The 243,793-nt window shown below is 38.5% G+C and overlaps 60 protein-coding genes and 1 non-coding gene across 61 annotated transcripts; 30 read left to right on the top strand and 31 right to left on the bottom strand.

Moving 5' to 3' along the window:
• Positions 1–7,008: 7,008 nt before the first annotated feature.
• On the top strand, positions 7,009–7,883 carry CLUP02_02965 (LysM domain-containing protein; the record flags this gene model as incomplete). The annotated part of the gene is made up of 2 exons (XM_049281993.1): positions 7,009–7,520; positions 7,592–7,883. Coding segments are annotated over 2 exons (804 nt in total), but the record flags the coding sequence as incomplete, so codon positions are not given.
• A 693-nt stretch (positions 7,884–8,576) lies between these two features.
• Positions 8,577–9,641, bottom strand: CLUP02_02964 (alcohol dehydrogenase GroES-like domain-containing protein; the record flags this gene model as incomplete). The annotated part of the gene is made up of 1 exon (XM_049281992.1): positions 8,577–9,641. One exon carries the CDS (start codon positions 9,639–9,641, stop codon positions 8,577–8,579), a length of 1,065 nt encoding a protein of 354 aa, XP_049139135.1.
• A 211-nt stretch (positions 9,642–9,852) lies between these two features.
• Positions 9,853–12,281, bottom strand: CLUP02_02963 (2OG-Fe(II)oxygenase; the record flags this gene model as incomplete). The annotated part of the gene is made up of 11 exons (XM_049281991.1): positions 9,853–9,895; positions 9,953–9,975; positions 10,051–10,119; positions 10,180–10,222; positions 10,319–10,398; positions 10,458–10,473; positions 10,623–10,905; positions 10,965–11,022; positions 11,703–11,762; positions 11,817–11,946; positions 12,016–12,281. The coding sequence occupies 11 exons, from the start codon at positions 12,279–12,281 to the stop codon at positions 9,853–9,855; spliced, it is 1,071 nt and encodes a 356-aa protein (XP_049139134.1).
• A 334-nt stretch (positions 12,282–12,615) lies between these two features.
• Positions 12,616–14,062, top strand: CLUP02_02962 (NCS1 nucleoside transporter; the record flags this gene model as incomplete). Its single annotated transcript, XM_049281990.1, has 9 exons — positions 12,616–12,626; positions 12,707–12,843; positions 12,904–13,034; positions 13,133–13,287; positions 13,329–13,497; positions 13,548–13,628; positions 13,701–13,768; positions 13,831–13,867; positions 13,943–14,062. The coding sequence occupies 9 exons, from the start codon at positions 12,616–12,618 to the stop codon at positions 14,060–14,062; spliced, it is 909 nt and encodes a 302-aa protein (XP_049139133.1).
• A 10,090-nt stretch (positions 14,063–24,152) lies between these two features.
• On the top strand, positions 24,153–25,948 carry CLUP02_02961 (uncharacterized protein; the record flags this gene model as incomplete). The annotated part of the gene is made up of 4 exons (XM_049281989.1): positions 24,153–24,419; positions 24,509–24,897; positions 24,975–25,042; positions 25,110–25,948. The coding sequence occupies 4 exons, from the start codon at positions 24,153–24,155 to the stop codon at positions 25,946–25,948; spliced, it is 1,563 nt and encodes a 520-aa protein (XP_049139132.1).
• Positions 25,949–26,796: 848 nt separating this feature from the next.
• CLUP02_02960 (uncharacterized protein) lies at positions 26,797–28,245 on the bottom strand (the record flags this gene model as incomplete). The annotated part of the gene is made up of 1 exon (XM_049281988.1): positions 26,797–28,245. The coding sequence occupies one exon, from the start codon at positions 28,243–28,245 to the stop codon at positions 26,797–26,799; it is 1,449 nt and encodes a 482-aa protein (XP_049139131.1).
• A 1,121-nt stretch (positions 28,246–29,366) lies between these two features.
• Positions 29,367–29,978, top strand: CLUP02_02959 (uncharacterized protein; the record flags this gene model as incomplete). The annotated part of the gene is made up of 1 exon (XM_049281987.1): positions 29,367–29,978. The coding sequence occupies one exon, from the start codon at positions 29,367–29,369 to the stop codon at positions 29,976–29,978; it is 612 nt and encodes a 203-aa protein (XP_049139130.1).
• Positions 29,979–30,767: 789 nt separating this feature from the next.
• On the bottom strand, positions 30,768–32,287 carry CLUP02_02958 (oxidoreductase NAD-binding domain-containing protein; the record flags this gene model as incomplete). Its single annotated transcript, XM_049281986.1, has 2 exons — positions 30,768–32,113; positions 32,188–32,287. The coding sequence occupies 2 exons, from the start codon at positions 32,285–32,287 to the stop codon at positions 30,768–30,770; spliced, it is 1,446 nt and encodes a 481-aa protein (XP_049139129.1).
• Positions 32,288–34,671: 2,384 nt separating this feature from the next.
• CLUP02_02957 (cytochrome P450) lies at positions 34,672–36,386 on the top strand (the record flags this gene model as incomplete). The annotated part of the gene is made up of 2 exons (XM_049281985.1): positions 34,672–34,756; positions 34,969–36,386. The coding sequence occupies 2 exons, from the start codon at positions 34,672–34,674 to the stop codon at positions 36,384–36,386; spliced, it is 1,503 nt and encodes a 500-aa protein (XP_049139128.1).
• A 186-nt stretch (positions 36,387–36,572) lies between these two features.
• CLUP02_02956 (uncharacterized protein) lies at positions 36,573–39,222 on the bottom strand (the record flags this gene model as incomplete). The annotated part of the gene is made up of 7 exons (XM_049281984.1): positions 36,573–36,603; positions 36,644–37,095; positions 37,180–37,464; positions 37,515–37,813; positions 37,894–37,977; positions 38,039–38,072; positions 38,200–39,222. The coding sequence occupies 7 exons, from the start codon at positions 39,220–39,222 to the stop codon at positions 36,573–36,575; spliced, it is 2,208 nt and encodes a 735-aa protein (XP_049139127.1).
• A 726-nt stretch (positions 39,223–39,948) lies between these two features.
• On the bottom strand, positions 39,949–41,521 carry CLUP02_02955 (uncharacterized protein; the record flags this gene model as incomplete). The annotated part of the gene is made up of 6 exons (XM_049281983.1): positions 39,949–40,415; positions 40,494–40,548; positions 40,608–41,080; positions 41,130–41,193; positions 41,253–41,272; positions 41,335–41,521. 6 exons carry the CDS (start codon positions 41,519–41,521, stop codon positions 39,949–39,951), a joined length of 1,266 nt encoding a protein of 421 aa, XP_049139126.1.
• A 2,101-nt stretch (positions 41,522–43,622) lies between these two features.
• On the top strand, positions 43,623–44,531 carry CLUP02_02954 (O-methyltransferase; the record flags this gene model as incomplete). The annotated part of the gene is made up of 1 exon (XM_049281982.1): positions 43,623–44,531. One exon carries the CDS (start codon positions 43,623–43,625, stop codon positions 44,529–44,531), a length of 909 nt encoding a protein of 302 aa, XP_049139125.1.
• A 444-nt stretch (positions 44,532–44,975) lies between these two features.
• CLUP02_02953 (UbiA prenyltransferase) lies at positions 44,976–46,147 on the bottom strand (the record flags this gene model as incomplete). The annotated part of the gene is made up of 2 exons (XM_049281981.1): positions 44,976–45,555; positions 45,621–46,147. The coding sequence occupies 2 exons, from the start codon at positions 46,145–46,147 to the stop codon at positions 44,976–44,978; spliced, it is 1,107 nt and encodes a 368-aa protein (XP_049139124.1).
• A 425-nt stretch (positions 46,148–46,572) lies between these two features.
• On the top strand, positions 46,573–49,475 carry CLUP02_02952 (uncharacterized protein; the record flags this gene model as incomplete). The annotated part of the gene is made up of 14 exons (XM_049281980.1): positions 46,573–46,579; positions 46,614–46,720; positions 46,776–46,907; positions 47,011–47,091; positions 47,231–47,293; positions 47,358–47,381; positions 47,495–47,709; positions 47,769–47,842; positions 47,896–47,929; positions 48,542–48,652; positions 48,755–48,884; positions 48,979–49,166; positions 49,230–49,285; positions 49,348–49,475. 14 exons carry the CDS (start codon positions 46,573–46,575, stop codon positions 49,473–49,475), a joined length of 1,350 nt encoding a protein of 449 aa, XP_049139123.1.
• Positions 49,476–49,970: 495 nt separating this feature from the next.
• Positions 49,971–52,745, bottom strand: CLUP02_02951 (ABC transporter; the record flags this gene model as incomplete). Its single annotated transcript, XM_049281979.1, has 4 exons — positions 49,971–50,819; positions 50,876–52,318; positions 52,380–52,469; positions 52,536–52,745. The coding sequence occupies 4 exons, from the start codon at positions 52,743–52,745 to the stop codon at positions 49,971–49,973; spliced, it is 2,592 nt and encodes an 863-aa protein (XP_049139122.1).
• Positions 52,746–54,630: 1,885 nt separating this feature from the next.
• On the top strand, positions 54,631–55,670 carry CLUP02_02950 (uncharacterized protein; the record flags this gene model as incomplete). Its single annotated transcript, XM_049281978.1, has 2 exons — positions 54,631–55,198; positions 55,267–55,670. 2 exons carry the CDS (start codon positions 54,631–54,633, stop codon positions 55,668–55,670), a joined length of 972 nt encoding a protein of 323 aa, XP_049139121.1.
• A 720-nt stretch (positions 55,671–56,390) lies between these two features.
• CLUP02_02949 (uncharacterized protein) lies at positions 56,391–58,690 on the bottom strand (the record flags this gene model as incomplete). The annotated part of the gene is made up of 2 exons (XM_049281977.1): positions 56,391–58,187; positions 58,256–58,690. The coding sequence occupies 2 exons, from the start codon at positions 58,688–58,690 to the stop codon at positions 56,391–56,393; spliced, it is 2,232 nt and encodes a 743-aa protein (XP_049139120.1).
• Positions 58,691–59,852: 1,162 nt separating this feature from the next.
• On the top strand, positions 59,853–60,118 carry CLUP02_02948 (uncharacterized protein; the record flags this gene model as incomplete). The annotated part of the gene is made up of 2 exons (XM_049281976.1): positions 59,853–59,923; positions 60,001–60,118. 2 exons carry the CDS (start codon positions 59,853–59,855, stop codon positions 60,116–60,118), a joined length of 189 nt encoding a protein of 62 aa, XP_049139119.1.
• A 53-nt stretch (positions 60,119–60,171) lies between these two features.
• CLUP02_02947 (uncharacterized protein) lies at positions 60,172–61,796 on the top strand (the record flags this gene model as incomplete). Its single annotated transcript, XM_049281975.1, has 4 exons — positions 60,172–60,258; positions 60,315–61,245; positions 61,343–61,392; positions 61,473–61,796. 4 exons carry the CDS (start codon positions 60,172–60,174, stop codon positions 61,794–61,796), a joined length of 1,392 nt encoding a protein of 463 aa, XP_049139118.1.
• A 527-nt stretch (positions 61,797–62,323) lies between these two features.
• On the bottom strand, positions 62,324–64,166 carry CLUP02_02946 (alpha amylase; the record flags this gene model as incomplete). The annotated part of the gene is made up of 3 exons (XM_049281974.1): positions 62,324–62,875; positions 62,927–63,525; positions 63,587–64,166. 3 exons carry the CDS (start codon positions 64,164–64,166, stop codon positions 62,324–62,326), a joined length of 1,731 nt encoding a protein of 576 aa, XP_049139117.1.
• Positions 64,167–64,647: 481 nt separating this feature from the next.
• On the bottom strand, positions 64,648–64,962 carry CLUP02_02945 (uncharacterized protein; the record flags this gene model as incomplete). The annotated part of the gene is made up of 1 exon (XM_049281973.1): positions 64,648–64,962. One exon carries the CDS (start codon positions 64,960–64,962, stop codon positions 64,648–64,650), a length of 315 nt encoding a protein of 104 aa, XP_049139116.1.
• Positions 64,963–65,563: 601 nt separating this feature from the next.
• CLUP02_02944 (uncharacterized protein) lies at positions 65,564–67,400 on the bottom strand (the record flags this gene model as incomplete). The annotated part of the gene is made up of 6 exons (XM_049281972.1): positions 65,564–66,316; positions 66,378–66,422; positions 66,486–66,823; positions 66,911–66,974; positions 67,030–67,134; positions 67,182–67,400. The coding sequence occupies 6 exons, from the start codon at positions 67,398–67,400 to the stop codon at positions 65,564–65,566; spliced, it is 1,524 nt and encodes a 507-aa protein (XP_049139115.1).
• A 287-nt stretch (positions 67,401–67,687) lies between these two features.
• CLUP02_02943 (uncharacterized protein) lies at positions 67,688–69,944 on the bottom strand (the record flags this gene model as incomplete). Its single annotated transcript, XM_049281971.1, has 12 exons — positions 67,688–67,781; positions 67,841–67,889; positions 67,965–68,026; positions 68,098–68,207; positions 68,278–68,324; positions 68,387–68,533; positions 68,673–68,791; positions 68,897–69,073; positions 69,131–69,424; positions 69,610–69,712; positions 69,808–69,837; positions 69,875–69,944. 12 exons carry the CDS (start codon positions 69,942–69,944, stop codon positions 67,688–67,690), a joined length of 1,302 nt encoding a protein of 433 aa, XP_049139114.1.
• Positions 69,945–70,271: 327 nt separating this feature from the next.
• CLUP02_02942 (amino acid adenylation domain-containing protein) lies at positions 70,272–73,556 on the bottom strand (the record flags this gene model as incomplete). Its single annotated transcript, XM_049281970.1, has 3 exons — positions 70,272–72,189; positions 72,275–72,761; positions 72,830–73,556. 3 exons carry the CDS (start codon positions 73,554–73,556, stop codon positions 70,272–70,274), a joined length of 3,132 nt encoding a protein of 1,043 aa, XP_049139113.1.
• Positions 73,557–74,556: 1,000 nt separating this feature from the next.
• On the top strand, positions 74,557–75,009 carry CLUP02_02941 (uncharacterized protein; the record flags this gene model as incomplete). The annotated part of the gene is made up of 1 exon (XM_049281969.1): positions 74,557–75,009. One exon carries the CDS (start codon positions 74,557–74,559, stop codon positions 75,007–75,009), a length of 453 nt encoding a protein of 150 aa, XP_049139112.1.
• Positions 75,010–75,105: 96 nt separating this feature from the next.
• On the top strand, positions 75,106–76,704 carry CLUP02_02940 (enoyl-CoA hydratase/isomerase; the record flags this gene model as incomplete). The annotated part of the gene is made up of 6 exons (XM_049281968.1): positions 75,106–75,304; positions 75,714–75,844; positions 75,956–75,985; positions 76,063–76,179; positions 76,277–76,454; positions 76,571–76,704. The coding sequence occupies 6 exons, from the start codon at positions 75,106–75,108 to the stop codon at positions 76,702–76,704; spliced, it is 789 nt and encodes a 262-aa protein (XP_049139111.1).
• An 865-nt stretch (positions 76,705–77,569) lies between these two features.
• CLUP02_02939 (uncharacterized protein) lies at positions 77,570–79,896 on the bottom strand (the record flags this gene model as incomplete). Its single annotated transcript, XM_049281967.1, has 2 exons — positions 77,570–79,371; positions 79,467–79,896. 2 exons carry the CDS (start codon positions 79,894–79,896, stop codon positions 77,570–77,572), a joined length of 2,232 nt encoding a protein of 743 aa, XP_049139110.1.
• Positions 79,897–80,476: 580 nt separating this feature from the next.
• On the top strand, positions 80,477–80,659 carry CLUP02_02938 (uncharacterized protein; the record flags this gene model as incomplete). The annotated part of the gene is made up of 2 exons (XM_049281966.1): positions 80,477–80,534; positions 80,604–80,659. The coding sequence occupies 2 exons, from the start codon at positions 80,477–80,479 to the stop codon at positions 80,657–80,659; spliced, it is 114 nt and encodes a 37-aa protein (XP_049139109.1).
• A 3,887-nt stretch (positions 80,660–84,546) lies between these two features.
• CLUP02_02937 (uncharacterized protein) lies at positions 84,547–84,780 on the bottom strand (the record flags this gene model as incomplete). The annotated part of the gene is made up of 1 exon (XM_049281965.1): positions 84,547–84,780. A coding segment is annotated over one exon (234 nt), but the record flags the coding sequence as incomplete, so codon positions are not given.
• Positions 84,781–89,512: 4,732 nt separating this feature from the next.
• On the top strand, positions 89,513–92,842 carry CLUP02_02936 (uncharacterized protein; the record flags this gene model as incomplete). Its single annotated transcript, XM_049281964.1, has 3 exons — positions 89,513–91,395; positions 91,523–92,702; positions 92,792–92,842. The coding sequence occupies 3 exons, from the start codon at positions 89,513–89,515 to the stop codon at positions 92,840–92,842; spliced, it is 3,114 nt and encodes a 1,037-aa protein (XP_049139107.1).
• A 4,033-nt stretch (positions 92,843–96,875) lies between these two features.
• On the bottom strand, positions 96,876–97,076 carry CLUP02_02935 (uncharacterized protein; the record flags this gene model as incomplete). Its single annotated transcript, XM_049281963.1, has 1 exon — positions 96,876–97,076. A coding segment is annotated over one exon (201 nt), but the record flags the coding sequence as incomplete, so codon positions are not given.
• Positions 97,077–100,624: 3,548 nt separating this feature from the next.
• On the top strand, positions 100,625–103,414 carry CLUP02_02934 (uncharacterized protein; the record flags this gene model as incomplete). The annotated part of the gene is made up of 1 exon (XM_049281962.1): positions 100,625–103,414. One exon carries the CDS (start codon positions 100,625–100,627, stop codon positions 103,412–103,414), a length of 2,790 nt encoding a protein of 929 aa, XP_049139105.1.
• Positions 103,415–112,263: 8,849 nt separating this feature from the next.
• Positions 112,264–114,138, bottom strand: CLUP02_02933 (low-affinity glucose transporter HXT1; the record flags this gene model as incomplete). Its single annotated transcript, XM_049281961.1, has 5 exons — positions 112,264–112,636; positions 112,714–112,820; positions 112,873–113,007; positions 113,078–113,119; positions 113,170–114,138. The coding sequence occupies 5 exons, from the start codon at positions 114,136–114,138 to the stop codon at positions 112,264–112,266; spliced, it is 1,626 nt and encodes a 541-aa protein (XP_049139104.1).
• Positions 114,139–118,437: 4,299 nt separating this feature from the next.
• On the top strand, positions 118,438–119,776 carry CLUP02_02932 (uncharacterized protein; the record flags this gene model as incomplete). Its single annotated transcript, XM_049281960.1, has 3 exons — positions 118,438–118,662; positions 118,721–119,307; positions 119,374–119,776. 3 exons carry the CDS (start codon positions 118,438–118,440, stop codon positions 119,774–119,776), a joined length of 1,215 nt encoding a protein of 404 aa, XP_049139103.1.
• Positions 119,777–120,558: 782 nt separating this feature from the next.
• Positions 120,559–120,664, top strand: CLUP02_tRNA066. The gene has a single exon. It is a non-coding gene; the product is annotated as a tRNA-Phe (tRNA).
• A 650-nt stretch (positions 120,665–121,314) lies between these two features.
• Positions 121,315–121,779, bottom strand: CLUP02_02931 (uncharacterized protein; the record flags this gene model as incomplete). The annotated part of the gene is made up of 1 exon (XM_049281959.1): positions 121,315–121,779. One exon carries the CDS (start codon positions 121,777–121,779, stop codon positions 121,315–121,317), a length of 465 nt encoding a protein of 154 aa, XP_049139102.1.
• A 243-nt stretch (positions 121,780–122,022) lies between these two features.
• CLUP02_02930 (uncharacterized protein) lies at positions 122,023–123,610 on the top strand (the record flags this gene model as incomplete). The annotated part of the gene is made up of 4 exons (XM_049281958.1): positions 122,023–122,326; positions 122,380–122,430; positions 122,487–123,465; positions 123,517–123,610. 4 exons carry the CDS (start codon positions 122,023–122,025, stop codon positions 123,608–123,610), a joined length of 1,428 nt encoding a protein of 475 aa, XP_049139101.1.
• A 547-nt stretch (positions 123,611–124,157) lies between these two features.
• Positions 124,158–125,586, top strand: CLUP02_02929 (aspartate aminotransferase; the record flags this gene model as incomplete). The annotated part of the gene is made up of 4 exons (XM_049281957.1): positions 124,158–124,334; positions 124,407–124,891; positions 124,955–125,457; positions 125,516–125,586. 4 exons carry the CDS (start codon positions 124,158–124,160, stop codon positions 125,584–125,586), a joined length of 1,236 nt encoding a protein of 411 aa, XP_049139100.1.
• Positions 125,587–126,060: 474 nt separating this feature from the next.
• CLUP02_02928 (uncharacterized protein) lies at positions 126,061–126,330 on the bottom strand (the record flags this gene model as incomplete). The annotated part of the gene is made up of 2 exons (XM_049281956.1): positions 126,061–126,192; positions 126,262–126,330. The coding sequence occupies 2 exons, from the start codon at positions 126,328–126,330 to the stop codon at positions 126,061–126,063; spliced, it is 201 nt and encodes a 66-aa protein (XP_049139099.1).
• Positions 126,331–127,797: 1,467 nt separating this feature from the next.
• Positions 127,798–130,790, bottom strand: CLUP02_02927 (uncharacterized protein; the record flags this gene model as incomplete). The annotated part of the gene is made up of 2 exons (XM_049281955.1): positions 127,798–130,492; positions 130,543–130,790. The coding sequence occupies 2 exons, from the start codon at positions 130,788–130,790 to the stop codon at positions 127,798–127,800; spliced, it is 2,943 nt and encodes a 980-aa protein (XP_049139098.1).
• Positions 130,791–132,029: 1,239 nt separating this feature from the next.
• CLUP02_02926 (uncharacterized protein) lies at positions 132,030–133,627 on the top strand (the record flags this gene model as incomplete). The annotated part of the gene is made up of 5 exons (XM_049281954.1): positions 132,030–132,221; positions 132,260–132,301; positions 132,405–133,214; positions 133,317–133,391; positions 133,457–133,627. 5 exons carry the CDS (start codon positions 132,030–132,032, stop codon positions 133,625–133,627), a joined length of 1,290 nt encoding a protein of 429 aa, XP_049139097.1.
• Positions 133,628–133,696: 69 nt separating this feature from the next.
• On the bottom strand, positions 133,697–135,558 carry CLUP02_02925 (uncharacterized protein; the record flags this gene model as incomplete). Its single annotated transcript, XM_049281953.1, has 3 exons — positions 133,697–133,903; positions 133,956–134,977; positions 135,039–135,558. 3 exons carry the CDS (start codon positions 135,556–135,558, stop codon positions 133,697–133,699), a joined length of 1,749 nt encoding a protein of 582 aa, XP_049139096.1.
• A 7,274-nt stretch (positions 135,559–142,832) lies between these two features.
• On the top strand, positions 142,833–142,991 carry CLUP02_02924 (uncharacterized protein; the record flags this gene model as incomplete). Its single annotated transcript, XM_049281952.1, has 1 exon — positions 142,833–142,991. A coding segment is annotated over one exon (159 nt), but the record flags the coding sequence as incomplete, so codon positions are not given.
• Positions 142,992–146,279: 3,288 nt separating this feature from the next.
• CLUP02_02923 (major facilitator superfamily transporter) lies at positions 146,280–146,543 on the bottom strand (the record flags this gene model as incomplete). Its single annotated transcript, XM_049281951.1, has 1 exon — positions 146,280–146,543. One exon carries the CDS (start codon positions 146,541–146,543, stop codon positions 146,280–146,282), a length of 264 nt encoding a protein of 87 aa, XP_049139094.1.
• Positions 146,544–146,651: 108 nt separating this feature from the next.
• Positions 146,652–147,798, bottom strand: CLUP02_02922 (major facilitator superfamily transporter; the record flags this gene model as incomplete). The annotated part of the gene is made up of 3 exons (XM_049281950.1): positions 146,652–146,983; positions 147,036–147,505; positions 147,587–147,798. 3 exons carry the CDS (start codon positions 147,796–147,798, stop codon positions 146,652–146,654), a joined length of 1,014 nt encoding a protein of 337 aa, XP_049139093.1.
• Positions 147,799–148,535: 737 nt separating this feature from the next.
• On the bottom strand, positions 148,536–150,621 carry CLUP02_02921 (uncharacterized protein; the record flags this gene model as incomplete). The annotated part of the gene is made up of 5 exons (XM_049281949.1): positions 148,536–148,636; positions 148,945–148,981; positions 149,393–149,463; positions 149,898–150,256; positions 150,473–150,621. 5 exons carry the CDS (start codon positions 150,619–150,621, stop codon positions 148,536–148,538), a joined length of 717 nt encoding a protein of 238 aa, XP_049139092.1.
• Positions 150,622–151,215: 594 nt separating this feature from the next.
• CLUP02_02920 (HpcH/HpaI aldolase) lies at positions 151,216–152,037 on the bottom strand (the record flags this gene model as incomplete). Its single annotated transcript, XM_049281948.1, has 1 exon — positions 151,216–152,037. One exon carries the CDS (start codon positions 152,035–152,037, stop codon positions 151,216–151,218), a length of 822 nt encoding a protein of 273 aa, XP_049139091.1.
• Positions 152,038–152,603: 566 nt separating this feature from the next.
• On the top strand, positions 152,604–153,575 carry CLUP02_02919 (uncharacterized protein; the record flags this gene model as incomplete). The annotated part of the gene is made up of 1 exon (XM_049281947.1): positions 152,604–153,575. The coding sequence occupies one exon, from the start codon at positions 152,604–152,606 to the stop codon at positions 153,573–153,575; it is 972 nt and encodes a 323-aa protein (XP_049139090.1).
• A 6,887-nt stretch (positions 153,576–160,462) lies between these two features.
• Positions 160,463–160,627, bottom strand: CLUP02_02918 (uncharacterized protein; the record flags this gene model as incomplete). Its single annotated transcript, XM_049281946.1, has 1 exon — positions 160,463–160,627. A coding segment is annotated over one exon (165 nt), but the record flags the coding sequence as incomplete, so codon positions are not given.
• Positions 160,628–168,536: 7,909 nt separating this feature from the next.
• On the bottom strand, positions 168,537–170,545 carry CLUP02_02917 (uncharacterized protein; the record flags this gene model as incomplete). Its single annotated transcript, XM_049281945.1, has 7 exons — positions 168,537–169,468; positions 169,525–169,566; positions 169,612–169,826; positions 169,882–170,034; positions 170,091–170,258; positions 170,325–170,419; positions 170,477–170,545. The coding sequence occupies 7 exons, from the start codon at positions 170,543–170,545 to the stop codon at positions 168,537–168,539; spliced, it is 1,674 nt and encodes a 557-aa protein (XP_049139088.1).
• Positions 170,546–178,853: 8,308 nt separating this feature from the next.
• Positions 178,854–179,512, bottom strand: CLUP02_02916 (gluconolactonase; the record flags this gene model as incomplete). The annotated part of the gene is made up of 2 exons (XM_049281944.1): positions 178,854–179,141; positions 179,207–179,512. The coding sequence occupies 2 exons, from the start codon at positions 179,510–179,512 to the stop codon at positions 178,854–178,856; spliced, it is 594 nt and encodes a 197-aa protein (XP_049139087.1).
• A 462-nt stretch (positions 179,513–179,974) lies between these two features.
• Positions 179,975–181,786, top strand: CLUP02_02915 (uncharacterized protein; the record flags this gene model as incomplete). The annotated part of the gene is made up of 4 exons (XM_049281943.1): positions 179,975–180,098; positions 180,163–180,488; positions 180,546–181,009; positions 181,066–181,786. The coding sequence occupies 4 exons, from the start codon at positions 179,975–179,977 to the stop codon at positions 181,784–181,786; spliced, it is 1,635 nt and encodes a 544-aa protein (XP_049139086.1).
• An 8,580-nt stretch (positions 181,787–190,366) lies between these two features.
• Positions 190,367–193,765, top strand: CLUP02_02914 (cytochrome P450; the record flags this gene model as incomplete). The annotated part of the gene is made up of 8 exons (XM_049281942.1): positions 190,367–190,432; positions 190,505–191,026; positions 191,098–191,534; positions 191,718–191,794; positions 192,341–192,431; positions 192,628–192,771; positions 192,861–193,497; positions 193,550–193,765. 8 exons carry the CDS (start codon positions 190,367–190,369, stop codon positions 193,763–193,765), a joined length of 2,190 nt encoding a protein of 729 aa, XP_049139085.1.
• A 329-nt stretch (positions 193,766–194,094) lies between these two features.
• CLUP02_02913 (uncharacterized protein) lies at positions 194,095–197,912 on the top strand (the record flags this gene model as incomplete). The annotated part of the gene is made up of 9 exons (XM_049281941.1): positions 194,095–194,361; positions 194,445–195,561; positions 195,617–195,678; positions 196,118–196,393; positions 196,462–197,213; positions 197,313–197,523; positions 197,571–197,615; positions 197,689–197,772; positions 197,832–197,912. The coding sequence occupies 9 exons, from the start codon at positions 194,095–194,097 to the stop codon at positions 197,910–197,912; spliced, it is 2,895 nt and encodes a 964-aa protein (XP_049139084.1).
• A 5,291-nt stretch (positions 197,913–203,203) lies between these two features.
• On the top strand, positions 203,204–203,464 carry CLUP02_02912 (FluG domain-containing protein; the record flags this gene model as incomplete). Its single annotated transcript, XM_049281940.1, has 2 exons — positions 203,204–203,283; positions 203,332–203,464. Coding segments are annotated over 2 exons (213 nt in total), but the record flags the coding sequence as incomplete, so codon positions are not given.
• A 3,256-nt stretch (positions 203,465–206,720) lies between these two features.
• Positions 206,721–206,900, bottom strand: CLUP02_02911 (uncharacterized protein; the record flags this gene model as incomplete). The annotated part of the gene is made up of 1 exon (XM_049281939.1): positions 206,721–206,900. A coding segment is annotated over one exon (180 nt), but the record flags the coding sequence as incomplete, so codon positions are not given.
• An 8,141-nt stretch (positions 206,901–215,041) lies between these two features.
• Positions 215,042–215,332, top strand: CLUP02_02910 (FluG domain-containing protein; the record flags this gene model as incomplete). Its single annotated transcript, XM_049281938.1, has 2 exons — positions 215,042–215,187; positions 215,251–215,332. Coding segments are annotated over 2 exons (228 nt in total), but the record flags the coding sequence as incomplete, so codon positions are not given.
• Positions 215,333–219,511: 4,179 nt separating this feature from the next.
• Positions 219,512–219,673, top strand: CLUP02_02909 (uncharacterized protein; the record flags this gene model as incomplete). Its single annotated transcript, XM_049281937.1, has 1 exon — positions 219,512–219,673. A coding segment is annotated over one exon (162 nt), but the record flags the coding sequence as incomplete, so codon positions are not given.
• A 4,481-nt stretch (positions 219,674–224,154) lies between these two features.
• CLUP02_02908 (uncharacterized protein) lies at positions 224,155–224,310 on the top strand (the record flags this gene model as incomplete). The annotated part of the gene is made up of 1 exon (XM_049281936.1): positions 224,155–224,310. A coding segment is annotated over one exon (156 nt), but the record flags the coding sequence as incomplete, so codon positions are not given.
• Positions 224,311–227,165: 2,855 nt separating this feature from the next.
• On the bottom strand, positions 227,166–227,345 carry CLUP02_02907 (uncharacterized protein; the record flags this gene model as incomplete). The annotated part of the gene is made up of 1 exon (XM_049281935.1): positions 227,166–227,345. A coding segment is annotated over one exon (180 nt), but the record flags the coding sequence as incomplete, so codon positions are not given.
• Positions 227,346–238,181: 10,836 nt separating this feature from the next.
• CLUP02_02906 (uncharacterized protein) lies at positions 238,182–238,406 on the top strand (the record flags this gene model as incomplete). Its single annotated transcript, XM_049281934.1, has 1 exon — positions 238,182–238,406. A coding segment is annotated over one exon (225 nt), but the record flags the coding sequence as incomplete, so codon positions are not given.
• Between the last annotated feature and the right edge of the window lie 5,387 nt (positions 238,407–243,793).

Genomic DNA, 243,793 nt, shown 5'->3' with positions numbered 1-243,793 from the left:
TAATACGTAGTAAATAGTTAGTAACGTATTACCTATTCTTTAGTAAACTCTTTTTAAAATACGCTTATAAAGAGCTTATTTCTATTCGTAATAATACCTTTAGGTATACCGAACTTATATTTAACCTCTTAGTATAAGATACTTATTATTTATATTACGTTAAATATTTTAATAATAAGTAAGAACTTTGCGAACTTTATTATATAATAAATAATAACTACGATATTATTATACTTTATACCGTTATTATAAGCGCTTAGTAATAGTCCCGTAATAAAGTTTATAGATATTTCTTAGAATAAGTATAAGGGTAGTAATAATAACTATAACTACCCGTACGACTTATATCTTAAGGTTATAACTCCTAAATAATACTTATAGTTCTTAACGTATTTTTAGATATCTTATTAAATATTTTTTTAATAGAACTTTTTTTAAATTAGCTCGAGAGTTTTCGTAGCTCTTATATAACTTATTTTATAATCGTCGTAGTATTAATAAAGGATCTTTATTTAAAAAGACTCTATTTAAAGAATAATAAGTCTTTTTTTAAAAAATAATATACCCTATTCGTTAAGTAAATATACTCTTAGCTCGCTAGTTATAGTACGAACTCTTATTAATTATAATATATAAAACTCGTTTTTAGCTTATAATTTTTTAACGAGCTCTTTAATCTTTAATAAAAAATAAGAAGCGAATACCGTTTTATCTTTTATAAGCTCTTTTATAATAAGGCGTAGGATATATTATTTTAATATAGTAACCCTAGCTCTATTTAACTCCTTTTTATCCTTATTAAACCGTTAACGAGCGTTTATTAATAACTCTCTTACTTTCTTACCTTAAGTTATTATAATAATAACTATTACTATTTTATTAATATACCCTATAATACGTTACTAATATAAAAGAGAGGATTCCCTATCCTTAGAGCTAGTTAATATCTAGCTAGGATTATAAAGGGAGGCCTTAACTACTTAAACGTATACCTTAATAATATTATTTTATCTTTTTAAGCTAATTATCCTTTACTAAACGTTGGGTAGTAGTTTACTAATAAAACGTAGTTTTTAAGTTAGCGTAGGGAGGACGTCCTTATAAAGCACTTCTCTTTTTATATAGTCTAGCTTTTTAAATAGACTATTTACCGGGTTCGTTTTCCTTAGTTAGTGTTCTAAGTTAAAGTTAAATATTAATAGTTTATATACCTACTTTACGAGCCTTTCCTAAAGGTCCCGCGCTAGTATATTAATTACTTTTTTAAGTACTTAGTAGTCCGTTAGGACTATAAACTTTTATAAAAAGCCCTAGAAGTAATAAGCCTAGTACTCTAGCCCTTTTATTATAATAAGTAGTTCTTATTAGCCCGTAGCCTATTATTACTCTATATCCGTAAGCTTTTATAACTAATAAATAACGGGTTATTATTCTTTATTAGCTTATTATAATAAGATTATTATAATAGTTTTAATTAAAGCGTTAGTTTCTACTTATATAATACGTTATAAGTTCTAGTACGTAAGTACGGTTACCGAGATAAAAGCGACCTTTAGCTAATTAAATACTTTATCTACTTCCTTAGTCTACTAAAAGTCCCTTATCTACCCCTTTTCTATTTTTAATAATACTATTATTAATATAACAATACCTAAATATTTAGTAATAAACTTCTAATAGAAGTTATAGAACCCTAGGAATACTTAGATATCCCTAATAGACTCTAGCGCCTTTTAGTTAGCAATTGTTCGTACTTATAATAAGTTAATCTTAATTCCTTTTAGTATAATAATATAACTTAAGAACTCGACCCTCTTTTAATAAAACGAGCACTTTAATAATTTAGTAAAAAGCCTATATAAACGTAGACGTTAGAGGACCTTTTTAATATCCTCCGTATACTACTCTTTTATTATTAAGTAAATTATTAGATCGTTTATATATACTATATAATAAGTATTTAGTAAGTTAGCGAGCGCTCGGTAAATATACGCTTAGAACGTTGCGGGTACGTTCGTTAGCTTAAAAAGTATAATAATATATTTAAAGTAATTATATTAGCTCCAGAACGCTATTTTTTATTAATCTTCTTTTTTAATTTAGATATAGTAATAAGTATCCTTAATATTTATTTTTAAAATCTATTTCGCTTTGCGAAGCCTATTTAGGAGCTTATTAATAAGTAGTAATAAGTATCGATTTTTTATAGTTATTTTATTTAGCCCGTAGTAGTTTATATAGAGGCGTAGCGTACCGTCCTTTTTTAATATAAAGAGGATCGGTACCCTAGCTTTATTAACTAAAAGTATAATACGACCGTTTACTAAGTTCTTAATAATATACGTACGAAGCTTATCGAGTTATTTTTTATTTAACGGATAGATAGGACTATATAGTAATTTAATACCTAGAACTAAGTTAATAAAGTATTCTACCCCGCTATATAACTACGGTCCCTTTACTAACTACTTATTAAACGTCTCTATTTTTAATTAAAGTTTTAATAATAAACCCCCTTATAGTTTAGTCTTTATTACCCCCGCAATACTTTTTATAATAATAATATATAATATATATACTCTTTTATAATTCTTAATAATATTACGAGTTATTATTTTTAGTTCGGTAACCGAGATAGGCTCGTATGACTATATATTCGTTACTATATTAATACGAATACCCTCTTAACTTATTAATAATTATAATAATAAGAGGTTTACTATTCTTTTATCCTTATTAATTACGGTAAATAATTACCGAATCTTCTTTAGCTATTTATAATAGTTAATAAGGAAGAGCGTTAATTAGTAAGCTTTTCCCTAGCCTATAGCTTTATTCTAAAGGTCCCTTAACGAGGGAGCTATAATAATAGCCGGGGTTAACCCTAAGTAAGTTACGAGCCTAGTATTAATAATATCTATTTTAAAATATATATTTATATTAACTTCTATTAGCTTTTTAATAATACTTCGTAGAACTATTACCCTACCCTTTATAATTATCCCTATTAGTACTTTCTTAATACTTAGTATAAGCGTATTAAGTATATTACCTATACTTATTCGTTTTTTAATAAGTTAACCTCTATAACTCTTAGTTTAGTAATAACCCGTTAGATAGTTATTAATATTAGCTTTAATTAGGGGTACGTTAGCTTATCGTTACCCTTACTTCCCGACTTATTTTTTTAGTACTTACTAAATATATAACCTATTTTATTATACGTAAAGTACTTAATATTACTATTACGACGCTTTTATAATAGCTCGGCGCGAGCACTTTTATTATACAGCTTTTATAATATTACTCTTAGCGAGTCCCTAGAGCTTAGCCCCTTAAAGCTCTCTTTACTCTTTTTTTTATAAAAGGGGGATATTTAACGCGGTTATTTTAATAACGGATATAGCCTCTTTTTACCGTCTTTTTACGACTAGTCGCTGCCTTTTTATTAATTTAATAATTATAATTTATTAGCTTTATAAGCTATATTACGTACTCTCTTAATTAAGACTTTATAATAAATTAGATCGTCCTATAACTAAAATAATAGTTTAAAAAAGAACTAATATACCTCTATTTTTAAATTCTCTATATCTTTTATACTTAGGTTATAATAAATCGCTAACTACTTAGCGAGGAACTAAGTAAGGGTCTAGCCCTTTTTTAGCTTTTTTATCCTTAGCTCTTTATAATATTCCCGTTCTTAATCCTCGGGGTCTATATACTATTAATAAATAAACGCTAAAAAGTTACCCTAAGAAAGGGGATCTTAGAGGCTCTTCTCGTAATTATACTATTACGTTTATAATAATAAGGATATTTTAAATAGGGCCTATTTAATATATTATTTTATAGTGCTTTTTATACGAAGCTTATTACTTACTTTTATAATAATAATCTAGTCTACTACTTAGGTACTCGTAAACTCTTTTCCGATCGGTTTATAGTTATAAAAAGGAGGCTTTTTATATTTTCGTTAACCTAAATACGTCGCTAGCTACTTAGTAAGCTATTAAACGAGCTCCTTATATTAACGCCGTTTTTAATTTCGATTTTTAATTATTATTTTTATTATTTTATAAAAATAGGTTATTATTAGGCTTATAGGGTTTATTAAACTAGCTATTTTAGTACTATCTGCGCCTTTATATACGCCTTAACTTTATATATTTAATAATCGGTTATTAATAAATACCCCGTTTATAATAAATAAGGTCTTTAGGGTATTAATAAGGTAACTAGCCTATAAGGGTAATTTACCCCGATTATTTTCTTTATTTAGCTCTTTTATAAATATTAGTATTTAAGTAGGACTCGCCCTATAATAAGCTCGTTTTTTTAAATAGAATAGGGTTAAATAATTAACTCTAAATAGCTATAACTTATTAATACTAACGGCTCTTTATTAATAACTAGGCGTCGTTTTATTAACGTTCCGTTCGTTTTTATAATTTATTATTATTTATATTAGTTATTTTATAAAAATAAAAGCTTTAGAATTATAAAAGATTAGGCTATAAATACTTAATTAGCGAGGTTATAATATAAATATAAGTATATTATAAAACTAAAACTTATAAAGTCCTTCGTAAGGGCTTTGCTTTTTATAAAGTTTTTTTATAATAAGATCTATATACCGGTTGCTAAGTTATCGGCGTCCTATTGCCGGCCGTATCCCGAATCCATTATACTTATAAACTATAAAATATTAATAGAGGTTATAGAGCTTAGTAAAGTAGTTTTAACGGCTTATAAATAACTTAAAGTATTTTTAGGTTTTTTAGTATATTATATTAAAGCTTAGCGGGTTAGAAATATTACTAAGTTAGTTAAAATAAAAAGTTAACGCCCTTTTTTTAAATATATTTAAAAAAGTATTAAAATAGTATTATTTACTAATTCCCGCCCGTTAATATAATATTTTAAAAATCTAAAGCTTTTTATTAAAAATATCGTACTTCTCGTTATTATACTTATTTTTATTATTATAGAGCTTAGTAAGGTTAATTAATTAGTAAGTATTAAGTATAATATTATTTTTAGTTTTTATATCGAAGTATAATATTTAACGGGATAGATTTTGTTATTAAGTAATAATAATTTTATTTTTTAGTTCTTTTTTTTTTCTTTTTTAAAAAGGTAGTAAATTAGTTAGTTAATAGCGAGGCTAAGGTTAGAATTTTAATTATTAAAATTAAGTAAGTTAGGGTTATACGGATTCCCTTACTATCTCTTTAGCTTATTAAATAAAATTATTAGTATTTATTAACTATAGGAGTATTAAGTAAAAGAAGTAAAGATCGTAATATAATATATTAAAGTATTTAATACGGTTATAATAAACTATAATCTCTTTAAAAGTTTAAGTAAGGAAGTATTAAATATTAAGGGTACTAGCGATCTTCTTTACTATTTAATTACGATTTTTAATTATTAAATTAATATTATTATTTATAAAAAAGTCTCTTAGCTTCTTAAGAATTATACTTTTTATTCTTAAAAAGTCCCCTACTTCTTAGCTTTAAAAATCGGTTTTAAAATCCTTTTATAGCTCCTTACTTATTAAGCCGTTTTAGTAATAATATCTTATTATATAAAGGACGAAAGTATTAAGCTTTTTATTATTTATAAGGGTAGGTATAATATTAAATAAGCCTTATTAAGTTAAGTTAACGTAGTCCTATTAATAAATTAAAATTAAGTATAGTTTTATAATTTAAAAGTAAAAGTAAACTAGAGGTAATATTAATTAATTATTAGACCTTTTTTATTCATTACTAAGGCTAGCGGTTATTATAATATATTTACGAAGTAAGTTATATAATAAAAGATTATTATAAGAGGTAATTATTATATTATAATTATAATATAATATTAGTTAGGTTAAAAGGAGTAGTAAGTCGGTTATAGCGATCGTTTTAATAGTAATAAGCGGGCTATTATTATTAATTAAAAAATTCTATTTTTTTAACGAGGTTTATAAATAGAAAGTTACTAAAGTTAATAAAAAGTCATAAAAAAAGAAAAAAGGCCTTTTATAGCCGTATTTTTAATAATAAATAGAGGATTCCGTTAGTTACTAATTGATAATTTCTTTTAGTACTTTTCGTACTTTATTTTTATTAATCTAGTCTTAGAGCTTTTATTAAGTTAAAAAAAAGTAGATTTATTAATAATATAAAATAAATCCTTACTACTATTATTATTAAGATCTTTTCTTTTCCTTAGTATCTCAGAATACTTCGCTATTAATAAAAGATTTATTATTAACGTACTTATAATTTCGAAAGTTTTATTATTATTAAGTACTAATATATTAGTAATTATTAAATTAATTTCTTAGTAATTAATCTCCTCTTACTTATTATTAGTTTAAAGTAGTACTTAGCTATAATATATTTAAAATAAATTCTTTTATAAGCGGCTTAATTAAAAAGAAGTTAATAATAATAATAAGGCTAGTAAAAATAATATTAATAATAGAGGCGAGGTTAATAATAATAGTAAAGTAGTTAATTTTTTTATAATAGTAGTTTTAATAAAAAAGATTATATATAATAAAGCGCGCTCTTAACGGCCCGTAACTAGTTAATTAATCGTTAGTTAATAATAATAAAAGAGAGTTGAAGTAATATAAACTAGGCCGCTTATTATTAATTAAATAGATAGAACTAAGTTAATAAGTTAAAATAGCTAGCGAGGTAGGTCGAGGCTATTTTTTTTATAATTATATCCTTATTAACTTATAATAAAAATATATATATAATTTAATTACTAATTAGTATTAATATATATATAAGTAAGTTAGACCTTTTAGTTATAACTAGGTTAATAGGTTAGTATAGGTCTATTATATATATATAAAAGGGGAAGATCGTAGGCAGAGCCCGCGGTCCCTTAGTGGGTATAGGTAGGTAGAAGGGTCCGTCTGCACGGGCCCAGACTGCCTACCTACTACCCCTACCTTAACTACCTAATAGGGCCCCTTTTCTGCCTCGTAATCTAACAGAAATTGAAGTCAACTCTCCTATCGGCCACACCGAATCGCGGGCTGTTGAGTTTCAGTCCGTGACCTCGAGCTGTGGCGCCACAGGGTACACCTACACTAGTCCGTTGCCATATGCCATCAGCTCAACAGTGGCCCCTCCGGACTTGTCCGCATCCCCGACCATAGGGGCTCAGAGTTGGTCAGCCCAACGCATGTCAGCAGATTGCGCCACCACGTACCACGTCCAAGACGGCGATACCTGCGACAGCATTTCTATTGCTCAGAGCGTCTCGAGTAGGGATCTGGTAGAGGCGAATGAACATCTTGACAATTGGTGCGGTGGTCTCGGCGCAGGACAAGAAATGTGTCTGCCTGCGCAGTGTAAACTGCACCTACTGACGACCGAGGATTCGTGCGAATCCTTGTTAAGGCAATATGGAGTCTCGCCCAAGGACCTTTCGGAGTGGAACCCAAAACTCTACATCCAATGTGACGGGTTCAGTCAGATCAATACAGGTTATATTTGCGTCGGGTAAGTCACAGACTCTAGTTCTAGAGCATGTCAACGATGCGCACCTCGCTCATGACTTTCGTGGTTCCTAGGCCTCCAATCATCCCTAAAAAGTCACCGGAAACCTCACCAGCACCTGGGAAAAGCAATTCCACCATTAACATCAGTGCTTCCTCACCGGCGGCGACGAGCACTACGGTCCATCAGACAGCAGTGCTACCATTGAAGGAATCTTCAACAACTCAGGCTTCAATGGATGAAAATGTGTCCAGTGGAGGGCCAATTGGGGAGACCACCGGGGTGTTCTTCAGCATCGAATCATCAATTCCCTCTCGTTCAGAGACAAGCAAAGCCCAAGATCCTACCTCATCTGTACAGGTTTAGAGGTTGATTCAGTTAATGAAGGTCGGGGTCTTGAACGCCAAAGGTCTACACAGGTGACGCAGGTGGGTATTCCGCTGCTCGTGGCCGTAACATGAGCCTGAAAGGATCAATGATGCTTCATGTACTAGACACCTGTAACTTTGTGGACATGGCAGCGTTTCCTATGGTAGAGAAGAACAGCAGGTGCTTGAATACTGTCCCTAGGTATCACCTGAGACTAGAAGAGAGAACTTCGCGAGTATCCTCGTCAAAGTCTGTAGAGGCTAGTCGATTTCGAAGCACAATTGGGTGAGCGTACGGAATGGGCCATGCCCGAACGGTCATGTTCTCCTCTTGTTACAGTTTTCTTTTGAGAATCGACGACCATTGGAAATGTGTATGCAGTAGACTAGCATCTGGAACATCATGTCTCATTCCCACAACACTATTTTGTTGACAAAAGAATTGCGTGCATACTAGAGGTAACCCAAATAGCACTGAGCCCTGACCACCGACGAGACGGCTCACGTACCTACCTTAATTGTGAGCCTTGATTTGCGAACTCCCTCATCTCCAAACTTGCGACAAGAGCGTTTCGATTCTCGGTGGATCAGCAGGCCCATCTGGAACTTTTTATATCATCACCTCATCATTCATCTGCTATTCAAAGAAGCTGCTGCCATTATAGACGTATTAATCCATGTCTTAACCCTTTTAGAAAACCATGCACAAGCGGCCCTTGAGCTGTTTAGACAAATAGTGTTCCGCCATCTCATTGGCCTCGTCAACACCGAACGTCTTCTCAACGTGCGTCTTGCAACCATTCTTTGCGTGCAATTCCACCATTTCCCTGCTCCGTTCAGGAGTGCAAATCAACGCACCACGAACAGTCTGCTCCTTGAAATTCAGCGCAAAGGGATCGACCTCAAAAGGCCCATCGGCGGGGAGACCGACATCGACCAGTACACCACCCTTGCGCAAGAATTGCTGTCCGAACCTGACAAGCGGCCGTGCCTCGGTCGTGATGACGATGCGGTCGACACCGGGATTGGTATCATAGAATGAAGTCTGGAGCTCTTCAACAACCTTCTTCTGAGACTCTTCTGTATCGATGAGGTACGTGCGATCGGGCTTGAGGTGTGAGGGCACATCGTTGGCTAGGGCGAGTCCTTCTTGTCTGTTGTCGATGACGATGACCTTGTATCCCAGCGCCTTGGCGTATTGTACACCGAGGTGTCCCAAGCCGCCGATGCCGATGATGGCAAGCCATTGGTCCTTATGGCCCTGCGCGGCACATAGCGCGCCATAGACTGTCGCACCGGCGCAGAACAAGGGTGCGGCCTCGGCCCAAGGGATAGACTCGGGAATCTTGGCGACGACACGGGCGTCGGCTTTCATGTATTGTGCGAACCCGCCGTCCAGGGTAAGCCCCAGCATGCCGACGAGGTTATCGCAGACCTGTTTTCCTTGGTTGCACGAGTTGCACTTGCCGCAGCAGCCATAGGTGTTGATAGAACCGACGCGGTCACCGACTTGAAGACCCTGCTTGCCTGCTTCGGAACCGAGCCTGATGATGGTGCCGGCGGGTTCGTGGGAGCCGACAAGGCCTGGCTTTGCGCCGGCCGAGGCGTAGACACCCTGCTGGACCTGGAGATCTGTGTGGCAGTAGCCTGCGGCGGCAATCTTGACGAGGACGTCATTTGGGCCGAGGTCGGTCGGGACGTTTACATCCTTTACCTCATAGCCTTTGTTGAAGTCTTTGATTGTCGCGGCGCGCATTTGTTGGGGGATCTGGTCTGCCATGTTGGAAGGAGGTTGAACATCAATTACTAGCGATGTCGCAATGTTGTTGTTACTCAGGATTGGGTATGTTTGGCTCAATGCAATTGGAAGGTACCAAAAATGGGATTTAATAGGGTGACCAGAAAATGAGTTTACAATAACCTCTTTGTCTTTGATGTCTTTCGATACTTATAGGCTGGCGAGACCGTCAACCGGTGACCGATTTTGTCTGTGAAACGTCATAATAGACGCTCATCAGATGTGATGCGGAACGCAATATCAGCGTCACAGGATCCAATGATAGTTACGTCGAGTGGAACAGTTTGACGGACTTTGCAGCCTCATAGTGTCATAAAAGTGGCCCATTCAGAAACGCTGGTCCGGGAGCATCTGAACGTTATCGGACCCCATTCAGCATGTAAGCTTTCAGAAAAATTGTAGTATCGTCGATGCCTGCCACTTCTCTGCCATGTAACTGACATGTCAACGATGGTGAACATTATGCAATACCAGAATTCGATTTTCTCACACTTACAGCATCGGTTAGAACTTCAAGTCTATTGGTTGCTAGTGGTAAACTGGTAAATGTCGGTGAGTTTGGAAAAGTTCACAAATGTGTGTAGTCGATGCCCCGTCGCCATATGCAAACCCAAATTACGACGTCGGCCGATTACCGCTGTCTCAAGTACGGTGATGTAACCTTGAGATCATCACAACAGTTTCGCCCGGTGAGAGTGCATCGGAGCTTTACACCCTTGGTGACATCGGTGTAAGGCAAGCTAGATCTGTGGGCTCAACTCCACCGAGACCCACCGTGCCGAGCGGGATCCTGAGATGCATCCGCCATCGAGATCGCGCTGGATACAGACCTGGGTTTCCTTCAATATTATACACGTTTTGATAAGAATGCCAAGGGCGCAATTAATTGCGAGTCTAGTTGTAGGGCTCTACGTTCCTTTCTCAATACCCTATCATGACCAGGTGCATCTCGTCTTAATGTTGGGCTGACCTGCTGCGCCAAGGGTTGGGTGGTAGACCTTTTTGGTGTCCGCAGTAACGGGATCCACCACCTGGCACTGGTTGTCCTCGTCGTAGTAGCTCCCCTTCAACTCCGTCTCACAGATTCTCTGCCTCCAGTTGCGCAGGCTGTCATTGTACGCGGCAGGTGGTGCTGGTGAACAGCTGGCGTGGAAGGCGGTGATATATTCAGCCAAGACTGTGCTAGACAGGGCGAACAAGATGGTTGCTGTCTTGAGATGCACTGTGGAATGTTAGGAATGCAAGTCCGGTTCTTGAGTATTGGGAGAATGTTTGACTAACTGATGAAGTAGTGATTGTTATGAGGAGCGATTGAGTTGATGTTGTTTGCTTCAATCGCCTTGAACGAGATGTGACTCTAACGTCTAACATGCACTGAAAGACCGGATTGGTGTGGGCTTAAGTATACCGGACCCAGCACGAAATCGCGGCATTGAATACTATTACTGTTCGAAGTTCAATTAAATTGAAGGAAACTCTAAGAAACAGCTAGGAGTTGAAAGTCGAATGTCGCATTCGCTTTTCCCCCTTTTGAAGTGCTAAGCTTTGTACCAAGTGGGCTGCAAGAGCAAGCCTCGCCCGCTCGTTCCGATCACACAGACCACAACGACATCACCGAAGTATTGAAAATATAGTTTCGTCGTTGGAAAAGTTCTTCAGATCTAAAAAGAGAATCATTTGCTTTCTGGGCTTTTGCGCTTATTATTTGATTAATTGATTGTGTGTTAGCAAGTCGAAGCTGGTCACGTCTGATGTCTCGTTCCCAGGATTCTGATGCTGTCCCAGCCCGACGGAAGTTATGACTCCGTCTCCTTCGGCTATACGCCAGATTCAGGACTAATGAACCTTATTTAATGTCAAGCAATATTTACTAGATTTAACGGCGAACTGTAAACTCCAAGAGAAGCAGTGGGTGACCCACTATGCCTGAACAAGGGCTTATGTTATCAGTAATCCAGCTTGTTCACTAATAGCTGCCATCCTACATCGACACTGTTATGGATCGTTTAGCTAGTCCACAAGGAATCCCGTGTTCTGAACCTGCCCGTCGTGGTCTAAAGAGCCTTTGAATATTTCTTCCTGAGACTGCACACGTTGCCGAAGCACACTTAGGGAGACGAATCTTCTACAAACGGATCCTGAGAATATATAAGTCTCATCTGATTTGTTTGAGGTCGAAACTCCGCTACTTCTCTGCCTCTTCAAGCGCCAGGCATAATATTCTCCCCCAGTAATGATGGAGTACTTCACAGGATTGCTCTCACTCGCGCATGTTGGCACAGACTCCAATACCTACGCTCTATCAAATCCGAAAAAGAACGGAGCAAAATACCTCTCATTCCCACTCTTATTGATGACCTTGTGGATCGTTGACACGTAGAAGTCATCTGTCCATCTCATGAAGCAGTCGGCAATGTTGACAACGAATGCGCCGGGGATGGGATCCGTCTTGGCCCAGTTGCCGGATTTGCTGAGAACTTCCAAACCGCCAGAAGATTCTTGAGTAACAATGGTAAAGCATTCGACATCAGTTTGTGCGCCGATACTGCTCTGCTTGTCTGTCGAGTGCTTTTGCTCAGGGAAATGGAGAATGCGCATTCACGCCCCTGGCCGCTTGGCATATTTTTCGAAGTCATATTTAGGCAGGTGAGCGCAAGTGCGAAGATTCGAGTTATCCGACGTAAGAGCCTCAGGAACTTTGTGTGATAGGCATACAGATTGTCCCGGAAACCAGGTAGGTCGGTAGGCAGATGCTGAAGGACTCCTCTGTCTTCTCAACTGCTTTAGGGTCTTTCTGCGCGTCGTAGGCCTAGTTGAAGGCTTCGCTCACTTCTGGAAAACGGTCAGTAGAGGTAAGAAAAGCACTGATCTTCCAGAATTTAGATCGCAACCTATCCTAAATTTTAGTCATCTTCAGATCTAAGTTGCAACAATGACGTCTCTGTCACGGAGCCGCCGTCTAACTCGGCGCGTAAAAGTAAATCAAGATACAGACACTGACGTGGGCATCCATGTCAACAAAGATACCCGTCCGTTGCCTCCTTCCCGTCGAACTTGCAGTCCTCGGGAGTTTTTGGGGTTATGGGTGGTCGCCGGATCTTTCGATATTGGCGCTTAGGCGACGGGCTCTTCCTCGATCTCCTGAAGACTGAACGTCTGGGTAAGCGATTTAGCCCATTCCGCGAGATAACTAGAGGCAACGATCCGTAAGCTGATGAAGCTAAGCAATCGACGATTGCAATCGTCGTCGCTCACACCTTTGTCGGGTTTGTGTGCATAGCTGGAGGCCACCCTGGCGCAAAGTGGCATATCGGGTTTCCGCTTTGGATGAAGCAGGATGGGGTATATGGGGTTAGCTGTTTCCCATGGTAAGTCTAGACCTTAAATCTTACCTTACCTTTCCCAGTGCAAGCAAGATTTGGGGCTGTGTGGACTAATCTCGCGACCAGGCCATCCGCGTCTTTTGTATTGACAGCCACCAACACGTGGTATGGAAGCCAACGCTTGAGGGTCATATTAACCTGCATCTGGCCATCGCACCTCAATTACATTCCGAGCTTGCGGACGGGACGATGAAAGTCTATGACCTCATCTCCTTCATCCTGTACTTCCTGCTCTGCTTGCCATTGGTGTGGTCCAGCACAGAAAACCATCGCAAGCCGTTCTTCTTCGCCTCGATCACGGTGGCGACAGCCGTTTTGTGCTATTGATCTGGTGGACGGCTCGTGCTGGCGGTGGAGGTGCCATTCTTGCAGATGTGAGCAAGGTCTCTGGTATCAAGCCTGCGCAATGGGGAGACTTGGGCTGGGCTGTCGTAGCCGTGGTGCTAAAATTGGAAGTATCGGTACGCATATGTGGTCCCAGTCCGACTACACCCGCTATGCACGGAAACCAGGGGACCAGGTCCTCGCTCAGCTAATCATGGAACCCTTGGAAACCATCATTGTGGCCTGTATAGGTATTATTTGCACGTCGTGCGCGGCAACGCTCTACCCCAACGAAGGGATGCTGCTATAGCAGCCCTACGCCTTCCTAGAGGCTGTGCGCAAGAACGAGGCTAATTTCGGCGCCCGGGCTGGGGCCGTGTTCACCAGTATCGCTTTCATGCTATCGTAGTTTGGCATGGTCGTTGCCTACAAATGTGTAGTCGCGGGTATCGATCTAGCCGCGTTGCAACCGCGATAGTTTACGATCTGTCGCGGGGGATTTCTGACCATCGTCTTCGTCTTCATCATGCAGCCCTTGTCACTGCTTAACAGTGCGGGAACTTCCTAATCGTGGCCGGCAGCTTCAATGTCTTCCTCGGTCCGATCAAGGGAATCATGTTTGCCGATGACTTCCTCATCCGCAAGCGGACCATGAAGCTTACCGGCCTGTAAAGTGACTCATCCGCCAGCATTTACTGGTAGACCAGAGGTTGAAATCTGCGGGCGGCCGTTTTTTGGGTGCTTGGAGCCTGGATATTCATTCATGGGTTAGCGCAAAGAGCCACGGCACCTAGCGAGGTTTGGGTGAGTGTGAGAGACTCTACCAGTCGTTCTGGTTTGTGGGATGTCTCGTATCTGGCTCGACGTATCTCGCATTCGATCGTATCGGGCCAATACCTGAGAAACCAGCTGCCACACTACACAGCCACAGGCTGTGTGCCACAACTAGTAGCGACCAGCTATAACTATATATAGGGGCTTCTGCCCATATTAGGGGCTTCTGCCTATATTACTTAGAAGAATTAACTACTACTTAATATATTATATTAACCCTACTTTTACCCCTAGTAATTTAGTAATATGACTTATAATACGACTTAGTACTAAGAATTTCTTTTTTATTAGCTTATTATAACTAAGATTTAATTTATTAAATAATCCTTACTCTACCCCTATAAAAAATACGACTAATAATAACTAAGCTAAAAGCTAGATAATTGCTATGTTTTTATATTAATAATACGAATTACCCCTATATAGCGAGAGTTATAAACGCTAATTAATATTACGTAACGCGGGTATTATAATAAACTAACTAAATTATTAATACTCGTACTAATAAAGTCGAGCTAGACTACCTTATTAAATTTTTAAAATTAGTACGAGGAGTTAATATAATAATTTAATAAATTTATACTATAAAATTTAATTACTAACCGACGTTATTTAATAATACTCGTTTAATAACTCCTACTTAACCATAATTGTTACTTATTATACCTTTAGTATTAGTAATAATACGTACTACTAACCTAGGTAACTACTTCGATTTAAAAAGTCTTATTACTAACCTAAATAATTACTACTTACGCCCTTTTTTATTTAATAACTACGACGAGTTAGTAGAGCTTTTTAAAATAGCGGACGGTAATATAAACGGTAATAACTAACTTATAAATAATAATAACCTAATTAGTAGTCTCTTTACTAATATAATTACCTAAATTATTATAATAGTAGCCTTAATTATAAATAATATAAATAATAATAACGACGGTAGCTAATAATTAACTCTTAGATATAATAATAATTAGTTTATATTCCTAAAGCTAAAGGAGATTAAATACTTCGATTTAATTAGTTATAATAATTCGAAGTATAGTATTACCTCTAGTATTAAGTTTACTACTTATATTAATATTTATATTTTTTATAATAGGTTCTAATATTTCGTAATAACTAGAGGTAACGTAGCTATTAAGGAGGTATAGTCGTTTTACTTACTAAGTATAACGTTAATATAATATATTATTAAGCTTATATAACTAGAATAACCAGCTCTATTTAATTATAAAATATAAGTTATTATTAAGACTTTATAAAAGTAGTTTAAGTAAAATTCTTTTAAAGCCCTTAATGCGTTATATATATAAAAACTTATAATTAAGGACCTTATTAACGGATATATAATTAAACTATTTATATAAATAATAATTCGTAACGTATAAAATATAAAAATCGACGATATTTAAACATAACTTAAAGTTATTTTTAAAGCTCTTAATAGTAAGATCTAGGTATAAATAAAAAAGTTAATAGTAATAATAACCCTAGTTTAGTTCTTAAACAGCTTTAATAATAAAAAGAGTATTTTAATTTATATAACTAAGGATAGATATCCTATATAAAATAATTACTAAGTACAATAAGTAATAATAAGCTCTTTATATAATAACGACCTAGTCCCTAAACTAAGATTAGCTTTATAAAAAAAAGGATACTAAAATACTCTCTATTTATTATAGAGACTAGAGTTTAATAATTACTAACTAAACTATAATTATTAATAATTTAATAAGTAGTTTAATTATAATTAGTATAACGACTTTAATTATTTAAATAACTATAAGCTACTTATTTAATATAATAACTTATATAGAGGTAGTAATTTTTAAAAAAGTAATTAGTTAAATAATTAACTTATAACGTAAGCTAATAGCTAAATAACTAATACTACGTAATAAATATAGTAAAGTACTTAGTCTTAACTATACTAACCCCCCTAAATAAGAAGTTCTATAGTACTATTATAATTTAGCGGGTATACTTATAACCTTAATAATAACTTTAATAAACTATACTAATAGCGCAATAACTATTATTTAAACCGTTTTAACTATAACTAACTACGTTATATATATATATAAGCTTATATATTAAAAAAATAGGACGAAAAGTTATTAAAATAAAACGAGGATTAGAATTTAAAATAGGCGTACTACGGTAACGATTAATTAGAAAAACTAGATATAAATAATAATTTTAATAATATAAACTACAGACCTCTAGACTACGATCCGGTACCCGTAATTAGGGACGTAGTATTTTTTATTACTAGCTCTTTAAGTATATATAATTATAAAAAATATAACGAGTAATTCGCTTTAGGTAATAGACTATTTTAATATTTTTATAATATATACGACGTAAGTTTTTAATATAAACTATAAATACTAATAACTAACGCCTTTTTTAAAATTCCCTAGTTATTAAATAACGAGGATTAAAAAAAAGCGTACTTAATAATATTATATTAGTAATAAAGGATAATACGATAACTATTTTACTAATGGCAAATACTCTAATTATTAATAAAGCTAGACTACTTATTATTATTTTTACTATAGATTTTAAGCTAGACATTAGGATAGGATTTAGAATAAGAATATTTATTATTATATAACTACGATTTATAACTTCCCTTAATAATAATACCGAGGAAGAGGTTTATACTAATATAAGCTATAGTCGATTAATTACCGACCGATAATAAATTATAGCTATTTTTTTATTTTTAAAAATTAAATAACGCGCCGTTCCTTTAACTATTAGAGGTATTAAAATAGATATATACTAAATATAAAACTATATAATCTTTTTATTTTATATTAAGGGTACTACTATAAATAATAATATACTATCCTTAATATACTTTATATAAGAAGTATTATTAGTTAATAGCTTATAAATAAATATATTAATTAGTATTAATATTATAAAACTAAAAAAATTCAAAATCGACTTCGCTACCTCTATTATTACTATTTAATTATATAATATTAACGTCCCGGCGTTTTATAATATTAAATATAGACTACTTATTAAGGCTACGATCCGATCGGCTACGATAATAATTATATTACTATATATATCTTCTTTACTCTTAGTTTTATATTCCGTAATAACTAACGAAGACTTATTATTTAAGCTAATACTGTATAATAAATTTATATCTTACGTATTATTAATTAACGAGAATATATATTATATTATAACTATTAATAATACTAATAAACTTATTATAATCCTTATAAAAGCTAAGGTCGGCTCTTTTAATTTAATTATTAAAAATGCCTATTATTAGTAAATTAACGACGACTAGGCGAGTATAATAGCTAATTTTAGTAATATAAATAATAAGCTAAACGAGGCTATAATTTTTAAGCTAATAAAAGTTTAGCTAACGGACTAAATAAAGAAATATATAACTAGAATTATAATATATAATAGAGCTAATAAAATAAACTATTTTATACCCCTATTAGACTATTTCTAAGACGTTTTTAAAAATACTAGCTTTATTAATATTCCTAAAGACTAATAGATACGAATTACCTTTAAACTAGGCTAAGAAAAAGAGGTCCTTAAGACGAGGAAAATTTACTATTTAGGAGTTAATAAAAAAGAAGTTATCTAGAAATAACTAAATATACTTATTAACTAAGGACGACTATATTATACTATAAACTTAGTACCGTTTTTATTTTTAATTTTTATAATATAATATAAAGTTAATAAAAAATAAAAAAGCCGTATAGTTATTAATATCCGTAAACTAAATAAAATCGTACTCCTAAATAGCTACTTAATACGATTATAAAACAATATTTTTAATATTATTAAAAATAAGTACTATATTACGGTTATAAACGTAAGTTCGTTTTATTATTAATAATAAGTATACTCCGAATCTCGCGACGTTTTTATAATTATTATACTTAATAAATAATATATTTTTAATTACGTTATAATAAGTTATAAAAACTTAAACGCCTATATTTAATAATAAATAGACGCCCTTTTTATAAACGTCTTAGCCTAATTATATTATAATAATATTATTATTAAATTTAATACGTTAAAAAAGTATATTACTAACCTCGACGCCGTCTTTCGTTTATTATAATAAAAAATATTAATATTAACTTATTAAAAACCTTTATAGGATTTCCGGGTACTACCGTTTTTAAATAATACGTCGATACCTTCGGCTTATTTATTATAATAAAAAAGTTAAATACTCTTAAATAACTTAAATATTTAACGACTTTCTATAACCTCGAGATATTTATTAGCCTTATAAAGTACCTCCGTAATAACGTCCCGGGATATATATTTATTATAAAACTACTAAAATAATTAAAAACGGATTTATTATAATAAAGGACTAAAAATAATAAACGAATTATTAATAAAAATCCTAAGTATAAATAATAAATAAAATTGGTCCCAATTATAATTATTAATAAAGAACGGTACGCGTTTAAAAAAGTACGTAGCGACTTATTAAATAATATTAAGCTATATTACTACGACTTAATACGACCGCTATTTATTAATTTTAATATAATAGCGACGGGTATTAGTATTATAGCTTATTATATTAAGCCGGAAGTACTATAAATAATTATAAATAACGAAAAAAAGCTAACTAAACTACTACTAAAGGGTAATATTTAACTAGTATTATACTTATTACGAACCTTATCTAAGCTTAAAAAAAGATATTAACTAACGGAAATAGAAATACTAAGTTTTATCTAGGTCCTAAAGAAATATAATTACTAAATCTCCGTATTAAAACTTATTATAATAATTATTATTAATTATTCCGCTATCGTAGGCTTATAATAATAATCGAATATTACTAATACTATAGTAAATAATATTAATAATAAAAAACTAATTAGGGCAATAGAGTACGCTAGCTAATTTAATATTTAGGTTATATATAAGCTAAGTAAGGAATATATTATATTAAACGCGCTATTTAAATTACTAACTAACCTAGGATATAACGAGCTAAATTTAATAAATAGCGGCTTAGACGTTTTACTAAATAACGTACTAAACGATTAGGTAATATAGATATAGGTATAATTAGTTTTCCTAACTAATAATACTTATATTATATAAATTAGTTTATTACCGATATATATAACTAACGACTAGTAACTAGAAAACGATATTATACTACTAATAATATAGGATAGTACTAATATAATTCTTTTTAAAATAGTACTAAGTTTTAAAAAAAAATCTAATAAAGTTACGATATAAACCTAGTTTTTAAATTTATTATTAAAATAATCCGTAATAATATAATACTACTTAAAAAGAACCGCGCCGAATTATTTTTTTATATATAAGGGACTATTATAAAAAGTAATATATAGTATATATAACTAATTATATATCCCTTAAATATACTACGCTAATATTTTTAAAATAGCTTATAAAAAAAACTATATAAGCTATAATAAGATAGTTATAATATTATTTAGATATTATATACTACGATTTATATAAAATCTAAAGCGCTATATCTAGGGTTACTTAACGTGCTTAATAATAAAACTTAAAATATATTAACTATATAGTAATATATAACCTATTATACCGTTATTATATCCTTATTATATAATTACTATTAATTTTATTTTAAGATTACTAACTTCGGGAGAAGGATATAACTATATTTTATTAATAACTAATAAGATATTTAAATAGATTAGTCTAATATTTAAATATAAAACGATAATAATAAAAAAATAGGTAACGTTATTAATAAACTTCTTATAGCGCTATAATTAGGGATTATTAAAAGTAATTCTAAGTAATAGAGACCCTAAATTCCTTTTTATAATATAAAAATATATATAGGATAAGTATAATAATAAACTATTATACTTAGTAACTTACTATCCCTAGACTAATAGCTAAAATAAATAGATAAACTTTATAATTAAGTCGGCGCTATAAATATACTTTATATTACTAAAATCCCTAAACCGATAGCCTAATAGTATTCCCTAATTATAATTCGAGATTAATAATAATAAATTAGCAATAATAACTAAGTTACCTAACGAAATTATTTTAGGATTTACTTTTAATAATATTATTAATATAGTTATAAATATAATAAATAAATTACTAATTAGATTAAAAATATAACTTAAGGTATATAATACTATTATTATCGTAGCCATCCGGATAAAATTATACTATAATTAAAAGCGCCTTACTAAATTTTTTAAAATTAAATAACGTATTATATTAAGATTATACCGCGGTTATAATATATTATAATTAATTATATTAAGAAAGAAATACTTATAATAATATACTAGGCCTTTTACGATCCTCGAACGGGTTAAATAACTCGTATATAAGCTCGACTTATTTTAATACGTAAAAATATATAACGTAATCTTAGTTAACTACTTAGAACTAGTATTACTACTTAATATCTATAGACGAGTATTACTAATATTAATAGTAATTTTACTTACTAATTTATTAAAAAAGATTATCAATATTTAATAAAATAAGAATAGATTATAATTCTTATTATAATTAAAGGGATTAAGTAAATAATATAAATAGTAACTAGAACTTTTTTATAAAATTATTATAACGAGGTATTTATTACTATAAAAAGAAAAATATTTAATTTAGTTAAATAATAATTCCTTTTTATAATAAAAAATAGTATTAACTATTTTTAATTTTAAGTACTTATTTAAAGCTAAAAATCGAACTTACTATTTGATCTTAACTCTATATTACTTATAATTAGCTATTTAAACCTTATTTTTACTTATTTTAGTTATACTTTTTTTTTCTTTTTTATATATTTATATTAAAATAGCGTAACTAAATAAAACTAATAATAGCTTTATTAACTTAGCTAGTTAAGTATACGATAAAAAAAGTACTAACTAAACGTTTATTAATAATTTTAATAATTTAATAATCCTTAATATTAATTATATAAACGTTTTTAAGTTATTATAATACTTATTAACTATTAAAAATAAGAACGACGGATTATTTAAAATAAAAAATAAGGATAACGACTTAGTAAGTAAAGAGGACCCCGGACTTAAAACTAAATATAGGGGATTCGCTAGTTCATTTAATATATATAACTTATTTATTATAAACTTACTTTTTAAAAAATTTAAAAAATTTAATACTTAACTATTTATAATACTAAATAATACTACTTAAAGAATCTAAAATTAAATAAACGGGAAGTTACTATCCTAATTAAAGAAGATAATAGCTTAAACCCCGATTATAATTAATAATAACTTATTATTTATAAAATTAAAAATTAAGAGTAAAAAAGCTAATAATATAAAGTTATTATTAAATAATAATAACGATTTTTTAAAAATTAAAAAAGGGATTAATAACGAGGAGTTTAATAAAAAAAATTTAATAATAGCGTTTTACTTAACGAGAAATTATTAATAAAAAAAAACGTAAAACTAAAAGAATAAAGAATATAGGTAATAAGAAGCTAAAAATAATAACTTTATAAAAAAATCCTCCTTAGGACGATTTATTAAAAAAAATACCCGTACCCCTAAAGCCGATTCTTAATAATCCCTTAGTATAACTAATTAGAATTAATTTAAATATATTTATTTTAAATAAGATAATACTTAAGTAGTACTATTTAATTTTTAAGTTAGTATAACGAGGTTAGTTATATAAAAAGAATTATAATAACTTATATTATACTATAGTATTTTTTAATAATAACTTAAATAATATTATTTTCTTAGAGTTTAATAAAATTTAAGTTATAATAACTCTTTATTAAATACTTATAAATAATTAAAAAAAAGGCGACTTATTATTATATTTTATATATAAAACTTTACGTAAAATTATTAAAAAAAAAAGTAACGGCTAAGGAAATTATAATAATAATATATTTATATAGCTTTAGTTTATTAAAAAGTTAGCGCAACTATTTTAACTAAATTAAGCTATTAAAATACCTTACTATTTATAATTCTATAAAGCCTAAATATAATAATATATTAAATACGCTTCTTACTACTTATAAATAATAAAAGCTAGTACCTTAAACTACTAATACGACTCCCGGGCCTTAATACTTATTTTTAAAATAATTAAAATAATTACTAATTAAAAAAGAAAAGCCTAGGAATATAATTTTATAATATAATACGACCTTAGTTTAGGATAATAATAAAGAATTTTATAAGTTTATATAAAAGATTATTATTAAAATAATAATAGATAATAAAATAAGGATAATTCTTTTTTAATAAAAAATGTAAAAAAGAGGATAATAAAAAGAAGTAGATTATATAATAAAAATAATTAATATAACGATTCTTAATAACAAGTAAAAAATAATTTATAAGAAAGTACTCTGCGATCTCGATACTAAACTATAAGGATAACTTAGTAACTTATTATTAAAGTATTATATTATTAAGTATAATAATTATAACTATTATAAAACATTTTAGGTAATATATTTATAATAATTATAATAGTATTATATTATAATAACGTTATATTTAAAGGAAATAATTAGGGAATATAAGTAATAAGGACGTTATAAAATTTTAATTAGGGGGTAGGCTATTATACTATATAGCTATAGGTTATATACTATAATTAGTAATAACTAGCTATAACTATACATAGGGGCTTCTGCCCACATTAGGGGCTTCTACCTACATTACCTAGAAGAATCAACCACTACTTAACACATCACATTAACCCTACCTTTGCCCCCAGCACTAGCAGTGGATGACCTTGATTACTTTGGCACCTTTGGAGACGCGCCAGTACTGCGCGGCGTGGCTGAGCTAGACGTAAGCTCGATATCAGAGGCTGTGGGAGAAAAGTCGCGCGCGGGGCAAAAGGTCCAGATCGTCTAACGCCAGTGCAAGTTCGTATTTATTGCCTGTTCCGTCGACTTTTCAAGTAGACTAGCTCCCAAATATCTCTTCATACTTCAAGCCACCGTCCCAAGATGGAAAGCTGACAAGTAAATGTCTCAAACCATGAGTTCTTCGCCCCTTCAATCATATCATTTATGATGTCTTTTATGTGATATGAGCCGTGGCACCCCTCCACATTCCGTCTGATCGTCGTGCATGGCTGCAGCGTACCTGAAATTTCTGCATTTGCTCCGTGCTGATCCGTTTGCAATTGCATTAGAGGCTCGACAAAAACTAGACTATTTACGACATCAGCCCAAAACAATCGAGTGAGAAGCCTATTGGGTCGAGGTAGAGGAGCATACAAGGGACGACTAGAACGGGTAGGGCGAGTGACTTTGGATGAATCGTCGCATTTCCCACAATGCCACATCGCATTTTAGACTTAGAGGAGCACGCGCCAATGCCTCTTTCTTCCCAGCTGTCAGTAATTAGCTCAAGCTTTGGGCGAGCTTATCCCACGTTTCATGGGGAGTACCCATTTGGATTCCATTGGGGACACCCTTTGTCCAGATGTGGATAACTGATCTTCAGAAGGCGAGATGGTATCCACGTCCATCAGACTTTCCGACGTCAACACCCGGCCCGTGGCCTCTGGGCGTGGTGCCGATCCAAAAGCTTGAGCCAGGTGCCGGTTCAAAGTCTATTCTTTCTATCTGGACTTTTGTCTCTACGTTCTTTTGAGCTCAAGCGGACCCCCCATCCCCGCATCCAGGAGAGAGGATGGTTCCGATCCTTGCGTAACCCGACCTTCTTTCATTAGGGTGCCGTCCCTACGGATCGCATGCCATCGAATACGGCCGACTCTGGCTCCCTAGATCTTCTTGCCTTGTTCTCTTTCTGTTTGTCCTTTCTTGCCCCTGCCGCAACTTCCCTGATGCAGCAGTGGCAATCATCAGGTACGATCAACCTCATGTCGCGCCATGGTAGACGTCGACATTGACCCGCACCGACCTCGTCGCGTTATCGCGGTCGCCATTTTTTGCCTCTGCCTCACCTGGGTCGCAGTGCCGCTGCGCATCTACTCGAGGCTCTTCCTGACACGGGTCTTCACTCTCGATGACAAGCTCATATGCCTGGTCCAGATTACATTCACCGCGTACCTTCTTACGGATATCGCAGCAGTCTTCCATGGGTCTGGACATGATGCTGTAGAGTTTTCGCCAGAGGACAGAAGGATAGCTCTTCAGGTATGTGTAGATGAGTCCTCAACGGTGAACCAACAAGCTTGAACTCTTTCCACCTTGTGCGCACTAGAGAGCTGATACTCTATCTGCAGCTTTTCTTCGCCGGCGAACTCCTCTATCTGATTACTACTCTACTACTGAAAGTCTGCGTTGGTCTACTGTTGCTCAGCATTGCCATTGTACCTTTACACATTTGGACACTTCGAATACTCCTCTGTTCGACATTCGTGTTCGGGTCACTGTACTTCATCCTGGTCATCTTCCAGTGCAGACCGCTTCACGTATTCTGGGACGTGGGCCCTCGGACACCAGGCAGCTGCTTCTCAGATAGCGTCGTGCTTGGCTGCACATACACCCTCGCGATTCTGAACTGTCTCGCGGACTGGACCTTTGGCGTTCTGCCGTTGTTGATTGTCTGGTCCCTGCAGATGCGCCTGAAGACGAAGCTACTAGTCATTCTGCTGCTAGGCTTCGCATCCATGTATGTCGCCCTGCCTATTCGTTTACCAGCATACGCAAAAGCTTCTAGACTCACTAATCACCTCTCGTCTTCTTTAGAGCGAGCATTGCGACAATAGTGCGCGCAGTAGCTGTTCCAGCACTGCTCAACCAGGAAAACTTTCTTCGTATGTCTCAAAAAAGCTCCCCTATAGCCAGGCTTGGTCATTTACTTACTTTCCAAAGGCGACACAGCATATCTCGCCATCTGGAGCAACATCGAGCCCGGAATTGGCATAGCTGCAGCTTGTGCACCGGCTCTATCCCCGCTGGTTCGACACATTCTCGGGAAAAGGCAACGGCGGGGATACGAAAGGGGCATCTGGCGAACAAGGGACCTTCCAACAATCACAAACGATTCGATGGCGCTATCGGACAGAACAGAGAGGAGGCAAAACGGGTTTCGAAGCGGGGGCACATCTAAAAACGACGTACTACGCCTGCGGTTCGACGACTTTTCATACGAATCCCGGATCTCCTCCGACCCACAAGCGAATCAGATGCGGCCGGTGCCGCCGCCAAGGAGTCGGGCGTCGTGGGCCTTTCCGTTACGGCGCGGGTCAGGGGCCAGCGGCGGCGGGTTCGATTGTCTCACTGCTGATACTACGCTCACCACATCGACGATATCGTCAGACGGGGCAGCGGCCGAGCCGCCGTCCTCGGGGATCATGAAGACGATGGAGTTTCAGCTGTCGTATGAGGCGAGAACGTGGACGACGTCGAGGCGGGGGAGGATGATTCCGCGGGATGAGAGCATGACGCTGCGGCCTTCGACGATTGCGGAGATGAGGAGGGTGACAAGTGGAGAGGTGCCGCTTCTTCATGACGGGATGTCTCCGACTTCAAGAGATTATGATGTTGAAGCTGGGTTTACGCGGAGATCGTATAATAATCGGCACTCATCTCCGCCTGGGTCACCGTGGGAGTGGATGGGGAACCGACAGGCCAGGCCTCTTTCTATGAATGGGGGCAAGTTCGGAGCTGAGCCCACTCATACGACAACGGCGGAAAAGCGGCTATCGACAAAATCATAGTAAGAGAAGCACGGACTTCAGTTCAGCGAATACATAATTTTCAGTACATACTTATCTTCGTATTGATACCTTGTCTGGAAACTTGTGTATGGTCGCCCATATGCTATCACACGTCCAAATAACATACGCAGTGTGGCTGAGGTCTACCAGTACCAGGAAGTAAGTTGAGTATGAACAGTACTAGAGGTAAACTCCATTTTTACTCAACACTCTAGGAGTTCATCACGTCTGAATTTCCAGGTTACCTTAGTTTTCGTTAGTATTGACGTAAGCAAGATACCCGTTTGATCGGCCCAAAGCTTACTACTGCTCAATGGCATGATGATATGTGGAATGAACTAAGAAATCAATAAGAGACGTAAAGTATTCCGGTAAAGCTTTGAAGAATTGCACATTGTCGTCTCTATGGTTCCAAGGGCAGTGCAGTCATCAACTCCCGAACACACTTAGATCAAACAATCAGCTACATTACGATTCATACTGTTGTAAAAGAGTGTAAATTGAGTTGGTCTGCTTCTTATGTAAATCATGAACGCCTTCTCCCAGTCTATCCTGTTCTAATTCTCCCAGTCCACCAGATCCAGTCAGTCATCCTTAAAAGACGAAGCCATAAACCAAGATAGCAATGCCTACCAAAATCCGCCATTAGCCTAAGCTCTTATTCCGAAGGTCAGAACGCTAGTACTCAAAACAGCAGACCAGGTGTGGGAGCTTCGACTTACTCACTCAGGTCCACACTGCTTCGAAAGAGTACGCATGCTGCGCACCCACAGTGCTTGTATCCAACTTTTCCGATAGCAATATTGATACTGTCTCATACAGAGAAAGGCAAGTACTGAAACAAGTGTCTAGGACAGCGATCGACGAAAGTCATTCACCCATTCTTCAAGATCGGATCTGGTGAAGGGGGTAACGCGAATGTTACGTCCCACATGCTCTCTGAAGAACTCCTCGCCTTCTTCAGCGCTGAAAACAAATTGAGTCGCAGGTGCAGAATTCGGGTTCATGTCGTCGACCTTGAGAACGAAGTCGGAAGTGATCCCCGCGGGGGATTGCATGGTTTCATACAAGGCGTTCGGGCGGGAAGATATAGTGCCAATTACAATGGTCGCCAGCTTGTACTTGCGGAGATGTCTCGGATGGATCTGACCGCGCCGACAAGTCCAAATGAGCTCCTTCCATTCCGGGCTGGGCCAGAAGGTGCGTAGAAGCTCTGGAGAATCCATCTGCTCGATGGCGGAATTCGGAATCGCTATGGAGACAATGCAAACCGCCAGATTATGGCCACGCCGTTTTGCGAATGCGGCGTATCGCTCGGCCACCTTGTAGTCGGGCGTGAAGTAGTAGAGCTCGCCATGGCCACTGAAGTCTGTCGGCGCCCAGCTTCGGAGAGGGCTGATGCGGTCGATCTGGCCATTGACATTCAAGAGATTGGCAACTCGGTGTTGTTCAACTCCCTTGAATAATATCGTGAAACCAGGGGCATTCCGAGCTGCGATGGCAGACGCGGACCGGGAGCTTCCAGCTGCTACACCGCGGGTTCCATCCCTCTGAACACTGGAAGAGGATCGATTGAGACGGCCCCCCCGACTGGAGGCAGAACTTCCTCCACCAAGGGAGCCTTGTCCTGTCTGAGAAGACTCAGCGCGGGTGTGAGCGTTGCGAGTCTGAATGCCGAAGCTGGCGGGACCTGTGAGAGAGACCAGGTTGATTAAGCCAGAATCTCTCAATCTGGAGGCTCTTTGCATATCGCGGAGAGCTTCAAATCGCATTCTGATTGTATCTTTGGCCCAGTCGAGGCATGACATCGTGAGGCGAGTGTACTTGAACATCGGATCCATAATCGCGAGCTGTGTCTCGTGATTCAGACCGTAGCCACTCAAAAGAGTGAGCCAGTTCGGGTCATTTTCAGTCCACGTGTCCGGTAACCCAGAGAAACGACCGATGATGAAGTCAAAGAAAGTCACCTGAGGATTACCTCGCGGAGGGTCAATCTCACGGCTGGGACCTGTGGAGGGCCAATTTGTCCACTTCTCCCAGATGTTCGTGGCTCTCCGATCAGTGAAACCAACGTGGATCAAAGTAGCATACGAGATTAGAAACTCGGGGAATTCAGTAAAGGCATTCAAAGAAGTGAGGGGTGTATCGAGCGAGATGTGCTGATATTCATTGTCAGCCTGGGCATTGAGACGCCGGTTATGGATCAGCCGAGTGCCCCTCCCAGTACGAGGACCCAGGAGACCCTTGTTCTCGAGATCAGAGGCATCAGAGGGAGTCAAGATAGATAAAGCGCTCATTTCAGCGTGACAAGATTCTAAGTACTCGTTGAACAGAGAAACCTCTCACTGGAGTCTACAATCAAAGAACAGCAATACCAGAGAATCAGCTTTTCTCAATCCCCTACATGTTTGAAAGCGATTGATCGTGATGAAGAGTGTAGCATGTGTAGGTATTGTACGAGGTAAACCAATACCTATATATGTGGGTAGACCTCGCACTCTGTTCAGCTTCAAGGCTGCGAAGAAGGAGCTGCGAGATACAAACATAAAGTAGCTTGTTTGTAATCGTATGGGCATTGGTTTACACAATGCAGAGACAGCTTCAATGAGATTGTCGTCTTCAGGTATCCTAGGTAGATACATTTGAGACGGTAGGGTGTTTTTACAATCACACTGAAGACAAACAGCGCCGCCGGGTGCTAATAAACTGACAACATAACCAAAAAACTCATCACTGTGCATATATCCCCATTGTATTGGCAATGTAGCATAGCCAAAGCTTCGATGCGAGATTTCCGGCAGGTAATGTTGAGGCCAGAGCGACAAGGTACCACAAATATTATCGACCTTCCCCTTGAAAGATAACGTAGCGTTGCCAAACTACCTGATCTAAAAACATATTTATCCAAAACGATTTGCGGAAGGTAGAAAGAAGTATCAGATGGCCAGCGCTGATTACCTTCAATCGTGCTCAAATATCTCGAAGTACCTACTTACTTTGCCTCGAAACAACTGAGTGTAACTGACGCAAACCTCTCATTTGGGGCCAAAGAGCGCGCGTTTGATCAGGTACCTACATGTAGCTTCTCCAGCGAACAAGGTGTTTTAGTAAGGTATACTTCAAATCTATCTCCGAAACATTTGGAAAACGCAAAGGTCCATTTCCTCATTTCTGTACCACGTGATGCTTATGGTCAAGAATTGAGTCACCCGGATAGCTGATTGTTACACATGGCTATAAATTAGCTGCATTCTCCCTTCTCTGTAGCAAACAGAAGAGGAGAAACCGTCTTACTTTCATATTCGCTTTCCTTGCCTCTATCAACAACTCATTTGTCGCCAGTCTCGCAATTCGCCAACATTCAAAGAGACATCACCGACGTATACATACAAGAAACCAAACAGCACATAAAGTCATCATGCCGAAAACAAATAATCGTTCGGAGAACAGCAAGTTGGACAATCCCCTGTTCTTCTACATGCCGGACGCCGAATGGGGGGAGTTTTGTCAATGGTACAAAGCCGATTTCACCGTCTCCAAGGCAGACATCTCCGACCTTATCGGCCACACCGTAGACGACATGGACCCTGATGGAAGTATCACCTTCAACTGTGCTGAGCAATTCATAATGTACTGCAAAGCCGCAAGATTCCACGACGCCTCCACTCAAACGGGGATTCTAGCGACCAGCAACCCAAAGGAACAAAAGATACTGGGCAGAAACGTCACTGGGTTCACGAACGAGAGCTGGGATCAGATCAAGAGTCCCGTTGCTGATATGGGCAACAAGGCGAAATTCGGACAGAATACGCACCTGTGCCGGAAGCTATTATCCACAGGCGATCGTTTGCTCTGCGAGGCTGCGTCAAAGGATCGCGTTTGGGGCATTGGATATACCGCTAAACATGCCTTGTCTCACCGTCAACACTGGGGTGAGAATCGGCTGGGTAAAGCTCTCATGGCGACGAGAGAATACCTAAGGAGCCAGGAGGCCCGGAGCAAGAAGCCTTGGGAGCAATATGAGGCATAATGGGACAACCCTCAATGGCAGTCATCTGTAGCCAGCAGCACAGCGCATGAATAACGACCTTCGCATCCATCTGGATACTTCATAGATACCACCATCTCGCGAGGATGATATACCCTCAAGTGCTCCAGATAAGGTTCGGTTTCACAAGAGTAGATGGCTCCTCTCCGCAGAACAGCATAACTCCGAAGCAGATGAGGCGCCATCAGCGTAGGCCTTGCGCAGTGCTTCTACGATTCGACAGTCGTAAACACCCACAATTAGAACCACAGAGCTGGGCAACAGGCAAAGTCTCACTTCATCGCTGGCGAAGCTGGTACGCTTTCTCGGCTCTCTCACTGCATCAGACGAGGATCATCACGAGGGTTTGGGTATAAGAAGGGACACTAGAGGGAGAACACTTCATGCTGGCATCGTGCATGTGAGTTGTCAGCATGAGATCCAGTTCGCAGTGCGGGTGGGGAAGGTTCGGTAAGACTGTGAGAGTCTGACAGACCGATCAATCAGGGAATTCAGGAAAAAGGAGTCGCGAAGCTTCAGAGTTTGTTGTGGTTGTTCATTTCTATCTCTAAAGATGACAAAGGAGATGTTGTAGTCTATTACAGGCAGGTATCAACAATGGTACAGATGGGATGTCATCAATCCAGACACCAACCCCGATGCACCCATTCCTCGACTCCGTTACGATGCAACCCATGGATATTGACACAAAAAAAAAAGGTTTCCGAAACAATGATAATCACAACGTCCCATGGTATCTCTCTATGCCATTCCCCCAACAAGCGAAGCAGCTTAGAAGCAGAAAACGGCATCAGACATCTTGGAAGTGGCACCAGGCTTCTCGAAGCCCAGGTTCGTCAACGACTTCTTGGCCGCGTTGACCATACCAGGCGGGCCGCAGAGCATGACGCGGGAATCCGGACCGGGAGAGGGGAACCGCTCGGCCATCATCTCCTGCGTGACGTATCCGGTGCCGTAGGCCCAGTTCTCGGGCGGCGAGTCGAGGAGGTAGTGCAGCTTGAAGTTCTTGGGGTACTTTCTCGCAAAGGCCTCGAGCTCGTCCCGCAGCAGGATGTCGGCCTCGGAGCGGTTGGCGTAGATGAGGCTGACCTCGGTGGTGTCGCGGTCGTCCTCGCAGATGGCGCGGATGAGCTGGTACATGGGGGTGATGCCCGTGCCGCCGGCGAGCATGCCAATCTTCTTTGCCAAGTTGGGGCGGTAGCGCATGGCGCCCTTGGGCCCGCGGAACTGCACCTCGTCGCCGACCTCGAGGTTGGCGAGGTACTTACCGGTGAGGGCACCGTCGGGGTAGCAGGGTATGACGAGCTCGAGCTTGCCGAGGTCGGCGTTGTTGGAGGTGGGCGTGTAGGAGCGGGAGACGGACTTGCCGTCGATCTCGGCCTTGATGGCGACGTGCTGGCCGATGGGCAGGCCGAGGACCGTGGACGGGGTGGGGAGCTCGAAGACGAAGCGGTAGACGTTGGGGGTGAGGAGGGTCTTTTCGACGAGCGGGAGCGGGTGGTAGGAGACGGGGTCGAGCCAGCCGCGCTGGTTGAGGGGGTTGGCCTTTGCGACCTTGGGGATCTTCTTGTGCGGGCGGTAGTGCATGGGCGTGAGCTCGTAGTGGAGGAGCTTGGAGGCTTCCTTTGCTGCGATGGAGCCCGCGACGGCGAAGAAGGCCGAGGCGACGGCGAAGCCCTCCATGAAGCCGAAGCCGGTGCGCTTGGAGCGGGCGGCGCCGCTGCCGAAGGAGAGCCATGCGGGGAACTGGATGTTGAGTCTCTGGATGGCGGCGATGGCGTCTTGGCCGGCGGGTGTGGAGGAGGCGTGGCGGGCGGCGACTGCGCCGAGACCGATGAAGAGAGCGGCGGCGGCAGCCTGGGATGCGACGCGAGCTGCTGAGCCGGAGCCGGAGGTCTTCTTCTCGGGGATGGCCTTGGGCTGGAGGCGGACAGCCTTGGGAGCGGAGCGCTTGTTCACACCCTTGAGCTTGCCGACCTTGAAGTCGGCCATGATTTCGTAGGCGTCTTCGGAGTGGCCTGCGTTGTCGAAGGCTTCCGAGGCATCGACGCCGGCGGCCTCGACGAGGACATCTGCGCCGCCGGGGTGGTCGTGAAGGTACTTTGAGACATCGTAGACTGTTGTTTGGCGGGTTAGTTTGGTGGTCTTTGGACGAGTTCGGGAAGTGCAGTTTGGTGGGTATTTGACTTACCTTCACCGTGGATAACCATCCAGCAGTCGTTTGCTTCTCTGTGCGCGGCAACCTCCTTGGCCGTGAACTCGGGGCCTACTGTTGACTCTGTAGCCGCCATTGTGAATGTGTGTATGTGGATTATCTCTGAGAGATGGTCGAAGATGGGAAAGGGGGCGGGGTGAGCAGTAGTAGTGTTACACTGTTGCAGAGTCGTGTCGCGCTGATGATATAAAAGAGAATTTCACTATCTTATCTAAGAAATGGGAAGGATCGATGTCGATCGTGATGTGTGGACAAGGTTACAATGAAAAAGACCCCTTTTACTTCAGAGGACCGGGCTTCGGAACGGGGGCAAGTGCAGCGTTCCTATTTATCGAAAGATGGCGAGGCCATGGCGACATTTGCCAGCGGAAAAGATGCCTAGGTATATCCACAATTTACAAGAGGAAATCCAGAATCGTCGTCACTCGTCAGAAGATACACATCACTTTGCATTGGATGAGAATGAGACCGAAAAAACCAAAAAGGAAACAAGGGTAATGTCCGAAGGGCAAAGATGCCGAGGCACAGAGATAAAGTGTGGGCATCATCGGGGGACCCTGCGCGCGTTCTTCTGCGCGATAAAGTCGATGGTGCCCAGGGTACGAAGTTATGGAGCTTTCTGTTCGGGAGCTCCAAAACGTTCCCAAAGCTTGGGACCATTAGAAGCTAGGATTGGGATCCATTTGGAATGAGCAGAAGAGATGAATCTGGAAAGATTCGGCCGGCGGTCGGTGGGTGGGGCGCGCGACTGACAAAGCGAAGACACGGGATTGGATACCGGGACCCGGACCCACTTACGGCGATGTATCTCGGCGGTCCCGACACGATGAGCGGGTTGATGACTTGATTGACGTTTATGCCTTGATTTCCAGAGAAATGCATGAGTCGGTTCCCTTCTTTACCATTATCTCTGCAGCTACTCAGCGCCTCCATATGATGCATTCTTACGTGCTATAGGGGCAGAATTCTTGAAGTGTTGGTTTGCGAGAACGAGGGAGGCAGAAAAAAAGTGCGATCGTCATCGCAAATCAGCCAAGCCTAAAAGTAAATAGAGATGAACTAGGACAAGAAAGTGTAAAGCCAATGACATCCCAAACACGGATATGGATACTACATTGCAGACTACCAGAAGGCCGAGAGATGAGCCGCGGCTCTGTATTCCTACTAGATGTACTAGCACTAAGGTAGCAACTGCGAGATTCGTTCCTGCACTGGAAATCCGTACCCTCAAGGTTGTTATCGAAGAAATCAGTGGCATAGCAAGATGGTGCGGTACGGTAACTAACGGTTCGGTCTCAGGGGCCGAGTGGCAGAACTGACGAAAATAACACGAGACCCACTACCGGACGGTATCCGGAAGATGACGGCCGATGATTGGGTGCATCATGCCATTTACGACCAAAGCTCGTGGGTGCGTGGTCCAATGGAAACAGGCTGTGATTACGTAGGTGGCACAAAACGAGCCGAGGCCACGGACTTCGGGACTTGAACGACGACAAAACGGCGACGGAACCACTTAAACCCTCGGTACGTATCTGAAGTCAGCCACGATGCACCCCCACTCTGCCACCCCTGCTCTGCAAAATTCTGCAGCTTTCCTCTTCTCCCTTTCGTCTCCCCCTCTGTCAATGTGGCCTCCCTTTCGACTCCCGACCTTCGAGAAACACCAATTTGGAGCTTATCAAATCATCCAATGCACCAAAGATCAAAGCCAAGCATCCACCCCTGGCCCTTTCGCCTCGGCACCTGGACGCCTCTAGCGCAGATCACCCTTGTTTAGCCCTATCGCGGCGCATCAAACGTGCTCCAAATCTCCGATTTTTCTCTTGCATCCATCCTCCTTCCGCGATGGTTCAGATTTCCGCTGTCATCATGCCAGAACCGCGGCTCTTCTCCGTCCGCGCCCACATTTTTTTTTGACTCTGCACTTGCAGTCTGGAACCTACGAGTCTGTTGCTTGTTTTCGCCGTTATCCACTCTTCCACGCCGGCCACGGAGCCGACACTCGAATGGATTCGTCTCACCCTCACGGCCCGCTTGTTTCTTCGGACTTGAGCGCCGCCCATGAAGTCATGGCCCTTGGGTCAAGGGGACCTTGAGATGAACCTCGGCAGGCCACTTTTTTTTTTCCTTCGCTCGTCACTCATCGGCCAGCCGTTCGGTCTGTGTGTCTGTTGTGCGTTTCCACCAAAAGAATTGACATTGCCTGGGATCGGATTGGATAAGCTGCGCCATATTGTGATGTTCCATGGGTACGTACTGTTTTGATTGCGATCCCTTTTTTCTCTTATATATCGTCAACGGGTTGCATCCCCCTCCATCTAGCATAGCAGCTTTTGGATTGGAAGTCTTGTCTTATCTACTTTACTACCACTACTTCATACATCTTGAATACAATTATTTGGACATCTTCAGATTCGTGCGCTCCTCCCACTCCATCCACACATCACATCCTACACCATGTCATCACAACGCTTCCACCTGTTGGGTGAAGACCCTTCAGTCACAACAGAGTTCGAGATTCCCGCCTCAACAGACGAGGAGGGTCTTCAGCATCTCGCCGCCTCTCACTTTGCCGTCGTTGATCACAAGGGTAAGCCCAACACCATGCTATACCACAGCTCCTTCACAGTAAACTAACACAACCACAAGGCGTTGGCTTCGTCTCCGGAGATGAGGCTCTGACAACAGTCGCCGATGTCCTCGCCGCCGAGGGCCCCGTCGCCATCACCATTGACGGCCACCCCGTCCGCGAAGTCCCCGGCCCTTCTGGTCTACCCTTCATCGGCAACTACTTCGAGGTCTACCCTGACCATCTCGGTAACCACCAGCGCCTTTTCGAGAAGTACGGCCCCATCTTCAAGACCACGAACATGGGCTCCGTCATCTACCACACCAACGACCCGGCCATCGCCAACATCTTCTTCTCTGAGAGCGACTTCTTCACAAAGAACATCATCCCCGGTCACCCGCTGTACCCTATCAAGAACAAGGAGTCCGGAGTTTTCCTTGGCGACACGGATACCCCCGAGTGGAAGGAGGTTCACAAGTTCCTTCCGCCCGCTTTCGGTCCCAAGGCTGTCCGCCACTACGCCCCGACCATGCAGGCCACCATCGAGGACTCCTTCAAGGTCTTTGACGAGCTCGACGAGAAGGAGGAGGCCTGGAACGTCTACCCCTACATGCTCAAGCTCGGCTCTCAGGCCGTTGGCAAGCTCGTCCTCGGCATGGATTTCAAGCATTTCACCGCCGTCGACGCCCCGCCCCACGAGATGGTCATCCGCATCGCCCAGTCCCTTGAGCTCAACAAGAAGATTACCTCCATGGGCAGCTGGTACGCCTCCCTGCCCTTCGGCGACCCCCAGCGCCTCCGCGACGCACGCGGCCGTATCGTCGAGATGATGAACGAGTCCATCAACAACGCCTCCAAGGGTGTCGAGAACCTCGAGCTGCAAGAGGCCGCCCTCCAGGCCGATAACATGGTTGACTACGTCCTCCGCGCCAGTGACAGCAAGGGCAACAAGCTCCCCAAGGAGCGCATCATGGAGCCCCTTGTCGTCGCCACCGGCGCCGGCTTCACTACCACCTCCTCCCTCCTCTCCTGGCTCCTCTACGGCATCGTCGCCTACCCTGGCATGCAGGAGCGCCTCCTCCAGGAGCTCATCGACAACGGCTTCGACGAAAACACCCAAATCACCGCCGACCTCACCCAGAAGCTGACCTTCCTCGACAAGTACATCAAGGAGACCCAGCGCCGCCACAACCCCTCCTACCAGCCCGCCCGCACCTCAAAGGTGGACATGATCCTCCCCGGCGGCTACAAGCTGCCCAAGGACTCCATCTGCATCCCCGCCATCCACCACATCCACAACAACCACCTGGTCTGGGATAACCCGGCCCGTTTCGACCCGGACCGCTGGGACTCGGACAAGGTCAAGAACCGGCCCAACGCCTCGTACATCCCCTTCGCCACCGGCCCGCGTATGTGCATCGGCTTCAACTTTGCCCTGCAGGAGGTCAAGGTCTTCCTCCCCAAGCTCATCTACCGCTACAAGTTCAGCCTGGCACAGGAGGGCCCCGTGGAGTACGATCCCATGTTCCAGCTCATCCGCCCGAACAACTTATACGTCCGCGCCGAGAGGCGTGTCAAGTGGCCTCCTAGGTCTGAGGCTTAGAATGGTTCACGAGTTGTGTAAAAAGTGTTGGGAATCGGTTTCGGTATATAGAGTTCGTTTTTTGTACCATCATTGTCAGTGTATACCCTGGAGCATTGCATGGCGCAGAATATTTGAGGATTTTCGGGTAGATCTCATGATATAGACATAGAGCTGGATACTTATGAATCTAGACTAATCACATGTTCATTTTTGAACTTCGCCGGTGTGAGTTGATCTGACCCAATGTTGCCGTGCTGAATCAACCTCTCTTTTACTCAAACTGACGCGCCCCAAATTGCCCATTCAAATCAACCTGCAGCAACCTCTTCTCCTCAATCTCCCCCTTCCGCTCCACCAACTCCTCGACGTCCCAATTTGTAGCGACAAACCTCCCATTCAGGAACCGCGCGTTCTCCGAACAAAGCCAGACGGCCGTTCCGCCGACGAGCGCGGGGGTGTCGTGCGCAAAGGGACGGAACCGGTCCATGGTCATGTCGGTGTGGACCATACCCGGGTGCACCGAGACGGTGGTGACGTTGTCCGGGTGCTCGGCGGCGACGTGGGCGTTGAGCTGCTGCGTCGCGAGCTTGGCGATGATGTAGGAGCTCATGGTGGGCACGACCCAGTGGGTTATCGTGGTGATGTTGATGATGTGGGCGTGGCTGGTTGAGGGGAGGGATTTGAGGAAGTGGAAGGTTGGGTAGAAGGTTCCGCTGATGTTGGTGGTCTAGTGTTATTTCGAAGTTGTTAGCGGGGAAGTTATGTTCGTATTATCGAGGACGGGGAGGGAACTTGTGGAGTTTCTACTTACCAGGTCTTCCATCCAGAGTTTCGGGTCGCTGTTTGTGATGAGCTCGAGAGATTTCTGCACGGCGGCGTTGTTGACCAGGACGTCTGCGTGGCCGTACGTCGCGTTGACTTTCTCGAAGAGGGCCTTGACGCCGGCTTCGTCTGTCATGTCGACGGGGTAGACGAGTGTTTCGACATTGGCATTAAGCTCCTTGACCTCTGCCGCGACGGCGGTAAGCTTCTTCTCGTCCCGGGCCACGAGAACGATAGCCTTTGCTCCGGCTCTAGCAAACGCTGGCACAATTCCCTGGAAGATAGTGAGTCGAAGCTTCATTGAAAAAGGAAGAGACAACTTACTCTACCACCGATACCACGGCTCGCGCCGGTGATTACAACAACCTTGCCGGCGAGGGAGAGCTCGGAGTTCTCTGGTTTGATGGCTGGGTATTCATCTCTGTAGACCTTCTTTGTGAATTGAAGGGCTTTGACGTAGAAGTCTGGTGGCATAGAGTCGGACGCCATTTTGACGCGTTTGGACTTGTAGATGAAGTTGTTGCTGAATGAGCCGGTTAAGTATAGATCTATCACTAGAGGAAAATGTAGTCCTCCGGTGGCAGACACAGAGCTTTTATCGGCAGAAAACAATCTTGCCCTGGCTAACTGCATGTACGTTGAACCCAAGCTATCCCATCGGTTCATCAAAGCTCATGCGGGGATCATCTTAGCCGATTCTCACGGTCGCCCACATGTAAGCACTTGGCAGGTTGAAAGCCCGCGCGACGTGAGATTTGGGTTAAGTCCATCGCATTTCCGCCAATAGCTAGTGCTAACGTAGTCTCTACTTTATCCAGGGCATTGGCGTCCGCTTACGACATGCATACCTCTCTGACCGTGACGACCGAAAGATGCATAGCGCTGACCACAAGAAGGAAGCCAGACAAAGGGTCTCAGACTTCAAATCTCACTCGGATAACCCCTGCCAACCCATGGCAACCCCATCATCACAGGACAAAAAGCGCTAAGCATCATCCTCAACTCCAACCATCTTGCACGACTCCCTCCACAACCGCGCAGCTTTCTCCTCATCGTAAGCCCACGAGGCATACCCAGGATCCGTTGTCGCAGGCGTGAATCCACCGACACCAGATCCGCCCTCGGCGCAGTCGTTGAGGTATTTCCCGCCCTTGCCTTCCCACTCTTTACTCACGGCGGCGTAGACGGTGGTAGCGGCCCCTTGCTCCGGGTTCTTGAGCGTGCTCATGAGCTTGTTGAACGTCTCCTCTCCCATACTGGCCTTGATCGCGTCCACGTCGACGTTTTGCGACGCTGCCATGCTGGTCAGGATGGCGCCCGGGTGCAGCGAGGTGGAGTGTAAGTTCCGCGAGGCCCCGTAGCGCCGCTCAATCTCGTTGGAGAAGTAAATGTTGGCCGTCTTGGATTGGCCGTACGCCGTGTACGGCTCATACGATTCCTTCTCGTCAAAGTTGACATCCTCGAAGCGGATATCGCTGGCGCGGTGGGCCATGGACGACACGACGACGACGCGGGACGCAAAATCCGGCGTCGCGGATGCGAGAAGGGCGGGCTTCAGCAGTTGGAAGAGGAGGAAGTGGCCCAGGTGGTTCGTGGCGAACTGCGATTCGAAGCCGTCTTTAGTTATAGTCTTTGTCTGTGCCATGATGCCTGCGTTGTTGACGAGGATGTTGAGCTTGCCGTTGCTCTTGGACAAGAAGTCCTCCGCGCCTTTGCGGACCGAGGAGAAGTCGTCGAGGGACATTTCCACGAAGTCTAGAGACCCGGACGTCTCGCCCTTGATGGAGGCGGTGACATCTGCGACTGCCTTTTCACCCTTTTCGCGGCTGCGGACGCCGAGGTAGATGGTGGCGCCGGTTTGATAGAGCGCGCGCGCGGTTTCGAGGCCGATGCCTTGGTTTGCGCCGGTGATGAGAATGGTCTTACCGGTAAGTTTACCGATGAGGCCTTCGTCTTGGATGATTTGGAGGGCTGTTGGGCGAGCGTCGCCTGGTCCCTTGGGGGTCTGGAAGGCTTCGGCGTACTTAGACATTGTGGAAGTTTTGTAGAAGGTTTCGTCTTTTAGTTATGAATGGGAGATCAAGGGTGAGGAACGAGGGGTTGGTCTACTTTCAGAGCTAGAAGACATTCGCGAGGTTGAAGTCGGATATTTATGTAACCCGTCATGAATATCATTAGACCGATGTTTCCAAAAGGTTCTCCTCCTCGTCCGCCGTCGTTATCGTAACTTTCGCATTCTCATACCGAACCCGACGAAGCTGGCGACTTACACGCGAGGTCTGTCGAGTGTCGACTGTACCCCCTGGAAAACTCAATTCAACTCCGCCAACCACAACATGCAGCTATGGGGACAGTGTTACGAATCCAAACGGCGCGTCGCCGGCGCCTGTGCTTTCTAGAGTTGGCGCTAGCACTCGCCGGCCTCGCGGCACAAGTTTTAACATCACAGGAAGCCGTCGATGTTCGAATGCGAAGATTAAACCGGCGGAGTTTCGGGAGCGGAGTGGGACTCGGGAGCTAGAGGAATCCGGGATTCGGTTTCCACACACGTCTCAAAGTGCTCGAACTCCCGCACTTATGTAACCGCAAAGTCACATGTAGATAAGTTGGCAAAAGTAGCTTGAGTCTTTAGAAATCAATGAGGCAGTTTGGTCATTCGTACATGTATAAAGAGTCGATATTAACATTTTGTCACATAAAGATGTCCGACAGCGCGGCATTGGCGCTTTGCCTCCTGCAACCATGCATAAGTAATTCATTACTTCATGTTCGAATCAGTAGAAGCTCTACGGATCTTCTGTTGTACTTCCGCCCCCTTGGGAGTATCCCAGCCTTCTGAAGCCCCGTGTATGATAGCCTCTTCACTGTCGTTTCTCGATACATTCTCCATACTCGTCTCGTCTCCCCTCCCTCTCCCGCCTGATGTGACGGTAGCTTTATATTCGGTATGTCGGCTAGGCAGACTCTGTAGAGGATACGATGATCGCGTTCCATTTCCCTGTCCTTCCTTGCCATTGCTCCCCAGAGGATACTTTGTTTTGCATGAAGAGAAGCCCAACAGTGCGGGAAAGAACGTCTTGAAGAACGTCTTGAGTGCAGAGGAGCAGCCGCAGAAGATGGCGACGTAGAGCTCCACGGCGTACCAGATAAGCGAGCTGGCGAATTGTCGGTATATCTCGGGTTCGTTTGCCAGTTGTCGGACGTAGTAGAAGCGCACGCAGCCAGCTGTAAACACCGGTCAGTTGCTTGATCTTTTGCAGGATTCAATCCGTTGGATGACTGTAATGTTGACGTTCAACTCACCTGCAACGCAAACCACTCCCAGCGCAAATACTGCCGATATCGCCCACTTTTGTCGCTATTATTCCATGTTAGCAAACGCGAGGAACTTTCGAGGTACGTCCAAAGTGAAGGTACCTGCGGTAGTTGCAAGCCCCAAATCATGGGAATCGGACAGATCCAAAGACAAATGTCTGTAACAATGACAATCACACCGGCGGCGTCCCAGAATGCCTGCTGCACCGCAGCCGGCATGCAGTATTTCGCATAGATTTCGTGACTCCCCTTAGATGTCCAGAATACCTCGGCAGGGTTACATTCGATGGCGGACATGACGAAGTGACATATTCCCAAGCCGATCACTGCCGCCATGAGTCCATACACCGTCCATCGCATCTTTGGTCGGTTATCGAGGCGCAGATAAAATAACAAAAGACCGACTTTGACGAGCACGTTGCCGACGGCGAAGAACAATCGGGAGATATAGAGCGACTTTGCACAGGGGAGCACGGTTAGTGAGTCCTCGTTGATGTTTGGAATCTTGCGGGGAGACTCAGAAAACAAACATACCAGCAACATTGGCTCCCACTCATTCGACGGTATTTCGGCTCCTGTCTCTGGTTAGCAAATGAAACCTGGGCCTTGTATTGTCTAGCTCACTGATTCTCCCTAGGCCGTGTCTCACGGATATCATGACACAAACAGACTGCAGGATTGTGGCGATCTATATCGCACCCGTCAAATAAAGTTCGATGCATTGGAAAGAGTAAGTATGATACCCACGGTTCCGGCAATCATCATAACTATAGAATCGTTTTGGTCAGCAAGAACGCCACGACTAAGAAGCTGTTCCAATGGGACGTACAGTCGTCAGCTCCAATTGACTTCGTAATGGAGAACCTCGTGTATAACCTGACGCCCATGACGAAGACTATGACGATGATCAATGACCCATTGACCCCGAACGCCCTCTGTTGGGCCGTGTTGAAGTCCGATATCGATGGGCTGTCATCCTCTTGGCGGCTAGACAAGACACGAAAGAGGTCTTCCATGGCTGATCGTGTCGAAATAGTCGACGAACTCGGGTCCGAGTCGAGGACAGGCCATTTCGCTGGGTAAAAGGACCCGAGTGGCGGGGTGAGTCTGGGATAAAAGCATCCTCTGCTCCCATCCATTACACTCCCGTCGTCCTTGCCGGTGCAGACCGGTTCCCTGATTGGACTCAGTTGGTGGCTTGCGCTCGGACAACAGCCAGGGTAATGAATGGTGAGTGCTGCAATGTCTTCCAGGAACAGAACTTGATCGTTGTCACGTTATGCTATTCATTGCGAGTGTGTGTGGGAATTGACAAGGCCCAGAGTGAAAGGGGAGTCTGTTACGAGTCATATAGGCTGCTTATCGTGGGACGTGATCACAAGTGCTAGATGTGGATCAGAATTATCTGCTTCGCGCGGAGCACGGCAGCTAGACAGCAAAACATTATTGAGTTACCTGTCTCCCTCAACCGTCCTGATCTTTCAAATTTTGCCGTAGCTTGCTGTTACAAGCTTTGAGCCAGATGGATTTCCTCTTGGCCAATGGCTTTCCTTTCTCTTTTTCTACTGAGTTTCGAACTGGTGAGCATACGGAGTTTTATGACATTTGGTCTCTCAGCGACAATTTTTACACCCCCATCTTCTTCAAACGCCAAGTCTGCCTTGTGGTTGGATATGTCAGATTAAAACCTGATCAGGCGGGGTTCGGATCCTCTCGATGCAACGCTGTACGGTAAAATCACTTTCGATGTCCGCGCGGAAGACTGCCGTCCATATCTGGTGTCACATTCCGTCCTCAGAGTTCCTGAATGCAGAAAATCTCCCGCTGTCATGACTCTGCCTGACATCCAATTCAATTTGCGCTGATGTAACACGCCATGCGGGATGCCGGAAAGACGCTGAATCGCTCGGAGAACCAGTGGTTTTGAACGTGATGACGCCATGGGAGTAATTGAGTACTCTGTGGATCAGTCACGGTACCCGTAGGATCCCCATGCCTTGAGCGGCGCAGCAGTGCAGTGAAAGATTCAACTGATAACTCCGGGTTAGCGGGACTCTGGTTCATGGATCGCGCTCAGACCAGAAGTTCGACCTGTCAACTTTGGTGGATATTCATTCTGCGGGGAGGGCTAGACGGTTAGCAGGGAGCACCGATGCCGCTGACTACACGGAAAATGAGCTTTTGCGGACAGCATATACCGAGCGAGCATCCCTCTTTTCGTTCTTCAAAGAATATCTCTCTTCTGGATTCTTACGCACACATGTTGATCCGCGCGGCTACCATCCTCAGCTACCCTAAGTTACCTGCTAAGCCAACTCGACAAGGCACATACGCTAAAGGAACCATGGCAGCTTCATCAGATGAATATTCGGATTCTCGGTGACTCCTGAGTCCGACTACCAGCTGGCTATACGAATTGAGTGAAACTTCGTTGTGTTACTCCGGCCTTCTACATGCATACTTCAATCTCTGGGCACTACCAGGCCTCTGTTCCTGATCTTTCAAAAGGCACCACCCGTCGACACTGGTTAACTCAATTGGAAGCATAGTACGTGCTGCTGAAACAAAAATTATACAGACTTTATTTGGATTTTTCTACACCTCTGAAATCTACTGACGGCCATCTAATGCAGTCTTTCGGCCGAACATTCCATCCTCGCGAATATCCGAACTGCACCGTGACTTCCGTTAATATGTCTCCGACTTATTCGAGCCCTGCAAGATCTTCGATACAGTATACTTTAGGTAATACGATGGCGAACCCAAGGATTGTCATTCCTTTCGTACTTATCGTCACACGTTCAACCCGATGACGCATCTCATGGGCGTAGACGGCCAACAGTGCCTGCAGTGGACAGGGAAGAAAATATCAGATGAAGCGAGTCGCGCAAAGTTTCACAGCCGACACAACGCCTTCCCGAATGCGCGATGCACGGCTTAACCAGCAAGTTCCTAGCAGCTGCCTAGCTTGGCTATCAGCATGTACCGAGGCACAAAAAAAAGACTATCGATGGCAAAGAGACTTTCTCAAAACTAAGGCAGCTTGCGGGCTGCTTTCCCTTGCATCACCAACGCTCATTCACCTACCCGAGAGAAAACTGGATAGCAACAAATACGATGCCTTCATCAGATTCATCCGGTGGACTCGGAAAGGGCAAAGTGACCCTCAGCGGTGCCCAAGAGACTCTCCTACTGACGCTCTTTGCCCGCGCCAAAGATGCTGAGTCTTCGCGTCCGATTCTGAATGATCAATATGCCCTCGATATCGTCTCTCAGATCAAGGACCAGGGTTACGACTTCAAGCGCACAACGGCCGGCGGCCCCACCACAGTCATGTTTGCAAGCTCAGTCTCGATGCGCGCTCGCATGCTCGACATTTGCACCGAAAGGTTTCTGAGGAGGAATTTAGGCCCGGCTACCGTCTTACACCTGGCATGCGGCATGGACTCGCGTAGTCTTCGCGTCAAATGGCAGGGCGAGGGTCGCTTGTGGATCGACGCCGATAGGCATGATGTAATTGAGCTTCGACGGCAGGTTATGAAGGATCCGGATACTGGCAAGGGCGAATACCGATTGATTGATCCGAACATTCACGACGATGCGTGGCTCAGCAACTGCAAGATCCCCACAGATCGACCGGTGCTGATTCTTTTCGAGGGTTTGACGCCGTACCTCACCCCTGACGAGATGTACGGCCTCTTGCGACGGATCGTGAACTACTTTCGGCAGCGCGGAGTCCACGGCGAGATCCGATTCGATGCTATTGGATCGCTCACTTATTACACTGCCAGCTTCTTTCTCAATTCCACGTTCAAGCTGATGGGGACGCGCTTCAACTACTATCTCGACGAGCCGAGGACGTTGGAGCAGAAGGTCCCCGGACTGAAGTTCAAAGAACGCATCTTTGGCACGCCGGATCTTCTGATCTTTGGGTTTCTAGGCTGGTTTGTGGGATTTCTGGGATGGATCGCTGATTTGTTCGGGCTCACTGGTCGCATTGGAGGAGGCTATGGATACGAGTTCTGAGGGCTTTGATGAGGAACATCACATATACTCAAACGTGAGCTTCAGATATCAACAAATTCATGCGGGATTTCTTTTGGAGATTCGGCCAACTCTATGGATAGTTGAGTCACACTACGTGACATCCGAGATGACATAGCTCACGCAGATCATATGTAATGTGAAATTGTTGCAGCCAATGAATGGCATTTGGCGCCGTGATAAGGACATTCAATGACATGAGTTCTTCTTTGTTTCTTCACAAACTCATCAAGATTGGTGGGTATCACTCGGTCTCTGAGTGCACATCATCAAAACTTCCAGACAAATTCAACATGTAAAAACAGAAATCGCGTGAAATTCGATGCTTAATTGACAAGACTTCCTCCTCTGTGTGACCTCTAGGCTCCAGGCTTCCTCACTAGCGAAGCCTTGAACGTTCTCGCCCAGCCTTTCTCTACCGTGGTATCATTTCAAAAATCTCACAGACCGCTGCTCGCTCAAAAGGACTTGAACTGCACAAGCAGCAATAGTCCACACTCCAAGAACAAAGTTACTCTTATGTATACCCCCTCCACTCGATGGTTTATCCGAGTCGAAGTGCGCCAGCTGTGCTGCGAAGGACGCGGTCCATATACCCATCCAACTGAACCAAAGCCATAGAGACCCGAACCTTAAAAGGTACAGAGGCATACACATGACGATTGGGCTGACCAGGACAAGAAGGAACCTATGGAAGTGACGCCCTCCAACAGTGTAGAATGAGTTGACGTCGATTTTCTGGTCATCGACAATGTCTTGGTAGCTGTAGGCCGTGTTGAGGTAGATGATCCAGAAGAACACCATGAAACAAAGCGGCAAACAATAACCGATGCTGTCGCCAATCGACTCGTACCGACCGTGGATCGCGGATCGACCCAAAACGGCGGGCCATGCAATCGTGAACCCCAAGATGTATTGTGGGTATATGCGAAGCTTCAAAGCCATAGGCCGTTTGCCATAAGGGTATAGAGCCGAAGCCAAGATGACTGGGAACATGTGTTGGAATCTGATGACGAACGTTAGAATATCTGTCATGTAACCATCTGGGAGGAGGAAAACGGGTGGCCATACACATCCTTTCCATTGAGCATATTGTGGACAATGGACAAAGACACGAGCAGCTGCAGCACCATCCACAGCATCGCATCCGTGGTGGTCACGATGCCCGCGGCCAGAGGACGGTCTTTAGTTCGAGTGACCTTGGCATCGATATCACGGTCCACCCAGTCATTCCAAACCATACCGGCGCCACAAAATAGGTAAGCTGCGATGAAGCATAGTGCGGCCTGTCTGAAGACGAAAGCAGGCTGAATATTGCTATTGGGATCGACGAGCTCAGAAGCACCAGCCAACAAAACCGACCAGACTGTACCACTGTGAGCGTTGCGGACCAAGACTCTGGTAAAATCAAAAGACGTACCTCCAGCAAAAGTAGTGAAAAGAGGGTTGTACTTGTTGAACCGTGACAGGGTTACCAAGTGCCAGAACAAGGTGACCTTTTCCGGCTTAGGCTTGCCCGTGTATATCTCTTTGCATTGCTTCGTAGATTGCTCAAGCTTGTATAAGGCAATAGCATGTGAGATGCTTTGGTACAACATGTCGACTCGGGGATTAATGACGGCGACGATTCTGGTTTGGCAAAAAGAAAGGCGTTTAATTGAAGGAGCCCACGTTCGAAGGAAGCGGACCGAACGCGCATGTGTGGTTTTAAACCTCCCGGTCTTCAATTCTCCTCCCTCCCCAGCTTTTCTGTCAGCTGTGGACGCGCAGCGTCCGCCTTGATATTTCACCCGCCAAAAGGACCACAAGCTCCGCGCATGCGTCGGTTTCAGATGTGACGTAGTTTGTGCTGTTGAGTTCGTTGTTGCAGGGAAGTTGCTGTGAGGCTTTTGCCGAGGTGAGGAGGTTCACACGTCTCGGCGTGTATGGCATTGATCAAGGCATCTTAGCACTGTCTGTGTGGCTGTAGGAGAGCCCAGTTTGCATAATTTAAGTAACGACACTTTCAGCCCAAAGCTTCTAAATGGGAAGTTCTCAAGAAGACCAACGCAACATTTCTTGCAGAAGAGACTCGGCTTGGAAGCTACTATGAGTTTTTGAGGAAATTTCAAATCAGAATAAGTGTATTCTTTCAACTTCCAAATCCCAACGCCGAAGTCGCCTTGAAGCAGGTGAGCAAGACTTACACAGTACGGCTAAAAGCATTCTGGTTCATCTGAATTCTAGAACAGCCTAGGTCTCCGCAAGACCGTGCGCGAGCTGGAAAGCTGCTTGACTAGCCCAGCCCATCTAACGTTTCTTTCTCGATCTCCTTCAGCTGATCTGTGGGTCATCCAACGGCAGAGGATGATGAAGCTGGTGAGTCGAGGGATGTTCGTTGCATGAAAAGAACAAGTGGATGTGTTCCTTGATCGACCATCGAACCGGCAATGGAAGGCCCTAATCACTGTCATACACGTAGTCCGACGAGCTAGCAGCATCCTGGTCCGTGCCTACAAGTTCACAGCACCTTTGGTCAAAGGCGCCTCATTTTCAGCCGATCGTCGATGACTAGTCGTTCTTCTAGCCCCCCTTAAAACCAACGGTCATCGAGTTGATATGAATGTATGATTCACATGATATCTACCGGAGCTTTGCTGACGTGTTTTATCGTGGGTGGCTCTGATCGTTTCTACATCTAGAAAATGCGAGCTTTGAGATCCACTCCGAACCTGAAATGGGGGTTGCCAGTTGGGAAGATGCTTGTTTGTGAGACTGTTGGGCAGTGCCTCCCGCTGGCTTCGTCATTCACTAACGCGTAAGAGGTAGGATGTCAACAATGAGGTTACCAGGGTATGCCTCCTCTGGCATTTACCATACACATCTTCTCCTCATTGAAAATGGGGATAGGCTTTGCTGAGCTCTTGGCGCGAGCTAATCTTTAGCATAATTCACGTAACATTCAGCAAAGTTCACAACAATTTGAACGAGAGACATTGCTCACAAAGTCGTTTGTCATGCCGCTATTTGTTGCGGAGTCTGCTTATGTGTTGACAGACTTTGCAGCAACAGGGCTTGTGGACGCCGTCGAAAGAGTGTTCGAGCAATCTTGCGGTGTTAAGGCACTGTTGAACTTGTCCTTTTTGCCTGACTACAGCAGTATATTGACGATGATTCCAATGTATTCGAGTCTAGAGCCATCAAGGCTGGAAAAGATTGAAACTGACAGCTGCTAAACAGTGCCATTGTATATTCTATCCACCGCCAGCTCGCATCTCGCTCTTGTTACGACTCACCAAATAGTTCAGACGATAGTCAGATAAGAGGCAAAGTGGCATGTTAGATCTTGGAAAATGACAGTTTGAAGAGACCTACAAGTTCCAACAAGCGTTTATTGATGAGTTCTCTGCCCGTCCCAATTGAACTTCTATTCCAAGAAATAGATATAGGAATTATATCTTGGTCTAGTGTTACACATATCATAACTCTCCTACGGGGGGCTGGCTCGCCATGCGCCTTTTTCCAGTCAAAAAAGCGACCGGAGAACTGTTAAATGGGACACAAGGTCATGTTTCTACTTTTTCATACAGAATTACGCGGATTCGAGTAACTGAGTTTGCATTGGTTCACTTACTCTCTCGGTTCCTGGACCGGTTGCTGCTGGACTTTAACCCATGACAGATGCAACATAAAGCACTCAATGTGACATCAGCTAGCTACTATTTTGAGCCGCACCTAGATTTTACACCGTAGTAGTAAAATGAACTAACTATACACAGTCAGTCTTCTAGCTGTTGTATAAAAGGAGCTTTACCATCTGCCATCTAATTTAGCTGCTGTACTCGCACCAGATTCGGGGCCCCTATCCGGAATTTCTGGTGCCTAAGCGTTGGCAAAGATGCACACAGCAGATTAAAATGAACATGTATGCTAACCTTGGAGAGAATGATTGAAATATTGGCAGAGATCTGGTGAATAACCATCAAATGGTTTACTCACTTTGAAGATAGTAGTCATCCGACAACTCATCTTACCCACTTGAAACCCACAACATCATTCGATGGTATACAACATCACAAGGATCTCAAGTTTTCAGCACCTTCAGGTAGTGAAATGGAAGTCTTGTAAGCATAGCCTTAGACTCGGTACTCTCGGCATCGAATTCTCCGTTGGCCTGGTCCTGACTGTCTTAACGAAGCTAGAGCTGGTCATGACCAATGTGACAGTCGTCATGGACTCGGTACTGCAGTGCAGGACGAGCAGGGAAGATCTCGGAGGCATTCGAAGGAAATGGGTCGTTTCTTACTTCCTTATCCTTACTGGCACGTATTTGTTCTTTCCCGGCGTCTTGGCTTGGTGAGCTGATGCGGTTGATTATGGGGTTCAGACTACCTAGATATGCGGTTGCTCAGGTGGATACCAAGGTAAATGCTAACTGAAAATTCTCTAGAGGCATTGCTTGAAATTGACTCGTGGGTTTGACGGTATAGATGGTTATCGGCTACAAGGACACATTCTCGAAGATTGTATGTATATGCCGGCCCATTCCAACGTTGTGAGTGCTACACATGGAAAGATTCTACGATGTTGTTGTTATCAATCCAACAACGTACTCACGAGCTGGTTTTCAAACCAGCAGTGACTGCCTTGGGTACCAACATTCCTATCTTCTTACACTGGGGAACATCGTGGGCATTGCAGCCGTGGCGGGCGGGGTTCTACGATTCTTGTGGGAAGTGATGACAACGACTTGGAGAGTGAGTGATAAGGAGTAAAAAGAATCATCGGCATAACGAAGAGCTGCTGACCATTCTTGCAGCAGGCGCGAGTCCTGATCAGATAACGGAAGACAGCAAGGAACCCGTTGTTGCGGGGGATATTACCAGTGATGGACTAACACAAAGACGGGGGACGCTGCTATGGTTGAGCTACAAATCATGGGACTAGACAGACTATCCTAGGCACCCACCATAACCACGGCGGACTTATGTTTGTTGAAAGCGCTCCGTATATGACCAAGTCTGCTTGACACGTTCTTAGTCCGACCTAATCGGTTTAAAGTTTCGTGTTCAACTTTTAAATGGCTGCCTATATAAAGTGGACTTCAAATCATGAATCGAGTCGCCCGAGTGCAATTAGGGCCGGCACCACCGTTCCCTTTTTGGACAATCGCGAAGGAGCCAATCAACAACCGTCGAGTGGACATTGCCGTGTAAGTGCTCCCCGCGGTAACCCACACTGCTGGGTCTTTGATGAATGACGCCAAGATCCACGAGCGACTTTAGGGTCAAAGATAACAGTCAACATAGATTAGGCTCCAAATTGGGCCCGTGTTGTTACATCTACCTATCTATACACCTAGTCACACATCTCACTGATCAGCCTCTCGGTAACTTCGGTCACCATTGAACAAACGAAATCCATGTTCGGCTTTCCTTACTGCTAGGATGCAGTTTCCGAAGACTCTCCTTCCTTCTCCACCTTTTCAATATTCTTCTTCTCAATGGTGGTCTGTTTCTCCCACATGGCATGGTATCGGCCTCCGAGCGCCAACAGCTCGGCGTGCGTGCCACGCTCAACGACATTTCCCTTGTGGAGCACCACGATCTGATCGGATGTGGTGATGGTGGAGAGCCGGTGGGCGATGGTGATCGTCGTACGACCCGCAGTGACACGCTCCAGGGCGTCTTGGATCTGCCTCTCGGTGTGCGAGTCCAGAGATGCCGTGGCTTCGTCAAGCAACAAGATGCGGGCGTCCTTCAGAATCGCTCTCGCGATGGCAATTCTCTGTCGCTCGCCTCCGGAGAGTTTCAGTCCGCGTTCTCCGACCTTGGTGTCGTATCCATCGGGAAATGCGAGAATGCGATCGTGGATATTGGCAGCCTTGCATGCCTCGTATACGTCGGCTTGAGAGGCATTCCGGTCGGCGTAGAGCAGGTTGTACATAATGGTCGCATTGAAAAGTACAGTGTCCTGAGGCACAACGCCAATGTTCTTCCGTAGGCTGTCGAGCTTCAGGTCCTTCAAGTCGTGGCCGTCGACAGTGATTGATCCTTCATTGATATCGTAGAAGCGGAAAAGAAGCTTCAGGCAGGTTGACTTGCCGCTGCCAGACTCTCCAACAATGGCGGTCTTGGTGCCCGGGGCAACAGTGAAGCTGACACCGTTGATCGCGGGTTCGCCCTTTTTGCTCTGGTAAGAGAATTTGACGTTATTGAATGCGACCTCTCCCTTGACGGCGGGCAGGGTGACGGCGTCGGGCTTCTCCACAATGCCAGACGTTTCTTTGAACTAGAGAACAAGGTTAGCGTTCCAGAGGTGGTGTACTGAAATGAACAAGGACCCACCAGCTCCAGCATTCGCTCTGCCTCAATAAGATTGTTTTGCAGCATGGTGTAGTAAGTTCCGAAGAAGTTCAGTGGACCCTGCAGTTGTACAAAGTAGTTGATCAAGCTGACGAAATCGCCAACACTCTGCTCGCCCCGTGAAATCTTGTAGGCAGAGACTGCGACAAGCAAAGCAGTGCCAAGAGAGAAAATAGAACTCTGTGTAAGGTTGAGAAAGTTGAGGGACCACTGCACCAGCCGTTCCGCGCGTTGGTACACCACTACATGTTCCTTGAATCTCTCAGTTTCGGGCACAACTGCGCAATTGTGCTGCACAGTCTCGTATGCCATGATGGCGTCAGTCTTGGTAGCTTCCATCTCACGATTCTTGGTGGCCATGTCTCTTCTTTGCTTGCCGCGATATTTGGCCACATAGATGGTCAGGAAGATGTACGACCACATGATGAAGAACACAATAATGGTGTAGAAGGCGTCATACTTGGCAAAGAAGACAACACCAGCGACAAAGATATCGAACACCATGGGGAACACTTGGAAGCAGAAGTTTTCCAGGAAGGTGTTCATCGCAGAACCGCGGCTCAGGGCACTGGTCACCTCTCCAATCTTTTTGTTCAGATGGAACTCCAGAGAAAGCCCCAACACGTGTTCGAAAGCAGCGCAGGAGAGTCTGCGGAAGAGTGACTGAGAGACCGGGATCCAGAGGACAGACCTTGCGGCACCGAGAATGCCCTGGTTGCCTTGGAGAGCACGGTAGACGACATAGAGAACAATTTGTTTGTAAGGAATGGTGCCATAGCCGAGGGAGTCGACAAGAGTTCCGAGCTGAATGGGCGCCAAAACGTTGATAGTCCGCTGACCGATCAGGAGTATGATGCAAACGACCACAATTCCTTGATATACCGGAGAGTCTTTAGGCCTGGCGCGCGATAAGTTAGCAAAGTCCGCGAAGCGGTTGAAAGCAGGGTCACTATACCATAGATACGGGAAAAGAACCCTGAACCCAGCAAAGTAGTCAAGCCATCCCGTACCCGAGACCTGGGTTCTGGCAGGAGGCTTGTGAGCAGCAGGTCCGTGGGGGTGGGCGCCGCCGTAGTTATGAGACGCTCCGTTTCCGTTTCCATTTCCATTCCCAAGAAGGGACTGTCTCTCTTCGGGGTCCGACTTGGGTTGCAGGGGCTTCAGCTTGTAGTCTCTCAGAATGAGACAGACCATCATCGCTACCAGCACAACGATTCGAACAGCGGCCACGATATCCAGAATATCGAGAAGACCATGGTGGACGCGGAATGAGTTCTTCTCAGAAGAAAAGACGGCAGCGATGAAGGCCTCAAAGAGCGCACCTACAATCCACGCATAGAAATGCGCCGATGTTGGCGTCCATGGGCCTTCAGGGTCAGGAAGTAGGCCAGCTAGATAGTACAATAAGACGGCAACGTAGGATGCCTATGCAAGTATCAACACCAGAGTTCTTCGATGGGGTGTACTACCTGGAGACCCCACTCACCAGATAAGCACTGAACGGGAAAACGACTTCGCCAGTCCCATCGTATTGGCCAGCAATAGCGCCGTGAACGGCAAGGATGATGGTGGCAAGCTAGGAAAAAAAAAGTGTGAGCTTTGAGGACAACTCAAGATCTGTAGACGTGTTTCCCAGACTCACGAGTAAGAGAGAGAGTATGAGCTGAAAGCCCCAGATTATCCGCGCGTACAGTCGCGAAGCTTTCTTCTGCTCATCGTCTGTCGCGGTCTGACGCGTGACGCCATGACGGTCCCGGTAGAATTGAAAGGACTGCGCCGCCAGTAAAGTGACAAAGAGGCCGCAGGGATAGAGATAGAAGGCGACCTCCAGTCCCAGCAGAGTCTCCGCCATGACTTTAGCCGTTTTTATTCAATTTGAGGGTGTGTTGAACGAGGTCAAGCTCATGATGGCAGTTGGGATGATGTCAACTCCCGACGGTGCCGCAGATTCTCCGACGGACCTCCCTGGCGCAATTGGGATGCACGGACTACAAACGGCGGGAGTTCCTCGGGCACTGAGAATGGTGTGAGAGCACGTGACACCATATCTCGAATCAGGTAAGCTGAGCACGTGAGATGGAAGGGATGGAAATCTGACCTTACCTAATCATCTTGCGGCACAGTCAGCGTCTAGCTTCCACGGGCCTCAGCTTTGGCCGAATTCTCCAGCGCCCGGCGAATTTCTCGTTAGGTTCACAAAAGGTCCGTTCATTCTCGCGCCATTCATCCATGAGTCTATGAATCAGCACCAGAATCAGCGCCGCCCATCCGATGTTCATCTACTCAACGTTGCCGTTCTTCGGGTTACGAGATCATAAGGTGTGCCCCAAGCGAGCCGATTTCCCGTCAGGCTAACGCAGCACTTTCTGCCTGACCTATCCAACTTGGTCCAAGACTCGAGGGTTCCAGAGCCGATGTCTTTGACGAAGCGATCCAAGGCCAACAACACAAAACAGCGCAATCCCCACGCCGTCTCGTGTCCATAATTTGAGATTACCGTCCGGGGGCTGTGCCCGCCCGTGTTCCCCACGCTGGATGATCGCCCTGATCGCCCTGACAGCAGTTACCATGAACTCTAGAATCCTTGGCATCGCGTCTTTCAGCAAGATGTCGGGACAGCCCGCACAAGGCGACAAACCAGGCGCATTTCAATGTCTTGGCATTGAGCTAGCCGCAAGGGACCGCACCATGATAGCTTTCTTCGAACACAATTCAAATCCCCATGTGTCTATTTCAAGCCCCTGACGATCTGTCAGTGGGAAGGACACTTACTCGGTGATTTAGTTTCCCTCTAACGCAGAATTCGCTCGCCTAAAAGCCTAGGTGCCGGGTGCCGAAGACTGAATTCATCCCAGATCGACCATGGCTGCAGCGGCATGCCCGTGGTGCCGTATTCCCTTGGAGAGAAACACCCCGCATGCTCATGCCTTTGTTCCATATTTGTAACGCGAACCAAACCAAAGCGTTCCACGCCCGATCGGGTTGGACGGCAACTTTACGGGGCTTCTGATTGGGCTGTCGACGTCTCCAGGGATACATGGTTCACATAATTCTGTCGCGTAGTCAGACGTGGTGCAAGGAGCTAGGGCTGGGGCGACACATGTCGGTCCTCTAGACTTTGGCAAAGTGTCTGAAGACTGCCGGCGCCCGAAGCTCCAGGGCCCGAGAGGGTCGCTTTTTCTCCTTCGAAGTACAGGTCCCGCGGCCACGACTAACACTCATCTGGTCGGGCGAACACGACATGGACACCACGGCCTCGACATGGAGCCATCAAAACGGTGAGCACAGCCGTTCGCCCTAAACAAAGGAGGCGCTCATTTCGTTCCCTCTTTAGTGTGCTGGCGCAGCTCTTGCTACGGTCAAATTCAGGCTCCAGAGTCGTATTTCTTTTTCTTGGAATCGTTCTCCGGTTTCGATCTTCCTTGTTCACTTGATGTTTACTGTTCATTGTTTCTGTTATTTTAATACTGCCACCTTCTCCAACCTTGACGGTGTCATACCTGGATAGATTGAAGCCATCGTCACTCTATCAAGGTCGACAAAAAGCCACCCTCGACGCCATTTTGAGGGCCGCCGCAAGCCACTCGACACTTTGTTTTCTCTTCTTCATCTGAGCATGCAACTTTGCCATATACCCCGGTCCTTGACGTCAGAAACTTCCCTTGACTTGTCTCTCCTTCCATCTCTTTGCTTGTCGCCTTCAATATAGGTGTTCTCGTACATACAAGCTAAACATCATGGCCGATCTCACGACTAGCCTGGCTACCAGGTCACTCCCGAAAATCGAGACGATCCAGAATGGACCACTGTCAGGTCTCCAGGCATATGGGTCGCTCCTCCTCGTCTCAAGCGTCATCGTCGTTGTACTCATCGCCAACATCCTCGAACGATGGCTACTGGAAAGAGTATACGGCGAGATCTATGCAGTCTTACAGCGCCCTGAGAACGAAAAGAGACGGCGCTCCTTCACGTACTACCATATCGGTGCCATCATCATGCTCACACTCTTCTGCATCGGAGTCTACCCTGTGTTCCGTTTCCTCATCGGCTCTGCCGACTTGACAACGGACGTGTCGCCAGGACCAGGAAGGCGTATCAGAGTAGGCGATCTGTTGTTTACGGTGGCGCAAACGTATAGCGCCTACTACGTCTTCGAGCTCTGTTATCGCACACAATTCGCGAGTCCTCTTAGTATCGCTCATCATATTGGACTCTTGGCCATCACGCAGACCGCCCTCTCCCTGTTTGGAAACATCGAGCACCACCCGGAAGCAACAATCGAGTTCTACATGTGCATGGTGTGGGGTATGTTAACAGCACTCTGTCCGAATCTAGATAAAGCGCAACATTGAATGTCTGACTATTTGACCTAGGCGCTTTCGACGTCGTAGTAGAACTGCCCATCTACCTTTCTATGATCATCTGGCGAATCAAACGCCGTGATCATCGACTACTCTCCTACCTCACCTCCGCCTGCTTCGTATGGGTTATTGTTGGTGCGGTCTCGGAGACCGCAGTCACGATATACCTCTTGCACAAGTCTTGGGATCGATGGGGTCATGTGTGGAGGGTGGTCACTCCCGTCATCTTCACGCTATGGATCACGACCCAGCTCTACGGCGCAACGAGACTCTTTGCAATGGCTCGGTCGGAGAGGTGGAAAGCCAGCAAGCGATCACCGGAAGAAGAGTCTGTGGAGCCCATTGCCGAACTACCAGGAACAGTGGAAGACGGGGAAATTCCCGGACAAGAAGAATCCAAGAACAAAGCAGTATAAGGGCTCCAGAGAAGCTTGAGTGCTGCGAGACCACCCACTCCCATTCGACTAGATCACATCCCCCACACGGGAACTGAACTATGCCACGATCATCGATCCTTTGGGCCGACGGGATGGTACCTCGAAGATAATTCTCATCGATAGTTTTGGGGATTGACCAAGTACTGGACCTGGCAACAACTTCTGTGATCGAAGAGGAACAACGCGCGACTGACTAAAGCTTGCGGCCACTTTCTCCATTTATCGGGACTCTGGTCACCGACAGCAACATCAATGACTGCCAAATCCTCCATCTACGCGCTTACGTGGCAGTTCGCGCAAGCTTAAAGCCGCCGTTTTACATTCAGCGGCCAATCTTTTTGTGTTACGTGGTAGTCCGGAAGGATAAGGGCTCAGTGGGGTTTTTGATCCGAGACACCTCGTTTCTGCGTGTACTGATACTCGGGGGACAGCCAGTCAAGCATAACCTCGAAACGTGTTAAAAAGACCATGTAGCTTTGTAGGACCCCAAGTCAGGTCCTCATATTTAATCAATAATAAAGAACAATACCGTTAAACCCATCAACCTTTCTGCCGAACGATCGTGCATGTAGAAATCTGTGTTGCCTCGTTTCCCCTCCATGGATGATTCATTGATCAAGGGTCCCGACGATGTGAGGTTGACTTGGCTTGATTCCTTGCATCTAAGACATGGATTGTGGTTCAAACCTCCTGACAGATTCAGTCACGATTCTGTTGTTTTCCTAATCGATCCGTACTCTCTTGATGACCAACTCCCATCCGTGATTGTCCCTCCTTCAGACCTTGTATCAAGCCAAAGCGAAGCCGATCAGATTTCATCTTCCGTGATAGATCAATCCCATCCAGCCCTCTATAGTCTCTTGGAACATCAAAAAATATCGAATCTCGTAACACGGTAGAAGCGTACCCAAGGATCTCTGGCCCGTATGTGCAGTGCTTGAGGACAACGCTCGCGATACCAGCTGCAAGAAGCACGATGCTCGCGACCAAGAAAAGCGTAATCCATAATGAGGAGATCTCAAAGTTGATAACAGGGGTACTTGTTTCTGCATCGACGGAGATCTTGGCCCCAGACGTTGGTTTATCCGCGTCCCACTCTGCAATCTCGAACGAAAGCTGGCTTATCAAGAGGTAGGTATTGAGGAGCTGGCTAAGTCGAACTCCCATATCTTTGGCTGTGACGCTTTCTATGATGCAGTAATCGTCGGACCTCAGCTGTCTAAGCCCTGGATCAGCGAGGTGGTAAAGCGAGAACTCGGACTTGTAAGCCGTAGAGCCTCCGATGGAGAGCGGAAGCTCGCGAGAGACAAAGTCAAAGACGGCGGGGAACGATAGCTGAGATATATCCCTAGGAGCATTTTTCTTCTGAGATTTCCGCTGGGCTACCACGGTGCAGTTGTGTCTGTCGGTGCGAGCCGTGCGAGAACAGTTGACGCGGGACTCGGCGTACTCCTGAGATACCCTACAGAGGCTCTTTGCTGAACATCCTGGGTGTTTTTCCTGAGGGGGGAATATGCTTTGAAATAGAAGAGTCGTCGGCCCGGCGTCGACATGTTGCTCATCTTTGAATAAGAGGGGCCGGTGCATTTCCTCGACACGACCATGCAAAGGACCAACGACTGGTTTTGTAGGATAATCAGCAGGTTTCATGGACCATATCCGATCTACAAATCTGTCGAGCGCCAGAATCCAGGTTGAATCTAGCCCGGAGACGTTTCTTGTGTAGTCGTATCCGTGCCATGTACCATTTGGTAACTTAGCGTTTCTTGTGTACCTGGTGTCTACAGCCAGAGAAGCGGCTGATAGGTCGTCGTGAAATACCTCTTCTTTCAGCAGGTCGTCGGCTCCTAGATCCATCTTGAGGGTTTCAACATCCGAGCAGTCTAAGCTAATGTAGCTAGACTCTAGCGAAAATACGGTGTGTCCAACTTCGATGCTGTTGAGAGGGATCCCGGCCAAAGACGAATACTCATTCACACCGAGATCTTGATCCAAGAAGTCCAACCAGTCATCTGTGTCTAAGCGCTTCAGGAAAGGTATTTTGACGTTGCCCCAGACATCCATAGCATCCGCTTTGAGTCCTTCAGGCATTGAAATCAGGGTGTTATACAACGTCGACATGGGTCGGAAGCTCGCCATGGAGGTTGAGTATGAAAATCCCACCCAGGTCGCCCACTGTATGGCCTGACTCTCAGCGTTGGTGTCGAAGTAGGTTATCGTCGTGTTTCTGTTGTCCGGGGCGATTTGTGAGGACATCATTCTCAAAATAGATTGAGTGCCCAAAGGTGAGAGTGCCCATATCAATACCAAAGCAGCACCCACGATATTGAATGATCGAAGTTGGATCAGATTGAGTAGGGTGGCGCCGACCGTTCGGCTGCCTAGGAACTGCTCGAGAGAACCGAGGGTCGTGCCGGTTTCTAGCTTCCAGCGAGCCGCTTCATATGTAAGACGACCTGCAACTGACGCAAACAGGATCGGAAACGCAGTTGCGAGCTAGATTCGGTCGTTATTATCATCATTTGAATTCTTAGCATGTGCAGGCAAAAGGGCTGGGTACTTACGATCGTGATTGCGTTTCGCCAAGCCCCGCGGGAGCTTTCGGTACTCTCGGAACCGTCAAGGCGCCACACAATGACGATGAAGACAATGAGACCCAAGGGAAGAACCACAGCGGCGCAATCTGTTACGATAGTGAAAAACCCCAACCTGTTGTTGGGCAAGTCAACCACTGGTACGGCGCCATCGGTGTCGTCTTCCGCAATACGGTTGTACTTCGTCGTGCCATCGGTCGAAACGCGTGAACCTGTTATCGTAGATGCCAGGTCCTCTGTTGCAGCATCTTCCGGCTCGGGTAGACATTGTTGGGCTTCAGGCTCTAGGGGGTAGTACCTGTTGGATGCCAGCGATGTACGTCGACTTGAACTTAGAGAGACTGGTTGCCCGTCTGACCTGTGAGCCAATGGGGGTGAAGGGCTGAGATGGGACTCTTCTTGCATCTTGTTACAAGAGGGAAATTTTGGTGTAATAACTCTCTGAGAACATTTATGTTCTGTTACCTCACCCAATGAGCCAAAGGAAAGATGATCTGAGGAGGAAAGAAGTCCAGGATCATTGATAGGGACCATTGCTCATTAAGAGATTGAAGAAAGAGTTGTGTAACGATAAACAGGCGACCAGTAATATGCTGATGTTCTGTTCTGAGAAGGCTACAGCCACAAACTCATATTGGGTTGTGTCGCACTGAATGTCAGCTTACGCCCAGAGCGATCAGCGTGGTGACCTTTCGATTGTCAGAGAAGCACATGGTCTATTTACGGCTCTTCAATACACGATCTCTTATCGGCTTCGAGCTTCTGAAATACCATATCGCTGTTGCTGCCAATGGGTAAGTGAAGTATTGTATAAGGGTCAAACTTGATCTTAGGTGACGTTTGCGTCGTGGTAAGCCTAGAAGCAGTACACCGCCTCGTTACATCCCACACGTTGGTTATTACTTGAACCCATCGTAACGGAAACTCAAGTCGTTTTTAAGACTATCCTGTCTTGTCTAGCTACTCGCATCAAGGTTGCTGCTTTGAGGCCGGTAAACATCCACGTATGAGGTGTCCTTCAGCGGGCAGAGGAGTAGGATGTGCAGGAAATACTTGACATCCTAATTCGTGAAATGCATAAGAAAGACCTGGGTTTCCTGACTGAGTAGTCACAACCTTGACATGGACAATAGTACTCATGCGACCGACAGAGGGGAGCTGAAAGTTGACCAAGGCCTGACGTGCATGCGCCGCACCAGCCCCTTCAGCTAGGAGAAATCAAGGTATGCCAACTTGACGCAAGTGAGGCGGGCTTTCTCCCCCTTCCACGTCATCTGTCTGAGTTGCCTTGACTGCCTGAGATAACTAGGCAGAAAAGCCCCCAAGTGCATAGCCACAGGGCGATGAGACCGAGGTAGCCCATCTGATAAGCATTTATCGCGATCTTTCTATGCAGCTGCACTGCAAGTTTTCGATCGATCCATCCACACTTACTGCCAGTGTACTCGACTTCGAGCCTTCCAACCCAGATTGATAAGCGCGTGAATCCTATTCGTTGCAGACATCAATTGTGGAAGCTTTTCCTACCCACCCACTTGTCCTTTTGCTCACATCTAGCCTCTGCATTATGGTTGTTTCCACAGGTGTCCGAGATTTGAGGCTTGAGTCACTATGGCTTGCTGATACCTACCCCTGGTCGTAAACGATAGCCGCCTGATTCCAAGCAAATGGGTCGCAAATGGGGCCATTGACCTTAAAGCACACTCCTTTCCCAGTTCTTGGTCCTCATGCCTGGTTGACGCTTATGGTTTCATCATATTTCATCATATCTCATCATTTACTTCAGCCTTCTTCATCAGAACGTCGCCTGGAATTTTTCCACGCTGCGGCTAATGGTCAACAACCCAGTCTCACTTACTTGCTAGCATAAGGAAGCATCCAGCTAGATGGAGACCGATTACCTGGTTAAGGGAGGATACTGCAATGGGACGCTGGAGGAGGATGTGCCTGACCCTGACGTTACGGGCTGGGGAGTAAGGTTCTATCTGAAGATTGCGCGGGATCTTTGACTGACTCTAACGTTGTATAGATCGTATCTTCGTTTTGCTTTTCCATCGTAATGAATATGATCGCCATTATGGTAGCATATGCGGCAAATGCGCTACCTGAGGAACGTTACAAGTCAATAGACAGCATCGCCTACCGTCGCGTGTCGCAGGCAGAGAGGCAGCGACGTATCAAAGCCTTCGAGTCGTTCATGCTATCTTTGAGCGATCAGCAACTTGTCACTGGCATGGCTCTCATGCTGGCAACGATACTGATATTCTCGGGGATTCATGACCTGGATGATAGCTTCTCGGTGTACTCGTTTCAAATCGCGACCCGACTCGGTTACTTCTCGTGCATCACGCACCTTTGTTCCCTCTCAGTACTATGGGAATACTTTGACCGACATAATTGGCTGCGAATATTTCGAACCATTCTTATGGTGGCTTTTCTAGTCATGATGATTGGTTGCATGATCATATCAGACTCTGTGACGTTTCGCTTCAATCGCCACGTTTCGGTCAAGTGTGCGAGAGAGCATTTCAAGTTGATTGATCGAGAAAGACCGAACTACGTCTTCTTCTCTGACGAATTCATTATTATCTTCAACTTATCCGTATTGACTTACATTCTTATATCTGTATATGTTCAAAGGTTTCTACAACTGTACTGCATGCCGGCACGCGACGAACAAGACTTTTGGCAATGTCGCTCCTTACGAGCTCTGTTTGGATCTGATACCGAGGATCGGTTCAAGAGCCTTGACAAGAACAAAACATTAGCGGACATCAGATCTAGTTTTCTCTGGGAGATCGTGTGGCTATTCTTCTACTTCACATTTGGGACCGCGAATCTCCTCAGATTCTTCGATGATGCCACTTTGAATATTGGAGCTATAAAACCAAATTTCGGGCAGCTCGTACCTTTATTTCTTCTGGCGCTTCCTTTGATCACAGCCACTGAAGCTTATACAAGTAGGTGACTATATCGGTTTGTCAGACGATCCAGGCAATAGCAGTCAAATACTTGTTCACGGGACTGAACCTTTTGGCTGATTATCATAATGCGTAGCGGCCACAGAGTATGAACCAGTCTCATCCGATGTTCCTGCTGGAGATGATGTAAGTTCGCACCATGAACACACTGTGAGAAGGAGTATCGGTGTTCTAGGGCATATTGACTGACTTCGCTGACCTATCAGCTGACACCAGAGCTGGGATACGAGGATCCGAACCAACCTGCACGAGAAATATGGGATTACTGGCCCTTGTTCTTGTTAATGATATATGCAACCGGGCTTGTACTTTGGGCTCTTATCTTTGCAGATGTTATACCCCATAGCTTCTTTCTCTCCATTGCAGCATGGGTCGTTGCATTTCTGGTAGAGGTTGCAAGCTTTCGGAGCTGGTTCAGGGTTGCATTTTGCGCTCTATGGACAACTTTGGGAAATCGATGGTTGAACACGAGAGCCTTCTTCAATCGGCTGAAGGAAAGCTTTCGATTCTTTCCATTTCCCCGTAGATAGAGGAACCATAAAACCATTGTTGTCCTGGATCACAAGGTTCCACAACATACGTTCTGTAGACTGAAAGAGAACGTCGATATCTCTTCCCGCACCAAGTCAAAGCTTCGAGGTTCTTGTTTTGTCCACTTGATACGATTATTTTGTTTATGAACTCGTGGGCATTGCTGCATTGAGTGCTCCACAGAGAAGTCAAACATGAACAAGCTCGCAACGAGAAGCTCCTCCCTAGAATATGCGGAGGCTCAAACCCACCATTTAGGGCTCAATTTACTAAGCGTATCATGAATCATTGCCCGCAGTATAAGATCATCACTGAGTTAGGGAATCACTTTCAAATGCCCATTGGTAAAACCCATGGAAGATTGAGTTCGACGTGGGTGAGATGTATGACACCAATGAGGGTATTACCTAGGCTATGTCTTCGCTGATAAATGCTACCGAAATGTGTACAAATGTCTATGCTACAGTTTCATTCTTCGTCTCTATTATGACCTTAACTCTTGCACCAAGATCACTCTGTGTTTACCTTATTCAACAAGGCTGTGAAAGCCAGAATCGAACCTGACTGGAAACTTTTTCCTTCCCTTGGCATCCGAGCTGACGAAACAAGCCATCTTGTTATTCGGACAGTAGAAAGAGCCTACGCCGTTTTCATCAATCGTAACCGCAGCCGATTCCATTCCAAGGACATCGGTCCAGACCTCCCCGGCGTGGTTGGCACCAACTGACATTGACAATCGAGTGTCAGTATGTTCAGCCTGTGTCCAGCTCATGACGACGGCCATGCCGGCGGGTCTGTCTTCCGTTCCGCGCCTGACCCATCCAATACAGTCGGGCCGCTCGAAGTAATCTTGTTGCTCCCCGTAAGCATAAAGCTTCCTGGCCAGGAGAAGATTGGGAAGATCTTGGATTGGCGCTTCGGGATGGGTGAGCTCGATGCCGTACAGATCACCAAAGAAGACACATGGGTGACCATCGCGTCTGAGAAGGATCATGGAGTAGGCAAAGGGCATGAACTCCTTGCAGATTGGGGTGTCCATCTGTTGACCTTTCTGAGTGTCGTGATTACGAATGAAAGTCTGCAAATCGTTAGCAAGTCGTTCAACTTTTCAGAAAATGGACAAACTTACGACAGCGTTATTAGGTCGTTGTTCAACTAGCGTGTCCTTGAACACCTGCCTCAAGTCCGTGTCTCGGTGCCATGACAATCTTTCGATGTGGTACATCAGAGGCACGTCGTAGAGGCTGAAGAATGCTGGCATGTGCTCTAACCAATTGTTCAAGACGCGCACATCACCATGCCAGAACTCTCCAATAAACATGAGATCATTGTGGATGGCTGGCTTCCTCAAGTGCTCGGCCCATTTGCTGATGAAGTTCCATGAGATGTGCTGTACGGCGTCCACGCGGAAGCCTTTGAGACCGAGCTCATCCACAATCCACTTGCCCCACTGATGCTGCTCTTTGACGACCTCAGGGTTGGTGTAATCGAGGTTTTCGAGCATCAAGTAGTCGGCATTTCCTTGGAGGTCACCGACGTCTTGATGCCAGTTCTTCCCATCTTCTACAAACCTGTAGATGGCACGTTTCTTGTTCTGTTGGTTCCAGTCCGTACCGTTGAAATGCGACTTGTTGTATCTGAACTTGCTGTACTTGCCCCCTCTAGCTTTGTAGTCGAATTTGGTCCATGACTCAATTTCGTAGACGTCTGTGGTGTCCCTTCGTCTATCTGAAATACGGGTAAGCAAATAAGAACCAGGAGTGCTATGAGCCGATGGGTGAAAGCTTACCACGCGGATCAACTTCGACCACCTTTACCATCTCAGTGCCGTCAGCGTAGGCGCGGTGGTTGTGAATAGCGTCCCAGACCAGCCCAATGCCGTGGTGCTCCGCATCCGCCGCTAGAGACGCAAGGTCTCCCTTCGTCCCCCATTTGGTGGGGACTGAGCCCTTTTGGTCAAACTCTCCTAGATCCCAGGCGTCGTAAATGTCGTAGCCGTTACTCTCGGGATCCTTGGCTTTGCTTCCGGGCGGCAGCCATAGGCTGTTCACACCAACGGACCTCAGTGCCGGCAGCGCGCGCCGGAGCCGTCGCCAGTGCTTGTGATCGGCGGGCAAATTCCACTCAAAGGCCTGCAACTGCACCGGGTTTTGAGATCTCTCCGGGCGAGGCAATTGGTGATGGGATTTGCTTCGCGGAAGGGACTCTGTCGGTCTAACCTCCACACGGGAAGAAAGCTGGTGAAATGACTTGCTCCTCGGCAAGGCCTCTTTGGCTCGAACTTCAATAGCTCGGGGTTCTGTAGTTCTGATGCGAACCTCAATTGGCTGGCCAGTGCTCGGCCGTGAAGCCGTGGTTGGGTTTCTCATTTTGATCTTAGGTAATACAGTGAATAAAGCTGAGGGAAAAGTCAAGAAATGGATGATGTGTCGTCATGTATACGGCTTGGTGGTCGGACATGTCTCTTTATCTATGCGCACACGCAATCCTAAAGAAGCGCGAAGTCAAGGTCGCGACTGCGTATCCGGACTTGTCTCCTGGCGCCTTGTACTCCGTACGGTGGCTTGCGCTTCAAGGTTGAATGTCCCCAGAAAGATCAAATCTCAATGTCCGAACCGTCTCAACCCAACACTCTAACCCGGGGTTGAAAGCTCGACCAATGATTGCCAATGATGGTTCCAAAGGGTCCAGAGAGGCATGGACATTGTCAGCTCACGTGTCTCACACATCAGCCGTTCCAGAATTACAATGCGTGGTGATGTTTGGTGAGTCGTCTGGGGGCTGTACGCTTCGCGTTCGCATTCACGAGTCGCATCCGTTCTCGAATGCGAGATTTGATACGAGCGGGTCCTACTTAACCCTTCCCCCAAAACAAAAAAACTTGGCCCCCTTCCAAGAACCCAGCCACGGAACGAGTCGGGCCAACATAGTGAGCAATGCGGCCATTGACAGCGTACTGAGTACGCAGACGGAGACCAGCACGGTCACCGCCATGGCATTTTTGGCGCATTGAGGTGCCAAGTAGCGGCACCGCTTGACACCAGGAACAGTAGGCAGCCAGGACGGGCTGAACGGGTTGTCGGGACTCACGAGTGTCGCAGACGGGGCCAAGACGATCATCAAATTACCGATAGCGAGATTGGCCCGAGCATAAACTGACAACATAGAGACCCCTAAAATCTCTTAACGCGAAAGCGACCTTAAATTTGCATTGTCGTTAATACTTGAGCACAGCCGGGAGGCCTACGTGCACGGTAGAGTGTCAAGTCTAATGAGCAGAATAACCTTGCTAATTTCAAATAATGCAAAGAGTTAATACAAAATAACCCGGAGATGGGTCGGCAGCTATCCGGGCCGCGCTGATCGATGTGGTGTGGGCTGTCGCTGCCAACTACGCATCCGCGAGTGTTTGGTAAAATTCCACGTGTCGTGCGCATAGAGTTCTGGGGTTATCCTTTTGCATTGCAGCAATAAGTCGCAAATATTGTTTGCATCCGGCTCAGGATACACCATCAAGGCGGTAACCTACTGATCTAGGTACTGAGTATACAAGCGTATCTACCCGGACGGACTAATACTGCAAATAATCAGACGTATCTTACACAAGTACGACATAAGGTAGTTATTTCAGGTAGGTCTGATGGTATTGAATATGACTGTGACGCTATGCTGCATGTTTTTAACTTCAGACCAAATCTAACGGTTGCATGTTGACCCAGACCATCTAGATCGTCTCTTCAAGCCCTGCGACCGGCGAAATAACACCTCAGTGTGATCTCATCTCGTCAGGCTCCCGAACAATGCGAGAGCCTGCTCGGGTCTCCAGCACAGGAACCTCGATGTTCCAGCCTGCAGAAGCCAGTCTCCTCGCGTACAGCTCGTACTTTTCGTTGGCGATTTGCAAGCTTTCTTTCACGTGGCCCAACATTGCTTGTTGATCGAATTCAGCTCGCACCAAGTTCGCCTCTTCCTGCCCGCTCAGTTTTCTGGCCAGCAACAGACCATGGAACCAAGCTTTCAGCTGTGACCTCGGCGTCACGCCTTCTTTCAGAACAACAATAACCTTGATTCTGGAGGCCGCGTCGTTGGCCGCGGTCGACACCTGGCACCAGAGAACGTACTCCTCGCGGTCGAATACGTCCATGAGTGTATATAAGTCGACGCTTGAAAGCTGGAAAGACATCTCGTGGGTCTTCCCATAGGCCAAAGCTTCAAGCAAGGTCTTGAGGGGCACTCCGTACTTGCAGTGGCCAAACACTGGCCCGGAGTTCCAGCGAAAGACTTCTCCCCTTCGCTTCTCGAAGATGAGTTCTCTTTGGGAAACTTTCAGTGGTGTCAGGACTTCGTCTTTCGAAAATAATGCCGACAGAGCAATATTGGTACGTTGCCGATTTAGCTGACGTGAGTGTACTGCTCGAACGCCCCTCCAATTGAGAAAGAGGTGAACGCCAAGGAGGACAAAGAGAACGATCCATGATAATGTTTCGTCGGTTAGAAAATATAATAAAAACGTTCCCGTCTATGCATCTGTTAGTAAAAATCGAAGCTTTAGGATTAGATGCATCTTGTTGTTGACTTACAAGCATTCCTATCAGAGAAATGGCTGTCTCCTGGCTGGCATCTTTCTGTGTACTGTTAGCAACTCTGATCCTGCATACGTCTCCACTGTGCTAAGTCCTGGTACTTACAGCATTAAGCTCGCCGAGATTATTCCACTTGGCAAAGTGACCACTGAGACTGCTTTTTGATGCGTTCCCAACGACGCCAGATGCGGAGTATAGGATGCTGGAGAGGCAGAGAACCAGGAACCTGGCTTCTTGCGGAAAATAGGGAGACGCGCAGTCGAGAATCATCGCTGTGTCCGTCAATAGATCACAGGCCATGCGGTATGCCTTACATTCTGCTTCAATCGAAGTCGCAAACAGGTGTGCAAATGTGATGGTTGCGAGCCTTCCCATGGACTCTCTAGTGACTTGGATGAGCATAGCCCCAGTCGGTGATGCTAATGAGTCTCCGACACCCAGCCCTGTGGGTGTAGTCAGCACACAGTAACAGAGAGCGAACTGGTAAGGGGAGGGTAAGATTAGCCGGGACAACGCAGCGGAGTTCTTACCTTGCCAAACAGCACGCGAGGAAATCATGCCGGCAATCGTGCCAGCAAAGGCTTGAAGGGAGTCCTACTCAGGGTAAGCTAGACTGGATACCTCTTGGTTTGCATCGATGTTTACTCACATAAATCTGATATTCAGCATAGTCGTCGGTAACGCTATGCGGATAGCCATCCGGCAAGAAAATTTCGAGAAGCTCTTGCCAAGGCTTCTTTCTTTTGGGAGGGAGCTATGCGAACGAGTGTCAAATCACATGCAAACTCTCCGCCGTCTTACATCAAGACATCGAAAGAGGGAGGGGTACCAGGGGTCCTCCATGTTGTTTGCTGAGCTTACCGTGAGATCGACCCTAGATGATCCGGCAGTCGGAGCCGACTCGACATACTTGGTCTTCAGAGCGCCGGCTTTGTCATATTCGGCAAGGACCAGAAAGCCTGATCTCTTCCTTAGCATCGTCGGCGTCTCTAGGACGGTTTGTGTCGAGCGCGTTGACATGGTCTAGCGCGCTCTCAGGAGGTTGTAGATTAGAGGCCGGTTTGATTCGAACTTTCAAGATTTGGAAAGAAAAGATGATCTATGTCCCCTTTTTGCGAGTGAAGAAAGATTAGATTGAGAGAAGATCAAAGAGGTTCGAGTTGAATGACGCGCAGGAAGAACTGAGCATGGAAGAAATTTGGCAGAGGTCTTTCCCCGGTTGGGTAAGAAGAGAAACGGATACGGGGATACGAAAAGGAATGCAGCAATTTTCGCGCGCGCGTGAGGACCGTTTTGGTTCGTTGCCATCAGCGGCGATCAACAAACACAGTGGACACGGCCATTAATGACTCTCTGCGAAACTTTCCGGGCTGTGCAGCCGCCGCGTCCTTCTCTGGCACCCTGGAGGGGTCAAACATGTTCGATGATCTGTCATTGTTCCCGCTCCGCCCTATGTTGACAAGTCGCTGTCAGGACTGGGTGTCATGGAAGCGGAGCGCAGATGTGCGTCTGTGTGGGATCTGCATGGGCCGCTGGGGGCAAAACAATAGACTCTCAACCGCAGAGTGCTTCAGAACATTGAACCACTTTCAACCCGCCCCTCTGTAGATCGTTTCAAAAGATGGGATTTTTCGTCAGATTGCGGGCTTGCTCGAAAAAAGCGGACATACCGTCAGCAACAGAACGCTGATCAGCTCGGGCCTAATACGAATGACACGAAAAGCCAGCGACGAACCACCCACGGCAAGCCTGTCGCGAAATATGGGACGAAGTGCTTCTAAAGACGTTCCGGCAGCGGTTCACTCCGGTGGGGAGGGCGACGTAAGCCTATGGATGCAGACAGCGATTCAGCTGCCTCTTTCCGCGTATTTGTCTTGTTCTACCCTAAGGGCTGCACTTGAGATTGAGAAAGTTCCAAATCTGGCTCCGGCTTCGGTCTCGCCACTCAAGTGATGTAGAAAAGCTTCGCCGGGATCATAGTTCTCTTATGGCGGCTTCAATCGCACTCAAGTGGTTGTGGTTGAAGTTATGAGTTGTCAGCGCCGTGAACTGAAATATCAAGCTGCCAAAAGGCAGACAACCGTTTGCCGCTTCTGTGAGTTTGATAACCGGGTGACAGAACTTACTTCTCGCCAAAAGCGCATTTCTCCCCGCTGTCGTGCATCATGAGGCGCAGTGACCGTTGTGTTGAGACCCGTCAATTGGACGGTTTGTCTTGAATGTGCAAAACTCTAGTATTCGTATTCTGCACGATGCTAGCTTGCCTATTTAGGAAACGATTCCCATACAAACAATAAAGGTGGAAAACAATCCACTTCATCTTGAGTATTGACTCAAACACTCTTTTCCCATGTTGACCACGTTGAACGACCCGCTTGTCTGGTAAGCTACACTCAGGCGTCTTAGATCGGCTGTCGAGGTCCATGTGTAGAATCAGTCAGTATCAACTCGCGACATCCCACACAGCGAACTATGCGAGTACTATATTTGCCGATTTTGGAAACATTGCATGGGACTTGAGTGCCGAAAAGCTTGTATCCGGATGGGAACGTTGGCGACTCATGAGCATGCTACCTTGTTCCTTGTACGAATTAAAGCTACACCTCCAAGCCGGCAAGCCCACAATATCTTCATCCCACCGGGCCGGAAGAAAGTGAGGCAACGGGAGTCCCGCCGGCACGCGGCATGTAACGCTACTCTATTTCGATCTCGTTCGCTCCGACACCTCTTGCTGCCATGATGGCTGATACCGTGTTCCGGCGTCCGTGTCTCCTAGGCAAGTAGATGAGGAACCAACTTGCTTATTTTGCGTGTTTGATACACTGCCACGTAGCCAGGCACACAGGGAGTCTTTGGACGAGAGGAACAGTGTCGGGATACACGTCAGTAGGATAACAGTAAGGTTGGCACAAAGGTCAATCGTCGGTTGAATAACTGTGTAAGTTGGGATGGAAGGAGAAGGAATGGGCAATATTATTGTTGCTCCGGAAGTTGTAAGTGGAGAAATATTAGTTGGTACGGTTCCGACTGCCTTCCATGTCCGACTACCCACACAGAGTCCAAGAAACAGTCTTTCACTTATGCCTTGCGAATCTACATCTAAAAAAGCCCGGTACAAACACCGATACATCGAGTCGACTTATTTGGGCACGGGAATTGTGTTCAATTCTCAAAGTTTGTCTTTTCAGCATGTATAGGAGAGAGCCGCTCCAGAAAATTATGAGGTGACATTGTACGAGTGATCCCGAAGCGCGCAAGACTGCATAAAGGTCGACGAGCAGTCAAGCTACTGTCGTCCTTATCATCACGGCAATATCCTATTTGTGGAAGCACTTGCGATCACCTAGTCTCAGGTAGCCGATAACATGTCAGAATTGGTGCCAGGCTCCCAGAATCACCATCTGCGTAAAGACTTATGGGAACACACGAAATTGTTCGGCTTCGACCGGGGCCGGACCTTATGTGATGTGCATCATAGGACGGCAATTGTGGACATCCCGCTTGACTCCGCTCCGTGACTCTGAACACCGGCCTCCACCCGATGTTACACGTGCCAGTCAACATGAGTAGAAGGGTCGACAAGCATTGCTATTTTCTAGTCTGGAGAAATCACGTCGGTCTCTCGAGCGGTCACATAAGTGCTAAATGAACTTGGATGTCATGTAAGGACTGAACATGAGCAAGACGAGATACAGACGATAATTAATATGGATTCAAATTGGTATTTGGCGGTCTACAAATTGTCCAGGATACGGAAGACGATCTAGACTAGATGCTAATTTATACGGAAACAATGAAACGACTCTGGTATGGTAAAACTTGTGACAAAAGAAGAATACCGCCCAAGAAACAACTTAACAGTAAAGAAAGGAAAGGGATACAAAACAACGCTCATGAATCCCAAATAGGTCCAAACGCGGGAATCCCTCTCGCCTCCATCCGATACACAAACTTATTCACAGTAGGCCCGTTGGAGATAATCGCAACGCACTCAGCCCCGCTCTCCTTGTACACATTATACGCCAACTGCACCAAATCAGGCCTACCGCGCTCATCCGTATCCCAAATCAACGCGTCCGGATCCGCCTTGAGAATCAGATCCATGACGCCCTGCCCGTACGTCTTGAGCGGGTTCTTGGTCGACCAGACGACGCGCGCGGGAACCCGACGCTCCATAAGAACGGGAAGACAGGGACCAATACCAGAACCCGTCGCGACGAGGACCATCTTTTTGAAGAGCGGGGCGACGGCGAGGACGCCCGACGCCGGGGTGCCGCGGGTCCAGATCGAGGTGGGCGGGTTCTCGATGATGCGCTTGGTCCAGTCGCCAGCCTTGGAAACGACGATGGAGAAGCCCTTTCCGCTCGGCTCCGGGATGGCGGCGAAGGCGTGCCACTCGACCATGGGCCTGTCGGTGATGCGGACGCCGCGCGAGGTGCATGGCCCGGGTGTGCAGAAGTCAAAGTGCAGACGGACGGCGTGCTTGGAGAGCGGCTCCGGGACGACCTTTACGCGGCGGAGGCACATCCAGGGCAGCGCGATGCTGAAGGATGTGAGGGCCACGAGGTAGAGCGCGGGTGTCTTGGCCAGGGCCGGACCGAGGGGCTCAGCGGACATGGAGGCCGCGGTAGCGATGACGTGGGCCCATACGAGGGCGAGGGCCGACCAGCCGGCGAAGCGGTGCGTCCACTCGAACTGGTCGTGCATCTTGGCGCGGATGGAGGGGTAAGCCATGACGAGGATCAGGACAAGGAGGATGAGGATGAGATAGGTTAGAACGAGGGTGATGATGTTGACGGAGTAAAGGGACTGAGGCGCGATGAAGTTGCCGGTTGCGGCGCCCGTGAAGATGACCCACCACACGGTGGCGGAGACGGCGCAGCCCGAGTGGACGCCGCCATTGTGGTAGACACGCGCAAAGTGTCTGCGGATGGAAAGTGGCATGGAGGTGGGCACGCGGGAGCACGCCCAGAAGATGAAGTTGACGACGTATTCCTGGCGCAGGAGAACGGCGCCGAGGAGGTTGGCGGCGACGGCGGTGGCCAGGTGGTTCAGGGGCAGGGAGAAGTTGCTATTACGGCTCTCGTACAGCATCCACACGAAGACGGCGAGGTTGGAGAGGAAGATGACACCAAAGAGCTTGCGGTAGGCGTTGAGTCCGCGGTGACGGATCCATCTCCAGCCGTGGAAGCCCTTCTTCGAAGGAAGTTCGTACTCTTCTTCCTCCTTCTCGGCCGCTTCCTCGACGAATGCGGCCGTCTTCTCCAAGTCAATGTTCTTTTGCTGGGAATCGACGACGGTGAAGGTGCGAGAGTCCACGAGCGTGAAGCCGCCTTCGCTGGTAGGGCTGACGGCCGTCTTGATAGACGAGGCGCTCGACGATTGCTGGGGCGTCGACATGCCCGTCGGGATATCTGCCAGAGGCAGCGGCGGCGGAGTCTGGGCCGCACCACCAGCGGCGATGTCGCGGAGGGCCCGCTTGTCGACCTTGCCGTTGGGGGTTAGCTCGATTATGGTGAGGTACTTCCAGACGGTCGGGACGGCGTAGAACGGTTGGCCCTCGCCGACGACAGTCTTCAGCTGAGCTTCGTCGATCGGCGCAGGGGCAGAGTAGAAGCCCCACAGACGATCGTCGATTTTCAGCGCACATCCCTTGACGACGCCAGGGCATTTTTCAATAGCGCGAGAGACGCCATCGAGTTCGACGCGGAAGCCAGAAATCTTGACCTGGTCGTCTTTGCGGCCGAGGGGCTCCAAGCTACCGTCTTCAAGCCAGCGAGCAAGGTCGCCAGTGTTGAACATCATACGGCTGTAAATGGTGTTCGTTAGCGTGCTTTTCTCTCTGTCAAGTCTCGGCCGGAAGAACGGGGAATAAAAAGAGGCGCAAAACTAACCCATCCTTTGCGAACTTGTCGACCTTATATCTTTGTGCCGTCAACTCCGGCAAGTTAAGATACCCCCTAGAAACGCCTGGACCGCCGGCCCACATGATACCAGGTTCGCCAATCTTGACAGGGTTCTCATCTTCGTCGAGAACGTAAACGTTGGTGTTCGGGTTAGGCTTGCCAATCGACAAAGTCTTTCCCGGCTTATGAAGATGCGCGGTGTTGAGAATGCTGATTTCGGTAGGACCGCATACGTTCCAGAACTTGACGTAGGGCGCCCACTGCTCAGCGAGCGCCAGTGGACAGGGCTCACCACCGACAGCGATCGTCCTGATGTTGGGGAAGTCCTCGCGCCTGGGCATGTGCTTGAGGACTACGGAAGGCGTCGCGATGACAGTGTCGACGCGCTGCAAGCAATCCGTCCAGAGATCATTGCCGCTGCCTCTGATGTGAAGCGTTCCGCCGTTCATCATGGTGCCGAGAATCTCCCACGCGCCTAAGTACCCATTGCCGCGTCAGCGTGGTCCGCCACTAAAGAAATAGAGTTTGAGACATTTGACTTACACATATCGAAACCGACGTTCAACTGTTGCGCTACATTCTTCCCGACACGGATGCCCAGCTTGGAAGGCTCCGCTAGAAGGGTGTTGGTAACGCCCTCGTGTCTCACATCCACTCCCTTGGGTCGCCCGGTAGTGCCCGAGGTGTAGATCACATAGGCTCCATCTTCAGGCTTGACAATGACACCGGGGTGCCCATTGTTGCCGTGCGTCCACAGCCAACTGTTCGCATCGAGGTCAACGACCCTCACACGGTCCCGCCTTTCAGAGGGCACGCTGCGCAGCACCTTCTCCCTGAACTTGGGAAGGCACAGCACAACCGGCGCGTTGGAGTCGACAATGTCGTAGCCGAGTGTGTCTTCGGGGATGATGCCACCATCTAGAGGGACATACTGGCCACCGGCCTTGAGGACGGCAAAGATAAAGACGACCATTTCGATGCATCGGGAGTAGACGAGCACTACACGGTCTCCTTTCCTGAGGCCGTATGTTCCCCTCAGCTCATTGGCGAGCACATTGGCCCTGCGGTTGAGCTCCCGGTATGTGATAGTCGTGCCATCGTAGTGTCGGACAGCCGTGGCGTCAGGATGTGCTGCCGCGATGGACTCGAAGGCGTGGTGAACGACTTGGTATGGTATCACATCGCTCGGTCCTCTGCTGAATTGGTTGAACAGAACTCTGTCCGCCAGGGACAGGTGTTCCAGAGAGTGGAACGAGCGCGAGGGAGCCATGGTGATGAGCTTCTGGATGTTGATGCCCTGCGATAATGTTGCCTACCAGTAACACATCTCGTAGCCACATCTCGAGAGGTGGGCACTTGGAACCAGATATATCTCCTCCACGGGACAGTCGCGTCTGTGTGTTTGTGCGCCAATGTCCTAGAGAAACGGAGAAGCGCCAGACCCTGCCCGGCCTTGTGGGGGAGTGCATTCTTCGTTTTGGTCACTTCGCCAAAAACCTGCCTAGATTGCCTCAACCTCCGTGTTCAAACAAGGTTCCATATTCTCAGAAGCACCCCCGTTAGCCATGGCATGGTCCATGGATGATATCAGGGCTGGACTCTTTCCTTCTTTCAGCTCCTTGCTATGCAGACAATTGTTTTAGATAGTGTGGAGAACGGACGACTCTGTGATGAACTAGTGTAGGTAGAGACGGGGTCACTTACAAGGAACCTTGCAAGACTATGGATGTGGTCAGGATCCCTCGATGAACGAATGCGGTCTCTGTACGGAGAAGCGGATCCTCGACCATGGATGCAAGCGCAATAGATACTAAGAGTAGAGGGAGACTATATTTCGTCGTGACAGGCACGGCCGCCAAGGGAGCGTCTGGAGCAGTCGAGAGTCCGCCTCCACCCCTTTAGATGTGGGCAGAAATTTTGTCGTAAGGAATGTCTCCATTCCGCGGTAACAGGACCGCTGGCGGTTCGGCGGGGCCACGCCGGATGAGTTGTCCAAATCCGGGAAAAACGGAGAGCGATCCGGACCACATCCGCCCAATGCGGCAGCTGTCGTCCTCTGTCTCGTCGATGGAGCACTTCGCGGCCCTCGCGAGGCGTTGCCGTGGGATGTAACAAGGGGCACGGCAGTGGAGGACGGACGTCTTGGAGATGGATAATGACCAGGGGGGCTGACAAAGTTGTTGTCAATCAGTCGACATGTGCCATCCATTACGTGCCGCGATCGTGGAGGAGGAGGAGGGAAGAAGGGAAGCTAGGCGCCTGTGCGGGTTATGCCTTGCTTCTGCCATGGATGGTGCCCTGTCTGCACATCGTTCCCGGGGGCAACCCTGGCTTCCGCGGCTCATGATGCCTGTCGACCGTTTGGCCGCCCACCCCTCTCCCTTGAACGACCCTCAGGCCAGTTTTGTTCTTCTTCTGCGAGCCTACCCCCCAGGCAAGATGCGACGCTAGGTACTCAAGGTCGACACCCGCCTCGGCCGAATTCGGTCACAGCCGGGTGGAATTCTCTAATAAAGTGCGGCGATGTTGTTGCTGGCGAAGAAGAAAAGGGTCCCAGGAAGAAAGAAAGCAAGACCCGGGAGAAGAAAAGATCCGACGACTTCGACTTCTTTGTCTCTCTGCCATGTGCTGAGCACGCTGCTTCAACAAGCCATCAACAACAACACTGCCCCCTCTCTCGCCTTAGTCACCTCAGTTTACCTCCAAGCTTCCACGTTTTTTAATCAATCGTCGCACTCCGGTGATCCGCTAGTCCCAAACTCTTTTTCTTCTTCTTGTGGCTCTATCCATACGGCAACTCCTCCGGCTCCCGAGACACCATGGAGAACCTCACCACACTCAAGTTGACGGTCGACTCCGAGAAGGGCGTCGCCCTGGTCCGATTTGACCGTCCAGCCAAGAGAAATGCCTTCTCTCAGGTCATGATCGGCGAACTTGTTTCGACACTGGCTCACCTCGATGCCCTGGAGACCATCCGCGCTGTCGTCGTTACTGGTGGCCCTGAAGGTCCCTTCTGTGGTACGTTTTGCAATTCTTCTCATACCAGTCGAGACAGATTTCAGAGTCGGGCTCCAGAGAACCATGTCTTGAGGGGGGCGCAACAAGCTTACCCCCGTCGTCGGATCCTCTGGCCTCAACTCGTCTTTCTCGGCTTCACTTCCCTTTTCCTTCACCCTTCCACGTGCAATCTGCACACTCATCATCGTTGGCGCCGCGCACGGCAGTCGATGATTTCCCGACCAAGCAACTGCCATCTCAACTCCATCTGATTCCCCACGGACTTGATACACAGGGGGATGTCCGCTGTCGTTCTTGTTTCCAAGTCCCTGAAACGTCATGAAAATCCGCACCAGGGTTCCACTGGCAGGCCCCCCTCTAATCTAATCTAATGGAGGCGCGACGTTGGCTAATCCGTTTTGTGGTGCAGCCGGGATGGACCTCAATGAGCTGGTGCAGATCTCCACGGCAGCGGCCCACCAGCGCGCCTTTCTCAAGGACCTAACAGACGCCTTTGCCAACTTCTCCAAGCCCATCATCGCGGCTGTAGTTGGTTTCGCAGTAAGTTGTGGTGTCGGATGTGGGAGCCGCCTCCCAACATCTGTGCTTTTCTTTCTTTTCTCTGTTGCCTCGCACGTCTCACAGAAACAAGGCTAACGTGAGAGCCTCAAGTTGGGCGGTGGTTGCGAGATCGCTTTAGCAGTAAGTCAAGGGTTTGCCCCCCCCCCCACACATGTTTCTGCGAGGTAAAACCCAAACGGCTGACCCTTCACGATCAGTGCGACATGATCTACGCCGCCGAAGATGCTTCGTTCGGACTCCCAGAAATCAAGATCGGAACGATTCCAGGCGCGGGCGGCACTCAGCGTCTAGCTCGTGCGCTGGGCAAGCACAAGGTGAGTCGCCAAACCCAGCCGATTGACTCGTGCTGGCCGACTTGAACAGCCGAAATCTTCGCTCTCACCTTGAAACCGGTGAACTGACCAGCTATAGGCCATGGAGTTCGTCCTTACCGGCGACTCAGCCAGCGGTGCCGAGTTTGAGCGTCTCGGCGTGGTCAACAAGGTGTTCCCACGTCAAGAGGTCGTGCCAGCCGCCATGAAGCTCGCTGAGCGCATCGCCGTCATGTCGGGCCCCGTGACCAAAACTGCGAAGCAAGCCGTTCTCACAGGTGGGCTGCTCCGGCTCCAAAACCGCTACTACGGGGTGGCTCCGGATCCCACCAAGGGATCGAGGGGGCGGGCCCCTGTGCGGACCCCGTGTTCTGACTCGCTAACCCTGCTACAGTCGAGAATAGCCATCTTGATGCCGGGATGACCATGGAGAAATCTCTTTACTACTCGACTTTCAGCCTTGGCGATTTCAATGAAGGAATGACCGCATTCCTGCAAAAGCGACGTCCCGACTTCAAGCACACGTAGGTTTCGGGTGGCCCGTACGTAACTTTCGGGAGAGAACCGCAGCAAATGTCACGCGCCGGGTACCGCGCTGCATGGTCATCATACGCACTATAAGGTAATCGGTAGACTCCGTACGCTCGGGTGACTCGATCCAACTACTCTACTCGAGTCCGTGGATTCCACGCGCCTCGGGCTTATCGATCGTTGTTGACCCGTTGATTACTGATGGTCGGGGACCATATTCGTAGTGATGCTGGGCAGCAAACTCTACTAGATACGGCAGCTGATGAATCGAACTTTGTTTGAAATGCCACCGTGCCACGTCGCCTTGGATTTCGGAAGCAAAAAGAGAGCGACTGCAATGATTGCACTTTACAAGTCCATCATGCACTCTTGGCATCGATATCGTGATAGTGTGCACCTCCTCGATTCGGATGGCGTGTCAATGTCACTGCACCCCTATCAACTTGTTCAGGGAGGACGGTTATGTGAGCAAGGAGGAACTTTTGCGCCGAATGTTGCTGTGATCTGCGTGGCGCGCAGTGTGCAGCGCGTTAGATGGTTACACTGCCATCCGTAGTCTAACCCACCACCCGAATGATTCTTCAGTAGTGTACCCAAGCCCACATGCAAATGATCGTTTTCGTAAGGTAACCTTGGATTCATACTACTTGCCATTTTCGCCTAGGTAGGTCCTGTTACTCCCTGCATGTGTTATTGCCTCTAGAAATACATTGAAATGGAGCAAAAAAAAAAAAGCAGTTTCGAGTCCATACCGTGCCTGGTCTTGTTTCGCTCTCATCCTTGGCTGCCTCAATCGTTGTGCTGCCCTTGGCGTAACAGCGACTGCGCCATTTTACCCGCGCGCGCAGCACTCGGTGCAACATTAAAGCGTTGTGCCTGTTGTTCCGACATCAAAGATGGAATTGCGCCACCCGTCTTGTTGATACTCGTGCACTCTGTCGCCTGCCAGCGCAGCCTCTTCGTTCCACATTTTGACGAGACTACCAGGGGCATATACACCCTTGAAGACTCCCCGTCCAGGCTGCGCGACACCCACACGGGTGTACAGATCGGGGTCCTCGGGGGGCACCAGCCTGGCCGCCACAGCTTTGAGGAATGTCCACATATCCTGCGGGTCGGCAATACGAGTGGCCCTCAATCGTTCGCGTGCAAAGAGGAGTTCTCTGTTGGCGAAATGAAGCAGCTCGCCAATGCTGGCCGCAATCTGGGCTTCCAATGCGGCCTTGACCGTTGGCCGAATCAGAGGCTTGAGTAGCCAAGCGAGCCAGGAAAACTTGCTCTTTCGGAGGCTGTAATTGAGATGGTGGATGCGAACACGGACATTGTGCAGCGTCAATATGTCCTCAAGCCGCTCCTTTCCAACCTCCACATCAATAGCAACATCGATACCACGCTCATCCAGGTAAAAGCCCGCAATGCCAGCGTCTGCCAACCTCAATATTCCCGAGTGGAGGCGCAGCCAATATCCGAGGTCTTCGGCTGCAATCGACAGGCCTGATACCGTGATCCTCATGAGAGTCTTCACCGAAGACGTGGTGCGGAAGCGTGCCTTGCGGATCTCGACATCATTCTGTGTGGAGATATTGATCTTGAATGGTAAGAAGGAGCTGTTGTTGACGGTGCGCCCGGGCTCCAAGATAAGGTTCTCTAAAAGGAGATCGATAGCCGGCGCCGATACTTCCACCCGAGGAATCGGGATGTACTGAATTGCCTGCACTACCATGGGTATGAAGACGTTGATGGAGTCTGCCACCAATTCGCCGTTGGTGTACTGATGTGCAGGCGACAGAATTCGCAAGATTCTTCTGGTGGTGTTCATGGCCTTCTTAATATCTGTGTCCTGAAGCACAGAATTCAGAGCAAGATAGACCTTCTCCAGCAACGCATCAAGATCATCGCGTATTGAGGACTCGGATGTCGACTGTCTCGACTTGGCTCTCAGTTCCTTGAAGCGGTCCTCGGCGTGATCGAAGAAGTCAGGGTCCGTCAGTATGTCCTGGAGCAGATTGCCGATCTGTCTGACAAGATTGTCAAATTCTGGATCGCTGTGGCCATGTTCCATGACCGCCTTGAACTGGACCTCAACATCATTCCAGTGCTCACGGTTACCCAAAGACGTCAAGAACAGCCAGAAATTGTGGAGTGCACGATCAGCCTCTGGATTGGTGTCAATGTCTTCTCGAGCGACCTGGATGGTATCGGAAACTGCGTGCGAATAGGCCAACAAATATCGCCGGATGAGTAATGAGAGAGTCGATACCGAGTCGGAGTAGTCTTTTCTCTCTCGCAAATTGACAATGGTGCTCTTGAGCCTGTGTACCAAGGTCTCTTGTTCCTCGCCGGTGACATGGTCCGTCAGGCTCTGGCCCGCTTCGTCAGCGACACGGGCGACGCCGTCAGTGACAACCTTTGCGATGTCGACGACCTCATCTTCCAAATCGTCCTTAGTCGGGGGAGGCTTCGAGTCCCCGTTGGGATGCTTGACGGCTTCTTCTTCCTCTTTTGAGGGCTCGATATCCTTGGCCGCTTGCTTCGAGACGTCCGACAGGGTGAACGCAGTATCGCGGAAGACCTCTCGACCAATAGTGCTCAGATCCGAAAGTAGCAGGCGAAAATCCGAGTTGGTTAATATCAAGGAACCCACCGTTTGTAAGCTTTTGTACGCTTGGCAATTGTCAGTTTAAACTCTGAACAAACTTTCTTTCCTTGGTAGGAGCCGACGTGGGGTTGCTGGTATTAATAAAATAGAGACGACCCACCTGCTACAGTGTCGGCTCTGGCCTTTGCCTTGGATGCTCGTGCACCGATGTCGTACGCGTCAACTGACAGACGAGCCTTGGTGAGATACCAGATGAAATCTTGGATCTGGTCCTTATCGTTCTTGTGTAATAGTAGCTCGATAAGTTGCTTGATCAAAAGCTTGACGTTGAGAACCAGGGCTCGCCCAGAGTCGCTGAGGTCGGGGGTATCAGGGTTGAGGACGTCAGCAGACAGTAGACTGCGCAGGTTGACAATAAGCTGTTCATTGGATGGCATGTAACCCTTCCCGATGGCACGAAGCATCTGGTACGTGTGCAGTTTCTCGTGCAGGCGCTGCTGCAAGGCTGTGTCGTCATTGTAACGCGGCAGTAGAGGCTCGCGCTCGCGTTCCTCGCGCGATGGGCGGCCGAAGCCGAAGAAGGACATCATTTCGTAATGCGACTGCGGTTGAAGCCAAGTGCAATGCTCGATGCACTCTGCGGCTTGCTGATGGACGGTAGTTTCTCAAGCTGGCCAAGGTCTCGTCGGTCTATTTGGGTTGAGTTGATGCTGTGTCGTTTGAAAATCGTCACCATTCAAGCCAAGTCGACAGACATAGCTTAGCTACCTTACCTTAGCGGGAAGGAATGAAGGAGCACAGCAGCTGCCAGCAGTGACTGGGCAATGACGTAAGTAAAGAGCTAAGCTGAGGTGCAGCCCCACTGCCAGCCACCAATTGAAAGCCGGAAAATCTCAAGGCGGAGCATCGTGTCCGACTGTGGCCCGTGCTTCCCCGTCTAGCCAGGAGCTTGGGCCGCGGAACCCCCTTTGAGGCCAGGAATGGGAAATATGGAAATTCCAAATCATCAAAGATTCCCATCCAGTCAGTTGGTCACTGATCATTTCGTTTCCGCTTTCTCCCCACGATCCTGCCTAAGTCCTCATGTTTGGTTCCCGACCAACAGTACATAGGTTCTACTCTGCTAGTGCTCTCAGCAGGTAAACTATAGGTTGCGAATCCATCATCCAAATGCCATACTGGCTCCACGGATTCGTCACCTTCTTCATGCAGCGATTTAGCTGTTACAGTCTGCCCATTCATGCTAGGTGGCCCTAGAATCAGACACTCAGGGTTGGTGTTTGACATTTGCGAGTAGGCATCCGTAATTCCAAGAAAGTGGATATCTGGGGTCACTTCATGTCAGCCAACTAGCTGCATGAGGGGTTGTAGGCAAGCTTGGTAGTGTTACTATCTTAGACTGCAGATATCGGCCGAAAGCTATCAGCCCTATTCCATTTCTTTGGCGTCTGGTCTTTATGCCTCCATTGACATGGATTATGTGGCCTGGGTAGCACGGCTCCTGCGATGCGACCACACAGCTATCCCACACTTTTTAGTCTCGGATGAGTCCGTTTGGGTCGGCACCCTAGGCCTTCATGAGAATGATGACGCACACCACTAAGTAACGGGTCCACGTATCCGCGGTTATGGCGCTTATCTTGTCTTGCATTCTTCGAATATGAATAGCGTATCTTTCATTAGTTGCAAGCCGCCCGACCTTACATCGATCTTTCTATCTCATCCCATCAACGACGGGTTGGCACTCGTACAAACATCTCCGTATTGTTTCCAACTCTCACCTATTGGGAGCTTGTTATACCTGATAAGGGAATATCGGAAATAGGATTGGACCAATATCTCGCTTGAAATTCCCCTAAATATGTGCATAGTTCGATATGCCGAAGCCAGTCTTCAGGTCATGGAATAGCTCCGCGAAATATCGAGCAGCACATCAGGCCCCTGGATTCGCTAGCACTCGTTCCAAGTTGAGCCAGACGAACTCGCGAGAGCCTTTTAGATAGCATACTGATCTAGCCTTCCTCCATTCTATCAGCTTGAGTCTAAAGACTACCTATAGGTATTAGTATCCCTATGACAGGGTAGTTAGTTCGAACCGTAGTTAACGAAGAGATTAATTAAACTATATAAATATTTACGTAAGTATAAAAAGGAGGTTCTAACCGTAAGTTAGGCTAGCTATGATAATCGTAAATAAGGCCCTTAATTAGCCCCTGCGCAGTCGGCTATATACCGCGGTTAAATTAAACTTCTAATTTAATACTAACTTTCTCTTTTTTTTATTAATTTAACTACTACGGTTAGAGGTATAATTCGACCTCGGGCCCGTTTACTAAGTCGTCTCCTTTTCCCCCTTTTCTCTTCTCTTTTCGTATAACCTATCCCTCTATTTATATAATAACTTTTCTATTACTTACGAATTATTCTAATCCTTTATTTAGTACTACTTTTATAAAAGCGTCTACGAGGTTATCTTTATTATTAATCTAACGGATCTTAAATATCTCGCGCCTTTTATATAATTACCTAAGGGTTATAATATTAATTATAAGCCTTTTTTCTTTCGTTGTTCCTAATTTAACGAGGTATTCGTATAGTAAGTAAGAATCGGTATAAATAACCGTTAGAATAAGTAGAAGGCTAATTCGATCGGTAATCTTCCTTAGCGTTATTAAAATTGCGTAAGAGAAGTTAACGCCGTTAATTATACTATAAACCTCTAATATTAATATACTTCTTATTACCCGCTTATTTTTAATTAACGAGTAGTAGATTATATTACTATATATAGTAAATTCGCTCTTGCCTATACTCTCGTTAGCTAGGATAATAATATACCCTAATTACGAAGTAAGGTCGTTATTATTCGTAAATAACCTATTAATAAAAACGTAGAGCTTACTAATTATAAAGTTAATTAGGTAATAGACGAGACCTCGATCGAGATTCGTTTATTACTACTTAAGCCGCTTATTAAATACTTTAACGTCTCGTTTAATTAGATTTATAGCCTACGCTACTTTAATATAATTAAAAGTTACCTCGGGTTAATAAATACTTATAATATATACCCCTTGCGCAAGCTTAGCCTTATATTACTTTTTAATATTAATTACGTTCGGGTTAACGAGGTTAATCTTCTTACCCTACCCCTTTTATTAAAAAACGACGGTTTCCCTTTTAATTATAAGAATCCTACCGTTAAATACTAGGGGGGTATTTATTATAAGGACCTTTTTTAGCTTCGTTATAAAGCCCGCTTTTTAAAGCTCCTTATCCTCCTTCTTTATAAAGTTAATATTAAATAGGCTTAATATATCGTCGGTCTATATTCTAACGATCCTAAATTAGTTACCTTCGTACTCCGCGATTAGTAAGTACGGGTCGTATATAGAGGTAACTATTAATAGTTAATTAATATAAAAATCGTAGTAAGTAGCTTATTAATAAGTACCCGATTTTACGAGCTTATATAGTAGCTTAAGTACTTTAATAATCGTGCTTTCTAGGTACTTACTAGCTATTTCCTTTAGTAAATAGGCTAGGATTTTCCTTATAAGCCCTATAGTTAATTAGGTATATGCCTAGGTAATATTACGGCTCTAAATCTCGTATCCCTTCTTCCGTAATAATACTATTAGTACTATTATTAATTATTAGCTATAGCGCTATATAGTAAGTAATTATATAAGTAGCGTTACTTTTTTAACGTTACCGTACCCCTAAATTACGTATTTAGACTTCTTATACGGTTAGGGTATTCCTTTTTTTTTAATTTTATAAACTATTTACGATTTAAATATACGGAGGTTTATATACTTTTCTAGATCGTAGAGGATAAATTAATAGACCCCTTAATTACGCAAAGTATTTACTTTAATAAGATCTAATCCCTTATACGGCTTTTTAATAATTATAATTACGCCTTTTTTACGTAGTTTAACTACTAGCTCGAAATCGGCTTTCTCTTTTACTATATAAAAGGTATTAATTACCTTGTCGTTAGTAATAAATTGCTACGTTAGTGCTTACTATCGTAGTCTCCCGCGACGTCTTGCTAGTAGTATTAGTACCCTTTTAGCAATTTCCTCTTCCTCGTCGTTTATTAATACTACTATAATAATTTTATTAAGGATGATTTCTTATGCCTCTACTACGGGTTATATAGCTTCCCCTAGCTCTTTTTCTTTTTATAAGCTAGAAATTACCTCGATAGGATCTATATAATATAGTCTAACTACCGTAATTAATACCTCGAGTAGCTAATTACGATCTCTCATAACTACGTAAGAACGCTTATTAACGGAAATTAATTTATATAACCTAGCTTATTATTAAGTAATTTCGCACTATACTCGTATATCTAAATTTAGGGGTATATCTAAATTAACCCCTATATTAGGCCTATTGTACGTAGTAATTACCTTATTAACTTACTTTTTTATACTTACCTCGCGCAGTACCCGTATTACTTTTTTAACTACTTAAGCTCGCTAACTTACGTTTAATAATAGTAGCGAGGCTAAGGTCGTTCTTAAATATATTCTAAATATTAAAAGCGTCGGTATAAGCCCGTTAGGCCTTATAGTATCGTTATAATATTTAAGTGCCGTTTAGAGGTATTCGTCGTTATTAGAATCGGGATTTTCCTCTTTAATAATTTTAAACGCTCTTTTTAACTATTAGTGCGCCCTTTTTACTTTTTTAATATTATAATACGCTTTAACGGGCACGACTTTTAACTATATACCGTAGGCCGTCGCATTTTTTTTAAATTTTACTAACTTAAAACTAATACTAGCGTCGATTCTAATACTATTTAGCAATCCCTAGTATATATCGATCTAGCTTTTTTATAAAGCTACTTATATTATTTTTATTTATAGATCCCGTAAGAATTACCCTATTTAGAATAATATAGCCTCGTCGATTATATATAGGACCGGTTGACTATTTAAGTAGAAGATATTAACGACGATCTCCTAATTAAAATTAAGCTTATTACGTAATTTAAATTTAAATTTATATAAGCTCTGCGTATTTATTTAGTATTAATAATATACTTTTATTAACTACTCTAGTGCCCCTATTTTAATATTATTATTACCTAAATACTTTAAGAAGTTATATAGCCTCGCGACTAACGGGTAGCTAAATCTCTAGTATAGTCGTCTAAGCTTACTTTTCGTTAAGTAATTAATCGACTTCGTATCGTTAATAAGCTTTATAAACGCGTACCCCTATCGTCGTTTAACTATTTCGAAGTGCTTACGGCTAGAGATTTTATTCCTCGTATTATTAAATATAATACTTAGTCGATCTATATTTTTTAAATATAGGAGAAATAGGGTATTAATAAGTAGGATATAGAAAGTTATCGTTCCGAAGTACGTCTCTATTTTTATTATACTTAGGGCGACGATTTCCTTACCTAAGCCGAAGCTAATCTTCGTAATACCCGCTATTAACGTATTAAATATTATTAGTACGATTTTCTATAGCGCTTAAAATTACCCTTTTCCTCTTATTAACTATTATAATACCCTAGTATTTAGGATAATCTTATAGAAATTATTTAGGCCGTACTTTTTACTCGCGTAGAATACTTATATAAGCTTAGTATTTAAGTAATCTAAGTAATATAAAAAGGACCCCTCTAGCTACCCCTAGATTTATTTAATACTATATTCTTTTTTTTTAAATATTAAGAGAGATAGCGTCTTCTCCTTACTTATTAAGAGAATGGGCTTTAGTATTATTAAATTCGCCCTTTCGGCTACCTCTATATCCGTTATTTAAGGGACCTTCCCTTACTATTTATAAATAAAAGCTTACTTATTAAGAGCTTCCGCTACCCTCTATTTATTTAGCCTCGTATATCCTCTAAAGGCTAACGGGGCGAAAAAAGAGTAGTTAATATCGTCGATTTCGTTATAATTTAATTCGTTAGTATAGGGGGTAAGATCTTCCTTATTTTCTAAATCTCCTATAAGGAGTATATATTTTAAGCCGCTATTTTAGCTACTATTATTAGGTTCCGTACCCCCGGATCTGCCCTTATATATAACGAGGAATTAGTTAAACTAACGAGGGCTAGTTTTACTATCTATTACCCTCGACTTTTTATATTATTCATATAATTTAGCACGCTCTTCTTTAAAGTAATTACTTAACTAATATCTATTTTTTTTATAAATATAGTATTACTTCTTTTATTACCCTACCCGTAAGTTAAATCTCTACTTATTTAACGAATTTTAGCCTCCTTATTAGCAATTACCGTATTTAGCCTCTTTTCCTTTCTTATTATACGTTCGATCGACCTAATATTATTAATAAGGGCCGTTATATACTTAGAAATAGGTTTAGCGCAGTATTTTTATTTTAATATTAAAACTAGATCTTAGCTTTAAGTAGAGCGTTTTATAGTTTTCGGGTACCTAGTATAAGGTTATTTTTACCTCTAGTATACGCTAGATTATAATATAAAAATATCCGACTTTTTACTCGTTTATCCCCTTATTTAGCTAGGTTTTTACTAGCTTATTAATTCGATCGATAAGCCCTTTAAGGATCTTTACTTACGATTTACCCTCTATTATCCTAGCTATAAATATAAAAAAAATCGCTCGTAGCTTAAATAGGAGCTCTAGGTTTTTATTATAGGTCTCGAAGCGGCTTCGGATTACGTTAATTATACTAAAAAAGTCGTTTCGATCGAGATTACGTACCGCTTCGTAGTAATAATTAGAAGCTTTGCTTATAAGTACGATATTAATTACTAAATAGTACTAGTATTCCCTAATTCCGACTTTTTTATAATAATTATAAAATATCGTTAGGGTTTTTTATAAGACCTTATACTTCCCCCCAGAGTATAATTTCTTTTTTAAAAAGATCTTTTTAAAGTTTATAAATTACCTCGTATTTGCTACTAGATTTTTAGTATTTATATACGATCCCTACGTCGCTACGTATTATTAATAACTTCGGGTCGTTTACTTCTTTTTTTATTAGCTAATCGGCGCCGAATTTCGTATTAATAGCGGTAATAAGTTATAAATCAAAATAAGCGGAATTATCGATTATTATACTTCTAATACTATATTTTACCCCGATATATCCTTTTATAATAATAAATTTCCGTTAGTAATTATAGGGAGGAAATTTAGGTCGTTTACCCTTTTTTTAAATTCGTAAAAGCGATTATACGCTTTATTAACCTATGCTTAGTTCTATAGTACGAATTCCTCTTTTATAATTATCGCTATTAGTATTTTATATAGTTTTTATAATTATAGTTATATTAGTAATACCCCTCGCTTATAAAAGAATTTATTAACTACTTTTACGATTCTTAGGCTTACGCTCGCGAACTATTTATCTAGCTAGTAGCTAAGGTCGTTTACGATTTTATAAAATAAAGGTTACCCCTATAGCCCCTTTTTCTTATAAACCTTAGTTAAATAGATTAATACCGCGTTAATTTGCTCGCCGTTAGGCTAATTTACGATTTTATATATTTACGTTCCTTAATAATCCGGGTTAATATTTACTTATTTATAAAGGATTAGGATTTTATTTAGGATCGGGTTTCGTCCTCTTCTTTTTTACCTTAACTCGCTAAGGGTCGTACTCTAGCTTATACTTATATTAATAATTATTAGTATATTTAATTTTAATAAAGATATATTTAATCCGCGTACTAGTCGTAATAAATCCGTGCTTTTACTACCTAACGAATTTATTAAGGTCTAAGAGATTCCCGCTTTCTCTTACTATCTCGCTACTACTCTCGTTTTTATTATTTTTAACGATTACTACTACCCTTTTAAATCGCTAGCTATCGTACCTACTAAGATCCTCTTTTTTATTTAGTATAAAAGGGTAGGTTTTAGTAGTTTTTTTTAATAATAGTAGCGGTAGACGTTTATATTACCGTAATAAAATATAGTAATTAGTCTTAGGATCTTTACTAGTTACCGATTTCTCAAAATTAGTAATCTCGCGCCGAGAGCTAGTATAAAAAAAAGCCCTTTAGCGGCCCTCTAAAGGATTCTTTTCTTTTCTTTTAGATCCTCGTTTTTTTAGCTTTTTCTTAAGTTAATAATAACTCTAGCGAGAGGTCGTAGGACTATTTTAGGGTAGCCGCCTTCTTTTTAAGTTAATCTCCGAGATCCGTAATATTCTTAACTCAATATTATTAGGACCTCTAAATCCCCTCCTCTTTTATTAAACCGTCCCCTATACTATATTCCTAAGTAATACCCGGGGGGTAGTTAAGGGAGCTATAAAAAAGTTATTTAAATCGCGGGCTTAAGGGCGTACTTATAAGATCCCCGTAATAATAAACTTTTCTATATATTATAAATCTCTTAGCTTAATAACTCTTATAGGGTTACCTTCGCTACTAAGTAAAAATATTTATATTTAAAGATCCCCTTTTTTAATCGTATAGTACTTTTTTATACCGTATTATTAAGCTCGTTCGTTGCGCTAATTAATTAGGTAAGTAGTCGTTACGTAAGTATTTCCTTTTACTAATTTAACTAGTTAATTTCTAATTGCGGGCTAGCTATAAAAAAAGTTATTTAGTAAAAAAGCTACTCGGGGTAAAAATAAAAAAACTAGTCGCTTAAGTAGTTCTATTAATTAACGTAGTTTAATATAATAAACGTCGACCTCTTATAAATAATAAAGGGCTACGATTACTTAATTCCGTACAGTATTTAAGAATTACCTCTTTTTTTATTTATTTTCGTAAGGTTAATTAGTACGAGTCTCTTATTCCGTACGGTATTAAAAAGTCGTCTCTTTTACGTAGCGAGATACCTTACCAATTTACAATAATAGAATTTAATTACTAATTAATATTAATATCCCTATAATAAGGTAGTTAGTTCGAACTATAGGTAACGAAGAGATTAATTAAACTATATAAATATTTGTATAAGTATAAAAAGGAGGTTCTAACCGTAAGTTAGGCTAGCTACGATAATCGTAAATAGGGCCCCTAATTGGCCCCTGCGCAGTCGGCTATATGCCGCGGTCGAATTAGACTTCCAATCCGATAACAGGGGAGGGAAAGGGGGGGGGGGGTGGTTTTAACATTGACCCGTACCTCTTTCGTATGAGCAAACTCTGTTAGGACTATACCCTTATGTAAGCAGTATGCTTGTTGTCTGTACAAGTCCTCGAGTAGTAATTTTGCTCAAGGTCTTTTTGTTTTCCTCTATTTTGCTCAAATATCTGTTCTCAATCTCTTTTACTCTGACGTTAAGAGTGTGCATATATGTTCAGAGGAAGAGCATCTTGAAAAGAAAAACATGGAAGAGGAAGCCACAATGTATTGAGGTCAATTGGTTCTAAATGCAGGGCTGCAATATACTCTTTCCGGTAGGTGCATATGACCCTTAGGAACACCATACACACACCCTGGATGGGATCTGTTGAAGTCCCTCCCCCCCGCCCTCCCCCGTAGGTAGGGCCAGTGTCTTCTGTTGAAGTATCACGTAGGCTCGGCAGTCTCCACGCTCCATGTTTCTCAAGAAGTCCCTTGACCCCGATGAAACGGTCTTCAAGTCCTGTTCATGAATTTGTTCCACCTTCTGTTTGGCTTTTGGACTTTCCTTTGGGGAAGATATGGCCAGTCTCCAGTACAAAATCGGATTGGAAATGATTCAGATGCCATCCATGCTTACCTACTATGTGTGAGATAGAACACGAAGAAATAAGTCAACTAGGTACTTCAACTTTCCAATTGCGGCAAGACAGTTGCGACCCATCAGCCCATTCCCCCTCACACAACAATCGCTGTGTCTAACAATATCGGAAGGCTGCAGCCAAGGCGTTGCTTTCCATTGTTGCTGATCCCACCAGGCAACCGTGGTGGAACCAACAGCTTACGGGGAGCAGCCGCCTTGGTTAACCCGCTTACTAAGGGAGTATACACGCAGGCAACAGCTCAATCCGGTTGATATGCAGCTGCCTGGTCGCCTTATTCGATGATGTGAGTCATAAGAATCTCAGCAATTCTCTATTTGATTACACATTAGCCCTTGTTCAGCGTTGCTAGATGATCAGTATATCATCTCGTCATCAAGTTTCCCCTCATCTACATCAGTATCACCTTCTCGAATCTGTCCTCGGCTCACTGCTTTCTCAGGTCAGGCAGGTTCTTCGGAATCATTCCGTCGCCAATAAGCGATGTCTTCCCAAAGCGAAGATGATGCTGTGATTATCGACCGCGACGATGTCAGCAACTACAATCCCGAACAAATTCTCCCCGAGTCTCCTGAAGTTATCCAGAAACTCAGAGCCTGGCTGAAACCCACTTCATACGACTTCGAAAGCAGCGAGTACCGCAAGCACATTGGTTCGCACATCCAAGGCACAGGAGATTGGCTGACGGCCAGCCACTCTTACAAGCAATGGCTACAAAGCGAAGATACCGGTCTGCTATGGGTCAAAGGGATCCCAGGGTCTGGAAAGTCGGTGTTGGCTTCGAAGATCATCAAGGAACTCTCGGATAACAACGATGGGAGCCCGGTACTGTATTTTTTCTTTCGACAAATCATTGACGCGAACCATGAACCGGCTGCACTTCTCAGGGATTGGCTTGACCAGGTCTTGGCATACAGCCCACCACTCCAGAAGCGTTTGAAAGGGTATGTGGTGAAGGAGAAGTATAGCGACAAAACTCGATTACTCGCCACTATGTCGATGCAAGACCTGTGGGACGATCTTCGACTGGCGTTTTCGGGACTGCCTGGCAGAGTCTACTGCATTGCTGATGCTCTCGACGAAATGGATCGTGGCAACGATATCTTTCTACAGGCACTGGCCAAGCTTGGCAACTGGAATCCTTCGAAAGTGAAAGTCCTCGTCACAAGTCGTCCGGTTCCCGCCGTTGAGGGTCCTCTACGACATGCCAAATGCAATCAGATTCGTCTTCAAGAGAACGTAGTCGATGCCGATGTTTCGACATTTGTGCGACAGGCGCTGAATGTTTCAGGTATCTCCGACCATGATCGACAACTCATCCAGGCGGCCATTCCAGGTCGGGCTAATGGCCTCTTCCTTTATGCCAAGTTGGCCATGGACTCTTTCCTCGAGGCAGGGGCCGATGTCAAGGCAGTTCTCGCCTCTTTGCCAGCCGACATGAACCAGATGTACACCGACTTACTCAACGAACACTCCCGCAGATCAAGAGTGCCCGACGCGATTCAACGTTTGATTCTGCAGTGGGTTACCCATGCGACCCGTCCTCTCAGGCTCCTCGAGATAGCTGAGATGATTGACGTCACATACAACGATGTGGCTCATGATTTGAGGGGCACCAAAGACCTTGTTAGGGCTGCGTGTGGCCCTCTCTTAGAAATCTTGCCGGACGAAACCGTCTGTGTGATCCACCATTCCTTTACAGAGTACCTCAAGGGTACGACCAGATCATCATATGATAACGGCTACCCGGTACTTCGCTGTGGAGACACGCATGCTTGCCTCGGCTCAGCATGTCTGGCGTATCTTCTCTCCGGGGTCTTCGGCGAAGGCAAAGAGGCACAAGACACTCCAATTGTCAAACTGAAGCTCAGGTATCCATTTTTAGCTTATGCGTTGGATAACTGGCATATCCATATTGCTAGATCAACGGCCACGGGCCATGATCAGACCGGAATCAATGTGGCACTGGACAAGCTCATGCGTGGCCCGGATTCTCATGACATTTGGACTAAACTTCAGTGGTTCACAATCGGTAATGCAAAATCTGGCATAACGCCCCTCCATATCGCCGCAATGCATGGGCTCACTGCATACGCAAAACATCTTCTTTTGTCTCCCGAGACTGAGATAGACGCGGTTGACGTTCACGGAATGACTCCCTTATGGTGGGCTGCTACGAATGGGATGGCCGGCGTTATTCAGGTCCTCATAGACGCTGGTGCAAATCCCGATCATGATGAGACTAGTAGTGGTCGCAAGCCGTTGCACGAGGCCGCTTCGAAAAACTATCCCGAGGTCGTCAAAGTCCTCCTTAGCGCTGGTGTGAATCCCTTGACTGAGAAGACAAGGGAAAACCCTAGGCGTCGGTGTGGAAACGCACCTCGATCGATGGACATACACCCCTGATGGTGAGTGACCACGTCTTTGCTGACTACGTGCTTACATATCTGTTGATCGTTTCGCTGACCTTTTGATAATGCAGTATGCTTGCAGGAACGGACATCTAGAGGCCCTGAATGCATTTTTGCCTTTTCTCAAAGATGAAGAATCCCTCCATCGAGCTCTTGCCTGGTCTGCTGGATCGGGCCGGCACGATTTAGTCCAACGGATCCTCCAACTTCCCGAGATTGATATCAATCGCAAGGTCCATGGCGGAACCCCTCTGTTCATGGCAAGCCAGCGTGCTCAAATCAAGACCATCGAGCTCCTCCTCAATGAAGGAGCGGACCCAACAATCCGATGCGAGTTTTATGACGAATTTGCTGGGATGGGCCGCATGAGAATGTTCCTGTCTCGTGATGAAACTGATCGGAATCGAATTGTTGGAATCACACCTTTGTACGCCGCTCTCGAACAGTGTCGCAGAGGGTATTCTCTAGATGCCGAGCCAGATAAGCTCAAGAGCCTGCTAGAGTTATTCATAGAGAAGGGGGCCGACATTAACGATCGGTCTCCTTCTGGTGATTCTCTGCTGCACATAACAACCGGCAATCCCGTATGGGTGAGAATTCTGCTTGACGCAGGCGTCGATGTCAATGCCGTCAATAGCGATGGATGCACTGCCCTTCACGGGAAGGTGATGGCAGAGTCTCTGTCTCTTCTCGTAGAGACCGGTAAGGCCGATATCAATAGCAAGGCCACTTCTAATGGGAAAACGCCGCTTCTCATTTCGCTTGACGACTACCACACAGACACGACTCTCAAGCTCATCGAGTACGGCGCAGACTGCACCATTGTTGATAATGCCGGCAATGGCCCTCTGCACATTGCCTTGCAATCCTACAACGCAGAACCCGAAGTCATAGAAGCACTCTTACACGCTGGCGCAGACCTGACTTTGAGAAACAAATCTGGACAAACGCCCTTGGACGCCATGTTCTCTCGGAACTCACGAGTCTTCGACTTGTTGGACGTGGTAATTCAAGCCGGCGTGGATATCAATACAAGAGACAAGAATGGCGCAACAATTCTCTTTCAGGCTGTCTCAGGGAAGGCCTCCAGCTCAGAGACTGAACTGCAAGACACAATCATGAAGCTACTAGACAGGGGTGCCTTATTGAAAACTCGAGACTTTGAGGGGAGGTCCCTTCTACACGAGGTAGTCAGGTCACAGAATGGGCCTCGGGCCTCTTTCAGTCGGCAGGAACCTGGTCCTTCCACCTTGGATTTCCTCGTGAGTCTAGGTCTGGACGTTCATGACACAGATTACCAAGGCAAGAATTTGATTCACGAATTATGCTGGCGAATCAATACCGAATTCAGATCCAAGGACATGCTCGATATGCTGAGGATGCTGCTCAACTTGGGCCTTGACGTTGATCAACCCAATAGTCGTGGTCGAACACCACTTCATCGACTATGTATGTTAGTATACACGTAGGCAGGTCAGACCTTTTGGTCGCGACTAGGTCAATAGGTCAGTATAGGTCTATTGCGTGTATATAGGAGGGGAAGATCGTAGGCAGAGCCCGCGGTCCCTCAGTAGGTATAGGTAGGTAGAAGGGTCCGTCTGCACGGGCCTAGACTACCTACCTACTACCCCTACCTAACTACTTAATAAGGCCCCTTTTTTACCTCGTAATCTAATATTAATAATCTTCTATTTTTATAATAAAAAAGGTTAGAATAGGGGCTAGGTCCCCCGTTAGTAAGAACTAGTAATAGAATTTATAGTTAATTCCCTATTTAGAAGTACCTAAAGCTATATATTAAAATTTTAGTATAGCTTCTATTATAATTATTTATATAGAAATTTTAATATCCCCTCTTTCTAATTACTTCCTAATTTTTTAATATATATAATTTATATACTTAAACTCCTTAGAAATCGTCGAATTTAATATAGTTAAAAAAAAGCTTTTTATTAATCTAATTATACCCTAAATACGTATATTTCTTTTTAAATTAAAGCCCGAGAGGCATATACGTTCGCTAAATAACTTATTACTTATAATATATTACTATTTTAATTACGTATTACTTATTTTTTTATTTTAATTATAATAATTCCTTTACTAACGAATCGTTCGAAGGACTTATTTAGTATGCTCTTTATAAACCCGTTAGTTAGGTTATCGTTATTACTAATCTAACGGATTTTATAGAGCTCGTAGCGTTTATATAATTACTTAAGTATTATAATATTTATTATAAAGCGCTTTTTTTTCGTAATACTTAGTTTAATAAGGTATTTATATAATAAGTATAAATCTATATAAATTATAATAAGGATTTTTAAAACGTTAAGTTATTTAATAATAAGGTCTAGGGTAGTTAAAATAGTATAAGCGACGTTAATACCTATAATTATTTTATAAACCTCTAATACTAATACGCTCCGGGTAATCCTTTTACTTTTTATAAAGCTATAGTAAATAATATTATTATTAATTATAAAGCTCTCGTTAGTTTATTCTTTATTTATAAAGATAATAATATAACCTAATTATAAAGTATAATTAGCGTTATTTATAAATAACCTATCTATAAAAATAAAGAGTTTAGCTATAGTTAGATCTAATAATACGAATATAAGCCCTCGGTCTAAGTAATCTATTTACTATTTAATATAATAGTTTAGTATAGTATAGTTAGGAAATAACGGATCTATTTAATATTAAGTAATAAACGACGTATTAAAAGCTACTTTTAGTTAATAAATTAATATAATATAAGTACTTCGAGCTTATTACTTAATAAGTTATTATTTAATATTTCTAGCACGTATAGCTTTAACGAGGTAATGCGGGATATTCTTATATAGAATATGAAAAGTGAATATTCATATAGAAGCAAGAATATATGAATATAGGGGAAATAAGCGTATATAAAAGAGGTTTTTGTAGTAAAGAGAGTAATATAGTTGAATTACTATATGAGAAGTTGCTTGCTTAACGAAAGGTCTAGGTAGGCAAATACACGCCTACATATAGGCATAGAAACCTCCTACTAGAATATTCCATTGCTTATTAATTATGATATAATTAATAAGCGTATACGTAAGTGAATGCGTAATCGTAGTACGTAATTCCGCCTCGAGTAAATTCCAGATTATTCAGTTATCTTCCAGTACTTTCCATTGCTCACGTAAGCTTATATAAGCAGTATTGCTTACATAATCAATACCTATAATAATCTACAGAAATCGTAGATTAATATGGTATATAGTTTGCTTACGTAATATTGATAATAAGGCGAATAATAAGGTAAACAAAGTTACCTTCGTAACAATATTTAATATTAAGGGGTTAACCTACTTAAGCTTCTTCTTTTAGTTTTTCTATTTAAATACTATATTAATACTTTTTAATAAGATAATCCCGCTATTAAAAATAAGTAGCTCGTTAGCTAATACTTATTATTTTAATTTAGCTAGTAGTTTAGTACGCTTAAGCTTAGTTTTTTTTTTTTAACTAAAAGTCTTATTTAATAGTTTAATAGTATTATCGGTCTATATATTAATAATATTAAATAATCCGCTTTTTCTTATTAAGATTAATAAGTATAGATTAAACGTAAATATTATTATCTAGAGTATTTTTAAATAATACTTACTATATATTACTTATTAATAAGTATTAGATTTTACGAGATTATATAGTAGCTATATAACGTATAGAATAGTGCCCTTAGAATATAAATAATAGATCTAAGCTAATAATTAAATAAAAACCTTATAATAAAGAGGTTAGCTCGATTATATATATATTGAAGTAATATTTCGTAGCTAAATAACATAGCTTTTTTAAATTAGGGTCGGGGCTAAGGTAAGGATTAAATATTAATTAGTTTTTTAAATTATTAATAACTACGTAAAGATCTCCTTTTTCTCCTTATTATTATACTCTTATATAACTAAATAAGACTTTTTAATAAGGTTAAGTCCTAGGTTCTTAATTTTATTAATAAATCGAGACTTAAATATCTTTATATTTTTATATTTAGGGCTAAGTTAAATAAATTTAATTACCCCTCTTTTTATTAATCCTAAAAGCTCTTTATTAATAGATTTTATAAAAAGTATTCTTAGGGTAGTAATAATACCCTTATTACGGAGCTTAATAATTAGCTTAAGATTTACCTCCTTTTTAAATATAAAATAAATCGTAATTATAAAAGTATTATTATAGCCGCGCCGTATTAATATTCTTCTAATTCTCTTATTTTATAATAAAAAGTTATTATTAATTACGATAACGATCTTATTAAGGACTTCGTTTATAACGGCGTTATTATTAGTTAATTAGTTAATTATAAGGATTAGTAAGCGGTCGACGTGCTTTATTATTATAGTTAGTAGCTCGGGGTCGACCTTTTCTAAGTATTAGGGTTTAATTATAATAGCTTAGAAGCTTATTAAGCCGTGAGGTAATTTTATTACATAAGTAGTACTATTTATTAAAACGAGCTTAAATAGGCCTTTCTATTTCTTACTTTCTTACTAAACTTTAATATCTAACTATAGTAATAGATTAATAATATAAAAAATATTTAGTCCGTTTTAAATAGCTAGTGCCTCGCTTATTTACTTATTAATATAAAGTTTACGGACTTCCCTTATTACTTTCTTAACTACTTCTATATATTAAGTAATATTTAGTAATAGTAGAAACTCGTTAAAAATATATAAAAAAGCTTTAAAAACGAGGAGTATAAGAACAAGGCCGTTTAGGCTAATTATATCGTTAACTATTTTAATTACGGCCTAAAGTATAGCCTCTGTGCTTATTAATAAGTATTTATTTTAAATAATATTATATATCTTTTTAAGTACTGCGTAGTATTTCTTAGCCTTATTAATATTGTTATAAGCTTCGATAGGTACTTTTTTAACCTTAATAAATATAGATTTAATAAAAAATTTAAACTCTACGGCGCTAAAGTTCTTATTAATATTTATAATAATCTAATTTAATAAACCGAGGTAGATGTCGATCTAATATAGCTAAAGAGCCTTTTATATATACTTCGTAGTTATATCCATAAAAAACCTTATTATTTAAAAAGAAGTAGTAATATTAACGACGTAAAGTATTAGTTAGTTAGTACCCTTATAATCTATTAAGTATATTACGTTAATTACAATTTTATAATTAAAATCGTAATTATTTTATAAAGTAAATTTAAATTAGCTAGGGGTAGTAGCGTTGAGTTAGTATTATTAATAAATTTTCGTAAGCTTCTTAAGGGCTACGATTTCTATATTATTATTAAATCACTAAAATAGCTTTAGGAAACGAGGAACTAAAGAGTAGCTAAAGCGCCGATATAAGTAGTATAATTTACCTTTTATTAAGTAGTTAGTAATAGCTTTCTTATTATTAAGGAGTAAAAGCTAAGGGTATCCCTATTTATAAATAATAAGTACTATAATATCTCTTTTAATTAGTAAGTTATTAATATTATTAAAGTATACTCTTAGCTTATTTATATCCCTTAGGTAGTATAAGAAAGGAGTATTAATTAGTAAAACGTAAAAAATAATATTACTAAATAGGGTACTAATAACCGTAGATCTTAATAACTTTATAGGTTTATTATTACTAAATTAAATACTTACTTTATTAGTTCTAAAAGTATTAAAAATAACTTCGGGTCGTTATTATTATAATATAAGGAATTAAGGGTAGCTTATAGTTAAGAATTCTATAGCGCTAGTATTAAGTATAATACTTTAAAAGTCCTTTAATAAGTACTTCTTATTTAATAAAAAAGAGGTTACTAATTTTATAAGCTTAGTTAACTTATTAATAAAAGTAATATTAATAAGGCTATGCTCTATTACCTAAGTAGTAAGGATATTTATAAGGGTTTTATTATTAATAGTAGTTATAAAGTATATTATTAAGATCTAGACTTCGTCCTCGTAGTTATTTTTATAATTAAAGTCGAGGCTATTAAAGTATTAAATTATAGTATTATTATTATTATTATCGTTAATAGGGGCGGTTCCCTTATAAAAAGCGAGGAACTATAAATATAAGCTCGGTATAAATCTCTTATTTCTTTCCTTATTATCTTTATGCTTCTTATATACTTAACGTCGCTCTTTTTTTAAGTACTTAGTTAATTAATAGCCGGTTTTATAATAAATAAAATACTTTTTATTAATAGTACTACGGCTACGTTAATTCCGCTTATTAAATTAGGTTTTTTTATTAAAGCTACTATAAGTACGGTCGGTTTAGTAAGTAGCGGGGACCTCTTTATTATAAGTACTATTTTAAAAATATTATTATTACTTATTACGGTTGCGCTCTCTCTCTATAATATTAATTAAAGTACTAAGTTAGTAGTAGATATTAATAAATATAAGTACCGGGTTAAGTATAATAAGTCTATATTTTAGTATACTACTTATATAGTAAAGGAGTTAGTTATTTATATTAAAAATAGATCCCTAGGTAGCTAGTACCTCGTAAAGGATTATAATATAATTAATTAGCGCTTATAAAATCTATTAATTCGACTTACTTAAGTTCTTATAAACTATAGAGTATTAATAAAGGTTATAGAGCTTAGCGAGGTAGTTTTAATAGCTTATAAGTAGCTCGAAGTATTCTTAAGTCTTTTAATATATTATATTAAAGCTAAGCGGGTTAGAGGTATTATTAAGTTAGTTAAAGTAAAAAGTTAACGCCCTTCTTTTAAGTATATTTAAAAAAGCACTAGAATAGTATTATTTACTAATTCCTACTCGTTAGTATAATACTTTAAAAATCCGAAGTTTTTTATTAAAAATATTATATTTCTTATTACTATACTTATTTTTATTATTATAAAGCTTAGCGAGGTTAATTAATTAGTAAGTATTAGGTATAATATCGTCTTTAGTTTTTATATTAAAATATAATATCTAATAAGGTAAATTTCGTTATTAAGTAATAATAACTTTATTTTTTAGTTCTTCCTCTTTTTTTTTAGAGAGGTAGTAAGTTAGTTAGTTAATAACGAGGCTAAGGTTAAAATCTTAATTACTAAAATTAAGTAAGTTAGGGTTATACAGATTCCCTTACTATCTCTTTAGCTTATTAAATAAGATTATTAGTATTTATTAACTATGGGAGTAATAAGTAAAAGAAGTAAAGATCGTAATATAATATATTAAAGTATTTAATATAACTATAATAAGCTACGATCTCTTTAAAAGTCTAAGTAGAGAAGTATTAAGTATTAAGGGCGCTAGCGATCTTTTTTACTATTTAACTACGATCTTTAATTATTAAATTAATATTATTATTTATAAAAAAGTCTCTTAGTTTCTTAAGAATTATACTTTTTATTTTTAAAAAGTCCTCTACTTCTTAGTTTTAAAAGTCGGTCTTAAAGTCTTTTTATAGCTCCTTACTCGTTAGGCCGTTTCGATAATAATATCTTATTATATAAAAAATAAAAATATTAAGCTTTTTATTATTTATAAAAGCGAGTATAATATTAAATAAGCCTTATTAAGTTAAGTTAACGTAGTCTTACTAGCGAATTAAAATTAAGTATAGTTTCGTAATTTAAAAATATAAATAGGCCGGAGGTAATATTAACTAATTATTAAACCCTTCTTACTTATTACTAAGGCCGGTAGTTATTATAGTATATTTATAAAATAAGTTATATAATAAAAAATTATTATAGGATATAATTGTTATATTATAATTATAATATAACGTTAGTTAGGTTAGAAGGAGTAGTAGGTTAGTTATAGCGATCGTTTTAATAATAATAAGCGGGTTACTATTATTAATTAAAAAATTCTACTCTTTTAACGAGGTATATAGATAGAAAGTTATTAAGGTCGGTAGAAGGTTATAAAAAGGGAAAAAAAGCCTTTTATAACCGTACTTTTAGTAATAAATAAAGGATTCCGTTAGCTATTAATTAGTAATTCCTTTTAATACTTCTTATACTTTATTTTATTAGTCTAGTCTTAGAGCTTTCGTTAGGTTAAAAAGAGGTAAATTTATTAATAATATAAAATAGATCCTTATTATTACTATTATTAAAATCTTTTCCTTTTTTTAATATCTTAGAACACTTCGTTATTAATAAAAGATTTATTATTAATATATTTATAATTCCAAAGGTTTTATTATTACTAAGCGCTAATATATTAATAATCGTCGGATTAATCTCTTAGTAATTAATCTCTTTTTATTTATTATTAGTTTAAAATAGCGCTTAGCTATAATATATTTAAAATAAATTACTTTATAAGTAGTTCGATTAGAGAGAAGTGAATAATAATAATAAAGCTAATAAAAATAATATTAATAATAAAAGCGAGGTTAATAATAATAATAAAGTAGTTAATTTTTCTATAGTAATAGTCTTAATAAAAAAGATTATATATAATAGAGCGCGCTCTTAACGGCTTATAACTAGTTAATTAATCGTTAGCTAGTAATAATAAAAGAGAGCTAAGGTAATATAAACTAGGCTATTTATTATTAATTAAATAAATAGAACTAAGTTAATAAGTTAGAATAACTAGCAAGGTAGGTCAAGGCTATTTCTTATATAATTATATCCTTACTAACTTATAGTAAAAATATATATATAATTTAATTACTAATTAATATTAGTATATACGTAAGTAGGTTAGACCTTTTAGTTATAACTAGGTTAATAGGTTAGTATAGGTCTATTACGTATATATAGGAGGGGAAGATCGTAGGCAGAGCCCGCGGTCCCTTAGTGGGTATAGGTAGGTGGAAGGGTCCGTCTGCACGGGCCCAGACTGCCTACCTACCACCCCTACCTAACTACCTAATAGGGCCCCTTTTCTGCCTCGTAATCCAACAATGTATTAAGGCCGAAAGTGGTAACATCGACAAGGACGAGACCTGCCTTTCACTGATTGTATCTCTTACGAAAGACATCAATGTTCGCGACAGGGATGGCATCGCCCCGTTGCATCTAGCCGTAACGGTGTCAGAGGATCTCACAAAGAAGCTGCTTGATGCCGGTGCGGACCCTACGATCGAGACATACGAAGGATTGACGCCACTTCACCTTGCTGCTAGATGTCGGCAGGGCAATATTGTTGGTATGCTTCTTGACGCTCTTCACAATCGAGGTTCGGACAAACCACTTGACAGTCCGATGTGGCGAGGAGCCTGGCTGAGGGCGGCGAGTGCAAGCCCAATCCCTGGGGTCAACGCCACAGCAATCGGATACACAAACGGGTGCGACTGCACACCGCTCTACTACGCTGCTCTCTCAGGGAGACCAGAGATAGTGTCAATGTTGCTCGCCGCAGGAGCCAATGTCAAGGGGGTGAGTTTACGGCCTGCGATTACCGGATTCGAGGATGAGCTCGAACTATGGCGTAGGAAATTGCCTCATGTCAAGGAGAATGGGGCGTGTGGGGGTCTTACGAAGGAAGATGCCACACGGCCGTATTCGAGTGATGGGCGCAGCGGCAGGGATAAACTCGACCCCCTCGAGGACACGGCAAGACTCGAAGAGATTATAGAGATGGTCTTGGAACATGGCGCTGATCTGACCCAGCAGAATCTCTGGGGCACGTCTGATACAGCATACGGTTCCCTAACCGACACAACCACTTCCGACTGTCGAGACTATGCGCTTAAGTGCCTATCAGGTGCAACCAAGAAGCACTCGTTGAAGAGCTCGCAGGCAGTAGCACATCTTGGCCAGAGATTACCTACCTTTGACGAGAAACTCATCCCCCACCGACGTGAAGCCACATACAAGGCACTCCGTGAGCCTGGAGTCATCATACCAGGCAAAGCAAACGAGACTTTGTTCATCACGCGACTTAGACGTCGCGAGTACGATGTCATGGAAGAGTTGTTCAACCTGGGCGTGGACTTTCTGGCCCCTCACCAGATCAGTGGGCTTACCAACTTGGGGATCCTCGTCAGAGGAGGTTTTACTTCTCTTGTCAATCGCATTGGCTTGCTCGTGTCGCAAGCACAGGTCGAAAAGGGCATTTGGTCCGCTCCGGTTGATGGAAAGCAACCTGGATTTGGCCACAATCAGACATGGACCCACGACGTGTCAGACTGCAGCGGCCAAGAATCTCGTCCAGCATTCCTGTTTCAGGCAGTCCATCAGGCGGTTCCCGTGTTCGGTATGGTATGTCTCCTTGTAGAGACCTTTGGCGTTGATTTCAATGAAGATGGTGTCCTTCACTCGCTTGCCAAAGGCTATCACTGGTGGCATGTCGCTCAAGCTTTACCGTACCTACTCAGTAAAGGTGCAAACCTCGAAACTAGAAACTCAAGAGGGCAGACGCCGCTTCATGTAGCCTTGGGCACGGAAGATGGCGCCGGATTGTTCCACGTGGACGCCGCTCATCAGTTGATCCTGAGTGGAGCAGATGTTAACGCTGTGGACAAGGCTGGACGAAGCTGTCTTTCTGATGCAGGGCACAATGTCGACCTAACTCGTTTGCTGGTCAAGCACGGCGCGATAGTTCACGCGGATGCGATCTTTGGTGCTATCAACAAGATGCAACCAGAAGTGCTCGATGCTCTCTTGTCTGCCGGGGGTAATGCCAACATCCGGGTCGAGAAGAACGACAAAGAACCATGGGAACCCGAAACCCGTCGGTGGGACCTGAGCAAGCTCCCAGACGCCGAGTGGTACCCCTTACATCGCGTTGCGGCGAAGTCTGGTAACACGACTTATGACCAGAAGGAGAGAACCAAGCTTCACTCCTCAGCTCTTAGCTTGATCGAAGTCCTCTTGTCCCACGGAGACGACCCACTGTCCAATTTTTCAAGATGCTCTGGGAAAGACTGCTACCATCAAAAGATTTACTCCCGGCTGCAAGCTAAAGGTTTGTACATGTTTGACGAAGCGCCCGATAGTTATGACGCTGTGGGTGACCCAGAATACTCTTTCGAGCCGCACCTCCATGAGGACTGTGTCGTTCTACATCAGCTCTTAGCTGATGGGCACATCGTGCATCCTTTCTTGAAGCTGCCGGCGATCGACGCAAACCATCGTGACGGTAGTGGTCGAACTCTTCTCCATGCTGCTTGCTCCTCTAAACGGGGTCCCGATGTGCCCTTGGACTTACTACCAGGAGATCCATGGAACCCCCAGACATCGAAAGAGGTATCGGTCTTCGACCATCTCGTCTCCCTCGGCGCGGATGTGGAAGCGCGAGACACCTACAGGCAAAACGTACTTCACCACATGCTGAGCCCTCCTTCAAAGCATATTTACGAGACACCAATCATCGAAAAGTCACTCACCTACACGATAGAGAAGCATCCATCGATTATCGATCCAAGGGACAATGAAGGGAAGACACCGCTATACCTGGCTATCCACCGAGCTCTGTACGAAAAGAGGACGACAGCCGCGGACGCACTTCTCAGAGCCGGAGCGGACCCCCTCATCCCTGACAACGAAGGCAACACTGTTCTGCACGTTCTCTCTCGCATGCTTTGGGTCTCCTCTATGCGACCGCTGTTTAACGCGCTCGTCGAGCGCGGATGCGACGTCAACGCTCGCAATTTGAAGGGCGAGACGCCGCTATTCTGGTACTACGCGGGGTTCGACAAAGAGCTGCACGAAGTCTACACGTTCAATCGTGACCCGCAATTGTACGACGAAGAGGGCGGGATCGGAGCGTTCGAGGCGGCGTGCGCGGACTTTGGGGCGGTAGATGACGATGGACGGAGCTTATTACACGTTGCGGCGGAGGGCCACGTTCTTCGATTCAAGACTCTGACGGCGAGGGGATTGGATCCTTTGTTAGAGGACAAGAGCAGGAAGACGGCGGTCGATGTCGCGGCTGCGTGTGGGAACAAGGGGGTGTTGAAGCTGTTCAGGCGGGTCGATGCTGTGGATGATCCGGAGGAGGATGACGATGATGAGTCGCTCAATGTGAACGATGTTTTTTGGCCTCGTTGAACTACTTAGTCTGTCAGATGAATAATTTCTTTGCAACCGGATAGTTCTCCCCCAGAAACCTTCGCGGCTTCCGCGGTATGCAGGTTCCAGAGATGATTGAACGGAAGCAATTGTTCTCACTGGTGTAAAGTAAGATCTTGCAGGATACGTGCGCAGCCTGCCTACTGAGTCTATGAAGCTCAATTTCCCCTCTATTCCCATACTGTCGTGATGGCTTCAACCATCCATGGCCTTACCGCACGTCACGTGACCTCGGTTATATAATCACCGAGGCCTACTTCGCTCGTACCTTGTATATTAGAGCGAGCTTTGTACCTATTTCTTATTTCTAATAAATAACCGTTCTCTTTATATACATCGATGCCCCTATAATAACTCTACGATAGTTATAAGCCCAGCTCTAACTTAGACCCCTATACCTCTATTAAAAAGTTACTTCCTAGGGACTACGGTTTACTATATCCTTTTTTATAACATTATTTAACCCCTATTACGTTCGTTAACCTTATTCCTAAACGAACTAATATTTTTTAAAAAGACTACCGATACTCCTAGGTAAAAGCTTAACTACCGGCGAGATTAGCCTAAGTAGTACTTTGCTCTATAAGTTAAGGCCCGGTTAAAAGACGTCTAGGACCTACTAGACCTGGACGACCTTATTTCCCTATTAAATCCGTTACTCTTTACTAAGTCTATTCTTTTAATTAAGGAGTACGTTAAGATACGAAATACTACTTAAGATTAAGTATATAAAACGGCCTTAACTAAATACTAATAAAGACTTAAGGAGTTTATATAATAATAAACCGAATAGTTAAGAGGTAAGACTATAGTCGAACTAGTAATTAAAAATACTTAAATTAAGTAACTAGTTACTCTAACGAAACCGAAGGCTATAATAGCGAATTAGGTACGTCTTATTAAAGAATACGCCTCTTTTATTTAATAAACCGTATTTAAAATAATCTCTTACTTAAGAAAAGAGAGATCGTACGAATTAATAAATCGCTAGATCTCCCTTATAGTTACTTAAAAAATCTTAGAGGATATAAAGGAGGAGCTTATTAATTCTTTAAATTACTCCCTTCGCGCCGTAATTAAGGTTTTTAAGTAAAAGTACGTACTAAATAACTCTAGTTCGCTTATAATTATAAAAAAGGAATTTAACGTGGTTATAAGTAGGGCGAACTCTAGCGTTAGCTTATTAACTTAAATTAAAGACTTCTTCTTAGCTTATTATTAAGTAACGTAGCTTAAGCTACTTAAAGTCTAGGGGACCCTTATTTTAAAAACCTTTTTTTATATAACTATACGTCGCTTTGCCCTAAACTAGTCTAACTAGGAGCTCGTTAAGATTATTAAACTAGAGCGAAAAGGGGAAGCGATCCTTAATATAGGGTATTATACCGAGATTTTTAACGACCTTTTATATAAAGAAGCGGTATATAATAAGAATTATAGACGAACCCCTATAATATTCGTAATATTAATAAGTTACTTAGATTCCCTTAAGTAGAACGAAGCGACTCTTAACTCGTTTATTAACTACTCTTATAAAGGGACCTATTATTAAAAGCTAATAAATTATACAAAAGTAGAGCTTACTTTAATAGGTAAGATAAAGTTAGAATATATTTAGCTAAGCGCTAACGACGCTTAGAAAATAATTTCTTATTTAAACTAAGAAAAGTATACTAACCTCCGTGCCGACCTCGCTTAGAAGGGCTAGATTTATATAAAACCCCCTTTTAAATAAAGTAATAATAACCGAGGTTACTTTAAAAAAACGACTAAAACTAGTAAGCTAAGTAATAAAAAGAACTCCAAGGGAACTTACCCCTTAAATATTATAGCTATAATTATTAACGTCGGTCTGCTCCTTAAGCTAAGTACGGAGGGGAATAGGAATAGTAATCTTATTATTTTCTCTATCCCCTTTACTAGCCTATACTTCCTTTTTAAGAGCATAGTTATAAATAATTGCGGTACTATTTACCTCGTTAATAATTAATTACTTCTAGAGCCGGATTCTATTTAATAAAGCAATGGCTTAGAGAATATAGATTCTAGAACGGCCTCTTATTTTATTATTACTAAGGGAACGAGGATTATATATAATATCCTTATAGGACCGAAGGGGCCTAGGATAGAGTACCTTACTCTTTATAATATCGGTTTTATTAAGAACTTCTATATAAACGTCGTATTAGAAGCTCTTTTTTAAAAAATTAGTATTTAATACTTAGGTTTTAATTATACCTTTCGGTTCAGTAGCGAATTTAGGAATATTATTATTAAGTAGCTCGAGAGGAAGGTTAATTTAGTCTTTTTAGAATATAAGCCCTATTCGTCCTATTTTTTGCCTAGAAGTTAGTTTTTGTTTATTAATATAATTTTAATGCGTAGCGCTTAGCGCCTACGTTCTTTATATTAGTTAAGGAACGACCGATTGGATATAGCCTAGCTTTAGTACTTTAGATCTAGATATCTTGTGCTAGTAGTACTTAAGAAGCTCGTCCTAACTACTCGGGGGGTAAGGATTAAAGGACTAAGCCGTTTAGAATGCTAATACTATACGACTACTTATATAAAATAGGTTATTTTACGACGTACCTTAGAACGAAAAGTAACCCGACCTTATTATAGGATCTTATAGGACCTCTTTAATTACTTACTAGCTTACGAACGAAGTAAGTGGCTAATACTAATTAAAGATAAGTATTTAGGTAGGATCTTCGTCTTCTTACGAGTTATAAAGACTTATAATATAGTATTTAAGGTCTTATACCTTTTTAAATAATAGGTATGTATATAAAAAGGCATAGCCGTTTATAAGATTTAATAAGACGTAGAATGTATAGTAATCGTAATTAATAGCGAAACTCGTTTTTAAATATAGGTATAGGAGCTAGGAATAGACCTAAAGACTACTCCTTTATATATAAAAGAACCGAACGGAGGAGGGGAACGAGCTAGCTAAGAAATTATTAATAAAGCGATTAGTATAATATTAATAGCTAGCTTACTAAACAAACTCTAAGTAAAAGCTATATTAGCCATAGCTTATTTATATAATATTAGCCCTAAGTAACGTATTAACTAGCTATTGCTAATTTAAACTAAAGAAGTTTAGTTCGCTTATTACTTTAAGTAGTAATAACTAATAAATATACTAAAGCTCGCCCGCAATTTATATTTTTATTAGGGGTAGATGTACGTATACGGCTATAGAGCGTACCCTCTTAAGAGGGACTATAAGAAAAGAATTAATAAGAGACGCTTTAAGGTAGAATAGAGGGGATATATTAAGTACCTCGTAAGTTACGTACCGAACGCTTATAACCTATATAGGATCTAGATCCCCTCGCTTTTAAAAGTTATTATTACCTAAAATATAACGTTTAATAAGATAGCTTTTTACTTAAAAAATAATACTAAAACCGTAATTTATCTACCTAAGTTAAGGGCCGTAGTAGATAAGATCTAATAATTACTTAAAATAATCGAACCTAAGCTCTAATTACTTAGAATTATAAACGAGGAGGAGGCTATATTAATTAATAACGAAGAGTAACTATTACTACTTATACTCGTTCTATAAGAGGTAAATAAGGCTATAGAAAAGCCTAGTTCGTTTTTAAATAGACGAGGCGGGTAGCTACTTACCTCCGAACTAACCCTAGACTTTAAGAATCCGGAGTTAAATATAAACCTTACCTAGCTAATTAAAGTTATAAGCGAGGCCGTAGGGGAAGTCGATCCTCTTATTAAAAAGATCGAAAATATTATATATATATAAATAGAAGTAGAGACTTCTTAGAGCTCTTATAGGGAGGATCCTTTTACTTAACTAGACCTTAACGAACCCCTTTAGTAAGCGAGCCTATGCTAAGAAATAAGAGTAGTAAACGACCTAGTTAGTAATTCCGATATAATTAATATATACGGCTAAAAAGAGGATAAGTATACTAAACGAAGCTAGAAGTTAAAAAACTAACCGCTAAAGGTATTTATTTAAAACCCGAGTTAACGAGAGTAACTTAGGTAGTACTCTTTTTATACTCGGGTAAAAAGAGACTAAGACTCTTTTTTTAATACGTATATACCTAATTAATAAAAAGCGGTTAACGAGGCGACCTAGGGGTATTAAATACTATACTACTACGTTTATATTATAATTAGTAAAACGAAGTACGTTTTACTAACTACGGTCTAATTTAACTAAATCTACGCGGATTAATTAATTACCCCTCTAAGGAAGTAAAAGGATATTCTTAAAATACTAGAACTTCTAAGAAGTTAATTCGTAAAAGTAGTATGGTTAAAAATTTAGAAACTAAAGGAAATAAATACTTAGAAAGTAATTAGTAGGGCGTCGGTTATTTCTAAGCCGATACCCCTTAAATAGGTATTTAATTATAAGCTAGATAGCGATAATTACTTTAATTATTATAAAGCGAGAATTTGCGTTAGGGGGGATTTTTAAAAACGATACTCTTTAAAAAAGACCTACGTAGCGACGCTAGTTACTAGGACGTTTAGGGTAGCTATAGCTATCGCTACTTAATTCGATTTAAAAGTCTATTAGTATAATATTATAAACGCCTTTTTAAACGTAATTAGAAAGCTAGGCGACCCCCCTATTATTTATAAGCTTTTAAACGGCTTTTATAGGCTAGGAATATGCGTCGAACTTAAGCGGGCCCTATATAGCGCCCGCGACGCTCTATTATTATAATACGAGGAGCTAGCGTTAATTTTTAAAGGTCTAGGTTTCTTATTTACGAGCGAGGACCCGTACTTATTTTAAGATTTTATTAAAAGGGTCCTAGTCCTTTTTTATATAAATAATATCCTCGTTCTCTATTATAGAGACTACGTCTACGAGGCCGGTTAAGTAACCGAGGGACTTAAGAAGAAGTACGAGATAAAAGACTAGGGGCTAGTTTTATAATATCTTAAGATAAGGGTCGTTCGTAATTAACTAAATAAGAAGATCTACTTAGCTTATAATTAGTATCTCGAGAGGGTAGCTAAGAAGTTCGATTTTACTAACTCTACTGCTCTTATAACCCCGTTATTAATAGTCCCGATTAAAAAGAACCTAGGGATTATATCCCCGAGCGAGACTAAGTCTTTTTAAAAAAAGGTCGGATCGATATTATATATAATAATTATAATTCGGCCCGACGTCGCTTTTATATACGCTCTACTTTCTTAGTTCTTAACGAACCCGTCCCGTTAGTATTATTCTATTATAAATTAGGTTATATAATATTTTTTTTATATATAATACTTAGTAATATACTTCGGGATCTCGGGGGGTAGCTAGGCACTACTAATCGCAAGCGACGCTTTGTTTATAAATAATAAAAAGACCCGAAGATCCTCGTAGGGTTTTATAATTTCTTTTTTTAGTAGCCTCGTTTAGTAAAAAGTAGCTCGTTAGAATATAGTAACTACGTTAATTACGGAGGCCGAACTATTAAGCTTAGAATATATAGCTAAAGAGATACTCGTTTTTAAACGCCTTTTTAAAAATATCTCGCTCGAGCTTAGTAATATATAAAAAGTATATTATAATAATCGTTAAATAATTAGACTTATAATAAAAGAAGGGGAACGTATTTTAACTCGCTTATGCTATGTTAATATTTAGAATATATAGTTACGATAAGAGTATTTAAGAGGCTTATTTTAAATAGTTTATATATTAACGAATAAGATACTAACTAACGGTCTTATAAAAAACCTTTTTAGAGCGAGGTTCGAGTACTTTATATTGCTCTTAAATATAAGAAATATACGAGAGATAATTATATTAAACGAGGGGACGTTTAAAAAGTAGTAAAACGGCCCGGGGGGCCCGGTTCTTAATTAAAAAACGTAGCTTATAGCTAGGGAGTATAAAGTCGCTCCGGCGACCCCGTCGGGTTACTTAGGAAGAGGCTATTTACCTAAGAGGGTAAGCGTATATTTATTTAAAAGAGACTTTAACGCGGGCTATATACTTAGAGGGATATATAAACTAATAAGAGTATCGATTCCGATTTAAATACTATCTATTTTCGTAAGTAAAGTAGCCGATATTATTACGTCCTTAATAAGTTCTTTTAACGATATTTTTAATATAAAAAGAGCGCTTATAAATACCTCTCTTACTAGGGCCTCGTTTATACGAACCTCCTTGCCCTTTTTCTTATTTAAGAGATTATTATACTTAAGGGCCTTACGTAACGCCGCCGTTATGCGAGTTAGGGTTTATATATTAAATTATAAGTAATAAATAGAACGAGGACGGCTTAGAACTTATTTTATAAGGTATAAGTAGTTTTATATTAGTAGCTACGGTTATTATTAACTTTTTTATTACCTCCTGCTTAAAGTATAAGAACTTTACGCTTAGGAACTATATATACCCCTTAAAAATAGGGGTATAACCCGACTTTTTATAAGTTTAGTAGCGTTAGTATTTACTATTAGTACGCAAACTTAAGAAGTACGTATTATCTAAACGGCTACTAAGGGCGCTCTTAATATATTTAAAGTATTTATAACTAAACGGGGGAGGTAGAAGTACCGGCTCGTATTAAACCTTAGTACTAGGGATAGTACTAGGAGGGTCCGTTACTAAGAATTAGTTCTATAAACGACGATAGTTAGAAAGGTATTATATATATAGTTAATTACTTTATACCCTTTAAAAAGAGGTGAGGGAGGGGGCTATAAACCTACCTTACCTCTCTAATCCTCTTAGGGAAAGTCTTTTTCTTCTTCTCCTTTTTATTTAAAAAGAGGTAAGGGAGGGGGCTATAAACCCTCCTTACTTATACCGTCCTCTTAAGAAACGAGGACGTCTTTTTAACCTCTAAGAGGGAGCGAAGGAGGGGGCTATAAACCCTCCTCGCCTCCGCTACCCTCCTAAGTAACTCGTTTAGCTATAAGGCCGCTACTTATTAAATAAAGTAGTTAGATTAATATTAAATAAATAAAGGCCGTACTACGACTAAAGTATAGGACGAGGGAATATTATTTACTTATCTCGGGCTTATAGGGGGGGCTAAGGGAGCCGCTACTCTTTCCTAAGGCCGTAGCTTTAAGCTTATACTTCTTAGCCTCTTATACTATAATAATATAAGCGCAGTTTTTAACTAATCGTTTTAATAATATTTAAATAAAAACGATATTATTAATAAAAATCCTTTTTTAATAATATATACGTATAAGAACGCGGGTATAAAAGCGAAAAGTAAAGGTATATACGTATAGTAATAATATAAGTATAAGTTAAAAAGGGAAGGAAAGTTAGTACCGTAGGTAGCGGTAAGAAATTTATATATTTACTACCCTTAACCCGTAAGTCGATTATTTAGTTAATAAAAGGCCGTCCCTCGGTCGTACCTTCTATTAATAATATAGCCTTAAGATTACTTATAATAACAAATATAGAGGTTAATTTATAACCGATTTACCCTTTATTTATAACTCTACGCGCAGACCGATTTACTTTATAATTCTTTTTATAAATAGATTCTTATATATTAGTATTTAGCTTTCTATTTTTAGCGGACTTTTTTATAACGATGCGGGTAGTTAGGCGCGCTTTTTCTAAACGTATATTTATCTAGGGGGGTGTATTGTGATAGCTTTAACTATTTATAGCTTTATTATACGTTACGTAACCTCGGTTATATAATTACCAAGGCCTACTTCGCTCGTACCTTGTATATTAGAGCGAGCTTCGTGCCTATTTCCTATTTCCAATAGACAACCGTTCTCTTTATATACGTCGATGCCCCTACAGTGACTCTACGACATATACCAAGGCCGAGTATAGCGCCACCGGGTATCATTTTCGCTTACAACTCGGAGACATGACCTTTTTGAACATGCACAAAAGGCGCGTACAGCTGCCTTACGAGGAGCCTTGGCGTGTCGCGGAAGCAGGACTCCATGAACATGGGTGAAATTTTGACAGGCTCCGTGTTTTGTAGGCTGATCTCTCTCTCACCGAAGTCACAGAGTCTCACCTTCGACCAAAATTCTGGCAGGACTCGGTTATCTTTTCTGCCCGTCAATCCGATCATGGCTCAGGAGAACACGCGTGTTGGGAGATTTTTCGATAAGCTTAGCTCGGGTCCGGGGAGTGTCGGCGTGCTAGCATAAACTCAGCGCGGGGAGTATCGGACAATGTGTCGCGCTTGGTGGCTTGTTGTCTGTGTGAGCGTGAGACTGATTGCTCTCGGTTCCGGAATTTGCGCGGGCGGTCACCGCGTTGGATGCCGAAGCTAAGAGCCGCCGGATTGTTACCCATCCCGGTAGCTGAAGGGGGAGAAGTGGTCCAATGGGCGTTAGTAGCTGGCTTGCCGTTATGGGGTTGGACAGGGGTGAGGCTGGGTATGGACTTTTGGGGGAGCGGAGATCCTTGTTAATAGGGGCTGTGGGTGACTTGGGATGAGGACTGCTGCGAGAAGGGAGTCAAGTGACTAGTAGATTTTAGAGAAAAAATATTCCGTCTGTGGGGGTTGGAGATAATGTGGGAATGGTTTCTCGGCGGCTTCGAGCTGGGACAGATTGAACCGTATGTTCGATATGATACCAGACTGCGTTTTCTGCGTTGAGTGATGAACCCGCCGGTATGGAATTCTCCCCGGTCAACCACCCTGGCTAAGTTAGAAAACCCAGCAAGTACTTTGAAGGACCCGGTATCTTGCATTGGCAAAATGGCAATAATGATCGATTGGTACTATGAGGTATACGTATCTCATCCTACGCCTGACTTTCCACTCTTGTCTACAGACCAATATGAATCTAGACTTTTGTATGCGGCAGCGCCCAGTCTCCACCTTCTAACTCTTGTGCGTGACCTCCACATGAGAAGCCTCCGCCTCCTTAAGCGCGCTCGAGGCATTGCCAGTGCCCACCTCAGCAGACTCGCCATCAAAGATGTAAGCCATGTTCTCTAGTGTCCGGCCCCTCGTCTCGGGGTAGTAGAACCAGACGCTGATGAGCATGATGACGAGAACGGCGAGGAAGACAAAGTAGTACTTCCATTCAATGGCCTCGAGGGCAACAGGGTTGACGAAGGTGTTGAAAAAGACGCAGCCGATGCTCACCATGAGAGCTACCGTAAGGCCCTTGGCGCGCAGGCGGTAGGGCCAGATCTCGACAGGGTAGGATACCATGAGCGGGGTCAGGGCGATGTCGTAGCCGAGGTAGAAGCTGTGAGAATGTTTAGTTGGTTGTGTCTCCTTTCTTGTCCTTGGGACTAGTGAACACTTGGGATGGAGGGATCTTACATGAAGAGGAAGGGGATTACTGCTGTGCCGGTTGGGGCGTTGCCGGTGTTGGCGAAGCTGCCGGAGAGGCCGGTGACAATGGAGAAGGAGATCAACATGATGGTTCCCTATCTTCCTATCAGTGGTTATTGCTGGATCTTGGTATGTGTCTTAACTGACCGAAGCAAGGAACAGTCCTCGCCGGCCAGCTCTGTCAACCATGATGGCAGCAGTGGAGGCGCATATTAGATTCCAGATTTGGATGCAAGCTGAAATGAGCGTTTGGTCGTCGACAGAGGTAATGCCGACAGAGGACTAGAATGCCATATGTCAGAGCTTGGTTCCACTTTGCAAGGGGTCAAGTATTGTGGATGGTTTCACTTACAAGCACCATGGCTAGATAGTAGCTGACGACGCCAACACCGCACTAGAGTCAAATAAGTATAACATCCTGATAGGTGATTTCAATCTACTGACCCATTGTGCAAATACGCCCAAGCTGACGGAAATGAAGAGTCGGTGTCGGTTTCCGGGAGTGGCCCAGAGATCGGACCACTTTGTCTCCGAATGAGCTTCCTTCTCCGCTCGGATAGTGTCTTCGATTTCCATCATCTCAAAGTTGACGAGAGGTGAGTGGGTGTCGCCACCGGCGTGGTTTCGAGCAATAATTGCCCTCGCTTCGTCGGTTCGGTCTACTGAGACAAGCCACCTAGGAGACTCGCCGATGAAGAGCAGACCGGGGATCGAGAGCACGGGCAGGGTCACTTGCAACAGCGAGGGCAGTCTCCACGCCCAGTGGTCGAGATTTCTCGTGCCGTACGTCGCCCAGGCGGCCACCACCGCACCAAAGTACCAGCCACAGTTGTACAAAGCAGAAACCATCCCGCGGTGCGTCGGATAGGCGTTTTCCGTGATTAACAGAGGCGCCGAGAGGAAGAATCCAGAAGCACAGCCGATGAGGAAGCGAGCGCAGACGAAGGCGGTGTCGTTTGGTGCTGCAGTCTGCAGGATGGATCCGGTGCCCAGACAGACCCACGAGATGTAGATGCCCATCTTGCGGCCGTACTTATTGCAGACCCACGCGGCGGCGGGGTAAACGAGGACGTTGCCGAGGGAGTAGGCGGCGTTGACGAAGCCTAGCCAGGCGCCTGTTGGTTGCTTCATGAAGGCATGCCACTGGGGTAGCGCAAGGAGGCCGTTCATCATGGAGCCATCGTACCCGTTCGCGGAGGCACACATGATGAGGGAGGCGATGCAAAGGTTAAGGCGGAGGATGTGAGCCTGCTTGTACCAGGGGCCAATGTCAGGTAGGACAGCCGCCAGTTCGGCGCCGACGGCTTTGGCGTTTGCTTCTTTTGCGTGGCCCATTATTGGAGAATTGACGTTTGAGAGAAAGGTCGAGATAGTGATGTCCCAAGCAGAAGTTCTACCAGATGGACGGGACATGTCGTTGCTATATATCGTTGGTCTGGGATCCATAGCGTGCCCCATGGGGTTGCCTTTCTTCCTTGGCGTTCAAAGTAACAGATATTGCTCGACTCGGTCTTTGATGGCCGGGGAATGGTAGCATCCGCGTGAACTTCGGGAGGAATCAACATGGCTCAATGGCTAATGCAAGCCTGCTAGGTCGTCCGATGTTACTGATGTACCAATGCCCACGTTACTTGCGGAGAAAAACCCCCGCATAGCTCCCTGTTACTTCAAGCGCGGTAGTGGGCCAATGACGCTGATGATCAGGCCCCAGACACGACTTGTCAAGACTCAAGCGGTTGCGAGAAACTCCGCTTCTCACACCACGCTGCCCTTGCCCCCCAAAGGTTCCAGTTTTGATATGTGTGGATTCGTGGGGGATATAACGCGGGTGGGAACACCGGGTCTCTTTCACGCTAACGGGGTTCTTGACCTTTGTCAAAATGGGGCCAGTGCTACTGGCGGCAGGCAGTCGGGAACGCGGGCATTAGGAGGGGGCTGAGAGGAGGGCGGCGGCTCGCCCTTCCCATTCCACCTTTCCGAACAAATGACTCGTAAATCTCGGTGAGGCTATGCGGCTTTGCGTAGGTGTGCGGACTGACGGACCGTGTCCCCCTCGCGTTGTAACTGGACATACAAGCTCATCAATGTCTTGGTAAATATGTGGCAAGTTTATAAGTAAGTTTCCATTACGGTCATCAGCTTTACTACAAGTTGTTCTCCAACTACAAGAGTTATTGAGTCTATCTCTCCCAATCCTTGCAGCTTTGTTTTCAAGTGCGACACATGAGCAATCATCTAATCTAAGAATCCGGTGTCAAGGCATGCAGAAGATGTAAAGGGATTGCGAGATTTTGAGCGGATTGATCAGGAGAGGGTTGACCATTGAGTTGCGGTCAACCGAGGTATTGAGTTGTCTCACGAATGATTATAGGTAACATGAACATGTTGCCCACCCCCGGACGCACAAGTCTTCAAGTAGTTCCGCAATGAACACTGCCAAACTTGAACCATGCAATTTGATGCTGCAGTAATCCGCTGTTTCTCGAGACCAGTGTAGAAGATGGGCAGCTGAAGGTCCAGAACGGTGATTGATGAGCCCACATTCGGAATAATGCCCGAGCCCATGCGACCTTTAATTCGGACTTTTCGCCAGCGTTTGTTCCTTCTTCACATTTGATGTAATACGGATGCTCTCTCTCTCTTCACTTGAGCAATATTTCATCATCGAGCCTTCTGAGAACGCTACAGGTACACTCCCTGGACTACTATCGTATTGCGTTAGACCAAAGTTGGAAATAATGTTACTGATCTGAGGTCAAGATGGAGACAATTGAGATGCTCAGACTTTCATCATCTTGCATGATCATATTGGCTTACATCCTTGAGATTTCCGTAGCTAGGTATTTACCTGTGTATGAGAATGAGAAGGACAAAGACATAGTGCACCGATCGCTACAGCGGTCACCACAACAGCGAAATCAATTATGTGAAAGGATGCAGGGGCTATTAGAGCGGAATGATAGCACCATTTCTTGTAAATTCAGCATCATTAAAAAAGATAACATTCGCAGCATTCGTGGTAGCATTTAGGGAGAGCGGCGGCAGTCTTGTGGGGTAATAACTGATCACGCGTAGACATGAGATTTGATCAATGTCTTCAACTACCATCTTGAGATAGGCCTTTAGACTTGCCATGGGGTAATAGTCGGTTCCTTTTCACGATTGATCTTAGGCGTAATTATGAATTCTGAGTTCATCGCAGGATGCGATCGTCTAAACATGATCCGACTTTACTCTACCTGGACTATTTGCGCAGGAGCACTGCCAAGGCTCAGACCACCAAAAAGGTAGCCAACATGTCGTCATAATCCTAAAAGACTGTATTTTCTAATTAATTTTGTATAGATCACGGTTATTTTTACCCTATTAATAACCCTATTAATAGGAAATGGAAGAAATTATCAGCGCACAAGCGTCGCTTTTGATTGGTATCCCGACAGCGAAATGGGACCGTGAGAGGCTAGAAATGTTCACCATAGGCTCTGAATCTATCATTTAAACCAGTCTAAAAGTTAAGCACTTGTCTCAACGTGCTTACTTATCATTTTTGAGCAAAACGCCAGCCGGCAGTCGTGCTAGTCGCCACTTTCGTAAACTCGGTCGGCCAGGTTTTTCATAATTAAGAACCAAACTAGACTTAGTATGTCTAAACACTCAAGATCGAGATCTCAAAACACCCTGGAACTTTGCAAACATCGACGTAAAGAAGGCAGACATTAGACCTGGCTCAAAAGTACTTAAGTAAAGTCCCTTTTTTCCGCGGAATTTCACCAGTTGCCAAGGAGCAGACTTGTGGTATCTTACGAAGAGAAGTTATTGCTTTCGAAATACCACACATTTTGAGGTACATCACTCTTCTCAAATTTACGTTTTCTCAAAGTCAACAAGGGGCATTGCATACTAACTCTCAACACTTAGGGACAAGGTAAGATAGTATGATTATTCGAATTAGTTATTCGACACTTCGAGCTCGAGACCGAGAATATGTGAGTGGCAACGGCAATGCGGTCGAGTATATTGCTAATATTGCCGAGGCCATATGTTGATACCGACAACGTTTACGGGGCGGGTAGTCCCGACATCGTACGACACCTTTTCGTGGAATCTGCACTCACGTTCGACAGCTTGATTAAGAGTACACATAATGAGTCAGTTTATCCAGGATTGCGAAAGCTGAGTATGAGAAACGTCGGTAAATTTGGCTGTTGGCATATGACATGTCGCCATCCGCTTCAAGGCTCAACATCGAGCTGGAGGGGTCACGGAGCGGATGTCCATTTCTTGAGCCCGGTGTGGATGACTGAAAAGCTCAAGTTTCGAAATTCGGTTTACGTATGGTCTATAGATCAACATAAATTTGAGGTGTAACTCCGGTAAAGTTGGCTGGGTGTGCCTGCTGCTATTTTAGACGGTCACCCTACGTTGGCGACCCCTTCATGGCAGCACGCTGATCGTTGAGGTCTCCTTGTCTCGTAGATCAAAGGCGCCAAATCAGTGCGTCGAAATATGGTAGACTGCTATGATCTCAATGCAAAGCATCAGATTGGACTCATTATTCACCAACATCTCACGACTATCGCATCGTGCATTGGTGTCGGAATGCCGCGGTTGATTCTACGTAGTGAATACATTGGAATTTCGATGTTGAGACGTCTGAACTAAGTTAAATGTGGCACAGATGCTACCCCGGACTCACAGATACTGTCGAGTCAAGAAGGCGAATGTGGGAATTCACCGACTACATCTAAAGTTGGAGTATCAGTCCCATTGACAGTTTCAACATGGGTGGGTCATCACCGAGATCGAAGATCTGCCAACTTAGCTCCCAGTTTCAGCATTTTGCCCCATGAGTTTAAACAAAACCCTCTAAGCGACCGGCGGAAACAGGTGCCTCACAAGTACAACTACTCAGGGTGACCAGAGCCTGTCGAAGCTTCCATTCTGGAACCAAACCGACAACGAAGCAGCCTAGTCGCGACCTCGACCATTGGTCGACGAATCAGAATAATTCTATCTGCAATGCTCATCACCTTGGTCACTGGGCAAATTGAGGAAACTTGCTTTTCGGGGAGGCTATCAGCTGTCATCCGGGGACGGTCCAAGTACTAGAAGAATGGCGCCTGGCCCGTGTGTGTGAACCGAATCCTTGGGAAATGCCCTTTCCGACGACCTGGAATTCAAAGCCTACCAATCCGATCAGGTCTGAGTCGAATTGTATGACTCCAACTGACCAGCTAACTCGATTCAGTCCAAACCTCGTCTGATAGTCGCACCCGGAAGCCCGACGGGTTCCGGTTTTTCTTGTCAGATTTAGCCCCATTAAGTGCTGTTCTACTCCTCTTGGCTTGCACCAACCGCACTACAGAATGCCGCCGTCCCGGCAGATCTGCACTACTGCATGAATTTTACCCAATTTGATGATTGGTGGCTCTGAGACACCCCCGCATCACACGTGTAAGTCGACTCGCATTGTTGATGTCAAAAGAAGACGATTTTGGGGCGTCACCCGAGGACCAGGGTCAAAGAAACGAGAAGATGGGCTAAATCAAATGCATTGCCTGGGGTAATGTGGAAACCACTTTCCAAAGTCGCACCGCATGATGCCTAGGGAATAATAAAACAAAGGCCATCCGGTCCCGTCATCTTCGCTTTCGAGACATTCATTTTCCCATCCTTCTTACTCTTCACCTGCGAGCCAGGGAAAAATACACCATGTACCTCTTACCAGTAATTGTGGTAATCACTGCCTACATGCTCGCAGTTCGGGTCCTGCGATACCGTCGTCGAGATGGGTTCCAGCAGAGGTTTTCCCAGTACAAGACGAGAGAAGAAATGGCTTCATTGCCGTTGTCAGACGCAGCTTCGATAATGCGTGAGCTCTCGGAAAGGGAATTCCCCGTAACATTTTATACATCCGTATCTTTCGCACTCTTTAAGGTCAGTCAAGAAGCGAGAAGCAGTGCCGAAATAGGCCCTCGAGCTAAGCCGTCCGCAGACGTATGGAATTCCGACGATCTCCAAGCTCTTGGTAGCCACCAGCCAACTTTCAGGCGATCGCACAGCATCAAAGCGTCGGACAGACACCGGCGTGTTGATGTACGAAATCATCTACAACACACCCGACTCTCGACGCAACATAGATGCCATCTCTCGCGTCAACTTCCTCCATAGCCGTTGGAGAGAGGCCGGCAAGATATCGAACGATGATATGCTCTACACTCTCAGCCTCTTTGTCCTCGAACCTATGCGCTGGACCGCACTGTACGAATGGAGGGACCTGACCATGATCGAGAAGAATGCCTTGGCTATCTTTTGGAAAGACTTAGGCAACGAGATGGGCATCTCCTACGAGTGCTTAGTTCCTCACATGAGCCAAAAAGATGATGCCTTAGCCTGGTTGGAAGCGCTGCAGAAGTGGTGCTTAGACTACCAAGAGCACAATATGGTTCACGCCATCTCAAATGAAAAGCTGGCACACGCGAACATCACTCTTCTTCTGATGGATTTCCCTAAGTTTACGCATAACTTCGTGTTCAGGCAATTGCGTTGCCTGATGGAACCTGTACTCCGACGAGCCATGGGGTGAGAAACCCGACCAACTGATGTTTTAGACGCACAGAATCAATAGCTGACCCATCATGGCTTTAGGTACGAGGACCCCAGCAAGTTGGACCTCTTCATTTTCGAGAACCTGGTCGCTTTCCGACGCAATGTCCTCAAGTACTTCTGTCTGCCTCGACCAAAATGGTGGACCAACCCAATGATTCAAGACGTGGACAAGAAGACTGGCCGAATGTACTTACCAAACTACCTCGCACACCCATACTACGTCAAGCCGAGCTTCTGGTGGCGATGGAGTCCTTCGGCTCTCTATACCAGACTGATTGGCGGACACTTACCTGGCGATGAAGGCTCAAAGTATCATCCGGACGGATACACCATCCCGGAAGTTGGCCCTGACGCACAGAGATGCAAAGGCAAGGAGTACATGGAACGTACGAGAGAGAGAATTAGTCAAGCTAGGGGTTGCCCCATGGCTTTCCAGGCTTGACTTGGAGCAAAAGGTTTGCGTCATAAAACAGTGAGCGCCGTATGAATCTCGAGTCATGTTTTTTTGTTGTTGCTGCCACCAAACCTTCTACACGTTGATGTCACCAAACCCAAGCAACATTCTCCACAAACAGCGATTACCAGGAAAGGCTTCGAAATTGTATGCAATTAGTGATAGCTTCTTAGCAGCATTATGAACACATGAATGACCATGCAATTCCAACAATTAGTAGTTGTATTAGTAATTCAGCTCAACAAGCAATCCCACGTGAGAAAAGCCATGGCGCAGAACAGCTTGTCATGTCTTGGAGCCTGTTATGCGATGAGGCATACGACCCAGTACGGTCTTCGCCATGTTCGAGTTTTGGTTCTCTCAGTCTCTTTCAGGTCCATGCCTTGATGTTTATATCAGTCCATCACCAACCTGAGGTGTTGCACTCAGGTACTTGGCTAACTACCTCAGGTAGAACGATCAAGACAGGCTTCCGAAGCTTATCTACCTTACCTATCAAAGTCCATGTTCTCTTTGCGCTTACGTCTTCTCGCACACCATAGTCTGTAGATTGCGCTCTATCCACTTCTACGGGATTCCAAGTTTGAAGTTCTCGTACTCATCGTATCTGCTATTTGCCCCGTCATGAGACGTAGTAGTCCCATTTCAGGGCCGACCAACCCACTGTTCGTTGTCGTCACCGACCAAACTAAGACTGCTTCTCAACCACCCAAACAGCGAGCAACGATCCATGGTGGCGTGGTAGCCTCCGCTCCTCACTAACAATAGCGGCAGACATAGCTCAGTTGGGAGAGCGTCAGACTGAAGCGGACTTCGTGCCCGAGAAACTTCATTCAATCAATCTGAAGGTCGTGCGTTCAATCCACACTGGCCGCATGTTTATCTTTTGCCGTTCTCCTCCGTCTATCTGCGGATGCCTACGTCAACAAATATTTTGTGCTCCGTTTGTGAAATGCTGTTAGATAGAAGAAGTGAGAGATTAAGCAAATTCAAGTTGACAACAACAGCGTTAGAATTCTAGTCATGATCTTAGTGGAGCGTTATTCTATTAAGTTGGGTATGTGGAGCAGTGAACGAACCCCTGATGCCCACCGACTGAGTAGTAATTATCAACACATTTAATAAACTCTCAAGAAATTCTTTTTCAATTGTGAGAGACACTTCCAGAAGGGGGTTCCTGAAAAGTTGCTGGTAGTAACTGAAAACATAGATACATAGAAAACCATCAGCCGTTTGGTTGGCCGTCATCAATGAGCCAAGTACCATGTTCATTCACATTCGCAGCACTAGATATCCCGACTGCTGGACTTGGACACTCCGCACCAAGAAGTTTTACACAAACGCACGAAGAGAAATCTTTTTCGCCTGGATTCGGGCCTTAGAGTCGCCCGCGACCATGTAAAACAACATCGCCGCAAGATAATGTTACTATTCGCATGGGTCCCACGTGAACTCTAAAACCAATGAACAATGATTTAGGGGTCAAAACCTGGCCAGGTAAAGTCGCATCAATGGTCCGGAACAACTTAGCCGATATGACGAATAGTTCGACAGTGCACTGTTACTCCGGTTTCTTTCTGGTCAAGGTTATTGGTGTTCTCATTATCACGTCCACTCCCTATCCGTATGGAGGAGTTGGAAGAAGCGGTGGCCCGGGTAATGTTGTCCAAATACCAACCAAGGGTCCAGTCCCCGTACTGCAGGCCTAAGAGACAAAGCGGATCGATGCCTGGATATCTGGCACATCCGCCAGAGTGGGCATTGGATACCAAATGGCCGGGACAACTCTGCGAGTGCATTAGCATGGCTTTAGCGTGTGATAAGAACCACCGATTCCCTTCTGGATTGCAAGCAATCTTCTTGAAACTTTCTGTCATTGGCAGTCGGATATGGTCCACAACCGCAGCGTAGCTTGTTGTTCTGTGGTGATGCGCATCGGAATTGAGTCGGAATGTAAGACGGTGCCCGACTTGCGACCACACTGTATGCATTTTCATGGATTATCTCCGCGAAGCTACCCTTATCTAGGCCAGGGTGCGCATCAAACGGGTGCTACACTTAACTGTTCAAGGGCTAGCATCATGATAAAGACATGGGGAAAAGTTGATAAATTCAGATAAGGTAGTCCTCCGGATTGCCGATGATGGAGCATTTAATAGGACCCACGAAGCCGACTTTCCGCATCTGTGGTCCCAGGAGCGTCTGCATCAAATCACGAAAACTCGACCATCAAGATGACTACCCGCGAAGTCGATGCTGGCCACGCTTTACCTTCCGGGGTGAACGACGATAAAATCAGACCGCCTTCGGTCCACAACGAGATATCCTCACTCAAAGAACAGGCTTTGACGACGCACGAAGTCTTCAGGGATACGGAAGATGGCGTCCAGTTTCGCACAGTCACTTGGCAGAGTGCCACGATTATGTTCCTCAAGATCCAGTTCGCCATGAGCATCTTGAGCGTCCCCGGAGCCTTCGCCACCCTTGGTGCCGTAGGCGGTGCGCTTTCTCTTGTTGGGTGGCACGTTCTCAATACTTGTCAGTCTTTTCGCACTCGAAGACAGCGACAACAATACTGATGAGATATCTAGACACTGCAGTCATCCTTGGCGAGTTCCGTAATCGTCATCCCGAATGCCATAGTGAGTCGGGTCTTGCCTGCACCCCAACATGAAGACATACTGATGGCTGCAATTAGCTTTGGCTGACATGTGCGGTCGCCTCTGGGGTCGCGTCGGAAAGGAACTTGTCGGGTTGCAGATCCTCATTGCCCAAGTCCTCATTTCTGCAGCGGGTATTGTCTCTATCTCGACCGCGTTCAATGCTCTCTCCAATCACGGAGCATGCACCGTCATCTTCACCTTGGTTGGTGCGATCCTCATCACCATGTTCTCCGCAGTGCGCACATTCAGCCGCCTGGGTTGGCTCACCTGGTTCGGATTCGCCACCTTCTTCATCGCCGTCTTTATCTTCGTTGTTGCTGTCACCCAACAAGATCGACCTGCTGTCGCCCCTCCAGGTGACTTCGACCTCGGCTGGACGGCGATTGCCCACCCAACGTTTGTTGCTGGTATCACCGCCAGCGCAAACATCTTTATCAGCAACAGTGGCTCCTCCATGTATCTCCCAATCATCTCGGAGATGCGTCGGCCGGATCAGTACAGAAAGGCTGCTTTGGTGACCGGTGTTCTCGTTTTGGCGATGTATCTTTCATTTTCACTGGTTATTTACCGGTGGTGTGGTGTTTGGCTCGCGACTCCTGCTTTTGGAAGTGCTGGTCCTTTGTTCAAGAAGATATCGTATGGTGTTGCGCTTCCTGGTCTGATTATCGGTGTCGGTATTTACCAACATGTGGCGGCGAAATACCTCTTTGTGCGCATCCTGAGAGATTCGCAACATCTACAGGCAAACACCGTCATTCACTGGACAACCTGGATTGGCAGCAACATGACGCTCGGTATCCTGGCTTTCATCGTGGCAGAAGCCGTCCCCATCCTCAACTTTCTTCTCGGCCTCGCGGGCGCTCTTTGCTTTGCTCCCTTCAGTCTCATCTTCCCAGCACTGTTGTGGATGCAGGACTTTTCGTCGTACAGAAAGGGAGGTGCATCAAAGAAAGCAATGTACGGGTTTCACGTTTTCGTCGTCCTTGTGGGCCTGTTCATGGTAGTCGCCGGAACGTAAGTATATCATATTCCTTTCCTGAAGAACGAAAACTGAGTAGGCAACAGATACAGTGTAGCCGTGTCCATCAAGGACGCGTATGCATCGGGGTTGATTTCGAAAGTTTTCAACTGCGCCGACAACTCCGGCACAATCTCCTGATTCGAACACCTTGCGAACCAGGTACGCGGGAAAGGATCTCAACTGTCTCGCAAAATTTCGTGTCTAGAGTAAGTTTAGCGACGGCTGTCATTACCGCAGTGAGTTAGAGTCAATATGAGAAATGTTTGCTTTTCTGGCAGAATCCCATGACCATGGCTCGGGCAAGATGTGCCTACTTCCGCGAGTCCGCAAAGTGAAGCGCACCCTTGGGAAAAGCAACTTCCCCCCTTGCCAGGCAAAAGGAAGTCAGGCAGGCGGTGTGGCCCAATCCTTGCATCGTGAACCCAATCGCCCTGGATCTCGACCAACAGATGTCATCAATATTTGTTTCTGTCACATCCCTGGGGCCGGCAGTCACGTTCGGCGGTCGGGGCCAAAAATGACAATTGTTTGCTCGCCCAACAGGCCTTGTTCACGCACTTTCGGCGTTCGGACCTCAGCATTGGAGGCAAACATAAGAACGATGATATTCCACCCTTTCTGAACAGCAATAAATATTATTGTCTGTAAACTTTTCGATCAAGATCAATCACACTTTACTGCAACAATGGGTTCCTTAGCTGTGCAGTCGCACTTTTCTAGCCTGATTGAGGCTCCTTACGATGAAGCATTCGTTGTCATGCAGTCAGTTGCAGCAGACCCCACGCCTGATAAGGTCAACCTCGGTCTTGGCGTCTACAGGGACGACGATGCACAGCCTTGGACATTACCGTCCGTCAAAAAGGTGGCGCATCATCCAAAACGATCAAACGTTGCTGTTGAGCCTCATGCTAACCCCAATCTACTCGACGTATAGGCCCAAGCGCAGATCCAAGACAACCACGATTATCTACCCGTTGCCGGACTTCCAACATTCATCGAAGCTGCTAGAAAACTCCTCCTTGGAGATGTCCTTGAGGCTGTCAAGAGTCGCTTGACCACCGTACAGACCATTGCTGGATCCGGGGCCATTCACATGGGAGCCTTGTTCTTAGACAAGGCAGTCAGACCTGAGAACGTCTGGATCTCAGATCCATCCTGGGCAAGCCATGAGCAAATCTGGGAGAATGCTTCACCAAAGACTCAACGCCGATTCTATCCATACTTTAATCACAAGACCAAGTCGCTCGATCTGGAAGGTATGGTGAGGACGCTTAGACGAGACGCACAACCGGGCGACATCATTATTCTGCAAGCCTGTGCCCATAACCCGACGGGTTGCGACCCAACACAGAAGGAATGGAACATCATTGCCGACATTTGCGAAGAGCTCGGCATCATTCCATTCATGGACATTGCCTAGTGAGTAGTATCCTACTTTTGATCCGACTTCAGCCTTCAACGTTACTGACTAGCACTCTCTAGTCAAGGATTTGCATCTGGCGATGATCACCACGACGCCTGGGCCGTCCGTCACTTCGTCGGCAGAGGAACGATGGAAGTCTTGGTCGCTCAGTCATTCTCTAAGAGCTTCGGTCTCTACGGCCACCGAGTTGGCGCTCTCCACATCCTCGCTCATGACTCTGCCGCGGTACCTGCCATCAAGTCTAACCTGCTCCAATTTATCGGCTCTGAATACTTGACTCCCTCAGCATGGGGTGCACGCATTGTATCAACAATTCTCAACGATCCTGAACTCACAAAGGAGTGGCGCCAGGACTTGAGGAAGATGAATGCTCGCGTCAAGAGCATGCGAGCGTTTCTGTTCGTCGAGCTCACGAAGCGAGGCACACCTGGCTCTTGGAGACATATCATCGATCAGATCGGCATGTTCTCCTACACTGGTCTCACAGCTTCTCAAGTCAAGACGATGAGGGAGAAACACCACATCTACCTCTTGTCAACAGGAAGAGCGTCCATATCGGGATGTAAGTTCGAGCTCAATATTGTCCCCGTTGATGAATACCGTACTAATCCAGTCAACAGTGAATAGCAAGAATGTGTTCAGGGTTGCAGAGGCAATTGACCAAGTTGTACGAGGGGATGCTGGCGTTTGAGAGTTTGAGAATATCCTTCTGATTTGAGTCTGCTTAAGCGTTTATACACCATTGTAGTTGGGTTGGCCATTTGTAACACTGCACATACTTTAGTTTTGATCCGTAACATACCTAGCAGAAGCTGGAATTAAGCGTTCGGTATGCACATTTCAGTACTTTTGGGTAAATCCCTTCGTCACAACCCTAGGTGTCCCAGGCCGCCTCGTTATGTTCAGAGCCATTATCTTCATCAGCTGATCGTAATTTTGATGAGACTTTAGACATATTACAGGCAGGATGAAAAGACCAAACATCGGTCACCATGAACGTTGAATAAAGAACTCAGTATTGAGAGGCGGTCAAGTCTATGGCTATCAAGTTGGGAGAAGATGTCTTTTTCATGCCTCAGTTACTACATGGCTCTAAGTCGCTGTGACACCTAGGATTTGTCTCCCAGGCTTGTTCCATTGCGAAAAAGCCGGCGTCCGAGACCGATTAGAAGCTGGGGTCATCGCAGCCACCGAGACTGAAATTAATGAAGTTGAGAGGGCATCCAGCATCAACCGAATCTCTGCACGCCTGGCTCTTGCAGCTGTTTTGCTTGAACTTCTCGCGGGCGTTGTTTTGCTACGCTCGCGTTAGCTTTGATACAAACATCGACTTTACGGTTCTCGTCGCAATTAGGATACTACTCACGGGAGCTGCGGCCACGAGGGTGCTCATGGTGAAAAGAGCGATGCAAACGGAGGAGATGTTGAACTGCATTGTGAAAAGTTTTGGCGGTTAAATTAGGAACTGAAAATTGAGTCGACCGGCAACAGATGGATTGAATAGAAGGCTGCGAGAGTACTGATTTAATCGCGAACTGAAGTGATGATCAACCGATGATGTGTGTCGAATCTCGAGTCTAATATACAAGCCAATCCCACCGGCGAGCATCAAGCTTGGCTTTCAGCTTACCTTCTGTTCCAATGTGTGATCGACGTTGGTGACTCGAAACGTCGCAGGTGTCCGGACTTATTATTATGCTTAATATGCCAATGGATGTAATGTCGACCTATTGCGCTCACGTCCTCTTGACACCAAACATGAACTGCGACTTCAGCTGATCCATGACCGATGCCATGCGTCTTGCTTTAGCTCTCTGCTAATGAACTCATCTTTCAGTTTTGTTCTTGTAGGGCAATTGAGGCAATTGCGGAGTTTGGCAATGCACGGGTCACGCGTCAAACGCCTCAAGGCCGCAGTGAGACTGGCCTGATGGAAAGTGATCACAGTGGAAGGAACAACCAATTGTGCGTTCACAGACGTTAACATGGCTCTAAAAAACCCACTTAGCACGAGAATGGAACTCGCAATAAAATCCCACACTCGGGTAGTCCCTGTCTCTCAGCTTCGATTGTCGAGCTTCTTGGACTTTAGATGACAGCGGCCGGGCCCTGGCATTGGCACCTGTGCTAGGACTTGACAGCTGAGATTTGCTCGGTATAGCCGAACTACTATTGCAGTTTCAGAGGTGCGACTCGTTGAACCAGGATGCTTATAGCGTGTGGTCGCCGACTGAGCGTCCCAAGGAGGCATAGATCCAGGATCTTTGCGACTTGTGCGGGGAATGCAAAGCTGGGCAGTCCCAGGCGGTGGTAATAGGGGCCTCCCCACAAGTTGAGACCAACTTTCGAAACACGTTGTTGTCCCCCAGAATCTGTATAGATGTGACGGTCGCAATGTGGGTGGAAAATTATTGGAAGAATGCAGGGCAAATAGGGTCGGTCGGGGGTACCTATAGCTCTGCGTGCCAGACAGGAGACCAGTCTACATACAGTGTTCCCTGAGCAGAGAAGCAGGCCCTCTGTAGCTCAGGCTTTGATGGCTTGAACTTTGGCTATTATGGAGGCGACGAGACTGAGTAAAGACATGTCATGGTTTCACACAGGATAGGTGGCCCTGAAGCAACAGCAAGTTTCAGTAGTGACGGTAATCAGTGAACTCGTGATTAAACAAGAGAAATCAACATGCATTTTCAAAGACATCTCGTCTACAGCTTGCATTGGTCAAGAAGTTGGAGGTGCCACAAATTAAGATCAACAGCGCGATCAAACTATTGTAAGTAAAGACTAATTCCACAGAGCAGGAAAACGGACTCTCCAAACCTCGATCACGCGACACAGATGAGACACAAAAAATTCCCACTCGCTGTCTCGGCTCGAGCTACTTGCTCACAGTTTCAGCATATTATGATCGCCTCAGTCGTTTTGGAAATCTTTCCAGCTCAGATCCTCGTCCGGGATGACGAGTTATCTCAGAAGCGATCATCTGGGCTAGGGGTTCACTGACATGCGCGGGGCAGCCCTGGAGTATAGCCGACTTCAGCTCGCTCAGGTCTTCTTCTCGGCCGCGGCAGTGCTGTATGAGCTTCTCCAATACTGACATGGTAAACGTAGCTCTCGGCGGGTCAGCTGCCAATCTTGCCGTGAGGCCCTTCAGCTCGTTGCAAAATGAGGTTAGAATCGACTCTTCTGGGTGTCTTCTCGCTAAGTTCCCAAAGGCAGCTTCTACAGTCGACCCAACCTGCCTGATCAGCTCGGGCACACCCAGACTAGCGCCTGCTCGCAGAAATGCATCTAGAGTTCTTGGATAGTCTTCGAAACATTCTTCGTCCAGGAACTTGGACAAGGAAATATCCAAGAAGTGTGAGAAGACGGTGCGTGCTCCTGGGCGGTCCAGCAGAGGCTTGTTGGGGTCCGCGCCGTGAGACAGCAAGCGGCTAAAGGTGGCATTCTTCAGGGAGTCGTTCCATCGTTTTGCAGGGAACATGCACGGCCCTGACAGCATGTTGAAGACAGACATGGTGCTGCGAGAGAACGCAACCCATGGCGATGGTGCATCAAGATCGCCCATAATGCCCAGTTCTCTCGGAGTTGAGTTTGGATCCTCTCCACGGCGAAGTATGATCTCGAGAACTTCCATTGCAGGCGCAGCACTTTCGCCACTGCTGCGAGACATGGGCATAAGGGCTGCGTACAAGGGCGACTCATCGAAGACATCGAAGAAATCCGGCATCTGTCGAGTCTTCTTTGCCAAGTAAGGTGCTAGATCATGTCGGAGGAGCTCTTCGCGGAACAGGATTCTCGGATCGTACCCGCCAGAGTTAACGCCTCTAATAGTCAGCTGACCGAGCCTGGCCATGTTCACGATGGCTGCTTCGTACTCATCCAAGAGCTTTTCGACCTGCCGACTCTGGCTGGAACCAGGTTGTTCTGTCTGCTTCAACGCTTCGGACACGTAAAGCAGGGCTTGGTTCAGATGCGCAACGAATGGACCGCTGTTCAACCCTCGCCCCTGCCTGATAATGCCTACGACAAGCGAATTATCGTGGCGTGTGGCCTTAAGGAATCCGAGATATGCAGTAGCAATGGAGATGAAGCCATTATAGCCAGCCGGGAGCTTTCCCTGGAGGTACTCGCCGATGTCTTTTGTTGAGACGAAGTCCTTCACGGTCCTGTGAAGAAACTCGACGCGGTTGTTGACAAGCTTGAGTAGTCCCTTTGTCTTCTCATTGATGCTGTTACTGGACTTTTCTCTCCGTAGGACAACATTTTGGTCGGGGTTGAGTGCTTTCGTCTCTCCAGAAGGAGACCTGACATCCTCTAGTTCTCTTTCCAATTGCCAGTAAATGTCGACATGAAGCGGCTCCAGTGCATGTATAGCGCCTAGAAGAATCCCTGCCATTACGCGATGATCAGCAGGACTCACGCTGTCCAACATATGCTGGAATAGATTATCCAAGTCTGAGGGTAGTCGGCTGAAGCGTGCCGCCAGATCTTCCAACCTCTCGCCCTTCGAAAGACCTTCTTGTAAAGATCGCGTAACAAAGAAAGCCCAGAGAAATACACCATCAGCCTGAGCCACGATTCGATCGACAAGCTCAGCCTGCTTCAAGGAAGCGTTTGCAGACATGTCGAGACTCCAGCGGGGATCAGGCCTCAGCTGATCATACACAAACTTTCGAATATCGTCCTTTGTCAGCTCATGAATATCAAGGCTTTCTTGGTCCTCTTCGCCAAAGCTCCTCTCAAAGACGGACCACCGACGGCTGGACAAACACATCTTGATATGCGGAGACTTAGCCATGTCAAGAAGAACTTGGCAGAGTTCAGCATGATTGCTGTCGTACTCATCAAGCCCGTCAATGAAGAAACATATCTTCAGAGGGACGTGATCAGCTGTTGATAAGGATCGCAACGCAGCAGCCAGCTCGAACACAGACCAGGGTTCAGCAGCGGTCTGCCATCTTCCAGCCTTGGCTGCCGCCCATCGATGTGGGGAGGCGATGGATACAACGTCTGGGTGTCCATGTAGCAAGTCGTAGAGTAGAGACTGGAGAAGCCCCTGCCATGATTTCTGGATCGGAGTACCCGCGATCCAAAAGCAATGTGACGCAACAGCCAGTGCGCTAGATGAGCCTGCCCAGTGTTCCAGTAATTCTCTCGTCCTAGGATGGTTGGCAATGAACTTCATGAAAGTGGACTTGCCAGATCCGGGCTTGCCTGAGACCCAATAGGTTCCACCTCCGGAGACAAGCCAATCTGACCATCGAGAGTCAAATGCCCACTGGAATGTATCCTGATGAGCTTTCGGGATAGAATCAAGGCGAGCAGGTCGATTGGTGTAATTCAGACTCGATACAATCGTGTCGGCGAGTAAAGCATCTTCTGACTTGGTCAGTCTCGTGAGCAAGACCTTCAACTGTTTGACGTCGGCCTCCGAGTAGCTGGCATGTGAATCCGTGAGCTGCCTATTCATTTGCGATCTCAGATTTTCCAGGTCACTCGACATAACGTCAACCTGAGATTCCTGTTCTGGTCGAGCATACCGCCCCTGACTCTCCAGTACTTTCAAGGATTGGCTTAATTGGGATAGACGAGAGCTATGATACGAAGTCAGATAGCATCATGATGTGGTCTTAGCACTACGTACTTGAGTAGACCAGTGACTTGGCGCATCACCGTAGTGTTGAGGCGATCAATTTCACGCTCGTAGTACGCGTTATCCCGCTGAGGCAATAGGGAGTCCCGCGTGTCTGGCTCGGCTGTTGTACTCTTGGAAGCCCGTCGTAAGTTGAACTCCATGTTCTCCAAAAGCGTGATGCAAGCATCTCGAGAGGAAGACATATCCTGTAGCGGAAGTGAAGTGTCCAAAAGCCTGGAATCACTCCCCGAGAGCATCTGTTTCTCTGATAGAGCGAGTTTCAACCTTGTGACAGTGCCCAAGTCGACGTTTCATTGTTACGACTTCGGCTCTCAGTAAATTGGGACGCCGAGATGATCGCCGAAATGCATCTTGTTGCATTCACAATAAGGCCTACGGTATCGAGGGTTATGATGGCATCCATGACAGCGACGTGAATAGATGTGTGGTGAAGAAGATGTTGCCTAGTAGAATTCTTGACACGACATCATGTGCGGGGTCAAGTGAGAAAGGTCAAGAAGAAATCTTGCCTGAATGTCATGACTGATAAGAAACTGGGCTCGTCCAGAGAGCGACTGGGAGGCACGTACGTAGGAACACATATTAAGGTAGTATTTTCATGGCCCTTTCCCTGCAGGACAGAGGCGTAGCAAACTCACCTTACCCACGTGTGGGGGTGATAATCTTTTGCCTCACGGCTGATTGATAACGCGAAACTGGCCAAACTGCAAGCCGTATTTGGCGCTCACGGGGCTTGGCATCATAGAGCGCAGATTGAGGTCCGTACATGTGAATGATGCGATTACCTTAAGTACAAAGAGTACTTGGTCATAGGAGGACTTGGAGCCATGACAGAGACGAAGTGCGAAGGAGCGAAACTTCCCTTTGCGCCGTTCCAGTTGACGATTCTCCATTCACTGGACCATAGTAAGATCTTAGCGCTGAGAAAAGTCTGACAGCAAACACTGTGGTGGGAAACGTCTAGTTTCTAGTCAAATGTCCGCCCAAACCCTGGCGGGCTTACAGGGGTGATCGTCAAAGTCCCCTTTAATATTATTAGTCATTCGTAAAACTGTCCAATAATGAGAAGAAATGGATTGTTGGCTGGTAAGCATGACAACTCAAGTGGCTGGGAGGTGCAGTGATAAGCACCTTAATTTGTGAGATTCCGTCTGACAGAGAGTGGGTGTCCTCCGCCTGCCATGCCTCAGGGCCGTATCGCTTGCGCAATAAAGAGAAATCGGCCACTCAGCTTGGTAAAACCAACGTAGCCATCATGAAAGTACTTTTGTCACCTAGCCTGTTTCAAGCCGTCAGCCGAGGAGCGGGCTTTCGGACCTCGATTGCATAAATACAAGCTGGTCCCTCGTTCTTGTCAGTGGAGTTTCCAGAGCAGTAGGACGATATTCGACCATCACAACTTCATATCCGCTGTGTACAACTGGAACATTGTTGAGCTGTGAGATATCAGACTGATATAGCGAAAATCAGCGATCATGTCTCTTGCCGGAATGCGCAATCTGCTCTCTCAGTGGTTTCCTCCACAGCCAACCTACATCGAGCAACACGTCCCATCTCAGAAAGGGAAAGTGTTCATCGTCACAGGCGCCAACCACGGTATCGGGTTTGAGCTTGTCAAGATTCTATATGCAACTGGGGCTAGAATATACATGGCATCGCGATCCAAGGTGAGTCTCATACTCTCATCATAATGGCAATATGATAGATCTCTGAGCTTGGGATGATTGCCAACTTCCGTGAGACCTGCGTGGCATCTTACCTCGAGTGTCTTCAACGATTCTTTTGCGATTAAGGCGGATGTATGAGTTTTGTAACCGTTCGAAGACTGACCAGACCTACCACTGATATAGGAACGTGCCGAGAAAGCGATAGAGACCATCACAACCGCCACACCGGCACCCGAAACCCCCGGTACCATAGTCTTCCTTCCCTTTGATCTGAACGATCTGGACAGCGTCAAAGCAGCCGCCGCCATCTTTGCGCAACAAGAGCCAAAGCTCCATGTTCTCTGGAACAATGCTGGTTCAGGCGCTTATAGAATTGAAGAAGGCGCCAAAACGAAGCAAGGATTCGAGCCAATGGTTGGCATGCACTGCATTGCTGCGCAACTGTTTACCCACCTCCTTCTTCCCCGACTCCGAGCAGCCGCCGGAGACGCTCCGAAAAGCTCGGTGCGTGTTGTCTGGACTGCGAGTTTCATGGCGGAACTGTCGACTGGCGACAATGGCATCGACTTTGACCATCTCGTAGAGGGTACGCCTGATCGTGCGCTGAACTATGCCGTCTCCAAGTTTGGTAACTGGCTTCTCGGCCGCGAGATGGCCTCTCGTTATGGTTCTGACAATATTGTCAGCGTCGTTCAGAACCCTGGTAACTTGAAAGCTGGCGCCTATGACGGGGTGCCGGCGTTTTCAATGCTCTTTATCACTCCCTTCCTGTACGAGACGAAGTTTGGTGCGTACACTGAGCTGTACGCAGGCCTATCCCCCGATATCTCGCTTGAAAATAATGGCGCGTACGTTATCCCCTGGGGCCGCATTCGCATCGACGAAGATATTCCGAGGAAGGATATCGTGAAGGCCTTGAAGCCGGAGGCGGAAGGGGGCCTTGGTTATACGACGAAGTTCTGGGAGTGGTGCGAGGAACAATGGAAGCCCTTCGTCTGAAACACGCGATTTTTGATTCTTGCTCTGAGGCTCTTACTCGGACAACTCAGGTTGAAGGGGAAGAGACATAGGGATTAGTCCTTGTGTTTGACCTAGCTCTACCATCTCAAAATGCATAATATCAACGCCATGAGACGTGTATTGATAACGCCTTACTTGTCTAAGCATATGGTAAAACATTTCTCGAAATGAAATTTGGCTAACAACAAGCTTCGGCATGTCACAATGAATTCCAGGGTCGCAGACCCGACCTGCATAGTAGTGGAGCGACGTCGGGTCCGGACCCGGCCTGGCGGATAGGCGGAATTACGTGTAGTCCAGTTGAGGAGCCTGAGGCAATATTGGGTCGGTATCTGCACTCTCAGAAGAATTACTGGCACTGTCGGTCAAGGTCTCAAAACACTTGAATTGTAAAGTATCAGGGTATCTATCTCGGCCGCAGCCAATTCATTATACATAAAATACATTGGAAGAGTTTAGGCGGCAATATCCTTGCCCTTCTCCTCAACCTCGAGTTCGCGAGTGGGCTGTTGCGCCTTGCTGCCCCAGCGACCCATGAAGAAGTTGCCGAAAGCTTGGGCATTGTTTCTCATGTTCATGGCGACGATCTCGCTGGTCGGCTTCTCGAAAAGACGATCAATATCCTCGAGTGTCTTGTCCTTGGTCTCGGGCATGAAGATCATCTATGGATTGTTAGTCCCCGTTATGATATCATATGGAAATGAAAGTATTTACCTGGTAGAACCATCCCAAGATGGCAATGCCTCCATAGAAGCCGAGAGTGAGACCAGTACGGGTCATGGCCTCCTGCATGGCAGAGAAGTTGTAGGTGACAATGAAGGAAGACAGGAAAAGCAGACCAGACGAGGTGGTCATGCCGTAGGATCGGAGATAGGTGGGGTAAACCTCAGAAGGAACAACCCAAGTGAGACAAGCGTAGCAGCCAAAAAAGCCCATGTACAGGGCCAAACCGATGAGGTAGCAGGCAACGGCACCGGTGGTATTGGTATCAGTAGGAATCTGGTAGCTGGCGCCAATGATCACCAAGCCCACGAAGAAACCGGGAAGCATAGTGTTGGCCCAGAAGCGACGACCGAACTTCTCCATGTAGAAGCAGGCGGGGATGGTACCGATGAGCAGAGAGCCACCACCGACAAGAGACATGTAGGTAGCCTTCTCGTCGTTGAAACCAATCTGCTGCATGAGGATGGACATGTAGTACATGATGGCGTTGACACCAGTAAGCTGGCCAAGAAGAATCATGATGTTGGCGTAGACCAAAGCACGGCGGGCGCGGGGAACGGTGATGAAATCCATCCAGGGGAAGCGCTTGTTCTTGGCACCCTCGGAAACCTGCTGCTTCTCATCGACGACGGAGACCTTCATGACGAAGAACTCTTCTCTGGCCTCAGGAGTAGAAGTGCCACGGATACGCTTCCACACCTTGTAGGCTTCGAGCGTCTTGCCCTTGTGCATCAGATAACGAGGGGACTCAGGCAGGAAGAGCATGCCGGCAAACATGATGGTGGAGAAGAGAAGGGATGATCCGAGAATCCAGCGCCAGTTGCCGGGCACGTGGATGAAGATGGCGGCGACGGCGTAGCCAAGAACTTCACCGAGAGCGATGTTGAGCTGGTATAGGGAGACGACGTTACCACGGATGCGGCGTTCAGCGGTCTCGGCGACGTAGACAGGGACGGTACCACCCTCGAGACCGACACCCATGCCAAGGATAACACGGGCAGAAACGATCATGCCTTTAGGATAAGTTAGCTAGGCCCGGCAGGCAGAAGTGGAATGGTATGTCAATTGACTCACCAAAGTTCTGTGCGCCGGCGCAAAGTGCGCCACCAATAGTGTAAAGGACGCAAGAAATGATGATGGACATCTTTCGGCCGAGGTATTCGTTCGAGGGACTAAGGATGATGGCACCACCGACGGCACCGAGAGGCATGGCAGAGTTGACGAGCGAGTTTTGGCGGGTCGTGAGACCAAGGTCACCGGGGAGGAAGAGGTTGGCACCAGAGATGAGAGACTGATCGAGACCGGAGAGAAGGCCACCCATTGAGGCGAAGGCTACAATGAGCCAGGTGAAGTACTTGGTGTTGGTGAACTCCAGTTGGAAAAAGCCCTTCTTCAAACCACCAGCAGCCTCCAACTCCCGCTCCATGCTGTCGATGAAGGCATCGACCTCCCAACCACCAGCCGCAGCGATGGCGGCAGCATCCTTCTCGTTTACACCAGGAAGGGCGTTGGCGAGGTTCTCGACGTGAGCCTCATTTTGACTGTCCGGGTTGTGTTTGCCCGAAATCTTCGGGGCAAGATTGACTCCGTGCATGTTGTTGGGGGTTTCCGCGCTGCCGCGAGCCAAGACCTCGTCTAAACAGAGATTGGCCCAAAAGGGTAATAGTAGATCTGATTAAGGCTGATGCTAAGAAATGCGGCTCTGATGGTCCGGAGGGAAAAAGACACCTGCCAAGGAAAGACAACTAACAACAGAGACTGGGACGAGCCAGGCTTTTAATCATCCTTCACACTTCTTACCACTACTCACGGCGACACACTAGTAGATCAACAATAAGAGCGGCCAATATTCCAAGGCAGCCAACCCGAAGACGGCATTGATGGATTGTGGATTCCTCGCCCGACTCTCGACGTGACCATCTGTCTAACCTCGACACCAACATCGTCATCCGAAATTTTTGTCTGGTGTTAGTGTGGAGACCTGGAGAGAAACGGCCGAAGTAGGAGCGACCTCTTGTCCGCACTTCAGGCCTCTTCTCCAGTGGAGAGACCCCAGGAACACGGAACACGCACTTGGAGAACATTAAGCAGGCTGGGGGAGAGGCCGGAGGGAGGGTGGAGGGCAGCTGTTGCGGGCGCTGGGCTCTATTGCCCTTGGGGCTCCAGACTTTCCTCATACACAATCTGCAGAGCGTGACCATGGGGCGACGCGGAGCCCGGGGTCCCAGTTGTCTGTTCTGGCCCCCATTTCTGGCAGGCAAAAAAGCAGGCCAAAGGACTCGCGGAGATCAGGCCGCCACGACCGTTCTTCTTCCCATCTGACTCGCGACTCCACATCCGCGCAGGATAGCGTTTGTGCGAGACCCGCCCGAAGGATGGGTGGTTTGACCGAAAATTCTCCCGGTACCGCGTTCTGGATCTACTCGGTGACAATCTGAAGCCCGCACCGTTCGTTCTCGTGACGACGACGGAAACGTACGGAGTCTCCGCGTGGAGAAAGCAGACTCCAGAGTCACCAACATGTTAAAATTTCTCACTCTGGGGATTGGATTGGGGAAGGTTTTCTGGGACCTTGGAGATGTGGGCTGACGTCAACTCTAGGGGGAAAAATCTAGAAGCGGCACATGGACAGTCAGACTCGTGTCGCTTGCGAGCAAGAAGTTTTCGGTGGTGCTCGGCGATGATAGCCACCCGTTAACGACGCATGTTTCTTCTCTCTCTGGTTTTTCCTATGTTAATAATCTTTTCCCAAATACCCATGGACAAGACCTAGCATCCCCCCGGCCTTGCTGTATCTATTACTTTACAGAGAACGTGGTCTGACACATCACCACGTGCTGGGAACATTTCTCCTTCGGGACGAGCAGATCGCCATCGTCGTGCCTGACCGCTTGGTGGCTTGTTCCTAGCTCCCGCCAGCTACAGGTCCCGGTCCGGGTGGGAAGCCGCATTCTTGGCTGATGACAAGAAATATCTGGCCGGCTTGGCGCTCCGTGAGGCGGCAGGGGAGTCTGCCAGGCCGCAGCCGCCGCATCGATCGCGCGATGCCAAGTCGGCGAGCAGCGCACTAAGGCAGGCGAAGAGGAAGAGAAACGGCTTCCGACTGGTGCTAGTCCAGAATTCGGCCTTCTAGCTCGTAGACCGGCTTAGCAAGGCCGATACGACACTCGTCCTGTTACAGATTGTCACGAAAATTCGTTCATCCCTTTTTAGCGTTGCGACAGGGCTCTCCTAGGCTTCATGTGGGGGGCAAAAGAAAAATTGGCAAGATTGCAAATATCAAGGAAACAATGCCTGAAAAACTTGATTGTAGCGCTCAGGACTAGGGTTCCAATCTGAGCGACCATGACACATTCTAGAAGTTCTCTAAACTCCGATGGATCATTAAAGTTGTCGAACCAACTGCCATCTCGTCGATTCAAATCACCATTTATGTTTTGCCGCTCATCGGCCTTTACTTAATTAGACCTCCTTTCTGGAGTTGGTTCACTGTTGTTCTTTAAAAGTCTGCCCGAGTTCGCCCGGCATTCATGCAACCCACAGAAAATCCCATCTTTTCCCCTCACAGACCATTCGAACCCCCGCGAAATGGAATGGAGCAAGCATGGCCGGGTCACATCAGCAACCTGTGGATCATTCCAATCATGTCTCATTGGCCTTTGACCCCTGCAAGGGTGTCCCGTAAGTCCGAAAGATAACTTTGACCATCAGGCCGGTTCAGCCGTTCGATCGTTACACTTCATCTACGCATGTGCGTTACCGGCGGTATGGACTTTCCTTTGTCAAAGATACGAGGTTGCTATCTTATCGTTTTCCGCCGGACTGCGAGATTTCTTAGCACGCCAATCGTATACTGACAATGATGTTGTTGATCGGTCGCCGTTGTGGCTTCACGAGTCAGACTAGAGGGCTAGTCCTGCCGATCTTGGCGCACCTTGTCGAGCTTGCCGCCGTTGTGAGCCCGAGGAGAATGGGCTAAGAGGTGTGGCACTACAGGTAGGCCCAGAAGTAAAGCCGGCGCTATGCAAGCATTCTGCAAGTCAAGGAATGCTAGATGGACACTGTATTCGTACACAATACTGAGGGATAGCTGTCAGTCTGTTCCCTTAATATCAGTATTAGTCTGGGTAGCTTATGACGTCAATGAAGCCTGTTCAAGTTGCCACAATTATCGTCGCTTTGACTTCTTAAACATGGCCTGCCTTCTGCCGAGCCGCCTCACCAAGTAAGTAATCGATCGAGAAGGCGGCTCATGGTCGTAGTTGTGAGACTTCGTATTGTTATCGGAAGAGCCACTTGAACTACCTCAAGAGAATTAGCTTCCCGCAAACAGCTTCACTTTCGTCCATTCCGAAGACATCAAGGCATGTAGTGATTTTGACTTCAGAGACACAGACATTCCCCCAAACCAAAGGGTCCGCTTATATTCAAGCCAACTGCATCCGTTCGTCGGCTGGGCGAGTTCCACGCTGCAATCGCTGTTTTACTATTGTGTATACACCAGGGTCTAAAGGAGCAGGGTGTGGATTCCAGGATCTGGTTCTTCCATGCACCCCATCAACGGCGTTCGATTTCAACCAATCCTGAACATAGCTTTCATCTCCTTCCTGACAGCCACGGCCAGTCTCTTTTCGCTGGACGAGATACTTAGCTATCAGAGGCTTTGATCTTTCTGGACGCCGAGTTTCAGAGCGAAATTGTAGACCGAAAATATGAACAGCCCTTCAATTGCCATTGAGTGTTCAGCCGTCGACTCATGGATTTGCTATAGACTACGCAATTCCCTTCGCCGTCAAGTCTCTCGCCAGCCTCAAGAAGTCAAGATTTCTCTGCGTGAACAGTTGCTTGCCGAAAACGGTTCAATAAACGGCTGGTCAATAGTGCAATGAAGCTAAGTGGTCGTTTCAAGAGAGGCTTTCTACTTCGATCATTCATCACACAGATTTACGAATAAGTTGATAGAGGCTGAAGCTAGATTTCCAAGCTAGATATGTTGCACAGAAACGCAAGCTCATCAATGATGCTCTTGCAGTCTGAAGCAAGGGAAGACACTCAAGATGCATATCTCCACTCACTTGTTTCTCCAGAAATCCTGTCTTGCTCGTCCAAATCTTTGTTCTTCTTCCAACAGTACCATTTAGTGATGAGAACGAAAATCACTGTCAACCCACATCCGGTAATGATAGCACCGCCTCCCGTCTAATAGTATGGTTCCTAGTTTCTTAGAAAGAAGTAAGGCATAAACTAGTATATCGGATTAGAAGTCTAATTTAACCGCGGCATACAGCCGACTGCGCAGGGGCTAATTAGGGGCCCTATTTACGATTATCGTAGCCAGCCTAACCTACGATTAGAACCTCCTTTTTATACTTACTACGTAAATATTTATATAATCTAATTAATCTCTTTATTAATTACGGTTTAAACTAACTACCCTATAATAAGGATACTAATACTAATTAGTAGTTAAATTCTATTATTATAAATTAGTAAGGTATCTCGCTATATAAAAAAAACGACCTCTTAATACCGTATAAGATAAGAAATTCGTATTAATTAACCTTATAAAAATAGATAAAAAAGGAAGTAATTCTTAAATACTATATAGAATTAAGTAATTATAGCCCTTTATTACTTATAAGAGGTTAATATTTATTACGTTAAACTACGTTAATTAACAGAACTACTTAAATAACTAGCTTTTTACTATTACCCCGAGCAGTTTTTCTACTAAACGACTTTTCCGTAGCTAACTCGTAATTAAAAATTAACTAATTAAATTAATAAAAGTATAGTATAAAAGAGTACTGTGCGATTAAAAAAGGGGATCTCTAAATATAAATATTCTTATTTAGTAATAAAAGTAACCCTATAAGAGTTATTAAGCTAAGAGATTTATAATATATAAAAAAGTCTATTATTACGAGGATTTTATAAATACGATTTAAAGCTTATAATCTAAACAACCTCCTCGTAGCTCCCTTAATTACCCCCTAAGTATTACTTAGGAATATAATATAAGGAACGGTTTAATAAGGGAAGAGGGGATTTAGAGGTCTTAATAGTATTAAGCTAAGAATATTACGGATCTTAGAGATTAAACTAAGAAGAAAGCGGCTATTTTAAAGAAGTCTTATGACCTCCTGTTAAAATTATTATTAACCTAAGAAAAGGCTAAAAAGATAAGGATCTAAGGGGAAAAAAAAAAAATCTTTTAAAGGGCTGCTAAAGGGCTTTTTTTTTTATACTAACTCCTAGTATAAAATTATTAATTTTCAGAAATTAACTAAGGAAGCTATTTAATAATTATAAAGAGCACGAGGCTTAAGAGGCTAGAAATATACGGGATAGCGGAAATTAGTAATTAATAAAAATCCCGAGACTAATTACTACATCTTCTTATAGTAATATAAACGTCTACCGCTACTATTATTAAAAAGAACTACTAAAACCTACCTTTTTTTATTAAATAAAAAAGAGGATTTTAATAAGTATAATAACTAGCGATTTAAAAAGGTAGTAGTAATTGCTAAAAATAATAAAAACGAGAGTAATAACGAGACAGTGAGAGGAAATAAGAATTTCCTAAACCCCGATAAATTCGTTAAGTAGTAAAAGTATAAATTTATTATAACTAGCGGGCGGATTAGATATATTCTTATTAAAATTAAATACGCTAGTAACTATTAATATAGGTATAAGCTAGAGTACGACCCTTAGTAAGTTAGGGTAAAAAGAAAAAGGATAAAACCCGATTTTAAATAGAATCCTAATCCCTTATAAGTAAGTAAATATTAACCCGGACTATTAGGGAACGTAGATATATAGAATCGCGGATTAGCTTAATAATAAGTAAATTAATGCGGTATTAATCTATTTAACTAAGGTTTATAAGAAAAAGGGGCTATAGGGGTAACCCCTATTTTATAAGATTATAAACGACCTTAGTTATTAGCTAGGTAAATAGTTTACGAGCGTAAGCTTAAGAATTATAAAAGTAGTTAATAAATTCCTTTATAAGTAAGGGGTATTATTAGCGTAATTATAATTATAAGAGCTATATAAAATACTAATAGTAATAATTATAAAGGAGGAATTCGTACTATAGAACTAAGTATAGGTTAATAAAGTATATAATCGCTTTAATAAATTTAAAAAAAAAGTAAACAACTTAAATTTCCTCCTTATAATTACTAATAGAAATCTATTATTATAAAAAGATATACTAAGGTAAAATATAGTACTAGAAGTACGATAATTAATAATTCTGCCTATTTCGATCTATAACTCGTTACTATTATTAATACGAAATTTAGTACTAATTAGTTAATAAGAAAGGAGGTAAACGACCTAAAGTTATTAATAATACGTAATAACGTAGGGATCGTATATAAATACTAAAAATCTAATAATAAATATAAAATAATTTATAAACCTTAAAAAGATCTTTTTAAAAAAGAAATTATACTCTGGGAGGAAGTATAAGGTTTTATAAGAAACCTTAACGATATTTTATAATTATTATAAAAAAGTCGGAATTAGGGAATATTAGTACTATTCGGTAATTAATATTATACTTATAAGTAAAGTCTCTAATTACTATTACGGAGCGGTACGTAATTTTAATCAAAACGACTTTTTTAATATAATTAATATAATCCGAAGCCGCTTTAAGACTTATAATAGGAACTTAAAGCTCTTATCTAAACTACGAGCGATTTCTTTCGTATTTATAGCTAGGATAATAGAGGGTAAATTATAAGTAAAGATTCTTAAAGAGCTTATTGATTAAATTAATAAGCTAATAAAAACCTAGCTAAATAAGGGGATAAATAAATAGAAAGTCGGATATTTTTATACTATAATATAGCGTATATTAGAAGTAAAAATAACCCTATACTAAGTACTTAAAGACTATAAAACGCTTTATTCGAGGCTAAGATCTAGCTTTAATATTAAAATAAGAATGCCGTACTAAACCTATTTCTAAGTATACGACGGCCCTTATTAGTAACATTAAGTTAATCGAACGTATAATAAGAAAAGAAAAGAGGCTAAATACGGTAATTACTAATAAAGAGGCCTAGATTTGTTAAATAAGTAGAGATTTAACTTATAAGTAGGGTAATAAAAGAGATAATACTATATTTATAAAAAGGATAGATATTAATTAAGTAACTACTTTAAAAAAGAGCGTACTAAATCGTATAAATAATATAAAAAGTTAAGAATAGTAAACAGTAAAACTAGCCCTCGTTAGTTTAATTAATTCCTTATTATATATAAGGGTAGATCCGGGGGTATAGAACTTAATAATAGTAGCTAAAGTAGTAGCTTAAAGTATATACCCCTTATAAAAAATTCGGAAAATAAAGAAGATCTTACCCTTTATATTAACGAATTAGATTATAATAAAATCGACGATATTAACTACTCTTTTTTTACCCCGTTAGCCTTTAGAAAATATATAAAGCTAAACGAATAAAGGGTAGTAGAAGCTCTTAATAAATAGGCTTTTATTTATAAATAGTAAGAGAAGGTCCTTTAAATAACGAATATAGAAGTAGTTAAAAAGGCGAATTTAATAATACCGAAGCCTATTTTTTTAATAATTAAAGAAAAAATACTATTTTTCTTAATATTTAAAAAAAGGAATATAGTACTAAGTAAATCTAGGGGTAGCTAGAGGGGTCCTTTTTATACTACTTAGATCCCTCGAATACTAAGCTTATGTAAGTATTTTATACGAGCGAAAGGTATAGCCTAGACGATTTCTATAGAATTATCCTAAATACTAGGGTATTATAATAGTTAACTAAAGGAAAAGAGTAATTTTAAGCGTTATAAAAGATCGCGCTAATAATACTTAATATATTAATAATAGGTATTATAAAAATTAGTTTTGGCCTAGGTAAGGAAATCGTTGCCCTAGGTATAGTAGAAGTAGAGACGTACTTCGGAATAATAACTTTTTATATTTTACCTATTAATACCCTATTTCTTTTATATTTAAAAGATATAGATTAACTAAGTATTATATTTAATAATATGAGGAATAGAATCTCTAATAATAAGTACTTTAAAATAGTCGAACGACGCTAGGAGTATACGTTTATAAAACTTATTAATAATACGAAGTTAATTAATTACTTAACGGAAAGTGAGCTTAGAAAACTATATTAGGAATTTAAGTACCCGTCGGTTATGAGGTTATATAACTTTTTAAAGTAATTAAATAATAATAATATTAAAATAGGGGCGCTAAAGTAATTAATAAAAGTATATTACTAATACTAAATAAATGCGCAGAGCCTACGTAAATTTAAGTTTAAATTATATAATAAGCTTAACTTTAACTAAGAAATCGTCGTTAATATTTTTTATTTAAATAGTTAGCTAGTACTATATATAATTAACGTAGCTATATCCTTTTAAGTAAGGTAATTCCTCTAGGATTTATAAATAAAAATAGTATAAGTAGCCCTACGAAAAAGCTAGATTAATATATATTAAGGACCGCTAGACGGTATTAAAACTAACGTTAATACTAGCTTTAAGTTAGTAGAATTTAGGAATAATACGACGGCTTATAGTATATAACTAAAAATCGTACTTATTAAAGCGTACTATAGTATTAAAAAAATAAAAAGGGCATACTAATAGTTAAAAAGGGCGTTTAGAATTATTAAAAAAGAAAATTCGGATTTTACTAATAACGAATACCTCTAGATAGTACTTAAATACTATAACGATATTATAAGGCTTAACGGACTTATATTAATGCTATTAATATTTAGAGTATATTTAAGAACGACCTTAGCCTTATTACTATTACTAAGCGTAAGCTAACGAGCCCGAGTAATTAAAAGAATAATACGGGTATTATAAAAAATAAGTATAAAAAAGTAAGTTAACGAGGTAATTACTATATATAATAAGCCTAATATAGGGGATAATCTAAATATATTACTAAATTCGGATATATAAGTATAGCGTAAAATTATTTAATAATAAGCTAGGCTATATAAGTTAATTTTTATTAACGAGCGCTCTTATATAGTTATAAGGGATTATAACTAGCTACTCGAAGTGTTAATTATAGTAATTAGACCGTACTATATAAATCCTAATAAAGTAATTTCTAACTTATAAAAAAAAAAAGAGCTAGGGGAAACTATATAACCCGTAGCAGAGGCATAAGAAATTATTTTTAATAAAATTGTTATAATAGTATTAATAAATAATAAAGAAAAGGAAATTACTAAAAAAGTACTAATACTACCGGTAAGACGTTATAAAAAACTACGGTAGTAAGCCCTAACATAACAATTTATTATTAATAATAAAGTAATTAATACCTTTTATATAAAAAAAAAAAAAGCCGATTTCGAATTAGTAATTAAACTATGTAAAAAAAGCATAATTATAACTACTAAAAAGCTGTATAAGGGATTAGATCTTATTAAAATAGACACTTTTTATAATTAAGGGGTCTATCGATTTATCTTATATAACCTAGAAAAATATATAAACCTCTATATATTTAAATTACGAATAGTTTATAAGATTAAAAAAAAAAGAATACCTTAGTTATACGAGAAGTTTAAATACGTAATTTAGGGGTATAGTAACGTTAAAAAGGCAACGCTACTTATATAATTACTTATTATATAGTACTATAGCTAACGATTAATAATAATACTAATAGTATTATTATAAAAAAAGGGATACGAGATTCAGAGCCGTAATATTACCTAGGCCTATACTTAATCGGCTATAAGGCTTATAAAAAAAATCCTAGCCTATTTACTAAAAGAAATAGTTAGTAAGTACTTAGAAAGCACGATTATTAAAATACTTAAGCTACTATATAAGCTCGTAAAATCGGGTACTTATTAATAAGCTACTTATTACGATTTTTATATTAATTAATTATTAATAATTACTTCTACGTACGACCCATACTTACTAATTATAGAGTATAAAAATAACTAATTTAGGATTATTAAAATATAAACCGACGATATATTAGGCCTATTTAATATTAACTTTATAAAAAAAGAGGATAAAGAGCTCTAAAAAGCGGGCTTCGTAACGAAGCTAAAAAAGGTCCTTATAATAAATACCCCCCTAGTATTTAATAATAAGATTTTTATAATTAAAAAAAAACCGTCGTTTTTTAATAAAAGGGGTAGGGTAAGAAAATTAACTTCATTAATCTAAATATAACTAACGTTAAGAAGTAGTATAAGGCTAAGCTTATACAAGGGGTATATATTATAAATATTTATTAACTTAAAATAACTTTTAACTACGTTAGGGTAGCGTAAGTTATAAATCTAACTAAACGAAATATCGAGGTACTTAATAAGCGGCTTAAGTAATAATAAATAAACTTTAATTAAAGTCTCGTTTACTACCTAATCGACTTTATAATTAGTAAGCTCTACGTCTTCGTTAATAGGTTATTTATAAATAATAACGACCTTATTTCGTAATTAGGGTATATTATTATCCTAGCTAACAAGAGTATAAATAAGAGCGAATTTATTATATATAGTAATATAATCTACTACTCGTTAATTAAAAATAAGTAAGTAATAAGAAATATATTAGCGTTAGAAGTTTATAGTATAGTTAACGGTATTAACCTCTCTTACGTAATTTTAATAATACTAAAGAAGATTACCGATCGAATTAGCTTTTTACTTATTTTAACGGTTATTTATATTAATTCTTACTCGCTATATAAATACCTTATTAAATTAAAAATAACGAAAAAAAAGAGGCTTATAATTAATATTATAGCCCTTAGGTAATTATATAAAAGGCGCAAAATACTTAAGATCCGTTAGATTAATAATAAAAATAACCTCGTAAACGCTTTTATAAAAGTAGTACTAAATAAGGGATTAGAGTAATTTATAAGTAATAAAAGAATTATAATACGAATAAAAAAATAGGTTATATAAAAAGAATAGAGAAAAAGGGGAAAAGGAGACGACTTAATAAACGGGCCTAAGGTTAAATTATACCTCTAACCGTAGTAGTTAAATTAATAAAAAAAAGAGAAAGTTAGTATTAGATTAGAAGTTTAATTCGACCGCGGTATATAGCCGATTACGTAGGGGCTAATTAGGGGCCCTATTTACGATTATCGTAGCTAGCCTAACCTATAGTTAGAACCTCCTTTTTATACTTACTACGTAAATATTTATATAATCTAATTAATCTCTTCGTTAACTACGGTTCGAACTAACTACCCTATAATAAGGATACTAACACAGTGAGAGACAGAAGATACACTGTTGGCAATTACAATGAGAGCGGCTCTTTTCGTTCGTGGTCGAGGTACGACAGTTGTCTCCCAAGAAATTTGCAGCTGTTCCAGTCAATAATGGAGATTCTTCGAGAAAGAAAGAAATCCCATGAACGTACATTGAGGCCGAGGAATGGTCCGGTGACCAGCAAAATCATCGAGAAATATCTGGCACCAACGTTGAGTGTTGTGATCATCACAACGCACCCAGCCAGTGTAAACAGCATCGGCACGATAATATGGTAGCCATGTTCAAGCATTCGACCGGACGACCAGGAAACTGCCAAAGTTACGAGAAAAGCAATAATCGGAGGTGGGGCTTGAATGAGGTACGTCTCGGTAGCGCCGAATCCGAGAGTAGCGAGGATCTAGAGAAGTCTGACGTAAGTAATGAAGTTCGACCTGTGGTGGGAGCTGACGTGGTTTTGACTGACCGATGGAAAGAAGTCTTTGTAAGACTGCGCGATTATAAGGCAGAAATGAATAGCAGAGAAAAGGTATGTGAATGGGTCTTTGAGTGCCATCCAAACTCCACCCCAGTAGTCGCCCTCATCGTCTTCAGTGCGACCGCCGGCCGACACAGTTTGCCGGTACTGAGCCATTTGCAACTCTTCGGCAGTCAGGACATAGGTCCCAGTCGACTCGGGAAAGTTGGGAATGAACCAAAAGCTTGCCAGACCAATAATGATGCTGACGATACCTACAGCTGTGTTAGTGAAAGGAGAATCTCGCCATATATCCATAAAACTGACCCTCGAGAAGCAAAAACCACTGCCATGCTGATAGTCCGGCTATGCCATTCATATTGCGGAGGACTCCAGCAGCCAGAAGGCCAGAAATAGCCTGCGATATTGTGTTTCCGGCGTGCCAAATACCCATGCGGAGCGGAGACTCATGCTTCGTGTACCAAGACGACGTCAACAAAGACACCGCTGGCACGAAAGGGCCTTCAGTCAGGCCTACTACAAAGCGACACAAGAGAAAGCCCCAACCGGCAGTGACAGCAGGCATACATAAAGTGGTAATGGACCACCCAAGCATACAGCACGGAAGCAAGATTCGTGGCTTTCCCTTCGCGATGATGACATTTGCGGGAACCTGTGAAATGATGTATCCCACATAGAAAAGCGAGATACCGGCAGACCACATCGTATCTGACATGTGCAAGTCATCTTGCATGCCGGCAAGTCGTGCGTTCGAGACGTTGATGCGGTCTAGATAACTGAACATAGAGAGTCAACAACTGAAGGGGTACATCATTGACCGAACATAAGAGAACCAAGTGGGGGAGTTCGAGACTCACTTCATCATAAGCATGGCACACACCATTGGGAGAAACTTCCAATCGAGACGTTTGCGAACAGCTCTATCGAGTGCTTTGAGCTCCTCCGGGCTTTTGTCTCTTATGAGGTCGTATGGCTCCAGTAGAGGGTCGCGGGTAGGAGCGTTTTCTTCCCACTCAATCCCGACTTTGACATCGACTGAGCCGCTTTTAGAGCGAGGAGGAGTTGCCATGGTAGTTGGAGACTGTCTGGTCCAGAAGAATAGTGCGCGATAAGAAGAATTCAGAAATGGTATCTGACGAGAAGATTCCACATCTTTTGTACTCTTGCGACAGAATGGCCTTGGGGTATTGCTCAATTGAGAAACAGCATTTTGCGACAACAATTTCATAGCCAAACAAGCGTTCAAATTCCCCGCATTGGAGCCCAGTTTCCCCGCGAATTGATTGTGGATGTGTTGCGGGTTGTCTGGGGTTAGTCCAGTCTCTGCCACTACCGGAGCGTGTCCGATGATTGACGGCCTTCCCCGGACTGGGTCCGGTCGGCATCAGATCTTGTGACCGGCCAAGTTCTTCGAGGTAGGAATTGTGCCTAGACTAGTGATAGCGATTGCTCAACTATTTTACTTCACTGACGGGAATCGCCGCGCTGACTTCTAGGCTGAGGCGTACTTCCGTAGCTGTTTCTTACAATTATCCACCACATACTACTCATCAGGCACCCCGGCTGAACTGACTTGTCGATTAGTATCTATCACGCGTAAGAAAGTAAATCATTGTGCAGTGCACTACGCTCATGTGTCATCCCGCTGTATCCGACTCTGTCCATAGTTATACATGATTTACTACAAACATCTATGCAGACTTAGCGGAGCAGCAGTAGACGAGGTTTAGGGATACTTCCGAGAAGTATAGCCCACAGTGTTGCCCCCCCCCCCCCCCCTCCTCTGCTTAACTAAGCCTTAAAACACTACTCATGTAGCCACCTGTAATCCTCTACGTGAAGGTAAATCGAATGAGTCGTTGAGATTGACGTGGAATAATATCTGGGAAATGGTTCCACGAGACGGTCTTTGAAAGGTTAGCCAAGCCACATTTGCAGAGAATCGAAAAACTTCGAAACCGTCTCACATTAGATGTTGTTTCATCAGTTTCCATATTCCTGGTGGAAAGGCTTAGTAAGACCTGTTGAAATGCTGCAAGTGCAGGAAATCGTGATGCGGCGATCGTCACAAGCGTCGAGGCTTTGCTAATGACTTCTGTCACTTCGGCGAGTCGACGCGCGGCAAAGTCATTTTGACTTTTTCGACGGGTGAGGCATACAAAAGCGACCGCAGCTTGAAAGATGTCATATGCATCAATGAAGCTGCAAACAAAACTTCCCTTAATAAACAGATCGTAAAATCGGTTGATAAACTGATATGATGTGTTAATGGTATCAGTCTCAAGATCTTGGTTGTTTCCTAGCCAAAATTCATTTCGCACGATTGTTTGAGGCGTCAAAGATGCAAGATGAATCAATGCCCGACAAGATAGCTGTTCAAAAAGATACAGAAGATGCGGAGCAGAAGGCGATTGACGATCAACGTTGGGAGGTAGATCTCTCCAATGAACGATATTACTGTAGGTAAGTAGAATGTCCTCTCGTCTTCCTGACCGGATACTTGAAACCAGTTGAGAGTAGAGTACAAGATAGCGAATGGTTTGCGATATTTGATGCGGCGCCTCCGTTGTAATGGATAGGCCATCGTCTTCCGCTGGGAGCTGAAGCATTTATGTCAACTTTGGATCGACGGACTAAATGCCTACGTGGTGCCTTCAACTTACTTGTACCGAAATGTAATCATCCTGGATGCTCAAAGGGCGGTCCATGACAAGGCTGAGCATGCTAGGGCAGACTTCAGTATTGGAGATTCTAAGTTGATCACGGACACAATTATGGCATACCGGTCAAAGGAGTACACGGCCCAAAACAACCATCGCCGTCTGTCAGCTTCAGGTAGCCCAATGCTTGAGTTCGCGTCTGGCTCTCGGTGCAGATCGAGCGAGATACATGTTTTCATAGCCAGACCTAATAAATGCCAGGCAGAGCCACCGGAGGAGTTATAAAGAAAGTAGATGGTAAGCATGATCATGCAGTGTATGTGCTCAAGGGTCGATTCGGTGCGCAAGATGGAAGGAAGTTCGCCGAGGGCGGCAGAGTGAAGGCTTGCGTTAAGAAATGAAAGGTGAGTAGAAGTCGGAGAGAGTGAAATTCCAATAGCGCAAGCCATGTGAAGATTGAAAACATGTAATGGCGGAGGGCTCTGTGCAGCATGGCAGTCAGTTCTACATGCCATAACATCCTCACATTGCCGGAGATAAATGTCCTTGTCGATGTATGGCATAATGATTGGCCATTCCAGGAATTTCCGGACATGCTCAAGCGTTAGATCCCGGCTCTCTGAACTGAGGCGACTGTTCATATCAGGAGTTTGAGGTGCCGGCATAGCTGTGGATGGGTCGCGTCCATCAATAGCCAAGGCCCCGGAGATCACCTCTGCTAAGGAAAACTTCCTGGGTAGATCATCGGAATTATCTCGGGGCTCGGCCATTGCATTTCGTGATAAGAAGCCGATTGCCCCCATTGTGGCTCTCACAGAAGAATCTTCGGTGCCATGTCTATTGATGTTGACAGTGTCGAGCGCACGGCTTGAGGTTATCGAGATAGCATCTCGAGGTGTCGTAAGACTGTCATCCATTGGAGAAGAGCCATGACATGATTCAGCGCGACCGCTGTGCGTACGCGACCGTTTTCGATGAAGCGATTGTTCTTCCAGATTGGCGATCCGTCTTTTCAATGACGACACGTAACTTAGACTTATCAGCAAGCGTATCATCGGGCAGAAGACTAGGTTATATTATTACCCAATGACTGAAGTGTGAGAGAGCTCAGATACTGTGTTGAAATCTTGGTTCCGTGGGATACACTCGGCCCCTAACCCACTGCACGAGGTGCATGCCGGCAGACGTCGGTCGCACTGATGGCTGTCAGCTAATACTGATTTGTATGGCATCTGAACATCGGGATTCTAACTTTTTGTTTCCTCTTCCAACATCTTTCGCAAGCTTGTGGGCGAGTTACCGTGGATGTTAAGGGCGGCTCAGGTGTTCCCCTTAAGTTCGGAGCCTCCTGCGCATCTGCAGACGAAGTCGAACTCATAGCCCCACTAACTATTTTCTCATATTAAATGGTTCAAAGTCCGCAATGAGCCAGGTAGTGGAAGTGGGCGGTTGGGAACAAATGGCCGTCTTCGAGTTGGCATGATATGTGAGGTGGAAGCTGCAGGCTCAGAGTCTCGCACCTCCGACTGTTTGCCGACGTTGCGGGGTTTGACCCCTAAGCCTCCGTGGGGAAGACTGTGGAGGATCTGGTTGGGCCACCCCCACATCTCATAGAGATGGACCACAGTTAGAGTCACCGGGGTTAATAAAGAAGCTACCATGCGATCTGATCAGTTATTGCCAGATTCGAAGCATTAATAAGTGACGGTCAGGGTTTCAAGATACAACGTGGCAAGTAGGAGATCTACCCTCAATTCCACGTATATTTTATGTTTGCCAAACGGCAGTATTTCCTCTCGTAAGAGAGATACTGGTTGTGATGAGATCTATGATTTGCCATTTGTATGGGCAGTTGCCCTGATACCGAGGCTAGACATCTCCGCCGCTCTCTTCGCGGCACCGGCAATAAGCAAGGGGCCATCCGTTGCAGCCATGACCCAGCGCGCACCCATTTGACAAAACTTTTCCACAAGATCCATACGTGAGTGAAGACCTCCCACGCCAACCCACTTTCCGTGCTTATTGCAGGCAGCGATCGTCCGCTCATAGGCTTCTGTGAGCCTAGGGTTTTCGTAGTCGCCAGGGATACCCATCTCAGCCGTCAGATCGTTGGTACCGATAAGTAGAGAGTCCACTCCTTCAACTGCTGCAATCTCGTCGACTAGCTCTAGTGCCTCAAGAGTCTCGATCATTGGTATAACCAAAGTAGCGTCATTTGTTATGGGATTGGAGACCTTGGCAGGAATCGTACGGAACTGATAATGAGGCAGTCCGTTGGTTGATGATCGTGTGCCGATAGGTTGGAACTTGGCAGCCGCAACAACGTCTCGTGCGTCTTGCACACTGCGAATATGCGGCACAATAACACCAAGGGCACCACCGTCTAGGATCCTTGAGACAAAAAAGGGGTCCTTGCTGGGCGCTCGTACTATTGGCGAGATCCCGGCGTACAGCGCGGCAATGCACAGTTGAGAGGTCGTCTCGAGATCGAATGAGGAATGCTCCATATCGACGAGGATCCCGTCGAATCCTGCTGTCTTAGCCATCATGGGAAGTTCTACCGACTTGACTAGTTTGACGCTCAGAGTCGATGCAACCTCATCGCGGAGGAGTTTCTCCTTGAATGAGTGGGGAATAGAAACGGCCATTTCGGTTGGGAGTGGGAATGTTGAGTGTTGAGGATTATGATTGATTGATTTGCAGTGTGAAAGAATTCATGGAGCACATGTGACAAAAGTATTGTTATATGGCTTTCCATTTTCTTGTTCGTGGAAGGATGCCCGGAGTCATGCCGAGGATTTCCATAACCTCTTCGGCGCTTCCGCAAGCTTTTCGGCCCTCCGATCCCATGTTCAAATCCAATCATTACCGAAACTCTTGGCCGGTCGTATGGCAAGTGTCTATAGTGTTGTTCCTCCATAAGATTGCAGCCGACATATGGAGGCACCGGGGGCCGTCCGATACCCTCGGACCACCTCCGGATGGGTGTACAGGGCATGTATGGTGACTGATCTTCGTTGCCACCGTGTGGTCATTGACTCCGATATCCTGTTGTGTATTTTATGAATCAAATCGCAGTCCTCCAAATGTTCATACATTTCCATATACAACGAACTTCAGACGATGCTCCAAGATCACGAATCGAGAACGTCACAAACTCATCTTCAATCACCGCCGACTGTTGGTTCTCACTACGATCAATAAATCTGACAATATGACTCCAGGGCTCGTATCTGATCAATCTGAAAGCGTTCTTCTCGGTACTAAGCCAACCGTGTATATCTTGGATTCATTTCAGCCTGAGATCATCGACTTCTGCAAACAAAACTTCAACGCAATCCTACCTGGACAGTCCGAACATGCCAACTGGAAGGAAAACGCTCGTTTTCTTCTTGTGCGGAACTCGCGTCTCACAGCTGAGGATATCGCTGCTTGCCCGCATCTCCTTGCAATAGGGAAGCAGGGTGTCGGAATTGACAAGATCGATGCTGAGGCCTGCTCTAGACGTGGCATCAAAATCTTCAACACACCCGGCGTCAATGCGCGAGCTGTGGCCGAACTTGTTCTGGCTTTGACGACAGCCGTAGCAAGACAAGTGGGAAGCATTACACGGAAACAAACTTCTGGTATTCTTGTACCCAAGGAGAAGTGCTCGGGTATCATTTTGCACCGAAAGACGATTGGCGTACTCGGCATGGGCAACATTGGAAAGGCTGTTGCCCAGATTTTCCGCGGAGCGTTCGAAGCTGACGTTGTGGCTTACGACCCTTATTTGCCTAATGAGGCCTGGTCTGATATTCCTCATCGCCGAGCCCAGACGGTTTCGGATCTGTTATCAGTTTCCGACGTGGTGACGGTCCATATGCCGTTGACATCCACCACTAGAGATCTCATGGGGTACAAGCAGTTCAAAATCATGAAGAGAACAGCCATAGTCATCAACACAGCTCGAGGAGGCATCATCAACGAGTGTGAATTGGAGCAAGCCTTGTCAGAAGGCCTCATCTGGGGCGCTGGTCTAGACTGTCACGAGGAGGAACCCCCTAGCAGGGAGAAATACGGATCGTTGTGGGACGTTGGTGCGGTTAGTACGCCGCACATTGGGGCAGCGACTAGAGAGACTCAAGTCCAAACGGGCATGGCAGCAGCTACTAAGCTGTTCGAATACGCGAGGAGTAGGGCGTAGATGGGAAGCAGCGCTGAATCAAACTTGAGGTTCTTTCATTCCTACTGGACTTGAGATCTCGATTAGTCGGCAGCCAATACGTTCAGAGCCTGATTACAATATACTGCCTTATTGCAATGTACTGCCTACCTGCTAAATCATCGCTGAGATTTACTGTAAGCCGTATGTATCATTGAAACTCAAACGCATCCAACGCTCCAATGTGCCTCTCTGGATCACCGTACACATATTCCCCCAAGGCGGATTCCATATTCCATAGTGCCTCGTCTCCTAAAAGCGCCCAGTCCATGAAACCGCTTCCCGGGGAAAAAGTGGCTGTGGCTGGTATTGGCCCACACGTGTTTCTCGAACCGTGGGATAGTGTTATAGGATTGCCCACCATGGCTCTCTCAACGGCAGGCACAAACGAAAGGTTGCTCGGAAGGCTTCCTGGAAAGTTTGTTTCTTGAACTCTGGCATCAAGATTCGTACTCATGGCACTGGGTCCTGAGACGCACTGCGAACCAAGAATCGAAGATCCTGAGGCTACTAGAGGTTCAGAGAATCTTTCTGATGATTGCCGGAACCCAGCTCTCGTGTATTCCAGTGTTTTGCCTTGAGATAGGACGTCAGATTGTAAGTTCTCGAGAACTTTGTCTAGTTTTCGGGTAGTGTTTCGTCGAAGAGCTTCTGTTGGTATATACGTAGGCAGGTCAGACCTTTTGGTCGCGACTAGGTCAATAGGTTAGTATAGGTCTATTGCGTGTGTATAGGAGGGGAAGATCGTGGGCAGAGCCCGCGGTCCCTTAGTAAGTATAGGTAGGTAGAAGGGTCCGTCTATACGGGCCCAGACTACCTACCTACTACCCCTACTTAACTACTTAATAAGGCCCCTTTTTTACCTTATAATCTAATATTAATAGTTTTTTATTTTTATAATAAAAAAAGCTAGAATAGGGGCTAGGTCCCCCGCTAATAAGAACTAATAATAGAATTTATAGTTAATCCCCTATTTAAAAATATTTAAAATTATATATTAAAATTTTTAATATAGCTTTTATTAAAATTATTTATATAAAAATTTTAATATCCCCTCTTTTTAATTACTTCCCAATTTTCTAATATATATAATCTATATACCTAAACTCCTTAAAAATTATTAAATTTAGCGTAATTAAAAAAGAGCTTTTTATTAATTTAATTACGCTCCGAATACGTACGTTTCTTTCTAAGCTAAAGCCCGAGAGGCGTATACGTTCGCTAAACAACTTACTATTTATAATATATTACTATTTTAATTACGTATTACTTATCTTTTTATTTTAACTATAATAATTCCTTTACTAACAAATTGTTTAAGGGACTTATTTAGTATGCTCTTTATAAACTTATTAGCTAGGTTATTATTATTACTAATTTAATAAATCTTATAGAGCTTGCGGCGTTTATATAATTATTTAAGTATTATAATATCTATTATAAGGCGCTTTTCCTTCGTAATACCTAGCTTAATAAGGTATTCATATAGTAAATATAAATTTATATAAATTATAATAAGGATCTTTAAAACGTTAAGTTATTTAGTAATAAGGTCTAGGGTAATTAAAATAGTATAAATAACGTTAATACTTACGACTATTCCGTAAACCTCTAATATTAATACGCTCTAAGTAATCCTTTTGCTTTTTATAAAGCTATAGTAGATAATGTTATTATTAATTATAAAGCTCTCGTTAGTCTATTTTTTATTTATAAAAATAATAATATAACCTAATTATAAGGTATAATTAGCGTTATTTACGAATAACTTATTTATAAAAATAAAGAGTTTAGTTATAGTTAGATTTAATAATATAAATATAAGCCCTCGGTCTAAGTAATCTATTTATTATTTAATATAATAGTTTAGCGTAATATAGTTAATAAATAACGGATTTATTTAGTATTAAGTAATAAACGACGTATTAAAAGCTACTTTTAGTTAGTAAATTAATATAATATAAGTACTTCGAGCTTACTATTTCATAAATTATTATTTAGTATTTAATACCGAGGGGTTAACTTACTTAAGCTTCTTCCCTTAGTTCTTCTATTTAAGTACTATATTAATACTTTTTAATAAGATAATCCCGCTATTAAAGATAAGTAGCTCGTTAGCTAATAGTTATTATTTTAGTTTAGTTAGTAGCTTAGCGCGCTTAAGCTTAGTTTTTTCTTTTTAATTAAAAGTCTTATTTAATAATTTAATAGTATTATCGGTCTATATATTAATAATACTAAATAATCCGCTTTTTTTTATCGAAATTAATAAGTATAAATCGAACGTAGATATTATTATTTAAAGTATTTTTAAATAATACTTATTATATATTACTTATTAATAAGTACTAGATTCTACGAGACCGTATAGTAATTATATAATATATAAAATAGTACCCTTAGGGTATAAATAATAAATCCGAGCTAGTAATTAAATAAAAACCTTATAATAAAAAGGTTAGCTTAATTATATATATACTTAAGTAATATTTCGTAACTAAACGACGTAGCTTTTTTAAATTAGGGTCGGGGCTAGGGCGAGGATTAGATATTAATTAGTTTTTTAAATTATTAATAACTACGTAAGGATCTTCTTTTTCCCCTCGTTATTATACCCTTATATAACTAAGTAAGACTTTTTAATAGGGTTAAGTCCTAGGCTTTTAATCTCGTTAACGAATCGAAACTTAAATATTCTTATATCCTTATATTTAGGGCTAAGTTAGACGAATTTAATTACCCCTCTCTTTACTAGTCCTAAAAGCTCTTTATTAATAAATTTTCTAAAAGGTGCTCTTAGGGTAGTAATAATACCCTTATTATAGAGCTTAATAGCTAGCTTAAGATTTACTTCCTTTTTAAATATAAAGTAAGTTATAGTTATAAAAGTATTATTACGGCCGTGCTATATTAATATTTTTCTAATCTTTTTACTCTATAATAAAGGGTTATTATTAATTATAATAACAATCTCGTCGAGGACTTTATTTATAGCAGCGCTATTATTAATTAGCTAGTTAATTATAGGGATTAGTAAGTAGTTAACGTACTCTATTATCGTAATTAGCGGCTCGGGGTCGACCTCTTTTAAGTACTAGGGTTTAACTATAGTAGCCCGGAAGCTTATTAGGCCGTAAGGTAATTTTATTATATAAGTAGTACTATTTATTAAGACGAGCTTAAATAGGCCTTTTTATCCTTTACCTTCTTACTAAACTTTAATATTTAACTATAGTAATAGATTAATAGTATAAAAGATATTTAGTTTATTTTAAGTAGCTAGTACCTCGCTTACTTACTTATTAATATAAAGTTTACGGACTTTTTTTTTACTTTTTTAATTACTTTTATACGTTAGGTAATATTTAGTAATAGTAGAGATTTATTAGAAGTGCGCAGAAAAGCTTTAAAAATAAAGAGTATAAGAACGAGGCCGTTTAGGCTAACTATATCGTTAATTACTTTAATTACGGCCTAAAGTATAGCCTCTGCGCTTATTAATAGGTATTTATTTTAAATAATATCGTATGCCCTTTTAAGTACTATATAGTATTTCTTAGCCTTATTAATATTATTATAAGCTTCGACGGGTACTTTTTTAACCTTAATAAATATTATTAATATCCTTATTATAGAGTAGTTAGTTCGAACCGTAGTTAACGAAGAGATTAATTAAACTATATAAATATTTACGTAATAAGTATAAAAAGGAGGTTCTAACTATAGGTTAGGCTAGCTATAATAATCGTAAATAGGGCCCCTAATTAGCCCTTACGTAGTCGGCTATATACTACGGTCGAATTAGACTTTTAATTTAATATTAACCTTTTTTTTTTATTAATTTAATTATTATAGTTAGAGGTATAATTTAACCTCGGGCCCGTTTATTAAGTCGTCTCCTTTTCCCCCTTTTTTTTACTCTTTTTATATAACTTATCCCTTTATTTATATAATAACTTCTTTATTACTTATGAATTACTTTAATCCTTTATTTAGTACTATTTTTATAAAAGCGTTTACGAAGTTATTTTTATTATTAATTTAACGGATCTTAAGTATCTCGTGCTTTTTATATAATTACTTAAGGGCTATAATATCGATTATAAGCCTCTTTTCTTTTATTATTCCTAATTTAATAAGGTATTTATATAGCGAGTAAAAATCGGTATAAATAACTATTAGAATAAGTAAAAGGCTAATTCGATCGGTAATTTTCTTTAGCGTTATTAAAATTGTATAAGAGAGGTTAATATTATTAATTATATTATAAACTTCTAACGCTAATATACTTCTTATTACTTACTTATTTTTAGTTAATAAGTAGTAGATTATATTACTATATATAGTAAATTTACTCTTATTTATACTCTCGTTAGCTAGGATAATAATATACCCTAATTACGAAATAAGGTCGTTATTATTTATAAATAACTTATTAATAAAGACATAGAGCTTACTAATTATAAGGTTAATTAGGTAGTAAACGAGACCTCGATCGAGATTCGTTTTTTATTATTTAAGCTACTTATTAAATACCTTAACGTCTCGTTTAGTTAGATCTATAGCTTATACTATTTTAATATAATTAAAAGTTATTTTAAGTTAATAAATACTTATAATATATACCCCTCGTACGAGCTTAGTTTTATATTACTTTTTAACGTTAATTATTTTTAAATCGACGAGGTTAATCTTCTTACCTTACCCCTTTTATTAAAAAATAACAGTTTCCCTTTTAATTATAAAAATCTTATTATTAAATATTAGAGGGGTATTTATTATAAGGACCTCTTTTAGTTTTATTATAAAGCCCGCTTTTTAAAGCTCCTTATTTTCTTTTTTTATAAAATTAATATTAAATAGGCCTAATATATTATTAATCTATATTCTAATAATCCTAAATTAATTACTTTCGTACTCCGTAATTAATAAATACGGGTCGTACGTAAAAGTAACTATTAATAGTTAATTACTATAAAAATTATAATAAGTAGCTTATTAATAAGTACCCGATTTTACGAGCCTATATAGTAGCTTAAGCACTTTAATAATCGTACTTTCTAAGTACTTATTAACTATTTCCTTTAGTAAATAGGCTAGGATTTTCTTTATAAGCCCTGTGGCTAATTAAATATAGGCCTAGGTAATATTATAGCTCTAAATCTCGTATCCTTTTTTTTATAATAATATTATTAATACTATTATTAATCGTTAGTTATAGCGCTATATAATAAGTAATTATATAAGTAGCGTCGCCTTTTTAATATTATATACCCCTAAATTACGTATTTAAACTTCTTATATAACTAGGGTATTCCTTTCTTTTTAATTTTACGAACTATTCGTAATTTAAATATACGGAGGTTTATATATTTTTCTAGGTTATATAAGATAAATCGATAGACCCCTCGATTACGAAAAGTATTTACTTTAATAAGGTCTAATCCCTTATATAGCTTTTTAATAGTTATAATTATATTTTTTTTATATAGTTTAACCGCTAGTTCGAAATCGGCTTTCTTTTTTATTATATAAAAAGTATTTATTACCTCGTTATTAATAATAAATTACTACGTTAAGGCTTACTATCGTAGTTTTCTATAACGTCTTATTAATAATATTAGTACCCTTTTAATAATTTCCTTTTTCTCGTCGTTTATTAATATTACTACGACAATTTTATTAAGGATAATTTCTTATACCTCTACTACGGGTTATATAGTTTCCCCTAGCTCTTTTTCTTTTTATAAATTAGAAATTACTTTATTAAGATCTATATAATACGGTTTAACTACTATAATTAATACTTTAAATAGTTAATTACGATTTTTTATAATTATATAAGAGCGCTCGTTAACGGAAATTAACTTATATAGCTTAGCTTATTATTAAGTAATTTCGTATTATACTTATATATCCGAATTTAATAATATATTTAGATTACCCTTTATATTAAGCTTATTATATATAGTAATTACTTTATTAACTTACCTTCTTATATTTATTTTATATAGTACTTATATTACTTTTTTAATTACTTAGGCTCGTTAGCTTATACTTAGTAACGGTAGCGAGGCGAAGGTCGTTTTTAAATATATTCTAAATATTAATAGCGTTAGTATAAGTCCGTTAGGCCCTATAGTATTATTATAATATTTAAGTACTATTTAGAGGTATTCGTCGTTAGTAGAATCCGGATTTTCTTTTTTAATAATTCTAAACGCCCTTTTTAATTACTAGTATGCCCTTCTTACCTTTTTAATACTATAGTACGCTTTAATAAGTACGATTTTTAGTTATATACTATAGGTCGTCGTATTATCCCTAGATTCTACTAATTTAAAGCTAATATTAGCGTCGGTTTTAATACTATTTAGCGGTCCCTAGTATATATCGATCTAGCTTTTTCGTAGGGCTACTTATACTATTTTTATTTATAAATCCTAGAGGAATTGCCCTATTTAAAAAGATATAGCTACGTTAATTATATATAGTACTAGCTAACTATTTAAATAAAAAATATTAATAGCGATTTCTTAGTTAAAGTTATGCTTATTACGTAATTTAAACTTAAATTTATATAGGCTTTGCGTATTTATTTAGTATTAGTATTATACTTTCGTTAACTACTCTAGTGCCCTTATTTTAATATTATTATTACTTAATTACTTTAAGAGGTTATATAGCCTCGTAACTAACGGGTACTTAAATCTCTAGTATAGTTTTCTAAGCTTATTTTCCGTTAAGTAATTAATTAACTTCGTATTATTAATAAGCTTTATAAACGCATACCCCTATCGTTATTTAACTCTTTCGAAATACTTATTACTAAAGATTTTATTCCTCGTATTATTAAATATAATACTTAATTAATCTATATTTTTTAAATATAAGAGAAATGGGGTATTAATAAGTAAAATATAAAAAGTTATCGTTTTAAAATACGTTTTTATTTTTATTATACCTAGGGCGACGATTTCCTTACTTAGGCCGAAACTAATCTTTATAATACTTATTATTAACGTATTAAGCGTTATTAGCGCGATCTTTTATAGCGCTTAGAATTACCCTTTTTTTTTAATTAACTATTATAATACCTTAATATTTAGGATAATCTTATAGAAATTATTTAGGCCGTACTTTTTACTTATATAAAATACTTATATAAGCTTAGTATTCGAGGGATCTAAGTAGTATAAAAAGGACCCCTCTAGTTACTCCTAAATTTACTTAATATTATATTCTTTTTCTTTAAATATTAAGAGAGATAGCGTTTTGTTTTTAATTATTAAGAGAATGGGCTTTAGCCTTATTAAATTCGCCTTTTTAGCTACCTCCGTATCCGTTATTTAAAGGACTTTCCCTTATTATTTATAAATAAAAGCTTACTTATTAAGAGCTTTTATTACTCTCTATTTATTTAGCTTTATATATTTTCTAAAGGCTAACGGGGTAAAAAAAGAGTAGTTAATATTATTGATTTTATTATAATTTAATTCGTTAGTATAAGAGGTAAGATCTTCTTTATTTTCCGAATCTCTTATAGGGGGTATATATTTTAAGCTATTACTTTAGCTACCGCTACTAAGTTCCGTACCTCCGGATCTACCCTTATATATAAGAAGGAATTAGTTAAACTAACGAGGGCTAGTTTTATTATTTATTACCCTCGACTTTTTATATTATTTATATAATTTAGTACGCTCTTTTTTAAAGTAATTACTTAATTAATATCTATTTTCTTTATAAATATAATATTACCTCTTTTATTACCTTACTTATAAGTTAAATCTCTACCTATTTAATAAATCTAGGCCTCTTTATTAGTAATTATTATATCTAGCCTCTTTTCTTTTTTTATTATATATTTAATTAACTTAATATTATTAATTGGGGCCGTCGTATACTTAAAAATAGGTTTAGTATAGTATTCTCGTTTTAATATTAAAATTAAATCTTAGCCTTAAGTAAAGCGTTTTATAGTTTTTAAATACTTAGTATAAGGTTATTTTTACTTTTAATATACGCTAAACTACGGTACAAAAATATCTAACTTTTTATTTATTTATCCACTTATTTAGCTAGGTTTTTACTAGCTTATTAATTCGATCGATAAGCTTTTTAAAGATCTTTACTCGCGATTTACCCTCTATTATCCTAATTATAAATATAAAAAAAATCGCTTATAGCTTAAATAAGAGCTCTAGGTTCTTATTATAAGTCTTAAAGCGGCTTCGGATTACGTTAATTATACTAAAAAAGTCGTTTTAATTAGAATTACGTACCGCTTCGTAATAATAATTAAAGGCTTTATTTATAAATATAATATTGATTACTAAATAGTACTAGTATTCCCTAATTCTAACTTTTTTATAATAATTATAAAATGTCGTTAGGGTTTTTTATAAGACCTTATACTTCCCCCTAGAGTATAATTTCTTTTTTAAAAAGATCTTTTTAAAACTTATAAATTACTTCGTATTTATTACTAAATTTTTAATATTTATATACGATCCTTGCGTCGCTACGTATTATTAATAACTTTAAGTCGTTTACCTCCTTTTTTATTCACTAATTAGCGCCGAATTTCGTATTAATAATAATAACGAGTTATAAATTAAAATAAATAGAATTATTAATTATCGTACTTCTAGTACTATATTTTACCCCGGTATATCTTTCTATAATAATAGATTTCTATTAGTAATTATAAGAAGGAAATCTAGGTCGTTTACTTTTTTTTTAAATTTATTAAAATAATTATATACTCTATCGACCTATACTTAGTTCTATAGTACGAATTCCTCTTTTATAATTATTATTATTAGTATTTTATATAGCTCTTATAATTATAATTACGCTAGTAATACCCCTCGCTTATAAAGGAATTTATTAATTATTTTTATAATTCTTAGGCTTATACTTATAAACTATTTATTTAGCTAGTAGTTAAGGTTATTTGCGATTTTATAAAATAGGGGTTACCTTTATAGCCCCTTTTTCTTATAGACCTTAGTTAAATAGATTAGTATTATATTAATTTATTTATTATTAGGCTAATCCGTAATTCTATATATCTACGTCCCCTAATAGTCCGGGTTAATATTTACTTATTTATAAAGGATTAGGATTCTATTTAGGATCGGGTTTCGTCCTTTTCTTTTTTACCCTAATTTACTAAGGATCGTACTTTAGTTTATACTTATATTAATAATTATTAATATATTTAATTTTAACGGGGATATATTTAATTTACGCACTAGTTATAATAAATCCGTACTTTTATTATTTAATAAATTTATTAAAGTTTAAGAGATTCCTACTTCTTCTTACTATCTCGCTACTATTCTCGTTTTTATTTATTTTAATAATTATTATTACCCTTTTAAATTACTAATTATTATATTTATTAAGATCCTCCTTTTTATTTAATATAAAAAGGTAGGTTTCAGTAGTTCTTTTTTATAATAATAATAATAAACGTTTATATTATTATAAAGAGATATAGTAATTAGTCTTAAGATCTTTATTAGTTATTAATTTTTATTATCTTATATATTTTTAACTTCCTAAGCCTCGTACTCTTTATAATCTCTAAATAGCTTCTTTTCTTAACTTACTTTTTTTAAAGTAATATTCTATAAGAATAGTTAAAAATAAACGCTAAGCGGCTTATAAAAAAGCTATATAAGTTATTAAAAACCGTATAGGCCGTTAAGTATAATTAACGAAATTAAGCCCTTTTTTTTATAAAATCATAAATTTTAAGGACTTATTAAAAATACTTATTTATTACTTATATATAATAAGGTTAAATATTTTAAAAATCTTATTTTTTACGGCCTCTCAGTACCCTATTTTATATTTTTTAAATAGTTCTTTTTATAACTTAATTATACTTAAATAATTATTACTTACTAACGATCTTTTTTATTACTTAATTAATTTTTTAAAATTAATAATTTTATATTAGGAGTTAATATAAAAAGAAGCCCTTTAATAGCCCTCTAAAGGATTTTTTTCTTTTTTTTTTAAATTCTTATTTTTTTAGCTTTTTCTTAAGCTAATAATAACTTTAATAAGAGGTCGTAGGACTATTTTAAAATAGCTACTTTTTTTTTAAATTAATCTCTAAGATCTATAATATTCTTAACTCAATATTATTAGGATTTCTAAATCTCTTCCTCTCTTATTAAACCGTTTTTTATATTATATTTTTAAATAATACTTAGGGAATAGTTAAGGGAGTTATAAAGAGGTTATTTAAATTATAAGCTTAAAGTTATACTTATAAAATCCTCGTAATAATAGACCTTTTTATATATTATAAATCTCTTAACTTAATAACTATTATAAGGTTATTTTTATTATTAAATAAGAATATTTATATTTAAAAATTCCCTTTTTCGATCGCGCGGTACTCTTTTATATTATATTATTAAGCTCGTTCGTTATACTAATTAATTAAGTAAATAGTTATTACGTAAGTATTTCTTTTTACTAATTTAACCGGTTAATTTTTAATTATAGGCTAGTTATAAAAAAGTCGTTTAGTAAAAAAGCTACTCGGGGTAATAATAAAAGGCTAGTTACTTAAGCAGTTCCGTTAATTAACGTAGTTTAATATAATAAATATTGACCTTTTATGAATAATAAAGGGCTACGATTACTTAATTCCGTATAGTATTTAAAAATCGCCTCCCTTTTTATTTACTTCTATAAGGTTAATTAATATAAATCTCTTATCCTATATAATATTAAAAAGTCGTCTCTTTTACGTAATAAAATACCTTACTAATTTATAATAATAAAATTTAACTACTAATTAGTATTAGTATCCTTATTATAAAGTAGTTAGTTCGAACCGGAATTAACGAAGAGATTAATTAAATTATATAAATATTTACGTAGTAAGTATAAAAAGGAGGTTCTAACTATAAGTTGGGCTAGTTATAATAATCGTAAATAGGGCCCCTAATTAGCCCCTGTATAGTCGGCTATATACCGCGGTCGAATTAGACTTCTAATCCGATAAATATAGATTTAGTAAAAAATTTAAACTCTGCGGCGCTAAAGTTCTTACTAGTATTTATAATAATTTAGTCTAGCGAACCGAGGTAAACGTCGATTTAATATAGCTAAAGAGCTTTTTATATATATTTCGTAGTTATATCTATAAGGAACCTTGCTACTTAAAAAGAAGTAGTAATATCGACGACGTAAAGTACTAGTCGGTTAGTGCCCTTATAATCTATTAGGTATATTACGTTAATTACGACTTTATAATTAAAATCGTAATTATTTTATAAAGTAAATTTGAATTAGCTAGGGGTAGTAGCGTTAAGTTAGTATTATTAATAGATTTTCGTAAGCTTCCCGAGGGCTACGATCTTTATATTATTATTAAATTATTAAAATAGCTTTAAGAAACGAGGAACCGAAGGGTAGCCGAAGTGCTAATATAGGCGGCATAATTCGCCCTTTATTAGGTAGTTAGTAATAGCTTTTTTATTATTAAGGAGTAAAAGCTAAGGGTATCCCTATTTATAAATAATAAGTATTATAATATCTCCCTTAACTAGTAAGTTATTAATATTATTAAAGTATACTCCTAGCTTATTTATATCCTTTAGGTAGTATAAAAAAGGAGTATTAGTTAGTAAGATATAAAAAGTAATATTACTAAATAGGGTACTAATAACTATAAATCTTAATAACTTTACGGGTTTATTATTACTAAATTAAATACTTACCTCGCTAGCTCTAGAAGTATTAAAAATAACTTTAAGTCGTTATTATTATAATACGAGGAGTTAAGGGTAGCCCGTAATTAAGAATTCTATAGTATTAATATTAAGTATAATACCTTAGAAGTCCCCTAACGAGTACTTCTTATTTAATAAAAAAGAGTTCGCTAGTTCTATAAGCTTAGTTAACTTATTAATAAAAGTAATATTAATAAAGCTATGCTCTATTACCTAAATAATAAGGATATTTATAAGGGTTCTATTACTAGTAGTAGTCATAAGGTATATTATTAAAATCTAAACTTCGTCTTTATAATTACTTTTACAATTAAAGTCGAGGTTATTAAAGTATTAAATTATAATATTATTATCGTCGTTATTATTAATAGGGGCGGTTCTCTTATAAAAGGCGAGGAACTATAAATATAAACTTAATATAAGTCTTTTATTTCTTTTTTTATTATTTTTATACTTTTTATATACTTAACGTCGCTTTTCTTTTAAGTACTTAGTTAATTAATAGCCGGTTTTATAATAAATAAAATACTTTTTGTTAGTAATGCTGCGGCTGCGTTAATTCTATTTATTAAATCGGGTCTTTTTACTAAAGCTACTATAAGTATAGTCGGTTTAGTAAGTAGCGGGGACCTCTTCGTTATAAGTACTATTTTAAAAATACTATTACTACTTACTACGGTTACGCTCTCTCTTTATAATATTGATTAAAGTACTAAGTTAGTAGTAAATATTAGTAAATATAAGTACCGGGTTAAGTATAATAAGTCTATATTTTAGTATACTACTTACGTAGTAAAGGAGTTAGTTACCTATATTAAAAATAAATCCTTAGGTAGCTAGTGCCTCGTAAAGGATTATAATACGGTTAATTAGTGCTTATAAATCTATTAGTTCGACTTACCTAGGTTCTTATAAACTATAGAGTATTAATAGAGGTTATAAAGCTTAGCGAGGTAATTTTAACGGCTTATAAGCGGCTCGAAGTATTCTTAAGTCCTTTAGTATATTACGTCGAAACTAAGCGGGTTAGAGGTATTATTAAGTTAGTTAAAATAGAAAGTTAACGCCCTTCTTTTAAGTATATTTAGGAAAGTATCGGAATAGTATTATTTACTAATTCCTACTTATTAATATAATACTTTAAAGATCCGAAGCTTTTTATTAAAAATATCGTACTTCTTATTATACTTATTTTTATTATCGTAGAGCTTAGTAAAGTTAATTAATTAATAAGTATTAAATATAATATCGTCTTTAGTTTTTATATTGAAGTATAGTGTTTAATGGGGTAGATTTTATTATTAAGTAATAATAACTTTATTCTTTAATTCTTCTTCCTTTTTTTCTTAAAAAAGTAGTAAGTCGGTTAGTTAATAGCGAGGCTAAGGTCAGAATTTTAATTACTAAGATTAAGCGAGTTAGGGTTATATAAATTCCCTTACTATCTCTCTAGCTTATTAAATAAAATTATCGGTATTTATTAATTATAAGAGTAGTAAGTAGAAGAAGTAAGGATCGTAATATAATATATTAAAGTATTTAATATAGCTATAATAAACTACGATCTTTTTAGAAGTTTAGGTAGGGAAGTATTAGGTATTAAGGGCGCTAGCGATCTTTTTTATTATTTAACTACGATCTCTAATTATTAAATTAATACTATTATTTATAAAGAAGTCTCTTAGCTTCTTAAGAATTATACTTTTTATTTTTAAAAAGTCCCCTACTTCCTAGCTTTAAAAGTCGGTTTTAAAGTCCTTTTATAGCTCCTTACCCGTTAGGCCGTTTTAATAAAAATATTTTATTATATAGAGGATAAAAGTATTAAGCTTTTTATCGTTTATAAGGGTAGGTATAATATTAAATAAGCCCTATTAAGTTAGGTTAACGTAGTCTTACTAGCGAATTAGAATTAGATATAGTTCTATAATTTAAAAATATAAGTAGGCTAGAGGTAATATTAACTAATCGTTAGACCCTTTTTATTTATTATTAAGGCTAGCGGTTATTATAATATATTTACGAAGTAAGTTATATAGTAAAAAATTACTATAGGATATAATTATTATATTATAATTATAGTATAACGTTAGTTAGGTTAAAAAGAGTAGTAAGTTAGTTATAGCGATCGTTTTAATAATAATAAGTAGGTTATTATTATTAATTAGAAAATTCTATTCTTTTAACGAGGTATATAAATAGAAGGTTATTAAGGTTAGTAAAAGGTCGTAAAAAGGAAAAAAAGGTCTTTTATAACCGTATTTTTAGTAATAAATAGAGGATTCCGTTAGCTACTAATTAGCGATTCCTTTTAACACTTCTTATACTTTATTTTATTAATCTAGTCTCGGAGCTTTTATTAAGTTAAAAAGAGGTAGATTTATTAGTAATATAAAATAAATCCCTATTATTACTATTATTAAGATCTTTTCTTTTCTTTAGTATCTCGGAATACTTTATTATTAGTAAGAGATTTGCTATTAACGTATTTATAATTCTAAAAGTCTTACTATTACTAAGCGCTAGTACGCTAGCGATTATTAAATTAATCTCTTAATAATTAATCTCTTCTTACTTATTACTAGTTTAAAATAGCGCTTAGCTATAATATATTTAAAATAGATTTTTTTATAAGTAGTTCAATTAGAGGAAAGTTAGTAATAATAATAAAGTTAGTAAAGATAATATTAATAATAAAAGCGAGGTTAATAATAGTAATAAAGTAGTTAATCCTTTTATAATAGTAGTTTTAATAAAAGAGATTATATATAATAGAGCGCGCTCTTAACGGCCCGTAACTAATTAATTAGTTATTAATTAGTAATAATAAAAGAGAGCTAAGGTAGTATAAACTAGGCTATTTATTATTAATTAGATAGATAGAACTAAGTTAATAAGTCGGAATAGCTAATAAAGTAGGTCGAGGTTATTTCTTTTATAATTATATCCTTATTAACTTATAATAGAAATATATATATAATTTAATTACTAATTAGTGTTAGTATATACGTAAGTAGGTTAGACCTTTTAGTTATAACTAGGTTAATAAGTTAGTATAGGTCTATTACGTATATATAGGAGGGGAAGATCGTAGGCAGAGCCCGCGGTCCTTTAGTAGGTATAAGTAGGTGGAAGGGTCCGTCTGCACGGGCCTAGACTGCCTACCTACCACCCCTACCTAACTACCTAATAGGGCCCCTTTTCTGCCTCGTAATCCAACAGCTTCAAAGACGGCAACATATTGTTTAGCACTTGGTAACTGCTCCGCCATGTTCTTTAGTGTCTCTTCACACCGAATCAGTCCGGCTGAAGCATCCGAAAGACCTTCTTTGTCTATTTTCGTTGCGGTAGAAACACAAAACAGCACCGAAAGACCAGCGGTGAACATCATGTGAAAATAGCTGCGGGTATGTGTGGTGAGTGGTCGCTGTTGGCACAGTCTTGAGTAAGCCCAAATCGTTCGAAGTGCAATCCTGAGGCATAGGACGGAAATATGATGGGGCGTCTTCCCGCCTCGTTTGGGCATAAGATCAATGGCTCGTCGGACTAGGTAAAGTTGCTCCCTGGCCAGTAAGAGATCATACCAGTCCTGCGACTCATACAGACATTTGGGCTGCTGGTATGCCGGGCAATTATCTCTCCAGTGCTGTAGGTCTTGCATCAAGCAGCTGAGAGTTTGAAATATATGACCAGGAGCCAGATGACTCTTGGGAGGTTGGAGGTAGTTGCAGGCAAGTCTAGAAAATTCGGAGTGGATTCTGGAAGAGATTTGCCGCAAACGCACGGAGATGAAGAAAACGGTCATCTCGGTCGTGTCCAGGGTGGCGTGAGATGATCGAAAATCCTCAAAATTGCTTGAAATGTGATTAGCAGTGACAATTTCCTCGTCATTTGCATCCGCCGGAAAGCCGACTTCAATATCGCGATCATCGATACTAAATGGTTTTCCCAGGACCGTAGAGCTATATCTGTCGATCATGTAGACTTGCCAGAAAACTCGTCGCTTCATTTGAACTTGCATGAAGTTCATGGAGTCGTTATCATTGTGGTGCAATTCTTGTTCGATGCACAGACGACCACATAGCCGAACGACATCCCAAATGGACGTGCCTTTTCACAATGAGCATGGCTCGTAATTCATTTGTTAAAGTTCGAACGAGACATACCTATCCGATGATAGATACCAAAGCGGCATATTAAGAGCAGGTCTTGGATTGAGGCTAGGCCTCGTGTAAGAAAGTCTGGCCCCATACGTTGCAAGGCAGCGAGATAGTATCCTTCGGGGTGCTGGTCGTGGGTGCCATTCAGGAATGGAAGCACTGAACCGATTGCAAGAATCATACAGGCGCGAAATAGATCGTGATTTGAAGCAGGTTGGCCGGCCGATTCGTGTGAGAAGACCCGGCCACAGAGACTCTTGACCTCGTCTCGGCGAAGAAAAGGACTTTGCACGTGAGACCAACTCAGACTATGTAAAATTGTCACAACAATGGTTCGATGGGTGCTTGAAGAGGGAATCTTACTATTTATCGAACAGAGCCTTGCCTTCTTCGTCTGGAGGAGGACCACAAGGTTGAAGAATAGGTTCAGAGGCGCTAGGAACTCTCGCCAATAGTTGTAGTAATTCGGTGTTGTTACTTCTCAAGTCTGGATCTGCGAAGAGAGAAGCCATAAATCTATTTGAATCTTAGTCATATTACTGTGCAGGCGCCATAGTCAATTGCGAACTCACCCGAGTCCCTCTCCGTGTGAGACAGTTGAGTTCTCGATCGAGATGACAGTTGGACCAGTCTCTGCGGCAGGCTGGTTCGCATCGTCACACGATTGGACCTCATCGGCCGGCAAGGTGTCCACATCTTGAGTCAACTGTCTTTCAAGCTGTTCTAATCGATCTATTTCTCTACGCGGATTCGTCAGCTCCCCAAGTATTTAACACTCAAATGTAGCGAGGTACATCAACGCCTACGCTCGTGAAAGTGTTCTGTCAGCACCAGAATTGAGCACAACACAGTCGCTGCCAGTTTTCGAACACGGAGTACATGTTGGCCTGGTGCTGTCACACTGGGCAATACATATTAGCCCCCGGCTTACGTTCTTGAAGTCGACAGCGGCACATACTTTGATTTTCTTCTGATAACATAAGTGGCAGGCTGGGAGCCGGGGTAGTCGATCTGCTGCGGAGCTCATTCTTCGAGCCGAGCTGTCAAGTCAAGGAATGCTTTCAAGAATAATGCGCAGATTGCAGCGGGTGTAACCCATGTGTTAAGCGATCGATATTGATTGTGACACGATTTTCGGAGTGGCTCCGACGGTGCGTTTGAAGATGGGCAAATCGGCTTTGGCTCGGCTACTTTGGTCACAATTGCAAAGTGAGGGGTTGACCCCTCCCTGTAATGGGTCGGAATCACTCCGAGCAAGTTGCTTTGCGCGGGCCTCCGAATCTTACTGACTCCGCCGTCTCGAGTGACTTTCTTTTCTGCAATAAAATTGCTAATAGCACCTGTAAACGAATGCAAAAATCTAACGTCATTGGCATATCAACTATCGCTTAAGGCTTGGCTGCGGTCGTGCGCCTCGACAATGCCAGTCGAGCTTTTGAATATTCCCCTCCAAGCTATCTGTGATAAAGAGGGTCTTATTTTCTAGACCACCAAAGCAGCAGTTCGTCAAGTTGATGCCGGATGTTCCACTTACGATGCGTGCCTTGGGAATCCCATTGGAATCAACCACAAATACGGACCCCAAACTTAGATAACAGATAAAAAGACTGCCTTCTTCATCGATCGCCAGGCCGTCTGGGCCAGCGTTTCCAAATAACTAGAAAAAGACGCCAGCTTTAGTTGTTGTTCTATCGGGATAAAAAGGAAGCCTCCAGACCTAGTTGGATCTTGTCACGAGTTATAGCACGTAGCAATGGGCATACGGAGTATAGTAAAAGTAGCTTAACTATTAAAGTAGAAATAGATAAAAAGAAAAGGTCTATATATATAATATCTAAAATAGATATATGATTTAGTACGTAACGGGCACTTTATAAAGTACGATTACTATCCTTATTACGTAATATACCCCTTAATTACTACTACTAGGGGGCTATTATATTTAAAATAAAATCTCTAAATACCCTTATAAAGGCCTAATTTAGTTAAATATAAATAAAATATAAATAAGCATAAGGGATATACGTCTTTTAAACCGCGTTTATTATAAATATATCCCTTTATTTAAAATAAATAGAATCCTAACCTAAAATAGCGCGTATTTTATTATTTTTAATATATAAATTACTAAAAGCGAGGCTACTTAGCTACTTTATATATATCTAAATTCTCGTAATATTACTTAGCTATTATTTTTCTTTTTTTTTTTAACCTCTCGTAATTATTATAAGTATTACTGTTTATTGTATACGCGCGCTTATATTATTAAATCGTTTATTAGTTTTATTTTAAATATAAATATTTGATATATTTAAAAATAATAATAAGTTTTATATAATTTTTATAATACCTCTTATATACGTATTATATAGTTTATTAAGAGTTTAAATAAATAATAATATCAACGAGCCCCTTTAAATTATTACTTCTCCTTACGACTTCTTATTTATTTATTAAAGCCTAGTTACTAAGCTCTCTCTCCTTAGCTAAGAAAATATCGAAATTATTAATTAAAATACCGAGAACTTTATTAAGTTCGAGGCTCTTTTTAATAATTATAATAAAAGTAATAATAAAATAAATAATAATAATAAGAGCTCTAACGAGCTTTTACTTATCCCCCCCTCAAAATTTAAAAATAAAAATAAAATTAGTTTAGATAATAAGCTTTTTAAAAAGGGTATATCGTATACTTATTATTTTAAGAATTCATATTTAATATTATTTTAAAGTTTAAAAAACGTAAAACTAGCTCTTTTTAAAAAAGTAATAAAAAATAAAAAAGAATACTAAGAGGTTAAAATACCCCCCGTAATAAGTATAATTCTTTTTATTATTTTAAGCCTATTTAATATATACTTAGTCCTTAAGAAGCTTAAAAAAGAGGTTTTTAAAAAACGGGAGATTTAATACTTACTTTATTTTAAAGTAGCTTTTTAATATACCGATATTAAGAATAGTAATTATTATTTTATAAAAAGTAATAGCTAGTATATATACTATTTTAATAACCGTTCGGCTAAAGGGTATATTAATATACTGATTATTTTATAATTAATAATCTAGGCCCTTACCGAGGCTATTATAAATAGCGCTCCCTTTTTTATAAATATATTATCCTTTTTTATTATTAAAAAGCGTACTTTTAATTATAATTTTAATAAGATATTACTAAGCTTTAGAAATATTATTTATTAAATAAATAATAATTAAAGGATATATAAGAACTATATTAGTTTTTATATAGAGGACTTCTTTAATACGTACCCCTAGTCCTTTCTTATACTTATTATAATTATTTATAACTAACTTCTTATTATATTACCCGCTTTTATATCTTAAGTTATTAACTTAATAATTATTCTAGCTCTTATACTCCCCGCTACCCCTACTATTCTTAGTTTCTAAACTTCGAAGTATATAAAATACGTTTTTTAGTATATATATTAACCCTCTTCCTTAATAACGCTATACTCTTAGTAATTATATATTTTATAAACTAGGAGTTTAAATAATAAGCGTAAGCCTAGGTCTTATTTTTATATATATATACCTTACGGAGTAAGGTTATTTTAAAAATTTAGGCCTTCGGGTTATAAAAGGTTTTTATTTTATTTATTTTAAGCCTCTGGGCCGTATTTTAAGTTCTATTTATTATTTATTTTTAAATATTAAGTTTTTTAAATATAGCCTAAATTAATTATTTTTAACTATTTTAACTATTTATAATAGCTTTTTATATATTATAAAAGTTAAGAAGTATATAAAAATATTTAAACTTAGCTCGTAAAAAGTTTTTAATAAGTTTATTTATTAATATATTTTTTATTAATATATAAGTAATCTCGAAGCTATTTTTAGTATACTCTTATCTTAGTTATATATTTTATATATCGATATAATAAAGTTAAATAGTTATTCCTTTTTTTTTTTTATAACGAGTTAAATCGTTTATTAATTATCGTAGTTAATTAATTATACTTTTTTTAAGTTAAGGGTAATATTTTTAAAAAGGCGCTTTAAAACTATAGTCTTTTTTATAGTTTCTTTAAAATAAAAAAGCTTAGTTTTAATAATTAACGTCGTAACTATTACTTAGTATACTAATTTTTATTAAATTAGGCTATTAAAAAGGAATATTATATATCTTTAAAATAATCGTCGTATTACCTCGTTATTTATAAAGTTAATATCTTTAGCTAAAAGTAATAATTACGTACTTAGTATATTACTATAATAGAGCGTAAAATATTTCGTTATATAAAAATATTAAATATAGTAATTAATTATTTTAATATAAGTTATACTTAGGTTAGTTAAGAACTATAATAATTATAAATAAGTAAAAGTAACGTTTAGTTTAATTATAATAATTATATAAAATATACTCCCGACCTTTTCTTAATAGCTCTTTATTTCCTCTTTTATTACTTACCCCTCGTTTAGTTTAAACTCTTTTTAAAAAAGAGGGGTAGCTAGATATAATAAATTTATAAAGTTGAAGCGCTTAGTAACTTACTTAATATATACGTCGTAAATAAAATAAACTTTATAAATAGTATAGTTTTATAAAATCCGTACTCCGAGGAAGTAATTAATCGGTTTATTCTTTTTAAAGTTAATATATTTTTTTATACTGTTAACGATCCCCTAAGCTACTTTTTAGTCGTTTTAATAGTATAAAATAATAAAGTTATTAACGTAAAATACTAATATTACCTTCTTATTTATAGTTTAATAAATATAGATTTCCTCGTAATTATATATTATATTTATATTACGAAGTATAGAAATAAAAGTTTAAAACTAAAGAATTAGTAAGTCCCGGAGGCTATATAGAGCGTATTAAAGTTTATTTATTCTATTAATAACTTTATATCCCTTTAAGAGTTTAATAATTATTAGTTTCTCGCTCTTAAGAAGTACGTTAAGGAATATATTAATAGTATTATATTAGTCTATTTTAAGGTCGAATTAAGTAGCTATTATTATTATAAGCCTAAAAGCCTTTATAATAAGCGTCGAAATATACGTATTTTATAAGGGGTTAAGTAGTTATATATCCTCCCTTATATATAAATATACTTTTACCTCGCTAACCTCGTTATTAACGTCGTATTTATAAATATATACCTACTTTAATAAAAATAAAATCCTTTATTTAAAATTACGGTTAACCTCTTTTTATATACTAATATCCCTTAACTTTTTTATTTTTATATTTATAATATCCCTAAATAACTTTTATAATTATAATAAGAGATATTTGATATTACTAAACTTCTTTAATAAGCTTTAAAAATTAATTCTAATAAGTTATAGTTTTTAAACTCCTCTAGAGCGCTCTAAGTAGGTTTTATAAACTACTCTTTTTATTATTTAATAAAGTATTATATATCTTATACTACTTTTTTTTATAGCTTTTTATTAATTAAGTATAAAAATAAAAATAAAATAGTCCTAGAGACGGTTATAATAATTACTATTTTTTATATTTAAATATAAGAATATTATAAAAATACTATTATTAAAGCGTTATAAAGGTCTATAGGCTTAGTTTAAACGCCTAGGACTTAATAAAGCTTTACTTAGTATTTAATAAGGTAGTTTTTATAAGCTCTATTTTTATATAATAATAAAGGTTTATTATAAGGGTTCCTTATTAACGTCGACTTTAGTATTAAAAATTATTTTTTCATAATTAGTATTTCGTTTACTATATATTCTAGCGTTTTATTAAGAGTTATTAAGAATTAAAAACTTAAGAACTTTTATAATATATATAAGTACTCGTAAAAAGGACTATAAATTACGTAGAGCTATTTATAACCTAGTTATTATATCTCCTTTCTTACCCCTATTCCTAAGCTCGTATAAGGGGGTTATTTTAGAAATTAATAATAATAATAAAACTATATTAGCCTCTTTAGCTTTATTTACCGCACCCTAAAGTACGTTTATTAGTTATTTAGCGTCCTAAATAGTTAAAAATTTAATAATAATACTATCCTTAATTATAAAGTTATTTTAAATATTAGTATTTCCGAAGTTTAGATCTACTTCCCCGAGTACTCGAACTAACTTATTATTAGTATTAAAGAGTTCTTATATTTCTTAAATTACTAAATTTATTTACTTATTTATAATAGCTTGCTCCTCGTATACGGGATTATAAAAAACCTTTTTATTAAACTTAATATTCTTTATAATAAATACTTACTTAAGCGCGGGTATTTAGACCCTATATAAGTTATACGTTTTTAATATATATCTAACTAGGTATCCTATATACTTGCAAAAAAGTATTTCAAATTCTTTTTAATATATATCCCTCTTATAACTTTTATAAAAAGGGTATACTTAGTAACTATATATATAAAAATTACTAAAATACGGGGTAATTAGTTTAGAATCCTATACTTAGTAACCCGTTTATTACTAAGATTAATACCGCTTTTATTAGTTAATTTTTATTATAATAAGCAAATCTCTTTTATTGACCTCTCGTAAGGTAATATTATAAATAAAAGTTATTATTAATACTATTTTATTTTATAAATTCATAAAGAGGTTTATAAAAAGGCATATCTTATAAGCTTTAGTAATTATAAGTTAACTTACTTTTTTAGTATTACTTACGGGGTTTTTTATATATAAAAGTAAAAGTTTTATTTTAATTCTTAGCTCGCTATACTACGTTTTATATACGTATCTAACGTTTATAATTAAGAGAGCGGTCTTATTATTATTTTTAAAAAAATAAAGTAAAATCCTTTTTTAATAACGAATCGCTACTTCGAGGCTCTATAATATAAAAAGTACTTCCTCTTCTATTTTTATTTTTAAAAAGAACCCCCTAAGCTACTTACTATATTTATTAAAAACTATAAGTATATATTATTATTTATTAAAAAATAGTTTAAAATAGAAGAGATTTTAGTATATACGGTACTATAGTTATAAAGCTCTTTTCAAGGGTAGTCCTCTTAAAACTATTATCTTAGCTTTAGATAATATATATACTTTATACTTAACTTATAATAAAAGTTTAATACGCATACTTTAAGTCTTATATCATAATTAACGAAGAGTATTAGGTCTAAAATAACTTATTTTAAAGTACTAAAAGAGCGCGCTATTAGACTTTTTATAAGTACGTTAATATAAGTAATAGAATTTTCTATAGCTAATTAGTAATATAATACTAGCTAGGCTCTATAGAATACGCTTAAGGTTTATAAAAGAAGGATAGGATTAGAGGAGCTTATATTTAAAAAAGACTAAATTATTTTTTTAAATAAGCTACTTTTTAATAGTACTTTTATAAAGCGTTCCCTATTATAAAGTATAATTTAGATTATAATACTAGAGTGCGCTTTTATTTAATAAAGTTTTTAAAACTATATTAATATAAAATCCCTTAATATAAGTAACGTTCTAGAGCTTTAAATCGCAAGTTCTCTTTCCTTTAAGTCCGTTTAAAACGCCTTTTATAATATAAGTACTATATATAATAATAAGTAGTATAGTAGTTCTTAATTTAATATAGTTTTTATTACCTAATAATACGTAACTCTTAGGTTTAAATAGGCTCTTATTATTAATTAAATATATTATTTTATAATCATTTATTACTATATTCTAAAAAAGGGGATAAGTACTACTTATAGGGGTACTAAAAATTATATTTACTTTTAAGTCCTAACTTTTTATAAGTATAATAACTACGTAGCCCTCGTCCTAGTTTATTAATAAGCTCGTTATAAGTTAGTTAGAGGATCTTTTTAAAAACCTAGGTTTTTTAGGGGTTCTATTATTCCTTAGCTAACTAGCTTTTTTAAGCTTATTATAAAATAATTTTTATTTATTTAATTTAATAATAGCGAGGACTTTTTTTATATAGCTTTTTAGTATTTATATTAATAACTTATTAGCGTTTTAGCTTATAAGTACTTATTCTAATTTTTAATACGTTATAAGGCGCTATGGGTATACGTAATTATAAAAGTATATAACGTTACCCTTATTATTTACATTATTAACTAAGTTAGAGCGTTTAATAAAAATAGAATAAGCCCCTTTTTAATTTAAAAATCGTTTAGTATATACGTCCTAAGTTACTAAGCTAAATATATACGTAATCTCTTTAAGGGTCCTCGTATACGTTCCGAAGGCTATTAATTTACTAAAGGTCTTATATATATATTAGCCCTATATAGGGTTAAGTCTAAACTTAATTATAACTAAGAAATTAAGTATAGTAATCTCTTTATTAATTTTTAAAATATTATACGTTTTAGCTTAGAAATAAGTAGATTATTACTTTTTATATTAGTATTAAGGGTTAGTTCTAGTCCTTACTTTATTAAGGGCTTATTAATATTCCTTTTAAACTATATTCTTTATTACTAGTTCGGGGGGCGTAAATTCCTATTTTAAATATTTAACAATTTACTATATACTAAACTTAGTACCGTTCTTAATAACTTTTTAAAATACGTATTTATATAATATAGCGTTAACTAATTTTATTAATTACTAAATAAGGACTTTAATATATATATTAATAATATTACGTTCGTAAGTTATAAGTTACTTATATTTAGTATCGAGCTCTTATTATTTTCAAATACTTTTAAGTATATAGATCTTTTTTATAAATATAATATAAGAATAGATTTATTTATATAAAATAAGTAGTATAGCTAGTTTTATAAAAAAAAACCCGGCTTAGTTTTATAAATTACTTATACTTAAAAAAGTTAAAAAGTTCGTACTAAGAGTTATATTTAAAAACTATTAGTAAAGGATTTCTTAGTTTTTTTAATCGTTCTTAAACGCTTTATAACGGGCTTAATAGGCTCGTAGTTCTTTTTTATTATAAGTTATAACTAATTATCTAAATTCTAAGGGTAAAATAAGCGTTATAAAGGGGTTAAAGAATACGTCGGAATCTAGAGCGTTCAAGTTAACGTATTTTTAAACTTTAATACCCTTATTTATAATACGAAGTACGTTAAACTATTTAATTTAACTATTATAATTAGTTAGTTTAGCTTAGGCTAAAGTAAGTATAAATAAGTTAGTTATTTTAAAAAAATCGTAAGAATTATATTAATAAATACGTTATCGTAATATAAGGTCTTAACTAAGAACTAAGTTTATAATTATTATAAGTTATAATACGTAGTAATAAGTATATAGAGTATAATAAAAGTAACTTAACTATTAAAATAAAAATAGATAAAAAGAAAAGGTCTATATATATAATATTTAAGATAGATACGTAATTTAGCACGTGATGGGCACTTTGTGAGGTGCGATTACTATCCCTGTTACGTGATAGATCTCGTTATGGCGACGAATAAGAACCTTTCATTAGGTGAGAGAACCAGTCCATTTAGGGATACTCCATTTTCTACAAGTGTCTCCAGCTTTCCGTTAGGTAAAAGCCTATAGACTTTGCCAGTTGGATCTGTCATGCCGGTTTGACCTTGGTCGGTGAAGTAGATGCTTCCTTTCGAATCGACAATCAAGTCATTTGGGCCTTTGAATCGCTCCAAGTGACGCCGGGTGATCAACGGTTTGATCTTCCGATCAGAAGGATCGAAGGAGAGTATTCCCTAAGCACAACCGTTTCGGTGAGGCCGAGATCCCAGGAGTAATACCGCGGTTTGGATCTACGAACCTGCTTGTAGTCGGCAATAACCAGTCGACCATCGTCAGTTGCCGCAAGCCCATTAGGCTCGCCGTCCCATTCTGCAACAACACTTATAGTCTTTTTTGGGTCAATCTTGAGGATTCGGCCGTAGGGAATGTCCACTATGTAAAGGTTGCCAAGATCATCGACGATTGGGCCCTCAAGGAAGATGTGTTGAAATGGGCGCGCAAAGCCACCTCGCCACTCAGTTTCTTTGCCATGGCAACGAAGCTCATCTGGAACTCGAATGTAGAGTTCAGCTTGTATGATCGGAGGTACCGGGTAAAAGTTCATTGCGTGCAGTAACGTAGACGATTATTGTTCAATTGGCGATAATGAAACTCAAGAAGACGGTGCAAAAAGTCAAGGAAGCATGCTAACCTTGAAAGAAGCGGGCATTCTATCATCGCTGTTCTCTTTGGTGCTTCGCGAGGTTTATGCGACCATGCAATCGACCTGGACGGAAATCATCCGGTGGTCCTGGTGTCGTCGGACTGAGCCCGGACCTAACTTTCGGTGTGTGTCCGGGTGGTGTTTAGAACGGTTACGTTAGTGCTCCACTGCTCTACGCACATCTTCCCCGAATTCTGGGGTTTAGCAGCTTACGGGGTCCGGGGAAAGCTAACGGAGCATGCCGTGAGTAAGAGAGAATATTATTTCAGTCAGGACCGTCCTTGCCAGCATTTTGAAGATGACAACTTGTTACGTGTAGGAATCGATCCCCACGGAGGATGTTATTTCTACAAGCTTCTTACAATGTCTCTCATCAAGGCCACAACTGCAGCCATACGGGACAGTCCCAGAGAGATCTTCAACCGCTATTTGTTTATATGCACCTGGATATGGAGCTTCTCAGGGGTGGCGAAAGGTTTTGACGAGGGTAAGTCACATTATTTGACTACTGTTATTCTCAGAGAATACTTGCTAATGAATATCTTTCGTAGGTAATATTGCATCTGTAGTAACCATGGCCGTCTTCAAAACCAGATTTGGGATCGATGGCCAGTCCGAGAGCGAGTACTCAAATACCAAAGGCTGGATCGTGGCTATCGCAACGGCTGGTGCTGTTTTTGGTTGCTTGGCTTGTGTAAACCTTACTGAGAAGTTGGGCCGCAAACGAACGATGCAGATCTTTACATTGATTTATGTTGCTGGCATTCTCGGGCAGACTTTCTGTTCTGGAAATATGGCGGGACTTTATATTTCTAGAATCATCGCTGGTATGGGTATTGGTGCTACAACTGTGCTGCCTCCAGTGTACATCTCCGAGGTGAGGATGAGGTCTCCTATGAAGAATGATGGCCGCAAAGATTGACTCGCGTTGTAGATTGCACCTCGATCGATCCGCGGTCTTTTGACTCTACAGTACACATGTTGTCAGCAACTTGGCGTTGTATTCGGCTTCTTCTTCAATTACGGCATCACGAAACACTACGCAGGGAACCAAATCCAATGGCAATTACCGACTGCCCTTCAAGTTGCACCGGCGATTGTCTGGGGCCTGGGAACATTCTTCACGCCCGAGTCTCCCCGTTTTCTGCTCTCATGTGGAAAACCAACAGAGGCTCTCAAGGTCCTCTGTGCCTTCCGTTGTCTGCCAGCCGATCATCCATATGTTGACGATGAGTTTCGCGCGATGCAAGCACAGTTGGAACACGAATTGGAGATTGTGTCAGGCGCTTCGGTTTTCGATCTTGCTAAAGAGACGTGGACCGATATGCTAAATAGACGACGATTTGTATTGATGTTTCTAGCGCATTTGTTTTCTCAGTGGAGCGGAGCCAATGCCATGTAAGTGCAACGACCCCTACAGCGACAATACCCCTCTGACTTATGGCCCGTTTTAGCACGCAGTACAGTCCGTCCATCTTTGGGTATCTGGGGATACAGGGTGAAGAGGGTCGTCTTCTTGCTACCGGAGTCTATGCCATTGTCAAGTTTGTTTCAGTCTTAATATTCTCGGTCTTCGTTATCGACTTCATCGGCAGAAGGCGATCTCTTCTCACCGGAATCTGTCTCCAAATTACCACGCTTCTGTTCGTTGGTATATACCTCAAGGTCACCAATGGACGTGACCCAGAAGACATTTCTGCAGATCCAACAGCGCGACGAGCAAGCGAAGCTGCCATCGCGGCCATTTACTTGCATGCAATCGCATGGTCTATAGGATGGTTTTCCATCCCATACCTCGTCAGCGCAGAAGTTTTCCCCATTAGAATCAGATCTCTGTGCGTATCTGTTCTCATGGCCTTTCACTGGGCCTTCTACTTTGGCTGCTCGCGAGCTATGCCATCCCTTCTGGCCGCTACAGAACGCTATGGCGCGTTCATATTCTTTGCGAGCATCTGTTCTGTCTCACTCGTGTACGTTTATCTTGCCATGCCGGAAACCTCTGGGAGATCCTTAGAGTCAATGGAGAACCTGTTCAACCGGCCTTGGTACACCGTCTACAAGGTTGCGTATCCAAAGGCTGAAGATCTTGCAGCTCGCCCGGTGGTGAGACAAGACAACGACAAAGGGGGAGGAGGGAAAGAAGAAGAGAATGGTGCGGCTATGCATCTGGCTTAAGACTTGATTGCCTATTATAGTATAGATTCTATGAGCGACAGTTTGGTTTCTGAAGCTCTCGGGATGACTTGACGTATACGCTGCCCTGTCTTGCTAAACTTGCCTTTAAGTCTTGGCATAGACACCTTTGAGACGGTGATAGTTGTTTTGTTTGAGCTTTGTCGTAATGGCTTTAACTATCCATGGCCTTACCGCACGTTACGTAACCTCGGTTATATAATTACCGAGGCCTACTTTACTTATACTTTTTATATTAAAACTAGCTTTATACCTATTTCTTATTTTTAATAAATAACCGTTCTCTTTATATACGTTAATACTCTTATAATAATTTTATAATAATTATAAACTTAGCTCTAACTTAGACCCTTATACTTCTATTAAAAAGTTATTTCTTAAGGACTACGTTTTATTATATCCTTTTTTATAATATTATTTAACCATTATTACGTCCATTAAGTTTATTTTTAAATAAACTAATATTTTTTAAAAAAACTACTAATACTCTTAGGTAAAAGCTTAATTATTAATAAGATTAGTTTAAATAGTACCTCGTTTTATAAGTTAAGGCTTAGTTAAAAGACGTTTAGGACTTACTAAACTTAAATAACTTTATTTTTTTATTAAATCCGTCTCTTTTTATTAAGTCTATTTTTTTAATTAAGGAGTATATTAAGATATAAAATACTATTTAAAATTAAGTATATAAAACGGCCTTAATTAAATATTAATAAAAACTCGAGGAGTTTATTTAATAATAAACCGAATAGTTAGAAAGCGAAATTATAATCGAACTTTTTATTAAAAACGATTAAATTAAGTAACTAATTACTTTAATAAAACCGAAGGTTATAATAACGAATTAAGTACGGCTTATTAAGGAATACGCTTTTTTTATTTAGTAAACCGTATTTAAGATGATTTTTTATTTATGAAGAGAGAGATTATATAAATTAATAAATCGTTAGATCTTTTTTATAATTACTTAAGAAATCTTAGAAAATATAAAAGAGGAGCTTATTGATTTTTTAGACTACTCTTTTTATATTATAATTAAGGTTCTTAAGTAAAAGTACGTACTAAACGACTTTAGTTTATTTATAATTATAAAAGAGGAATTTAACATAGTTATAAATAGGGCGAACTTTAATATTAGCTTATTAACCTAGATTAAAGACTTTTTCTTAGCTTATTATTAAATAATATAACTTAAGCTACTTAAAATCTAGAGGACCCTTATTTTAAAAACCTTTTTTTATATAATTATATATTACTTTATTCTAAACTAGTTTAACTAGGAGCTTATTAAAATTATTAAATTAGAACGAAAAGGGGAAGCGATCCTTAATATAGGGTATTATACTAAGATCTTTAACAACTTTTTATATAAAAAGGTAATATATAATAAGAATCGTAAACGAACCCTTATAATATTTATAATATTAATAAATTACTTAAATCCTTTTAAATAAAACGAAATAACTCCTAACTCGTTTATTAACTACTTTTATAAGGGGACTTATTATTAAAAACTAATAAATTATATAAAAATAAAGCTTATTTTAATAAATAAAATAAAGTTAAAATATGTTTAGCTAAGCGCTAATAATGCTTAAAAAATAATTTCCTGTTTAAATTAAGAAAAGTATACTAACCTCTATACTAATTTTATTTAAAAGGGCTAGATCTATATAAAACCCCTTTTTAAATAGAGTAATAATAACCGAGGTCGCTTTAAAAAAATAACTAAAATTAATAAGCTAAGTAATAAAAAGAACTTTTAAAAAACTTATTTTTTAAATATCGTAGTTATAATTATTAACGTCGGTTTACTTTCTAAACTAAGTACGGAAATAAATAAGAATAGTAAATTTTTTTTTTTATCCCCTTTATTAACCTATACCTCCTTTTTAAAAGTATAGTTATAGATAATTATAGTACTATTTACCCCGTTAATAACTAATCGTTTTTAAAGCCGGATTTTATTTAATAAAGTAATAGCTTAGAAAATATAAATTTTAAAACGGCCTCATATTTTATTATTACTAAAGGAATAAAGATTATATATAATATCCTTATAAAACTAAAGGGGCCTAGGATAGAGTATTTTACTTTTTATAATATTAGTTTTATTAAGAACTTTTATATAAACGTTATATTAAAAGCTCTTTTTTAAAAAATTAGTATTTAGTACTTAGGTTTTAATTATACCCTTTAGTTTAGTAGCGAATTTAAGAACGTTATTATTAAGTAGCTTAAGAAGAAGGTTAATTTAGTTTTTTTTAAAATATAAGCCTTATTCGTCCTATTTTTTATTTAAAAATTAGTCTTCGCTTATTAATATAATTCTAGTACGTAGTACTTAATATTTATATTCTTTATACTAGTTAAGGAACGACCGATTAGATATAGCTTAGTTTTAGTATTTTAGATTTAAATATTTTATATTAATAGTACTTAAGAAGCTCGTTTTAGCCGCTCGGGAGGTAAGGATTAAAAAACTAAGCTATTTAAAATATTAATATTATATAACTATTTATATTAAATAAGTTATTTTATAACGTACTTTAGAACAAAGAGTAACCTAACCCTATTATAAGATTTTATAAAACCTCTTTAACTACTTACTAATTTATAAATAAAATAAGTAGTTAATATTAGTTAAAAACGAGTATTTAGGTAGGATTTTTGTCTTTTTATAAGTTATAAAGACTTATAATATAGTATTTAGGGTCTTATACTTTTTTAAATAATAAGTACGTATATAAAAAGGCGTAGCTATTTATAAGATTTAATAAAACGTAAAACGTATAATAATCGTAATTAATAATAAAACTCGTTTTTAAATATAAGTACGGGAGCTAAGAATAGATTTAAAAATTACTTTTTTATATATAAAAAAACTAAATAGAAGATGGGAACGAGCTAGCTAGGAAATTATTAATAAAGCGATTAATATAATATTAATAGCTATTTTATTAAACGAACTCTAAGTAAAAACTATATTAGCTATAGCTTACTTATATAATATTAGCCCTAGGTAACGTATTAACTAGCTATTATTAATTTAAACTAAAGAAGTTTAGTTTGCTTATTATTTTAAGTAGCAATAATTAATAAAATAGAGGGGATATATTAAGTATTTCGTAAGTTACGTACTAAACGCCCATAATTTATATAAAATTCAAATCCCCTCGTTTTTAAAAATTATTATTATTTAAAATATAACGTTTAATAAGATAACTTTTTATTTAAAAAATAATACTAAAACCGTAATTCGTTTACCCAAGTTAAGGGCCGTAGTAAATAAGATTTAATAGCTATTTATAATAATCGAACCTAAGCTCTAATTACTTAGAATTATAAACGAGGAGGAGGTTACATTAATTAATAATAAAAAATAGTTATTACTACTTATATTCGTTTTATAAGAGGTAAATAAGGTTATAAAAAAGCTTAGTTCGTTTTTAAATAAACGAAGTAAGTAATTACTTATTTTTAAATTAATTTTAAATTTTAAAAGTTTAGAATTAGATTTAAACCTTACTTAGCTAACTAAAGTTATAAACGAGGCCGTAAGGAAAGTCGATCCTTTTATTAAAAAGATTAAAAATATAATATATATATAAATAAAAATAGAGACTTTTTAAAGCTTTTATAAAAAGGATCTTTTTATTTAATTAGACCCTAACGAACTCTTTTAATAAACGAGCTTATATTAAAAAATAAGAGTAATAAATAACTTAATTAGTAACTCTAATATAGTTAATATATATAGTTAAAAAGAGGACGAGTATACTAAATAAAGCTAGAAATTAAGAAACTAATTACTAAAAGTATTTATTTAAAACTCGAGTTAATAAGAGTAACTCGGATAGTACTCTTTTTATATTTAAGTAAAAAGAGACTAGGACTCCTTTTTTAATACGTATATACTTAATTAGTAAAAAGTAGTTAACGAGGTAACTTAGGGGTATTAAATATTATATTATTATATTTATATTATAATTAATAGAACGAAGTACGTTTTATTAACTACGGTTTAATTTAACTAAATCTATATAAATTAATTAATTATCCCTCTAGGGAAGTAAAAAGATATTTTTAAAATACTAAAACCTTTAAAAAGTTAATTTATAAAAGTAGTACGGTTAAAAATCTAAAAGCTAAAAGAAATAAATACTTAAAAAGTAATTAATAAGGCGTCGGTTATTTCTAAGTTAATACTCTTTAAATAAGTATTTAATTATAAACTTAATAATAATCATTACCTCGATTATTATAAAGCGAGAATTTACGTTAAGGGGGACTTTTAAAAACGATACTCCTTAAAAAAAATATACGTAGCGACGCTAGTTATTAAGATATTTAGGGTAGTTATAGCTATTATTACCTAATTTAATTTAAAAGTTTATTAATATAATATTATAAACGCTTTTCTAAACGTAATTTAAAAACTAAGCGACCCCCTTATTATTTATAAGCTTTTAAATAGCTTTTATAAGCTAAGGATATGCGTCGAACTTAAGCGGGCCCTATATAGCGCCCATAACGCTCTATTATTATAATATAAAGAGTTAATATTAATTTTTAAAAGTCTAGGTCTCTTATTTATAAATAAAGACCCGTACCTATTCTAAGATTTTATTAAAAAAGTCTTAGTCCTTTTTTACGTAAATAATATTCTCGTTTTTTATTATTAAAACTATATTTATAAAGCTAGTTAAGTAACTAAAGGACTTAAAAAGAAATACAAAATAAAAAACTAAGGGCTAGTCTCGTAGTATTTTAAAATAAGGGTCGTTCGTAATTAATCAAATAAGAAGATCTACTTAGCCTATAATTAATATTTTTAAAAAATAACTAAAAAGTTCGATCTTATTAACTTTATTATTCTTATAATACCGTTATTAATAGTCCTAATTTAAAAGAACTTAGGGATTATATCCCCGAGCGAGACTAAGTTTTTTTAAAAAAAGGTCGGATCGATATTATATATAATAATTATAATTCGGCTTAATATTATTTTTATATATACTCTACTCTCTTAGTTCTTAATAAACCCGTCCCGTTAGTATTATTTTATTATAAATTAAGTTATATAATACTTTTTTTATATATAATACTTAGTAATACATTTTAAAATCTTAGGGAGTAACTAAGTATTACTAATTATAAGTAACGCTTCGTTTATAAATAATAAAAAGACTTAAAAATCCTTATAAGGTTTTATAATTTCCTTTTTTAATAGCCTCGTTTAATAAAAAATAGCTTATTAAAATATAATAATTATATTGATTATAGAGGCCGAATTACTAAGCTTAAAATATATAGTTAAAAAATACTCGCTTTTAAACGCCTTTTTAAAAATATCTTACTTAAGCTTAGTAATATATAAAAAGTATATTGTAATAATTATTAAATAATTAAACTTATAATAGAAGAAGGGGAACGTATTTTAACTCACTTATATTATATTAATATTTAGAATATATAATTATAATAAGAGTACTCGAGAGGCTTATTTTAAATAGTCTATATATTAATAAATAAAATACTAGCTAGTAGTTTTATAAAAAACCTTTTTAGAGCAAAGTTCGAGCACTTTATACTACGCTTAAATATAAGAAATATATAAAAAATAATTATACTAAATAAAGGGACGTTTAAAAAGTAATAAAACGGCCCGGGGGGCCTAGTTTTTAATTAAAAAACGTAGTTTATAACTAGAGAGTATAAAGTTATTTTAATAACCCCGTTAGGTTACTTAAGAAGAAGCTATTTATTTAAAGAAGTAAGTACGTATTTATTTAAAAAAGATTTAAACGCGGGCTATATACTTAGAGGGATATATAAACTAATAAGAATATTAATTTTAATTTAAATACCGTTTACTTTTATAAATAAAGTAGCTAATACCGTTACGTCCTTAATAAGTTCTTTTAATAACGCTTTTAGTATAAAAAGAGTACTTATAAACGCTTCTCTTATTAGGGCCTTATTTATATAAACCCCTTTATTCTTACCCTTATTTAAAAAATTATTATATTTAAAGGCCTTATATAATACTATTATTACGTAAGTTAAGGTTTATATATTAAGTTATAAATAATAAATAGAACGAGGATAGTTTAGAATATATTTTATAAAATATAAGTAGTTCTATATTAATAATTATAATTATTACTAACTTTTTTATTACTTTTTACTTAAGGTATAAGAACTTTATACTTAAGAACTATATATACCCTTTAAAAATAGGGGTATAACCTAACTTTCTATAAATTTAGTAATATTAGTATTTATTATTAATATACGAACTTAAGAAGTATATGCTATCTAAATAGTTACTAAGGGCGCTCTTAATATACCTAAAGTATTTATAACTAAATAAGAGAGGTAAAAATACTAACTTATATTAAACTTTAGTACTAAAAATAATATTAAGAAGGTTTATTATTAAGAATTAGTTTTATAAATAATAATAATTAAAAAGGTATTATATATATAGTTAATTATTTTATACTCTTTAAAAAGAAGCGAGGGAGGGGGCTATAAACTTATTTAATTTTTTTAATTTTTTCAAAGAAAGTCTTTTTTTTTTTTTTTTTTTTTTAAAAAGAGGTAAGGGAGGGGGTTATAAACCCTCTTTATTTATATTTTTTTTTTCAAAAAACGAGGACGTTTTCTTAACTTTTAAGAGGGAGCGAGGGAGGGGGTTATAAACCCTTTTTATTTTTATTATTTTCTCAAATAATTTATTTAGTTATAAGGCCGCTATTTATTAAATAAAATAATTAGATTAATATTAAATAAATAAAGGCCGTATTATAACTAAAATATAGAATAAGGGAATATTATTTACTTATCTTAGGCTTATAAGGGGGGCTAGGGGAGCTACTACTCTTTTTTAAAGCCATAGCCTCGTATTTATATTTCTTAGCCTCTTATATTATAATAATACGAGTACGGTTTTTAACTAATTATTTTAGTAATATTTAAATAAAACGATATTATTAATAAAAATCTTTTTTTAATAATATATATATATAAGAATGCGGGTATAAAAGCAAAAAGTAAGGGTATATACGTATAGTAATAATATAAATATAAATTAAAAAGGGAAAGAAAGTTAGTATTATAAGTAGTAATAAGAAACTTATATATTTACTACCCTTAACTTATAAGTTAATTATTTAATTAATAAAAGGCTATCCCTCGGTCGTATTTTTTATTAATAACATAGTTTTAAAATTATTTATAATAACGAATACGGAGGTTAATTTACGGCCAATTTACCCCTCGCTTATAACTCTACGTATAAACTAATTTATTTTATAATTCTTTTTATAAATAGATTTTTATATATTAATATTTAGTTTTCCGCTTTTAGCGGACCTTTTTATAATAATATAGGTAGTTAAGTACGTTTTTTCTAAACGTATATTTATTTAGGGGGGTATATTATAATAGTTTTAACTATTTATAGCCTTATTATACGTTACGTAACCTCGGTTATATAATTACTAAGGCTTACTTTGCTCGTACTTTTTATATTAGAGCGAGTTTCGTACCTATTTTTTATTTTTAATAAATAACCGTTCTTTTTATATACGTCGATGCCCCTATAGTAATTCTACGATAAGCTTCGAATCTATATACTAAATAATTAAAAAGTCTAGAAAATTTAGCGTTTAAGAGGACCCGGTCTCGCCTGTGTTCGTAAAAGTCTTTTTGGGTAATGACTCTGTTTGGGAATCTTACCCGAATTTTCTGCCTTGTCATTCTTTTTAATAAGGAAAGTCTGAGCTTAGGGGGTAAGGTGGGATACTTTAGGGATCTCTGAGTCTAAAAGCATTGGGCGCCAGGCGTCTTATTAAGATCTATGCCCTACCTTCTTACCTTCCTAGTCCAGCAGTGACGCAACACAGGCTTTTGTCAAAAGTAACTTGAAAATAGAAGATGGAACGATCGGAGCTAAATAACCACAGATCGACCGAGGACTTTCCGCGGCTCTGCGGCTGCTCCGGACTGTCGCGACACTGACGGAATTGGAATCCTACGCTGCCCAGAACTCGTCCGAGACTAGATGTGACGGACTTTGGCTTTGTCCATTCCTGCCTTAGCATAGGCCGGAGCCAGCGGCTTTATTCGTCCCACACATTGCAGTGCCTATCTTTTTTAGCCATCATCGCGATGATGCTCTTGATCATATAAGCCCATCGCATCCTGGACGGGTGCCGACGGACTCCATGTCTGAGCTCCAAACCTTGTAGACCGGACGACTCCAGCTGTTCCCCCGTGGCCCCTGCTTCCTCTTGTACGCCAACCTGAGTGGCTAGGACAGATTCCCAAAGCAACCGTAGAACACGCATCACGCGTCAGTCTGGTTTCAAACGCCGTATACGATCAGCTACAGCTGACCAATATCGCTGGTCGGTCAAGTTGGGGGATTCCGACGATCGTTGGCAGAGTCGGCAAACTCCTGCTGCCTGGTCGTATAAAGTCGACGTGTCTTGTGTTCACGCTGAGTTGATGAATAGTTAGTGGTGTTAATGAACTTGTGTCACTATTAGTAAGATGGATATTTTGAAGACGAATCCTGTTTATCTCGGTGGTGCGCTCGTATGCATCGCACTGGCTGCGGTACGTTTCCAACTCACCGGGCTTCTCACTGATGTATCTAAAAGTACCTACCACTGACAAATGGCTTGCTAGTACGTCTATGCCGGGCTCACAAACCCCTTGTCGAATATTCCTGGGCCATGGTACACCAGGTTCACAACACTGCCATCGACATTCAAGGTCATCACAGCACACCACCCCGATTGGATCCATGATCTACACGCCAAGTACGGGCCGGTGGTGCGATACAGTCCACACGAGGTCGATATTTCTGATCCACCAACATGCCAGCGGATTCACAGCGTGAAGACTGGATTCTTCAAGTCGCCATTCTACTCACTTCTCATCACGGATTCCTCTAGCGTGTTCAACGAGATACGCCCAGAGATCCACCGCAAGTACAAGCGTTTGTTGTCAAATCCCATGTCAGAGACTGGCTTGAAGACGTTCCTCCCTCGCATCGACAGTAAGGTCCGCTTGGCCATTGAGCGCATCCGTGACGAAAACAAGGTTCGAGGTGCAGCCGACATTGCGAAGTGGTTTATGTTCCTCTCGTTTGATGTTATCGGTGATCTAGCCTTTGGAGAGTCCTTCGGCAATTTGGAAAGCGGCAAGGTATGTGGCATCCTCTTCAAAGTTCCGACGAGACATTTGGGGCTTGCACTAAAATCCATGGTTTCGAGTAGAAGAACCGATCTGTCAACGACTTCGTTAGTCTCGGTTTCGTCGGCGGATTACGGTCCATGTTCCCCACAATCGCCCAAATCTCTCTCTACCTTCCGATTCCAGTCTTCAAAGAAGCCACCGCAGTCCAATACCGTACTTTTGACTACGCTCAGGGTGCCCTAGACCGCCACGCTAAGCGCGTCGAAGAGACTGGATCAGATCCCCACCCGACAGTCTTCTCCAAGCTCTACAACGCCGGCGAAGAAGAGACCTGGAACCCGATCGAGATCCGCGACAACGCGCAGGTCTTCATCGTGGGTGGCAGCGACACGACCGCCAACTCGATGATCTACCTCGTCTGGGCGGTGTGCAAGATTCCCGAGATCAAAGCCAAGCTCATGAAAGAGCTGGATGCTCTTCCGGACAACTACACATACGATCAGTTGAAGGAGCTGACGTATGTGAACTGGATTGTAAATGAGACACTACGGCTTTACACCGCTCTGCCGTGTGGGCTTCCAAGAATTGTACCCCCTGGCGGCGCGGAGCTTGCGGGACAATTTATTCCCGAAGGATTCACTGTTACAACGCAGGCGTACAGTCTTCACCGGGACGAACATGCATTCCCTGACCCCTATAGATTCTATCCCGAGAGGTGGGAGAATACCACGCAGGAGATGAAGGATTGCACCATGCCCTTTGGCGGTGGTGCCCGAAGTAAGCACTACTCCGAACCACGGCAGCTCTCGCCGTCGAGAAAACGCTTTGCTGACAGCGAGAAACAGCTTGCTTGGGAAGGCATTTGGCTCGTATAGAGCTTCGGCTCATCACTGCCAGGTTTTTCAAGGCTTTCCCGAAAGCAGTTGTGTCCAATCTCGAAGGCATGTGCGACAAGGATATGGAGCCAGCGTTGCATTTCCTGATGGTTCCCAGCGGTCATCGATGCTTGATTAAGCTCGATGGCTAATTGTACATTGGACTGTTGGCATAGAGAAGAACATGAGGGACATCATGAGTTCTTTGGATACGTCAAATTGTACCGTGAGCCTCGTTTTCGCGAACCAGTGTGGAACCAAGTCGGTTGGACAGGACTTGGAAGGGCAGAAGCGGGGCAGAAGCTGAACCAGCTGGCTTCGGGACCCCTTGCGGAAGCAGAAAAGATCCGGCAGACTGCATATCTCAGCCTGCTTACGTGGGACGATGACTGACCGTATGGAGACTTCAGAGCTTCAATCGAGCTGAGCTGACACTCCTGTACTGTAGTGTTCTTCTCGGAAGCCAAGGCATTTAGTCCGGCGGGGAATTCGGATGCGGGAGTAAACTTTCCCATGTCATGCCGCGTTGTGGAACTGGGGTACGGACCGCCAAAGATGGATGTGCACATATCGAGGTACTTTCCCTATCAAAATGAAATCAATTGACTGGAATTACATGATCCTACACAGCCTAGCCATTGGAAACTAAAGCCCGCACGTTGTCTCCTCTAGTAGGGGAGGTCTCAGCTAATTCCATAGATAACAAAGACACAGCTGAGCTGCAGCAACCCGCAGGCGATACGGAGCGGGGCTCAAGGGCGCCGTGCCCCGCCATCGGCTACAAGGACCCCACTACCCCGCTGCGGCCCCCTTGCGGCGGAATGGTTCGACCGCGCCCTATGACTTCATGCTGAGCCGCCCGTGGTTCAGACTTCCTATGTAAGCCTCAACTAGTACACACCTCTTCACCGCCACATCCATACCATACGCTTGTGCCCTCCTCAAAGCCTCAATTGACTGCCCCTGAGCTCATTCCATCTCATTGACACCCCATACACCGAAGCAATGGCCGAAACACCAAGCGCAAAGCGTCAGAAGTCCTCCAAGGACGTCTCCTACGAACTCATCTACTGGCCAGGCCTCCCCGGCCGCGGCGAACACGTTCGTCTCCTCCTCGAGGAGGCCGGCGCTGAATACACCGATACCGCACAGATCGAAGACGGCGTCAAGAGCGTTCTGGCTCAGATCGACGACAAGAACCTGGGCGACGAACACAACCCGCCTCCCTTGGCGCCTCCCATCCTGAAGCATGGAGACCTCCTCATCAGCCAGACGCCTAACATCCTGCTCTACCTCGGACCACGCCTCGGCCTCGCACCCAAGATCTCAGAGGGTGACGACGGCATCTACATTGTCAACGGCCTTGCACTGACTGCACTGGACGGACTCAGCAACGAGGCTCACGACACTCACCACCCCATCGCGACGGGTCTGTACTACGAGGACCAGAAGGAGGAGAGTAAACTCAAGGCGAAGGACTACATCGCCAATCGGTTGCCCAAGTTCCTTGGGTACTTTGAGCGGGTGCTCAAGAGCAAGGCCAGCGGCGAAGGTCCATGGCTTTACGGAGGCTCTTTGACATACGCTGACTTGGTGCTCTTCCAGGTAAGATATCGCTTCCGAAGCGCTGTGGTTCTAAGGATGCTAATTCGATCAGTGTATCGATGGTCTCAAGTTCGCGTTCCCCAATGCTCTGAAGCGAATCGAGGCTACTGGCGACTACAAGGGTCTCTTTGCGCTCTATGAGGCCGTCAAGGAGCGGCCCAAGATCAAAGAATACCTCGCTAGCGATCGTAGACAAAATTATTCGCAGGGCATTTACCGTCACTATCCTGAATTGGATGAAGAGTACAGTGAGACTGGTGTCATCTAGAAAGGTTCATTGCCCGAACATATGTTAGGATGGACGAGTTGCAATAAAAGTCATATGTTCAAGCTCAAATAGTCGTATATGTTTCATTCAACAAAAGAATCACCTTGAAATTATATGGCATTGTTTTCCCAATCATCCCATTCTCGGTAGCCCGTTCGCTCTTGCCGTCTATTGCGATCTCACACCATTTTGAAAGTTCACCCAGTTGTTTGTTGTTCTGCTTTAGAACACACCACAATTCCTCGCGTCTTCACAGCCTTTGGACCCCGCCTCATCTTTTTCCCCACACCACCTCAATCTCTTGACCCTTTATTCTATTGCCACCCCGAATGCTTTTTGATTATCCCAATCGCATCACCAAAGCATACACATACTTAGTGGTCTTGAATTTTGAGAGCGATATCGGAAGATCACGTTACTCAGTCATTTTCAAGCCGCCCAGCATGAGCGATCAACAGAATCCCGCACCTCTCAAGGATCCATCGAATAAGGAGTCGACTCTCAACGCTCCTGGCAACCAAAATCCATCGATTGCCAGGCTCGCGAGGTCTTGGGGCCCTTACACACCTCCCGACATGAGCTACTGCGCTCTAGAGGTGAGTATCCTTAGCAGTCTGTTGATTATTTGTCATTGCCGCCTTAATATCAAACCACTGACTGATATCAATGGTTTTGATAGCACGATGACCCAGTCTTGCTGGAGAATATCAAGATGCTCAAAGAACTCACGTCTGAGTGCGACGAAGATCCTACCAACCTCCTCGACGTTGTGATGAGAGTTCCACCTAGGCTGAGCAAGTCGATTGTTTACCTGACGGTTGGGCTCCTTCAACACCAAAAGCTGGTCGAAAATTTACTCATGGTGACCGAGCTGCGTGCTAAGAATGATGCTGGGCCCATCAGAAACACAAAGAACGGCCAGAACGTGAAGAAGGGGAAGAAGACAAAGACAAAGACTAGAAAGTTGGCCGACATCAAGGAGGACAACGAGGACGATGAGAATGGTGGTTCCATGGCTCCCAAGGGTCTAGAGAAGAATGACCAGAAGAACGAAACAAAGGACAACATGAGCAAAGCTTTTGGCCCCGCCGAGAGCAATACTGTGGCCAACACCAATCATTTGGCGGTACCCAAGAGCAAAAGGAAGAAGGCGAAGAAGCAGAAGGCCGGCAACGCCATTGGGATTGCTGAGAGTAATTCACAGCTCAACACCGACCAGCGAGCAGCCTCCTTGAATACGAAGACCACGGCAAAGCATAAGAGTAGCAGAGGCTCCGGGACTATTGAGAGTAACGCTGGAGCAATCACCAAAAAGTCGACAGTCTCTAAGGGCAAGAAAGTCAAGGCAAAGGAGAACATTGACAACAATTCCAAGACCGTGAAGAACCACCCAGGAGCCAATATCAAACAGCAAGCAATACCCAAGAACAAGAACAAGATGGCTAAGACCAACAAGAAAGACAGTGCGGCGGAAAGCCATGAGCAAGCTAAGAAGACGCAGCCCAAGAGTGCCCCAGAGTCGTCAAACGCGCAGAACAACAATAAGGTCGAGAGTTCCCCCAAGCCCGACGAGGGTGAGAAGAAGGCAAATGTCAGCGAGACAACCGATGGCGGATTCTTCTCCGTCCTTGAGATCGAGTGCATGAAGAAAATTCAGGGTCGCATTGAACGCGGGATCAGAGATTGCCAGGAAGTGTGGACTGTGGTGCAAAAAATGGAGGAGGCGGCAGAGTCGGAGTGGGCCAAAGCCAGAAAGATGCAAACCCAAGAACAGGCGGAGTGCTCCGCTGAGGGCGGTTAGTCTTTACTCCAAAGGATTCCATTGAATCTGCCCTCAATGTCACTTGTCAGGAGAGCGGAATTTGGATGAGGAGAGTGACACAGTCTGGGTGAACAGCCTGAGAGGGGACGAGGTGGACTCCAGGCTCAGGAATCGTAGGCAAGACTTGGCAGCTCTTGATCTATATATCCTTCACTAGTCATCCTTTAAGAAACTGCAGCAGTGTGCTCATTCATCAATGAACGTGAAATGCGAAGTATGGTGTGAGAAGATGAACCTCTTTATCTAGATTAGGCAAGGAACTCTTGATCAAAAAAGCACTGGCTATATTCACATTAATTGAGTAAGAACTGGAGATGCTGGTAAGAATTCCATTGCGGACACAACTAGAATGACTGTGTGGTCGAAAATAAACAAAACGATACTGAGGCAGGCGCACCCCTTTCGCACCTGCACCTGGGGCGAAGAATATTTTCCCAAATCTCACTTTTCAGCTTTCTCTCGCCTTTCTCCCTCAACATAAGGTACTCACTCCATTCAACACACTCTCCTTACTCCCACGCCACAAACAGAGGGCGATATCCCATCATTCTCTCACTCTTGGCCACTTTGGCATCACAGACAATCGCCCAAAATCACAGTCAAGACAAATCAAAGCCATGTCTGACTCTACTTCGAACTCTTCTTTGGATTCTGCTTCGGACTCGGCCTCGGAGTCTGCCTCTGACAGCGACGGTCCTCAGTTGCCATTCCGCAGCAGCCGCAGCGCCGCGAGACGCAGACGCAGAGCCCGTCAGGTATGCCCTTCCCAATCCTCATCCTTTCCCTGCCTCGCTGTATCTCCAGAGGTACAGTGTGAAGTTGGCTCAAAGGAAAAATAAAAAAAAGATCATTCCTACTCACCTTGGTCTCACAGATGCAAGAACGGCGTCTCTATGAAGCCGATCTCCCTGATCATGACGATGATGACTCTGATGATGGCTCTGCAAGCGAGTCTTCGGTGCAGTGGGCTACGACCCTTTACGCCACTCCCGAGCAGCTGAGAAACCTGCCTCCTCTTCCTCTCAATAACTCGAACTACATGGCCGACAATGCTTCGATCTCTCATCCCGTTAACCCTGTCCCGGACTCTCCTATCCTTACAGAGTCTACATCGGAAGATTCTGAGACTGGCCTTAGCAACGCTGTCTTCGATGATTCTGACATCGATGAGGCTGCTTCCGACATCTCTGAGGATAGTCTCGCCGATGTCGTCCCCGATCCCCGTGTTCTCGAAGCGATTGCCCCTGCGGGTTCTGAGCGAAACCCCATCGTGATCAAGAGCGCTCGCATCATCACCAGAATGAGAGCCAGAATTGCGGAGAACCCTGCCACCGCCATTCAAGAGCGCCGAAACGCCATTGAGACCATCGGCGAGATCTTTCCGTTGCGCTCACTGACTTATGGTGGTGGCCTTTTCACTCCGTTCCAGCCCCTTGGCGTGTGGCATGAAGACATTCTTCTTAGCGACATAAGCGCCTCATTGGCACTGGAGCTGGCTTTCAGCCGTCTGGTCGAGTGGTCCGATACCGTCAGGGCCCTCAGGGATCTAACGCGACAACTCACTGAAGAGGTCAGTGACGAGGAGTACATCACTGCCGAGGAGTTCCTCACTGACGAGGAAGACTAGTTGGGTCGAATTAATCAGGAGCTACATGGTGTTCGAGAGATGTTGGAGGGTCGACACCATGTGCAGTCGACACCTTTGCTCACACAGTCCGAGTTGAGCGACATTAACAACACTATCCTTAGCCCTCGCGAGCTGCGCATCGAGATCGTCGAGTTCGTAGCCAGGGAAGTGGGCTTCATTGTTGCCTCGACTTACATCAACCGCTACCACCTATATCTCCTGGAGACCCTCTCCTATCGCCCCCATCTTATCATCGCGACGCTGTGTTGGGCAACTGCATTGGCTTTGTTGTTCTACTTGTTCTTTGCTGTGAGATTCTGAATGATCTCCTAAGAGGAGGTCTGGATGGTCCATAGGGGTTATCGGAAGGCATGTTCGGAATTGGAAAGCCACCTGGCTTTGTGAGTTATCGCTGTTTGGAAGGTAGTCTTCCCATGGAGGACTTCTCATCATGATCATTAGTGCCAGAGGTAGCTTAGGGCAAATGTTACACAAGAGCTACCCACAGACCACATCTCACTCATTCCGACCATGTGTGGGCAGAGCATAATCCGAGACGTAAGGCCTTGCAGGACTCTATTAGAATAGCTCACGTGCCATGTCCAATGTTGAGAAAGCATAGTTCTCAACTCGGCTGCAACACTTTATGTTTGACCTTTTCAGACCGCGCCAGCCATCAGAGACAGAGGTTCAAATGAGGGGTGAGAAGGATTCAAGGCCTGACGACTATAATACGGGCAATTCCGATTGACAATACTGGATAAGGGATGTTTAGAATGGGCATATGAGATTTTGAGGAAAGCTCATCAGCTGGACGCAACACGTAGGTGTTCGTAGCAAGTTCAGTCCATCCGCAAACCACCCATGACTCGCGGCACCGGTGTCGGGATCATAAAGCACCGCCACCTTGGGATCCGTATATTTTTTGTTTTTTCTCAGGGGCGTGCTCCAGCTTTTCGGCCCAGTGGTGCCCAGCCGGGGCCCGATGAATAAGGGGGTTTTCTCCACAAGCTTCCCCAACATCGTTACCCTGGCGTACAGGCGGAGAAAGGCAATTGCCCCAAGATGAGTTAGAGAAGCTCTAGAACTGCCAATGTCTCTCAATAAACGGTCACATGAGGCAAGTTAAAATTGGAATTCCAGCCACGAGCTCTGTTGCGTCGGTGACAATACGAGAAGAGACCCTGAATTGCAGGGCTCATTTGCCAATAGCTCGGATATAACAAGGGTTTTGGGGAATTAGAGGTTGCGTGCTAAATTTAGGTAGGTGTGTCTTTGAGAGAGGGCGGATTTCCTTCCGTTAGGCGTTAATAATTATCTCTTAAAGGTTGCTTTCCGGTATAAATATAGCTTCCACTAGAGTCTATATATAAACTAATAATAACCCCCCCTAGTTAAGGTAAGAGTCCCGTGTATAATAGTAAGTACTTAGATATTAATAAATCCCGGCTAAATTTAACTAATCGGACTTCGTTTTTTTTTTAAAAAGTACTCGGGCTAGAAATATTTTAAAATAAATTATAACTAATTAGGGTATTATTACTTAATTAAAGTCCGCTCTATAAGAAATAATTCTAACTTATACTTTTTTTTTATTCTAACTAAGTCGCATTCCTTTTTTTAAACTTCTACTCTTCGTTACGACTTTTATTAAAGAATTTTATTATAAAACTTATTATTATACTCGAAATTTATTAATAATTAATTAAAAATGTTTTTAAATTAATTTTATAATACTTTTTTATTACTATAATAGTAATAGCTTTGAGTCCTATATTAATAATAAGAGGGGCTAGCTTAAAAATCTCCTTATATTTAAAACTAATAATATAAGTTTTATCCCTATTATTATAATTAAATACGCAATTTATTTACTTATTTTTATAATAATAAGGTTAAGTAATCCTATTACTAAGAGAACTTTATTACCGTTATTTAGAGGCTGATAGCTTTTATTTTAATAACTATTATTAGTCGTCTCTTAGTATACTTAAAAAGTATTTTAAAGAGGGTTATTATATTAACTCCGCAATTTCTTATAAAGGATCCCTTTTTATTATTATTAACCTCGAAGTTATTTATAAATTATTTCCTATTTTACGTTAATATTTTTAGCTTTATTAATAGTTTTTTATAAAATATTATACTAAAATAATATTATTTATAAAGGGCTAGGATATGCCCCTAAATACCCCCCAAAAGCTTAAAGTTATTATAAATAATAAGGTATTATTTACTATCCTTTTTAAAGAGGATAGTATTATAAATAAAAATATTTCTAAAATATTTCTAGTTTATAAAATTAACTATTTTTAATAAGACGTTACTTAAATAAAAATAAACGTTAAGCTTAGCCCCGAGGAGAGCTATAAGGTTTATAAATCGTAGGACGTTATTAATTATAATAAGTATAACTTATTCTTTAATTAACGCTCTTCTTAACTAAATTTTATAACCTACCCTCTCCTTAACGTATACGAGCCGACTTACTTAGTATTTTATAAATACCGTTACCCTAAACTCGTATTAAACGAGGATATTTTTAATAAGTTACTTTATTAATACTTATATATTATTATATTTAATATTAATTATTTTTAAAAAGTTTTAAAACCCCTAAGTAAATAAGCTAAAATAATAAAATAGTTAAGGGTAAGCTAATTTAGCCTACCCCCGCTAATAATCTTAATAATAATAAGACGGATTTTTAAATAAACCCCGCTATTTTTTTTTAGATTTTTATTAAAAATATAAATAAGTAAAAGGTATAATTAAGGGTTAAAGGATAATAAGGAATAATTAATTTAGAGAAGTTTATAAGTAAAGAGTTTATTAAAATAGAAGTATTTTACTTACCTTTTTAAAATAATACTATATAAATTAAAAATACCGTAGTATTATAAATAAATATTCGTAATAAATATATAAATAGAGGTTAAGGCTATAAATACTAAGTAAATAATATATTAATTATAAATATTTCTTAAATATCTCCTAAACATTTCATAAAAACTTCCTACAAATTTCTTAAATATTTCCTAAAAGTTTCTTAAACATTTCCTAAAGATTTTTTAAAAGTTTCTTAAAAATTTCCTAAAGATTTCCTTAATATACATTAAATATTTCTTAAATATTTCCTTAATATATTTTAAATATTTCCTTAATATATTTTAAATATTTCTTAAATATTTCTATTTTTTTAATTTCTATAATATTTATAAATATAAATTAATTAATAAGTAATAAAATAAATAAATTATTAACTTATTTTAATATATTATAAGCTTATTATATAATTATATATTTAATATAATTTACTATTTATAATTATAATATTAATATTTTATAATAATATATACTCTTATTATTCTAATAAATAATATAAATAAGACTATATATATATATAATATAATTACTTACCTTAGTACTAAAAGTAATATAAGTACTAAAGTTCTAATATTTTTAAATAAGATAACGGGCCTACTATACTCTTAAAAATAAGTATATTATATAGAAATACTAAAGAATTAGGTATTAATTATTAAACCTTTTATAAAGCTCAGTCTAAGCTTTTTTAAAAATATACTTAGTTTTAATAAAAATAATAAGTCTTTATATTATAAAGACCTTATAATATATATAAAGGGGGGGCTCATTAAGAAATATATTAATATAAGCCTTATTCTTATTACCTAATATAATTATTATTTATATTAATAATTAATATTTCTTATTATTAAACTTATTATTATTATTATTCTAACTATAGTTCTTAACTTATTTCTACTTAGCCTTAAGTATAATATTAAAATTAATATAATAAATATAAAATTATTACTAAATATTTAAGAACTACTTATTTAATATAGCCTTTTTTTATTTATTATAGTTTATAATAATAATAATAAAATAACGGACTGAGTATTAATTTATAAATTAGTAAATACTTACTGAAAAAAACTAAAAACCCTCTAGTTTCTCGTTATTAATAAGGCTAAATACGGTATTATAAATAAATTTAAAATAAGTTTATTTAATAATTTAAAAAAAAAAGAGCTTAAAGTAATTAGTATTATAAGTATTATTAAAGCTAATTACCTTAAAGAATCGCTTTTATATTTAAAAATAGTAAAAAGAAATCTAAATAAGGCTAATAAAATAGTTTAGCTTATTATTTACTTATTTTACTATATATAAAATATCTTACTTATTAAATAGCTTAATTAATACTATAATTAATAAATATTTAATTAGTTTTTCTTAATTTAGACGAGCTTTAGTATTATAAATATCTCACTAAATAAATAAAGACTTTAAAAACTATTCTTAAATAATAATATATATATTATAAGCTCGAATTTTAATTTATTAGCTTATAGTTTTAATAACATTTTTAACTACTTTAATAAGCTTATAATATAAAAAGTGCGTAAAGGTTTTAAAATTAAGGCTATAATTATACTAATTATACTAAGGGTCTAAATAATAATATAATAGCTATTTATCCTCTTTTTAAGTTTTAGTAATAACTTATTATTTATAACCGTATTTATAAAACTTATATTATTAAATACTAATATTTAATATAAGCCTAGGCTTATTAAACTAATTATATTAAAAAATATATTAAATAATTTAGCCTCGAGCTTTATATTTATTGCGTTTTATAATACTAAATCTATTAACGTTTATATAATTATTAACTTAATTAAAAAAGATATTATAAGTTTATTTTAAATTATTAAAAATTAATAAGTTTAGAATTTAAGTTATAAAAAAAGAGGAGGATTAGTTACTTAGAGTATAATAAAAAGCTATAGCTTAAAAAGACGTTTTATTTTAAATAAAAAATAGTTATAGGAGTAAATAAAGTAATAAGTTAACTTAGGGACCCTATATTTATTATTATTAATAAATATATTCTTATTATTAAAGTAGTATTATTATTAATTATTAATTAGTCTTAATAACTTATTTAATAAGCTAAAGAGTATTACTAAACTACTCTATTATAAAATAAAAAAGTTATTAAAACTATTTATTAAAAAGAGAGGGGTTATATTTTAAAAAGAATTATAAAAAAGTAGTTTACTAAGTTTTCGTTATTTCCTTAAAGAAATAGTAAATAAAATATAATATAAGCTCTATATTAAAATAATTATTTATAAAAAGTTACGTATTTTATAATATATTAATTAAGAGCTTAGTAATAAAATCGTATTATTTTTTAAAATTATTAATTTTATAAAGTTAGTTGATATTAAGGCGGCTATTTTTAAAAAGGGAAATAAGAATAAGAGAATTAATATATTGGTATTATAAATTAATATACTGGCGTCGCTCTTATACTGGCGTCGCTATTTTACTTTTTAATTAGTTTAAAAAAAATATTAATATAGTTAGATTTTACTAGATACTTATAAAATATTTTAAGCTTTTATTTTTTTACTCTCTTTATACTTAGGTTATATTATTAAGCCTCGAAATCTAATTTATAGTATTTATTTATAATAGTTTTTATAATTAGAGTTAGAGACGTTTTTTAAAGCTAATTTTAAAATAATACCCTTCTTAAAAAACTTCTCCCTTTATAAAAACGATTATTAATTAATTATAGCCTCTTATTATTATTTAGTTAATTATTATTATCTCCCTTTTTAAAAAGTAGCTATAGCTTAAATAGTAGTATATTTAACTAGCTAAATACTATTAAATTCTATACTATATAAGAACATAGCCTAGCGAGCTCGTTTAGAACGAGAGAAAAAAACCCTAAGATAAGTCCGTAAATAAACTCTTTAAAACCCGAGGCCTCGAATTGATAAACGCTAAGTATTATAATAGCCCGAAGAGTATTAAAAATAACGACGAGGTAAGAGCTAAGCATAAGGACTTATTACTATTTAACGGGCTTCTATTTTAAAAAACTATCGGTTATAGTTATTTAAAGGCTTTATATTACGAGGATATCCTATTTATAATTATTTAGTACCCTATAATAAGTATACTTATATTAATAATAATAATTAAGTTCGTTTATTATAAGGGAATAGATAATAAACCGAAGCCGTATATTAACGACTTATTATACGTATACTAAGGGCTAATAAGCTATAGGACTATTTTTTATTTTACTCTAGCTAAGAAGCTTATTTTCTATATAGTTAGTACTATTATTGCTCTAGCTCTTTATAACTACGTTTTTAATGCCGCGAGTTTAACGTCCGTATTCCGGATATTACGAGCTTAGATATAAGGTCTTACTTAGTATACCCCGCTACGTTAGAAAGTATCTATACTTAAAACTCCCGTTTTTTAACGTATTTGTAATATATAGTTAATAGCGGATAAGGCTATACTATACTCTAAGTTATAAGATAATATAGGCCGGTAAAGTCTTAACGCTAGTTTTAAAAAACGTTAAACTCTGCGCTTTATATAAAGAGGAGTAGTGAATGCGGTAAACGGTTAGTTAAATTATAATCTATTTATTATAACCGAATTAATAAGTAATCTTAGGAAATGCTCCTAATGCCGTACGTAATTAAATAATGCGCTACGATCCTAAATTTATAACCTTTTATAATACTTATATTAATTAGAATATTAACTTTAACTTATAAAATATATTTTTAAAAGAGGATACTAAAAACTAAATATATAAACTATTTATATACGTTAGCTTAATACGCAACCCTCATATTATAAATAATATAGTTCTTATAAAACTTTAAAACGACTTAAAACCCGATTATATTATTATTAAAATATAGTAACACTAAATAGAACTTAAAGACGGCCGATATTATATAGAAAATAAGGATAAAGAGGCTAAGATCCGTATACTTACTAACTAAATCCGCTTAATAAAAGCTCGATGCGATTTATATATCGTTAAGGAATATTATAATTACTATTTTTATAACTATCCTATATAGGATATTAAAGTATAAGCCCGTAGTAAAGAGTAAGAAGAGTATATAGAGCTAGGAATCGACTTATAAATTCCCAAGCATAGGCATTTCGCTAAGATGTTATATTATTAATCTAATAATTAAATATAAAATAATATATTATAATAAAACATCGAGGCTATAGACTTAATAATAGTCCTATATAATAAAAGAGAATTAGCTAAACGGGATTACCTCTAGCTATAAGCTCGCGCAAAACTACTTATTATAAAAAATATCTACTTATTAATAACGGTTCCCCTTATTTTAAATATAAAATAATGTCCTATTTACGTTAGTAATAAGCAGCTTCTTTTAAAAGAGCGGACTTTTAAGTACTACTAGATAATAGTTAAGAATAATTATTTTAATAACTAGTACTTTAAAGAACGAGAGCGCACTATAATAAACGGCGGGGTTATTTAATATAACTATCCTTAGTATCGGGATAAGCTACGTTTTTAAAAAATAGAATCGCTAGATACTTTTTAAAATTATATATAGGTTAAGTATAGGGTTTTACTTAGGACTATAGTCTAAGTTATATAAAGACGTGAGAATAAAGTACGCTATAAATGAATAAAATAAGGGTTTATTTAAGAATTAGTTTAATAATAAATATATATTAAAATAATTAAACGGTACTAAAACGTATTATTTAATTAGAAGCTTAACCGCGCTATTTATAAAAACTAAACCTTAGTAATATTATAATACTCTTATAGCAAATAGAATCTATAGTTATAAACTATTTATTATAAATCGACCCCTAGGATATAAAAAAGAGTACTATAGTAAGCTATTAAATTAGTAATTATTATCTTATCGTAGTAATAAGAAGTGCGTTATCGGCACGAGATTAGTTTTACTACCTTTACTAATAATCCTTATTTATAATTTATAACCTTATAGATTTAATAATTCTGCCGTTTTTATATTATTAATAGGCTCTCTTACTTTTCTACCGTTAGCCCTTTTCCCTCTTTTAGTAATTTTACTAGCTCTAGTTTAGTTTTACTAGCTCTAAGGGATTCTACTAGTTATCGTAGAGTTTTAAATAAGTTCTATTACTTTAGCTACCTTAGCTTTTTTTTTTTATCTAATTTAGGAATTTTATTAAAGTTTTCTACTACCCCTTAATTTCACCTAATAAAGTTCTACTACCTAAAGCCTATTTAAGTTTCTACCGTGTTTTTACTGTCCTATTATCTATCTACTTATAATATCTATTATTCGTCGTTAGGCTACGATATGAAGCCTATAATATTAGTATAATATAGTACTATCTCCCTAAGGTATATTTATTAAATAAAAACTATTAGGTCTTATTTATTAAGGAAGGGTAAGAAAGTTTTTGCTTAGCTAAGTTTAAGCCGGGTTTTATCTCGTATTTACTTATTATTACTAGTTCTTATATACTATGTAATATAATTTATTATAGTATCTCTCTAACGCGATTATTAACCCGGTATTATAGTCTATTATTAGTTAAATAGAAGTTTTATCCCTTATTATACTAACCTCAAAGGGGTCCCTATAATAAACGCGGTCGACTTAAAAATAGTATTTAAATACTAAATAGTATAGGAAGGAAAGTAGATTAGCTAATAGGATAGGCCTAGTTACGTTACTAAGCGACTAACCTATTTAATAAAAAGCGTCTAAAGAAAAGAAGCGATATTTATATAAGCTACGTACGCTTTATAATAAGGCCGTATAGAGGTTTATTAATATACGAGCTATATATCTTATTAATCTTACGTAATAATAATATTACCGTTTTACTTATATATATCCGTTAGCGCTTTTTTTATATTAAGTAAATAGAGAGATTGCTTCGTAACTTTATAATATTAAAAAACCGTAAAACTAAAAATCTAATAACTTTAGATAAAGCTATTAAAACTAATTAAGTGCTAATACGTTATAGCTAATTATTAATTAAGAAAAGGGGGCTACTTTATTACGAGTAGTACGATATAATAAGAGTTCTTTATAAGTAGATTTTGCTTATAATCGGGCCTAGTACTAAGTTTATATATATTAAGGTTTTATATTTTATTATTTAGCTAAGGAAGACGACTAGTAATTTAGTTAGCGGGGACGAGATTAAGGGGAGGTTAATATATAGTATATAGTAAAATAATAAATAAGTTATAAAAAAGGAGGCGGCACTATTAACTCTAAGGACTACGATAATATAATAATAAGTATATAAATAGAGCAGTTATTTTAAAGTATAGTAAGTAATTTTAGCTACCGGTTTTCTAAAGAAAAGAACTAAAAGACGCGAAAATAGTAATAAACTAGAGATTAGTCTATTATAATAATAGGTTTAGAAATAAAATAGTATTATTATAACTACATTCCTCTACTAAATAGCTATATTATAATACTTAATAACTACGCACTCTACTTTTACTTTAAACTTTACTACGAGATTTCTTTTCCGCATAGTTTAGTAATAACCTCCTTATTAAAACCGGGTAAACTTCTTTTTTTTAAACATAACCTAGGGAATAGCCTCGGAGGACGGTAGTCTAATTAAATATACTAACTCGGCTCTAGATTTAAAAAAATAGTACTTAGAAGAAGACGTATACTTATAGTACTTATTTTTAAAGCGGACTTAAATATATACGTTAGTTTTATATCGTCGTTATATTTATTTATAACGCTATATAATATTTTTAACCGCTTTATTATAGTTCTTATTAGTTCTATCCCTTTTTTTTTAGTAATTATTAACAAGAAGCTATAATAGTTTATTAAATAATACGGATTATAATAAGCGCTAGCTAAGTTCTAAGTACGTAAATAAAGTAGCGACTCTATTATATTATAGTAATAAAATTAAGGTTTTTAGTATAGTTTATATAGTATAATACCGTATTATACTATATAATAATAAGTAAGTTATCGTTTTACTTTTCTTAATATATCCCTTTTTAAATAAATATACTATATAAATATACGAGGTATATATAGTAATAGAGTTACTTTTAAGCCTATTTTATAGTCGTTAGTATCCTAGGCTTTTATTATAGTTATTTTGCAAGAGTAGTTAAATTAGCTTTTATTCTATTTATTTATAAGAAATTTAGATATAAGTAAGCCTAATTTCTAAGTTCTAATAGCTATTCGAGAGGTTAATTTTAAAGCTAGAATTATTAGCTTAGGACGGGAGGTATATATTAAATAGGGATCGGCGCTTTATTATTAAATAAGTAAGTATATAACTTTTAGTTTTAGAAATATTAAGCGTGCGTATAAAAGAGCGTATATATAAAAGAGGAGTAATATATACTTATAACTATATACGGCTACTAATATTACTAACTAGATTTATATCTAGCTACTTATATTTCTCGCCCCGGTTGTTTTAAAAAAACGATCTTACCTAAGGGCTATATATATTATATAGTAAAGTATAAGAATATAATTTAATAATATAGTGCGTAAAGATAGTTATAAACTAGTACGAATAAGCAAAAGGTATATAGGATAGTATATAATTTAGTACTAGTACCTAGATATAAATTAAATAATTAAAAAATCATATTTCATTAATAAATCCGCTATAGATTATAAGTAGAAATTCTTATCTAGTGAGCGTGTATTATATTAAATATATAAGATACTTTTATATATATATTTTATAGTAATATCCGGTATTATATATATAACGGCTATAATACCCTTATATAATAAGCAAGTCTAGTCTAGGGATTCCGTATTTAAAAAACGTTACGCTAGGACTATTTAAATTTTATTTAAAAAAATTAGTAATAATTGCGTTATTATAGCTAGCTATTTTAAAATAAAACGACTATTCCCCAGAAGCTTTTTTATAAACGTATACTACTCTATATAAAGACGTTACTTCGTTCTTCTTACTTAGTTAATACCGAGCTATTATAAAATAGGTAGTTTTAATTTTAGTTACGATATTTAGGGACGTTATTCTGAGTATAGAGCTTATTTCCTAACGCAAATCGTCTTATAGAAGGCCCTTTTCCTATTTAGTATTATTACTCTCCTCGTTAGAATCGTAGCTTAGAAAGGTAGATATATAAATCTATAAAAAGCACCCTCTCGAAAGCGCTTTGCTTAATAAAGTATTTCTTAAAAATAAGAACACTAATTCTAGCTCTAGACGCATAATAGTTATAAGTAATTCCGTTATATTAGATATTTATTACGGGATGTTTAACTTACGTATTACGAGTATACTAAGGGAATAAATCTATTATAACGTAACGCCCTATTACTTAAAAGGATCTCTTTTAAGCATATCTATCTCTCGGGCGCAGAGGGTCTTAAGCTAGTAAATAAACTAAATTAGGAAAAAATACCGTTATTATATAGTTAAAAACTAATTCGGCCGCACTCTAAAATTAATACCCCGGCTATTAAAGGGCTAAAACTAAAGATAGACGTTATTTAAGTAGTAGTTTATAAAGGTTAGCTTTAGTCTAGTTTATAAAAAGAGCGTCTAGGTAGGTAAATAGTACGTAGCTAGAAATTCTAATTAGAATTAGCGCTCTATAATAACTAAAACGGATATTAAAAAGGGTCCCTAGCCTATAAATAATATCCTTATTATAATAGGGGGTTCTTATCTTAGTTATTAAAAATAACTTATTATAATAAAATAGTAATAGCTTTTTAAGTAAGTAAGAAATAGACCTTATAAAAAAGATACGTTCTTATATATACGGAAAGGCCTTTAATTACGTTATTAAAAATATTTACCTCTAGTTCCCGGGCGTTAACGCCGGTTATTTAAAAAAGCTTAGCGTAGAGTTTATTAATAAGTAATATAATAGTATATATAAGTATATTTCTATAATAATAAATTCTTATTTTTAAAAAGTTAGTTACGTCTCTTAAATACTAAAAATACTCGAGGTTACGGGCGATACTTATAGCTTCTATTGACCTTAGAGCTAATAATTACTAATAATAAACTAGGATAAGTTTAGCGTCTAAAGTAAACGTAAAAGCTACCTAAACGTCTAATTTCTAAGCTAACCCCTATTATAGTTATAAGAGCTCTTTTAAATAGCTCGATATTTTAGTTTTATAAAGTTATCTTTAACTTATATTTAAATAAGCTCGAGGTAGAAAGTATTATAGTGCCTAAGTAGTAGAAGTTAAGAACGTTCTTAAATTAGAGTATTAACTACGGGCCTATAGTATATAAATAAAATAGTTCTAGTGTAGAGAGCTATCCCTTAGAATAGGATATCGATTTTTATATTAAATATAAAGCTAATAAGTCTAACTAAGTAATTACTTTATAGTTTTATAATACCGCGCTATCCTTTATAAGCCACGTTGTCTCGCTTAAAACTACTAATATTACTTAGTATAAAACCTATTTTTATAGAGCCAATCTCCCTAAATATAGCGTAGTATATCTTTAATTATAGCGAACCCTATGTTTAGTTTAACTTTACGTAATACTCGCGCGCTTAGTATTCGTTTTTTAATCTTAAGCTTTATTAAAGCGATATTAAATCGGGGCGAAATTCCGCTATTTTTATTATTATTATTAATTATATAAATATATAAATAGGCCTTACTACGCTCCGGTATACCTACTAAACCGGTATTAATTATAATAGACTAGCTACTATATATATAACTAAAATATATTAATATAGCCCTTTTTTATTACGGCCTTTTATTTAGCCGCTTTAAAAAATTATTTTAATATTATTTCGTTTCTTTTTAATTACGGTACTAATATCGACGGGGCCCCGGACTATAGGCTACGTACTCCTATCTTCTTATTTTTACTAAGTAGAGATATTAAAACGTTTATAGTTCTCTTTTAGTAGGGCGCATAGCTTAAGTCTCTAGGATTTAAAATTAACGCCCTTTATTAAATAGCCGCCGCTAGGCTTATTAAAGTAATTACGTATTTTATTAATAAGAAGTAAATAAGTATAAACGAGGCTAACGAAAACGGGGATATATTACTAATTTATTTTTTATTATTACTATTACTAAATATAATTATAAATTACTTAGCGCGGTTTAGTATAAATATAAACTAGCTTATAATAATTAATATATAGTATATAATAGCCCTTAGTATAGCGTATAAAAATAATATATTCGCTACTACCCTAGTATTATTAAAGGCCGGAGTAGATATTATAAATAAGCTAGATATTTTAATTAAGGGGGCCGACTTAGTGCTCCGTATTTTTAAATAGGACCCGCTCGAGCTAGCCCTCTTAGCCGGGGTTAGAGAGACGGCTAGTAGGACGGCCGTAATAAAAAAATACCTTATTAATCTCTTTATTAAATCGGGTACTAACCTAAATATAACGGTATATATATTAGCCCGTAATAACTAAACGGGGCCTCTCTTATTAAAACTTATATAAATATAATGTTACTAAGAAGCTAAGATATTACTCTTTTTAGAACTCTTAAAAATCGATAAGCGTAACGAGTCTCGATTAAACGCTTTTTATATATTACGGTAACCCCGTAATAGCGTTGGTCTTATTATAGTATAGTGCTAGGATAGACGATATATCATTACGTAATATTATTAATAAGCTAGCGCAGCTTATGGATATATAAGACTACCGGAGTATAATTAGCCTATTAACGCGGGAACCGAAGTTATTAAGGATATTCTATATACTATATTCGTATTATTTCTAAGTAGCGTCCTAGAGTAATAACGCTACCGTATTACGGTTTTTATAAAAATTACCGAGGGTAATTATATAACTTATTATAGAAATACTAAAAGACGGTATTAGTTTAATAAAGATAGGCGTCTTAAATATATTATAAAAAGCGAAGGAGAGCCGGCCCGGGCTAGTAATTATAAGAGTTTTCTAATTAAAAAAAAAGAGTACCCTACGGAAATAGTATTAATATAATAAGCTAAGATAGTTAGGGGAGGAATATAGAGCTATTAATAAAATAGATATAGTATTAAGAGCGGAAAGTATAGAATTATAATAATAGTTTCTAACGAACTAGTCCTTTATAGTATATTATTAGCGAGGCTTAGTTAGTAATACTAGTATTTAAGTAAATAGCTATATTTAGTAAACGTAAAATAACTCCTTAATAAAGGGACACGGCGCATAGCTTAAGAGGGAGTTTACTACCTCGGATAGTATTTATCCCGATTAAATATTAAGTATTTTATAGCTACGTAAGTATATAAGTTTTATAGTCCTATATCTTTAATAAGCCGACGTTTATATCGGTTTTATCGGTTTTAAATATATAACTATAGTCTACCTAAGTAACTTAGATAATATAGGATCTATACTCGATCTAGTCGTCCCTTTTCTAAATTACTTAATAACATAGCTCTTTAAGGATTTGTTTCTTAATAAATATAAACTTAATATAAGAGAGGAGGTTATCCGATCCGCAAAGAATAAACATAGCTTTATAAAGGCTCGTGTTAATATATATAAGTTCGACCGTAATATACGTATTATTAATAATATTTACTAATATAATAAAGCTAGTACCGACCCCGTAACGTCCGATAATACGTTTATAATATACCTAAATACTAATTATACGGCGCTAAATATACTAAATATATATAAAAAGTATAATAGCCTTAAATAAGAAGCTAATAATAGACATAGTATAACCGTATTAAGTTCTACCGTAATTATACTAATATAGAGATTATAAAGACTAAATAGCCTATAACTAACTTTATAAATATTAATAATAACGTAAAAGCAGTACTAGAGACGCGTGTTCGTCCTAGAATAAATATAGTAGAGCTCTTAAAGACTTTTTTATAAAATAGTTATAGAGAGAGTAGGGATAGGACCGGGGGGGGGGGGGGTATATCCGCTCGTTACGAAAGTCGTATTAGTTAGAAATCGTGCTAATAGAAACTAGCTAAGTTAGCTTTCTTATAATAAAGAGTTTATTTTTCTAATTTCTATATATATACTTAAAGCTATATAAATTATAAAGACGTAGTATTATATTTAAGTCCTATTACTTAGAGTTGTAGTGTTATTAATAATCCGGGTCTAGGGCCCGAAATAGGGCGTTTATTAGTAAAAAGAGTAAATATATTTAACTCCGAGATGTAGAAGTATGCGAGTACGGCTCTATAATACTAAAAAATATATATTTAACTACGTACTTATATAAGTTTAGGGTACTTACCGAGGGCCGCTATTTATAACCTAGCTTCTTATTATTAGCTTTTAGTAAATTTATTTCCCTAAAAAGACTACTATATACTTAAAATACTGCGTATTTTAAAATATATCCGCGTTAATATAGGAGTACAACGGGGCTTAATAATTTACGTAGCCTAGTCTTCGTACCTCGAGGTAGTTAAAGTTATTTATATTATTACGAGTAGTGCGTATATATTTTACGGTATAGTCGTAAGCATTTATAATACCCTTAAGTAAAACTAGCTAGACGATTATTAAACTTTATAAGTCTTTAAAAACGGAGAGTATATTAATATATAATAAGAATACGTCGAGCGACCCCGAGTAAGTAACGCTACTTAGGTATTCTATTTTTAGTATATCGTAGGCTACTTTAAGATTAATAACGGCGCTAATTTATATACTATTAAATAAGACGGCTATGCGTATCTAATATAAAAAAGCAAAGAGGACCTCTTTAATTATAGCTAGTTAATAGCTAAGTATAATAAGACTTACCGTTACGTACTACGCTTTTAGAATTATTATAAATAGAATAAGTAAAACGGACGAAGTTATTAAAAAACGGGCTAAGTTACGCTACTTATTAATTTATAGCCGACCGATATAGTTTTAATAATAAAGATCTAAGTTAGAGATAGAGTAAGCCTTTTTTATTTTAAGCTATTAATTTACTTATATTATTATACGGAGCGTTTAAATATAATATATTATTTTTTATATTTTTAAAGTTACCGATCTAGCTCTAATATAGCTAAAAGTAGCTAAACGAGTAAATCTAAAAAAGCTCTTTTTTATATATATACTTAATAAGAGAGTAGCTTCTAAATAATAGAACGATTTACTAATTTAGTAATAGCTCCGATAAGAGCTCTTAATAAGAGAGCTATAGATATAAGCTAAATATTAGTATTTTAATACTTAATATAAATATTATTTAATAATAATACTTTTACTTCTAAGGCGTTACTAGCTAATTATAATATCCCTAAAGACTTTATATTTTTTTAATATTATAAGTAAATAGGTTTTTTTTATATTGATTTATATAAAGAGGCCTCGGTTAGTACTTCTTATATCCAGCCCTTAAAAAACGTTCTACTATACGCCGGTTTTAAAGTTATTATTAAGGTAATTTTAATACTATATTATTAATAGTAACCGACTTTTATCTTATTAATTTATAATAGAGGCTCGCCCGGCTTTATATACCGTATTCCATAACGAGAAATACTAAATATAATATTTTATAAAAACTATTAAAATAGAAGTTACCCTTAATATATACTCTATTATTGACGTAAATAAAAGGGTAGAATACGAAGACTTTAGCGAAGCTAGTTAGCCCGGTATAGAACCTTTTTAGTTTATTTAATATATAAACTTAGATAATACGGTAGCCGGTCGTTTTTTAATTAAAAATATATTAAAGAGGTTCTAAGTTAATAATAAGGATAAGAATACGGCCACGAGTGCGGGATAAAAAATAAGAGTATTAATATAAATACTAAGGTTACGTTATAGCGGGGTATAGCGCGCACGGATAGATATAAAAAGTAAATTATAATAGCTTATATCTAGTTAAGATGAACGAAAATAAAAATAAGGTTTATAAATAGAGTAAAATTTACTAAAAGATATATATAAAAGACGTTTCGTAAAGTATTAATACTATTCCTAGTTCGTACGGGATATTAAGTTTAGAAACTACTTATAAATTTAGAGAATCGCTTTAATATAAAAGGGAAGGGATTTCTAAATCGCGGCTTTTTAAAATATATAGCCGTTAATAATAATCTTATTTTAAAATTAAATATTACTGCTTATATAATATAATATAGCGCAGAACTATACGTAAATAAAGTATAAAATAAAGCTTTTTAACTGTTTAAAGCGGTTATTTACTTAAAAAAGGTTAATAATAGCCTAAGACTCTCCCTAGCTATACCCTAATCGCCGCCGTTTTCTAAATTAAATTCTTATTATGGAATAGGCTAATTATTAAAGCCGTAGACCTATAGGTAGAGCGGCTCGTTTATTATAGTATAGGCAGAGTTAGTAATATTTATTAAATATCTATTTATATATTTAGTTTCGAAATATATACTCTCCGCGCAATAGCCGCTTAATATATTATACTTTACTAGCTTTAATAAATAACTATTATATTTAGTATATTATTTATAATAGTAATTATAAGCTAAATAGAAAAAGACCCGGTCCTAGCTACCTAAAGTAAGAGCGTCGAAGTATTATTAACTATATAGTAATCTAAGAACATAAGGACTTAGACGTATTAATAATTATTTACTACTTTAGCTTATCTAGGTTAACCTACTTTATAAATATAGTATATAAATAAATAGGGCATAACTTAGCTAAATAGCTAGTAGGACCCTTATTATTATAACTACTAAATATCTATTTTTAGAACGGTAGCGCACTTAGCTAGCTAGTTATTACTAACTCCTTTATTATATTAATACCCGGCCCGCTAAGGTTATATATATTAAAAAGAAAAAACTTAAAGATAGAAGTATAAATAAGATTTTTAAACTTTAAGGCATTAAGTCCTTTAATCTTAAGTATAATAAAAACGTAAAGAACGTAGATTATAATAACTAACTATTATAAAATAAAGACTCCCTTCTCTTTAATAAATTATTAATATAGGAAATAGCTAGGCGGGGACTTCCGAAAGCCTTATACTATAAGGATATACTTATAATAATTATTCACTATTTAGTAACGGGACGAGCCGTATTAATAATAGCTATTAAGTTTATTTATTATAAAGGAGCTAATAATAAGCTAAGACCGTAAGTATACGTAGTACTACGGCTCTAATCGCTTTAAATACTTTCTATATTAACTATAAATAGGACTATTTTCTTCTATATACTTATAAGAAAGCTTATTTTTTATACTATTAGTATTATTATTACTCTAGTACTCTATAACTAAGCTTTCGATATAATAAGCTTAATGAATATAACCTGAGTACTAAGAGTAGAGGTTAGGGGTCTAATTTAGTTTACGGCTTTAGGATAGAAATAGTTAATACTTAAGGTTCCGATTTTTTAAAAATTTAGTAGTAATACGTTAGCTATTAACGAGGCTATAAGCTATTTTAAATTATAAGATAATATAGGCTAATAGAGCCTTAATATAGGTTTTAAGAAGGCTTAGACACTACGGTTCGCTTAAAGAGGGGCAGTAAATATAGTAAATAGTAAGTTAAGGTAAATAGTATTTATAAGGACTTTAAATACTTAAAGCTTTAACTCTAAGGAATACGTTTAATACTATACGTAACTAAATAATGCGCTACGATCCTAAGTTTATTACGTTTTAAAGTATATACCTTAATAAGAACGTCTAGTTCGACCTTTAAAATACCTTTTAAAAAGAGGAAACTGAGGAGTAAATATATAAGGTATTTATATATATTAGCCTTATGTATAATCCCTAGGTAATAAGAGATATAGTCCCTAAGGAGGTCTAAGAGAACTTACCTCCCGATCCGGAAATTATAGAGCTAAAATAATAATAATAAGAGTTAAAAAGTAGTTAATACTAAGTATAAAATAAAGAGAACGAAGCCGAAATCTATAGGCTAATTAAGGAAATACGTGCGAAGCGGGATTAACGTAATAAGAGTATTATAAAAAAGTATTTTAAATATTATTTTTATAACTACTTAATATAGAATATTAAGAGGTAGGCGAAAAGTAAAGAAAACGAGGAGTATATTAAACTAGATATTAACCTCTAGATCCCTAAGCGTACTAAACTAGCCTATATCCTCTATTACTAACTAGCTAACTATTCTTATAATAAACTTATAAAGCTTTAGATTAAGGTTATTAATTTAATAATTATACTTTATAATAAAAGAGAGATAGTTAAATAAGACCGTATTTATACTTATTTTTAACCTAAGCTAACTATTAAAGAGACTCCTTAACCTAAGCCCTTCTTATTACTCCTTAATCCGAATTAATACCCTGGTTATATTAAGGATTATAGGCTTTTACTAATAAAACGGACGTTTAAGTACTACTAGTTAGTAGTTAAAAATAACTACTTTAACGACTAGTATTTAGTAAAACGAGAGCGTATTATATAACGTAGTAATCTTATTTAATATAACTATTTTTAATATTAAGATAACCCGAATTTCGTAATACTAAATACGTTTAAATAGTATATATAAACTCTTTATAGCGTTTTACTAAGGATATTAAGCTAAGTTAAGTAAAGATAATTAAAAAAAGTAAAGCGTAAACGGATAGCTAAAGGGACATAAGGCTAGGCCTAGTTTAAATTATATAGAGTATTTAGTATTAATATATAAATAGATATATATAAATATTTCTTATATCTCTATCTTATATTTTTAATATAATAAAATACTAACTCGTAATCCTAAGGTCTAAACTATTTTAAAAGGGTACTAAGGATATAATTAATATAATATCTTAGAGCGTAGTTAATAACTTAGGATAATAAGTAATATATACGCCGCTACGTTTATTATAATTATTTAACTTAGTAAGGAATTAAGCGACGTTAAAATAGCCTTTAGCTAGCTATATAAGTTCGCTATAGCTTAGGGTATACTAAATTCTAACTTAGACTTAATTATTAAAAGTCGGGCTAAGGGGCCGTTATAAGCGGCGTTTAGTAAGTACTAAACTATTACGTTTTAATATATTTAGGCTCTATTTAATTATTAATAATTTATATAAAAGTAGGTTATTTAAGAGCTAATAAAATTATGAAAGCTAAAGTTAATAGTTAGTAAATTATATCTCTTATAAACTACGCTAGTTTACTAAATTAGCTTCGTTAAATAGTGCCCGAAAATAATAAAAGAGTTTATATAAACCTACCCTAATCCTCTTAAAGTTAGTAAAAAAATATTAAGATTATTTTTATTACGAGCTTTATTTTTTATATATATAGAGGGTATAGAGAAGTAATTTCTACCGTTTTTTATTATAAGGACGCTAGAATTTAAATATACTAATCCTTATAATTATATTTTCGTAATAATAAGTATTATATTTAATACTAACCGCTTTAATCTAATCGACTATAAAAGCCTAATAAAAAAGGTTTATTAATAATTCGTATTTATTTACGTCGTTAATAATATAAATCTTAAGTTACTTTAGTCTCTCGTTTACTTTACTGTATTAAAATATTAAATACGTTCTTAAGTACTAAATATTTAAAGCGTAGTAAGTAATAGGGACGGGGGTACTTTAGTTATTTAGTTCTTTATATAATAATATAAAGATTATAACGTATCTAGGGATACGGTACTATAAATAGTATTATATAATAATAGTAATATCCTAGGGATACGGGGCTATATTATTAATAGGGTTCGCTTTTTTAAATTAAATAATAGAAGTCTCGGTAACGCTCGTATTATTAAAAAATTATTTAATAAGGATCTATAACCCTCTTAGAAGAATATTTAGGTAATATAAAAGCGGAGATAGGAATAGCTTAAAGAATGTTTATTTATTATAAAGGCCTTGGGCATAACTAATATTAAGGGAGCTTTATAAAACCCATTACTAAGTATTTCTTTTATTAATAAAGAAGTTCCTTAGGGTTTAGTAGTAATTAGGATAGAGTTTACTACTTAAATATAGCTTTATAAAGCTATAGCCTACAAAAGTAACTATAATAAGTAGTTATCCGCCGTAATAATAAGCATAGGCCTTAAATCGAGCTATTTCTTCGAGAGTATAATATTAAAAAAGCTATACTAGCGGTTTAGTAATACGGAAAGCAAAAGGCTAGGCTAGCTAATACTAGTAGCTAAGGAGGGAGACTTTATCTATATTTTTAATAAAATAGAGCTTTTATATACTATTTAGCTATTTTTAAAAGGCCGATACTTCTTTATTAGTAAATATATTATCCTAGGATTTATAATAGGGGATATAATAGGGGATATAATAGGGTTATTTAGTACCGCTTCGGAGATAATACTTCTCGAATAATCTTAGTTCGTCTATTTATATTATACTATTATTATATAGGTTATAAGAGTTTTTACTAGACTATTCGTAAGTTTAAATAATAACTAAAAATAATATATCCGCTCTTTACGGCAATATAAAAAAACGTATAAAAAAACGTATAAACTAACGCAAAACATATTTATTAATCTATACCGCTAGTTTACTTAGTTATTTTCACGGGTACGTATTAGTAAGCCTATTAAGAGCCGACGTAAAGGATAAATTTAATTAGCTTATTATAACTCTTTTACATAACTCTAAATTTAGGCTATAATAGTTATCGGGGCGACATAGACTAAACGTAACGAAATATATCTAAATAATCTAGATTATTAAGACTTAAGGGTCGAATTTACTAATCGCTTAGTTTATATTATATATATATTAAATTATAATAAAAAATAAACTCGTAAAATTATAATAATAGCTTTTAAAAGCGTAATAACTTCGTAACGAAAAATAGTACTAACGTAAGTAAGCTAAAGAACCTATAAAAGTAGTACGACTATAGACCTTTCTATATTATCTTATATTTTATTACTCGCTTAGCTTTATTATTAAAGTAGTAACTAATTATATTTTAATTACGTAAAGCGATATAACTAATCTAATAAGCCGGATTTTCCCTTAACAAATTATTTTATAAAATAACTTCGTAACGAGGTAATAAGAGATATAGGATTAACTCTTAAATTCTAATACGTTCGCTTTAAGGCTTATATTTCTATTTTTATATTAATTAAACTACGTTATATTTCTAATTAGCCCGATTAATAGCAAGACTAGCTTTTAAAACTTTAAACGTAATATAATTAAGAACGCGGTTTAGAAACTAATTAATAAAGTATATAGTAATACGTAACTCCGAAGTAATATTAGCTTATAAGGGACTATAATTTTTAAGAGTTATACGAACCTTAGTTAAATAGATAAAGCCCTATTTAAGCTTATAAAGTAATTATTTATTAAGTAGGATAATATTAACGCTATAATACTTTTTTTAAGGCTACCGAGCTATAAGCCTTAATAAAGAGCTAGGGGTAAGAGTAATTAAGTAGATTAGTTTTATATATATTATACCTTTAATAGCTAAAATAGTCCGGCCTTAGTAATTAAGTATAAGGTATTATATAAATTACGACGTAACGAGGTTATTATTAATTTAGAGTTAGAAATTAAACCTAAACGCGACGTAATAAATAAGGATAGTAAGGGGTTTAGGTTTATATTAAAATTACTTATTACTACTATTATAACTTAGCTCTTTTTATATATAATTAGTAAAGGTATTTAGTATAGATATATATATATAAGAAAGGCGTTCGTTTTTTTATATATTCCGGACGATCTTATTATTATATACTATTCCGTATGCGTACTTAACTTAGATATTCTTAATAATAATAACGATAAGAATAGGCTTTATAGTATAGCTATTATATAGGTCTTTATTTTTATCCTTTAGGCTCTGCGTATTAACCCGCCCCTATAGTCCTAGTATAATACTACTATAGGTCTTAATACTAAGGCTATAAAGTACGACGACGTACTAAGGAATATACTTAAAATAGTACGTAAAAATAAGAAAGTGCGTATCTCTTTATATAAGCCTTAATATTAATAAGGGTTTAAGTACTCGCTAATTTAAATACGGTTTTAATATAAGTAATTTAATAGTAACGTAAAGTAGCGGGATAATAGTAATAATAATAAAAAAGGAACTCTTTTTTTACTAATACTAATATAACTAATCTTTAGTAACGAAAAGGCTCTTATGAAGTTAAGTACGGGCTCGACCGGTAAATAGGTATAGGAGTACTAATATTATAACTAAGAGAAGTAGATAAATATAAAAGATTATTAATTCTATATACTATAATATCTACTTAGATTAATAAACGGCTAGCCTTTAGATAAACGCTACCCGAATTTCTAAAATTACGGATATTAATACCTAAACTAACTAAATTTCATTTAACTTATCTACGTTTAACTAGCTAAAGACCGTAGTTACGATACTAACGTCGTACTACTTTACTTATTTAGGTCTATTAATATACTTTTTAAAATTAGGATATTCTCCTATAGCTATACTCTTATTACTAAAGGTATTAAGATATTCGACCTAGCCCTCCTTTATTATAAGAAGAAGATATATAATAAACTTTATTTAATTTAGGGAAAATATATTCCCGTTTACTTAGGGCGGACTAATTTAACCTTACTATTATACTACAATAGTAGTATATACGAGCATATTTTATTTTTTAATTAGGCTAAAAAACCTCTATTTAACTTTACTAATTAAGTAACTAACGTAGATATTAACGTAATTACCTAAGCGTATTAGAATCTATATTAATTAAGTATTATTTATAGTAACGTAAAATTATATAATATATTACGTAATAAGAGTATAGTAGGTAAAAGTATTATAATAATAGACTTTAAGCGGGCGGAATTTAGCTACCGCTTACCTCTTAATTTACTTAGTTCGAACTATTAAAATAAGAAAAAGAAGCGGGGGATATTAAGGAAATTAATTATATTAAATAGCTAAGGGAATAAAAAATTTATAAAAGAGCTAGACTTTATAATATATTATATATCGAGATATATAGACGCTAAATAGTAAGAGATAGCCGTTAATATAACTAGGAAAGTATAAGATTTTTTATTCGAGGGTTTTAAAGAACCGTTTTAAATAGCTTTTTATTAGCTTATATATTTATAAAAGCCGGGAATAGTAATAAGAAGATAGCTTACGAAGAGTTTAATATTAATAAACTGTTATAAACGCAACCTTCTTACCGGCTATAAATATATATATATAAACGTAACTACCTTATTTTACTAAGGAGCTATACTTATATTAGTATATTAGTTAATATAAAATTAGCTAATAGCCTTTATTTTATTATATTTGGTATTATTATGTAAACGCTATAGTAATTATAAGCAGGCTCTTTACTAGTACCGCAGCTAAGATATTAACTAATAGTATTACTACGGGCTTATATTAAGTTAGTAAATACGAATTTACGTACTTATATTACGTAAGTAAAGTATATATAAGAGGCTCCCTAGCTTTTTAGCCGGTTAGGTACTACTTAGGTCTAGTACTTTAAAATGCAGAGAATGTTATTATTTTAGTTAAAACGCCTAGCTACTTTCTAACTATAGTCCTCTTTAGCGATTTTATTATATAACGTAAAGGAATACTAGCTATAATACCTCCCGTAGCCTAATTTAATAGGCCTTAGGGGTACGTCGTATCCCTTATTAATTCTAACTAAATAGGGTAATTATATTTTAGTTATTTAGTCTCTTATCGATCTAACGTTAATTTACCTAAAGCTAGCTATTTAATTCTTAATCTTTTATTAACGTCGCTAATTTAGCTTTTAATAAAACTCCCTAACGTTTAAATAGAGACGAAACTTAGTTAACTTACCTATACCTAGATTATATAGTTAGAAAGTTATTCTCTAAAATGCCGTTATTATAGATAATTAACGATAAGATTAAATTTTATTAGGCTATTATTTAACTGTTAAAATAGAAGTAACCCCTTCTCCCCCTCCCCCCCCCCCCGCGCTAAGTAATTAACGCCCGGTATTAATATTAATAAGGTTTTTAATTCTCGAACCGTATTCTATAACTTAAAAATAAGATTTAACTAGCTAATTATATAGCTTTTTTAGTTTATAGGTCCGAAGGATTTATAAAGATTGCGGTAGTTTGCGTTAAGGAGTAGCTAAATTATTAAAGACTTATTTTATAACTTATTTATAATAAGCTTTAGCTAAAAGAGGTAGTTAAAAATATACGGGGTCTATTTCGGGTTTTAGAGGACTACGTAAGTAAAAGTATATTAGCTATTTAGTATAAAGTCTAATAATAACTAAGTAATTAAGGCTTAGAAATAAGTACTATATAGGATCGACTCTTTAATAAAGCACTAGGAATTAATAAGAATCGGATTTTATAAAAATAAATACCGTCCTAGTACCTTATATTATTTTATTAAAATATAAAGTATAGTTAAGGGAGGGTATTATTACTTAGTAATTTCTAAGCTATTTAATCTCGTTTACCCTTACGGCCTTTCATTCCTAAAGCCTATATAATATATAATATATATATAAAAGCTCTTTTAAAAATCTACTAAAGCCGTTATTATAATTATTTTATAATATCCGAACTTATATTACTAAGGATAGGAAAAGGGCTCTATTATTTTTAATAAGTACTTAGTTTACCCCGCTCTAAATTAATTCTATTACCCCTAAAGTAGTTCGACCCTACTTATCTTTTTATTATCCTTACGGATCTAATTTTTAGTTTAGCGTTTTTATTATACTAAGTTTAATTTTATTATTTATATAAATTACTATACTTATTAACAAACTTCGATTTATTTTACCGCCCCGGTTTTATTTTATTATTTTAAACTTTTTTTTTATCGTTCTTTTTTAGGATTTTACTACGCTTTTCTACCGGCTATCTAAATCTATCCGCCTTTCTAATTCCGAATTCTACCCCCCTAATATTAATTTTTTACTACTCTTAGCCATGCTTTTTTACCTACCCGCTTTTTAACTATTTAAAGAGACGTTTCTCTATTTAGGGCGTTTATTATATATCCGTAATTTTTATTTCGATAAATATAGCTAAACGCAAGGCCGACCTCTACCGTTAACCTTTCCGGCCGGCGCCGCCGCAGGGCAGCTTGCCCATCCCGAATTAAATAGCGGTTTTCGTATTAAAATCACTATATTGCGTTGAGCGCGTGCTTAAGATACATTGCGCGTATTATATAATTAAAAAGTATACTATATCGTATAATTTCCCTTAAAAGCGTAATCCCGTTAAGGTCGATCTTTTGTACCTATAAAGCCGGAAAAAAAACCACTACATATAATAATAAGACTTTAGTAAGAATATATTTATTAAACAATAATAGAACTTAAAAGTATCTAAATTAGTGACTAGATACTAATAAAGTAGAGGGACGTGCTCTTTTAAGACGCTTTGTATTCTTAAGCTTACTTTACTAAGTATAAAAATCTAATAGAAATAACGTTAGTAATATACTATATATTAGCCCCTTATTATGCTATAAAGTGTTATAAGAGGCCGACCTTACGGGCCTAATTTTAAAGCTAAATAACGCTAGTAAACTAAATATTTAGGGTACTAACTCTAAGTCTCTAAAATAGTAACGCTTAAATCTAAGTAGTGACTATTCGTTTTACGTTATTATCCTTAGATCTTTTATATATACTATCTATCCTTATTATACCTAGCTTATAACTCTAGCTATATTGTTATTACGTATAGTATAGTTTTTATTTAATAAACTATGATCTTTTTTATTTATAGATCCGGGTTATTATTAAATAGGGAAGAACGAATATTTATAAAAAAGAGAGACGGGGAAACCCTACCCGGATCCTACTTCCCCTTAGTATAATATATAAATATAGGAGACCGTAATAAATAGCTAGGTAATTTACTATATTAAGTATCCTATAGAGCTATCGGACTCTATAGTATTTAGTATAATAAATTCCGAGCTAGTTTATAATTATAATTAAAAAGCTAGCTAGGATCTAAAGATTTAAATACCCGGTGGGCCTTAAGTACCTAGGGATAATACTATATAACTAACTATTAGTAAGCTTTATAGCGGTTTTATAAGAGGTTTCCTTACTAATTACGGTACTTAGAGACTAAGCTACCCGCTCGATAAATAAAAGTACGGCGCGTATTTTTAAATATTTTTTTAAGCCGCTATTTCGCACTATAGTATTAATAAACCTGTTATTCTATTTTAATAAAATCGATATTTTAATAAATCGAAATAGTCTTAGGAAGCTTCTTGACTTTTACTAAGGGCGGCGATAAAATAGCTTTTGAATTAATTTATACTTAGTTTATTATACCCTAATTATTAAGCGTTATAAAAAGATTATTAGTAAGCTAATCGGCGGTTCGTAGAATTCTAAGTAGGGTAGGAATTTTGAGCGCACCCTTATTTAATACTTACCTAGGCTAGAAAATAATACGGCGTATTACCGGGCTTTTTAATATTAGCTAGGAGATTTTACGTATATTATATAGTTTAAGGTAGATATATACTACTGGTAAAAAGTCGAGGAGGGTAGTACTTTATAATTATTAATATATGTAATAAATTAATTATAGACCGATAATAATTAAAAAAGAAATGCTTTTATTAATTAGTAACTAATATAATAAGTATTAATAACTTAAGTAAATACTATAGAAATTAAAATAGTAACTAGATATAAGAGCCTAGGGGTATATATACCGTAACTTTAGTTTAGTAAAACGCCCTAGCTTATCCTCGGATAATATATAAATAGAACTTTTAAAAAGCTAAGAATTACTAATATAATAGCTTAATTTATAAGTTAAGAAGAAACGTATTAACTCGAACTTCGTAAATTAGCTATGGTTTTAATATAATTACGCGAGGCTATTTAAAAAAACAGAAGTAAGTTTTATATTATAATTTATAAAAAAGCTATAGAGATATTAAATATTAAAGTATACCCTTTATATATTACGAAAGAGGCTATTTTAAAAAAGTTAAAAGGCGAGCTTTAGAGTTAATAAAGAGCGGTTTAGAAAATAGTAGTTTACTTATACTTTTAGTAATTAAGAGCTATTTATTTATATTTTAAAAAGTAATATCGAGCCTTATTAGTTTATAAAAGGGGGCGTTTCGTACTATATAATTATACTAAGTTATTTATATTATAGGGAATAGTAGTATTTATATTTCTTATTTATTATGCCGAGAGTAATTAAACTAAAAGTTAAGTATTAAGTAACTACTATACGGAGGTTAGTATCCTTAAAATAGGCTTTTACTTCTAAAGAAGGCTTTATTAAATAAAAAAAAAGCGTCTCGGACTTATGCTAGTTAAGCTTTATAAATACGATTACTATAACCGTTATGAATAAACCGTGCTTAAGTAAGCTTTTAGTTATTAATAACAGGTCTATATATAATAATAACTACGGTAAGCCTCTTTACGTAATACTAAAACTACGTATCTAAGTTAATTAATATTAATATTATCTTCCGGTCTACTACTTCCTTATATATATTTATCGAGTATAGGTACTATATAAGTAGTATATAAGAAGTTAACGTAGTAATTTATACTTAGGAATATAGAGTATTAAAGAGCTGCTCGAGTTATTATTATTTTTAATATAGTAAATATAAATTTAACGGCCCGTAATTATTAAAAATTAACTTATTATTATATATTATAGAGGGAGGTATTAATAAGAAGTTATGTTTAATAATATTTACTACTATATTACTAAGTATATATAAGTAGTTTTTAAAAACGAGTCCGTTAACTAAATCGAACGCGCTTTAAACTTCTTTTACTTTTTTAAGCTTATTTATAATTATTTTAATAGGGCCCTCGACGGCCTTCTCGTTAATAATCTTACGCTTTGCAATTCTATTTCTTTAGCTAAATAAGAACGATATGCTCTTAAAATAGTATTAATTAATAAGGGAGTATAATAAGGGGTATTAAAAGCGATACTTAGTTAGTATAAAATCGAGCTATAAGCGGAGATTAGTAAGATATAACCTATTCTACGGATTTATAATAGAGCCCTTAGAAGTTAGTTTATAGTCTATTTTAATAATAAATTTAGTAAAAGCTAAGGAATAATAAGTAAGGATATATTCGTTAAGTAAAATAAGCTAAGTTCGTTACTCTACTACCTCGGCGTATTCTTATTCTTTATTAGTACGTTCTTTTATAAAAACTTAGCTAAATCCTTAGTATTTCTTATTTAGCTTATAATATCCTTAATTAATATAGTTAATAAGGTATGTATTTAGTTTTTTAAAAGTTAGAAAGTAATAGGAAAGTGTTTAGGCTAGCCTATAGTATAGAACGGATCTTATTATATTACTAAGTAATCCCTAGCATCCTTATTAATAAGTAAGCCGTTTTTTTACGAACTAAATTATTTAAAAAGAGGCGTCGTTATACCGTAATTTACGTACGCTCTTTATTTATATTGCGTGCGCAAAAAGGCTTATTAATATACGAGCTATATACCTCGCCAGTTTAACGTAACTATATTATAATCGTTTTACTAACTTATATTCGTTAGTGCCTTTTTAGTATTAAATAGAAATAGAGATTTCTTCGGGTTAGACTACCTTATACCTAAGGATTTTAAAATTACTATAGTTATATAATTTATATAGATTTAGCTAAAAGACTTGGACGGATTAATTATTATTATATTTTAACTAATATATAAACAAACGGGTCTTAATTTATATCTTTTTATAAACCGCGATATAGTATAAAACTAATAAAAAGTAATAAATAAGTTAATTTAAAAAGTAATACTATAAATATACTACTTATTACCTTTCTTAAAAAGATAGTATAGATTAAAAGATATAAAGAGAGCAATACACTAAGTATACGTAGTAATCCGGGCGGTATAGTAAATATATAAGAAAAATAGATATTAATATAACTACGATCCTCTGCTAAATAGCTATATTATCCTACTTAACTACTAATTACGCTAGATTAACTTCTAACGTCGCTTTAAGATCTTCTTTTTATATAGTTTAGTAATAATCTTATTACCGGAACTAGATAGATCGTTTTTTTACTAAACCTTAGCTTTAAAAGTGGCTTTAAAGGGCTATAATATAATTAAACTTATTAACTTATTACGAGATTTAAGGAAATTATGTTTATTAGAAGACGAGTATTTATAGAACCTGTTTTTAAAGCGGACTTAGATATATATATTAGCCCCGTGCCGTTATCGTATCTACTTATAACGCTATATAATATTTCTAACCGTTTTATTATAGTTCTCGTTAGTTCTATCCCTTTTCTTTAGCTACTACTAACGAGAAGCTATAATTTATTAAGTACGGACTACTATACGATAGTACTATATTATTAACGTATTATAAAGTAAAAAATAAGTCTAATGCATTATTATCTTATCGTTCTATTGTAATATACACATGTCACTTCCTCTTTTGCAAATATTAATAATGTTTAAGAAGCTAAAAGTTACTATAATAGACCCCTATAAACCTTTAGTAATAGCTATAGCGACTTGTTTATAAGTAAAATATAGGGTCGGGATCATTAGATATAGTGCGAGTAATAGCACGTATCTAAGAGCTACTTGAAAGTATTTATAACCGGCTTTTATAGCTATTATTCTCTTATTATTAATTATAGTAATATATATATAGTAAGGCTGCCTTTCGGCGCAGCCTATGTGGGTTAGGTTTAGAAAGATGAAGTGTGTTACTGAGAGGAAGCAATATATAATTAATACTATACTCTACTTAATACATCCCTTTTTAAGTAAGTATATCGCACGAACGCGTTAAGTACTAAGTAGTAATAAAGCTATATCTAAATCTATTCTATAATTACTAATTTCCTAAACTCTATCGTAGCCTTTTTATAAGGGTAGCTAAAATCGGCTTTTAATATATCTATTAATAAGAAGAACGTAGAGTTATTACTTATAGATATTAATACGTAGTTTTAAACGCGGGTAGCCCGAATAACGGGATTTAATAACTATCCGAGAGGTAGAATAGGAAGCTATAACCGTTAGTTTAGGACTAATTATATATACTAAATAATTATACGCACTTTATTACTAAATAGATAGAGCGTAAATAAAAACTCTACTTAAAGCACTATAATAATAAGCTTTTCGTTTTTAACTATATAGTGCGAAGAAGCTTATTATTATTTAGAAACGAGAGGGACTTTAATTAGAGCTATTAATAAAAGCAAAAGAGGTATAAGTCGGACTTTTTATTATTTAATATAAGTTATACGGCTACTAATATTACTAACTAAGCTTATATATCCGCACTTATAGTATTTATACTAGCTATTTAGAAAAGGAAGAACTTATCTAGGTAATATATATATATATAGTATGTGCTATATTATATATATTAAAGATATAATTAAATAACGTATCGCATAGCAATAGCCCGAGACTAAAAAAGATAAGCGGAAGGTATAAAAAATAATATATAAGCTCGTGCTAGTATATATATAAATCGACTAGCTAGAAAATTTAATACTATATTATTTATATATTTACTATAGATCGTACGGATAAGTTCTAAATCAGTATATATATAATATATTATAAGCTTAGTAAACTAAACTATAAGCCTTCGATAAGCTAAATAGGATTTAACGATTTATAAACATCTTCCCTTATTACTATAGTTATGCGTAAAGTTAATAATATTAAAATCTATATATTAACGAGTCTACGATCCTTATAAGAAATTTTTATTCTTATATACGGGTTTATAAAATAGTCTTTTACTAACTACTAGCTTTTATTTTACTATTTATAGTACGCCTCGATACGTATTTATTATAAAAATATTTAGTAATATAACTATAATAATTATAATACCCTTATATAATTAATAAGTCTAGCCTAGGGATGCCGTATTTAATAAACTTTATATAAAGATTATTTAAATCCTAATTAAAAGAATTAATAATAATTACGCTATTATAGCTAGCTATCTTAAGATAGAGCGAGCGTTTTATAAAGGCTTTCCTATAAATATATATTACTTTATATAAAAGTATTACCTCGCTATTCTTAGTTAGATATTAAGCCGCTATAAAGTAAACGGTCTTAATACTAACCGTAATAATAAAAAACGCTATACTAATTAAAAAGCCTATTCCTTAATACGAATTGCTTTATTTAAGTCCTTTTTCTTTTTTAATACTATCGCTCTCTTTATTAGAGTCGTAAAAGAGGAAGGTTAATATATATTCTTATAAAAGCCTCTATTTATAAAGCGTTTTACTTAATAAGGCGATTTTTAAAAGTAAGAATACTAAATATAGCTTTAAACCTATAATGCTTATAGACGATCCTTTTATATTAAATATTAACTACGGTATACTTAAGACCTATATATTACGAGTATACACATCTTACTTCTTATTTACTATAAGCGATAGGCGAATAAACGTGCTATGGGTGCTATATCTTATTATTTTAAAATAACCTTATTAAGTATGTCTATTAGGACTAAAGTATCTAAAGCTAGCGAGTAGAGCCCGAGATAAAAGCTATTGCGTATAGTTATATAGCTCGTCTAATTACTCTAAAAGCTAGGTTAAGTAAGTTAGCCTAAGTATAGCAGTAGTACTATATAGTATAGATTAAATATTGCTTCTTCTTAGTAATATACTACTTTTATTTTTTTAATTCGACCCTTATAAGCTAAGCCTATAGTCGTTCTTATTATATATATATAACTTTAATTAGAAATACGAGAACGACTACTATTAAAGCCGGTTATAAATACTTAGGAGTAGCTCTTAATTACGTATTACCCCTCGTACTATTATATATTATCCCGACCCCTCTTTTTAGTTTATAAACTAACTACTATAGCTATTATTAGAGGTTTATAAAGACTTATTATAATAACCTTTAGTTTTTTAAATATTAAGAATATTTGTAAAAGAGGAAGCGATATATATATAATATATATATATATATATAGTTTATTACGCCCTAATTAAGCTATTTAAGGCTCGTATAATTATTTATATATTCCCTACTTTCGTTTATATCCTTACTTCTTAGAAGCTTATATAAGCCTTATCCGTTTCTATATATATTATTTTTAGTTTTATATACTAATATTACGGTTACTTATAGTATTAGTAATAGGCTATCCTAAGGGTGTTTTTTAAAGTATTTAGCGTCTTATTATTAGTAGCTAAAGCTAGTCCTATTATCGATAATACGAGGGTACGTAGAGGTATTATTAATTAATATATAAGTTAGTATAAGTCGTTATAACGGGGTTAGTAATTACTTATAGTCGTTTTACTACTAGCTAATCTAAGTATCTAGTCTCTTTATATTTATAATAAACTTAATCGTTTTTTTAATAACATCTACGTTTAGTAACTAGTTATTAAGGTCAGACGCGCTTTTTTTTAAAAAAAAGTACGATAGGTTTCTTTTTTACGTTTTTATTTATTAAAGTATCTAAGTTCGTTATACTATTTATTATATATAATAAAAGAGAAAATGCTTTATTAATTCTGCTATATATTCGTAAGCATAATATGCCGAGGTAGTTATTCTGATTTAATATAAGTACTAATTTAGTCTTATTATATTAGTACGTAGTTACGCTAGGATACTAGCTTTTTTTTTAAAAAGCTCGTTATATAAGTTACGTATATACCTTTTTAATAAAGCAACGTCGATCTTTTTTAAATATACTCTTATATTATTAAATAAAGCTCCGTGCTTTTATCGTACGCTCTATAAAGCGATCCTTAGTACCGTTAAGTAGGCTCTAGCCGGTCGTTTTTATAATATCTTATTTAGTCTTATGCTTTCTTTTATTATTATTTTAGCCGCTTTTAATAAGTCTAATTTTATTATTAATAAAAGCTAGAAGAGTATAACTCTATTACCCTTTTTTTAAAGATTTTATATATGAATATATAGTTAGTAAATCTCTCGTTAGCTTAATTATTATTGTAAGTTATAAATAGTTAGTATAGCCGCTTTATTATAAATAAATACGTAAATAGCCCGGTAGTTAAGCTTTTATAAAGAAGACTTAACTAATTTTATTAATACCGCTAGCTTTATTATATACGGGTTCTGCTCTATTCTTAGGCTAAGTATACGCAAAGCTATTATTATACTACTACCCCCTCTAAGTAATATAAGTAGTATTATAACCGTTCTATAGTTTATAATCCCATTTCTTACCGAACTCCCTATTACTATTTTTATTACTTACCTAAATTAAACTATTTTAATAGCTTTAACCGCGTTATTATTAATTATTATATTAATCCGGGCCTTTTATAGAGTGATCGAATGCCCTTTAATAGTCTCTAACTTATTAAGAAGTTAGTTATAATAGGCCTCCGCTATTAACTAAAAAAGTAATAGGAACTATTAAAAGGCTACTATTTATAAACGTTAAAGCGGATAGGTCTTAAGAAGGCTTCGTATCCGTATTTAGAATATTATTAATTTTTTATTATATCTCTCTTATACTAATTAAATACTTACCTCCGCTTTAGTAATTACTATAGTTATTAAGTTAAAGGTTCTTACGACTACTTAGGCCCTAATCCTCTATACTTAGTTAATTACTCTTATTTATATTACGTAATATTTATATTTTTAAACGTTTAATGCGTAGTTTATTATTAGTATTACGGCCGTAATAAAAAGCTATTTAACTATTATTAAAAATAGGCTTTTAAGCTACTTAAGTCCTAATACGGCTTCTAGCCTTTTTGTTATTATATTTATAATATACTTTTCGAATCGTAGCTTTATATTTATCGTTACTCTTAGTACTTTAATATAGTCCTTTAGTTAGATAGTATCGCCTTTTATAATAAAACTAGTTAAGTTTAGTAGTAATTTTTAGTTATATATAAAGTAAATAATAGCCGTCTTATCCGTTTTAAAGGTCGCCCCGCTTCGTCGTTCTTATTTAAATACTTTATTAATAATATTCTAAATACCTTCCCGGTTTATTTTATATAATTAGCTAGTAACTTACGCTATATAATTATTAATAAAGGCTAGTGCGCCCCCGTTTTTATTAATTTAGTATTATATAAGGTTAGTATTAAAAAAAAGGAATAATATAAGTAATAGTAGCGAGCCCTAAGGCAAACCGGCTTATAATAACGAACGAGCCTCGGACTCGTAACTATTAACTAATATACTTATTATATAATGAAAATAAAAAGCATCGACCTATTTTACTAGCTTCTCGGGGATACCCTGCGCCCTAAGTTATTAAAATAGTCTTTTTTTATATATACTATTATATACTCTTTTAATATTAAAGCTAATTAGACTAACTACTTTTCTCTTTTTTTACGCTTTATAAATATATTCTTATAGTAGTACTAGTACTTACTCCGCTAACTTCTATTTATAAGCGCTAAAGTAGTTTATAGGGAAGAGGCTAAACGTCTTAACTATATATAAAATACGTTTTATTAAGACCGACTCTAGTACTTTTTTAAGTATTAAAAGTAGCGAGATCGGTTACTAAGCCTTTACTATACTATAGTTACTTTTATTTAGCTTCTTTAATAAGATAATTTTAGTATATTATTATTATTAAAATAGCGTCCTTTTATTTAGCGAGGCTTAAAAAAGTAAGAGGACCCTCCCCTTTACTACTAGCTATATATATTTCTATATTATTATTAATAAATTATCCTCTCTAAGTACTTTTTATAGCTTTATTATAAAGAGCTATTTTTTTATTTTTTTAGTATAAGGTTAGGGAAGGGTACCGGCGACTTTTATAGCCGCTCCCCCTCTTTTTTAATTATATTAAAAAGAAGAGAAAAGAATATAAAAAATAGCTCTTTAGCCTACTTTATAGCATCTTCTATTTAAGAACTATTAGCTCTTTTTAAATAGGGGATCTTATTAAAAAATACCCTTTTATTAACGTTAAGATACTTCGTAGCCTTCTAAATATTTATATTATTAATTAAAAAGTCCTTTTAATAGCTCTTTTTTTATTATTAAATAATATTATAATATTACTTAGCTACTAAGCGGGCGCGTTTTTCTAACTCGGCTTAGGTATTACTTACCCTTCTCTTTACCCTCGCCCAATTCTTTTAATAAATATAAATCTATTAGAGCTATATAAGGTCGGCCGTTTATTATTTCTTTATATATAGAGATAGCTTAGCCTTAGGGGTTAGTACTTCGACTATTTTATATATTATAAATATTAGTTAATCGGTCTATTATTATATTATACCTCCCGTTAGTATTTACCCTAGGTTTGCTTTTATTCTTTTATTAATTTACTTTTATAGAGCGTTTTTAAAGAGGAGCCGTAGTTAGTTTTTTATTTTAGGCACGGTAATATTAAAAGTCGTCTCGATTACTTAGTAATCCGACCTATAGTCTATTTTACATAGGGTATATCGTATTACTATTTTTATTAGCTCTTTAAATATAAGGGTTAGGTCGATCGTTATTATTATATTATTCTTTTTTTATATCCTCGTACTATATAAAAAGAGGCTACGGAGCGAGTATTTACTTATTAAATCGATAATCGGGTCTGCCTCGCCTTATTAGCCCTTTAATATATTATTACCTCTTTATAAATAGTTATAGTAGTTAAAGTTTCTTATTAGGGCTACGTTTACCCTTTTACCTATTCCTCTTTAAATATTTATAATAGTTTATTTTAGTAAGTTATATACTTATTATAATATCTCCGGCTTTTATATTAGTACGTATACCGACGCTATTAGTAACCTTTAATTTAGAAACTAGATAACGGCTATAGTAATATCTAAGGACGCTATTAGTACCTATTCTGCTTTTACTTCGTTATTTACTTATAATAAACTCCTAATTCCCTATTTTCTTTTATCTTTTTACTCTATTAGTACTATCCTTATCTATTTACTATATCTTATTAAAATAATAATAGCTTTATTTTTTATCCTCCGTACCTATAGCTCCTATACTATTATAGTTATAAAATTGCGTAGTGCCTCGTTATTTATTAAACTTTTATAAACCTTAGCCTATTTCTTTACGTTAAGTTAAAGGATCTAAACTTTTTTATTTATAAGAGCGCGGATTTAGCTTTAAATAGTTCTTATTAAACGACTTATATAGTCCGCTATAAGGTATATATATTACGATCGTTTTATTATATTTAAAATAATAATAGCTTACCTTAGTATATCGTCTATATACCTAGGGGTTTATATACTAATACGCCTTATACTTAGTGATTTATTAATAATTATAATATTATTAAAAACGTAGCCGCTACTTAAATACTATCGTTGTGCCGGACTCTTTTTTAATATAAAAAAAGCCCTCGGAGATTAGTTTATATATATTACTAACCTTAATTATAAATACGACTATAGACCTATATACTTTAAGTATATCTTTCGTACTTAATTAAAATATCTTAATAACGGTAGTCTCGTTTTCTTAGCTAAGTACCTCTACTATTTTAGCCCTAATATTACCCTTTTTATTTAGTATTTTAGTTCTTTTTACGTTATCGATCTTTACGGAGTAGAGTTCGTCCTATAGAACTCGTATACCGGGACTAAAGCTTTTTTTTATAATCTATTTAACTAGCTTATATTTAGTATTATTATAATAAATAATCCGAATCCTATCCACATTCCTTAAGTTTATTATAATAGCCTAATAGCGCTAGCTATTCTATTTATTTATTATATATATCTTTGTTTTTACTACGGCCCGGATTTAACTTACGTTAGGCTTATTACTACCTTTTTTAACTTTTAATATATTAATTATATAGAATAGAGGGTCGCTACGGCTTGCTAAAATTACGTTACTTAGTATAGCTACCTATAAGTTATAACTTTATTTACTTAAGCCGCTACGCGTAACGTCTATATAAAACGCGCTTAGGCTATTCTATATCGTAATTACTACTACGATTACTTTAAAGCTTTTATTCGTCTTAATACCTTCGTCCTCTATACGTTCTTTTATCGCTTATAGCTCTCTTTTAATAGCTTATAGCTCGCCTTTAACTATTTATAGTTCTAAAATAATTACGTAAAGCTCCGCTTTAACGTTCTTATTTTATATTTCTAACTTTTTTTACGTATTAAATATAATTTTAACTACTATATATAGCTCTTTAATTTACTTACTTATCGTTAAGAACAGTCCCTTATCGTTATTCTTAATAGGTTTTATATATCCCTTAGCTAGAGTTACGGCTTATATAATTACTATCCGCTAGCTATTATTAATAATCTCCGTCGCTCTATTAGTTATATTATTAATTATCTCTTAGTAGGTCTAGTTTAGTTAGACTTTTATAAATAGTTTTCGTACCCTTCGTAATAATAAATCCTCGTTACTTGCTATTATAACCTCTTTTATAACGGTAATAAATATTAAATTTAGCTTACGATTTATTACGTTAGGACGTATATAAAGTTACTACGTAATAGATCGTATTAGTACTATATAGTACGTTTCGGAGCTTCTCAATAGCGATTAACTTAATAACGTCAAATAATTCTTTAAAAATATAAATATTAAAAGTCTTCGCTCCCTAAAAAATCCACGAGCTTAATACTTCTTATAATAAATGCGTACCTATCCGGGTCTATTACTTACCCAGACCTACCATAGCTAATCATCCTTTTTTTTTTAATTCTTAATAGAGACTATAGTATTAAGGTATAGTATATTTTTAATAATCGCCGACGCGCCGCCTATATAACTAATAAGAACGTCTAAGTAATAACTTCTAAAAATAATTATAGCTAAAGTACTATTTAACAAAGGTTTTTATATAAATAAAACCATAGTACCGGCCTATCGTATACTATTCAATTCCCATAGCTCCTAAAATATATAAAAATAGTTATAATAAACAAACCTCGTATTTAAATTAATAGCGCCCGCGGACTTAATTTATATTTAACTAGCTCTTAAAGTTAGGGCTTACCTTTATAAAAAGGGATACTACTTAGCTTATATAATAAGTTAATATTTATACTATACTTACGACTATACGCTAGTACCTAGCTAATACGATATAATTTTATATATATTATAAAATTAATACTTATAAAGAGACTAGCCCCGACTAATTAATAATAAAAATAATATTTCCTAAAGCCTAGTCCTTAAAGCTTTGCGCCCGCTAAGCTCTTTTATTTTAAATATTTTAATTATTACTATTACTAAGGGCGAATAGGTCGCTTAGGATAAGTCCGTTATACTTATAGTAGCTAAAATTTAAGTTCCGTAACTCGGAGTCTTTTTGACTTTATATTTTATTATTTTTAATAGCCCCTCCTTAATCTTTACTATTTTTTAAAACGTTAATAAGCCTTAAAAAGTAGCTTTAGAATTAAGTATATAATAATCTTAAGTCTAGCGATCCTAGGGTTATCGAAATATACAAAACACTTTTATTAACTAAACTTTAGAGTAGTAGTTCTACTCCTATTACTATATTTAAAAACTATATTAAACTTATTTTATAAAGAAAATAGTAATAAATAAAAAGGCTTATTTAAGCCGGGTTATAAAAAAAAAAACGGATTACGACTACTAAATAAATAATTAATAATACGATTTAAATCGCTTTTTTACTAAAAGAAGTAGTTAAAAAGGCTATATAAACTACCCCTAAAGCCGCTATTACTTAAGTTAATATCTCTTTTATTCTTAAGGTTAGTTATTTTAAAAACCTATAAACATATATTAACCTTATATAAATCCTTATAAACTTATTTACTAAGCTAAGTATTTAATACGATAATATTATTTATATTATATTAAAAATAGACTAGTATTAGAACTTCGTTAACCTCTTCCTCGATTAAGAGAGTACTAGGCCGGACTTGGAAGGGCTACGTAGTTAGCTTAAAAAATATATTATTTAGCTTTATTAAAAGCTCTTTTTATACTTAATAAGAAGTATTTACTTCTATTTTAAGAACTAAGTTATTATTTTTTTAAGGGATATTATAAAGCTAAATAACTAAATTAATAAACTTAATAATATAACTATTACTAAGACTACTATACGAGGCTATTCGGACTAATATTATAACCTAAAAGTATCTTAATACTTCTAAAAAACGTATTAATACCTCTAAGGCCTCGAAGCTAAGGCGGAGTACTAGCTTAAGTAGTTTTAAAGTATTACGTTTTCTATTTAATACTAAACTAGGTAATATATAAAAAAGTAATAGGACTAGGATAATAAGAAATACCTAAATAACCTCTTTTAAATAGATCCTTACGATAATAAAACGCGTATCTAGGATACTAAAAGCGGTCTTTTTTAAAATTCGTATTTCTAGGTCCTAGGCTATCCCGACTTCTAGCGGTAGTATATAAACATATAGAGCTATTTATTTTAAATAAGGGGTAATTTAAATAAAAATAAAATAATACTCCTATATAGTATTATTAACGAGCTAGAGAAAGAACTTTTTAATAAGTTATCCTACTTCTTTTATTAAGTTACTATAAGAGGCCTAAATAATATAATAGCTATACTACGAGGTTTAATTTATAGTTTTATAAAGTAGTATTAACGGCTTATTCTATATATTTATAAAAAATATAATAATAATAATAAATAGTAATTCGAGGACCTAAATACCTAAGAGGTTATATTTAAAATCCTTATAACTATACTATATAATCCCGCTCTAAATAGCGTCCTTTTAATTATTAATATACTTAAAGAGTATATAATAAAACGTCTAAAGCTTCTTAACTTTATTATTTAAACGTTATCCTTATCTCGTACTAAGTAAATCGTTTCGAGCCGTAATTAATTAGAAATTAAGGAAAAATTAAACGATTGAATATATTAAGTTAGTTTTTACCTCGAGCTAAATAAAAAATCTATTACCTATATTATTTATATATATATTTATTATAAAATAAATAAACTAATAGTATTAAAGGAGTATAACGATAAAACTCGTATTAACGTTTAGAAGTATTTAATTAACAACTTAAATAATACTTTCCTCTAAGTAGCCTTAGTTTATAAGGCGCTCGCTAAGTACTAAGGTTTAGATTAAGATATACTTAAGGTCCTAAGGGAATTATTACTAGGCCTTTAGTTTTTTTACGTATATATAATTAACTATATCTCTAATTCTAGGGTTATAAACCTCTATAAAGAGGTTTTAGTTATAATATTAGTTATATACTATCTTATTATATTAAAAGAACTATTATTTATTATAAAACTACTAACTCTCTTTATTAAGGATTTTAAAAAGGTTATTAATTACTACGGCTCTTTCTTAATTCTATATAATAAAGCTATTTACTTTATATATTAATTAGCTAAAGATTTCTTTATAAATAAGGAATATAAAGCGTTACGCTAGATTTTACTTTTTAATATTACGTATTAGTATTACGCTATTTTTTTAAAGTTTTTAAAGGTATTATTTAGAACCCTTAAACGCGATATTTATAACTTACGCGCCTCTAGAACCCTTAGAGAGGATATATTACTACCTAACCTAGACCCTTTAACTTTTTTAACGTATTTATTTACTTACTAAGTTAACTATTTTTAATATATAAATCCCGCGGATAGCCCGACGTATAATAATTTATAAAATAACGCTAGTATTTACGCTTTTTTTAAAAGCTATGATTTCTACTAGCTAGAGGCTTAGAGTCTTTTATAAGGTATGCTATAAGTAGTAGTAATAATATAGAAACTCTAAATATTAATAATAGGTTTAATAGAACTATATCTTAAGAAATAACTTAATAACTCTATAAGTAAGTATAGAAATATAACTTATAAAACTTATTTAAGATACCTATTAGTTTTTTTTTTTCTATAAATAATATATAAAAAGCTTTTTATTATAACTATATACGGCTACTCTTTTATTTAGCCCTATACGTAGCTTAATAAAGTAACTCTTTTAAATAAAAGTACTAGCCTAGATTACTATACTTATAAAAAGAGACGTAGATTAGAATACGTATTTATAAACGCTAGAGGGCTATAGCGACCTTATTAACTTAGTAACGTTCTTATTTAATAAGTAGTAGCTAGTATCGGCCTTTAGTAATAATATTATTAAGTTCTAGGACGTAGCTATAGGCTAGTACTAGCGGACGCTAAAGGGTTATAATAATATTATTAACTTAGTAATCTTCTTTTTTAATAAGTAGTAGCTAGTATTAGCCTCTTATAACTATACTATTAAGCTCTAAGACGTAACTATGGGCTAGTACTAGCGGACGCTAAAGGGCTATAATAAATTCGTTAAGTTAGTAACCTTCTCTCTTAATAGTTAGTAGCTAGTATTAGCCTTTAATAATAATACTATTAAGCTCTAGGACGTAGCTATAGGCCGGTATTAGCGTATACTAGAGGGCTATAGTAATTAGGTTAACTTAGTAACCTTCTCTCTTAATAGGTAGTAGCTAGTATTAGCCTTTAGTAATAATACTATTAAGCTCTAGGACGTAGCTATAAGCCAGTACTAACGTACGCTAGAGGGCTATAGTAAATTCGTTAAGTTAGTAGCCTTTTTTTTAAATAGATAGTAACTAGTATTAGCCTCTTACGACTATACCGTTAAGCTTTAGGACGTAGCTATAGGCTAGTACTAGCGGACGTTAGAAGGCTATAACGACTCTATTAACTTAATAACCTTCTCTCCTAATAAGTAGTAGCTAATATTAGCCTCTTATAACTATACCGTTAAGCTCTAGGACGTAGCTACGGGCTAGTACTAACGGACGCTAAAGGGCTATAATAGATCTCTTAGGTCCGTAATCTTCTCTCTTAATAAGTAGTAACTAGTATCGGCCTTAAGTAATAACACTATTAAGCTTTAGGACATAGTTACGGGCCAGTACTAGCGCATGCTAAAAGGCTATAGTAGTTAAGTTAACTTAATAACCTTCTCTCTTAATAAGTAATAGCTAGTATTAGCCTCTAATAATAATACTATTAAGCTCTAGGACGTAGCTACGGGCTAGTACTAGCGTATACTAAAGGGCTATAATAGCTTAAAAAACATATTTATAAAAACGATTAAAAAACTAATTTAAGGTTTTAATAATTAGAGTTAAATACTCTTATAAGAGGGCGTCTAGATTACGAAAAATTCGCAAAACGTACTTTAGTTACTTTTAAAATATTATATAGAATATTATATAGTTAATAAATTAAGATTAGCTATTAAATATAAATCGGGCCGCGTATTACTTCTTTAAGTTACGTTAAGGAGTTAATAGCAATATATAAAGTATTTATTACGAGTAGTTAGGGTAACTACTCTAGTATAAGTAGAAGCTTTAGTAATAATAGGCCCGGCGCTATTTAAAAAGGGTAAGAGTAGAAGTTCTAATATCTTTAACTTTAGCGTTCTAATACTTTAGGATCTTATTAAAGTTATATTAACTATAGAGTAAAGTATAATAATAGCCGAGCCCGGATAGAGTATTTCTACTTAACTAGCTTACTAATTAAAGCTATTCTTACCTATTTAATTACTCTTTTATTTTAATTATTAATAAACTAATACTACTACTTTTTATACTTTTTACCTTAGCAGAGCGCAAAGCGTAACGCTTAATTCTTATTAATTAATTTTAATTTACTTAGTTTTAGCCGCTCTTTAGTTAGTAGCCCTATTTAAATAGCAGGGTCTAGCTAATAGCCGACGTATTATTAATAAATTACGGCGCCCTATTTTACTTTACTATTTTATTAAGGCTAGCTATTTTTAATTCCTTATTAAAATATCTATCTTTTACTAAAGTTCTCTTTATTAAAATATCTCTTTTTACTACGTCGATTTTTAATTCTCTTATTATAAGTATTTTTTTTACTTTTAAATTCCCTTTTTTAAATCTTTTTACTTTAGCTCTATTACCGTTTCTACTTTATTTAGTTCTATATACTAAGCTTAGTATTTATTAATAACTTTATTTACGGAATTTAATTATAATAACCTCTTACGAATTACTACGGGTAATAACCTTTTAATTATAAAATACTTAGATAATAGAGGTTTTAGAAATACCTACTTATTATTATTAATAATAAAAAGCAAAAGGTCTCTCTTAATAACTAACGTAGTATAGTTCTAATTTACGTTACTTAAAGATTAATAGGACTACGTAGGATTATAAAATAACGAGGTAATACTACGTTATTATAACTTATATAAATATTTATATTTAGTATAAGAGCTCTTTTTAATTACTACGTATTTTATTAAAACCTTTTTACTACTTAGTATTTTCTTTTTATAATATAAAATTTTATATTCTTATTAAGTCTAACTTTGCGCTAGTAAGCTATAGCTAGATAAAAAGATCTTTTTAATATTTAGTCCCTAGCTCTAGAATCCTATTAAATAAATAATCCTATTACTTATTATACTATTTTTCGGGGTATTTTAAACAAACTACCTTTAACCCCGATAATATAGGGTATACTACTTATACTTACTTATCCTTATATATTCCCATACTCGTAATAAGCTTTCTTAACTACTTATTAATAGAGTTAAATCTAAACGTAGTTAATATAATTAAAGCTATAATTAATATAATTATATATATCTATATCTATAACGATGCTATATTAATATTAATAATATAAACCGTAAAACTTATTTAGTTAACTTATTAAATAAGTTTATAAAAATAACTATTTAGGATTATTAGGGCCTTAGTAAAGACTAGCTTAACGAGGTAATAAGAGATCTTTATTATAACGACTTTTAAATTATTTAAAACGAGAATAACTTTTACTTAGGTCGTATCCTAATCTCTCTTTTTAGCCTTTTATTTTACTTTAGTAATTACTTTATTAATCCCCGCCCGGTTTTATTATACTAATATAACTTATATAATAACTAAAAAAATTATAAATAAAATATTTAAAAAGCCTTATTAATTAGCTAAAAGTACGGTAAGGGCTAGTAATATTCCGTAATACGGGACGCTAATTACTAAGGCCGTTTAAATATAAAAAAGACCCCATAGTAGATATTTTTATACTTCTTATTAAATCCTATAATAAATTTAATAAAAATCTTAAGCTTTTAGCTAATAAGAGAGCTAGCCTACTATTTTTATTATTTTAATACCCTCTATTAGATCATAAAACTCGAAGTTAAGTTACTTTTTTATAAATTAATTATTTACGAAGACGAAGGTGCTTAGTAACGATAAGAACTCGGTATAGTAATTAAAAATAAAATAACTAATATTAATATTAACTTTATTTACTCCGAGGATAATAATAAGGCCTAAGGCATCGATTTAGAGCTAAGTAAACTTAACTTAAGAAGCGAACGCTTGTTTTTAAGGGTATATAGTATTAAAAAATAGGTATATATAATAAGCTTAGATAATAAGAAATATAATAAATAACGAATACTTTAAGAAGCTATAATAAACGTTACGCTACTTATTATAATAAGGGGATAATATTTATCCCGTTTTAAATATTTACTTAAGTATAATATAAGCTAGTTAGCTAACTATATAAAGTATATTAATAACTAAGCTACTTATTACTTATATAAAAGTACGTATAGAAGCGTAGTTCGTTTTTATATCTACTTGTAGAGCTCTTACCCTCTTTAGCGAGCTAAATATAGGGTTCGTTTATAATAAGTTTTAAAGTTAATATAAACTTTAAAATTAAAGGATAATTATCGTAAAGTAAAAGCTTAAGCCGAGTTGAGTATAGGGAGCGAGAAGTATATTACGGGTTTTAAAATTTAATAAGTTATTATATAAGATATTTAAGTAGCGCTTATTAAAAATAAACCGTTTTTAAAATACCGATCTTATTATATACTTATTTTAAAAAGCTTATTTAACTACTTTTAATACTAACGCGATTACTATTATAAAATAATCCGTTTATAAGGGCGCACGGGGGTATAAACCGGGCTATGGGGTATAGTTAAAGGACTAATATTAATAAGAATAAGAAGTAAGTACGTATATACTACGAAATAAATTAAAAAATAATAAGTTACTTTATTTAAAAAGGTAGCTATTTATATATTTACGTTACGCTTACCTATATAGTATACGTCTATATATAAATAGATTATAACTCGAGCGCTAAATACTTACGGTTCTATTCTTAAAGAGGGTAGATATATAACTATTTAGGGGCTATTTTAGTAGTATAAACCGGTATAAAATCTAGGCTATTTTATAAGTAAGTATAGAATACCGTGCGTACGGGAAGTATATAGAATATTTAAAACGTCGTTTATAGTACCCTTTAGTATACTATATATTATAAGATCTACGTTATAACCTAGCCTTAGAGTATTAAAAAGGGAGGCTAGTAAGCGGCTATATACGAGATAGCTAGTTTTTAGCTATAGGGCGGCCTCTATTAACTAACCGGGGTGCTTTTACTTATATGCCCTTCTGGCCGAAAATGCTTATTAGATATATCCCTCGTTTTTACCTCGGCTTAGCTACTTCGCGGCTTAAATCTTTTGTACTAAGTTACGGCTACGGCCTTAGCCGCTTCGATTTATAAATATATAAGTTAAGGACGATTTTTAAAAAGCCCGCATAACTATAGATTATAATACGCCGTCCCTTATTATATATAAATACGTAGCTATAGGAATAATTAAAATCTTTATAAATTGCTTAAAATAGAGGGTAATTAGTAAAGATTTTAAATATATATTATATAGAGGTA

Source organism: Colletotrichum lupini, chromosome 2, assembly GCF_023278565.1.
Source record: "Colletotrichum lupini chromosome 2, complete sequence".
Lineage (NCBI taxonomy): Eukaryota > Fungi > Ascomycota > Sordariomycetes > Glomerellales > Glomerellaceae > Colletotrichum > Colletotrichum lupini.
This window is presented reverse-complemented; position numbering and strand designations above follow the sequence as displayed.